The following is a 237,446-nucleotide window of genomic DNA, read 5'->3' as shown; positions in this document are numbered from 1 at the left end:
ACAGGAGAAATTGGACCCCAAGCGTTGTTGCCCAGTTTATCCTGAGTACACTGATACCCCATATGTGGGGGTAAACCACTGTTTGGGCACATGTTGGGGCTCGGAAGGGAAGTAGTGACTTTTGAAATGCAGACTTTGATGGAATGGTCTGCGGGCATCACGTTGCATTTGCAGAGCCCCTGATGTGCCTAAACAGTAGAAACACCCCACAAGTGAACCCATTTTGGAAACTAGACCCCCCAAGGAACTTATCTAGATGTGTGGTGAGCACTTTGAACCCCCAAGTGCTTCACAGAAGTTTATGACGCAGAGCCGTGAAAATTAAAAATAATTTTTCATTCCTCTAAAATTATGTTTTAGCAAGCAATGTTTTATTTTTGCAAGGGTAACAGGAGAAATTGGACCCCAATAATTGTTGCCCAGTTTGTCCTGAGTATGATCCAATAATTTTTGCCCAGTTTGTCCTGAGCATGCTGTTACCCCATATGTGGGGGTAAACCACTGATTGGGCGCATGTCGGGGCTCGGAAGGGAGGGAGCACCAGTTGACTTTTTGAACGCAAGATTGGCTGGAATCAATGGTGGCACCATGTTGCGTTTGGAGACCCCTGATGTGCCTAAAAAGTGGAAGCCCCTCAATTCTAACTCCAACACTCACCCCAAAACACCCCTAACCCTAATCCCAACTCTAGCCATGACCCTAATCACAACCCTAACCTCAACACACCCCTAACCACAACCCTAACCCCGACACACCCATAACCCTAATCCCAACCCTAACCCTAATCCTAACCCTAATCCCAACCCTAACCCTAATCCCAACCCTAACCACAACCCTAACCCCAACACACCCCTAACCCTAACCATAACCCTAACCACAGGCCTAATCTTAACCCTATTTCCAATCCTAGCCCTAATTCCAACCCTAACTCTAATTCCAACCCTAACCCTAAGGCTATGTGGCCACATTGCGGATTCGTGTGAGATTTTTCTGCACCATTTTTTTAAAATCCGCAGGTAAAAGGCACTGCGTTTTACCTGCGGATTTACCGCGGATTTCCAGTGTTTTTTGTGCGGATTTCAGCTGCGGATTCCTATTGAAGAACAGGTGTAAAACGCTGCAGAATCCGCACAAAGAATTGACATGCTGCGGAAAATACAACACAGCGTTTCCGCGCAGTATCTTCCGCACCATGGGCACAGCGGATTTGGTTATCCATAGGTTTACATGGTACTGTAAACCTGATGGAAAACTGCTACGAATCCGCAGTGGCCAATCCGCTGCGGATCCGCAGCCAACTCCGCACCGTGTGCACATAGCCTAATTCTAACCCTAGTTCTAACCCTAACCCTAGCCCTAACCCTAGCCCTAACCCTAGCCCTAACCCTAACCCTAATGCTAACCCTAGCCCTAACCCTAGTGCAGAAAAGAAAAATATATTTTCTTTATTTTATTATTGTCCCTACCTATGGGGGTGATAAAGGGGGGGGTTCATTTATTATTTTTTTTATTTTGATCACTGTGGTAAGTTTATCACAGTGATCAAAATATACCTGGAACGAATCTGCCGGCCGGCAGATTCGGCGGGCGCACTGCGCATGCGCCCGCTATTTTGGAAGATGGCGGCGCCCATGGAGAAGACGGACGGACTCTGGGAGGCTCGGTAAGTATGAGGGGGGGGGATCAGAGCACGGGGGGTGGATCGGAGCACGGGGGGGTGGATCGGAGCACGGGGGAGCGGGCAGGAGGACGGGGGAGCGGACAGGCGGACGGAGGGGACTACGGGACAGATCGGAGGACTGGTGAGGCGATCTGTGGCTGTGGGGGGGGGGCACATCAGGGTTTTCAGCTATGGCCAATGATATTGCAGCATCGGCCATGGCTGGATTGTAATATTTCACCACTTTTTATAGGTGAAATATTACGAATTGCTCTGATTGGCTGTTGCACTTTCAATAGCCAATCAGAGCGATCGTAGCCACGGGGGGGTGAAGCCACCCCCCCTGGGCTGAAGTACCACTCCCCCTGTCCCTGCAGATCGGGTGAAATTGGAGTTAACCCTTTCACCCGATCTGCAGGGACGCGATCATTCCATGACGCCACATAGGTGTCACAGGTTCGATTGGCACCGACTTTCATGACGCCTACGTGGCGTCAAAGGTCGGGAAGGGGTTAAAGGGATTGTGCATTGCTAGGAAAACAACTTCTCATTCCTCATGTTTTGCCCTGTTAAAATAAAAACACTTATACTCACATCCTGTGTCGGTGCCATTCCAGGGTGTCGGCACGCTTGTTCCCGGGGCCCACGTGCGGTTGTTACATCACCTGAGCCCTGCGCCCAATCAGAGCTGGCGTCACTGTTCCCTCATTCAGACAAATCGAACATCAAGAGGAAGTCAGAGAATAGCTGCAGCCCTGACTTTCTGTTGATGTTCAATACGTCGAAGGCGGGGATAGTGGTTTTTGAGCAAGAGTTCGACTGAATTCATCAGAGACTGTTATTCGGAGGTTATTTACCCAATATTTTGACAAGTGCAAAGAAGAAAGCAGATTCTAGAAGTAGGACATAATATCTACAGACATAATAATAATTATAATCTTTATTTATATAGCGCCAACATAGTCCGCAGCGCTTTAGAGTTTAACAGTTTCAAACACAACAATCTCTGGCTCCACTTCATCTCCTCTTCCTCTCACTGTCGAGGGACCCCAGGGCTCAGTCCTTGGCCCCCTTCTCTTCTCCCTCTACACAGCCCCAATTGGACAGACCATCAGCAGATTTGGCTTTCAGTACCATCTTTACGCTGATGACACACAACTATACACGTCATCCCCTGACCTTACCCCCGCTGTACTACAGAACGCCACTGACTGTCTGTCTGCAGTCTCCAACATCATGTCCGCTCTCTATCTGAAACTCAACCTCTCCAAAACTGAACTTCTTCTGCTCCCGCCTTCTACTAACCTCCCTAAATCTGACATTTCCCTCTCCATGGGTGGCACCATAATAACACCCCGGCAGCAGGCACGCTGTCTGGGTGTTATGTTTGACTCCGATCTCTCCTTCACCTCCCACATACAATCTCTTGCCCGCTCGTGCCGCTTTCACCTAAAGAACATCTCTAGAATCCGCCCTTTTCTCACCATGGAGACGAAAATACTCTCACTGTCGCCCTAATCCACTCCCGCCTGGACTACTGCAATGCTCTATTAATTGGCCTCCCCCTCACGCGACTTTCCCCTCTCCAGTCTATCCTTAATGCGGCAGCTAGGGTCGTCCATTTGGCTAATCGTTACTCGGACGTGTCCGCTCTTCGCCAGTCGTTACACTGGCTGCCCATTCATTACAGGATACAATTCAAAGTACTTGTTCTCACCCACAAAGCTCTCCACATTGCGGCACTCCCTTACATCTCCTCCCTCATTTCTGTCTATCGGCATAGCCGACCACTGCGCTCTGCAAACGACTTTCGACTAACCTCTGCACTAATCCGTACCTCCCACTCCCGACTCCTAGACTTCTCCCGTGCTGCACCAATCCTCTGGAATGCTCTACCCCAAGATATTAGGACCATCCACAACTTGCATAGTTTTAGGCACTCGCTCAAAACACATTTGTTCAGAGCAGCCTATCATGTTCCCTAATCAAAGTCATTTTATGTTTGTGAGTGTGTGTAGCCCATTCACTATCTCCATCTACCCCCCACCCCCTGAAGATGGCTGGACCATCATTGTAAATACATAATTGTAAATACACACCTGTACTTTGTATCTCCCCACCTCATTGTAGATTGTAAGCTCTCACGAGCAGGGTCGTCTTATTTTGTCTTATTTTGCTTTATTACTGTATTGTTAACGTTGTTACCTATGACTGTTGTGTTTGAAACTGTTAAACTGTAAAGCGCTGCGGAATATGTTGGCGCTATATAACTAAAGATTATTATTATTATTATTATCAAATGTGGAGAGTGAGCAAGGGGTTGGGAGCGGATTTCCTGACAGATGTTATCTATTTTCTCTATAAAGTGGGAGGCCAGGTCATCAGCACAAATGTCTGTGATAGGGGCTTGTGCTTTTTGCCTGAGGAGGGAGTGAAAGGTGTCAAAAAGTTTCTTGGGGTTGTTGGATAGTGAGCAGATCAGGGTGGTGTAGTAGGTCTGTTTGGCGAGGTGAAGGGCAGAGTTATAGGTTTTTAACATAAATTTGAAGTGGATGAAGTCTTCTGGTGTGCGAGTTTTCCTCCATAAGCGTTCAGCACTCCTAGAGCATCGCTGGAGAAATCGAGTTTGCGATGTGAGCCAGGGCTGTTTCACTCTGTGGTTGGAGGTTCTGAGGGTGAGGGGCGCTACTTGGTCCAGGGTGCTTCTGAGAGTGTCATTGTAGTGGTGTACAGCCAGATAAGGACAGGAAAAAGAGGAGATTGGGGACAGTGATGAGTGTAGGGAGTTTGAAAGTGTATGAGGGTTAATGGCTTGTAGATATCTGACTGTATGATAGGTAGGAGTGTGCTGGGGTGGGCGAGGATTTGTGAGCATAAAGGAGAGAATGTTGTGGTCAGAGAGGGGAAGCAGTGAGTTATTTAGATAGGAGATTGAACAGAGCCGGAAAAAGACCAGGTCAAGGGTGTTACCGTCCTTGTGTGTCTCAGAGGTTGAGAGCTGTGGGAGGCCGAGAGAAGTGGTTAGTGATAGAAGCTGGGATGCAGATGAGGAAGTGGGGCTGTTAATGGGATGTTGACATCTCCCAGGATAAGGGTTGGGAGGTCTGAGGACATAAAGTGCGGCAACCAGGCTGAGAAATGGTCCAGGAAGTGGGTGAGTAAGCCTGGCAGCCGATATATGAGGGAGAGGGGACGAAAGAGCCTGATGGTGTGGACCTCAAAAGAAGGGAATGAGAGTGATGGAACTGGGAGGATGACCTGGAAAGTGCATTGTGGGGACAGGAGTATGCCGACTCCACCACCAGGTCTGTTTGTGGCTCTCGGGGAATGGGAGAATTGTAAGCCACCATGAGAAATGGCAGCAGGGGAGACAGTGTCATAGTCCTGGATCCAGGTTTCAGTGAGGGCCAACAGATTCAGAGAGTTGTTGAGAAATTAGTTGTGCAGGAAAGGAAGCTTGTTACATACAGACCGTGGATTCCAAAGGGCACAATTGAAAGAGAGAGATGAGGGAGTGCAAGTAATAGTAATAAGGTTAGTATGGTTTTGATACGAGGTAGGGTGGCGGTTGAGGTTGGGGGATGGTGGAGCGGGGTTGGGGGAGATGTCCCCCGAAATCAGTTGGAGTAGGAAGATAAAAAGCAAGAAGTTTTTGAAATTGTTCAAAGTTTTTTGTGTAGTGTGTTTGGGTAAGATGGACTGAGGTTTTTCAGGAAGGTGAGAAGTGCATGGGAGAGGGAAGTATAGAGGGGCTGATGTGTATGAGTCGCGATGGAGGGGGGATGGGGCAGTGAGTTTGGATGGCAAGGGAACATAGGATGATAGGAATAAAGCACATGGATGAAAGGGAGGGCAGAGTGTGGGTTACCTGACTCCTGCCCTGACTAACTGCCATGGAGTAACTGCCTTTAGCTTGATGCTTCGCTAATGCGATGCTTTGCTGAATGCATGCGACCCCACACATGCGTGCACCCCTTAGAATGTATCTAAATTTATAGGCCCCCAGGACAGGGAGAGGAGAGCGGGATTATGAGAGCTGGTCAGTTATACATTAGCAACAGCTGCTCAACACATCCTGGTGTGGAGATGATCAAAGACGCAGTCCTAATTACATCTCCATACTATAGCGCCTCTCCTGAGATAACATCTACAGGGCTAGTTATGAGAGATGGGCGGGTCGAACTAGCCACACACACACTCCCATCTAGGGGAGTGGTTACAACCATATAATGTGACTGAGGTCTGATCACATGGTCTCTGAGTGTGGACCTGAATGGTCCATGTACTGAAGGTCCTGGAGAGCCTATGTGTTGGGAGTGCTATCTCCCTGAACAGTACATGGTGGGGCTTTGGACCTGGTGGCCTGGGGTGTTGGACGAATGTCCTAAATAGCACCTGGACAGGCCACATGCCTGTGTGTTGGACGGTCCCAGGTGGGATGGACATCCTGAATAGCGCACAGTGAGACCGTGGTCCTAGACGGTCTGTGTTGGAAGCTCCTGTTAGTGAAGTCTGCCTGTTGCACCTGAGAGACCGTGGACCTGGACGGTTGTGTGTTGGATGGTCCAAGGTGGGATGGACATCTTGAATAGCGCACTGTGCAAAGCTTCTGTGTTGGGAGGTCCTGGGAGTAGGACTGGATCCCTGAAGAGCACAGAGTGACCGTGGTCCTGGACGGTCTGTGTTGGAAGCTCCTGTGAGTGGAGTCTTGCTGGAGCACCTGAGAGACCGTGGACCTGGACGGTCTGTGTTGGGGAAGCTTTCATTCTTCGGTGGCTCTGGACTGACTGATGTGTGCCTGCCAGGCAAGTTGGTGAACCCAGTGAGGCAGCTTTCCCAGGAGAGAGGACTGACAAGGAGACAGCGTGTGGAGCAGGAGCTCCTGTAAGGTACCATTGACTGTTGATGCTTATGATACTCTATGAACTGTGCGGTCACCCACGGCAACTGGTCAGATAAGGATCAGCGTGTTTAGTGTCGCAAACTGATGATGTGAAGCTTTATGTAAAGACTGTTTGCATTTGGTTCACGTTTTTATGGTTTATGACTGCTTAAATAAACCAAATAGACTGTTTATGTGAGAAAACCGTACCTGTGTGCTTGAATCCCCCAACAAATGCAGTTAGTGCTATCTCACACATGATTACCATTCAGGCTGCTTGCTAACAATGAATGGAGTGAAAATACATGCAGGGTAGTTCAGTTCAGAGGTTGAATGACATGATTACCTGTGTGAAGAGAGAAGATGGATGTTAATTCCTTGCCATGGAGTAACTGCCCTTAGCTTGATGCTTCGCTAATGTGATGCTTTGCTCAATGCGTGCGACCCCACACATAGAATGTATCAGACATCCAAGAGGACTAACAATGAAGCTAATAGCAAAAAGGTCACATTTTTTACCCAATATAGTATAAATCACACTCAGATATTTTCTGTCATCAAAAAATATTTATAGTGCCTTGCAAAAGTTTTAGGCGAAATTTATTGGTTATTTTAAATTTTTGTGGAAAATTAAAAACTGAAAAGTGGGGCGTGCAATATTATTCGGCCCCTTTAACTTAATACTTTGTTGCCCCACCTTTTGCTGCGATTACAACTGCAAGTCGCTTGGGGTATGTCTCTGTCCGTTTTGTACATCGAGAGACTAAAATTCTTGCCCATTCTTCCTTGTCAAACAGCTCGAGCTCAGTGAGGTTTGATGGACATCGTTTGTCAACAGCGGTTTTCAGCTCTTTCCACAGATTCTCGATTGGATTGAGGTCTGGACTTTGACTTGGTCATTCTAACACCTGGATATGTTTATTTGTGAACCATTCCATTGTAGATTTTGCTTTATGTTTGGGATCATTGTCTTGTTGGAAGACAAATCTCCGTCCCAGTCTCAGGTCTTTTGCAGACTCCAACAGGTTTTCTTCAAGAATGGTCCTGTATTTGACTCCATCCATCTTCCCATCAATTTTAACCATCTTCCCTGTCCCTGCTGAAGAAAAGCAGGCAAAAACCATGATGCTGCCACCACCATGTTTGATAGTGGGGATGGTGTGTTCAGGGTGATGAGCTGTGTTGCCTTTACGCCAAACATATCGTTTGGCATTGTTGCCAAAAAGTTCGATTTTGGTTTCATCTTACCAGAGCACCTTCTTCCACATGTTTGGTGTGTCTCCCAGGTGGCTTGTTGCAAACTTTAAACAACACTTTTTATGGATATCTTTGAGAAATGGCTTTCTTCTTGCCACTCTTCCATAAAGGCCAGATTTGTGAAGTGTACTACTGATTGTTGTCCTATGGACATACTGTCCCAGACAGACTGGTGGCTCAGTGACCTTGCAGCGCTGAGGTCCTGGGTTCAAATCCCACCAAGGACATCATCTGCAAGATGTTTCTACGTTCTCCCCATGTTTGCATAGGTTTCCTCCGGGTACTCCGGTTTCCTCCCACATTCCTAAAACATACTGATAGGGATTCTAGCTTGTGAGCCCCATTGGGAACAGCGATGATAATGTGTGCAAACTGTAAAGCGCTGCGGAATATGTTAGCGCTGTATAAAAATAAAGATTATTATTATTATTATCTCAGCTGTAGATCTCTGCAGTTCAGTCAGAGTGATCATGGGCCTCTTGGCTGCATCTCTGATCAGTCTTCTCCTTGTTTGAGATGAAAGTTTAGAGGGACGGCCGGGTCTTGGTAGATTTGCAGTGCTATGATACTCCTTCTATTTCAATATGATCGCTTGCACAGTGCTCTTTGGGATGTTTAAAGTTTTGGAAATCATTTTGTATCCAAATCAGGCTTTAAACTTCTCCACAACAGTATCACGGACCTGCCTGTTGTGTTCCTTGGTCTTCCTGATGCTCTCTGTGCTTCAAACAGAACCCTGAGACTATCACAGAGCAGGTGCATTTATACGGAGACTTTATTACACACAGGTGGATTATATTTATCATCATTAGGCATTTAGGACAACATTGGATCATTCAGAGATCCACAATGAACTTCTGGAGTGAGTTTGCTGCACTAAAAGTAAAGGGTCCGAATAATTTTGCACGCCCCACTTTTCAGTTTTTGATTTTCCACAAAAATTTAAAATAACCAATAAATTTCGTTCAACTTCACAATTGTGTTCCACTTGTTGTTGATTCTTCACCAAAAATTTACATTTGGTATGTTTATGTTTGAAGCCTGATATGTGGGAAAAGGTTGAAAAGTTCCAGGGAGCCGAATACTTTCACAAGGCACTGTATAGTCCACTACTGAGCTCCTAGCTATACATAGCCACTTTCCCCACCTAATAAATATATAAACTAATTAGCACCTGTACGCTTTCCCCAATTCATTACCAGTCACTGCATACTCAATTCTCCCTCTATGTACCTCCCGCTCCCCTGACTCATTATATTTACCTGCCCCTTCGGCCCCAATTCAGTCATGTCTTACTCCCACACCCTCAAAATGCATCATTTGCTCTCCCCACCCCACCTTCAATTCAATTGCTGTCCCTCTTCCCTCACTCTCAATTCATCATTTGCAGTCTCCCGTCCCCTCCCCCACTTCATCATGTGCAGTCCTCCTCCCCCACTTTATCATTTGCAGTCCCCTTTACCCCATGCCATCCTTTGCAGTTCCTTTTAACCCCCCACTTCATATGCAGTCCCCCTTTAACCCCCTCTCCACATCATCATGTGCAGTCCCCCTTTAACCCCCTCCACACATCATGTGCAGTCCCCCTTTAACCCCACTCCCCACATCATCATGTGCAGTCCCCCTTTATCCTCCTCCCCACATCATCATGTGCAGTCCCCCTTTAACCTCCTCCCCACATCATTATGTGCAGTCTCCCTTACTCCTTCCCCCATTATCATGTGCAATTCCTCCTCCTCCCCTCACCCATTTAGTTCATTTTGTACAGAAAACAAAAAAGTTTTGTATACTTACCTCACAGTCGCTCCGCAGCAGTGTGCCTCTGCCTCCAGGGTAAATGCTAGACTGTATGGGCTCCCTCCAGGTATGATGTCATTTTTGGGGGGGTGTCATACCAGGGGGGCGTGTTCTGAGTTAGCAAAGGCAGGAAGAGAAGCTGCCATCTTCAGTAGTGAGCCAGCTAGACTGTATGGGCTGCAGTCAGGACCTGGAAGGAGCCCATACAGTATAGGCTCAACCAAAGACAGAGGGAGCAGGAGCTGCGCAGCCGTCAAGGTAAGACGGCCGTGCACAGCTCCGGGAAAGCTCCCAGGCCCCAGCGCAGACATGTGCATCGCAGCGCGCACCACTTTGCTGCACGATGGGGCCCGATGAACAGTAGCATATAAGCGGGGCCCCGGACCTGCGGGCCCCTCTGTGTACTGCTGTTCACCGGCGCCATACAGCAGTAAGGGCAGTATTGCCCTGATGGCGACCCTGTGCTACCATCTTGTTCACATTCCACTGAAGATTTTCTATGTGGTACAAGTCAAGTAACTGTAAGGCTATGTGCCCATGTTCAGGATTGTTTGCAGAATTTTCCTGATCAAAACCGGGAATCCGCATGCAGGAAATCCACATGCATTTTTATCGCGTTTTTTGCCTGGATTTTTCTCGTTTTTTTCCGGAGTTTCCCAATGCAATAATATAGTGGCAAATCCGCAGATTTTCCGCAAAATTAATGAACATGCTGCGTTTTGTCCCGCGATGTTTTTTTGAGGGAAAAAAACACAGCATGAGCACAAAAATTGCAGAATGCATTCTAATAATAGGATGCTTAATGTAAGCTTTTTTTTAGCATTTTTGCAGCGGAAAACTGACGAAAAAACGCTATAAAAAGGCTAAAAATCCTGAACGTGGGCACGCAGCCTAACAGTAATTCCAGAATTTCTCAGTATTAGGGATGAGCGGACCCGTGGGAATTTGGGTTCGTCAGGTTCAAGCTTTAGTCCAAAGTTTGGTTTAGATAGAAGAATTTGAATTCAAACTTGACCCTGAACCCGAACCTCATAGAAATCAATGAGGACCCGAACTTTGGAACTGGAATCTCTCTCTCTCCAGTCTTCCCATTGATTTCCATATGGTTTAATATTGATAATTTTAAATAAAAAATAGAAAACATTTTACTAGAAGATTAAATGCAAAAAGAAAACAATCTCCTCTCCTGGTGCTATCCTGCCAGTATCTGAACACCTGCATCACATGTGATCAAATGTGACCATTGCAGCCAACCAACAGCCTCAGCAATGGACGACATGAGACTGCAGTAGCCAATAATTGGCTAAAGTGATCCCGTGTATTGAGAAGTGCTCCATTGCTGCAGCCGAGCAAACGTAGTCAGGGTGGTTGTAGCTTGAGTACAACAGGTGTGTGTAGGTTTTTTCGTTATCTCGTCATCTTGCCCGCCTTTGGATCAATTTGTGACAATAGAAACCCCATTTAAACTTTCGAAGATGAGTTCCATTTGTAAACATGATATTAATCCTTCTCCTGTAAACCTCATTGATTTTTTTCTCTTTTTCTTTTTATAAATTAATTACAGCAAACAAATGACATCACACAAGATAATTGAATCTTTAATTAGAAAGCACAAATGATAACATATTATTAGGCATTTTATTAGTACATATCTGTTAATGCTAGAAGAAAGCATGGACAACATAATAAATTCATCACTAAATCATAGCGATCAGCAAAAGCCAACACCAAAAAATGAATGCCTCTTGTGATTCAAATATTTACATAATTTCTGAAAAATTCTTAAAAGGAGGAAACCCCCTTGTACATGCCTCATTATGGCATATGAATGTACTAGACAGGACCCCCTCTATTAGCGTAAGTGGACAGCCACTAACAATAGCTCTTCCTCTAGTGTAATGGTCTTGTTAATGCATTATAGGGAATCTTTCAGCAGGACTTCACCCCCAAACAATTTATACCCACATGTAACTCTTTTTAGGATTAATCCAGCAATACGTTTATCTAGGCAGTCCATTCCTCCAGTATGCAATTGAGACTGAAATGCTTTAGACTTTGGAATCTCTTCTCAATCCTTTGTCACTTCAGCTCTATTCCCTGCCCAGCGCTGCCTCCTCCTAATTGACTGACAGCTCTTGTATTGTCTAACTTCAAGCAAAGAATCTGTCAGACAAGTAAGAGAAGGTGGCACTGGGGGAGGAATAGATCTGGAGTGTCAGAGGCTTGGGAAGAGCTTCTATGCACTGATACCACTTCATCTTCATTTCCATATCCATTCAAATGCTGATTTCTTAGGAATGGAGGAATGAACGGTACATGTAAAAATTTGTGTTAATTTGCGCTTAATTTGTGTTTGTAAGCGCTACATGTGGATATAAATAATTTGGGAGGTGAAATCCTACTGACGGATTCCCTTTAAATGGATGACAGGTTCATTTAGATGGGTGCTTCAAGAAAACGTACATTTCGCTTGCCCCTGTAATAGATGATCCCCTGTTGGCAAAGCTGCATGCCTCTGCTATCAACACATCATAATGGGATATGCTTGAGCAAAGGGGTAGTCTACTTCAGTCACCATTTTTAAAGTGAATAATCACCGTTTTTATTTTTTAGAATTAGCTGTAGCCAATGCTCCCCATTTGGCAAGCAGAACCCAGGACATATGCTCCATATGTTCTCCTCGATATGTCTCTGAATGGCACAATAGATTGTTCCAAGTCATGGACCACCACCATTAGTATCTTCTGATCTTCTCTCAGTCATGTTTCATTTACCTATAAAACATGCTTACATTTTAACTTAATGCTCTTGAGTTATACATGTCTTTAATATGATCCCACCATAAGTGTAAACTAGCAATGATAGTTTGGGCACCATGTTTAGTCCATGAGCCGGGCCAGATATCGGTACCACCCGGAGTGACTAATTTTCTTTGGTATTTTTAGGTAGATGCATGTCTGTAGTTTATTTTTTGATATGATAGCCCTTACATATACGTAGCTTATTAACCCCTTCAGCCCTAGGCCTATTTGTACCCAAGTGCCTAAGCCAATCTGACCTGTGCCACTTCATGGGCTAATAACTTTGGAACGCTTTCACCTATCCAAGCCATTCTGAGATTGTTTTCTCGTGACATATTGTACTTCACGTCAGTGCTAAATGGGAGTCAATATATTTTACCTTTCTATATAAAAAAATGCTAAATATTCGGAAATTTTGGAAAAATCGGCAATTTTTTAACTTTGAAATTCTCTGCTTTTTACAAAAATACTGATACCCCCCATAATAGTTATTAATTTACACTCCCCACATGTTTACTTCATATTGGCATCATTTTGAAAATGAAACCTTATTGTTTTACGACGTAATAGGGCTTATAGTTTTATGCGCAATTTTTCACATTTACAGCAAAACCCACTTTTCAAAGGACCAAGTCACTTCTGAAGTCACTTTAAGGGGCTTACATAACAGAAACCACCCATAAATTACCCCATTTTGCAAACTACACCCCTCAAGCTGTTCAAAACTCATTTTTAAAAACTGTTAACCCTTTAGGTGTTCCACAGGAATTTTAGCAGAATGAAGGCGAAATTTCAAAATTTCATTTTTTTTCCAGATATTACATTGTAATCCAATTTTACCTGCAACCTAGCAAGGGTTAACGGCAAACCCAAACTTGGTTACCCTAATTCTGCAGTTTATAGAAAAACTTCCTTCCATGGCTAGAAGAAAACCATGCAAGGGACCTTCACCATCTGGATGAAACACTGAAGAACATCACAAACTTTCGCATCAGTGTGTCGCAGGGATCCTTCGAAAAGCTCTTGGATAATGAATCTTGCACACTTACCCTGAAGCTCTTTCAAGTTTATCTTGAGACCCTCAGAAATGAACAACTCTCAGCATTCTGGATGTCATACTTGGACATGGTCGAGACCATGCTGGCCCTGGTTCGAGCTTCAAGAGAAGGCAACTGGATGCTTCACCTAGGAGCAATCCGACAGATGATACCATGGTGTTTTGCCTATGACAAGGTCAACTATGCCCGATACCTAACCTATTACTATGCCACAATGTCTCGGCTGCCCATAGAACACCCAGAGGTCCATGAATACTTCATGCAAGGTGGCTTTTCGGTCCAGATCGGTAGCAAGAATCCTTTTGGACGAATTCCTGTGGACCAGACCATTGAAGAGACAATCAACAAAGACACCCAGACACCAGGGGGCACAAAAGGCTTCAGCCTCAAAGTTGGAGCTGTTTCCAGGTTCTACCTGACATCAGAGTACCGCAGTATGTACTTGAGGCAGCTGAGGGCCCTGGTAGGCCAACAATATACTGACTTCAGCCATTCAGACCTACAGGTGTCTAGGATTAGAAGAGATGAAGCCGATGTCCAATCTTTCGTTCAACTGCTGGCGACAGGTTGGGTGAACCCCTTCAACAAAGAGCATAATGGTGAACTTATCAGTTTGTCAACAGCGACTGTAGCACCACCAGATGTAGCCAAAGACCTTCAAGGGGCATACAGTATAGGAGAGGATGCATATCAAACATTCAAGGATGAGCGTTTGGGTACCGATAAGCCAACTACATTGTTTCATGACAAGATGACGAAGAACAAACTTAAAACGTTCTCTAACATCCAAATGAAGACACGCAGACAAGGTCTTGGCAAGGAGGTAATTTTGAAGGCTGACAGAAACCTATTTGGCCAGATGATACTTGTAGCTGAGAACAGAAAGCTACAAATGAGTGATGTCTTGACTCATCCCCTGGGTCCATTGCCATGGGCACTTGCCAATGGTGATGGGTCTATCCGCAAGACCAACAAGGCTGCCCTCGCAAGGGAGTTGGAGAGGAATGCTCGTCCTGCAGAAGTGATCCCCGAGCCCTCTGCAACCATCATTGATGGGATGAGCCTGGTTCAGAAACTGAAGGGAAACAATGCAACATTTGGCCAGCTAGCAGGCACAGCAATGAGTCGCGCTATCCATGAGGGTGCTAAGAGCAAGCGCATTGATATTGTCTTTGACGTCTACAAGGAGACATCCATCAAAGATACAGAAAGAGTCAACAGATATGAAGGCACAGGGATCCATTTCAAGAACATTCAACATGGGCACAACATCCAGCAGTGGAAAAAGCTTCTAAGTAGTTCCTCCAACAAGGCAAGTCTCATAAAGTTTCTGGTAGAAGAATGGAAGGCGAAACACCACAGGGAGAAGCTTGAGGAGAAGGAGCTGTATGTCACATGTGAGCAGCTCTGCTTTAAGATCACCAAAGAACAGTGGGAAGAGGCTGCTGACCTTAAGTCAAATCAAGAAGAAGCAGACACACGCCTCCTTCTCCATGCTCTTCATGCAGCAGAATCTGGTTACAAGTCGGTCATCATCACTTCGGAGGATACTGATGTCATGGTCCTGTGTCTGGGCATGTGCCACAAAATCCCATCCCACCTGTTCCAGAAATGCGGTACACAGAACCGGACAAGATTCCTGGATATCACCACTCTGAGCCGAACATTGGGAGGCAGCGTATGTGATTCATTGATTGGTATGCATGCATTTACAGGCTGTGACACCGTCAGTGCATTCGCTGGCCGTGGGAAGATGACGACACTCAAGCAGTTGAAGATGAACAAGACATACCAGGATGCCTTTCAGGAAGTTGGTCGTTCATGGGAAGTGTCTACCGAACTTTTTGAGAAGTTACAGGAAATCACCTGCCACATGTACCTGCCAACTACCCAAACAACTGAGGTAAACAGGCTCCGTTATCAGCTGTTCTGTGCCAGACGTGGAGTGGTAGAGTCAAGTCAACTCCCTCCTTGCCAGGACTGCCTTTTCATGCATGCACTGCGTGCAAACTACCAGGCTGCGATCTGGAGGAGAAGTCTGCAGAGCCAGCCATGGGTTGCAAACCCAACAGACTGCGGTTGGATGATAGATAACGACGGAAAGCTTGTTGTCAAGTGGATGCAAGGGGCACCAGCACCAGAAGCTATTATACAGCTACTGTCCTGCAAGTGTGTGCGGTCATGTGAACTTCCTCAGTGTACTTGCCTCAGCAATGGCCTGAAGTGCACAGACATGTGCAGATTACAGACATGCCAGAACAAGGGTACTGAAGACGAGCCAGTAGAACAACAGTCAGATTCAGAGTCCGATGTTGAAGATATTATGGAGTAACATATATATATATATATATATATATATATATATATATATATATATATATGCACATGACATGTTCAGTGTGTATTTACATAACTTGGATTAAATTTTGTTACAAATACTACATCTAGTCACTCCGGGTGGTACCGATATCGTCATATTTGGTTCTTGGCTCATGCTAAAATTCCTGTGGAACACCTAAAGGGTTAACAGTTTTTAAAAATGAGTTTTGAACAGCTTGAGGGGTGTAGTTTGCAAAATGGGGTAATTTATGGGTGGTTTCTGTTATGTAAGCCCCTTAAAGTGACTTCAGAAGTGACTTGGTCCTTTGAAAAGTGGGTTTTGCTGTAAATGTGAAAAATTGCGCATAAAACTATAAGCCCTATTACGTCGTAAAACAATAAGGTTTCATTTTCAAAATGATGCCAATATGAAGTAAACATGTGGGGAGTGTAAATTAATAACTATTATGGGGGGTATCAGTATTTTTGTAAAAAGCAGAGAATTTCAAAGTTAAAAAATTGCCGATTTTTCCAAAATTTCCGAATATTTAGCATTTTTTTATATAGAAAGGTAAAATATATTGACTCCCATTTAGCACTGACGTGAAGTACAATATGTCACGAGAAAACAATCTCAGAATGGCTTGGATAGGTGAAAGCGTTCCAAAGTTATTAGCCCATGAAGTGGCACAGGTCAGATTGGCTTAGGCACTTGGGTACAAATAGGCCTAGGGCTGAAGGGGTTAATAAGCTACGTATATGTAAGGGCTATCATATCAAAAAATAAACTACAGACATGCATCTACCTAAAAATACCAAAGAGAATTAGTCACTCCGCTTGGTACCGATATCGTCAAATTTGGTTCTTGGCTCATGGACTAGTTGGATTATTTATAGGATCTTCATAATATATTTTTCAAAGGTAGTCGTAGTCTCTTAGTCTCCCAGACCAGTCAAATCTGCACAGTTTGTGTAAGCCTTCCTCACGCTAACATCGTCTGCAGTTCATCTGTCATAGGGTGAGTAGATTGTGAGTCCCAAGGGGAACATGGACTGATGTGACTAAAACTATTGTGACTATAAGCTGCAGAAGATATGCTTCTATAGAGCTGACAGGAAGAAAATTTTAGAATAAGCACCCCCCTACCACCTTATCAAAGAAAATTAGGGTATTTTGTCTTGATACAATCCTCCTTTCGATCTATAAAGACGCACAGGAAAACCGATCCTGGGTATAAAATGTAAGTCTACCCTTAGTTTTCTGATGACTGATTGCCAATTGATGCTTGGTGTGACAACACAGCATTTATTCTTAATAATGCCAGACGTATTGAAAGGGACATGAGCCACTGTATATATAAGTCTGTACGTTGACTCTTGTATATTAATCTGTGGAATGCCTGCTGATTACATATTGCATCATCCCCCTGCGGTTTATTAGTCTATAAACCTTGAAGGACAAAAATGCAGGTTAATTAAACAATCGAACAATGAGGAATTACCTCACTCCACCTTCCCCCAACTCTGTGGGAGATTGCCCTGAAGGAGAGCTATGGAATATAAAAATGGGGCTTCCTCTACCTACAGAGAGACTCTACAGGATCAGCCCAAGGAACTATGGCTCCATCTAGTGGAATATAGATCTGTTCTACTGCCCATCACTGAACTCACAAAGACATTGGGATAACCCGGTTGGGACAGTACTATATCTTGATGCCAGTTGGAGCTGGATATATGCGCTACAGTCGTGGTATCTGTCATCTGGAGGAGCATGGGCTGTGACTGCAGACTATACTAGTGGGACATACAAAAGCTGTAGGCCAAGCAAAATTTGGGAGACAGTGGGTATCGCCTGGTATGGTTGAACAACTGGCCCTGGGTTGGGATCTCCTGGACTGGGGACATTGCATTGTGGCCATCTACCCGAAGTTGCTGTAAGACAGTGGACGTAAGGAATAAAAATGGTTTCATTGTTAGCCTGACTGGGTGATTATTACAACTGAGAACCTCAGATCTTCACACCTGGGAATTGTAGAAGAAGCAATACAAGAAATGTGGCAAAATATTTGTCAAAGATATCACAGTCTTTGTGAGACCCAGAAACTATAAAGACCCCAGAATGGGAGATAAAACAAAAAAGGAGTTCTTGCCCGTAAGGACCCAAATGTTTTAAATAGGCTGCTCAAAATTTCCTCTACATCAAAGAAGCAGATATCCTTGGTGTTAGGGTGTGGAAATAAAAAAGACAGAAGCAGTGTTTAAGTATTTGGGGTAAAGGGTGGTGAAGCTGGCATGGGAAGGTCCCAGTTAATGTTGTTTTATATTATGGCATCTTTATTCTCTTTCAATGCGCGACCCTATATGTGATTATGCAAAACATTACTTGCAAAACAACATTTATTGATATCTGCCTGTACTCATAAGATCTCATATTCCATCGTTCCATGATCAATCTACAACAGAGGTGATCTTAGAAAAGAGACATAGTCAGACGGGACTGACTGTGACTGGCTCAAAAAGCATTTTGCTAGTTGGGTCCTCTCTGGACTGATCGCAGATTTAGATAAGTGGCGTATTCACAGACAGGAGGTCCCAGATCAGCTCACTTTTTAGCGTTGAACAATTGTCATCTGCATCACAGGTCTCCTTGTTCTGATAAATCTGTAATGAATATAATGATGTAAGTAAAGATTTAGAACAGACGATTTGTGTGTGAACGATAAGACTGGTAAAGACAAGGATCCAATACGGAACAGGGCGTAACTAGAAATTACATGACCACATAGGAAAATTAGAGGGGCCCCCCAACCAAATGATAGCAAAGTAGTACACATTAGGCTATGTGAGCATGTTGAGTATTTGCTTGCAGAAATCTCTGCAAGGTTTCCGCATCTCTTGGCAGGAAAAACGCTGCGGAAAAAAGTACGTTTCTGCCGCATTTTTGTTGCGTTTTTGTATGCGTTTTTGAGTGCGTTTTTGTACAGCAATGAATGCTTTTTTGAGCTAAATAAAGATTTTTTTAAAAAAGTTATGTGATGCAATATCTTGGTTCAATACCACCTTTTTCATGCTGATGCAGTAGTAGGGCTAGGTGTCAGCAGCTGTCAATGACACCTAGCTCTAGAATTAGTAATAAAAAGGTGTCAGCCCGACACCCTCAGTACTAAGCCAATAAGTAAACACAAACACACACATTGTTACCAGCCTATGTAGGAACAGAACAAACATACATAGGCTGTAACCAGACAGAAACTGTTAATTTTTAAGAAAAAAAATGAAAAACAAAAATTACGTCGTTACCTGCGTACTTTTAATAATCAGCAGAAGGAAAGCCGATGGCTGAGGGCTGATGTTAATAAAGGTTCCCAGGCTATTAATATCAGCTCACAGGGGGACCCTAGAAAAAAATTGACAAAGGGTCCCCCTATAAAATTAACCAGTAAAGGCTAGACAGACAGCTGCGGGCTGATATTAATAGCCTAGGAAGAGGCCATGGATATTGGCCCATCTCAGACTAAAAATATCAGCTCTCAGCCACCCAAGAAAAAGCGCATCTCTAAGATGCACCAAATTTGGCGCTTAGCCTCGCTCTTCCCACTTGCCCGGTAGCGGTTGCAAGTGGGGTTTATATTTGTGGGGTTGATGTCACCTTTGTATTGTCAGGTGACATCAAGCCCACAGATTAGTAATGGAGAGGCGTCTATAAGACACCTATCCATTAGTAACCCCATAATGATATTGTATAAAAACACAGACACCCAGAATAAAGTCCTTTATTTGAAATAATTACACAGACTCCTTTAATAATCTTAATTAAACCATACTCACAAACGCCTAATCCACCGAAAACAATGTCTCCTGCAACAAAAATAAAATAATAAACCACAATATTCCTCACCTGTCCGCCAAGAAGATAATCCATAATGTCCCACGACGATCCTGATCACTTTGAGAGCAGTCACATCAGTGATGTGACTGCTTTCAAAGACAGCCTGCGATACACTGACAGTATCACTGAGCTGCCGTGAGAGTACACCAGAGTTCATCAGCTGATCACCACTGCTCCCTTATCTCCCTTATGGCACCACTGCTGCGTTGGGAAATTCTCATGCAGCGGTGCCGAGAGAGCATGAGCACCTGAACTGATGAACTCCGCTGAACTCTCATGACAGCTCAGTGATACACTGAGGGAGCACTTACCTCCTGTCAGTGTATCACCGGTGGCCAGGTAGAGCGGTCATATCTCCCAATGTGACTGTTCTACACGTGAGATCGCCGTAGGTCACTCGGATTACCTGGACTATCTCGGACAGGTGAGTGTAGGTTTATTATTTTACATTATTTCTATGAGACAAGGGCGTCGGGGATTGGGCGTTAAGGTGAGTATAATTTTTTTTATTTCTTTTATTTTTGTTTGAATATGTATGTAATTTTACTCTTTTTTATTTTCTCATCTGTGAGCACAGGACTACATCCCCCCCATCAGCGGCACCTGCTGTCACTGTTATCAGTGACAGCAGATGTAGCCCTATGGGAGCAGTAGTCTCATCGGCCCACGTCTACGGATCACAGTCAAAATTGCGGGGTCACCCTGACATCTGCCAGGATAATGCCGCTGCACTGTGACCGACATTACTGGCGGTAGTGTTACTGCGGGTCGCAGTCACAGCTACGGGGCCACGCAGACATCGGACAGCATGATCCTGCAGTGCTGTGACCAACAGTACCAGCGGTAGCATTACCGAGGGTGACAGTCACTGCTGCGGTGTCACGCTGACTTCTGACAGCATCATCCCGCAGTGCTGTGACTGACGGTCTTACCGGCAGTAGCGTTACCACCGATAAGAACCACCAATAAGAACCACCGTGTCGGTGTTTCCCAACGTTTCACACAGCTGACAGCGTGGGAAACACCATAGGAAGCCGGTAAAATGAAAAACATAAACTCAGCAAATACAAAAACAATTTTATACCTGCGTTTTTGCAGCGGATTTGACTGACTCAGTTGAAGTCAATGGGTAAAAAACGCTGCAGAAACACAAAAAGAATTGACATGCTGCAGAAAAAAAAACACACTGCAAATGTAACACCCCAGGAAGCCGGTTGTTACAGTGGTATTGCCTTCCTCACGGGGAGGTTGATGCCATGCCTGAAAGCGAGAGGGATCCCTTTAGCAGGTAACACATACATACAACACTGTTCTGATTCCTGACCAGAAAGGGGAGCTCTAGACCCAGTTTCAGGGGAGCTTCCTTATATATATTCTGGTTGGAGGAGGAGTTAGTTAGTTGAGTCTAGAGAAGAACTGGAGCCGTGCAGACAAGAGGTTCTGCAGCTCCTGACATTTCAATTTGTAGGAAAGTGTGAGGGGAGAAGGAGCACAGGAGAAGTGAGGAGCTGGAGGGGAGCTGCGGCTGAGCTCCTTCCACGCTGAAGCACAGGAACTGGACACCGGGAGTCCGAGGCTGTGTGGGACTGTATGCCCCACAGCAGAAACCAGAGGGCAGGAGATTTCAAATCACCTGTCCACAACCATGCCCGAAGGCACAGCAGCATATAGAGCCCGGAGTCGCCGCAAGTAGGGACACCTGTAAAAAAGCTCGGGTTGCCTGCCATGCGGATACTGTCCTACATATGGAAAAAAAGAGAGAGAGAGAGAGAGAGAGAGGATCTTGTGTGAAGCCTCAGGCAGCAAGGGACGCACACTACAGTAGAGTAAGGAAGGCTTCCAACCCCACCTGGCTAAGCGGACTCCAAATTGCTTTCAGGCTGGCTGGACCTCACCATCACCTGTTACCGGTACCCTGGACTGTGCCTGCATACTAGCAGTAAAAGGTAAAGAGACTGCAACCTTGTGTCCTCCACTTCTTTCTGGCACTACAACATCTATCATCTTTTCCACTACACCGGGAGCCCTGGGGACTAAGCTTCACCTGTGGGAAGCCATACTATCCCTGCTGCAATAACATCATCCCCAGTGGACCCCTTTAAGCAGCGTCGGTCATCCCTGACCGAATACCACAGGTGGCGTCACGAACATTCTTTATTTTCCTTCAAAACAACCCCTTTAAAGACCTTCCCTTTAACTTGGACATCCAGGGCCATGGACCAGGTCACCGCCACCGTGAAAACCCCTTTAACGAACACCGGACCCGGTACCGAGTGCCCCTAGGTCCTAGCGGCGCTCCACAAATACGCACAGACATTTACTGATCATGTGCACAACACTTCAGGATTGTCATTGAATAAGCTTGCATAAGGATTCCATAGCGTTTTGGGCCCATTTCCGTGTGGAAAAAAGAACGCATCAAAAACTCACTGTGTGCACATAGCCTTAAAGGTATAGATAAAAGAGCCGTGCATTCTATTAAAAAACTAATATACTGTGTGGAAATCCCAGTTTTGTATTCTCTTATGGATGGGTCCCCTCACGCTTAGGGTCCTGGATAGAATATCATAAGTGCGGGTGTCAGCAGTATTGCTCCCTGTCTACTTCAAATTCTATAAGATCTCTCAAAAAGATTCATCTAACATGTCTACTTAATGGTGTATTCCCATCTCATAAATTTATACCATATCCATAGAACACGCCATAAAGGTATAGCATGTGTGCGTCCAACCAATGTGACTTGCATCTATCACGAGACAACTGAATGGGAATTCTGACCATCTCTCCATTGACAGAAGTGAGTGTCAGGGTTCTATTTTGAGATAGATTTAGATCCCATTGGTGGTATGTAATGCGGCCAGGGTGGTAGTCGTGGCAACAGGCTGTTGTGTCCCAACACCCTGGTGCCCCACAAATGAAATACAATGTCCCTCCTGCTATATGTGCAGCAGAACACTCACTTAAGTTGCTGGAGTCCTCTCGTCATCTGTCAGCCCAGCTTCAGATCCTCGGATCTCACAAATCACCCCAAACTCCATATCCATGCTCAACAATTTAACTTTATTTAATGACAGGGTTTCCGTTACAAGTACAGCAAAGTTCCTTTGCAATAGCAGTCCTGAAGCTTTCCCTGGCAGTCTCTGTTTCTCCCGGCCATCTTGGCCCCTCTGGACAATCCCTATCCCACCTGACAATCCCTGTCTCGTCTGGTCAACCCGGCCTCTCTGGACAGTCCCTGTCCCATCTGCACCGTCCGTGCCTTTGGGTCCACTAGCATTTTCCCACTCCCCTCATCCGGTCTCAGTAGGAGAAGGTAGAAGGCTCACCGTCTCAGCTGCAACTAATCCCAACCATAGTTCCTGGATACTTTTGGGGTTGATTTCCGTTGAAGGTGGTGACCATTAGCACGTTCCTCAGTCTGGGGCCCTTTCCTGCTCTAGCAGCTTTATCCCCACAGCTGGCAGACTATCACTTTTCACTGCTGCATCCTGACTGCACTATTGCCTAACTGGGAAGTCCCTCTCTGTATCCTCTGATCTATGCTGCACTGTTCTGTAGTCACTCCCTACTAGAAAACCCCTATGCTAACTAAACTTAAAGGGAACCTGTTCTGGGTGCTGTAACTGCAGAAATAATCCGTTTTGTAATTTGTCATAAATACCTTTCTTCAGTTTCTTTCTGTCCTCATATGCAGTCTAGCTGACTGCGCCTGTGCGCAGGGCCGGTTTTAGGCAAAGTGGGGCCCTAGGCAAAGTTTAAAATGGGCCCCAAATGCTAACATATTGCACATCATACAGAAGCATTTCTGCTGTTTTTACATGCCCTGATCTCAGGCCGCTAAACGAGTGTGATCGACAATACTGAAGACGTTGGACGCTTGTTTCCCGGCCTCTTTCCACCATCTGAGAAAGAATGAAGGGGACCGAACGATCACTAATAGATCACTAACAGATCACAATACAGTATCATGTTATCAGCAGCACATCTACAGTTTATACCGGCGATGTGCTGCTGAGAACAAGGATTTTTATTCCGGCATAAACAATCCAATCACCCAATGAATATGCAGCATTTCGCTTGTTTAGTATAATACACCCCATAGTCCTCCATATAATATAATGTGCCCTATAGTCCTCCATATAGTATAATACACTCCTCATAGTCCTCCATATAGTATTATACACTTCCCATAGTCCTCCATATAGTATAATACACTCCTCGTAGTCCTCCATATATTAAAATATACTCCTCAGTCCTCCATATAGCATAATACACTCCTCACAGTGCTCCATATAGTATAATGCACCGCCATAGTCATCCATGTAGTACAATTCACTTCCCATAGTATAATGCACCCCATAGTTCTTCATATAGTATAACGTATTCCCCATAGTCCTCGATACAATATAATTCAGCCCACATATAGTATAATGCAGCCACCACCCCACAGAGTATAATGCAGCCACCCACAGAGTATAATGTAACCTCCCCATAGAATATAATGTAGCCCCATCAAAGGGTATGATGCAATCATCCCTCATAAAATCTAATAAAGCCCCCCACAGAATATAATGCAGCCCCCTCCATAGAATATAATGTATAATGTACCCCCCAAATATATAACACAGCCACATAGTATATAACACAGCCTCCCCCATAGAATATAATATACCCCCATAGTATATAGCACAGCCCACATAGTAGTATATAGCATAGCCACGTAGTATATAGCACAGCCCACACAGTAGTATACAGCACAGCCCACACAGTAGTATACAGCACAGCCCACACAGTAGTATACAGCACTGCCCACACAGTAGTATACAGCACTGCCCACAGTAGTATACAGCACTGCCCACAGTAGTATACAGCACTGCCCACAGTAGTATACAGCACTGCCCACAGTAGTATACAGCACAGCCCACAGTAGTATACAGCACAGCCCACAGTAGTATACAGCACAGCCCACAGTAGTATACAGCACTGCCCACAGTAGTATACAGCACAGCCCACAGTAGTATACAGCACAGCCCACAGTAGTATACAGCACAGCCCACAGTAGTATATAGCACTGCCCACAGTAGTATACAGCACAGCCCACAGTAGTATACAGCACTGCCCACAGTAGTATACAGCACAGCCCACAGTAGTATACAGCACAGCCCACAGTAGTATACAGCACAGCCCACAGTAGTATACAGCACAGCCCACAGTAGTATACAGCACAGCTCACATCCCCCCTTCCCTCCCCACCTCTCTCCTCCCGAAAATGGCCGCACAGTCCAGTAAAAAAAAAACAAAAAAAAACACAAGCTCCTTACGTCTTCCCGAGCCCGCGCTGCTCCCTGCTCCTGTGTCGGCGGCTGCTGCTGCTCTGCCTGGCACACAGTGAGTACGCGATGACGCGCACCCGCTGTGTCAGAGGCAGAGCGGGGAATGATGGGAGAGGGAGAGTCAGGTGACGCTCTCTCCTCCATCATTGCTTTGAGCTGTACTGGCAGACGCTGGTATAGTTCAATGCGGCGGGGGAGTCGGCGCTGGCGGCAGGCGGGCCCCCCTGCCTCACAAGCGCCCCATAGCGGCTGCGTGACTTGCCGCTAGCTGTGGGCCCCTGGGGGAGCGGGGGCCCCAGGCAGCTGCCTGGTCTGCCTGCCCCTAACGCCGGCCCTGCCTGTGCGGCCGCCCTGCCTGTGAATCCCAGCCCTGCAGTGAGAATAAATCAGAAGACACTGCGGGGCTGGGATTCACAGGCAGGGCAGGCGCACAGGCGCAGTCAGCTAGACTGCATATGAGGACAGACGGGCAGCGCTCACTGCGCCTGCCCAAGGCATGATAAAAGAGCGCAGGCGCCGTCTGATTTCAAAACAGCGCTGAGGCGGCAGCGCCCGGCGCCAAGAAGATTTGAGTGACGGCTGTGTGGCGTCTGAAGCAGGGGGGAAACGCCTGCCTCCTTGACTGAAGAAAAGGTATTTAGGACAAATTACAAAACGGATAATTTCTCTAGTTACAGCACCCAGAACTAAAAGAGCCACCTTGTCAGAATGCAGCATTACTGCTGCACAAGGTGGCTCTTTTAGTTTCAAACACCTGGGGGGGGTGACAGGTTCCCTTTAAGCTAATAATCCTATTCCCTATCTCTAATGTGCCCCACTAATCTAACTCCACTATTATCCTTTGCTAACCTCTATACTATTCCTAATTCTGTAAATAAACACATATCAAAGACATCCACATTACAGTATATAAATAGTACAGCACATTACATTAACATTAACAATCGACAAGGTGCCGCATATAATACATGTGTACAGTATCCACGGGGGGGAGACACCTGATGGACTATGTCACCTCCTTACAGGTACACGCATATATTGTACATTTATGACTTATCACGATGGAAACAGCCCTAGAACAAAACTTAGATCAGAGGGTTTTATGTGTATCTAAGCTATAATTCGGCAGAAAAACTAAGACTCTAATATCAACCATACGAGAGCCATGAGAATTTGGTCTAATTATGAAGAATTCGACAGAGAAAGTGAATCGCCCCCGATGCAGCATTATCAGCTGCTCAGACACGGCGGATTCATGGCGGTACAAAAAAAATGTCTGACCACAGTGAGATGAAATGGGGTCTCAGGAGTAAGGACCCTCATTTTAGCAATTAGTATAGATAGGTCATAAGAGTTTTAAATTGTGGAAAAATCCTTTACAGAAATTTTAGAACTTTATCACAATGTTTATTATCCCATAGGCGAATTACGATGTGTTTATCTGCGTGATATGGTAGTTGTTAGTTATAAGCTGTGACATCTCTGGCGTTTCTTCTGACTTATAGGCCAGACTTGAAGTCAAGCATACATCACGTCACAATAATGACATCGTACCCGACCTACTAATCAGAAAAGGCATCAGGGATACCAACAAGAGGGAGGAGGATTACGGGGCTTTGGTCCAACAGCCACAAACTACTTTTTTTGCTCTTGCTCCTCATGCTACAAAAGAAGTCAATAACACTGTCCACTACATATAAACTTACAGGATGGCACTGGTAATGATTTTGGGTAAGACTGAGGAACTTTAAGTTTGCCTTCTGGAGGCCAGGTTGGCTTTCAGACAACTTTCTAATGAACTAATGGAATTTTTATTAACCTGACAGAAGATGACAACTTTATAATCTGTTATTATGGACAAACAATTTCAAAATGTTTATTTAAGGGCAAATGACATTAAAAAAGCTAGTGATTACTCTGATTGGTAACAGTATGGGTTACAACAAAATGGCAATATATCTTACATACCTGAGCTTCTATATTGGAAATCTGATAGCCCAAATAGGAAACCAGTTCTGAAAAGGATGGTCTTTTCTTAGAATCAAAAGCCCAGCAGGACTGCATCAGGAAATATCTAAAGAGAAGCAAAATATATGTGTAACGTCTGCACAAGGGTACATCTGAAAAACGGCACAATATATAGGTAATGGGTGATAAAGGAAGAGGAAGGCCCTAAAGGTAAGGAGCGAGGGATGGGACACACCCTGACACCAACCTGTGCCTGTCCCTAAGCTTCCCTAATGCCCTATGTGGGTCCTTCCCCCCGCCGCCATCACGCGTCTAGTCCCTGATTTCCACCTCCATATACCCTGGCTGGTGCACTGGCCGGCAAGGACGCTAGACTTACCACTGCAGGTAATATAACACAGGAAAAAAGACAAACTAACGGAAAAGATACAACACAGCTCAGAATCTAGAGAAAGCAAACCCAACCAATATATGGATAGCCAGAAAACGCACCAAGCAGGCGAGGGGCAGTACCCCGAAACACAGTGTCTGCAAATTGAGATCTGGTTTGGTCCTTATCCTAAGTCATGCGACAAGGCTCGTTAAAGGGTCGACATTGACTGTTGGGATTGCTACTTCCAATAGGTGGCACTAGAGTTCTAGTCCTCTTCCTCTCTGAAGAGACAATTTGCACATCTGAAGCTGAAATGAAAAAGCATAACTCCCCAGGCTGCCATCTCACCACAAACACGGGCAGCTTTTATTTTTGTCAGGGTGGATGTTATCATCTATACCAGGCGTGGGACATTAATAGCCTACAATGACCTTTTCTCCAGCCCTCGGGCAGATTCCCAGGGACTGAAGTGCTCTGGGTGGCAGTTGCTTTCAAACACATGATGCTGCGGTGCAAGCAATGGAAGATTACATCGGTCAGGATGTACTTGGTGGTCGGAGATCGCATGTAATGCGCTGCCATCCCACAAAAGAAGACAGCAGCAGCATCTCCTGTGATGTCTATGATCCAGCCCAGTGTCTCCAGTGATATCTATGCACCTGTCCCATGTCTCCAGTGATATCTATGCACCTATCCCATGTCTCCTGTGATGTCTATGACCCAGCCCCATGTCTCTTGTGATGTCTATGCCCCATCCCAGTGTCTCCTGTAATGTCTAAGCCCCAGCAGCCCCATATCGCCTGTGATGTCTATGACCAAGCCCAGTGTCTCCAATGATGTATGTGATACAGTTCCATGTCTCCAGTGATGTTTATACCGCAGCCCCATGTCTCCAGTGATGTCTAAACTGCAGCCCCATATCCATTGATGTATATCCCCAGCCCCATGAGTTCTGTGGTGTCTATACCGCTGCCCCATGTCTCCTATGATGTCTATTCCCCAACCAGTATTTCCTGTATTGTCTAAGCCTCAGCCCAGTGCATCCTGCGATACCCAATTGGCCTGCGACAGTGGACCTACACCAGCAGAAGACATGTCTCCCGAAACCATCATTGATTGTGGATACTTGACAATCATAGCATAGCTTTAGGCGCTCACTCAAAACTCATTTGTTCAGAGCGGCCTATCGCGTTCCCTAATCAGTCATTTTATGTTTGTGTGTGTGTGTGTAGCCCATTCACTATCTCACCTACCCCCCACCCCCTGAAGATGGCTGGACCATCATTGTAAATACATCATTGTAAATACACACCTGTACTTTGTATCTCCCCCACCTCATTGTAGATTGTAAGCTCTCACGAGCAGGGTTGTCTTATTTTGCTTTATTGCTGTATTGTTAACATTGTTACCTATGACTGTTGTGTTTTAAACTGTTAAACTGTAAAGCGCTGCGGAATATGTTGGCGCTATATAAATAAAGATTATTATTATTATTACTTGACACTAGACTTTGGAAATAAAGGTCCCAGAGTCTGGAGGAAGAGTGGAGAGGCCACAATCCAAGCTGCTTGAGATCTTGTGTAAAGTTTCCACAGACAGTGATGGTTTGGGGAGCCATGTCATCTGCTGGTGTAGGTCCACTGTGTTTTATCAAGACCAAAGTCAGTGCAGCCGTCTACCAGGAAATTTTAGAGCACTTCATGCTTCCCTCTGCCAACAAACATTTTGGATATGGAAATTTCATTCTCCAGCAGGACTTGGCTCCTGCCCACACTGCCAAAAGTACCAATACCTGGTTTAAAAACAACAGTATCACTGGGCTTGATTGGCCAGCAAACTCGCCTGACCTTAACCCCATAGGAAATCTATGGGGTATTGTAAAGAGGAAGATGAGAGACACCAGACCCCACAATGCAGAGGAGCTGAAGGCTGCTATCAAAGCAACCTGGGCTTCCATAACACCTCAGCAGTGACACAGGCTGATCACCTCCATGCCACGCCATATTGATGCAGTAACTGATGCCAAAGGAGCCCAGACCAAGTATTGAATGCATTTAATGAATATACATTTCAGTAGGCCAACATGTCAGATTTAAAAAAAAAATTTTTCAAGTTGGTGTTAAAGTATTCTAATTTACTGAGATAAAGACATTTGAGTTTTCATTGGCTGTAAGCCATAATCATCAACATTAACAGAAATAAACACTTGACATAGATCACTCTGCTTGTAATGCCTCTATATAATATATGAGTTTCATTTTTTGTATTGAAAAACTGTAATAAATTAACTTTTTGATGATATTCTAATTTTGTGAGAAGCACCTGTATTTATAAACTGAATAGATGAATCTTTAAAACCTATTTCTTAACATTCCTTTAAAGTGTCCAACCCCTTTAAAGCTGTAAGCCAGGGACTAAAGCCAGAGTGGCAAAAGTGCTCCCGAATGGCGATCATGGGGTGCCCTAAATCACTTGGTATAGGATGTACAGTAACTACCTGATGGTACCTTGGATCATTACTTACTTGCAAGTGCACTCACTTCTAATTTAGCCCAAGCTTTTCTCGTCAGCTAGAAATGAGGAAAGTCTATAACACTGGTCAGGTTGCCAGACTATATTTCATTTATTTAGTAATGAGTGAACGTGTTCGGTGTTATCCGCCATGCTCGGGTGCTAACCGAGTGCTCGAATAATATGTTCGAGTTCCCGCGGCTGCATGTCTCATGGCTGTTCAACAGGTGCAACACATGCAAAGATAGCCTGTTTGTTAGCCAATCCCTGCATGTGCTGTGGCTGTCGAAAAGTCGCGAGACATGCAGCCACGGGCAGTCTATATACATACACAATGCGGTCTGTACACTGCGATCACGGAATACATGAACTCCAAAACTGCTATACATGTTAGAAATGTGAGGTACTTAGGGTCAACAAGGTCAAGGTGTGCCTAAATATGGATGGTCTCTATCACTAATATCCTACCTCTCCATGTGCCAAACCAGCCTCAACTGAATGGGGAAGTGAAAGAAAACCAGACATAGCTCACAATTAAAACCTCGTGTGGGAAAAATGGGTTAATAAGGGGCCACAACCCCCAGTGGCGTATCGAGGGGGGGCAGCCGGGGCATGTGCCCCGGGCGCAGCCGACAGGAGGGCGCCAGCGGGCCGCCTGATGATGCGGCGGTCCAAGGAGGGGGTTGGCAGGGCTAGGGAGCGGGGGCTGTCTAATTATACTCACCTACTCCTGGCGCGGTCCCTGTAGGTCCCTGGCTGCCCAGCACCCTGGCTTCTTCCTGTACTGAGCGGTCACATGGTACCGCTCATTACAGTAATGAATATGCAGCTCCACCTCCCATAGGGGTGGAGCCACATATTCATTACTGTAATAAGCGGTAACGGTGACCGCTCAGTACAGGAAGAAGCAGCAGCGCCGGGGAAGCAGGGACTGCACAGCGCCAGGAGCAGGTGAGTATAACGGGGAGCGGAGCGCTGCGCTGCGCGATATTCATCTGCTCCTCGTTCCAGTCGCCGGTCCGTCTTCTGCAGTGACGCTGAGGTCAGAGTGCGCGATGACGTAGTTAGTGTGCGCCCTCTGCCTAAACGTCAGTGCAGAGGAGGCGGGAGATGGAGCGGCGGCTGGAACGAAGTCAGGTGAATATTGAAAATGTCGGGGGCCTGAGCGACGGAGAGGTGAGTATGTGATTTTTTTTTTTTTTCGCAGTAACAGCAAATGGGGCAAATATCTGTATGGGGCATCTTATGGGGCCATAACATTTGTGCAGCACTATATGGGGGCCATAACCTTTGTGCAGCACTATATGGGGCCATAATGTTTGTGCAGCACTATATGGGGGCCATAATGTTTGTGCAGCACTATATGGGGGCCATAATGTTTGTGCAGCACTATATGGGGGCCATAATGTTTGTGCAGCACTATATGGGGCTATAACGTTTGTGCAGCACTATATGGGGGCCATAACCTTTGTGCAGCACTATAACGGGGCAAGTGTCTGTATGGAACATCTATGGGGCCATAACGTTTGTGCAGCACTATATGGGGCAAATGTCTCTATGGAGCATCTTATGGGACCATTATTAACCTTTATGCAGGATTATATGGGGCTCCTGATTCAATATGGATATTCAAAAACACTTAACCTACTGATGTCTCAATGAATTTTACTTTTATTGGTATCTATTTTAACATTATGGAGATTCAGGAATGTACCTTGGCTTGGTCATACAGTTTCAATAGAGTTAAGGTTCAAATGAGGGGAGCGCCAAACTGATCCTTTGCCCCGGGTGCTGGAAAGGCTAGATACACCTCTGACAACCCCAAATATATACTATAAAAGAAAATAGGGCCTGCACACACCTTTAGTGATAAATTAATGACAGGTGCACAAATATGCTAGGTGGTGAATATACAGACATATACATACACAATGCGTCAGCACGAAATAACAATTTTTTGGGGACAAAATGCTCAGTTTCTCTGATTTTTCTCTTTATAGGTATACTAGCTGAAGAGCCCGGCGTTGCCTGGGCATAGTAAATATCTGTGGTTAGTTATAGCACCTCACTTCTATTATTTTCCCATCACGCCTCTCATTTTCCCATCACATCTTTCATTTTCCCCCTCACATCTCTCATTTTCTCCCTCACACCTCTCATTTTCCCCCTCACTCCTCTTATTTTCCCCCTCACTCCTCTTATTTTCCCCCTCACTCCTCTTATTTTCCCCCTCACTCCTCTCATTCCCCCCTAACACTTGTCATTTCGACCTCACATCTGTCATTTTCCGATCACTCCACTATTTTCCCTCACTCCTCTAATTTTGCACTCACACCTTTTCATTTTCACCTCACACCTCTCATTTTCACCTCAGTATATACATGTTTGTCATCTCCCTTATATATAGTATACACCTGTATGTCATCTCCTGTATATAGTATATACCTGTATGTCATCTCCCCTGTATATAGTATATACCTGCTGTCTGTCATGTCCCCTGTATATAGTATATACCTGTATGTCATCTCCTATATATAGTATATACCTGTATGTAATCTCCTCCTGTATATAGTATATACCTGTGTGTCATCTCACCTATATATAGTATATATCTGTGTGTCATCTCCTCCTGTATATAGTATATACCTGTATGTCATCTCCTCCTGTATATACTATATACCTGTAGGTAATCTGCTCCTGTATATACTATATACCTGTAGGTAATCTGCTCCTGTATATAGTATATACCTGTGTGTCATCTCCTCCTGTATATAGTATATACCTGTATGTCATCTCCTGCTGTATGTAGTATGTACCTGTATGTCATCTCCTCCTCTATATAGTATATACCTGTGTGTCATCTCTCCTGTATATAGTATATATCTGTGTGTCATCTCCTCCTCTATATAGTATATACCTGTGTGTCATCTCTCCTGTATATAGTATATATCTGTGTGTCATCTCCTCCTGTATATAGTATATATCTGTATGTCATCTCCTTCTGTATTAGACCTCGTTTGTTATTTGGTCAGTATTTTTACCTCAGTATTTGTAAGCTAAATTGGCAGCCTGATAAATCCCCAGCCAACAGTAAGCCCACCCCCTGGCAGTATATATTAGCTCACACATACACATAATAGACTGGTCATGTGACTGACAGCTGCCGGATTCCTATATGGTACATTTGTTGCTCTTGTAGTTTGTCTGCTTATTAATCAGATTTTTATTTTAGAAGGATAATACCAGACTTGTGTGTGTTTTAGGGCGAGTTTCGTGTGTCAAGTTGTGTGTGTTGAGTTGCGTGTGGCGACATGCATGTAGAGACTTTTGTGAGATGAGTTTTGTGTGGCGACATGCGTGTAGCAACTTTTTGTGTGTCGAGTTGCATGTGACAGGTTAGTGTAGCAAGTTGTGTGCAGCAAGTTTTGCGCATGGCGAGTTTTGCGCGTGGCGAGTTTTATGTGTGGTGCCTTTTGAGTATGTGCAAGTTTTGTGTGAGGCAACTTTTGCATGTGTTGCAACTTTTGTGCATGTGGCATTTTTTCCGCGTGTGCAAGTTTTGCATGTGGCGAGTTTTCCATGAGGTGAGTTTTGCACGTGTGGCGAGTTTTGCATGTGGAGAGTTTTGCGCGTGGCGAGTTTTGAGCGGCGACTTTTGTGTTTCGACTTTTATGTGGCGAGGTTGGTGTATGTGTGGTGAAATGTGCGCTGAGGGTGGCATATGTGTTTGAGCACGTGGTAGTGTGTGGCGCATTTTGTGTGTGTGTTCATATCCCCGTGGTGGTGTGGTGATTATCCCATGTCGGGGCCCCACCTTAGCAACTGTACAGTATATACTCTTTGGCGCCATCGCTCTCATTCTTTAAGTCCCCCTTGTTCACATCTGGCAGCTGTTAATTTGCCTCCAACACTTTTCCTTTCATTTTTTCCCCATTATGTAGATAGGGGAAAAATTGTTTGGTGAATTGGAAAGCGCGGGGTTAAAATTTCACCTCACAACATAGCCTATGACGCTCTCGGGGTCCAGACGTGTGACTGTGCAAAATTTTGTGGCTGTAGCTGCGACGGTTCAGATGCCAATCCCGGACACACACACATACACACATTCAGCTTTATATATTAGATTTTTGAGTAAAATGTGAATTATTCATCTAATATATAATTGCCTAGAATACTACTTCCTGCAATTTGTGCCAACTTCCGTGGCTTTGTCCGGAGCTAATGTCCGGAGCTAATGTCCGGAGATAAGTGACGTCACCAGTGTCCTACACCCAGGCAGAGCACAGGGGCCCCAGGCAGCATATGGGGCCCCAGGCAGAGCACAGTGGCACCAGGCAGAGCACAGGGGCCCCAGGCAGCATATGGGGCCCCGGGCAGAGCACAGTGGTCCCAGGCAGAGCACAGGGGCCCCAGGCAGCCTATGGGGCCCCAGGCAGAGCACAGAGGCCCCAGGCAGAGCACAGGGGCCCCAGGCAGCATATGGGGCCCCAGGCAGAGCACAGGGGCCCCAGGCAGCATATGGGGCCCCAGGCAGAGCACAGGGGCCCCAGGCAGCATATGGGGCCCCAGGCAGAGCACAGGGGCCCCAGGCAGAGCACAGGGGCCCCAGGCAGCATATGGGGCCCCATGCAGAGCACAGAGGCCCCAGGCAGAGCACAGGGGCCCCAGGCAGAACATGGGGCCCCAGGCAGAGCACAGGGGCCCCAGGCAGCATATGGGGCCCCAGGCAGAGCACAGTGGCCCCAGGCAGAGCACAGGGGCCCCAGGCAGAACATGGGGCCCCAGGCAGAGCACAGGGGCCCCAGGCAGAGCACAGGGGCCCCAGGCAGCATATGGGGCCCCAGGCAGAGCACAGGGGCCCCAGGCAGCATATGGGGCCCCAGGCAGAGCACAGTGGCCCCAGGCAGCATATGGGGCCCCAGGCAGAGCACAGTGGCCCCAGGCAGAGCACAGGGGCCCCAGGCAGCATATGGGGCCCCAGGCAGAGCACAGTGGTCCCAGGCAGAGCACAGGGGCCCCAGGCAGCTTATGGGGCCCCAGGCAGAGCACAGTGGCCCCAGGCAGAACATGGGGCCCCAGGCAGAGCACAGTGGCCCCAGGCAGAGTACAGGGGCCCCAGGCAGAACATGAGGCCCCAGGCAGAGCACAGGGGCCCCAGGCAGAGCACAGGGGCCCCAGGCAGCATATGGGGCCCCAGGCAGAGCACAGGGGCCCCAGGCAGCATATGGGGCCCCAGGCAGGCAGAGCACAGTGGCCCCAGGCAGAGCACACACCAAATCGGAGGCCGAGGGGCCCCGCCAACCAAATCGGAGGCCGAGGGGCCCCGCCAACCAAATCGGAGGCCGAGGAGCCCTGCCCACCAAATCGAAGGCCGAGGGTCCCCGCCCACCAAATCGGAGGCAGAGGGGCCCCGCCCACCAAATCGGAGGCCGGGGGTCCCCGCCCACCAAATCGGAGGCCGAGGGGCCCCGCCCACCACATCAGAGGCCGAGGGTCCCCGCCCACCAAATCGGAGGCCGAGGGTCCCCGCCCACCAAATCGGAGGCCGAGGGTCCCCGCCCACCAAATCGGAGGCCGAGGGTCCCCGCCCACCAAATCGGAGGCCGAGGGTCCACACCAACCAAATCGGAGGCCGAGGGGCCCCGCCCACCAATACGAAGGCCGAGGGGCCCCGCCCACCAAAGCGGAGGCCGAGGGTCCCCGCACACCAAATCAGAGGCCGAGGGACCCCGCCCACCAAATCGGAGGCCGAGGGGCCCCGCCCACCAAAGCAGAGGCCGAGGGTCCCTGCCCACCAAAGCAGAGGCCGAGGGTCCCCGCCCACCAAATCGGAGGCCGAGGGTCCCCGCCCACCAAATCGGAGGCCGAGGGTCCCCGCCCACCAAATCAGAGGCCGAGGGTCCCAGCCCACCAAATCGGAGGCCGAGGGTCCCCGCCCACCAAATCGGAGGCCGAGGGTCCCCGCCCACCAAATCGGAGGCTGGGGGTCCCCGCCCACCAAATCGGAGGCCGAGGGGCCCCGCCAACCAAATCGGAGGCCGAGGGGCCCCGCCCACCAAATCGGAGGCCGAGGGTCCCCGCCCACCAAATCGGAGGCCGAGGGTCCCCGCCCACCAAATCGGAGGATAAGGGGCCCCGCCTACCAAATCGGAGGCCGAGGGGCCCCACCAACCAAATCGGAGGCCGAGGAGCCCCGCCCACCAAATCGAAGGCCGAGGAGCCCCGCCCACCAAATCGAAGGCCGAGCGGCCCCGCCCACCAAAGCGGAGGCAGAGGGACCCCGCCCACCAAATCGGAGGCCGTGGGGCCCCGCCAACCAAATCGGAGGCCGAGGGTCCCCGCCCACCAAATTATTCTTACATTTGAATAAATAAAGTATATATGGATTCTAGACTCCCGATTCTTTAGAATCGGGCTGCCATCTAGTTTATTCTATAAACTTCTGGCAACATGTCTCCGAATTTCCAAGCAATAAATTTTGTATTATTTTTCCCGAAAAGGAGAAATGTTCAAAATTTAAAAAAAAAACAACCCAGTGCTTTCAGACCTCAAATAATGCAAAGAAAACAAGTTCATAATCATTTTGAAACAACAATACTAATGTTTTAACTCAGGAAGTGTTCAGAAATCAATATTTTGTGGAATAACCATGATTTTTAATCACAGCTTTCATGCGTCTTGGCATGCTTTCCACCAGTCTTTCACACTGCTACTGGCGCAAAAATAGGGATTTTTGTGTACTCACCATAAAATCCTTTTCTCCGAGCCATTCATTGGGGGACACAGACCATGGTGTATGCTGCTGCCACCAGGAGGCTGACACTAAGTATTACAAAGAAAGTTAGCTCCTCCCCTGCAGTATACACCCCTCTGCTGGCTCCCAGCTAACCAGTTCGGTGCAAAAGCAGTAGGAGATCAATAACAACATATAAGCGTATAGCATGTCACATTATATATGAGAGTATAACATATCAAATGATAAAAACAAATACAACTAATAATAGGGAGGGAGCTGTGTCCCCCAATGAATGGCTCGGAGAAAAGGATTTTACGGTGAGTACACAAAAATCCCTATTTCTCCTTCGCCTCATTGGGGGACACAGACCATGGGATGTCCCAAAGCAGTCCCTGGGTGGGGACAACATCAGATCAGGCCGTGTAACCGCTACTTACAAGTGCGCCAAGGCGGCCTGCAAAGTCCGCCTGCCCAGACTCACATCTGTGGAAGTGTGTGAATTATAGTGCTTCAAGAATGCATGCGGACTGGAGGAATTTGCAAGCTTGCGGTCGTGCTTGCCGACGCCTGGTGCCTAGAGCCCTGAGACAGGGAGATAGGCTGACATCTAGCACGGAAGGACTCCTGGATGGTGAAAAGAATACACCAGGCTAACGTGGCCGATGAACACGGCTAAACCCTTCCTGTGACCGTCGGGAAGCCTACTTACCATCGAGAAGCCCAAGCAAAGTGTCCAACCTTCGGAAGGACGCCGTCCTCGATACGTACCCACTTGGAGCACTCACTTCTTCCAGATTATGGAGAACCCATTCCGTTGTGTGGACTGGAGCCGAAAGAGATGAGAGGACGATGCCCCTGCAACAGTGGGAATACAAAACCACCTTGGCAACGATGGAAGGGGATGGCTTGAGGGCAACGATGCATTGATGGTAATAAGGAAAAAAGACTGAAAGGAACAGAGTGGCAAGCTCTGAAGACTCATCAGGATGACAAGAACGCAGAGAAAAAAGGGGAGTGACGTTCCCTGATAGTAAAGTCTTTCTGGATCAAAAAAGGAGTCTACTGTAAGATCCCCAGGACCATTAAGGTCCCCCAGATCTAACGGTACGCGGTAGGGAAGAACTACAGGTGAAGGCTCCCTGCGAGAAGGTCCATATTTCCAGTTTTGACGAAATAAGACGGAGAAATACTAGTACCGCAAGCGAGAAAACCTGACATGGTCAGTGCGGGTCTCCCGGGATCACTGGGGGCCTTTTCTGCTTCCAAAAAGATCTCAAGACGTAATGGAAGAGGAGTTATGGAAATTGGTACCGTGGAAGAAACGGAGCATGCACTGCGATGGACTTGGATCTTGAAGCCAAACCATGAACTGGAGTAGTTAGGCGTTCAGCTTGGACGCCATCCGACCTACATCTGGAGTACTCCAGTGAAGGCAGATGTGAAGGAAGACTTCCGAGTGAAGTTCCCACTCAATTGAGGAGAAAACCCTGACGGCTGAATATGTCAGCCGCCCAGTGTTCTACTCCAGGGACATGTACTGTTGAGATCACCGAATGATAGATCTCGGCCCATCAGAGAGTGCGAGGTAACTCGGCCATGGCGCTTGACTGTGGGTACCTGCGAGATGATTGACGGATGGCACAGCCGTGGCATTATCCAAATTGAAGACGGATGGTTGACCCGCCTAAGGGCAGTGGACCTGCTGTAGGATTAGCCGTACTGTTCGGATCCCCAGAGAAATGATCGGGAGAAGAAGACGGGCATTGGTATCCCTAATAACCATTGGACCAGAAGAAGGCTCTGGATGAGGAAGGAGCTTAGAGACTACCTTTTGAAAGCCTGGTTGACTTGCTGAAAACGAGCGGAGCAAAAGAAAACTACTTCCGTTTTCGTCTTATTGCTCAGAACCCTCCTAGCTAATTGAATGAACCGAGGGAATGAGTGATCAAGTGCACAAGCTCCGTGTTGAAGGGCCACGACCTTGACTCGAGAGAGAGAATTACCATCCTTCTTGTGCAGGATCATCGTCAAAGAGGATCTGCTGGGCTAGGAATGAGGAAAAAACTTGTCTAAGTTTAGCTGCTAGCCCAAGTGAGAGGGTATTGCAAGTGATATAGACGACTTAGCGTAGTCCTTGTAGAGCGGCTAGAAAGTCGACCGAGTAGGGCAGGACGACCATGTTTCTAGGGTGCAAGAAGCACATGACAACTGCTATGAGCGTTGCGACCACTGTGGTGCGGTAGCCAGGCTGAAGGGCAAGGTCGTGACTTGAAAATGCTGTTCGCGAATGGAAAGGAGAAGAGATAATTGTAGAGGGGAAAAAAGTAGGCATGTGAGGGTAAGAAAACCGAATGTCGATGGATGCCAGAAAACTACACTTTTTTTTTTTTTTTTAAGTAATGGCTGAGCGGAGGAACTGCATCTGAAAAAGGAGGGCCTTGTCAAAGGTTGTTAGAAGTTTGAGGTCCAGGAATGATCATACTTTTCATTTTCTCCTTCGTGAAACCAAGATCTCTTAGATCTAGACTGTCCAGGACAATGCTTCTACTGCTGGATGGGTCTGTAGAAAAAATACGATCCCTTGTTAGTCTCCCGCTCAGAAGATTTGATTTGAATTGAAGTCGATAAGGTCTCTGACAAGGAGACTATTGGTCAAGCAACATCATGTGGCGCTAAAGAAGGGTAGAGCGCTGAACCCGAAGCCACAAGACGGAACGAACCAGATTTGCTATCCGACCGTCTGTGGTTTTTTAATTGAGGATACATCGGGCAGGGATACTGGTAGGTATACCACAAGAAATTCCACCCGGTTAGACTGCCAAGTGGCAGAATGCGGGGCTGCAACCAGCAGGCCTCTTGCCATCTTCGTGCAGAGTAGAAAATTAGGAACCTTCGATCCACCATTCTGTTAACAGGGACGTGGAGAGGAATCGTCCGCTTTCTTGCATCATCCCCTAAATTGATACAAAGGGGGGTGCTCAGACGCCAAAGATGTGTGCCTCTGTACATCCCCAGAGTTGAGGTCCCCGGCTGGACAGGGCAGGTTGTTTGGCATTAGGCCTGGATGCACAAGAGGATACATGGAGGCGACACTGCATGTGTTCGTCTGTTGAAGATGTGGGGGGAATCGGTGCCCTTAAAAGGACCCGTCGCCCATAAAAATCAGACCAGGTATGGCAACCTACTTAGCGGCTTCTGTCCAGTGAATTGCTCGTCGATTTGTTGATGGTATAAATAGGAGAGTCCCTCCTTTTCTGAAGCTCTTGCAATCCAAGGCAATATGCGATCCATATTCAGCGTTGTTCTCAACAAATCATGGGGGAGAGATTAGGAAATGAAAAACTTCAGTTTTGCAGACGCCTGTACATTTTTCTAGAACACTTGCGGCCCCTGCTAGCGGACGCTCCCATGTAGGAGAGGGACCATGTATCTCGGTCCTGCGAGCACTCCGAGCCACAGAGGGTTCACAGAGGGATTCAATCTCTTGGTCCGAGAAAACCATGGGTTGCGGTTAGGGGATGAGTGGCGAAGGCTCCAGAGCTCAGTTAGGGTGACCAACTTCGGATTGATGATGTGCCCTTAAGACCAGCAAATACTGGTCATGCACCTTTTAGACTAGGGAATACTGGTCGTGCGTCTTTAAGACCAGGGTATACTGGTCTTGTGCCTTTAGGAGGGCATGCTGGTCATGTGCCTTTAAGAACCAGGACATACTTGTCATATGCTTTGAAGACCAGGGCATACTGGTTATGTGTCTTTAAGTCCAGGGCATATTGAACACGTGCCTTTAAGACCAGGGCATACTGGTCATGTGCCTTTAAGTCCAGGGCATAATGGTCACGTGCCTTTAAGACCAGGGCATACTGGTCATGTGCCTTTAAGACCAGGGAATACTGGTCATGTGCCTTTAAAAACCAGGTCGTACTGGTCATGTGCCTTTAAGACCAGGGCATACTGGCCAAGTGCGTAAGACCAGGGCCTACTGGTCATGTGCCTTTAAGACCAGGGCATACTGGTCACGTGCCTTTAAGACCAGGACATACTGGTCATGTGCCTTTAAGACCAGGACATACTGGTCATGTGCCTTTAAGACCAGGTAATACTGGACATGTGCCCTTAAGACCAAGAAGTACTGGTCATGCGCCTTTAAGACCAGGGAATACTGGTCATGTGCCTTTAAGACCAGGAATACTGGTCATGCGCCTTTAAGACCAGGGCATACTGGCCATGTGCGTAAGACCAGGGTATGCTAGCCATGCGCCTTTAAGACCAGGGAAAACTGGTCACGTGCCTTTAAGACCAGACAATACTAGACATGCGCCTTTAAGACCAGACAATACTGGACATGCTCCTTTAAGACCAGACAATACTGGACATGCGCCCTTAAGAACAGACAATATTGGACCTGCGCCTTTACGACCAGCCAATACTGGACATGCGCCTTTAAGAACAGAGAATACTGGTCATGCGCCTTTAAGACCAGACAATACTGGACCTGCGCCTTTAAGAACAGACAATACTGGACATGCGCCTTTAAAACCAGACAATACTACATGTGCCTTTAAGAAGGGAGAATACTTGCGCGTTTAATGCCTTGATGTAGAGTGGTTGTGCCCCCTTAATGCTAAAAATCGTTGCCCCAGTGTGAGCCGGCCGGGTGGACCAAGATGGCCACTGTGAGCTGCAGAGAAGATAAAATCTCGCAGAGAGCGAGAAGCGCCAACTCGGGGGGCGGAGCGACGGACACGATGCTGAATAGGCCCAAGCCGGGGCCTAAATTTCTGTAGCAGGCGGGCGACACCAGCGGGGCGTTTCAGGAGACTTCCGGGATGCAGCCTACACATCGGCCGAAGCCAGGGGCTAAATTTTTGTAGCCGGCCAGAGCGTTACCTCAGAGAGGTGGGCCACAGGAAAGTGGCTAAGGCTGCCTGCGCCTTTATGGATATCCCTCTGAAGATGGATCCACTCACCATCGGTGCGCGTCCTGGTATGGAGCCGCCGCGGATGTGGGTTTCAGCGCTGTTCTGTGCAGCGTGGACGGTGCAGGGATAAACCTCAATCCATCATCCGTTTGTTAGGGAGGAGGAGAGGAACCGTCCGCCTCCTTGTACCATCCGCTCTTAATAGTGGTGGTGCAGTGGGGGCTGCTCGGACGCCACACTGGAGAGTGCCTCTGTACAGCCGAGGGTATAACCTGGTGGGCAGGGCTGATGTCCGGCAATAGGCCTGGCTGCAGAAGAGGATACTGGAGGTGACACTCCAGTGCTCGTCTGATAAGGGAGGGGGGAGATCGGTCCCATGAAGGGGCCCGTCGCCCCTAGAATCAGCTCAGGCAGTGGCTTCCCACGTCGCAGGAGAGGATACGGAGAGGTGAAACTCCCGTGCTCGCCTGTTGTTGGTTCGGGGGAGATCGGAACATGAAAGAATCCGTCGCCCCCTTCGTCCGGTAAAAGGTAAAAGTAAAAAGATTCTTTGGGTCTGAATAGCAGACCAGTCCGTGTGCCTCCTACGGACACTAAGCAAGAACTGGTTAGCTGGGAGCCAGCAGAGGGGTGTATACTGCAGGGGAGGAGCTGAGAGCCAGCAGAGGGGTGTATACTGCAGGGGAGGAGCGAACTTTCTTTGTAATACTTAGTGTCAGCCTCCTGGTGGCAGCAGCACACACCATGGTCTGTGTCCCCCAATGAGGCGAAGGAGAAATTAAGCAGTTCTTTTTTGTTTGATGGCTTGTGACTTTCCATCATCCTCTTGATTACATTCCAGAGGTTTTCAATGGGGTTCAGGTCTGGAGATTGGGCTGGCCACGACAGGATTTTGATGTGGTGGTCTCTTAATTTTTGCCAGAGCTGTATGTGTATTCCTTGCACAGGAAATGTGCACTAAATTATATACATCAATAATTAAATAAAACACCTTACCGGAGCGATTTACCATTTACTGTTTCATACAACGCTGACACATGTCCGCCAGCCAATCACCTCTGGGGTTAGAAGAATGAAAATGAGGCATGAGGGACCATCTATGCGTCCTATGTCCTGTGACCTGAGACTCGTGATCTCAAAGCACCTCTCATGATATTGGTAAATGTAAATGAGAAGGAAAAATTAGTGGATCATTCCGCGCTGTTGGAGAAAGAGGAGAACCCGGTAGCAAGGAGCTGTAGTTTTGTGGTTTTATTATCAACACTTTTCGAAGTATAAGAAACTTCTTCCTCAGGATACAAAATGTGGTTGTACATACCATGGCAAAGTGAAGGACAGCATCCAATCCAGGTGAAAAAAGTTTCTTTATTGTGCCAAATGCGACGTTTCAACCATCAAAGGTCTTTTTCAAGCATGATTATGCTTGAAAAAGACCTTTGATGGTTCAAACGTCGCATTTGGCACAATAAAGAAACTTTTTTCACCTGGATTGGATGCTGTCCTTCACTTTGCCATGGTATGTACTCTCCCACTTGGGTCTGGTGGAATTAGGACGGGCATCCCCTTGCCAGTTGTGCTGTCGGCTACCTTCTAATATTTGGACAAAATGTGGTTGTATCCTGAAGAAAAACTGTGTTATACTTCGAAACGCATCAATAATAAAACCGTGAAATTACAGCTCCTTGCTTCCGGTTTCTCATCATTTTTCCAGCAGGGTGGAATAATCCACTCATTTTTCCTTCTCATTTACATTTACCAATATCACGAGAGGTGCTTTGAGATCTATGTGTTTTGCATCTAACCAAAAAGAGTTACCTAGTCACAAGTGGCGCTTCCAAAATAACACACTACCTACAAAAGAACTGAAGCATATGCCAAGTAAAAATTCCAAAAAAAAAAAATTTTTTAACAAATATTAACACACAACTATTTAAAAAGATTCAGTGGATGAATACACACATATGGACCTGAAAACACAGGAATTAATTATTAATTAAGCACTGTTTGCAAAGAGAAAATATATTGAATTAAATAATAGGGATTAACATTCTAGAAAGCTTTATTCCATATATAAGGTAGCCTTTTCTGAGGAACCCTAAAGAAAAAAATGTATGTCTTTCTATGCTCTGGATATTCATCCATTTTTTTTGAATGTTTGTGGCATGGGTATATTAATTCCTGTGTTCTCGGGTCCATATGTGTGTATTCATCCACTGAATCTTTTTTAATAGTTGTGTGTTAATATTTGTTATATAAAAAATCTTTTTTAATTTTTACTTGGCATATGCTTCAGTTCTTTTGTAGGTAGTGTGTTTTGCCTCTAGTCTGGTGTCTCTAGTAACATCGCAACGTATCTCTGGAGTTACCCCAGTAACGGGTGAAGGTGCCCAAAGTGCAGACAAACAACTGCCCTCAGCAGTTCACCAGACGCGCGTCGAGGTGGTAAGCTGCCTACCCTGAACAACAGTGAGGAAGGAGTGGAATATAGCCTAATCCTCTACTGCTTGGTACAGGAGGGTTAGGCCCCTGCTTGAAGGGCTAGGTCATGTTCAGACATGGTGGAATTTACAGTACTAATATATAAAGTCTCATATACTCACATTTCGTCAGTGGCGTAGAACGGTCGCTCCATTTTAAATCCACTTTGCAGAAGCTTGTAAAATTTTGCATCGACTGGTATGCCTGGATAAGGATTTATTCCTTGAAGGAGACACAAATCCATGTTAAACTTTACATATACAGTAAGTATGTACATGTCTGTATGCTTATAATACAATATTCTAACGATATATGCCATACCAAGAGAAAATATTTCCCAAAGTAATATGCCGTAAGACCACACGTCACTTTTGATAGTATATATCCCATCGAATATGCTCTCTGGAGACATCCATTTCACTGGCAGTCGAGCCTGGAACAGACATGAAAAATGAAACACACGAGGTGATGTATGAAGAAAAACTTTTTCAAACTAAAACTTTTAAAAAGTAACCAAACTTTTTTTTTTGTTAATTTTATCCGGCATGGAAACTTATGAAACTTTGCAAATCACTTTATTAGGGAATGTGTCTTCATTCTTGTAAAAAAAAAAAAAAGTTGCATGTAAGGGGCTTCTAAACTCCTGCTTTTGTGGCCTATTTCCCTGCCTTCTGCTGCATTGATATCAGAGCGTACTCATTCGGGGTACAGATGATGGCAGTGAAAGGCTCAGCAGCACCTTTGTCACTAACTCTGGGAATAAGCTGCTACAGGAGATTGTTCTGATGAGCACAACACTCAAAGGAGGAGACAGGTACTGACCCATCACTGCCATCATCTGTACTCCAAATGAGTACGTGCTGATATCAGTGCAGCTAAACGAAGGCACATAGACTGAGGAAAAACAGAGGTTTGGAAACCACTTACATGCAGTTTTTTATGGGAATAAAGACAACTCAATTAATAAAGTCATGTACAAAGTTTCATAACTTTCCATGCTGGACAAAATTATTAAAAAAATGAAGGCTTGGTTCCTTTTTAACTGGATTTTTTTAGCAGTACTCCCATTTGTCCTGTAGATGGTGCTGATGACTTCCTTATTATCGATCTGCTGTGAAAGGTTCGGGCTCCAAGGTGATGCACATTTATCACACAAATGCAATTGTTAATAATTGTATTCCTACAATATTGCGACATATCTCTGCTGCAAAAAAATTAACAATAATGTATTTTTTAGACTACTGCAAAAAGGATATAAATGTGTTCATAGAAAATCACATGAAAAATTGCATTCACATTTTCTAAAATGTTACAATTGACACTTTGGTGAGACCTTAGATTTCTAGTAGTTCAGTCTTGATAAACTGATAACCTGACCTTGGTAGGAATATAATAATACTTTATAGCATATTTACCAATATTTTTTTTAAATGGACTTGAGGGAATTTCTGGCATGAAACCCATTGAAAATATTTTACATAACCATGACCCTTTTTGTAGGCCATAGGCCTTCCATTTGCCAATTTCCCATCCCTGACTCTGTATGTGCTCGCCAAGGCTCAGTCTGAGGCCCATTAAAACTAGGAACTGACCGAAAATTCTCACACATTTCTACATTTTTCAAACGACCAAGAAAAGCAATGAAGATGGATTTAAGATGGACTTACATTGCCCTTTACCACATAGTTTGAATCATTCATAATGTCCCTGGCAAGTCCGAAATCACAGATCTTGGCCTCCTTTCCATTGTTTATCAGTATATTTCTGGCTGCAAGATCCCTGTGAATGCACTGAAGAAAGGATCGGAATTAGGAATCTGTGTTAATAATACGCAGTCACCGTGTCGCTCTGATGCCTTGTCCTCCAGTTCACACCAGAGATGGACTGAGTATTTCTGGGACCCTCAGTAATAAGACCATCTGCTTCTTCCTGCCTATGACACAGGTGTTTCTCTTTACTTTTTTTTTTCCTTCAAATGTATTTTGAATGATGACTTGTCCAGTATCAGGATCATAGATTTAAGGGGTACAGAGGTAGCAGGGCGCTCAAAACAAAAGCTGCACAAGAGATAGGTGAGGCTCTGCCACAGATTTTGCATTGGGAACTAGGAGCTCCAAATTAGGCCTCTTCTAACAGTATTATAAAAACCTGAAATATCCTTTGTTCCTCATTGGTCTCCTGGCCGTTCACTTTGGTACTCAAACATGATGAATAAAATGACAATCTGTTTCTCTACTGTCTCAGTTCCACTACCTAGCCATAAATTGCTCCTCTTGCTTTGCAGCAACCAGACGCCAGACTAAATCATGCCACTAGGCCATTTAAAACCAGCTCAGGGGGTATTCTGCTGTTCCAGGTCCTCACCACAACAACTGCACTGTCACATCTCTGCTGCGTCAAGTCTCCACTACAACTCCTCTCTTCCAGCTCTCCTACATCTGAACACCACTTCAACAACTCTATTGTTCTAGCTTTGCTACATCTGGTTTCCACTGCAACAACTCTACTGTTCCAGCTTCTGCAGCAAATGGTCTCCACTACAAAAAGTCCACTGTCCCAACTTTACATCTGCTCTCCACTACAACAACTCTGTGGTTCCAGCTCTGTTACATCTGATCTCACTACAACAACTCTACTGTTCCAGCTTTGCTACATCGGGTCTCCACTGCAACAACTCTACTGTTGCAGCTCTGCAGCAACTGGTCTCCACTACAAAAAGTCCACTGTCCCAACTTTACAATGTCTGGTCTCCACTACAACAACTCTGGTTCCAGCTCTGTTACATCTGATCTCACTACAACAACTATACTGTTCCAGATTTGCTACATCGGGTCTCCACTGCAACAACTCTACTGTTGCAGCTCTGCAGCAACTGGTCTCTACTACAAAAAGTCCACTGTCCCGTCCCAGTTTTACAACATCTGGTCTCCACTACATCAACTCTGTGGTTCCACCTCTGTTACATCTGGTACTACTACTGTTCTAAACTCTGCTGCGTCTGGTCTTCATTATAACAATTCCATTGTTCTAGCTCTGATACATCTGGTCTCCTCTACAGCAACTCTGCTGTTCCAGCTTTGCTACATCTGGTCTCCACTACATCAACTCTACTGTTCCAGCTCTGTTGCAACAGGTCTCCACTACAAAAAGTCCACTGTCCCAGTTTTACAACATCTGGTCTCCAATACAGCGACCCTGTGGTTCCAGCTCTATTACATCTGATCTCATTACAACAACTCTACTGTTCCAGCTTTACTACATCTGTTCTGCACTGCAACAACTCTGCTGCTCCAGCTCTGTTGCAATTGATTTCCACAACAGAAAGTCCACTGTCCCAGTTTTACAACATCTGGTCTCCACTACAGCGACCCTGTGGTTCCAGCTCTATTACATCTGATCTCATTACAACAACTCTACTGTTCCAACTTTACTACATCTGGTCTCCACTGCAACAACTCTGCTGCTCCAGCTCTGTTGCAATTGATTTCCACAACAGAAAGTCCACTGTCCCAGTTTTACAACATCTGGTCTCCACTACAGCGACCCTGTGGTTCCAGCTCTATTACATCTGATCTCATTACAACAACTCTACTGTTCCAGCTTTACTACATCTGGTCTCCACTGCAACAACTCTGCTGGTCCAGCTCTGTTGCAACTGGTCTCCAATACAAAAGTCCACTGTCTCAGTTTCACAACATCTGGTCTCCACTACATCAACTCTGTGGTTCCAGCTCTGTTACATCTGGTACTACTACTACTGTTCTAACTCTGCTGTGTCTGGTCTTCATTATAACTCCATTGTTCTAGCTCTGCTACATATGGTCTCCTCTACAGCAACTCTGCTGTTCCAGCTCTAATATATATAATCTCCATTCCAACAACTGCACTATGCTTGCTCTGCTATAAAAGTATCTAGACTCCACCACAACAATTCCATTGTTCCTGTGCTTCTTTATCTAGTTTTCAATACTGCAGTTTCCCGGTTTAAGCTCTGCTATATCAGTTTGCCTCTACGACATTTTTGCTATGGCAAAGCATCAACTCATGTCCGCTGCTGCACCAGCACCACCAGTCAGTGCTGCTTAAGACCTGCTCATCCAGATGCTTTGAGGATCACTAGGAGAGACGGGCCTAAACTTAGTAACCAAATAGATGAAACCTATTAACTAAAAAGTGCAAACCAACAGGAAAACATGCAAAAAAAAAGTCAGCAGGCGCTTTATAAGCACTGCACTTATGCCCTCATGACCGTTTTTATTAATCTTTTTAAACTTTCTTTATCCTTTATGTCCCGTTTTGCCGACACGTGCAGGTTGTGTGTAACTAGAATAGACAAGAAAAAAAGATTACGCTAATTCCTAAAGTGCTGGCCAAAGGACAATGATAATTTGAGCAGATGGATGTCCCCCTCCTCCAGCTACACTGCAGTTTCCAGCCCTCACTAAGCTGCAAACTATTTCTGCACGCTGTTTACAGAATGGAGAGAGCACGTAGTCAGCCCAGAGGAAGTATACATGTAAATGAAGCTGCACGAATAGACGAGAACATGGAACTGTAAACACACAGTGACGTCATCGCTAATCGGAGGCATTTCTGGCCTTCTTCTATTTTAATGCATTGTTTGTTCTAATAAATGCTTCGCTCCATTACCTGGCTTGGCCATGCCTTATGCCTATAAAAAGCAGAAAAGTGACCAGTCCAGTACTACAACAGATCCTGATTTAGTACGGTGGGTCAGGAGTTCAGAAACATCCTTGTCTGTCACAATCCAACTAATAAACTCACCAACTTTGATTCAAGGAATTCCATTCCTTTTGCAACTTGACATGAGAAACTGAGCAGATCTTCCAGGGTGAGGATGTTCAGATCCTCCTCGTCGTACTTCCTGGTGTTTTGGTATTTGATTTCTTAACGATAAGAGCGTAAAGAGATTAACAATTATAAAATATGTAAATTTCAGTCCTAAAATGCCATGGATATCTAGAGGTGCCCATACTCCTTAGATAGGTGTTGCCGATGGCTATGTCCCTGACTCCTAATACGTGAAGGATTGGCTTGGCTTATGGAGAACAGAATAAGCTGCTGCCAGACACTAGGTTGAATGCACATATTAGGCTCACAAGGTAAGGCGAGGTTCACATTTGCGTTCAGGAGGGCTGTGGATGGCAGCGTACTTCCTCCCTTCTTCCTCCCTTAAGCTCCACCTACGCTCCTCCTACTTCTGTATGCGTTCTGCGTTTCCCTGCATACCTATCTTTAACATTGGGTATGCAGGGACATGCGTTGTATGCGGATGCGTCCGCATGCGGTGATTTGACGGAGCTTCAGGGAGGAAGAAGGGAGAAAGTAGACAGCCATCCGCAGCCCTCCAGAACGCAAATGTGAACCTATCCTATGGTGGATTCTCTAAGCCTCAGATCTAGGTGGCAACATGAACCCTGGGCATTGATGCAGCAAGCAGAAATGCACGCGGGAAGTGAGGACTAGGCACGCTCAGAAATGTAAGGAGCAATAAGATGAATGAAGTGGAACCCAGCAAGGAAGGAAGCAAGCAAAAGCACAAACATAAAAAGCACAGATGGTGGAGGACAACAAACATAGGACTAGAGTCTCCATCCTAAGACACAGGTGTGTGTCTAAATGTGCCTAAAATGGGTCTAGGGAGATTATGTCATTGACAAACTGCAAAACTCGACATGGAGCACAGCAGGGTCAGGAGACCCAGGGGAAGGAAACAGAGCTTGGGATACCAGGGACTGGTGCATAACAATCCCCCATTCTTGGAGAACATCCAAGGAGTCCTGATAGGAGGCATTAATATTAGAGGAAGTGGATGCAGAACAGAGTTTCTGAGAAGGTGGTTGTGATGGAATTTTGAAGCAGTTATGACAAGATGATCACCACTGGGCGATCTGGTCGGACGACCAGACAATGACCGGACCGTGCAGCTATAGCGACAGAAGTCCCAAAAGCACCGCTGCATTAGTAAGTGGCAAAACTAAAAAAATAAATGTCATCAACATGTAGTGCACCAATATGAAGAGTTATTTTCACTGTCCAGAATTGAATATGAACACTTGAAATTGTTGAGCCATTCATGGAGGTAAACATCAGAGGCATTTTCAGCCTTTTGACCAGAGACAAGTCCATAAAATTTTCTGCTGCTTCAAAATCAATTAGCCCTTGTGCCTATGTCCATTTCCAACAGTTTTTCTGTGTTCATGGGATAAGTAATTTATCATGGGCAGCACGGTGGCTCAGTGGTTAGCCTTGCAGCGCTGGGGTCCTGGGTTCAAATCCCAACAAGGACAACATCTGCAAGGAGTTTGTATGTGTCTCCCTGTGTGTGCGTGGGTTTCCTCCGGGTACTCCGGTTTTCACCCACATTCCAAAGACATACTGATAGGGAATCTATATTGTGAGCCCCATTGGGGACAGCGACAACAATGTGTGCAAACTGTAAAGCGCTGCGGAATATGTTAGCGCTATATAAAAATAAAGATTATTATTATTATAAGTTTCAGAAAGAGTTAATCCGAGGGCGATATCTCCCTCCTCACCTATGGTCCAAAGTTTGCGTTACAACTTCAGTTTGGAATAATTTGTGTGATAATATTTTCATTCACCAAGAATGTAAGGGGACGGGACCTTTCATCTGGAGATAATCTGTTCTGATCGTTCTCCATGGGTTCCGATTCAGCCATTCTTGGAAGAGATTTTGGACATGTTTCAGAATGTAACATATGGGAATAATGTTTTTTTCCTTAGACCGTTCTTTAATACGTAAATCCACTTGGGTGGCAATGGAAATCAAATTATCAAAGGAGGATGGCAAATCTCTACCAGTGAGTTCATCTTTGATCCAACTTGATATGCTGGCATAGAAAACAGTCAGGAGTGCGTCATTGTTTCAGGTCAATTCAGCAGAAAGAGTGCAGAACTTGATGGCATAATGTCCTACAGAGCTAGTCCCTTGTCTAAGCCGCAGCATGGAATCTACGGTGGAGTGGACACACCATGGTTCATCAACCATTTACAGAAGGCATACAGGGAAGATGGTAAACAATACATAACATTATCATCTAGTTTTCACAATGACGCATGCCAAAGTGTTCTCAGACAAGAAAGAAAAAATGTAGGCCACTTTAGACCAGTTAGAAAAAATTTGCTGGGGACATAATTCAAAATGTACAGTGCATTGGTTTACCTTGATGTCTCCGTTAAAACATGCAAGAGTGGGTAAATATGGAGAAGTTCCCTAAGCAGAATGTCTCAGGTAAGTTCACACTCACACAAGGGAATCGTGGCACTTACACTCAACTGGTTCCTGGACAGACCACTGCTGCACAACAAAAATGCACCACCTCAGACCTGGCTTCCTAAAAGGCTGCAGAGGGGTTTCTTGTACCTCCTGAGGAACCAGAGGGGAGGTTGCAACCCACTATCAATAAGGAAAAGGAAAGTGTGAGGAGAGATATGAGAAATAAGGTGGAGGGGAGAAATCTAAGGAGTACCCAAAATAAAAGGAACAGGAAAGGTATCCTAAGAACCTAACAGTGGTAACAGGAAAAGGTGCTGGGGGGGAAAGCAAATCCCTAAGATAAAGAGCTGGAACAACTAGGTATACATCCACCAGGAAATATAGCCAGCAAGGAAATGCAGAGAAGGGACACCATATAAAGCCTCCACCCAGAATGCGATAGGGCAAACCAAAATGGAAAACACCTGGAAAGGAGCAAACCAAGAAGGGAGAATGAGGACAAAGGAAAAATCAGCATTTAAACAGGGAAGGAAAAGCCATAGCTCAACAGTCAGAATAAACAACCACAAAGCAACAGGTCATCGGATCGAATCCCCAAACCGAGCCATGAGAATTACGCTGTAGCAGGTTTTGAAGAGCTGGTGGTGAATCTGCACAGCATGGATAAGCTCTTGTTGTCTTATAGCAAGTTGTATTAACAGTTCATGCAGATTGTCCATATCTCATGACAATGGTGTTGTGTGACTGCTGCATCTTTGGAATCCATGGCCTTGGTATCCTGTTAGGCTCACCAGGAAAGGTGGATCCTCAAAGCCTCAGGTAGGTCCAGGTGGGCACACGGACCCCAAGCATATAAGTTAAGCAGGAAGGCAAGTGGACAGTGAGGACTTGGCATGCTGTGGAATCTCTAGAGCAACAGGCTGGATAAACTGGAACTCCAATGAGAAGAAAGCAAGTAAAAACACCAACACAAAGCACAGATGGAGAAGAACAACAAATATAGGACTAGAGTCTCAATCCCAAGACACAGGTTTGTGTCAAAATGGACCTTAAATAGTTCTAGGACTTATATGTAGCAGGACACGCACTAACAATGTAATATTTATAATGCTGGTGTATTGATATGTGATATAAGGGGCTTTGGTTCCCCCCCCCCCAGGCACTAGAGCAGGATGTGACTGCTTCCTCTACATCACTTATAGCTGTGTCCCAGAAAAAGACTCTAGTGGCAAAATGAAATTTCTCCACAGTGCTCCAGATTAGTTACTAACCATTCACTCCATTCAAGCCACTGCTGAATCCTCCGTGGAGCCGTGTCTATCAGATTTGTAGACAAGGGTTCAGCTGTTTTTGTTCTATTCTCCATTGTAAAACTATTCAACATCTTCCAAGTTTCTTTAAGAATTTTAAGTGCAAATATAATCCATTTAAGTGTAGTTTACTCTTCTCAGTATTATTTTTCTATAAGGGGTGAGCATCACCCACAAAGTAGGCATGCTATCATCCACCCAAGGGTGCTGTTAAACTGTTTCAGGATGATGATTGGCCAACAATTTACAAGTTTTGGTCATAAAATCCTACTTTTAGCCTCAAGTCACCTGGTTAATAAAATTGTTGGTTTTAAAGGGAATCAGGATTTCACTCCTCAAACTATTTATATGTGCATGTAACAAAGACAAGTCGAGCAATACTTTTACATAATCAATCTGTTCTTACATTATTGAGAAATCAGTGTTGGCATTAATTTGCAGATGAAACTCAAGGGCTACTGTAGATCTGAAGCCTCTGTCACTCCAGCTCTCTTAACTGCCCAGTGCTGCCTCCTCCAGGTTGACTGGCGGCCTCTGTGCTGTGTGACTTCAAGCAAAAGAGCCAACACTCAACCAGGAGGAGGCAGCACTGACAGGTGAATTGAGCTGGAGTGACGGAGGCTTCAAATCTACAAATAGTCCTTCAGCCTCAATTGTATATCAATTCAAACGCTGATTTCTCAGTACTGGAGGATCGGACTGGCCATGTAGAGGTATTGCTGGACTTGTCGTTGAAGCTACCTGCACATATAAGTATTATGGGGGATGGAATCCTTCTCACAGATTCCTTTTAAGATAACCGTGTACTGCATTTTCTTTCAGGTTGCTATCTTATTGGAAGAGTTAATTCGCAGATCGCAGCTGGTTTTTTCTCTAGCAAGGATTTCCAGGGACTGTATGCTTTTTCCTTGACCTCTATCATAACAACCTTTTCCTGGGTCTCCTACGAACAAGCTTCTTCAGACCATGATACCATATTACAAGCACATGGGCAAAGTGTTTATTAGATGTGACAGAGCCGTAATGCAGCAGAGATCAGTAGCTGGGAAGAGAGAGCGCAGATGCTTACGACTCAACAAGTACAGCCTGGGGTGAATAAACATTAAAGAGCACTAGAGGTGAAAGACAGATGGACTGTTTTAGGTGAAAGGCCCTAGAGAGACTATTCTGCAAGCTGAGTAGAGCTCCATGTTTAAGGAACCAAAAATCACTGCTGTAGAATAAGATGATTCTACTGCACATGACTAATGAATGGCTGACCTCAGCCTAACCCAACAAAAAAACTCTCCCATTTATTATTATTATTTATTTATATAGAACCATTAATTCCATGGTGCTGTACATGAGAAGGGGTTACATCAAAATACAAATATCATTTACAGTAAACAAAACTAACAGTGACAGACTGATACAGAGGGGAGAGGACCCTGCCCTTGCGGGCTTACATTCTACAGGATTATGGGGAAGGAGACAGTAGGTCGGGGGTTGCAGTAGCTCCGATGGTGTTGAGGTGGCAGTGTGGTCATTGAAGGTTGTAGGCTTTTTCGAAGAGATGGGTTTTCAGGTTCCGTTTGAAGGATCCAAATGTGGTGGATAACTGAAATTGTTGGGGCACTGAATTCCAGATGATGGGGGATATTCGGGAGAAGTCTTGGAGGTAATTGGGTGAGGAGCGAATAAGCGTGGAGGAGAGAAGGAGGTCTTGGTAGGACCGGAGATTACGTGAGGGAAGATATTGAGAGATTACTTCAGAAATATACGTAGGAGAAAGGTTACGGATGGCTTTGTAGATCAGTGTTAGTAGTTTAAACTGGATACGCTGGGAAATTGGGAGCCAGTGAAGGGATCTGTAAAGAGGGGAAGCAGGAGTGTAGCGAGGAGAGAGATTAATTAGTCGGGCAGCAGAGTTAAGGATGGACTGGAGGGGTGCGAGAGTGTTAGAAGGTAGGCCACAGAGGAGGATGTTGCAGTAGTCGAGGCGGGAGATGATTAGGGCATGCACAAGCATTTTGGTAGAGTGAGGGTTGAGGAAAGGATGGATTCTGGAAATATTTTTGAGCTGGAGGTGACAGGAGATGGCGAGAGCTTGGATGTGCAGTTTAAAGGACAGGGCAGAGTCAAGGGTTTCTCCGAGGCAGCGGATTACCAGGACAGGGGAAAGTGTGAACTCATTTATTGTGATAGATAGATCAGGTAGGGAAGGTGTGCGAGATGGAGGAAAGATAATTATTTCAGATTTTTCCACACTGAGTTTGAGGAAGCGAGAGGAGAAGAAGGAGGATATGGCTGATAGACAGTCTGGGATTATGGAGAGCAGAGAGGTGACATCTGGGCCAGAGAGGTAGACCTGAGTGTCATCGGCATATAGATGGTACTGGAAGCCATAGGACTTTATGAGTTGTCCCAGGCCAAGGGTATAGATTGAGAAGAGAAGGGGTCCTAGGTCCGAGCCTTGAGGGACACCAACAGAGAGGGGGCGAGATGAAGAGGTAGTATGGGAGTAGGAAACACTAAATGTGCAGTTGGTAAGGTAGGAGGAAATCCAGGATAGGGCAAGGTCTTTGACACAAAGGAAGAGAGGATGTGTAGTAGGAGGCAGTGGTCAACTGTGTCAAAGGCAGAGAACACAGGTCTAGAAGGAGGAGTATAGAGAATTGTCTGTTCGCTTTGGCTGTAAGTATGTCGTTCATAAGTTTGGTCAGGGCAGTCTCATTGGAATGGTGGGGACGGAAGCCAGATTGTAGTTTGTCGAAGAGAGAGTTAGATGCAAGGCGAGAGACAAGCTCAGCGTGGACGTGCTGCTCAAGGAGTTTGGAAGCAAATGGGAGCAAAAATATGGGGCGGTAGCTGGACATAGCGCTTAGGTCAAGGGATGACTTTTTGAGGATAGGTGTGATTGTGGCATGTTTGAAAGCAGAGGGGAAGATACCAGAAGTTAATGATAGATTGAAGAGATGGGTTAGGGAAGGGATTAGTGTAGTGGTGAGGTTGGGGAGGAGGTGGGATGGGATGGGGTCAAGTGCACAAGTGGTGAGGCGTGATTTGGAGAGAAGATGAGCAAGCAGGCCTTCAGTGATTTTGGAGAGGGAAGTTAGCTACCCCCCTTTAATTTCTCACCTTCACCTTAACTCTAACTCAATAAAAACAATAAATGGCCACAGCAGCCTTTATTAAGCAACATTAACATATTAAACATAACATAAGGAAAGGGTCTATGGATGCTCAACCAATAAAACCTAGGGCCATCAGCTGCTCCTCTCTGCTCCCAAACGCATTGCGCCGATTCAGGGAGCCTCCTGCTGAATGGCATCGCTTCATAAAATTGTCCCACTGAGATTTTTGCTCAGTGGGTACCCCAAGTATTTTTCTCACCACTTATAAAAGAGGAAGGGAAGGAGATTGACCCCACCAAAACAAGTTACCTTCTCTCTCTTTTCCATGTCATTAATTGGCTTTCCAAAGACCCATTCCTGCCAGCTGCCATGACATGAGGGTTAACCTGAGCAGCCAACAATGCCAAACTTACACTGAAACATTTCTTAAAATATTTATAACCATTTTAACAGGAGGGTGGGTGCTACGTGGATCTACCAATGGTCTGAGACTACCACGCCACCGGCTCCCCTATATACCCAGAGCTCCCTTCCAATCAGGTAAGATCCCCTGGGTAGACACGCCCTTGGACCCCACCCCAAATTTTCCCTGGGACCTTGCCCCTGAACATCACAAACGCCATCTTGGCTACCCCTGATAATGTTTTCCCTATCAACCACCATATTAACCAGGGCCTGGCAGGCATCCTAGTCATGTGGCCCTCTCTTTTTGGCCTTTTGGAGTTGCAGTACGGGACCTACTCTTCTCCCTGTGATAGCAGTGCCATTATGAAAATTTCATACCTTCAGCCTGTAGGATCTCAGGTTGTGTGGTCGAAAACTCCAGGTTGTGCTGATTTTTGTCACTTTCTTGTTCTGTAGTTAAATACGAATACGAGCTGTTGCTTAACGCCGTCACAGCTCTGTCTCTAGAGGAGGGCAAAACAGATATATTCACTAGAAAGGGCATTGTCTATGAGAAGCTGGGGAAAATGTAAATATTAACAAAGTAATAACTCACTTTCTATGAAATTGGCATTAGGACTCATTCAGATGTCCATTCTCTTCTCAAAGAAGAAAAAGGGACCAAGTTTCATCAGTGTTATTGAGCATTTACAGTGTTATTGATATTATCAGAGTTTCAACCGAGTGTCATCAAAATTTCATCCGTTTCATCAGTTTTTTTCGGATGAGAAAAAAGAATACTACTACTTCTCATGCAGTCTGTGAAAAATTGATAGCACACGAATGGTATCCCAGTGCTGTCTGATTTTTGCATGGAGCTCATACTTGGACTGGCCCATAGCAGAACAGGAGAATCCTCCGGTGGGCCCCTGTGCAGGAATGGGCCACCACCCTCTTAGATGAGCAGTACTTGGCACAATAAACTTGAATCAAGATGTACAGACAAAGGCGGCATCTTATTCATTTAACAATCTACCCAGTACATTGTTATATAAATTTGTGATTGAGGATAATGTCACATTTGCATGTAGTTGAAAAGGGGGCCCTGGACTTGGTTACTGGTGGGCCCTTGGCACTCCAGTCCAAAACTGGGACCCATAGACTTGCATTACCGATTTTGATCTGATACTCGGATAAATATCGGACACGTCTCCGTGATCATGTGCGGATCACTTGGTTAAACTATAAATTCAGATATGTGACGAGTCCCATAGATCATCATACTGTAGGTACGAGTTCCATCCTTGAAAAAAAAACAGAACTCATACGTGAAAAATTGACATTTTAGTATATATACATTCCATAAGTCAGCTGAAAAAAGGTTAAAAAATAAAAAGCCCTATACCTTTTTGTCATACATAAAGTACCGTATATTGGGAATGCATCACTTAAGATAATTATCAAACATACAGTATCCATATTATGACATTGGTAAACTATACAAGTATGTAACAAACATATTCCCAAAAGTCCCAAACCATGAACATTTTTGCCAGCTAAAAATAGGTGAATTACAAACTTAGAATGGAAAATGATCAAAGCATAATGCTACATACAGTAGGAAACCACCAATGACATGAAGGTATATTTGATGACAGCAATGAGCAGCTACAAGGCCTGTACCAAACGACGAGCCCAAAGGTTTTTGAAGTATATAGGTATAATAATAATAATTCTGATGATTGCAAGTGCAGACTGGACCAGCTGCCCACTAAGAACTGGTGGGAACACACGGTGGAAAAAGTAGTAAAAAATGAACAAGTGAAACCACATCTAACTTAAAGAGAATCTGTCAGCAGGTTTTTGCCATGTAATCTGAGAGCAGCATGATGTTGGGGCATAGACCGTGATTCCAGCGTTGTCTCTTACTGGTCTGTGTTTTGCTGTTTCATTAAAATGATTGTTTTATCAGCAGGAGATTATCACTACAGGACTAGGTCGTGCCTTGTAGTTAACCTGATTTGTGTAACCACGCCCCCATCACTGAATTTCAGCTTTTTGTCAATCTATATTGTTCACAGGAAGCTGCCAATCAGTGGTGTGGGTGGGGTTATAAATGGAGCGCCTGCTAGAACTGTGGGATACTCGGTACAGGGTCCGGTGGTACTTAAAGGGGCAGTGTCACGGCAGTGGGGACCCAGCCCGTAGTCCTGGGCGTCAAAATAAAGGGGATAAAGTGTAGTGGGAAATAAAGTCTATAGAGTAATGTTTGTGACGCTACCTGTGGTACTCGGCCAGGGATGGCCGACGTTGCTTAAAGGGATCCACTGGGGCCGATGGTATTGCAGCAGAGTTGGTATAGCTCCTCACAAGCAGAGCTTGGTCCCCAAAGCGCACGGTGCAATTGGTAAGGGATGGTAGATGTTGAGATGCGGGAAAGAACTGGAGGACAAATGGATGCAGTCTCTTTACCTTTTACTGGTGAAGTTCAGGTACACAGATTACAGGTGGTCTTTGGAATCCAGGCAGCCTGGAAGCGATTCGGAATCCCCCTAGCCAGGTGGGGTTGTAAGCCTTCCTTTCTGCTCTGAATTCTCTGTCCCTTGCTGCCTAAGGCTTCACACAAGGTCCTCTCTCAATCTGTCTTTTTAGGTGGACACTACCCGCATGGCAGGCAGCTCGAGCCTTTTTACAGGGGTCCTTTCTCTCGCGGTGACTCTGGGCTCTAACATGATGCGGTGCCTTCGGGTATCAGTGGTGGCCAGGAGACCTGCAATCTCCTGCCCTCTGGTTTCTGCTGTGGGGCCTACAGTTCCCACACAACCTTGGACTCTGGTGTCCGGTTTCTTGCGCTCAAACCTGGAGTGAACCCAATTGCAGCTCCACTCCAGTTTCTCTCTCCTCCTGTGCTTCCTCTCCCTTCACTGTTTCACATAGACTGACCACTAACTCCTCCTCCAGACCAGAACTTATAGGGAAGCTACCCTGAAACTGGGTTTAGAGCTCCCCCTTCTGTCCTGGAGTTAGAAAAGTGTTGTATGCTAGTGCTACCTGTTAAGGCGATCCTTCTCGCTTTCAGGCATAGCATCACCCTCCCCGTGAGGAAGGCAACGCCATTGTGGCATCCAGACTCCTGGAGTGACACATACAGAGCTCAGCAATGTTAGATCTACAGCAGATAAAACAGAGATTGTATCAAAATGACACGAAGCAGACCAGAAAGGGACATATCACTGGAATGAGGGTCTCTGCGCCTACATAATGATGATCTCCGATTACATAGCAAAATCCTGGTGACAGATTCCCTTTAAACATCATTGAGAAAAAGAAGGAGAGGATTGTCGATATAGCAATACCTGGAGATAGCATGCTCAATGAAGAGAATTGAGAAAGCTGAAAAATATCAACATGAAAATGAAAGGCTAAGGCACAAACCAGTAACTGTGGTACCAGTTGTTATTGGAATATTGGGTGCTATCCAAAAAATCCTCGGGAATCACTTACAGCTCAATGTTGACAAAATCACCATAAGTAAACTGCTTATAGTTACATAGATCCCATGCAAATATATTACAATATCCTAGGTTCATGGGAAGAAGCCACTGAGTAAAAAGGAAAATGCCAATTAGTGACCTGACAGCTGTGATTTATAAGAAACAATGATAATAATTATTTTACTTATATAGCACTGTGGTAGATCGACTCACTTGGCTGCTTAAAGAGGTAGTCAAAGGAACACTTTCTGTTTAAGTTTTCAACTGGTTTACTAAAACCGTACTGCATAAATCAGTGCAAAATTAGGAAAACAAACATGGCCCTTTTGGCATAACAAGAAAAAAAAAGTATACAATACAATACAGTGTGTATGGCTGTGGGGATCCTTCCGCTCAGGGGAACAAAAACAAGGTTCAGTTCTCTTTAACACGAGCACTGCTCTGGAGGGCTCATCTCCAGACACACTGAATGAATACAAAGGCTGCAAATTTACCTTCTGGACCACACCTGTTGTGAACTCTACTTTTGGGCTCCCTCTAGTGGTCACTAGTAGTGTTGAGCATTCCGATACCGCAAGTATCGGGTATCGGCCGATACTTGCGGGTATCGGAATTCCGATACCGAGATCCGATACTTTTGTGGTATCGGGTATCGGTATCGAAACAACATTAATGTGTAAAATAAAGAATTAAAATAAAAAATATTGCTATACTCACCTCTCCGACGCAGCCTGGACCTCACCGAGGGAACCGGCAGCGTTGTTTGCTTAAAATACGTGCTTTTCCTTCCTTACGTGACGTCACAACTTGTGATTGGTCGCGTGCCGCCCATGTGGCCGCGACGCGACCAATCACAGCAAGCCGTGACGTAATTTCAGGTCCTGATGCCTATTTCTGCATTCAGGACCTGAAATTACGTCACGGCTTGCTGTGATTGGTCGCGTCGCGGTCACATGGGCGGCACGCAACCAATCACAAGCCGTGACGTAATTTTAAAAATGCGCGCGTCTCCTGCCTCCCGTGACGTCACGGCTTGTGATTGGTCACGTCGCCCATGTGACCGCGACGCGACCAATCACAAGCCGGAACGTAATTTTAAAATCATGAATGCCTAGAATTAGGCATTGAGGACCTGAAAATTACGTCACGGCTTGCTGTGATTGGTCGCGTCGCGGCCACATGGGCGGCACACGACCAATCACAAGCCGTGACGTCACGGAAGGAAGTAAAAGCGCGCATTTTAAGCAAACAACGCTGCCGGTTCCCTCGGTGAGATCCAACCTGCGTCGGAGAGGTGAGTATAGCAATATTTTTTATTTTAATTCTTTATTTTACACATTAATATGGATCCCAGGGCCTGAAGGAGAGTTTCCTCTCCTTCAGACCCTGGGAACCATCAGGAATACCGTCCGATACTTGAGTCCCATTGACTTGTATTGCTATCGGGTATCGGTATCGGATTAGATCCGATACTTTGCCGGTATCGGCCGATACTTTCCGATACCGATACTTTCAAGTATCGGACGGTATCGCTCAACACTAGTCACTAGCGGTACTGTGTAGTGTCTTTCTGCAGGTCATATCAATGTAAAACTTTTGATTTAGAGATGGATTTACAACGTTTTTTTCGGCTATTAAGACTTAAAACCCACTTTGCCTCCTCCCCAATTACCCCCTCACCCCCCTGTACTAACCCCATGTCCATAATGACATTGGGTCTCCGCGAGAAGAGCTCTTTCCGCCCACCCCAGGGCTCTCACGCTGTAGAGGCCTTTATTGGCTTTGTTCGGGATTCATTTCACACCATCCGTGACGACATCGAAAAAGGTAGATTACATTATCCCTCTAATCTTTCGGCGGCAGAACACCAGGCACTTGCGACATTGCAGAAGGACCCCAACCTTGTCATTAAGCCAGCAGACAAGGGGGGTGCCCTAGTCGTAATGGACAAAGCACAGTATGTTGCGGAGATCCACCGCCAGCTGAATAACACTTCCATATATGATCAACTTTCGAGGGACCCTTCCATAGAAATTAGGGGCAAAATTGAGAGAATTATCACCAAATATTCACATTTGGGTATTCTAGATTCCAAAACGAGCGATTTTCTTAGAAAGAAGAACCCCATAACACCAGTATTCTATACCTTACCGAAAATTCATAAAGATCTAGCCAATTCCCCTGGTAGGCCAATAGTAGCCTCCACAGATTCTATTCTCTCACCACTATCACGGTACCTCGAAAAGATACTTACACCAATTACCCAAAAATCAGCATCCTTCATTTTGATTTTGGACACTGGGGAATTTCTACATTGTATCAGGAATTTATACAGGGTATCCCCCAACACCTTACTGGTTACCCTTGATGTCAAGGACCTATATACATCCATCCCACATCTGAATGGGATCAATGCAGTACATCAGTCCCTTACTGCCGCAGGACTTGACACCGAACAAATTAATCTTTGTATTGATTTACTGACTACGGTACTGTATAATAACTATTTTCTTTTCCAGAACTCCTTTTATTTACAGACACGAGGCACAGCAATGGGCTCCAATGTAGCGCCCCCTTACGCTAATACATATATGGCACTCTTCGAAACGTCTATCATCTATAAACATCCACTGTTCATCAATAACGTCACACTATGGAAACGTTATATAGATGATATTTTTTGCATGTGGGGGGGCTCATTGGAGTCCTTGCAGGAGTTCTTTTTGTTCCTCAATGACGCCTGGCCAGGCATTAAGTTCACTATCAGCCATGATCATAACGCCATTAATTTTTTAGACACTATGGTACTTAAGGATCCAGCAGGCCTACTGACCACTGATCTTTACACAAAGCCAACTGACCGGAATAGCCTGCTACACTACCAGAGCTTTCACCCACCTTCTACCAAACGTTCTATTCCCATATCACAATATCAACGAGTCAAACGCATAGTCCCGGATGCAACACTCTGTGAGGAACGCCTCCAAGGCATGACCACTAAATTTTTGAGGAGGGGCTATCCCCCCACCCTCTTGACAGAATCTAGGGACCCCCCATCCCGACCAACCAGGAGGACCCCAGATAAGCGTATCCCCTTTGTCCACTCATACCACCCTTTTTCTTTCATTCTCCACAAAACCATCAGGAGACACTGGCATCTCTTGTCCACGGCCCACCCGGACATACCAGAATTCAGAGAGCCTTTTTTACCATGCTTTAGGAGACCCCCGAATCTTAGAGACAACCTGGTCAGAGCGGACATTGGATCTAAGCACCCCCATAGATAGACCTTCCTCTCACGACCTAAAACTGGCACTTATCCGTGCCTTCATTGTGCACAATGTAATAATATCCAAAAGGGGAACATTTTTCAACACCCCAGATCTGGTAAAATATTCCACATTAAGAATTTTTTCACCTGCGACTCTTCTTACGTCGTATACCTCATCAAATGTCCGTGTGGACTACTCTACATTGGCGAAACCACACAATCAGTTAGGGATAGGATCTCGAAGCACAAGAGTACTATCCGCTGCAGTAACCTACTCCTTCCTATTCCATACCATTTCCACACACAGGGACATTCTGTCTCACAATTAAAATACCAGGTCATAGATTACGTACCACCACCTAGGCGAGGAGGTGATAGGGTCACTTTACTCAAAAAGAAAGAGGCCTTCTGGATACATACTCTGGAAACCCTCTCTCCCAGAGGCCTGAACCGCGATTATGAACTCATGGCGTTTGTATAATTGATACCTTGATTGTCGTGCATTGTTATTAATTCGCTCTTCTTTGTCTCTCTAGAGTCGTCTTTATTGAATTTGCCATCACTATGGATCACGGGCACCGTTCCATTCACTTGCCATCACCTTGCTCAGGATTGTCACGTCCCCCTGTCCTTTGTCATATTTAATTCCATCTGTTTAATATTGGTGTATTACATCACAGTATTATTTGTTATATCCAGTTAACATGATAATAAAAGTATCCACGCCAATCATATTAATTGTCACTGACCTGTCTGGGGCTTTTATACTATCTTTTTGGTGGTTACGCGCACCTTACCATCTCATATAGTGCGACTGTCTAACTATCCTCTTTCCACATAGGGTCATATGTTACTCTGTGGCTAGCGCACACACAACCCTCTATATTATATATGGCCTCCCTTGTTGTGTATACCACATTCGCTCGCCACATACCCATTTACTCACACTATAGCATTGCTATAGTTAGGTGCACCAGAGCCACTTTCAATTGTGGATATAATATCGCACCTAACCTATGACAACTGTCATGCGCACTTAGTCTATACATTCAGCTCACGCCCTTGCGCTCGCTGACATGCGCAGTACAACAGTTATCACCGCTTTGCCACTTCCAAGATGGCGATTTCAGGCCACCACTCATGTGACCTACTCTTTCCGGTGCGTCACTTCCGCCCATCCCCGCTCGTATACAGGGCGGGATTGCGCCGCACCAGCCCCTGCCACTTACGCCCCCCTGGCGTTTTCACTATAAATAAGAGCCTCTGTGCCCTCTCCTTACACCGACCTTACAGCGGTGGACGCCGCGATGACAGCCTGCATATAGGTAATTACTTATGCCTTTTTCTACCTCCTATATATCATAATAGTCTTCCAGGGTCAGTGCAACAAGTTTCCCTTTCCCCCCCCCCCATTTTTTAGGCTAAAACCTCTCTCCCTCTATTGGGCATTCTGCACTATATTGACTTACTCTTCTGGTAGGTACTAAATCATGTTCTTATCCCTTTGTGGGGTACTTTCTGTTATGTTCACTTGCTTATCTCGGTTCGTGTTTACTCCCAGACAGGTCATATAGTCACTTTTTCCCAACATTATCCCAAATTACGGTATGTATTTTTCCATCACTGTACTACCACTGTGCCACGATATAGGTCACTCTTCTACACTAATAGTCCTCACTCACCATTGTAAACTGCCATAGTCATATGTATTGCATATGTTGTATATACTTTGGTTTTTGTTGCTATTTATATGTTTTGTATTCTCCCATACTTGTTTTTTTATTGTATGTATACACTTGTTTCAGTTACTGATGAAGGTCCCGTTGTGAGACCGAAACGTTTGTTGGATTTGGGACACAATAAATCTGTTATTTCTTCTCACCATTAAGTTGAGTGCCGGGTTTTGTATTATTGATTGACTACGGTTTGGGAACCTACCCGTGCACCAAATTTGGTTGTGCACACGTTAATCTAACCATGTCTTTCTGCAGGTTGGCAGCATCAGCTGGTTCGTTATCCTTGGTTGGTTTCCTATTTAGCTCACCTGGATACTCAGTTCCTTGCCTGCTATCAATGTATTCAGTGCTCTTCAGATTCCTGGTGACTACCTTGCTCCCAGTCTCTCCAAGACAAGCTAAGTTTTTGTTTGGTTATTTTTTGATCATCAGCATTTATCATGTTTCTTGTCCAGCTTGCTAAAATGTTATTTCCTCGCTTGCTGGTTGCTCTAGGGGACTGAGTTTCTCCCCCCACACCATTAGTTGGTGCGGGGGTTCTTGAAATCTCAGTGTGGATATTTTGTAAGGGTTTTTTACTGACCGCACAGACCCCTTTACTATTTTCTGCTATCTAGTATTAGTGGGCCTCATTTGCTGAATCTGCTTTCACCCCTGTGTATGTGCCTTCCTCTTACCTCACCGTTATTATCTGTTGGGGGCTTCTATATCTTAGGGGATTATTTCTCTGGAGGCAAGAGAGGTCTTTCTTTCTCTCTAGGGGTAGTTAGTTCCTCAGGCTGGCTCGAGACATCTAGGATTTTTAGGCACGTTCACCGGCTACTTCTAGTGTGTTTGGATAGGTTCAGATTTGCGGTCAGTCCAGTTTGCCACCTCCCTAGAGCTTGTCCTATGTTTGTTACTTAGCTGGAGTCTTTTGTGATCCTCAACCACTAAGGATCATAACAGTATAGCAGGCCAAAAAGTGTTTAATGCATCGCAGAAGTGGGATAAAAAGAAGACCTGAGTACATTTTTTTTTTCTCCTCTCGCTTTTCCTTGCTGCAGTCTGTTTAGCTTCTTTCATCCCCTTGAACTTTGGGTGGTTTTGAGCTCAGCTGCAGACATGAATGTTCAGACTCTGATTTCTAGTGTGGATCATCTTACTGCACGGGTGCAAAGTATTCAGGATTTTGTTATTCATAGCCCTATGTCAGAACCAAAGATACCCATTCCTGAGTTGTTTTCTGGAGATAGATCTAGGTTTCTAAATTTTAAGAATAATTGTAAGTTATTTCTATCTCTGAGACCTCGTTCCTCTGGTGATTCCGCTCAGCAAGTTAAAATTGTTATCTCCTTGTTGCGTGGCGACCCTCAAGATTGGGCTTTCTCTCTGGCGCCAGGAGATCCTGCATTGCTTAATGTGGATGCATTTTTTCTGGCTCTTGGACTGCTTTATGAGGAGCCTAATCTTGAGAATCAGGCAGAAAAAGAGTTGCTGGCTATCTCTCAAGGTCAGGATGAAGCAGAAGTGTATTGTCAAAAATTTCGGAAATGGTCGGTGCTTACTCAATGGAATGAGTGTGCCCTGGCTGCAAATTTCAGAGAAGGTCTTTCTGAGGCCGTTAAGAATGTTATGGTGGGGTTTCCCACCCCTACAAGTCTGAGTGATTCTATGGCTTAGCCATTCAGGTTGATCGGCGTTTGCGGGAGCGCCAATCTGCTCATCCTTTGGCGGTATTTTCGGAACAGAGACCTGAGTCTATGCAATGTGACCGAACTCTGACCAGAATTGAGCGACAAAGTCATAGACGTCAAAATGGGTTGTGCTTTTACTGTGGTGATTCTACTCATGTTATCTCAGCATGCTCTAAACGCTTAAAAAAAAATCGCTAAACCTGTCACCATTGGTACTATACAGCCTAAATTTATTTTGTCTGTTACTTTGATTTGTTCTTTGTCGTCCTACCCGGTTATGGCTTTTGTGGATTCAGGTGCTGCCCTGAATCTGATGGATTTGTCGTTTGCCAGGCGCTGTGGTTTTGTCCTGGAGCCTTTGGAATTTCCTATTCCTCTGAGGGGAATTGATGCTACGCCATTGGCTGAGAATAAGCCTCAGTATTGGATGCAAATGACCATGTGCATGACTCCCGTACATCAGGAGGTGATTCGCTTCCTTGTTCTGCATAATTTGCATGATGTTGTCGTTTTGGGTCTGCCATGGCTGCAAGCTCATAATCCAGTCCTAGATTGGAAAGCAATGACTGTGTCAAGTTGGGGTTGTCAGGGAATTCATGGCGATGCTCCGTTGGTGTCTATTGCTTCTTCCACTCCTTCTGAGGTCCCTGAGTTTTTGTCTGACTACCAGGATGTATTTGATGAGCCCAAGTCCAGTGCCCTGCCCACTCATAGGGATTGTGACTGTGCTATAAATTTAATTCCTGGTAGTAAATTCCCTAAGGGACGACTTTTTAATTTGTCTATACCAGAGCATGCCGCGATGCGGAGTTATATAAAGGAGTCTTTGGAGAAGGGACATATTCGCCCATCCTCTTCCCCTCTTGGTGCAGGATTTTTTTTTGTGGCCAAGAAGGACGGTTCTTTGAGACCTTGTATAGATTATCGTCTTCTGAATAAAATCACAGTCAAATTTCAGTATCCTTTACCACTATTGTCTGATTTGTTTGCTCGGATTAAGGGTGCCAGTTGGTTCACCAAGATAGATCTCCGTGGTGCGTATAACCTTGTGCGCATTAAGCAGGGAGATGAATGGAAAACAGCATTTAATACGCCTGAAGACCATTTTGAGTACTTGGTGATGCCTTTTGGACTCTCTAAGGGTATGTTTCCACGTTCAGGAAACGCTGCGTTTTTGACGCTGCGTTTTTCCGCAGCGTCAAAAACGCAGCGTCCAGATGTTACAGCATAGTGGATGGGATTTCATGAAATCCAGACTCCACTATGCGTTTAAAAACGCATGCGTTTTTGCCGCAAAAACGCATGCGTGGTGCGTTTTTTCTAAACGCAGCATGTTGCTACTATGAGCAAAACACGCAGGTACACCGCAGGTGACCTGCCAGTGACCTCAGGTGCAGTTTTGGTCAGGATTTTACCTGCATAAAATCCTGACCAAAGCCTGAAGCAAAACTGAACGTGGAAACATACCCTATTGCTCCTTCTGTGTTTCAGTCCTTCATGCATGACATCTTCCGAGAATATCTAGATAAATTTATGATTGTTTATCTGGATGACATTTTGGTCTTTTCTGATGATTGGGAGTCCCATGTGAAGCAGGTCAGGATGGTGTTTCAGGTCCTGCGTGCTAATGCTTTATTTGTGAAGGGCTCAAAATGCCTCTTCGGAGTACAGAAGGTCTCCTTTTTGGGTTTTATTTTTTCCCCTTCTACTGTGGAGATGGACCCAGTCAAGGTCCAGGCTATTAATGACTGGACTCAGCCCACGTCTGTTAACAGTCTTCAGAAGTTCTTGGGTTTTGCTAATTTTTACCGTCGTTTCATCGCTAATTTGTCTAGCGTGGTTAAACCTTTGACGGATTTGACTAAGAAGGGTTCTGATGTGACTAATTGGTCTCCTGCGGCCGTGGAGGCCTTTCGGGAGCTGAAGCACCGGTTTTCTTCAGCTCCAGTCTTATGTCAGCCAGATGTCTCTCTCCCCTTCCAGGTCGAGGTTGATGCTTCTGAGATTGGAGCAGGGGCTGTTTTGTCGCAGAGATGCTCTGATGACTCTGTGATGAAGCCATGTGCTTTCTTTTCAAGAAAGTTTTCGCCTGCCGAGCGGAATTATGATGTTGGTAATCGGGAGTTGTTGGCTATGAAGTGGGCATTTGAGGAGTGGCAACATTGGCTCGAGGGAGCTAATCATCGTGTGGTGGTCTTGACGGATCCCAAAAATCTGATTTACCTTGAATCTGCCAAGCGGCTGAATCCTAGACAGGCTCGTTGGTCGTTGTTTTTCTCCCGTTTCAACTTCGTGGTCTCATACCTGCCTGGTTCGAAGAACGTGAAAGCTGATGCACTTTCTAGGAGTTTTGTGCCTGACTCTCCGGGAGTTTCTGAGCCGGCTGGTATTCTCAGAGAGGGAGTGATTTTGTCTGCCATTTCCCCAGATTTGCGACGAGTGCTGCAGAAATTTCAGGCGGATAGACCTGACCGTTGTCCACCAGAGAGACTGTTTGTCCCGGATAGATGGACCAGCAGAGTTATTTCCGAGGTTCATTCTTCGGTGTTGGCGGGTCATCCTGGGATTTTTGGTACCAGAGATTTGGTGGCTAGGTCCTTCTGGTGGCCTTCCTTGTCGCGGGATGTGTGTTCCTTTGTGCAGTCTTGTGGGATTTGTGCTCGGGCTAATCCTTGCTGTTCTCGCGCCAGCGGTTTGCTTTTGCCTTTGCCTATTCCGAAAAGGCCTTGGACGCACATTTCCATGGATTTTATTTCGGATCTTCCTGTATCTCAGAAAATGTCTGTCATCTGGGTGGTGTGTGATCGTTTTTCCAAGATGGTCCATTTGGTGCCCTTGCCTAAGTTGCCTTCTTCCTCCGATTTGGTTCCTCTATTTTTTCAGAATGTGGTTCGCTTGCATGGCATTCCTGAAAATATTGTGTCTGATAGAGGATCCCAGTTTGTGTCCAGGTTTTGGCGGACTTTTTGTGCTAAGATGGGCATTGATTTGTCTTTTTCGTCGGCCTTCCATCCTCAGACTAATGGCCAAACCGAGCGAACTAATCAGACGTTGGAAACTTATTTGAGATGTTTTGTTTCTGCTGATCAGGATGATTGGGTGACTTTTTTGCCATTGGCCGAGTTTGCCCTTAATAATCGGGCTAGTTCTGCTACTTTGGTTTCGCCTTTTTTCTGCAATTCTGGTTTCCATCCTCGTTTTTCCTCGGGTCAGGTTGAGCCTTCTGACTGTCCTGGGGTGGATTCTGTGGTGGATAGGTTGCAGCAGATTTGGAACCATGTGGTGGACAATTTGAGGTTGTCACAGGAGAAGGCTCAGCGCTTTGCCAACCGCCGCCGCGGTGTGGGTCCCCGACTTCGTGTTGGGGATTTGGTGTGGCTGTCTTCTCGGTATGTTCCTATGAAGGTCTCCTCTCCTAAATTCAAGCCTCGCTTCATCGGTCCTTATAAGATCTTGGAAATCCTTAACCCGGTGTCTTTTCGTTTGGATCTCCCAGCATCGTTTGCCATTCATAATGTGTTCCATAGGTCTTTGTTGCGGAGGTATGTGGTGCCTGTGGTTCCTTCTGTTGAGCCTCCTGCTCCGGTGCTGGTCGAGGGCGAATTGGAGTACGTGGTGGAGAAGATTTTGGATTCTCGTGTCTCTAGACGGAGGCTTCAGTATCTGGTTAAGTGGAAGGGCTATGGTCAGGAGGATAATTCCTGGGTTGTCGCCTCTGATGTTCATGCGGCCGATTTGGTTCGTGCCTTCCACATGGCTCATCCTGATCGCCCTGGGGGTCTTGATGAGGGTTCGGTGACCCCTCCTCAAGGGGGGGGTACTGTTGTGAACTCTACTTTTGGGCTCCCTCTAGTGGTCACTAGCGGTACTGTGTAGTGTTGTCTTTCTGCAGGTTGGCAGCATCAGCTGGTTCGTTATCCTTGGTTGGTTTCCTATTTAGCTCACCTGGATACTCAGTTCCTTGCCTGCTATCAATGTATTCAGTGCTCTTCAGATTCCTGATGACTACCTTGCTCCCAGTCTCTCCAAGACAAGCTAAGTTTTTGTTTGGTTATTTTTTGATCATCAGCATTTATCATGTTTCTTGTCCAGCTTGCTAAAATGTTATTTCCTCGCTTGCTGGTTGCTCTAGGGGACTGAGTTTCTCCCCCCACACCGTTAGTTGATGCGGGGGTTCTTGAAATCTCAGTGTGGATATTTTGTAAGGGTTTTTTACTGACCGCACAGACCCCTTTACTATTTTCTGCTATCTAGTATTAGTGGGCCTCATTTGCTGAATCTGCTTTCACCCCTGTGTATGTGCCTTCCTCTTACCTCACCGTTATTATCTGTTGGGGGCTTCTATATCTTAGGGGATTATTTCTCTGGAGGCAAGAGAGGTCTTTCTTTCTCTCTAGGGGTAGTTAGTTCCTCAGGCTGGCTCGAGACGTCTAGGATTTTTAGGCACGTTCACCGGCTACTTCTAGTGTGTTTGGATAGGTTCAGATTTGCGGTCAGTCCAGTTTGCCACCTCCCTAGAGCTTGTCCTATGTTTGTTACTTAGCTGGAGTCTTTTGTGATCCTCAACCACTAAGGATCATAACACACACCCTTGGGAAGAGATATAGTGAACAGCCTCCCACCCACTCTTCAGCTATTCTCAAAAACCCAGTAAGGGACTACAACACCACTGCGCAAGAGGAAGGCTTTTAACTCCACCTGGTAAAGGGGACTCTGGATTTGCTTCCAAGCCGGCTGGATCTGGTGCCCTGGACTGTGGCTGCCTGAAGTATTCAGTAAACCAGGTAAAGAGACTGCAAACCTGTGTCCTCGTTCCTTACTGCACCATTCACCATCTTCCATCTTTACACCGGGAGCCCTGGGGATACACTTCACCTGTGGGAAGTTATACCATCTAGCTGCCATAACATCACCCCAGAGGACCCCTTAAAGCAGCGTCGGTCCCCACTGACCGAATACCACAGGTGGCGTCACGAACATAAACTCGATTCACTAAATCCCTTTAAAGACTTTCCCCTTTTACACGGACATCCCAGGGCCACGGACCGGGTCGCCACCGTGATATTCCCCTGTGAACACCGGACCCGGTACCGGGTACCGCAAGGCCCTGGCGGACGACTCAATTCTAGACGTAATTTGCAGTCAGACATTTCGGTAACAAATCTGCCACATGTGAATATAATCTGGAGGTGTATGAACAGTAAAGGTGACCATACACCTTCGATAGTTGTCAACCAACGATCGTTGGCCTACAGCCACCTCTGCCAGGCCTACTGCCCCATATACAGCCCAGCGTTCTTGTGTTTCCACAGTGGTGAGTGGAATAATCCCCTGTCAGACACGCCTGAATCTTAATCGAGGAATTTATATTCTTTATTATCATCATAGAGTCAGCAGGCCACATGCACATTAGCTTGTCAGTCTCACGAAAATCATCAGGTATGGCCGCCATGAATGCCTATGAAGGCCATAATTTATTATGGCACTGTATAATGTCTGAGTGTAGGAACCTGTAATGAGGCATCCATTTCTCTCCGAGGCACACTGATGCTTCATCTTTAAGATTTCGTGTAATTGTGGCACAAAAAGTTGTGGCATGTTCCATTGTCCCCATATGACAGATCTATCTTCTCCTGGATGCAGTCAGGAGATCAGCTCTGTAATATGGTGTCTGATGGAGCACGTCGCCTTCATTCTGTCCAAATCGTACACACTAACAAGACCACCATTACTGTGTGATGTCAGTTCATGTATAATACCTGAATTTCTCATCCCGGTTGAAATGATAAAAAGTGAAGGTATTATCCTTGACAACATCCGACCATGTCTTGTGGAAGGAATCTCTTTTGCTTTTCAGATAATTGAGTAGATCTCCATGCGGACAGTATTCGAAAATTAAGTATATCGGACCTACAATAAAAAAGGATATAAACAAGAAAATGAAGAATTTATATGTAGTCACATAGTATGGAAAATGATAAAAGAAAGTTACTTTTTACCTGATAAAGTGCACGCTCCAAGTAAATTGACTATATTATCGTGGTGTTCAATCTGGGTCATCATCTTTAGCTCAGACATTAAGGCATCTTTTTCGGAAGCATCAGGATTTTCTGAAATTTGAGATATTAAAGGGACTCTGTCAACGGGTTTTTGCAATGTAATCTGAGAGCAGCATGATGTAGGAGGCAGAGACCCCGATTCCAGTTATGTGTCACACATTGGTCTGTGTTTTGCTGTTTTCAATAAATTCAGTGTCTTATCAGCAGGAGATTATCACAACAGGACTAGGTGTCTATGTCTCATGGTCCAATCATGCCCCCAACACTGATAAGCAGCTTTCTACCAATATACAATGTACACAGAAAACTGCCAATCAGTGATGTGGGCGCAGGTATACAGGGGTCAGGATTACGAGACCTGCAGCAGAGAAAACTGGAATTCTATCACAATTGCTGCACCCAATAAACTAAGGGATACATCACTGGAATCAGGGTCTCTGTCCCTACATCATGCTACTGTCAGATTACATAACTCTAAAAGCTGCTGACAGATTCCTTATATTTATTTTTTCTTTTTAGGAACATAAAGTTAAAATGTATTTTACATTTCAGAGTACAATGTTCAGTGATGGATAGGAAGCCTGAAGAAATGGTCTCATGAGAGGACAACTGAGCATCATGTAGAGGCTGTTATAGCACGTACAGATAGCTAATACCTGCGAGGTGGTACAGACTGATCCTCAAGGAGCCATAACATTCTCCAATGAGCCACTGAGCCAAGAGTAGACCCTTTTTCAATTAATCCAAGATCCATCAGCTGAGCTGCCACCATCTCCTACACCTTGTTTAGTGACAACGCCATTTAATTTGCTTGGGAAAACTGGGTAGTTTATCTAATAAGCTTCCTAGTTTGCTGTATCCATGCACTTGATCTACCTGAGGTGATACCTAGAAGGCACAGTTAGGCCTGTATCACCTCCATTATTAGCCCTGCCAAACCCATGTCCTCCAAGCTTTCAACATCTCATCTTACAGTTCCCGGCTGCCGGCTGCTGTGTGATCTCATCATGCTGTCCACGTAACAAGAAGCAAATATGAACGGGAAATAGAGAGCCCACTTTAATAGCATTCTCAAAAGGTCCATATGCATCTACAGTATATCCACCCTTCATGTCAAAGAGGCCTTCTAGTGAAGGTATGAGCTGAAGCCAGGCACCACCACCCCTGTGGATGAGCTGATGTGTCTATGCTTACAATGAAGAGGACATGGCGGTTGTTAGAACCCCACCATTCTGCAGATCATCATAGGTGTAGGGGGTTGAACCCTAATAAATACATTGTTGATGACCAGTTTTGAGGATCCATTCCAGAACCACCAGTTTTCTCCTCTTACCTTTCAGCATTTTGACCGCCACCTGCCGGGACACTCCCGATTTACTGATTCCAAAAGCTTTAGCAGTCACCACTTTCCCAAAGGCTCCGGATCCGATAGTATCACCTATAACAAGAAAAACATTAGAATAGCTTCTGTTGGTTGGGTGGTTTGCCAGAATATCTTATGGACATCATCCGCATCTCACCAAACTCCAGATTCTCCCTTGGGAACTCCCACTTTTTCATATCATAGGGCAGAACATGGAAATCAATGTAGATGTAATCATTATCGGAGGGTCCGATGTATTGCAGCATTTGTAGCTGACCTTCGTATTTGTATTTCTGTCCCAAAAAAATAAACAACTTATAAGTGGAGTTTGAAAAAAAACGAAAAAATAAACCAAAAACCTAAAAAGTTGGAAATGCTACCTTCTTGTACTTTCTCAGGATCAAGGCAAATAGAATAACAAAGAACAAGCTGCAAATTCCAGTCACAGTTGGAAGAATGAAATTACTTTGTTCTGTAATAGAAATATAATGGTTGGTTTTAGAGGGTGTAGGGATTCACTCTCAGGTACTGTAGGCATTAGGCAGCGTTCACACAGGCAAAGCGGTGTGGTCCAAATATGTGCATTCTTATGGCTTCCATAAAACTCCAAGGGATTCAAAACCAACATCAGACTCTTCTGGGCAAAAAGGTATCACGGCAAATAAACAATTCAGGAGATACATATATGTCAGTGTGTGCTCACTCAAACAGCTTACAGTCCTCTTTCTCCCGGGGCAAACTTTAAACACAGAAGAGGTACGGTCCTACCAGTCTCGTTATCACCTTCAGTCTGAGCTCCATGAGTTTCCAGCTCCAAAGTGTTCAACTCCATGCACAGTTCACACTGGACAGGCTCCAGTATCCACATGTTACTCTGCAGCTCCAACACACAGACTGCTCAGCTTTCCTAGTTTACCCTTGCAGTCTCCATTCAGAGAGAGCCTCTCGCTAGTCTGTATCCCAGCTACAGTTCACATTTTGGCTGATCACTCACCAGCTCCAACACACTCCATTCTGCTCAACATCCAGCAGACTGACACAAGGTGAAGCCATTTCCTGGTTCTTAGTCAAAGCTGGCCAAGTGCAGCAATTTAAGGCCTGCAATGCTAAGATTTAATCCAGTCCTAACTTTGCTACAATTGTTACAGCATATCTACAAGTGGTAAAAAACAGACTACTCAGGGACAATGATGGTCACTAACCAAGGCTGACTGCTTATGTTATTGAGCTGCATGACATGGCATTTATTATTATAGGGGTATTTCAGTCTAAACAATGTATCACCTACCCATCATCTACGTGATTACTATTAGATCAATGTGGGTCTGACCCCCTTGATCACTGTAAAAGGAAAATTGTGCCCTCTGTTCTTCCCTGACTGCAAATGAGTGGAGCAGCAAGTATTGCATGCGTACTCCTGTTCTATTCTTAAAATATCTGAAGATATCAGCTATCTTTGTCTTTAGGAAGGGGAGAACCAAGGGAGAATGAGAGAAATGAGTCCCCCTTTCTGGTTACCATCTATCTTAAACATTACTTTTAGTTGAGAATATAAAGTACAAACAGGTCTGTGATTATGGTATTTTCATTTGAACGAGGTCTTAAAAATGCTCGGAAATTAAAAATGAAATCAATAATACAAATTTCATTATTGTGTTTTTTTTAGTCATTTTTTAGTTTCGGCATGGCAGCTATCTTTGCAGCAGTAACAATTCATGAAGCCATATGGGCTGCCTGTCACAAGTGGGTGCAGCCCCATATCACCAGGGACCCTGAGCGTCTTGGAACATGATCTCCGCACACAACTTTGTTAGATGTATTAATGAACAAATTTACCAATGTGTTTCAATAAAACTTCTGCACAAGTTGTCCCGACAGAATTGGCAGCGCAGCTGCAGATTTTGACCGTCTCTGCCTGGTCCTCTACATCCAATGTGCTACTGGACGTCCAACTGTATCCGCTTCTTTCTGTTTGTCCATCAGTTAGTCCATTCTTGATTTCTGACACACAGCTGTAAAAAAAATCATCATAAAAAAAAGGCTCCTTATAAATTGTGGTGAGACATGTGTGTATATATATATATATATATATATATATATATATATATATATATATATATATATATATATATATATATATGTGTGTGTGTGTGCAGTGGACTATGTATAGATTTATTGTGTCACTGGCAATAATGTAACTTCTGTCTTGAAAGCTGCAGGTCGCACCCAGGTGTTAATATGTATTTTCCTGAGACAAGCAGACTTCTGTCTCCAATCTTACCAGGGGGTCCTGCTAGAAGCCAAGAAGAAAGGTAACATTTGATACCTCCTAGCTCTTGGAAGAGATATGTCAATTATGGCCTGATAGTATCTCTGTGAGATCTCTTACCCAAAGGATCTCAAGAGAAAATAATATATTCATTGGGGGCGCGGCGTGGTCCAATCAAAAAACAAGCAATTATGATATTAACCTGAGGGGTTGGTCTAGAAACCTGACCTCCAGACCAAAGCTATAAATTAGGGCTGTATACAGAGAATGGTGTTCACATGTGAGGGCAGCCAAAGCTGACGTGTTTCACCAACTCCATATTCACCCCCTCTCAGGGAGCAGAAAGCAAACTACCAGTTAGATGATTTCCGTAAGTTTTCTCCTGTTTATTTTTATACTGTTTTGCATAAGTTGTATTTCTTTTTATTATCATATTTTTATACCTTTTTCTTACTGTAAGCACTGAACCTTTTTGTATTAAAGTATAAAACTTTAACAAGTTGAACCTTGAATGTTCTAATGAATCCATAGCCTAAGGTGTGTAAGCCTTATGAGTGGTAGACATTATTAGTATTAATATTTCCGGGACTCATCACCCGTGTGTTCGATGAGTGGTCGCAGCGTGTATGAGCGGGTGTGTGGCCTGGGTTGGTGTGTGATTTATGCTCCCATTACAGCATAGGACAGAGGTTGAATGCTGGACTGAGAGTGGGGAGATAGATTAATCCTTGCAGGCACAACCCCAAATCACGTGCTGGGAGTGGGCACGTGACGAATTAGTGACACCACGGAGTAAGGGATCCGTGACATAAATAATAAATAAAATCCAATAAATGCTAAAAAACATTCCCATGAAAACTTACTTGGAACCGCCATCACTCTTCAGCCATGACCAGGTGGGCAATGGATAACCTAGTGACTTGCAGGAGACGCTCTTTGTGTTAATTGTTTCACATTTAACCTCAGGTTTTTCTATTGATTAAAGGAGATAGAAAAAAAATCTTTCTCATGCTAGGTGTGAATAATAGCTCTATAAGTGGCTTGACTATACAAGTTTGGTGGCATCACATCTAGGCAGGCGTCTATGTTGTGGGCACAGTGCTCTAAGTAAGCATTTTCTACAATTATCAAGCTGGGGTAGGCAGTGGCACCCAGTGGCTCTTTCACTCAATAGCCCACTGAGATGGCAATGGACTAAAGGAAACATAATATGAACAGCTCTTTGTAGATCTAAAGCCTCTGTCCTGGTAGCTCTATTTCCAGTGTCGCTACCTCCTGTTTGACTGACAACTACCATTCTGTTTGATTTAGTCAAAGGAGCTGTCAGTCAAGCTGGAGGAGGCTGAGGAATAGAGCTGGAGTGACAGAGGCTTCAGATCTATAATAGCTCTTCAGCTTCATTTGTACACTATGTTCCAAATTATTATGCAAATGACATTTTTCTCTGATTTTCCTAAATGGTCGGTGCAAATGACAGTCAGTCTAATAAAAGTCATCACCCGTTAGAGTACACATCGAATTTTATTGAATAAACCTCCCAATGATAACAGTATAATCTCCAAAATGAATAAAAACTTAAAATGCACTGTTCCAAATTATTAGGCACAGTAGAATTTCTAAACACTTGATATGTTTTAAAGAACTGAAAATGCTCATTTGTGGAATTTGCAGCATTAGGAGTTCACATTCACTAAACAAAAATGCTATTTACCTCCAAAACATCCTAACAGGTCAAGTTACATGCTATAATAGGAACCCTTTCTTTGATATCACCTTCACAGTTCTTGCATCCATTGAACTTGTGAGTTTTTGGAGAGTTTCTGCTTGTATTTCTTTGCATGAAGTCAGAACAGCCTCCCAGAGCTGCTGTTTTGATGTGAACTGCCTCCCACCCTCATAGATCTTTTGCTTGATGATACTCCAAAGGTTCTCTATAGGGTTGATGTCAGGGGAAGATGGTGGCCACACCATGAGTTTATCTCCTTTTATGCCCATAGCAGCCAATGAGGTATTCTTTGCAGCATGAGATGGTGCATTGTCATGTATGAAGATGATTTTGCTCCTGAAGGCACGTTTCTGCTTTTTATACCATGGAAGAAAGTTTTCAGTCAGAAACTCTATAAACTTTGCAGAGGTCATTTTCACACCTTTAGGAACCTTAAAGCGCCCTACCAGCTGTTTCTCCATGATTCCGGCCCAAAACATGACTCCTCCACCCCCTTGCTGACGTTGCAGCCTTGTTGGGACATGGTGGCCATCCACCAACCATCCACTACTCCATCCATTTGGACCATCCAGGGTTGCTCAATACTTATCAGTAAACAAGAATGTTTAGAAATTAGTCTTCATGTATGTGTGGGCCCAATGCAACCATTTCTGCTTGTGAACACTGTTTAAGGGTGGCCGAATAGTAGGTTTATGCACCACAGCAAGCCTACACCTTGAGGTTCGAGGGACTCCAGAGGCACCAGCAGCTTCAAATATCTGTTTGCTGCTTTGTAATGGCTTTTTAGCAGCTGCTCTCTTAATCTGATGAACTTGCCTAGCAGAAATCTTCCTCATTATGCCTTTATCAGCACAAACACATCTGTGCTCAGATACAGCCACAAATCTCTTAACAGTACGATGATCACGCTTAAGTTTTTGGGAAATTTCTAATGTTTTCATCTCTTCACCACGGCATTGCACTATTTGATGCTTTTCAGCAGCAGAGTGATCCTTTTTCTTTCCCATATTACTTGAAAACTGTGACCTGCTTAATAATGTGGAACATCATTTTTAAGTAGTTTTCCTTTAATTAGAATCACCTGGAAAACTAATTATCCCATGTGTTTAAGATTGATTTCAGTGATCCATTGAGCCCTGAGACACAATACCATCCACGAGTTTATTTGAAAAACAAAACAATTAAATCTTTTTGACACTTAAATCCATTTTGCATAATAATTTGGAACACAGTGTATATCTGTTCAAATGCTGAATTCCCAGTAAGGAAGGAATGGACTGGTCATGTAAAGGTATTGCTGGACCTGTGTTTGAAAAAGCTACGTGCACATAGAAATAGTTTGGGGTGTGAAATCTTGTAGCCAGAATCCCTTTAACGTATTTAGGGATCATACTCACTTGCGAGAAACTCGGGTGAGTCTCGCATGTTAATACCCGGCGTGATACCGGCACTCAGATCGGAACGTGTGGCCGCATAGGAATAAATGCAGCCGCATGCTCCGCTCCTCTGTGCCAGGTGCAGTGCCGGGTATTCCCGTGCGAGACTCATCCGTGTTTCTCGCAAGTGAGTATGAGCCCTAATACATGAACAATCCTACTCCTCCAGACCAAAGCCATTCTCAGCTCCAGCTAATAGATACCAATCTATGAAGTCCATACGTAGTCCAATGCCCTGCCTTTTACTTTTCTCTAAAAATGTTCTATATTACCAATTTACATAAAAAAAAAAAGTTTGAGGCACATGGATATCAGTGTAACTCACTGAGCAAATTCAAAGTGAAGGTTTTGCTGAGCTGTACGTCACCATTTTCTACGTAGAACATGTACTTTCCTGGCGTGTTTTCATGGAGGCAGTATTCAGATGTGCTGTCCAAGGATTAAGATAATATAGGACATAGGATTAAGACATATATTTACAGTTACTTTTACATTATCGTCATAACTTCATATTAAGTTTAACATCCAATATATAGGACTTAAAAGGTTCACCGAGATTCTGCATTTGGTTTGCACAGTCATTCTGTGCTGATAGACTCCCTTTGAAAAGAATATGTCAGATTCACTTTAGAGTGAATTTCTCGAACTTTAATATAGATTACTTATCCTTCCAGCTCCGGGATCCTCACCGGTTGAATAAAAGAGTCATAGTCCCTTCCACTATTTATTAAGGTACATTGCAAATCAAAACCCTTCAATATACAAAATTTCTACAAACATAATAATTTATAAAAAAAAGAATAAAATCTGTAGAAGAACACTGAGGGTACGTGTCCACCTTCAGGATGGCCGGCGGTTTGGACGGAGCGGCAAACCCGCTCCGCCTAAAGCTCCGCCCCCTTCTGTGACGCGATGATGCCGGATGTGTTCATTACACACATCCGGCATCATCGCACCCCACACATAGGGCCCTGTGTTTTACCTTGCGGTGGCGCAGCGTCGCCGCAAGGTAAACGGACATGCTGCGATCTTAAAAGACGCGCCGCATGTCCGGAATCGCAGGGCCGCCAGGTGCGTGTTACCACGCATAGTGGAGACGGGATTTGATAAAATCCCCTCCACTATGCTGTAACATCTGGACGCTGCATGTTTGACGCTGCGGCTCTGCGCAGCGTCAAACACGCAGCGTTTCCTCAACGTGGAAACATACCCTAAGGCCTTGTTCCCACGTGTGACAATGCTGCTTTTTCCCGGTGTTTTTATTCTGCAGGTATCTGCACCAAAATACGTGATCGCAATTTGTTCTGATTATTGCATTTTTGCTACTTTTTCACGTATTTTTCCCTTTTTAGATTTTCTGGGTGAAGATTTGACATAATTTTATTATACGCATTTTCTTTGTGCAGAAATGTTGGAATTTCTGCACTTAAAAAAACAGTTGTATTTTTTTTACATGGATTTTTTTAAACCTCCTCATAGAAGACTATGGGGAAAAATGCACCAAAAAAGCATAAATTAATAGTATTTTTAACTGCTTTTTCGCAATCTGACATAACTGTATGTACAAATGCTTTCCACAATCTGCAGTGCAGTTACATCACAGGAGCTGTGCCCGTGCAATCCACAGCAGGAGCCAGTTGTTATACGAACCTAAGCTCCTGTTGCATGTCCTGGGACCAACCTAGCTCCAATCCCAGCACATTACCCTAACAGATGTGATGGCGGCATGTGAAGAGTTTGTCAGAGGGAGATTGCTTCCTCTGTCAGCCCATTGGCACCCCCGCAGGGAGATTGCAGAGCGCCAATGGTTGCAATGTCAACAATGATGCCCAATCTTTTATGTCTGCCATAAACTTTAGCCTATCAGATTCCAACATAGGCGGGGTCTAATATGCTACCTGTCTGTCAAACACTGACAAGCTAGGTAATACACTGCACTATATAGTAGTGCCATGTATTATCAATGCTATTAAGGGATCACTTGTTCAAGACACCTTGTTGAACTAGTAAGTATTGTAAGAAAAAGAAAATCTTTTTTCAGAGTAAAAAGAATATTTGTGAATATAAAAGCACAAAATCACAATTTTGATGATAAAAAATTATTTAATTTGTTAAAAAAGTGACGGACAGTAGTGATAATTTTTTCAAGTCATTTTTTTTGCACAAAAGTAGTAAAACATATATAAAAGCTATAAAAAAATTGGTATTCTTGTTATCGTGTCAACATGCATATTAAAAAAATCATGTCAATTACTGTATACCTAACAAAGAGTGGTGTTTAAAAAATAAATTTGACTTAAAATGTATGTTTTATTGTTCAAAAATAAGCCCTCATACAGATCCGTTGAAACACAAGAAAGTAATTTTTTTCGAAGTGTATTTATTACCCAAACTAATAAAACATAAATAAAACTATGTACAGTTGCTATTGCCATATTCTTACTGGCCTACACAATAAGTTTAGCACGCTATATGTGTATGTGTAAGGCAGTGAACAGTGTAGAATTTAAAAAGCAAAAAACATTGTCAGAATTGCTGTTTTTCTTATATTCCTCTCAATATATAAATTATCAATATTTTAATAAAAGATTATATTTAACCTAAAAAAATCAACGTTAAATGTAATTTTGAGTGGACTTGTATTGATACAAAAGCTGCACATGGCGCAAAAAAAGAAGCAGAACTGGAAAGATTTTTGACTGCTTTGAACCTTTTTTCTTGGCGATGACTTGCATGCCAAGATCAACTCGACCTTTCACTACATCTAGTTGAATCTGCTTCAAGTCCTAATAGTATTGTTTTTGATTTTTTATAAGAAAAACTAGTTCAGTGAAAAAAGAAATTATAATTATAAAGAGTCAAAGGGAAAGACAAAAATGGAGACAAGAAACATTGAACACTAAGTTCATACGGTCAGGCAATAGTAAAAATACAACTGTTTTAGCATCACTCATGCTTATAATACCTTTGCATGTTTTCATTTTTGATGATTGAACATGGAGAAACCTTTGAGTTGTGAATCCATGCACATCGCGCCGCCGGGTATGCTCTAAACTCTACGACAAGGCAAAAGTCCTGCTTTGGGTCAATGTCATGTTCTATGGTCGAAGTATCCATGATGATAAATCCTCTGTCTACAAAATAAGAGAGAAACATAACTCTTTTAGGAGTATTAGTCAAAAGGACAGAATCTGTAACAGGGGAGTCTAGTTAGTTGAAGGGTTCGCTCACATTGGCGTATAAATAGAGCAAGAAAAAATTGCATTGCACTCTGACCAATGTTATTCAATGTGTCAGTGGTCTTCTGTGAGTTATTCCTCAGCTGTAATCGGGCTGAGGAAAAAAATGCAGCATGCTGCGTATGGCCGCGTATATTGGACGAGACTCGCCAATGTAAGTCAATGGGTGGGAGAAAAAAATGGCATACAGGCCATGTGCATGCCGTCCATTTTTTTTTCTCGCACACATCTCTCAAGAACCTCAAAATTCCATCAGCCAAGTACAGTAAATTCACAGCCATATTTATAGATAATGTGCTAGATCAGCTCACTCGGCTGCTCATAGAGGTAGACCCAGGAATGCTGTCTCTTTAAATTTTCCACTGGTTTACTGAGGTACAGCATAAACCAGGGCAGGGTTCACAACATAAACACAACATTTCTGGCCTACCAGGAAAATAAAACAAAAACAAAAGGCTCAGTCAGTGCTGTTGTGGGGATCGTCCGCTCAGGAAACAAAAAGGTTCAACTTTCCTAATCTTCAAACACAACTCTGAAGCTCAAATCTCCAGGCACACCCAACCCTGATGAACCAGAAGGCTGTGTGTTTATCCTCTGGACTCTACCCTGGGGAGGAGATATCGTGAACAGCCTTCCACCCCCTCTTCAACTGTTCACTAAACCTTGCCGTAAACATGGCCGATTAACCCCTGTCAGTACTTAGTGTGTTAGAGCATTTTTCTACGTTCAAATCACTGAAACTAATAACCTCAGTGATACATATCTCCCCTCCAGTACTATGCAAGTGACTTTGTCAGAATAGATAGAATAGAATAGATAAATACCATAGCCAAGTGAAGGACAACAAAACTGGAGGTACATGTGTATCTCTCTCCGATATAAATTCTCTTCCCCGTATGCGGATGATTAAAGAAATCCCCTTTAAGCATATTGCTACAACAGGCACATTCCAAGCAGGGAAAATTCCCCAATCTTGGGGGGCCCAAAGTCCTTTGTATAGTTACCCTCTCAGGGCCTATATCTGATTAGACAAGCCTGTCTTTCAAATTACGTCCCCTTTTGAAGGAAAAAATAGGGGGGCGGGTAAATTCACCTACTCCAGGGAGACCCTGGTGTAGTAAATGCCAATGTTTAACTACAATACTGTTAATTTGACGACTGGCTGTACTATAGGTGGAAACAAAAGGAATACGTTTGTCATTACTCTTAGTTTTCTTCATCCTCACATCAAGTCTTGGCAACCCCTTTACTTTATTCATATGTTCTATCACTCCATTAATAGGATAGCCCCTACTTGTAAATTTTCTGCACATCTCATCCAACCTGGGATCAAGTAATGAATCATCAGTTACTATTCTGCGAACCCTCAACATTTGACTCCAGAGTAGGGACTCAACCATTCTCCTTGGGTGATGACTACTAAAATGCAACAAACTGTTTCTATCAGTGTTCTTAACGAAAAAATCTGTCTTTAAGGATAATCCATTCTTATAGACCATAGTGTCCAAAAATTGGACACATTCATTAGAATGAGTCACTGTAAACTCTAATTCTGGAAAAACACTGTTTAGCTCTTGATGGAAATCAAGGAGCTCGCTCAATTGTCCCTCCCACACTACAAAGACATCGTCGATGTAGCGCCACCAGGCCCGGACACAGGGCCAAAATCTGGAACTGTACACGTACTGGTCTGACAGTGGACACTCTGTTAGCCAATTAAGGTTTAGAGTAATTGATAGTGTACCAATACTGAGAAGGGGTGGGGACAAAGTCAAATTGTTAAAACAAAAGGAACTCAGGTGGATATCTAAGTTGGACTCACTCTATCCGGGGGGTTTAAACATTGACTACAATTTACAAATATGTATACACATGTAAGGCAAAAAACTGAGCAGCACTATCCCACAGCCCAAATTATCACAGGAAACTCATAGCGGGGTTTTCAGATAAACTCTTTGCTGTGTAAAAACGTGAGACTTCGGGTGCTCCTCTCAAGAAACAAAGTCCATGTATAAATAATCTTGATAAGAAGAAAAACGAGGAGAGCACTCACCGGTCTTCTGTAAAATCACTTCTTTATTAGCAACATAACATCCAGGCAACGATGTCCATCCCTGCTCCCTCTCTCCCCCGGCCTCTATCGTTGCCTGGATGTTATGTTGCTAATAAAGAAGTGATTTTACAGAAGACCGGTGAGTGCTCTCCTCGTTTTTCTTCTTATCAAGATTATTTACAAATATGTATGTCTTAAAGCATTCTGAGTTGGTCTGTGTGTCACGTATTTTGTATAGGATTGATTTTAACATGTGTTTGGTTTTTAATTTTTGTGTTTTATCTGTAGGGGTGTAATTGATGGATGATGTAGGGATGTAATTGATGGATGACCACGGGATAAGGGAACTTAGTGCCCTGGAGTATTTCTATACTGGCCTGGTTCCCCTGCCCCTGTTTGCCATGACTGCAATTATGGAATCGGCTATCTATATTATAATTCATGTTGTTCCATTTTTTGCATTTGTTCTTCTCTCCTTCTTTTTCTATATACATTGAATGTATAATATCAGATGTTAATATATAATATGCTGCCTGTATATAATTTTTATGATAAGTTATGCTAATATCGTGCTCAAGTAGTTTGATGATATACATTGGGGATGCCATGGAGTTGGTCATATATCTTTAATCGTTGGGTCAGGTTATTAGGATATTAGGTGGGCGCATATCTTCTGTGAGTGACCCCCATACACTGTCCGGCATGTGATGATGACGTGCTTTGGTGATGGGTCGTCACCTCGCCTACTTGCGTGTGCTGTTATTCATGGCCGTGGACGTGCACGAACTTCTTGCTCTAGCGACGGCGTCATGTCACTTGTCATGTGATGTTGTTTATTCGCATGTGGCTGGGGATCGTGTGCGCCTGCGCGCTGATACCGGTGACATATGGTTGAGCGGAGTGGGTCCTTTTCGCCGGAGAGGCATCACTGTATGTCGGATCATGTGATGTGGTTTATGTTATGACCTGGTGGTTACAGAGCAGCACTGATATGACCTGGTGGGTAAAATGAATCATGGGACAAGCTCTGAGGAGGTGGTAGCTTTACTGACCGCAGTTCCTACTCCTAACACCAACACTAGAAATAGCCGTGGAGTGTTCCTGACTCTCCCTAGACACCTTGTCACAGCCTAAGAACTAACTACCCCTAAAGATGGAAATAGAAAGCTATCTTGCCTCAGAGAAATTCCCAAAAGGAAAGATAGCCCCCTACAAATATTGACTGTGAGAGGAGAGGGAAATGACACACACAGAAATGAAAACAGATTTTAGCAAAGGAGGCCAATTCTAATCTAGATAGACAGAAATAGAAAAGGATACTGTGCGGTCAGTATTAAAAACTAAAAATCCACGCAGAGTTTACAAAAATGATCTCCACACCGACTCACGGTGTGGAGGGGCAAATCTGCTTCCCCAGAGCTTCCAGCTAGCCTGAATATTTCATAATGACAAGCTGGACAAAAAGAAACATAATTTAAACTGAGCAGTAAAGTCCAAAGCAAAGGAACAACCAAAGAACTAGTAAGAACTTATCTTATGCTGAAATGGACAGGCCATCAGAGAAATCCAAGGAGAGATCTGAATCCAACCCAGAGAACATTGACAGCTGGCATGAACTACAGACCAGAGCCAAGTTAAATAGCAAGGCCAGGGGAGCCGATTAGTGAAAGCAGCTGCTACGGCTAAACTCAAGGAGCAGCAGTTCCACTCGAAAACACCAGAGGGAGCCCAAGGGCAGAACTCACAAAAGTACCATTCATAACCACAGGAGGGAGCCCAAGAACGGAATTCACAACAGGTTTACTTCCAGGGGTGAGTTCATCATGTTAATAGGCGCGCTTATTCTCTTGATACGTGAGTTGTGATTAGATGACAGCATTGCGTTTAGGTAACTCTGATAGGAGGTTGAACTTGAATGAATTTGATGATTTGTTGAGACAGCTGGATCGCTGATTGGTGCGAGTCTGACATGTGGGATGATATATGCTATGCGGTACAACATTGGCCAAAGGTTCATGCACATATGGGACAGACGTGGCTATTGGTCAAAGTCTGACAACACTTGTTTGTTTATTTTTCTTTGGTGGTGGCCATGTGTCACTAGGGGGGCGAATGGGATTAATTATGAGGTCTTGGTTATACCTAATGTATTGCGGGTCATCCTTATACATATATATTATGTAAGATATTCTTTTTATATAGAATTGGATAGTGATTGGTGGTTGTTTATCCACTTCCTATTTAAGACCGCCATTTGGACTGTTTTGTATGCTTGAAAAAGACCTTTATGGTTGAAACGTCGCATTTGGCACAATAAAGAATTTTTTACTTCACCTGGATTGGATGCTGTCCTTCACTTGGCTATGGTATGTACTTTTCCTCTTGGGTCCAGTGGAATTAGGACGGGCATCCTCATGCCACTTGTGCTGTCAGATACTTTTTGATTTATAGAATAGATAAATATTCTGTAGATATATAATGTTACAAGCCTCCTATATATAATAAACTTGCACCCTTTAGTGCATTTCATGTGGCAGTAAAGAGTTTTTAGCCTTTTTTAACCTAATAAATAAATAAACAATAAAAAAACACGTGGGGTCCCCCTATTTTTGATAATCAGCAAAGGTAAAGAAGACAGCTGACTCTGGGAAGGTCTCTGGTTATTGGGCTCTTCCCAGCCTAAAAATACCAGCTCGCAGCCACCAAAAGGTGGCACATCACTTTGAATATGCCAATTCTGTTGCTTAGTGTGACCCTTCTCGATTGCCCTGGTGAGTTGGCATTTTCTGCCAGCTGACGGAATAGTACGTCAGCTGGCAGATCCCCTGCTTTAAGGTGGGCTCCGGCAGTGAGCCCACCTTAAAGCCACGACATGTCAGCTGTTTTGTACAGCTGACATGTGCGCGCAATGAGCGCGAGCGGAATCGCGATCCGCCCGCGCCCATTAACTAGTTAAATGCCGCCATCAAGCGCTGACAGCGGCATTTAACTAGCGCTCCCGGCCGCGCGGCCAGACGTGCTCGCACCGCTGACCCCCGTCACATGATCGGGGGTCAGCAGTGCATTGCCATAACAACCAGAGGTCTCCTTGAGACTTCTATGGTTGTTGATGGCCGATTGCTTTGAGCGCCACCCTGTGGTCGGCGTTCAAAGTACACCACCATTTCTACTACATAGAGGTGATCTGTACTTCACCTCTATGTAGCAGAGGCGATCGAGTTGTGCATGCTTCTAGCCTCCTATAGAGGCTATTGAAGCATGCCAAAATTAAAAAAAAAAGTGTTTAAAAATATAAAAAAAAGAAAAAATATATAAAAGTTTAAATCACCCCCCTTTCGCCCCAATCAAAATAAAACAATAAAAAAAATCAAACCTACACATATTTGGTATCGCCGCGTTCAGAATCGCCCGATCTATCAATAAAAATAAAGGATTAACCTGATCGCTAAACGGTGTAGCGAGAAAAAAAATCAAAACGCCAAAATTACGTTTTTTTGGTCGCCGCAACATTGCATTAAAATGCAATTACGGGCGATCAAAAGAACGTATTTACACAAAATGGCATCATTAAAAACGTCAGCTTGTCACGCAAAAAATAAGCTCTCACCCGACCCCAGATCACGAAAATTGGAGACGCTACGGGTATCGGAAAATCGCACAATTTTTTATTTATTTATTTTTTTGCAAACTTTGGAATTTTTTTCCACCACTTAGATAACAAATAACCTAGAAATGTTAGGTGTCTATGAACTCGTAATGACCTGGAGAATCATAATGGCAGGTTACTTTTAGCATTTGGTGAACCTAGCAAAAAAGCCAAACAAAAAACAAGTGTGAGATTACTCTTTTTTTGCAATTTCATCACACTTGGAATTTTTTTCCCATTTTCTGTTACACGGCATGGTAAAACCAATGGTATCGTTCAAAAGTACAACTCATCCCGCAAAAAATAAGCCCTCACATGGCCATATTGACGGACATATAAAAAAGTTATGGTTCTGGGAAGGAGGGGAGCGAAAAATGAAAATGAAAAAACGGAAAAAGCTCCGGGGGTGAAGGGGTTAAGGTAATGGGGCTTGGGGTTGATATTAGCTGTGTCAGTAAGGGAGATGTGTCAGACACCCCCATTACTAACCCACTAATAAAAAAAACACACACAAAAAAATGCTTAAATTAAATAAACACTTCCCAACACTTTCCCTTGTTCACCAATTAGTTAAATTAATTACAGTAGAATTCTGGCTTCAAAGAGTCACTTTTATAGCATTGTAAGCCTACAAATTGAAATACAATTTGGCCTGGCTGGGGACGCAGCCTCAGTGACCTGCTGTAACCTCGATGACACTAGTCACTGATGCTGCACCCTCAGCAACTCATTCCTCAGTGGCTCTCAGCCTGGACGGTCGCATCTTGGCACCGTCCAAGTTGAAAACTGCTTATACCCAGACATGGATTATGGCATGGGACAGAGCGATGGAGAGGTGAGGAATATGGTTGTTTTTTATTTTTGCTTTAATGCAGAAGACGATAGCTTCAATGGAATAAGTGTTAGGTGAGTATAACTGTGTTTATTATTTTTAAATAAAAAAGGAAAAGTGTGTTTTGTATTATTTCTAATAAAGGACTATATTCTAGCTGTGTCTTTATTTACCATGTAACTATAGGATTAGTAATGAATAGGTGTCTTATAGGCACTTCTCCATTACTAACCGTGGGCTTGATGTCACCAGACAATACAAAGGTGACATCAACCCCCCAAATATGAACCCCACTTGCCACCACTACAGGCAAGTGGGAAGAACCCCAAAAATGCCAGAATTGGTGCATCTAAGGCCAGCGTCACACTCAGCGTATGAAAATAAGGTCCGTTTTTTACGGCCGTAATACGCAGAAATGTTCCCAAAATAGTGATCCGTATGTCATCCGTAGGCAGGGTGTGGCAGCGTATTTTGCGCATGTCATCCTCCGTATGTAATGCGTATGGCATCCGTACTGCTTGCAAAATCGACATCTAATGGATTTATGGGCTCAAATGTTCGTTAAAACATATATACAGTATATGTATACTGTATTTATATTTAATTCAGTGCGAGGAAGCATAAAAGCCGGTAATTAAATTGCCGGCTTTTTCTTTCTCCTTCACAAACCCGACATGATATGAGACATGGTTTACATACAGTAAACCATCTCATATCCCTTTTTTTTGCATATTCCACACTACTAATGTAAGTAGTGTATATGTGTCAAATTTGGGTGCTCTAGCTGGTAAAATAAAGGGTTAAATCGCGGAAAAAATTGGCGTGGGCTCCCGCGCAATTTTCTCCACCAGAGTGGTAAAGCCAGTGACTGAGGGCAGATATTAATAGCCTAGAGAGGGTCCATGGTTATTGGCCCCCCCTGGCTAAAAACATCTGCCCCCAGCCACCCCAGAAAAGGCACATCTGGAAGATGCACCTATTCTGGCACTTGGCCACTCTCTTCCCACTCCCGTGTAGCGGTGGGATATGGGGTAATGAAGGGCTAATGTCAATGGCGTCAATTGTGACACCTATCCATTATTAATCCAATGGTACGAAATGGTTAATAAAACACACACACATTATTTTAAAGTATTTTAATGAAATAAAGACACAGGGTGTTTTAATATTTTATTATACTCGTAATCCACCTGAAGACCCTCATTCTGTAAAAAAGGTAAAATAAAAAATCAACAATATCCCATACCTTCCGTCGTTCAGTCAGTCCCACAATGTAAATCCATCTGAAGAGGTTAAATCATTTTACAGCCAGGAGATTTGCTAATGCAGTTGTGCTTGTGGATGTAAAATGTTGTCAATGAATGGAATGCAGGGGGAATGTCCTGTAGTTACCTTGAGTCGCGATGATGCGCCCTCTGCTGGATGTCCTCATATGAACTCGAGCCTGGGAACTTTTCCCACGCTCGAATTCAAATGAGGAAATCCAGCAGAGGGCGCATCACCGTGACTCAAGGTAACTACAGGACATTCCCCTGCTTTCCATTCATTTTCCGGGGTTTTACATCCACGAGCACAACTGCATTAGCAGAGCTCCTGGGTGTAAAATGATTTAACCCCTCCAGATGGATTTACATCGTGGGACTGACTGAATGACGCAAGGTATGGGATATTGTTGATTTTTTATTTTACCTTTTTTACAGAACGAGGGTCTTCAGGTGGATTACGAGTATAATAAAATATTTAAACACCCTGTGTCTTTATTTCATTAAAATACTTTAAAATAATCTGTGTGTGTTTTATTAACCATTTCGTACTATTGGATTAATAATGGATAGGTGTCATAATTGACGCCTCTCCATTATTAATCTGGCTTAATGTCACCTTACAATAGCAAGGTGACATTAACCCTTCATTACCCCATATCCCACCGCTACACGGGAATGGGAAGAGAGAGGCCAAGTGCCAGAATAGGCGCATCTTCCAGATGTGCCTTTTCTGGGGTGGCTGGAGGCAGATGTTTTTAGCCGGGGGGGCCAATAACCATGGACCCTCTCTAGGCTATTAAAATCTGCCCTCAGTCACTGGCTTTACCACTCTGGCGGAGAAAATTGCGCGGGAGCCCACACCAATTTTTTCCGCGATTTAACCCTTTATTTTACCGGCTAGAGCGCCCAAATTTGGCACATACACACTACTAACATTAGTAGTGTGGAATATGCAAAAAAAAGGGATATGAGATGGTTTACTGTATGTAAACCATGTCTCATATCCTGTTGGGTTTGTGAAGGAGAAAGAAAAAGCCGGCAATTGAATTAACGGCTTTTCTGCAATCTCGCGCTGAATTAAATATAAATATAAATATATATATATATATATATATATATATATATATATATATATATATATATATATATATATATGTGTCTCACTGATATAGATATATATATATATATATATATACCTATTCTATTTGTACACATTTATTCTACCTATTCTATTCTGTCAGTGTGATTTTACTGTACACCGCACTGAATTGACGGCTTTTCTAGAGAACACCGCTGCGTATTTCTCGCAAGTCACACGCATGGTCCGTGTGTAATCCGTAATTTTCTTGCCCCCATAGACTTTCATTGGCGATTTTTTTTTGGCAATACGGTGACAAACGCAGCATGCTGCGATTTTCTACGGCCGTACAAGACCGTATAATACGGATCAGTAAAATACGGCAGATAGGAGCTGGGCCATAGAGAATCATTGTACCGTATGCAATCCGTATTTTCTGCACCTCTCATATGTCCGTAAAACTCGCTAGTGTGACGCCAGCCTTATAGATGCTCCGTTTCTGGGCAGCTGCGGGCTGCTATTTTAGGCTGGGGGGCCTATATCCATGGCCCCTTACCAGCCTGAGAATACCAGCCCCCAGCTGTCTGATTTAGCTTGGCTGGTTGTCAGAAGTTGGGGGGACCCCACACCGTTTTATCAAAATTATTTAAATAATTTAAAACTGTTGGAATAAGTTTAAATGCAACAACTCCATTCCTGTTGTAGTCTGCATTGAATGTCTATGAGTGTTCATTTGTCAGCTATGCTGTGATTGTTAAAGTTTGTAAAAAAAAAAAAAAAAGGTCAGAGGACACTCACTGATTGCATCAGTCTGCTGCTGTTTCCTTCACAGAGAGACATGTGTTACATGGACTAGATTATATCGGTAGTTACTGTCAAAGCTTTCTTATTTTGTTCCAGTTCAAGCTGCATATATTAAACACAGTTTGCCTTACGTTGGATTCTGCTGCTTATATGAAGTAACACGCGCTGCTGTGGTAATACTCCGGCTAACAGGTTATGGGCCCAGCCACCGGAAAGTAAATGGTAAAAAGCCCAGTCACCGGAATAAGCAGCGAGCCAAGCGCAGACAGCACAGAGGAACCCCCGGAATACAAGGACACCGGAACGCAAAGGTACCGCAGTGTACAGAGCACCGGACAGCGCAGCTTAAAGGGCCAGTAACAAACAAAAAAAAGAGGTACAAGAGACAAGAATGTCTACAGAAAGGAATGCAGTGAAGTACACAGTGCCAAGTCTCACAAATCACAATTACAGCTCCTGGAAATTCAAGGTAAAGATGTTACTTATAAGAGAGGGTACATGGAAATGTATTGAACAGCCTGTGCCTGACCCAGTACCGGGTGATTGGCTAGAGACTGATCAGAAAGCACAAAGCACTATTTCCCTCAGCATAGATGATAACCAGATTGTACATGTATGCAAATGTGATACTGCAAAGAAAATGTGGGAAGAATTACAGAAAGTGCATGAAAGGTCAAATCTCAGCAATAAGCTATATCTTATGAGAAAGCTGTATCAGTCTAAATTAAGTGATGGCCAGCATATGCAGGACTATATCAGAAACACCCTAGAGATTGTGGAGCGCCTAAGGGGTATTGGTGAAGAAATTAAAGATTTTCATGTTGCTGCATTACTATTAAGTGGTCTTCCAGAAAGTTATGACACGCTTGTGACTGCATTAGATGCCAGACCAGATGATGAACTCACACTAGAATATGTGAAAGGGAAACTTGCAGATGAATACAAGAGAAAGTCAGAGACTATTAGCAATAATATATGCAAAGCAGAAACAGCATTAAAGACACAGTACTTTTCTAAAGCTCAGAGTCATTTAAAGGAAACTCGTGAATGTTTTGTCTGTAAAAAGCCTGGTCACCTTAAAGCAGACTGCAGAGTGTGGAAAGCAAGAATGAATCAGTTTAAAAAGCAGGACAGTCATCAAAAGGTTAAAACAGCTGTAAAGAAGGAAGATGCATGTATTGCGACTGCATTTGGGGTCAGCACAAGCCCATATGCAAACCATGTTTGGTGTATTGACTCTGGAGCGACTGCTCACATGACACGTGATAAGGATTTCTTCATTAATCTAGATGAAAGCAAGTCTGAAAAGGTAATTTTAGCTAATGGTCACTATATGACATCAGAAGGAATAGGAGATGGTTATTTCCATTGTCAAGTTCAATCCTCAGCACAAGTCAGAAAAATCCCAGTTAAAGACGTGCTGTATGTTCCCAAACTTGAAAGTAACCTTTTATCTGTAAAGAAGCTTGCACAACAAGGAAATATAGTTACATTTAAGGATGACAGATGCATCATTTCAAAGAAGGGTCATACCCTTGCCGAAGGAAAAATCAAAGATGAACTTTATCAGCTGAAATGCAATGAAACTGTTTACAGTGCTAGACAAGATTTTCATAAGGACTGTATTCATGTGTGGCACAGACGCCTAGGCCACAGAGATCCAGAAGCAGTAAAGAAACTAGCTCAACTTGCAAATGGTATTGCAATCAACCAGTGTAATCAAACAATGAAGTGCACAAGTTGCCTAAAAGGGAAAATGTCCAGAAAATCGTTTCCTAAAGTAAGCACTACTAAATCTGCACAGATACTGGATTTGATACATACAGATGTGTGTGGTCCAATGAGTGTTCTTACTCCCAGCAAGAAGAGATATTTTCTCACATTCATTGATGATTATTCCAGATATACTGTTACTTACCTACTTCAAAGTAAAGATGAAGTTCCACAGAAACTTGAAGAATATCTTGCTGCAGTTCTTAACAAATTTGGAAGAATACCAAAGGTACTGCGAGCAGATAATGGAACTGAATATACAAGTGGTAAAGTGCAAACCATCCTGAAAAAGAATGGAATCGTGTTCCAGACAACCGTTCCATACAACCCAGAGCAGAATGGCACAGCAGAGAGAAAGAACCGAACTCTTTGTGAAAGTGGAAGAAGTATGCTATTTGATGGAAACCTACCTACAACATATTGGGGAGAAGCCATCATGACTGCTACCTATCTTCAAAATCGACTGCCAAGTAAAGCTACAAGTAAAACTCCATATGAGCTATGGAACTGTGAGAAGCCCAACCTGAAGCATCTCAGGATATTCGGAAGCAAAACTTTTGTGCATGTTCCCAAAGAAAAACGTTCTAAGTGGGAATCTCATGCAAAGGAAGGAGTTCTTGTGGGGTACAGTGAAACTCAGAAAGGATACAGAATCCTGCATCCACAGACCAACACAGTAACAATCAGCAGAGATGTAGTGATTGATGAAAACTCAGTATCGCTCAAATTTCATGAGGTTACGCAAATAATTCAACCTAAGGAACAAGAATTTCAGTCAGTGATTCCAGACATTGAAGAGAATCTCAAAGAAAATACTGAAGTCTGGATATGCTCTGAAAGTACTGAAAAAGAAACAGAAGAACCAAGCCAACCTCAGGAGATCAGAAGATCAGAAAGATCAAATAAAGGAATTCCAGCTAAACGCCTTTCTTATATGGTCAGATCAATTCCAGAAGAAGAGCCACAGTCATGGCAGGAAATGCAAAAACTGCCTATTCATAAGAAGCAAAAATGGATAAAAGCTGCTGATGAAGAAATGGAATCCCTTCATAAGCTCAAAACATGGGAGCTCACAGAGCTACCTCAAGGCAAGAAAGCAATTGGATGTAAGTGGGTCTTTAAGAACAAATATGACTCCGAAGGTAATATTCACCGTTTTAAAGCAAGATTGGTCGCAAAAGGATATTCACAAAAATATGGTGAAGATTATGATGCTACTTTTGCTCCAGTTGCCAAGCAAACTACATTCAGAACTTTATTATCCATAGCTGCTGTTCAGCAGATGAAAGTAAGACATTTTGACATCAAAACAGCCTTTCTACATGGAGACATTGAAGAAGAGCTGTACATGACTCAACCAGAAGGCTATGTTAAAAGGGGTAAAGAGAACCTTGTTTGCAGAATGCAAAAATCTCTCTATGGCCTTAAGCAATCAGCAAGAGCATGGAACACTAAGATGAACAAAGTGTTAATCGACGAAGGATTTAAAAGGTCTCAAGCGGATCCATGTTTGTATACAAAAAGTGTATCACAAGATTGGATGTATGTTATTCTATATGTGGATGATGTAATAATAGCGCATCAAGAAGAGAGAGAAATTTCAAAACTAGGTCAAATTCTGAACAAGCATTTCGAGACCAAGGATCTTGGAGATGTGACATACTATTTGGGAATCCAAATCCAGAGAGAGGAAGATGGAAGTTTTCTTCTTAATCAAAATTCTAAAATCTCCACAGTTCTAAACCAGTTTGGAATGTCAGAAGCCAAAGGCATATCAACTCCAATGGATCCATCTTACCTAAAATTGGAAGGAGAAGAAGATCTGCTACCCACAAATGACAGTTACAGACAAGCAGTGGGGGCACTTCTATACATAGCAACCACAACCCGTCCAGATATCTCAGCCACAGTGGGAATTCTCTGCCGACGTGTAAGCAAGCCACGCCAAAGAGATTGGAATGCAATTAAGAGACTTCTTCAGTATCTTAAGGCAACCCAAGAGTTAAGTCTAAAGATTTCTGCATCAGGAGATCTAATTCTCAGAGGATATGTAGATGCAGATTGGGCTGGAGACTCAAGTGATCGAAGATCAACAAGTGGTTACTTGTTCAAGTTAGGACACACTTCAATCTCATGGTCGAGTAGAAAACAAGTGTCAGTTGCATTGTCTTCTACAGAAGCAGAATATACATCAGCTGCTCATGCAAGTCAAGAGTTAATTTGGTTGAAGCAACTTTTGGAAGAATTCGGCAAACCACTAGCTGAACCAACTGTTATCTATGAGGACAACCAAGGATGTATCAAGCTCGCCAGCAGTGAAAGGATAAGTGCAAGAACAAAGCACATTGATGTTAAACATCATCACTTGCGTGACTTAGTAGAGCGTGAAGTTCTAAAGTTTGTTTACTGTGAATCTGACAAGATGTTAGCAGATGTTTTGACAAAGCCATTGTCAAGAGCCAAGTTTGAAGAATTCAGAACTGCAATGGGACTAACAGGATAAGCAGTTGTTGAGTGGGGGTGTTGGAATAAGTTTAAATGCAACAACTCCATTCCTGTTGTAGTCTGCATTGAATGTCTATGAGTGTTCATTTGTCAGCTATGCTGTGATTGTTAAAGTTTGTAAAAAAAAAAAAAAAAGGTCAGAGGACACTCACTGATTGCATCAGTCTGCTGCTGTTTCCTTCACAGAGAGACATGTGTTACATGGACTAGATTATATCGGTAGTTACTGTCAAAGCTTTCTTATTTTGTTCCAGTTCAAGCTGCATATATTAAACACAGTTTGCCTTACGTTGGATTCTGCTGCTTATATGAAGTAACACGCGCTGCTGTGGTAATACTCCGGCTAACAAAAACAATCGCAGTGGGGACCCCTCTATTCTTGATAACCAGCCTTGCTAAAGTTGACAGCTGAAGGTTGCAGCCCCCAGCTGTGAGTTTTGCCTGTCTGGCTGTCAAAAATACAGGGAAGCCCAAGACTTTTTTTTTTTTCAAATTATTTATTTAGAGCGCAGGCGGCGGCTGATAAATACTCTCATCAGCCGCCCCTGCTCTTGCTGTTGTTAGCGGCAGCAGGCATAGGCTGATGGAAGCAATAGTCCCATCAGCTGACGCTAGTGACCGGAGGTAAACTTTTTTCCTCCGATCACAGCTGTGGGCTCACGCTGTCATTTGACAGCAAGGGAACCGCGGTTGTCTGAACGGCGGAAATGATTTTATTGCCAATCAGAAGCAGTGTTGGCGGCGCTGTCATGCACATGACAGCGCGAGAAACACCCAGTGTTCAGGGTGCCGAACCCGAACAATAACATGGACTTTCTAGTGAAGTCCGTGTTAGGTGTCCGTGTCCGAACAGTAGGTGTTCGGTACAGATGCCGAACTTTACTATTTGGGTTCGCCCATCTGTACACGTCAACACTTCTGTATTTATCATCCTCTCCTGGTTTTGGCCCGCAAACACTGATGTAAAATACTGATCAAATACTGAACGTGTGAACGTGACTTTAAAGGGGTTTTCTCAACATCATAAATGGATGAAACTGCAAAATTGCAAACATGCAACTTTGCAATTTAGCCCTAATTAAAGATCCCTCCTGTTATTAGGAACAGAGGGATTTTTACTTCTATTGCACACTGCTCGCTGCAAATGCTGCTCTGAAGTTCACCAGATTGCTGGATCCGCCAAGCTTCAGTATCCCTGCACTTCTGCGACGCTTCTATGTGCAGCATCAGAAAGCACACAGTTTGGACCAAAAGCTCATCGAAGCCATTGAACTGAAGTGTCAATAATCAGGAGCGCACTTTGGTTCAAATTCTTCAGATGGACTAAAAAATAAACTGAAGAAAAAAAATTGTAATTACCACATTTTCCCTCTAAAAATAATCAAATAAATAACAAATCATATTTGGTATCACAGCATCCTTAAGGGTACGTTCACACAGGACTTTTTTGCTGCTTTTTTTTATGCTAATTTAGGTGCGTTTTTTTGGTGCGTATTTGGTGCGTTTTTTGGGTACGTTCACACAGGACTTTTTTGCTGTAGATTTTTGCTGCAGTTTTTTGCTGCAGATTTTTGCTGCAGTTTTCTTTTTATGCCAATTTTCAGCTGCTAGGACACCTCACAATGGCTCTTCACACCTCACAATGGCTCTTCACACCTTACTACCAGGAACTCCCTCACAATAGATCACAATCAGGACACCTCACAATGGCTCTTCACACCTCACAATGGCTCACAATGGCTCTTCACACCTCACTAACCACACCCCTAAGCTCTTGGCTGTGAGATCCCTTCCTGCTGGCCATGATTTTCTGCACAAAAAACGCAGCAAATAATGCTACATGCGTTTTTGCAGCGTTTTTGCAGCGTTTTTTTCTTCACCCATTCAAGTCAATGGGTGAAAAAACGCTGCAAAAACGCAGCAAAAACGCTGAAAGAAGTGACATGCCCTATGTCCAAAAAAAGCAGCAAAGCAGAAAATACTGATCAAACAGAAAACCAACGTGTGTGCATGAGATTTCTGAAATCTCATAGGCTTTAATGGTACTGTAAAAAGCAGCTGAAAATTAGCATAAAAAAGCAGCAAAAAAAAAAGCAGCAAAAAAGTCCTGTGTGAACGTACCCTAAAAATACAAAATTCAGTTTTTTTTGTTTTTTTTTTACAGGGAATCTGTCAGCAGGTTTTGTTACGTAATCTGAGAACTGAATAATGTAGAGACAGAGTCCGTGATTCCACCTACAGTATGTGTGCTGTAGTGTCAGTAAAGTCACTGTTTTACCAACAGATTATCACTACAACTACTGCTCCCACCCGATTAGAAGCTTTCTGCCTATGCACAGTGTACACAGAAAGCTGCCACTCAGCAGTGTTATACAGGGCTCAGCATTTTGAGCTGCGCTAGATCTGAAGCAGAGAAATCAGTGACTGTATCAAAACTGCTGCTTCCAGTAAATAAATGACACACCTCTGGAATTAGGGTAGCAGCCCCTACATAATGCTGCTGTCGGATTACATAGCAAAAACTTAGTGACAGAATCCCTTTAAGGGATGAAAAGTAACTTTTATTGGCATCATTTTGATCTGTTTTGCTATATTTTCAGGGAATAGAGGTCTATGGGGGAATGCTTCTCCTTGTGGAGAGTGTCAAGCTGGCGTAAGGAAACTTAAAGGCCATGCATTGAAATCAAAGGGGTTGTCTACTACTTGGACACACCCTTCTGAATCTATAGGTTTCCCTCCAGTAAAATAATAACACTTGTACTCACCTCCGGTGCGGACACTGTTGCAGTGGTGTAATCACTGGTTCTCCCGGGATCACGTAACATTGTTACAGCAAACTCAGGCAACTTGTTTAATGGCTACAAATGTTGTAAAATGTTCAAAACCCTGACTTTACATTGATTATAGTTTACTCATTTTTACGTTTGATTTTTACCATTTTTTAAACATTTCCTACCTATTACTTCAAGGCGTTGAGACTTGTTTTGATGAACATTTGAAAAACATGTGATGTTCCTGCATTTCCTTCCGTTTATTGAAGTAAATGACATTCTTGTCATATCAGAACCTTTTCCGTAAAAGCTTACTTGAAAGGACTGATTCTATAATGGAAGAATGTATTAACATAAATTAGGGATGTGTCTTATCATTCTGATTTTTACAGTTAACAATTAAGTTTGGCTATTTATTCAGTTGAGTAGTTGAATTGATCAATCTTATATCATCTTCTTTCAATGAATCAGAGATATCATCATAACATTTTGGGGGAAAAACCTTTCCAAACTTGGTATGGGTAACCGAACACAAATCGTACCAATGATGAGCAAGGATTTGGTTTCTGATTATTAGAAATTAATTTATATTTTCATCTAGAAAAATTGAAATTCTTTAATGACCTCAAGAATAGTGATGGGCAGGCATGCTCGGCACTGCTCGATACTTGATTGATTATGGAGAAGTGCGGAGTATCATGTGGTTCTTGAATGCTCGGGTGCCTGTAATAAGCTCATTAGAATCATTTGAGCCACATGCTGCACTGAAGTGGTGTATTCCCCTCCTGGGAGCGCAGGGACCCCTCTGTCAGCCGGACCCTTTAGGAGTTGAAGGACTCCGGGGAAGTGTTTGTTCTCTCACCGTAAGAAGCTCAATTGAATCATCTGAGCTCTGCGCCGCACTGAAGCCGGGTCTATCTATCTATCTATCTATCTATCTATCTTAGTGTTGAGCGATACCGTCCGATACTTGAAAGTATCGGTATCGGAAAGTATCGGCCGATACCGGCAAAGTATCGGATCCAATCCGATACCGATACCTGATACCAATACAAGTCAATGGGACTCAAGTATCGGACGGTATTCCTGATGGTTCCCAGGGTCTGAAGGAGAGGAAACTCTCCTTCAGGCCCTGGGATCCATATAAATGTGTAAAAGAAAGAATTAAAATAAAAAATATCGCTATACTCACCCTCCGACGCAGCCTGGACCTCAGCGAGGGAACCGGCAGCGTTGTTTGTTTAAAATTCGCGCTTTTACTTGGTTACGTGAAGTCCCGGCTTGTGATTGGTCAGGGCGGCCATGTTGCCGGGACGCGGACCAATCACAGCAAGCCGTGACAAAATTACGTCACGGCTTGCTGTGATTGGTCCGCGTCCCGGCAACATGGCCGCCATTAACCAATCACAAGCCGTGACGTCACGGGAGGCTGGACACGCGCGCTTTTTAAAATGCGCGCGTGTCCAGCCTCCCGGCTTGTGATTGGTTGATCGCGGCGCAACCAATCACAAGCCGGGACGTCACGGGAGGCTGGACACGCGCGCTTTTTAAAATGGGTGCGTGTCCAGCCTCCCGTGACGTCCCGGCTTGTGATTGGTTAATGGCGGCCATGTTGCCGGGACGCGGACCAATCACAGCAAGCCGTGACGTAATTTCGTCACGGCTTGCTGTGATTGGTCCGCGTCCCGGCAACATGGCCGCCCTGACCAATCACAAGCCGGGACTTCACGTAACCAAGTAAAAGCGCGAATTTTAAACAAACAACGCTGCCGGTTCCCTCGCTGAGGTCCAGGCTGCGTCGGAGGGTGAGTATAGCGATATTTTTTATTTTAATTCTCTCTTTTACACATTTTTACATTAATGTTGTTTCGATACCGATACCCGATATCACAAAAATATCGGATCTCGGTATCGGAATTCCGATACAGCAAGTATCGGCCGATACCCGATACTTGCAGTATCGGAATGCTCAACACTAATCTATCTATATACCTATCTATCCCATATCTCTCTCTCGGTCTGTCTGTCTATTCACTATCTATCTATCTATCTACAGCTCTGGCAAAAATTAAGAGGCCACTGCAAAATGTTCTGTTTGTCTGATTTTTCTCTTTATATGTATATTTTTGAGTAAAATTAAATTGTTCTTTTATTCTATAAACTTCTGACAACATGTCACTGAATTTCCAAGCAATAAATTTTGTATTTTTTTCTGAAAAGGAGAAATGGTCAAAATCAAAAAACAAACAGTGCTTTTAGACCTCAAATAATGCAAAGAAAACAAGTTCATAATCATTTAGAAACAACAATACTAATGTTTTAGCTCAGGGAGAGTTCAGAAATCAATATTTTGTGGAGTAACCATGATTTTTAATCACAGCTTTCATGCATCTTGGCATGCTTTCCACCAGTCTTTCACACTGCTTCTAGCGCAAAAATGTAAGCAGTTCTTTGTTTGATGGCTTGTGTCGCACCCCAGAAGTTCGGTACCACAGTGGTGCTGCCTTCCTCTCGAGGAGGGTAGCGCCATGCCTGGAGACAAGTGGGATTCCTTTTAGCAGGTAAATCTTACACACAATATGAAGAGCAGACTCACCGGAGCCTTGTCAGATGACAAATGCACTCGCAGGGTGCAGCAGGCCCCCGATAATAAATGCTAAAGCAGCACAGGTGCAAGCTACTGATGACAGCAACCACCCACTCGCCCAAACATTAGAGGGGTTGGCTGCCTAGTAGCAAAAATGGATCACTGCGTTAAGAAACACGTGATGGTGTCTCCGCGGTGTTGGATGTTTTGATCTCCCCGAGGTCATTCATCCTTATGTTTATAGTAGCAAAAATGCACACAGGTATGGCCTGCATAAGACACTATTCACACAGATAAATGTGATGCACAGTGTCTGGACAACCTATTGATCACGCCCATAGTATTAGCAGGCGGGCCGTCCAGCACTATATATATACATGCAACACAACACTTGTGTTGCATGTATATATATAGTGCTGGACGGCCCGCCTGCTAATACTATGGGCGTGATCAATAGGTTGTCCAGACACTGCATCACATTTATCTGTGTGAATAGTGTCTTATGCAGGCCATACCTGTGTGCATTTTTGCTACTAGGCAGCCAACCCCTCTAATGTTTGGGCGAGTAGGTGGTTGCTCTCATCAGTAGCTTGCACCTGTGCTGCTTTAGCATTTATTATCGGGGGCCTGCTGCACCCTGGGAGTGCATTTGTCATCTGACAAGGCTCTGGTGAGTCTGCTCTTCATATTATGGGTTTTTTTTTTTTTTAGTTTTTCTATGTTAGCTAAATCTTACACACAACACATTCTAACTCAAGGCCAGAAGGGGAAACTCAGAACCCTGTTTTAGGGGAACTTCCCTGATATCCATCCTGGTCTGGAGGAGGAGTTAGTTCAGTCTGGAGCAGACAGTGAAGGGAGAGGAGTGATTAGGAGCTCAGGGAGGCTGCGATTGGGCCTCCTGTGAGCTAGAGTGCAGAAACCGGGCACCGGGAGCCCGAGGTTGTGGATACCTGCAAGGTCCACAGCAGAACCGGAGGGCATAGTACTATACGTAGATTGCCCATACCATACCTGAGGTACAGTGGCAGTTAGAGCCTGGAGTCACCATGTCAGAGACCCCCCAAGAGAACAGCTCAAGCTGCCTACCATGCAGGTACTGTCCCAGGACAGGAGAGAGAAAGGGGTACCTTGCCAGCAGACTGCAGGTAGCAAGAGACCAGGAAACCAGCGCATGGAGGAAGGCTCCCAACCTGACCTGCCAGGGGGGATTACTACTTGTTTTCAGGCGGCCTTGACTCCTTCTGCACTGGTTGCCGGTACCCTGGACTGAGGCATGCTACCATCAGTAAACCAGGTAAAGACCAACTCTGTGTCATCCGTTATTTACCGGCAACCCACCATCCTTGCCATACACCCTGGGAGCCCTAGGGACCCCGCTTCACCTGTGGGAAGCGTCACCATCTTGCTTCAACAACATCACCCCAGAGGACCCCTTTAAGCAGCGTCGGTCCCTCTGACCGCGAGCCACAGGTGGTGTCATGAATAAACTTTATTACCAAATTCCCTTTAAAGACCTTTCCCCTTTTATTGAGTGCCCAGGGCCACGGACCAGGTCACAGCCACCGTGACATCGTGACATCCCCTTTAAGAGTGACCGGACCCGGTATCATGTATCCCCATTGCCCTAGTGGGTGACTCAACTTTGGCATCACAAACAGGATTTCGTGCCCTGGCATCGCCAGGTACTGTGAGCCAGAGATTGTGACAGTTTGCTTACAAACCGCCATTGCCACGCCGCGTGGAGCGTGAGGGGAAGAAGGGGGCGTACCTTCGTGAGAGATCCAAAAGAGCGCAAAGAGGAAGCGGGTGCTGCGCTACGAGGAAAGCCGGAAGTGAATACGCCGTGCAGCGGAGCCGTAAGTGAGGATGCCGCAAAGCGCTGGACGGAGGATCGGGAGAAGCGCCCGACCGCGCGGAGGAGAAACGCTGGGCCTCTATAAGGTTCGTGAGGGGACATGTCTGACCCGGGAGGAGAATTGGTGGCGGTCGCAGCCGCAGGCCCCATGATGCCCCCAGACCCCGCGGTGGACACAGGTCCCATAATGCCACCAGGCCCCGCAGTGCCCGCAACTCCTGCAAGCCGGCTGGACCCTGCTCCCATAATGCTGCTAATCATGCCCTATATACCAGGAGCAGCCTGGCTTCCACAATATTCTGGGGAGTCCCAAACAGTCAGTGACTTTAAAGAAAGGCTCTGCAGCCTATTTGAAGTATATCCCCTGACAGAACATCAAAAAGTTAACATCTTAACTGGTCAACTAATTGGCGCAGCTCAAAGATAGGTGAAATCCTGGCCAGACATGGAAAAAGGAACTGTAAAGCAGATATTTGCCAAACTTAAAACCACTTTTGACACCCGCACCGCTGCAGAAATCAAAATGAGGATTTTCGGGTGCAAACAACGAGCACAGGATAGCAAACGGGACTATGCCCTTAATCTGCAAGAGGCACTACGGGCCATCAAACAGGTTGATCTTAACAGCGTACAGGATGGGGACAGGCTCTTAAAGGAGCAGTTCATTGAAGGGTCCTGTCTAACACCCACAGGACTCAGCTACGCATCCTAGTCTTGCAAAACCCTGACCTGGACTTTGCACAATTTAAAGACAGAGCCATCCGGGTGCTGCATGAACCTCAGCCCAGCCGCACAGTGCCCCCTAGGCGTCCAGCCCCCCATGTACCACCAGGAGGTGGAACCCTGCCATCAGGTCCCTGTTGAGGTCGACGCACAGATCCTGGATGATGACCCCTCCGCAAGACTACGCCTCCAGGTGCAGGAACTGACTAAAAGCGTAGCTGCACTAGCCAGGACCATGCAGTCCCTACAGGAACCCCCAAAGGAAAAGATCAAGCAGGCTTCCAGACCGGAGGACGTCCCCTGGCGATGACAGAAGAGGATCATGCCAACCAGAGGAAGAGACGACGACCGCTATCATCAGGACGGACGACCCATCTGCCGCCACTGCAACCAGGCAGGATACATTGCAAGGTACTGCCATTTAGCGACCCCTGGGGCAGAGGGCCAACCCCCAGGAATAGGACGACCAGGCTCACAAAACTGGCAAGCCAAGTACATCGGAGGACAACCGGACCTCCCCATTGTGATCGACAGCATCCCGGTGAACGTTTTACTGGACATTGGCTCTCAGGTTACAACTATGCCTTACATTCTCTATAAATGGTATTGGGCTGACTCAGACATTACCCGTGGCCCAGATAGTGATTTGACAATAGTAGCCAGTAATGGTCAGCCTTTGCCACAGGTGGGGTACAAGGAGGTCACCATTAAGGTCGGGCGGGTAGAATTGAAGGCCCAAGGACTGGTGATTGTTGATATTGACTGATCCCACCGTTGAAATTAATATTTTGAAAAAAGGAATAATAAACAAAGAATTTTTCATTTCAAGAACTGTAGTGTGCCGGAGTTTTTTCTTATATATTATTTTTCCAGAGCACCTCTGACTTATTGAGTGAGCACCCTCTTCACCAAATAGTGTTGATATTGACTGACGTGAATTGTATCCCCATGATGACCTTAGGTACTAATGTCATTGATTGAAAATTGTCTTGCCGAGGTTATTGTCTTGTAACAACAGGTGGCCGAAACTGCTGGTTCCAGTGAGCAGGGAGTCCTGCAAAAAGAAATCAGAGCCCTGGTGCAGAGACAGCAGGTAGAATTGTCTGGTGGAGAAGTTGGACGTGTCACAGTGAGTGATCCGATCCCCATTGCAATACCCCCCAGGAGTGAAATGTTAATATGGTGTCGGGCTGCAATAGACCTCAGAGGTAAAGACTACCAGGCACAGGTAGAACCTGTGTATTCAGACAGTAGGCCCACAATCCTGACAACCAGAGGGGTGGTTGATGTCCGCAAGGGGAGAGTACCAGTTCGTGTCCTTAACTGTGGAGAGAGAGTTCCACTTAGGGTACCGTCACAAAGTGAAATTTCCATCGCTGCGACGGCACGATTCGTGACGTCGCAGCGTCGTATGAATATCGCTCCAGCGTCGTAGACTGCGGTCACGCTTTGCAATCACGGCGCTGGAGCGATGCCGAAGTCCCCGGGTAACCAGGGTAAACATCGGGTTACTAAGCGCAGGGCAGCGCATAGTAACCCGATGTTTACCCTGGTTACCAGCGTTAACGTAAAAAAAACAAACAGTACATACTCACATTCCGGTGTCTGTCCCCGGCGTTCTGCTTCTCTCCACTGTGTAAGCGCCATAGCCGGAAAGCAGAGCGGTGACGTCACCGCTGTGCTCGCTTTCCGGCCGGCAGGCGCTCACACAGTGCAGAGAAGCTGAGACGCCGGAGGACAGACACCGGAATGTGAGTATGTACTGTTTGTTTTTTTTACATTTACGCTTGTAACCAGGGTAAACATCGGGTTACTAAGCGCGGCCCTGTGCTTAGTTACCCGATGTTTACCCTGGTTACAAGCGAACACATCGCTGGATCGCTGTCACACACAACGATCCAGCGATGTCAGCGGGTGATCAAGCGACGAAAGAAAGTTCCAAACGATCTGCTACGACGTACGATTCTCAGCGTGATGTCTGATCGCAGTAGCGTGTCAGACACAGCGATATCGTAACGATATCGCTAGAACGTCACGAATCGTGCCGTCGTAGCGATGGAAATTTCACTGTGTGACGGTACCCTTACACAGATATGTCACACTTGCTAAACTGTTTACTGTTAATAATAATGCAATACAGGCAACAGAACTTGGTCCCCTCCAACCAGGTGGAGGACAATGGCTCTGCAGGACAGTTGCAGGATTGGTGTCAGAAATTACACGTGGGCACTGACTCTACCCCATCACACCAAAAACAAGGGGCTTACCGGGTGGTCCATGAGTATGAGCGGGTATTCAGCAAACACACACTAGATTTTGGGCAGATAAAAGGGGTTCAAAATCATATCCCCACAGGTGGTCATCCGCCCTTTAAAGAGAGGTACCGGCCTGTACCTCCAGCTCACTTCCAATGTGCCAAGAGTATGATACGAGAGATGAAGGAGGCTGGGGTAATCAGAGATAGTTGTAGCCCCTGGGCAGCTCCGTTAGTCCTCGTCAGGAAAAAGGATGGTACAATGAGGATGTGTATTGATTACAGGCAGATAAACCGCATTACACATAAGGATGCATACCCGTTACCCAGAATCGAAGAGTCATTAGCTGCTTTAAAATCTCCATCTTAGATATCAATTGTGGGTATTGGCAGGTTCCCGTGGCAGAGGCGGATAACGAAAAGACTGCCTTCATAACACCGATGGGCCTCTCTGAATTCCACTACATGCCGTTCAGACTGTGCAATGCACCAGGAACATTCCAGAGGATGATGTAGTGCTGTCTCGGGCACAAGAATTTTGAGACCATCCTGTTGTACCTGGATGATGTCATCATCTTCTCCAAGACATATGAAGACCACCTGAAACACCTGGCTGAGGTGTTTGAAGCTCTGTCTAACTTTGGCCTGAAGGTAAAGCCATCTAAGTGTCACCTGTTAAAGCCCAAAGTTCAGTACCTGGGCCATGTGGTAAGCGCCGAAGGTGTGGCACCAGACCCTGACAAGGTCACCATGATCAGGGACTGGCCGAAACCCAGCAACATCCACGAAGTCTGGCAGTTCCTCAGGTTGGTAGGCTACTACCGAAGGTTCATTAAAGACTTCACTAAGATAGCCGCACCCCTGCAAGACCTGTTAGTGGGCCAATCCAAGAAGACCAGGAGCAAGGGTCCTCTGTTTGAGTGGAACAACAGGCTGGAAGGATCCTTCACTCGATTGAAGTTGGCTCTCATGGGAGATGAGGTACTGGCCTACCCTAATTATGACCAACCGTTTGTGCTCTACACAGATGCCAGCAACGTGGTATTGGGAGCAGTGTTGTCCCAGGTGCAGAAAGGCAAAGAAAGAGTAATTGCCTACACCAGCAGGAAGCTTCATCCCACGGAAAGGAACCCCGAAAACTACAGTTCCTTCAAGCTGGAGTTCCTGGCCATAGTCTGAGCGGTAACACAGCAGTTCAAACACTACCTGCCCTCAGCAACATTCACAGTTTTCACGGACAACAATCTGCTGACACACCTGGAGACGTCAAAACTAGGTGCCATAAAGCAGCGATGTATGGCCCGGTTGTCCAACTATGAATTCACCATCAAGTGCCGATGCACTGTTCAGGATGCCCCATTTACCAGAAGTGGGAGAAGATCCGGAAGCATTTGAAGAGATTGAGATACCAACTTTCCATAGTCCCGGGGCGACTCAGTATTCCCATTATGTGAGGAACAAGCGCCATAACAAGCAAGAAGCCATGCTGAACCCATTGCCCCACCATGGATGGGCAGAGATGCAGGACAGTGACCCCACAGTCCATCTGGTCAAAGAGCTGCTGACCCAAGTAGATTGACACCCTGGTTCAGATGCTCCACAAGAGACTCAACAGCTGTGGAAGGAGAAGGGCAAGTTGTTTATCTACAACGGTAAGCTGTGCTGGAGGGATGTTGACCCACGCACTCACGAGTTAGTCTGGTAGATAGTGGTCCTAAGACAAGATGCGCCAATTGTCTTGGAAAAGTACCACGATGGAGCAGGACACTTCGGATGGAAGAAGGTTCTACTGGATTGGCATGAGAAAAACCATTGAAAAGTGGTGCCAAGAGTGTGGCCCATGCAACCTGCGCAAAATGGACCATGATAGCCAAAGGGATCCCCTACAGCCCATAGTCACCAAACAGCCACTTGAACTGGTGGCCTTAGACCACGTGAAGCTAACTTCAAGCCGGCCAGGCTATGTCTAGGCTCTGACCATAGTGGACCATTACTCCAGATTCCTGGTAGTCGTACCTGTCAAGGACCAGACAGAGAAGACGGCAGCCAAGACCTTCCAACAACACTTTTGTCGACTACACCCTGAGAAGGTACTTACCGACCAAGGCCCAGCCTTTGAAGCGGAAGTGTTCCAGGAGTTCTGCAACCTGTACGGATGCAAGAAGATAAAAACAACACCGTACCACCCACAAACAAACAGCATGTGTGAGAAGCTGAACCAAGTGGTAATCGACTTACTAAAAACCTTGCCTTCGGAAGAAAGAAACTTATGGCCAGAGAAGTTGCCAGACTTGGTAGATCTCTACAATCACATCCAAGTGAATTTCACCATCTGCTCTCCAGCCTACCTGATGAGAGGAAGATCTAGCAAATTACCTGTTGATCTTGAAATGGGAGTCCTCCCACCAGAAGCAACATCCCCAGATGCACATTGGGATACTGAGCGACAACAGAAATACCACCAAGTACAAGAGTGTGCAGAAAGAAGCTTGTCCCAGGCAAGACAAAAACAAAAGAGAAACTACAATCAACGTGCCCCTGCGATTCCCTTGTCACCAGGTGAACAAGTGCTAAAGCGTAAAAGGAGAATGCACAAATTTGATGACCAGTGGGAAGCAGAACCATATACCATCTTACCCTCAAACTTTGACAATACTAAAATGTGTCTAATAAGCAAAGATGGAGGAGAAACTTCAACTGCGGTATCTAGAGATCACCTTAAAGCAGTGGTGGGCAATTAATTTTGCCATGGGGCCGCATGAGAAATTGGGATGGTTTTAGAGGGCCGGACTAATATAATTACCGTATTTTTCGGACTATAAGACGCACCGGACCATAAGGTGCACCCCAAATTTAGGGTGAAAATTGCAGAAAAAAATATTTTTTATAAGATGGGGGTCCGTCTTATTGTCCGAATTTACAGTATCTTAGGCTACTTTCACACTAGCGTCGTGCACTGCACGTCGCTATCCGACGTTGCAGTGCACGGACGCATAGTGTGGAAGCGCCGCACAGCGGGGGCAGCGGATGCTGTTTTACATCGCATCCGCTGCCCCATTGTGAGGTGCGGGGAGGCGGAGTTCACGACGCTCACGACGCACAAAAAAAGTTACATGTAACTTTTTTTGTGCCGACGGTCCGATGCAACAGTCGCACTGCGTCGCTAATTTAAGTCTATGGAGAAAAAACGCATCCTGCAAGCAATTTTGCAGGATGCGTTTTTTCTACAGAACGACGCATTGCGACGTGCAGTGCACGACGCTAGTGTAAAAGAGGCCTTACCTGAGGGCTGGCGGTGGCAGAGCAGGGTCACAGGAGGCAAGGTGTCGGCAGAGGTGGGGTGATGCGGTGTGGCGTGCACCTGAGCAGGGTCCCTTCCTGCTTAGGTGGGCGACGCCACGGCCTGGTGTCCATGGGGGGGTTGCAGCAGTGGTGTGGCGACGGCAGAGGTGCGGTATGGCGTCCGCAGGGTCCCTTCCACCGGTGAGGTGACGCAGCGGCCCGGAATGCACTGTGAGCAGCAGAGCCGGGTTGAATATCAGTGGTGGCGGCCATCGTCTGGAGGGGGGCTTCAGGTAAATGGCCGCGGGAGGCCGCGCGTGAGCAGATGGAGATCGCGGCGGCCATTTTCCTGAAGCCGAGCTCTAAATCTGCAAATTCGGCTTCAGGAAAATGGCCGCCGCGATGTCCATATGCGCACGTGCGGCCTCCCGCGGCCATTTTCCTGAAGCCCCGGGAAGCACAGCACTCCATCGGCCTCGGGAAGATGGCCGCCGCCACCGATAAACAAGTAATCAACCCGGCTCTGCCTCTTGTGACTGGTGGCATAATGCTGCCTCCGGTCACAAGAATGATTGACACAGCTGGGAGCCAATGGCTCCTGATGCTGTGTCAATCACATCCTGACCCTGGACGCTGAAGGAAGTGGAACTGTATGCGCTGCAAGCGCATACAGTTCCGACAGCGTGTGGAATCCTGGATGAGCTCGGGGCTGGCGGCTGGCCAAGCGGTGCCGGGGGTGGCTGTCAGAAGTGACAGCTAGCTGGCGGGCCGTTTAAAATCTTCAGGCGGGCCGGATGCGGCCCGCGGGCCGCATCTTGCCCAGGTCTGCCTTAAAGTATGCCCTGATACACTGATAGACAAACAAAAAACCTAAGTACTTCTCAACCTACAGAAGAAGAAGAAGAAAAGAAAATCCATACTGTTCTTGGAGATTTTCCCCAGTCTTGGACTCAAGTATATCAAACCATAGCAGCACCTGTCTTGACTTTTCCCCAGTTGGAAATACCAACACAAAATGAGACTCTAGACCAGCAGGCTCAAGCAGCAAACGTCACACCAGCAGTGGAACCAGAAAATCCACCCTCTGCTATCAGTGAATCTGTCAGAGCCATAGTGAATCTAAGAAGTCGCAGACACTTGCCCAATTTGCCAATACAATGCAGGCCTATAAGTAGCGCAGACACTAGTGGGTTCACAACAGCAACAGCAGACATGTTAGACCAGGAACTACGCAGGTCTACTCGTAGCACCAGGGATCAAATCCCAGCCGGTATAGGGACTGGTAAAAATGTCAATAATTGCTGTTACCTGTGTAAAAATGTTTGACTATGTTTATTGCAGGTTTAAAATAGACAATGGGGTAATGGACAGTGAATTGCCCAAAAACTGTCACTGTACATAGTTGGCACCCTCTAGGTGCACTCTGGTTCTACCCACTTTGCCGGCGTGGGTAGGGCTTTGTTTCTTCACAGACCTGAAGCTAAAACCATCTGGCGTGGCGAACACCGGGTCTGGATACGCCTTGTAGCTCACCCAAAACCTACGTTGGGGGTCTATGACAGGTCCCTCGCATCAGTACTGTTAATTATAAACAAGGACATCCTGGTATAAAACCAGTTGTACTGTTATAAAATATGTTTGCAACATTTAAAGCCAAAAGTGCTTCCGGTAAGGGAAGAAAAAGTTTATGCACCTGTTCAAATGTTTTTCAAAATGTTTTGAACTGTTTAACCTATTTAATCTGTTTATGTTTTCATTTCCCAGTCCGGGAGTACTGGATGTAATGGGGGGGGAATGTGGCACCCCAGGAGTTCGGGTACCACAGTGGTGCTGCCTTCCTCTCGGGGAGGGTAGTGCCATGCCTGGAGACAAGTGGGATTCCTTTTGGCATGTAAATGTTACACACAAGACATTCTAACTCCAGGCCAGAAGGGGGAGTTTAGAACCCTGTTTTAGGGGAACTTCCCTGATATCCATCCTGGTCTGGAGGAGGAGTTAGTTCAGTCTGGAGCAGACAGTGAAGGGAGAGGAATGATTAGGAGCTCAGGGAGGCTGCGATTGGTCCTCCTGTGAGCCAGAGCGCAGAAACCGGGCACCAGGACCCCGAGGTTGGGGATAGCTGCAAGGTCCACAGCAGAACCAGAGGGCATAGGATTATACTTAGATTGCCCATACCATACCTGGGGTACAGCAGCAGTTAGAGCCTGGAGTCACCGTGTCAGAGACCCCCCAAGAGAACAGCTCAAGCTGCCTTCCATGCAGGTACTATCCCAGGACAAGAGAGAGAAAGGGGTACCTTGCCAGCAAACTACAGGTAGCAAGGGACCAGAAAACCAGCGCATAGAGGAAGGCTCCCAACCTGATCTGCCAAGTGGGATTACTACTTGTTTTAAGGCGGCCTGGACTCCTTCTGCACCTGTTGCAGGTACCCTGGACTGAGGCCTGCTACCATCAGTAAACCAGGTAAAGACTGCAACTCTGTGTCATCCGTTATTTACCGGCAACCCACCATTCTTGCCATACACCTTGGGAGCCCTGGGGACCCCACTTCACCTGTTTGAAGCGTCATCATCTTGCTGTAACAACATCATCCCAGAGGACCCCTTTAACCCCTTTACCCCCAAGGGTTGTTTGCACGTTAATGACCGGGCCAATTTTTACAATTCTGACCACTGTCCCTTTATGAGGTTATAACTCTGGAACGCTTCAACGGATCCCGGTAATTCTGACAATGTTTTCTCGTGATATATTGTACTTCATTATAGTGGTAACATTTCTTTGATATTACCTGCGTTTATTTGTGAAAAAAACAGAAATTTGGCGAAAATTTTGAAAATTTCGCAATTTTCCAACTTTGAATTTTTATACAATTAAATCACAGAGATATGTCACACAAAATACTTAATAAGTAACATTTCCCACATGTCTACTTTACATCAGCACAATTTTGGAACCAACATTTTTTTTGTTAGGGAGTTATAAGGGTTAAAATTTGATCAGCAATTTCTCATTTTTACAACACCATTTTTTTTTGGGACCACATCTCATTTGAAGTCATTTTGAGGGGTCTATATGATGGAAAATACCCAAGTGTGACACCATTCTAAAAATGGTACCCCTCAAGGTGCTCAAAACCACATTCAAGAAGTTTATTAACCCTTCAGGTGTTTCACAGGAATTTTTGGAATGTTTAAATAAAAATGAACATTTCACTTTTTCACACAAAAAATTTACTTCAGCTCCAATTTGTTCTATTTTACAAAGGGTAACAGGAGAAAATGGACTGCAAAAGTTGTTGTACAATTTGTCCTGAGTACGCCGATACCCCATATGTGGGGGTAAACCACTGTTTGGGAGCATGGCAGAGCTCGGAAGCGAAGGAGCGCCATTTGACTTTTCAATGCAAAATTGACTGGAATTCAGATGGCACGCCATGTTGCGTTTGGAGAGCCCCTGATGTGACTAAACATTGAAACCACCCACAAGTGACACCATTTTGGAAAGTAGACCCCCTAAGGGACTTATCTAGATGTGTGGTGAGCACTTTGACCCATTAAGTGATTCACAGAAGTTTATAATGCAGAGCCGTAAAAATAAAAAATCATATTTTTCCACAAAAATTATTTTTTCGCCCCCAATGTTTTATTTTCCCAAGGGTAAAAGAAGAAATTGGACCCCAAATTTTGTTGTCCAATTTGTCCTGAGTATGCTGATACCTCACATGTGGGGGTAAACCACTGTTTGGGCACATGGCAGAGCTCGGAAGGGAAGGAGCGCCATTTGACTTTTCAATGCAAAATTGACTGGAATTGAGATGGGACGCCATGTTGCGTTTGGAGAGCCACTGATGTGCGTAAACATTGAAACCCCCCACAAGTGACACAATTTTGGAAAGTAGACCCCCTAAGGAACTCATCTAGATGTGTTGTGAGAGCTTTGAACCCCCAAGTGTTTCACTACAGTTTATAACGCAGAGCCGTGAAAATAAAAATGATTTTTTTTCCCCACAAAAATTATTTTTTCGCCCCGAGTTTTGTATTTTCCCAAGAGTAACAGGAGAAATTGGACCCCAAAAGTTGTTGTCCAATTTATCCTGAGTACGCTGATACCCCATATGTGGGGGGGAACCACCGTTTGGGTGCATGGGAGAGCTCAGAAGGGAAGGAGCGCCATTTGGAATGCAGACTTAGATGGTATGGTCTGCAGGCGTAATGTTGCATTTGCAGAGCCCCTAATGTACCTAAACAGTAGAAACCCCCCACAAGTGACCCCATATTGGAAACTAGACCCCCCAAGGAACTTATCTAGATGTGTTGTGAGAACTTAGAAACAACAAGTGTTTCACTACAGTTTATAACGCAGAGCCGTGAAAATAAAAAATATTTTTTTTTACACAAAAATTATTTTTTAGCCCCCAGTTTTGTATTTTCCCCAGAGTAACAGGAGAAATTGGACCCCAAAAGTTGTTGTCCAATGTGTCCTGAGTACGCTGATACCCCATATGTTGGGGTAAACCCCTGTTTGTGCGCATGGGAGAGCTCGGAAGGGAAGGAGTACTGTTTTACTTTTTCAACGCAGAATTGGCTGGAATTGAGATCGGATGCAATGTCGCATTTGGAGAGCCCCTGATGTGCCTAAACAGTGGAAACCCCCCAATTATAACTGAAACCCTAATCCAAACACACCCCTAACCCTAATCTCAACTGTAACCCTAACCACACCCCTAACCCTGACACACCCCTAACCCTAATCCCAACCCTATTCCCAACTGTAAATGTAATCCAAACCCTAACCCTAACTTTAGCCCCAACCCTAACTTCAGCCCCAACCCTAACCCTAACTGTAGCTCTAACCCTAGCCCCAACCCTAACCCTACCCCTAACCCTAATCCTAGCCCTAACCCTAGCCCTAACCCTAACCCTAGCCCTAACCCTAGCACTAACCCTAATGGGAAAATGGAAATAAATACATTTTTTAAAAAATTTTTAATTTTTCGTAACTAAGAGGGTGATGAAGGGGGGGTTTGATTTACTATTTATAGCGGGTTTTCTAGCAGATTTTTATGATTGACAGCCGTCACACACTAAAGGACGCTTTTTATTGCAAAAAATGTTTTTTGCGTTACCACATTTTGAGTGCTATAATTTTTCCATATTTTGGTCCACAGAGACATGTGAGGTCTTGTTTTTTGCGGAACGAGTTGACGTTTTTATTGGTAACATTTTTGGGCACGTGACATTTTTTGATCGCTTTTTATTCCGAGGCAGAATGACCAAAAACCAGCTATTCGTGAATTTCTTTTTGGTGGGGCGTTCATACAGTTCCGCGTTTGGTAAAATGGATAAAGCAGTTTTATTCTTTGGGTCAGTATGATTACAGCGATACCTCATTTAGATCATTTTTTTAGGTTTTGGCGCTTTTATACGATAAAAACTATTTTATAGAAAAAATAATTATTTTTGCATCGCTTTATTCTGTGGACTATAACTTTTTTATTTTTTTGCTGATGATGCTGTATTGCTGCTCGTTTTTTGCGGGACAAGATGACTTTTCATGGCATGTTATTCCACTTTTTGTTCAGCGGTATGATAATAAAGCGTTGTTTTTTGCCTCGTTTTTTTTTAAAAAATTTTACGGTGTTCACTGAAGGGGTTAACTAGTGGGACAGTTTTATAGGTCGGGTCATTACGGACGCGGCGATACTAACTATGTGTACTTTTATTGGTTTTTTATTTTTATTTAGCTAAAGGAATGTATTTATTGGAACAATATTTTTTTTATTATTATTTATTTAGGATTTTGTTGGTTTTTTTTTTACACATGTAATTTTTTTCTTTTTTACATTTTTACTTTGCCCCAGGGGGGACATCACAGTAAAGTGACAGATCGCCGATCTGACACTTTGCTGTGCACTGTGCAGATCGGCGATCACACAGCACAGCAGGGAGGCTTCCCGGCGCCTGCTCTGAGCAGGCGCTGTGAAACCACCTCCCTGCAGGACCCGGATGCAGCCCCGTGGCCATTTTGGATCCGGGGACTGCAGGGAGGAAACGCTCGGTACAAGGTGAGCACATCACCTTGTACCGATCATCTCAGGGAAGCACGCAGGGAGCCCCCTCCCTGCGCGATGCTTTCCTATACCGCCGGCACACTGCGATCATGTTTGATCGCAGTGTACCGGGGGTTAATGTGCCGGGGGCGGTCCGTGACCGCTCCTGGCACATAGTGCTGGATGTCAGCTGCGATAGTCAGCTGACACCTGGCCGCGATCGGCCGCGCTGGACGTACTATTCCGACCTTGGGAAGTAGGGCCCACCCCACATGGACGGAATAGTACGTCCGATGACAGAAAGGGGTTAAGCAGCGTCGGTCCCTCTGACCGAGAGCCACAGGTGGCGTCATGAATAAACTTTATTACCAAATTCCCTTTATAGACCTTTCGCCTTTTATTGAGTGCCCAGGGCCATGGCCCGGGTTGCAGCCACCGTGACATCCCCTTTAAGAGCGACCAGACCCAGTACCGAGTATCCCCATTGCCCTGGTGGGCGACTCACTTGTGACTATCCATCATCCTCTTGATTACATTCCAGAGGTTTTCAATGGGGTTCAGGTCTGGAGATTGGGCTGCCCATAACAGGGCTTTGATGTGGTTGTCTCTTAATTTTTGCCAGAGCTGTATATTATACAGAGAACGCTTGTCCTCACATTTCACTCAAAAATATACCTATAAAGAGGAAAATCAGACACTCAACATTTTGCAGTGGTCTCTTAATTTTTGCCAGAGCTGTATATGGCTGATCCGGGGATGGCGGTCATACACAGGTGTAAACGCAGCCTTATCATACAGATGGCAGCTCTGTCTCATGCCGCACGCATGTGCTGTACGGGGGGATTAGCAGATCTTAAGCCGGGAGAAAACTATCAGTCAGGCGGAGACGGATGAGGAGAGACTTCTGGGTTGTTTTCCAAGAGAAAAAAAAATAAGTAGTTTGCAACAAAGGAGCCTGTTTGTATTTTTAATGCTTTGCCAACTTGCCCTTAAATTGCCTAAATACATTAGACAAATATGTCAGCAGGCCACTCAACATTCCCTTGGGAAAAAAAGATCCAGCGTTTTTAAATCCAGTTTGATCTTCGTTTCCCATAGAAACTAAAACACAATTGCAACGTAAAGACTAAAGTAAACTAACAAAAATAGAGAAACAAACAAGATAAAATGTTCTTTACAACATACCTGTTCTCTGCTTCCAGCAGCCCATGAGATTTTATATTCATATGATTTATACCACGCCAAACACCGGATAACAGAAGACTCGCAGGTCTTTAGGAAAATTGCAGGGTCAGATGCGTTAGACATCAGATCTTAAAACAAACCAATCAGGAAAGGTTAGCAAAGGTTTGGTTTTTGGACTTATCATTTGCCACAAAGGCCAGAAAACACTATTGTCACATTTATACATATGTACGTATGATATTGTAGTGGAGAGTTCTACAGTGTTTGTATCTTAGTCATATTTCTCTATAAATGATAAAATATTCATCTGAATTCATTATACAATATCTAAAAAACAATCACATGTTCATGTTCACAACATAGGTAATAAACACGCAAGTCTATAGCCACCTAAATATATATGTGATGTGACACACTGTGTGGTTTATTTATTACCAATGGTATGAAGTTGGCTGCATTCTTCTCCAAAAGCATTAAATGCACAACAGTATATATTCTTCTCCTTCAGCTCTAGCATATGAAATTTGCTTCCCACCCGTATACCTCCAAACTCATTTGACTCAGGAATTGGTATAGAGGCTGTCTTGTTATTGCATCTATAAGAAGAAAATCAGGAGTATGATTAACAGAGAATAGCAACGCAATCCCTAAAATGTATGGATGTGTAGAAATTATAAGGTCTAGAAGTGATGGAGGTGTTAAACTTTGGCGGTGTAAAAGTCCGTTACCTCTACATCTACATAACTTCTAAATTTAAATCACTGCCATCACTTTTCCACCCCCATTATTTCCAGATCTCTGTCACTTCTACACATCTACAGGTTCCAGGTCTTCAGTATTTCTAGGCATTGCTTCTACACCTCCACCACTTTTACACCTGCATGACTTCTAGATCTCCATCACCCTATGTCTTCATCAATTCATTCATCATTATCATCATCAATTCCACACCGCTATCACTTCCAGACCTTTATCACTTCTAGATCACCATCACCTATAAATAATTATTAATTTTACACTTACATATTTTTTAGATCTTCATCACCAGGTGTAAAAGGCATGGATGTTTAGAAGTAATGGAGGTGTAGAGGTGATAATGCAAACAGGTGATAGTGATCTAGATGTGATAAAGATCTAAAGGAGATGAAGATTCAGATGTGATAAATGTGTGGAAGTGAAGGTGGTTGTCATGATCCATTCCAGGGTTTATTTCTGTCTTCCCTTTTTCCGGGAGGATCATGTCAAGGGTTAACTTTGCTCTGCCTCATTCTGGGTTCAGGTTTGCTATTTAGCTCCTATGCGTCCTGCAGGCAGTGTCAGCTATAGTTCTGCCTTCGGCATGTAAACCTGACTCTGGTAGCCCTTGATTTGTCCTGCTGTGATCCCTGACTTGCCCCGTGTCTGTTTTTTCCCTCTGTCTGCCCTTTTCCCAGCGTTTCCCTGTTTGTCGGTTTGATTCTCTTGTTTCTGACTTGGCTTGTATTCGGACTTGCTTAAAGTTGATGAAGATATAGAAGTGAGTGAGGTCTTTCAATGATGAAGGAGTAGAAGGAATGGAAATCTAAAATTAATGGAGGTTAAGAATTGATTCTCCATCACTTCTAAAAGTGACAGAAGTGTAAAAGTGATAGAGATGTAGAAAAGTATAAGTATTGAAGGTGTAGACGTGGTTGAAATCTAAAAGTAATGGAAATCTATAAGTGACAGCTGAAAAGATTGAGATCTAGGATTGATAGAAGTGTAGAAGCAAAGGAGATCTATAAATGATGGAGGATGGAGGAGTAAAGTGATAGCGATGTAAAGGTCACAATGCTCTAAAAGGGATGGAGATCTACAATTGAGGAAAGTGTAGAAGCAATGGTTATCTAGAAATGATGGTGGTGTCAAAATGGAGATATTGAAGCGATGGAGCTGGTAAAATGATCTATATCTAAAAGTGATGGAGATCTAGAGGTGATGGAGGCAAAAAAGTGATGAAGATCTAGAGGCGATGGAGGCAAAAAAAAGTGATGGAGATCTAGAAGTAAATAAGTGACGAAGATCTAAAAATGATGTAGGTATAAAAGTAATAATTATGTACCGTATATGTGATGGTGATCTAGAAGTGATGGAGGTCTGGAAGTGATAGCGGTGTAGAATTTATGATGATAATGATGAATGAATTGATGAAGATATAGGGTGATGGAGATCTAGAAGTGATGCAGGTGTAAAAGAGGTGGAGGTGCACAAGCAATGCCTAGAAACACTGAAGATCTAGAAACGATAGATGTGTAGAAGTGTACACATAATGGAGGTGTAAAAGTGATGGAAGTGTAGAGGTGATTTAAATTTTGAAGTTATATAGATGTAGAAGTAACGGAGATCTAAAAGTGATGAGGGTGTAAAACTAATAATGATATAGAGGTGATGATGATCTAGAATTCATGGAGGTGTAGAAATTATAGAGCTCTAGAAAGGAAGCAGTTGTAAAAGTGATTGGTATTTAGAAGGGGTGAAGGTGCAGAAGCTTTGGCAATCAATAATGACTAAAGAAATCTAGAAATGATGGAGTTGTTAAAGCTATGGAGATCTAAAAGTGATGGAGATATGGAAGCATTAAAGATCTATAATTACTGAAGTTCTAGAAGTGAAAGATCTAGAAGTTAAGGAGGTGTTGAAATTATGAAGATCTAGAAGTGATGTAGTGATGACGTTGATCTTGATATATGTGTAAAATTGAGAATGGCACGGAGGTGATGGTCATCTAGATGTGATGGAAATGTAAAATTGGTATATGTGTACAAGCTTCGAAGGTCTAGAAATACAAAAGCTCTAAAAGTTATGGACACTATTCAGACAGAATAGGTGGAGTAGAGTGTTTTAGTATAAAAACCATTGTTAGGCTCTGTTCAAACTGTTGTTTTATTCCCACAGGATTTCAGGTATTTTTGAATGGTGTAGTCTGCAGCATTATTCCAAAATGTCAGGGACCCCAAGAAAACCAGACAGACAACATTAGAGGTGAAGGTGGTCTATTACGCTTTGTCGGTAGCCATTTGTAAATGGATCTGGCATAACTGTCATAGCCGTTATACACAGAAGATATAATACAGTATGGACGCTAACCTATCTGTTATTATATGTAAATATACCTTCTGACACAACCATTTTAATATACTTTTTACTGCTTTAATAAAAAAACAGCAGAACCACAGGATAAGCTAAATGATGCAGCAGAATATGCTCCTACCTGTCATCAAGTGAAGTGCATGATATCCAATATACAACAGGTTTTGGATAAGCTTCAGAAAAGCAGCTCAAGTGGTATGGCGTAATTTCAAAATAAGGTTTTCTTGGTTTACCTGAAAAAGAACATAAATCGTATTCGACTCCATAGCCTTGGTTCACCTCTGCATCGGAGGCTTCATCAGAAGCCACAATTTCAGATTCTCTCATATTTCACAGGAAGAAAAATGCAGCAGGCAGCGCTACTCTATGCATGACAATGACGTGCACCACAACACAGCTCTATGGGTCCCATTACAATCAATAGGGTAACTTGGGCATCATTGGTGTAAAGTGATAGGTCTAGCACTCCATCATTTTGGTAATGTGCTCCGATGATGGAACAGATTCGAAACTTCATGAGGAACCACATTTTCTGAGAATAGACTTTTTTTTGGAGAAGAAACTTTCTGAGAATATAGTTTTGGCGCAGGCAAGTCACCTGACAATATGTACTTTTGTTCTTCCAACCTAGTCATTCCATAGTGGTTTACTTACTTCTTATTTTCACTTCAAAATATATGCAGTAGGTGGAGTTTTCGCTTCGTATAGAAAGTCCATATTTTCCCGCTTGTTTTCCGGTGGCTCTTACCAGATCCAAATAACTATTGCTACTGAAATAAAGGAAAATTTATTACTTCTGTGAGTGATCTGCAATTGCTACATTACTTGCAGTGATGAATATCCATCGTGATAACCTACCGCTTAACAAATAATGAAGACCCCAAAAAATACGGTACCCCCCCTCCACTTGTCAAATCGTGTTAATGTTCCCCATTCATATATTAGTACAGAACAAATTGCATCTCGTTACCTAGGTTGCTGCAATCATTAAAAACTACTAACTGGTTAAGACCCACAGCACTTCTGCCTTCAAGTATTAATAAATATAGTCAATCGTCCCCACACATTCTCTGTAGACAAGTATCTGGTTATATTCACACTTTCCAAAATAACCTACTGTAGAGTTAGTTTGGCGCAGGTCAAACCGTTAGCACAAATTTTGCTGCGCAAATCTTAATACTCCATTCAGCAAAAGAAAATGGAATCTATCACTGTTCATTGTGAATCTCATAATGCAATGTTAGAATATTTCAGGTAATAAAAAACAGCTCTGAAGCCCTTTTGTTGTTAGCATTGGTGAGGAACCCAGAGGCTGGACCGCCACTGATGATAATGTGATGCCATATTCTAGTAACTAGACGAATTAATCAGCATTAAACTTTTCCGATCCAACGTTTGATCTGACATTATGATTTTCCTGTTCCATTCCAATTATGGAAAACTTCCGACACCTTTTTTTGCTGCATTTGTTCTGATCAGCGCTGACTTTAGCTAGCAGATAGCAAAGGTTGTACTCTATATTGTTAAAGTGGGCCATATGTTTTTAAAAATTAGCAAAAGAAATAGGATTGGAAAGGGATAAAAGTTGTCCAACTGGTTTGGAGTCCTTTTAAGTTGTGCTTTGCCCGCCCAAACTCTAAAGTTGCACTGCGGCACACGGGATCGTATAAACCGACTAGTTTTTAGGGTAAGCTGTCTGATGATCCCATTAAAACAAGGGCGGATAAAGCCACCACAGTAACGGTGGATCCAATAGTGATTTCAGAGGACAAACTTTTTGGAAGCTGATTTATCAAGAAGGTTTACAAAATAAAAAGTTAGAGGGCATATGTGACTAAAGTGGCTCCTAGAGGTTGCTGTCATCGGTAGAGTTTATTGGCAGTTGCATCTCTTATGACAAGGTGTTCACCAAGGATGTATCACCTGAGAACCATGTACCTTACCTGGACTCAGTAACATTCACAACGCAACAGATATTGCACTTCTTCTGAAACCAGACATAGGTCACCGTGTCGCTTATGTTCTGAAGAACTTTCAGCTTTACCGATTCAAAAATATTCACTTCCACGCTGATTGCAGCCTTGTAAGTGTTATTTGATGTCCACACACAGTTCAGGTTTGTAGCGTTAATATCGGAGGTGGAATTCTGTAAAGTAAAGTATGTGTTTCTCTTATATAACTGAATTTTTATGATTTTTTTCCAAAAATAAAATTAGAGAATGACATGATAAAATTAAAAATAATTAGCAAACAGGATTGCACAGTTTGACTTAAAAATCAGTAACGATGAGTAAAGTCAATGCTGAAGAGTTCACATTATTATTTATTATTATAGCGCCATTTATTCCATGGCGCTTTACATGTGAGGAGGGGTATACATAATAAAAATAAGTGCAATAATCTTGAACAATACAAGTCACAACTGGTACAGGAGGAGAGAGGACCCTGCCCGCGAGGGCTCACAATCTACAAGGGATGGGTGAGGATAAAGTAGGGGAGGATAAAGCTGGTCGTGCAGTGGTTTGGTCGATCGGTGGTTACTGCAGGTTGTAGGCTTGTCGGAAGAGGTGGGTCTTCAGGTTCTTTTTGAAGGTTTCGATGGTAGGTGAGAGTCTGATATGTTGCAGTAAAGAGTTCCAAAGTAGGGGTGATGCGCGAGAGAAATCTTGTATGCGATTGTGGGAAGAGGATATAAGAGGGGAGTAGAGAAGGAGATCTTGTGAGGATCGGAGGTTGCGTGCAGGAAAGTACCGGGAGACGAGGTCACAGATGTATGGAGGAGACAGGTTGTGGATGGCTTTGTATGTCATGGTTAGGGTTTTGTACTGGAGTCTCTGGGTAATGGGGAGCCAGTGAAGGGATTGACAGAGGGGAGAGGCCGGGGAATAGCAGGGGGACAGGTAGATTAGTCGGGCAGCTGAATTTAGAATAGATTGGAGGGGTGCTAGAGTGTTAGAGGGGAGGCCACAGAGCAGGAGGTTACAGTAGTCAAGGCGGGAGATGATCAGGGCATGGACTAGGGTTTTTGCAGATTCTTGGTTTAGGAATGTACGGATCCGTGAAATATTTTTGAGTTGAAGGCGGCAGGAAGTGGAAAGGGCTTGGATATGTGGTTTGAAGGATAGATCAGTGTCAAGGATTACCCCGAGACAGCGAGCTTGTGGGACTGGGGAGAGTGGGCAGCCATTTACTGTAATGGATAGCTCCGTTGGGGGGTCACGTGAGATGGGGGAAAGATGATGAATTCTGTTTTGTCCATGTTAAGTTTTAGAAATCTAGCGGAGAAGAAGGATGAAATATCGGATAGACATTGAGGGATTCTGGTTAGTAGGGTGGTGAATGGTGATATCTGGTCCAGAGATGTAGATCTGTGTGTCATCATCATAGAGATGATACTGAAAACCGTGAGATTCTATGAGCTGTCCCAGGCCAAAAGTGTAAATGGAGAAGAGCAGGGGCCCTAGAACTGAACCTTGCGGGACTCTGACAGATAAGTGGCGAGGTGAGGAGGCGGTGTGTGAGTGGGAGACGCTGAATGTCTAGTCAGTTAGGTATGACGAGATCCAGGATAGGGCCAAGTCTGTGATGCCAAGGGATGAGAGGGTCTGCAGGAACAAGGAATGGTCCGTGTCAAAGGCAGAGGACAGGTCCAGGAGGAGGAGGACAGAGTAGTGTCGCTTCACATCTTACCGTTACAATTAAACATGGACAATAACCGGACAGGACGGTAAGGCTACGTGTCCACGATCTGGAATAGCAGCGTTTTGGACGCAGCGCATCTGCGCTGAGTCCAAAACGTTGCACTCTACATTACCAGCACAGTGGATGGGATTTATAAAATTCCCATGCCCACGGTGCTTCTATTTAGCGCTGCGTATACTCACCAGCGGTGCGGGTTTACAAGCCGCAGCATGTCAATTTCTGTAGCGGAGAAGTTAGTCTGCGTATTTTGACCAATAGAGTGTTACATGGCGGTGAATCCGCTTGTACTGACAAACAAGTGCGGCAATTAGAACACAGCGCTTTGGATGTAACAAAAATACGGTGCGTCCAAAACATTACTATTCCTGATCGTGGGCACATAGTCTAACACAGAAGGAAGAAAAGGGTGAGAAGAGTTGAAGTGCAATTCTATGTCAACACCTACTATCTAACCTAGTTTTCATAACAAAGATCAATAACAGTCTCTTTATACCCCGTATGTGTCCCAGGGGGCCCAGACTGTCTCAAAGCGCTCGGTTGGGTCTTTTTAATAAGACAGTGAGATATTCCACGCCTCGTACATTCTTTATACCTATGTGTAACTCTCTATTTGATGGAGGTACAGTCAATCTCCATTTACACGCTAGCAAACATGTAGCAGCAGTGGTTAGGTAAAGTAAAAGATATCGGGTTTTACCATTGATTTGAAATATTGGGATATTAAGTAAACAGAATTTAGGATGACAGGGTACCTGAAGACCAATGACCTTAATAATATGATCTTTAACAGATTTCCAAAATTTTACCCAACTTATTGGCAATAATGGTGTAAATTATGAGAAAACGTAGTACCAGCTGAGTAGAAGTATTAAGGAATAATGCAGTTTCTTCTAACTTCCTAAGAATGACTGCTGGAGAACGGAGCCTACAGAACAATGACAATTATCACCTGGTGGTTCAGTGAAGAAAACAGTGATGGAGAATATTTAGTAAATCTGTTGCTCTTCATGGTCTGGAGAACTAATAAAAAAGTGGTTGCCATTGATAAACGTTCCAGGAGAATTTTTATACACTTGGTATTACTTTACAACAACTAATTGGCAAAATTGCCTTCATACATGCAGTCCCAGAGATGTTGCACAGCTGATCTCAAAAAGTTTTGGAAATAAACAGCAAAAGGCCACAATCACACATTCAGTATTTGGTCAGTATTTTACCTCAGTATTTGAAAGCCAAAACCAGGAGTGGAACAATCAGAGGAAAAGTACAGGGTGCGCCATTTATATAGATACACCTAAATAAAATGGGAAAGGTTCTTGATATCAACTTCCTGTTTGTGGCAAATTAGTATATGGGAGGGGGGAAACTTTTCAAGATGGGTGGTGACCATGGCGGCCATTTTGAAGTCGGCCATTTTGGATCCAACTTTATTTTTTCCAGTGGGAAGAGGGTCATGTGACACATGAAACTTATTGAGAATTTCACAAGAAAAACAATGGTGTGCTTGCTTTTAACGTAACTTTATTCTTCCATGAGTTATTTACTAATGTGCCACAAACAGGAAGTTGATATCACCAATAGTGATGAGCGAATATATTCGTTCCTCGAGATTTCTCGAGCATGCTCGGGTGTCCTCCAAGTATTTTTTAGTGCTCGGAGTTTTAGTTTTTCTTGCTGCAGCTGAATGATTTACATCTGTTAGCCAGCATAAGTACATATGGGGGTTGCCTGGTTGCTAGGGAATCCCCACATGTACTTATGCTGGCTATCAGATGTAAATAATTCAGCTGCGGCAAGAAAAACTAAATCTCCGAGCACTAAAAAATACTCGCAGGACCCCCGAGCGTGCTCGAGAAATCTCGCGTAACGAGTATATTCGCTCATCACTAATCACAAACCATTCCTATTTTATTTAGGTGTATCCACATAAATGGCCCACCCTGTATAATAGAAACATGTCACCACTTCTGTATTTATCACCCACTCCTGGTTTTGGCTTACAAATACTGAGGCAAAATACTGACCAAGTACTGAATGTATCAACGTGGCCTTAGGACCTCATTCAGACGTCAGATTTTCTCGTATGGGTGCTAGCCGTAGTTTTCACAGATAGCACTTGAACCTATTATAATGTATGGGGTCATTCACATGTCCATGATTTTTCGTGGACCAAACAGCCCTCTGGAAAATCGTGGAGACGTGTCTGATTTTGATCTGAGGGTCATATGAAAATCGGCAATGCAAGTCTATGAGTCCGTGAATAAATCGAAATGCATTTGGATGGCATAAGGAGAAGGTGGAGAAGCATCTTTTCTCCACACTCGAGAGAAACTGATGGCACTTGGACCACTCTCTGCTCAAACTCTGATCAGAGTTTGGTCAAAATAATCGGTTCATTTTTCTTTTTTCCTGAGGCTGGTTTCACATGTCCCACATGGATGCCTATGAAGCTGTTGACTTTAGGTCTGTGGCCACTCTGGGTAGCGTGGCCCATATATTGCAAGGTTCTTTAAGACCTGACATGTCTATTTTAATAAATACTTACATTCTTTATGTAATATCATTTTGGAGCATCTTTTCTTACCTATCTACATTGTGCCGTTTCTCTAGTATTCTCCATAGAAATTTACGAATACATTGCCATCTGGGTGTTTCCAATTAGGGATGAGTCCCTGCACAGTTTGACTCTGTCCATTTATTTACTATTCATCTGTTGTACTATATTCCTTATCCGCTATTTTGGAAATACTGCACTTACACTTTCTTTTATACTGTATTACAAAGCACTATTATTGTACATTTATGTTATTTATTGAATTATATATTTTTTTCACTCCTTTCACTTGCTGAATTCCGCCTTTTTATCAGTAATTTCTTGTATTACCAGTTTGTTCTTTTATTTTTATTATTCAGTATTTTATTTTTATCTACAGCATACAATATATATTATTATAGTATAGTATTATTCTGTGGTTAAAATTTGACTTATCGATTTGTGATTATTCTATTCTATTATAACCATTTATATTTTATCCTGTTTTGCATACATTATGCTATACATGTTCTGAGCATGTCCTCTTTTTATCCAGCAGAGACGTGCTTCCGTCATGTGCGGTCTGGCGGTGCGATTGGTTTTGTCCGTCGCCTTGTTACTGTGTTTGATTACACTGCTCATTACACTTGGTGTGGGATTTTGGAGCCAGTCATCATGTCAGTGTGTGTGCAGATTTGCTGCACACAATTGAGCCTCCAATAAATACCTCCCTTATTTTAATTTGAACACACTCCTGATGAAGCCAAGTGTGGGTGAAACACACATAAAGGTGCTTGCGTGATCTTCTTACCTAGGGGTAGACGACTTATAGTCCATTTTGCCATGTTATTTTTCCATCTATATCAATCTTTGACGTTTTGGTCGCCGTCTTCTAACAATGTCCTCACTTGTTCCTATATCTAAACTTACTGTGCTGCTCAAACATTTTACCCTCCTTTCTGAGCTGCGTATTTATTTATGTTCTTTAATATCCTATGTTATTTGTACTAATTTGGGATTGAGATGCTGGAGGTTTATATTGAGGGCTTTCACTCAAATTGATATTACATGCACATTCTAATTTTTTTGCCAGTGACAATAAGGCAGGGGTGCTATTGTCTCTATATTAGTAGAATTCGGTTGAACAGGACTATTACCATCTAAGTTCTTCCCTCTTTGCATGTCTTTTTAGTCTTTTCTCTTTTATACTATCGCTTTCTACTATTTATTAGCACCATGTATGTATTTTTGACAGGGTATTCACCTCTATATGGCACTGGAGAAATAGCTTCCTCCTGGAGGAAAGCTACAGTGACATGTAAATTTTATCACAGGTTATTGTGAACAGTTAAGCAAGTTGACGATGAATGAAATGATCACTAAAAGGGATAAAGTTAAAGATGACACATTTATTTTGGGTCTTAAGCAAAAACAATATATATTGCCATTTTTTACATTTTAAAAATTACAGAAAAGAAAATAGGCCGATGCAAAATTTTAGGAACCCTTGGAAATTTGTGTGCTCAGATAACTTTAACCAAGGTTTCAGACATTAGTTATCCTGTTAGGCTTATGGCTTGTTCACTATCATTATTAGGAAAAGCCAGGTGATGAAAATTTTACAGCTTTAGAAAAACCCAACCTCCTCTAACCTTGTGCCAAAAAAACAGGGGCCATGGTTCTTCTAAGCAGCTGCCTAGCACTCTAAAAATGAAAATTGTGGGGGCTCACAAAGCAAGAGAAGGCTATAAGAAGATAGCAAAGTGTTTTCAAGTTGACCTTTCCTCAGTTCGAAATGTAATTAAGAAATGGCAGTGACCAGGATCAGTGGAGGTCAAGATGAGGTCAGGAAGACCAAGAAAAATTTCAGTGAGAGCTGCTCGTAGGATTGCTAGAGAGGCAAATCAAAACCCCTGCTTAACTGTAAAAAACCTTCACAAAGATTTAGCAGACTCTGGAGTTGTGGTACTTTGTTCTAATATTCAGAAAAACCTGCAAAAATATGACCTTCATGGAAGAGTCATCAGATGAAAACCTCTCCTACATCCTCACCATAAAATTCAGCATCAGAAGTATGCAAAAGAACATCTCAGCAAGCCTGATGCAATTTGCAAGCAAGTCCTGTGGACCAATGAGATTAAAATAGAACTCTTTGGTCACAATGATCAAAGGTTTGTGTGGAGAAAACATGGCACACAATTTCAGGAAAAGAACATTTCGCCAACCATTAAGCCTGGAGGTGGATCAATCAAGCTTTGGAGTTATGTTGCAGCCAATGGCAAGAGGAACATTTCATGGGTAGAGGGAAGAATGGATTGAAAGAAATTTAAACAAATTCTTGATGCAAACATAACACCATCTGTAAAAAAGCTGAAGTTGAAAAGAGGATGGCTTCTATAAATGGATAACGATCCTAAACACACGTCAAAATCCACAATAGACTACTTCAAAAGGCACAAGCTGAAGGATTTACAATGGCCCTCACAGTCCACTGATCTGAACATCATTGAAATTCTGTGGTTAGACCTCAAACTAGCAGTGCACACAAGATGATCAAGGAATCTCACAGAACTGGAAGAGTTTTCCAAGGAAGAATGGATAAAAATCCCTCAAACAAGAATTGAAAGACTGTTGGCTGGCTAATAAAAGCTTTTACAAGCAATGATACTTTCAACAGGGGGTGCTACTAGATACTATCCATGCAAGGTGCCCAAACTTTTGCATATAAAACAGAAGAGAGAGAGGGGTGAGCGCACATGAGCAGAATCTGTATGCACCATAATACAATTTAGACAAGAATCAAGGGGCCACTAATCTAACAGGGTTATGCACCCTTGCATAACCCCGGTGTGAGCGTGGGAGTGAGGAGCGATGTCCGTCCTGTAGATTCCTGTAGCTGGAGATGTGGAGGTCACATGTGGAGGCTGATGGACACCGCCAAAGCTGAGCTGTGTACACGTGACCGCAGGTCCTCGAGTCACGTGATTGCTGGTCCTCAAAATCCCCGGCCTGTGGTCTGTGTGTCCGGATGCAATGCACCGAGCAGCTCCTGCTGCGTACCCTCAAAAAGGGAAGAGTAGTGAAAAAGAAAAAGGAAAACGCGGTCTTTGCAGAGCGCTGAGGCAGATCTGCCTCAGCGCTCTGCAAAGACCGCGTTTTCTTTTTCAAACTTTTGCATAGGTCCATTTTCCTTTTTGTAATTTTTAAATGATAAAAGATGGAAAAAAAATAAAAATATATATTGGCTAAAATACAAAGGAAGTGTGTCAGCTTTATCTTTAGGTCCTTTTCAGATCATTTCATCTTCAACTTGCTTAACTGTTCACAAAAACCGTAATTTTGACCAAGGGTGCAAAATTTTAAACATGCCACTGTATTTCGCATAACATTTTTCCCCAGGAGCATTGCGCTTATCAGCAGAATCACTTAGGATCAATACTTAAAGGGGTTGTCTGGGCTTTCTGCATAATTTGGGTGTGTACCTAGGATGCAGAATGCTGACAGTATGTAATATACAGGGTGGGCCATTTATATGGATATACCTAAATAAAGTGGGAATGGTTGGTGATATCAACTTCCTGTTTGTGGCACAGCACAGGCTTCCAGTATCTGTTGTTTCAGATGCTGCTCATCTTGTATCTTCACAGCATAGACAATTGCCTTCAGATATGACCCCAAAGATAAAAGTCTAAGGGGGGCAGATCGGGAGACCTTGGTGGCCATTCAACTGGCCCACGACGACCAATCCACTTTCCAGGAAACTGTTCATGTAGGAATGCTCGGATCTGACACCCATAATGTGGTGGTGCTCTTGTCTATGCTTTGAAGATACGAGATGTGCAGCATCTGAAACAACGGATACTGGAAGCCGTGTTAAGCATTTCTTCTGCGGTGTTGCTATCAGTGTGTCAAGAGTGGGAGAAGAGGGTTGCATTGACAATCCAACACAATGGGCAGCAATTTGAACACATTTTATAAGTGGTCATAAACTTGTAAATAACTCATGAAAGAATAAAGTTTCATTAAAACCAAGCACACCATTGTTTTTGTTGTGAAATTCTCAATAAGTTTGATGTGTCACATGACCCTCTTCCCATTGAAAAAAATAGAGTTGGATCCATAATGGCCGACTTCAAAATAACCGCCATGGTCTCCACCCATCTTGAAAAGTTTTTCCCCTTCCATATACTAATGTGCCACAAACAGGAAGTTGACATCACCAACCATTCCCATTTTATTTCGGTGTATCCATGTAAATGAACTAGATGGACTTAAAGTCTTCCTTCAACCTTAATAACTGTGTAACTGTGTAACTATGTAAATGGCCCACCCTGTACTCCCTGTCAGCATTCTGAATGGTGTTGTAAGTATTACCCTTAGGCCTCATTCACACAGTCAGTAGTTGGTGAGTTTTTTATCGTAGCATTTTTTAGGCCAAAACCAGGAGAGGGTGATAAATGCAGAAGGGGCGCAAATGTTTCTATTATGCTTTTCCTCTGACCGTTCCACTCCTGGTTTTGGCTTACAAATACTGGTATAAAAAAACTCACCAAATACTGAATGTGTGCATGAGGCCTTAGTCTGGTGAGCAGCTGTCTCCTGATTCTGAAGGAGCTGCTCATTTGATGATTAGAGTTTTCCTGGCTGTCAGAGACTAGTCTTAACCGCCCCCAGTTTCGGCCAGATCCTCCCCCTCCTGCTCCAGCCTCCTCATGCAGCACACAGTGTGGAGAATGACTCAGCTGATTGAATGAACCAGGAAGAAAAAGGCTTCTACAAAGTTGGAGTATAATGTGCTGTGTGCATCATGCATCCATCCCTCCCTCATCCATGGAACCAAACTGTCAATCAGCATGAAATCGGCGGCATTCAAACCCTTCAACAGAGCAGGATAGAAAAGACGTAGCTGCTCTGTCGACGCAACGTCAGAAGAAGCCGCAGAATCGCCCACAGGAGCTGCCCGTGACCACTCTCAGCCAGCACGTATCGGTGCCGGGCAGAACAGTGAGGTAGTCAGCAACTACCTGCCTTTAAGTTCTTAGCTCCATAGCAAAAAAAAAAGCAATGTCCCAGATAACCTCTTTAACGGTATGGTTCCTTACGGAAACTTTGGTCACTTGTTTGTAGACCATGCTGTCATGCTATCTCCTGTGTACAAGTTCCTCAGTGGCTTCAGCACTGACTTACAGCTCTTTGTGGTTGTCACAGTTCTGCTTTCCAAATTCTGTTTTCAGGTATGTCAGGCACGGGAAGTATTCTGCACACATAAACCGCAGAAACTTGACATGCATCTGCTCCTCCTGCCTACTCGTAGCTGGCAGGTATGTGTTGGGTTTCAATGTCTGATATGTGTGAAAGCATTTATTGATCACCGTAGATTTATATAGCAATCTATCATTTTGTGACCGGGATTAGATGTGGGGTTATTACAGATGACATTCTTCATCACTTTTGGTCAATGTGCTTTGATATTTCTCCCGTATACATACTTAGTTACTGGATACTTGATACTCTGCAATAATGACAAACCAGTATAAATTTTCTAGAGTATCAGTCTCTTTTACAGGTCACGTAACGAGATTGCAATTTTATCCATTTATGAAGATGAGACAAAGTGCATGTAAAAAGAAGCACCTCTGAAGTATATCAGTAGTGGCCGGTGGGTGTCCTAGACAAGGAGGGCAGCTCTTACCAGCTCTTTTCTATAGAGCTTGTAAGCGCTGCTCTGAAGCTGACTGGATGAGCTCCTCTGAGGTGATGTTGCCTATGGAGAGGGCAGAGATCGGACCAGCGGAGCAGCTATAATACTGGTCTGAGTTGCCAATTTTCAGGAAGGCACCACAGCCTGGGAAGCAGGAAGCAGGGAGACAGGACAGTGAAGTGTTCCTGAAGACTGAAGTTTAGACGACACCTTTAAAAATTAAACATTTTTAAAGACGTTGTCCACACTTCTTCCTAGTCATCGATGGATGGAACCGGATTTTCTAGTTTTACAAATCGTTAGATTTTATGCAACTTCTCAGTAGGTTGGTTATTCTTCACCTTCTCAAAGTAATTTATTGAGATTATCAAACTATTGGGACACTTAGGGCTTGTTCACACTACCGTTTGTTTTGGGTGGGGAGGGTAAAAAATGACAAGGTTTCCAAATACAAACCCAAGAAATGGCAGCATTTTTTCTGCATTGTTTTCCTAAAGCATATTTTTGTGCATTTTTGCAACCATTTCCTGAAGTGGTTCATTAGCATTTTTGTTGGATTTTGTTTTAAAGAGGTTTTTTTTTTTTTTTTTTTTTGGGGGGGGGGGGGGTATTTTTGAGCTTTTTTCCGCTCACAAAATGATCCAAGAGAAGTCCAAGTCTCTTTCAGATGTGTTTTGGCCTTACCATTCGCTCCTATTGAAAAGTATGGAGCAGATATCAGTTGAAGAATGATGAGCTCACTTTTTTTTTTAAATTGCTTGACGTTTTTGGAAACCTGCAGTGGTGATTATACAACCAGTCAGCTATAGATTTTCAAAGTAAGTGCACCAGGATCACCAGGTCTAAAACACACTGCTCAAAAAAATAAAGGGAACATATAAACAACAGAATATAACTCCAAGTAAATCAAAATTCTGTGAAATCAAATTGTCCACTTAGGAAGCAACACTGTTTGACAATCAATTTCACATGCTGTTGTGCAAATGGAATAGACAACAGATAGAAATTATTGGCAATTATCAAGACACACTAAATAAAGGAGTGGTTCTGCAGGTGGGGACCACAGACCACATCTCAGTACCAATGCTATCTGGCTGATTTTTTGGGCACTTTTGAATGTTGGCTGTGCTTTCACACTCGTGGTAGCCTGAGACGGACTCTGCAACTCACACAAGTGGCTCAGGTAGTGCAGCTCATCCAGGATGGCACATCAATGCAAGCTGTGGCAAGAAGGTTTGCTGTGTCTGTCAGCGTAGTGTCCAGAGGCTGGAGGCGCTACCAGGAGACAGGCCAGTACACCAGGAGACGTGGAGGGGGCCGTAGGAGGGCAACAACCCAGCAGCAGGACCGCTACCTCCTTCTTTGTGCAAGGAGGAACAGGAGGAGCACTGCCAGAGCCCTGCAAAATGAACTCCAGCAGGCCACAAATGTGCATGTGTCTGCACAAATGGTTAGAAGCCGACTCCATGAGGATGGTCTGAGTGCCCAACGTCCACAGATGGGGGTTGTGCTCACAGCCCAACACCGTGCAGGACGCTTGGCATTTGCCACAGAACACCAGGATTTGCAAATTCACCACTGGCACCCTGTGCTCTTCACAGATTAAAGTAGGTTCACACTGAGCACATGTGACAGACGTCACAGAGTCTGGAGACGCCGTGGAGAGCGATCTGCTGCCTGCAACATCCTCCAGCATGACCGGTTTGGTAGTGGGTCAGTAATGGTGTGGGGTGGCATTTCTTTGGAGCGCCGCACAGCCCTCCATGTGCTCGCCAGAGGTAGCCTGATTGCCATTAGGTACCAAGATGAGATCCTCAGACACCTTGTGAGACCACATGCTGGTGCGGTTGGCCCTGGGTTCCTCCTAATGCAGGACAATGCCAGACCTCATGTAGCTGGAGTGTGTCAGCAGTTCCTGCAAGATGAAGGCATTAAAGCTATGGACTGGACCGCCCGATCCCCAGACCTGAATCCGATTGAACACATCTGGGACATCATGTCTCGCACCATCCACCAGCGTCACGTTGCACCACAGACTGTCCAGGAGTTGGCGGATGCTTTAGTCCAGGTCTGGGAGGAGATCCCTCAGGAGACCATCTGCCGCCTCATCAGGAGCATGCCGAGGTGTTGTAGGGAGATCACAGAGGCATGTGGAGGCCACAAACACTACTGAGCATCATTTCCTTGACTTGAGGCATTTCCACTGAAGTTGGATCAGCCCGTAACTTCATTTTCCACTTTGATTTTGAGCATCATTCCAACTCTAAACCTCCGTGGGATATTAGTTGTGATTTACGTTGATCATTTTTAGGTTTTATTGTTCTCAACACATTCCACTATGTAATGAATAAAGATTTACAACTGGAATATTTCATTCAGTGATATCTAGGATGTGGGATCTTAGTGTTCTCTTTATTTTTTTGAGCAGTGTATATTTTCAATACTATGTGAAGTGTTTTTTGTAAAATTAGCTCACATATCCACTTTAGGTACATACTTGTATTCTTTGTGAAATAATTTTAGTGGAGCATCTTTCCATAGATCTTTGTGCTGTGTCGATCCCTCCCGTGAAAATTTCTGAATATGTTGACAACTGGGTGTTAGAAGTTTGGGGTATACCCCTGCACACCGGGATATTGTCCAATCAGGTGCTGACAATGTCAGCCTGTGCAGAGACACACCCTATTCACATGGGGTAACACCCACATGTCCGTTTAGTCATAATTGTTCAGGTGGAACAACAGAGAAATGTACAATACAGCGTTATGTGACAGAAGTGATCCAGAATTGTTACTTCATGGGAAACCCAATTTTTTTTAGTAAAACAGGTCCCTTTTAAATTATATACTGCGATGAAAGAGTGCATAGTTTAAAGACATTTTTTTATTGGCCTAAGGCCGGAGTCACACTTAGCGTAGGGAAATATGGTCCGTTTTTTACAGGCATAATATGCAGAAAAGTTCCTGAACAGTGATCCGTATGTCATCCGCAGGCAAGGTGTGGCAGCGTATTTTGCGCATGTCATCCTCCGTATGTAATCCGTATGGCATCCGTACTGCGAGATTTTCTCGCCGGCTTGCAAAGCGGACATAGAATGGATCCATGGGCTCAAATATTCGTGAAAACATATATATATATATATATATATATATATATATATATATATATATCAGTGAGACACATATATATATTTATATTTAATACAGCACTAGATAGCTTAAAAGCCGGTAATTCAATTGCCGGCTTTTGCTATCTCCTTATCAAACCTGACATACATACATACATACATACATACAGTAAACCATTTCAAATCCCTTATTTTTGTTTTGCATATTCCTCACTAATAATGAAAGAAGTGTCTGTGTGCAAAATTAGGGGGCTCTAGGTGTTAAAAAAAGGGTTAAATCATGGAAAAAACTGGCGTGGGCTCCCGCGCAATTTTCTCCGCCAGAGTGGGAAAGTCAGTGACTGAGGGCAGATATTAATAGCCTAGAGAGGGATCATGGTTATTGTCCCCCCCTGGCTAAAAACATCTGCCCCCAGCCACCCCAGAAAAGGCACATCTGTAAGATGCGCCTATTCTGGCACTTAGCCTCTCTCTTCCCACTCCCCTGTAGTGGTGGGATATGGGGTAATAAGGGGTTAATGTCACCTTGCTAATGTAAGGTGACATTAAGCCTGGTTAATAATGGAGAGATGTCAATAAGACACCTATCCATTATTAATCCAATAGTAGTAAAGGGTTAATAATACACACACACACACATTATGAATAAAGTATTTTAATGAAATAAATACACACATGGGGTTTTAAAATCTTTATTGTACGCTTAATCCATCTGAAGACCCTCGTTCTGTAAAAAAAATAAAAAAGCAACAATATCCCATACCTGTCCATCATACAGTCATGTCCCACGCTGTAAATTGATCTGAAGGGGTTAAATAATTTTACAACCAGGAGCCTGCTAATGCAGCTGTTGCTCCTCATTGTAAAAACTAGGGAATGAATGAAATGCAGGGGAACGTAGCTACCTAGACTTGCAGTGATGCACCCCCTGGTGGCATAAACTCATATGAACTCTAGTGTGGAAATTTTTCTGAATATTTTCCCACGCTAGAGATCATATGAGGCTATGCCAGCTGGGGGCGCAGCACCACAAGTCTAGGTAGCTACGTTCCCCTGCATTCCATTCATTCCCCAGTTTTTACAACCAGGAGCAACAGCTGCTAGCAGAATCCTGGTTGTAAAATTATTTAACCCCTTCAGATCGATTTACAGTGTACGACGGACAGGTATGGGATATTGTTGCATTTTTATTTTATTTTTTTACAGAACGAGGGTCTTCAGGTGGATTAAGTACAGATTTTAAAACACCATGTATGTATTTATTTCATTAAAATACTTAATTCATAATGTGTGTGTATTATTAACCCTTTACTACTATTTACATTAGCAAGGTGACATTAACCCCTTATTACCCCATATCCCACCACAACAGGGCAGTGGGAAGAGAGAGGCTAAGTGCCAGAATAGGCGCATCCTACAGATATGCCTTTTCTGGGGTGGCTGGGGGCAAATGTTTTTAGCCGGGGGGGGGGGGGGGGGGCAATAACCATGGTCTCTCTCTAGGCTATTAATATCTGCCCTCAGTCAATGGCTTTACCACTCTGGCGGAGAAAATTGCGCGGGTGCCCACTCCAGTTTTTTCTGTGATTTAATCCTTTATTTTAACACCTAGAGCCCCCAAATTTTGCCCACTGACACTTCTAACATAAGTGGTGAGGAATATGTAAAACAAATAAGGGATATGAAATGATTTACTGAATGTAAACCATGTCTCATATCCCGTCGGTTTGATAAGGAGATAGCAAAAGGCGGCAATTGAATTACCGGCTTTTAAGCTATCTAGCACTGTATTTTATATATATATATATATATATATATACCTATACTATGTCTACACATTTATTCTATCTGTTCTATTCTAACCTGTCAGTGTGATTTTACTTTACACCGCACTGAATTACCAGCTTTTCTATAGAACACCGGTGCGTATTTCTCACAAGTCACACTGATGGTCCGTGTGTAATCCGTATCCCATAGACTTTCATTGGCGGATTTTTTGCGCAATATGCTGACAAACGCAGCATGCTGCGATTTTCTCAGCCCGTAAAATACGGCTGTGAAATATACAGCAGATAGGAGCTGCCCCATAGAGAATCATTGGTCTGTGTGCAATGCGTAGTTTTTGCGCCTCTCATACGTCCATAAAACTCTCTAGTGTGACCCCGGCCTTAGATGGTTCTGTAGGTTTGTGAAAGCTTTATTCTCCCAGTTATATAATGCTAATAGGCATAGTTTGGCCACGGCCTTTCATGGAAAGCATGATCTAAACTAAAAAGGGGCTCAGAAATGTGTTGGGCATTTTATTTTGCCATACTGAACCACATTTCAGTGCAACAAAAATACAACAGAAAATGAATACCAACCTCTAATCCAGATCCAGATTCGTCTTTGTCTGGAACGCTTCTTATTAAATAGCATTCAAATGGAGACATGCTTTGTTTGGTGACCATCAATAAGGTTAAGAAGACGGCAACTGTAGAAAGTAAATCAGTGAAAGATTCAATCAACTTCAGTGAACAATACTAATGTCGCCATAACTATGTCTAATCGTTAATACAGAGCACCAACTTTCTTGCATGGACGAAGGAAACCTGTTAAAGGGAATCTCACAGTAGGATCAATTCTCCTAAGCCCTCTATATGAGCACAGGTCATAGGAAGCTGAGTAACATGGTACCTTGATATCTGCAATCTGATGTCTTATTCCAGAGAAATCCACATTTTTGATATATGTAAATGAGCTGTTAAGATCTATGGGCCAGACATAGATCTCCCTGAGAATCTGCCTCCAGAGATTATTTTACATGAAGGATAAGTTACCAGTGTGATATGCAATTGTTACCACTGTGATGTGTAATGGCCGCTCTCTGCTCTCCTGATCTCACTGCAGAGCTGTGTGTGATTATACCTGACACATCTGCAGGTTCTTCTCAGCTTCCATCTCACAGGCAGACAGGGCTGCAATATTCTTATTATACAGCAGAGCTGTGACACCCACAGGTTCCTCTCAGCTTCCATCTCACAGGCAGACGGGGCTGTAATGCTGTTATAATACAGCAGAGCTGTGAGAGCTGAAGGTTCTTCTCAGCTTCCATCTCACAGGCAGACACGGCTGTAATGCTGTTATAACACAGCAGAGCTGTGAGAACTGCAGGTCCCTCTCAGCTTCCATCTCGCAGGCAGACAGGGCTGTAATGCTGTTATAATACAGCAGAGCTGTGAGAGCTGCAGGTTCTTCTCAGCTTCCATCTCACAGGCAGACAGGGCTGTAATGTTGTTATAATACAGCAGAGCTGTGAGAGCTGCAGGTTCCTCTCAGCTTCCGTCTCACAGGCAGACAGGGCTGTAATGCTGTTATAATACAGCAGAGCTGTGAAAGCTGCAGGTTATTCTCAGCTTCCATCTCACAGGCAGACAGGGCTGTAATGCTGTTATAATACAGCAGAGCTGTGAGAGCTTCAGGTTCCTCTCAGCTTTCATCTCACAGGCAGACAGGGCTGTAATATTGTTATAATACAGCAGAGCTGTGAGAGCTGCAGGTTCCTCTCAGCTTCCATCTCACAGGCAGACAGGGCTGCAATATTCTTATTATACAGCAGAGCTGTGACACCCGCAGGTTCCTCTCAGCTTCCATCTCACAGGCAGACGGGGCTGTAATGCTGTTATAACAGCAGAGCTTTGAGAGCTGCAGGTTCCTCTCAGCTTCCATCTCACAGGCAGACAGGGCTGTAATGCTGTTATAATACAGCAGAGCTGTGAGAGCTGCAGGTTCCTCTCAGCTTCCATCTCACAGGCAGACAGGGCTGTAATACTGTTATAATACAGCAGAGCTGTGAGAGCTGCAGGTTCCTCTCAGCTTCCATCTCACAGGCAGACAGGGCTGTAATACTGTTATAATACAGCAGAGCCGTGAGAGCTGCAGGTTCCTCTCAGCTTCCATCTCACAGGCAGACAGGGCTGCAATATTGTTATAATACAGCAGAGCTGTGAGAGCATGTTTGTTATGAGACTAAGCTAATTTCCCCTGTTCTGTGTTACTTACATGTTTCACCCTGGTAACATCACCTTTCATTTAAAAAGGAGGCAGATTGTCAGAGTTATTTATGTCCTGTCCCATTGTCCTGTACAGGTCATTTATATTTAAAAAAGTGTGTATTTCTTTGCAATAAGGCATAAAATCGCAGATATCAAGGTATAATTTTATCCCGCTTCCTGTATCCTGCATATAGACTGCGTAGGAGGATTGATCCTACTGCAAAGGCTGCTCCAGGGGAACATTAAGGCTGCTGACTGCTGAGGTTCTGAAGCTGGATTTGCATCAAGCGACTGATGGCCGGGTCAGCCATATGGTAGATGCCTCACTCTTGCAACATGGGTCGTTAATTTCTTTTTTATAAAGCATCTCCTTTGTACCAGAATATCAGTCTTTTAACTTTCATTTTTGGAATATTCTGAATATTTTAGGTAAATGCATCGTAAATCAGGTGCAACCACCAATGTTGATGGACTTCCCTTAAAGATCTATTTTTAAAGTGTCTCCTTTAACAGTCACTGCGCCAAGCAGTCCTCCAGCAGTTCATCTTTCCTGTTCAGACGATGCTAGCTGTTTCCTGTGGAGCAGAAGAGTCGCTGTGTGGCCCTGGCAGGAAGAGACTGATGCCAAACAATATGCCGTCTACTCCAGTCTCTGCTCAAAACATAATCTATGTCACATATAATGCACGCTTTAGAAATATATTCATTTATAATTTCAGATTGTTAGTTTTTTTCCCCATTAAATATGACAACTAGGTTACCAGATGAGTTTATCAGGGTAGAAGTCCAGATACAGTATATTTAGGTCATCATTACTCAGTAAGATTCCACCTATAATAGGTGACATGTATTAACTTGTTATGAAGCTAGATCAGATGAATTGTAAAATAACTGCAAATTCGCTCCTTTGCCATGAAAATGAGCATAATCACAAAAATCCAATTTCTATTAAATTTCAGCCCTAACACACAATGACCTGCTTACATCATTTCTGTGATCTTTTCATTAGCTCAGGAAAAAGTCTTAACAAGACAAGGCAGCTGATATCACTCTACATGCTGACTGAATTTTAAGAGCAGACTGGTTGCTTTAAAAGCGGCTCCTGCTTGAAATAATTACCTTCTGTTGACCAAGATTACCTCCAATGAAACGTGCAGTCACCATTACTTTGCATCCAAAGGGTTTTACAGGCAAGGACATTGCAACTTCAAAGAGCTTCAAACTAACATGTTCAATTACTGTGAAGAAGGCTTCAGAGCGCCCAAGAAGCCAAGCAAGTGCCAGTATGGTCTCTTAATGAGGATCAGCTATGGAATTGTTTCAACACCAGTGCAAAGGAATGGCAGCAAGCAGATGACAGAGCATCTGCATGCATAGCCAGTCAAAGGCTTTTGTAGGTTGACCTCGTCTCAAGAAGGGTAATAAAGAAGTTACTTTTCTCCCAAAAAACATAAAGGACAGAGTGACATTCTGCAGGAAGTACAGATATTGGACTGAAGCGGACTGGGGTCAAGTAGTTTTCTTTCATGAAGCCCCTTCAGACTGTTTGGGACATATGGGAGAAATACTGTCCAGAGGAAAAAAGGTGAGCCCTACCATGAGTCATGTGCCAACAGTAAAGCATCCTGAGACCACTCATATGTGGGGGCTGTTCATGAAAGGCACACTCATAATTTTGCCTAAGAACACTCCCATGAATGAATAGGATCTAAACATCCTCCAAGAACAATTTGTCACAACCATCCAGGAGCAATTTGGTGATAAGCAATGCATTTTGCAATCCTGATGGAGACTACGTCACAAAGCAAAAGTGATATCTAAGGCTAGTTTCATATTAGCGTTTTGCCGGGCTGCGGAGGGATGCGGACTTCCTCCGTGAAGCTCCGCCCACTGCCACACCTCTTCATGCAGCTCCGCCTACGGCTGCATGCAGCGTGCGCACCCTATCTTTAACATTGGGTATGCAGGCCATGCCGCTGTATGCAGATGCCTCCACATGTATCGTTTTGACAGTGCGGCATCTGTACGAAATTGCAACTCGTTGCGTTCGGCGCAGGTCGTCGCACCGTCAAAACGACGCATGCGGAGGCATCCGCATACAGCAGCATGGCCTGTGGACCCAATGTTAAAGATAGGGTGCGCACGCCGCATGCAGCCGTAGGCGGAGCTGAATGAAGAGGCGCAGGAGTGGTCAGAGCTTCACAGAGGAAGTCCACATCCCTCCGCAGCCCGGATAAACACCAGTGTGAAACTAGCCTAAGTGGGTTTGTGAATAAAACATTTACATTCTGGGTCCATGGCCAGGAAAGTAACTCCCCAGAACTCAATCCCATTAAGAACCTGTGGTCAGTCCTCAAAAAGTGGGAGGACAAACAAAAACACAGAAATTATGATCATCTCCAAGCACTGATTAGGTAAGAATGGGTTGTCTTCAGTAAGATTTGGTCCAAAAGCTGAAATCCAGCTGCCAGGGTGAAGGGCAGAAGTCTTGAAATACAATGGTACAGAGTTATGTGCCTCTACATGGTGACTCAGCTAATCTCATAGGTTTTCTATGGGATTTAAGTCTGGAGAAAGTGCAAGCCACTCCATTTGAGGTATCCCAGTCCTCAGCGGCCATTCCTCACTGGTGCGACCTCGATGAGCTGGAGCATTATCGTCCATGAAGATGAAATTAGGCCTGTCTTGTTTGTGCAGAGATACAATGACTGGAATAATGATGTTATTTAAGTAATAGGGGCTGTTCACTGTACCACTGACACAGGGTAAGGCAGTTCTGCATTGACTAGCAACCTGCCCACACAAAAATACTATAAAAGACTCGTCTGGTGACAGCAGTGGCAGATGCATGGCGCTCTCTTTGACATCTCCAACATCGTTGTCAGCCATCATTTCTGCTTAACTTTCATCAGTAAACGGCACTGAGGCTCACTGGTCCCTCGACCAGCATAGATGCTCCCTGGTCCATGCAAGATGATGACACCTGTGTGGTCGGGTCACCTGTGCCTGGTAGTGTGGTCGGGTACCCTTGCAGATAACGCTGATGTAAATGGTCTTCCATTTGGGTGCCTCTCTCCTCCCCTAAATGTGCCTGGAGTTGTGTGCAATTCGTCATCAAGTTCCGAAGGGCATTATTCACAATAAAGCGGTCATCAGTGTGGGATGTGGCCAAAGGACATTCACTTCTCTGCCTTTCTGTGACTCTTCCAGTCTCTCTGTATCTCTGTTGCTCCCTGCTGATGACTCTGTGACACTCTAAGCTAAGGGTACTGTCACACAGTGCAATTTTGATCGCTAGGACGGCACAATTCGTGACGTTCTAGCGATATCGTTATGATATCGCAGTGTCTGACACGCTACTGCGATCAGGCACCCAGCTGAGAATCGTACGTCGTAGCAGATCGTTTGAAACTTTCTTTCGTCGCTGGATCTCCCGCTGTCATCGCTGGATCGTTGTGTGTGACAGCGATCCAGCGATGCGTTCGCTGGTAACCAGGGTAAACATCGGGTAACTAAGCGCAGGGCCGCGCTTAGTAACCCGATGTTTACCGTGGTTACCAGCGTAAAAGTAAAAAAAACCAAACCGTACATGCTCACCATCTGATGTCCGTCAGGTCCCTTGCCGTCCGCTTCCCGCTCTGACTGTCTGCCGGCCGGAAAGTGAGAGCAGATCACAGCGGTGACGTCACCGCTGTGCTCTGCTCTCACTGTACGGCCGGATCTCAGTCAGAGCAGGAAGCAGACGGCAAGGGACCTGACGGACATCAGATGGTGAGCATGTACGGTTTTTTTTTTTTTACTTTTACGCTGGTAACCACGGTAAACATCGGGTTACTAAGCGCGGCCCTGCGCTTAGTAACCCGATGTTTACCCTGGTTACCCGGGGACTTCGGCATCGCTCCAGCGCCGTGATTGCAACGTGTGACCGCAGTCTACGACGCTGGAGCGATAATCATACGATCGCTGCGACGTCACGAATCGTGCCGTCGTAGCGATGTAAATGGTACTGTGTGACGGTACCCTAAGTGGCCACTTCTGTTTGAGAACATCCTGCTTGAAGCAGGATCATCAATTGTAGTCTTGGTCTCATGATGTCAAAATGTGAACAGCATGATGAGGAGGATGGTTTAAATACCAATTCTAATTGAACCCCGAAATGTATTGGGTGATTCTTGAATCCAACACCTGTTAGATAACAGCAAGTTGTGCAAAAAGTACTGAAACATTGAAGAGTTTGACTTTTGAATTCAAAAGCTTAGAGACATTCACATTAAGCTCACCTGAGATAGTTAGAGAGCATTTTTGGTTCATCCTGAAATTTTGTACAAAAGCCAAATATTCTTAACTTTTTATGAGTAGTTTAGGTGAAATCAAACGTGTGGGTCACTCTCAAAACCACTATACACTACTGGCATGATCACTACTGTGGATAAATCCTCTAAATGACTAAAAGTGATTAAAGTCCATTCTCTTCACAAATCTGTTTTAATAAATGCTTGCATTCCTTAAAATATAATAGTGTTGGAGCATTTTAGAGTGTATGCGTTTCCACTGTTATTCCTCCTTGAAATGTATAAACTGACAACTGGGTATTACTAGTTGGGGGGTGTCCCTGCTCACTGTGCCTATGTCCTTTCAGTGCTGACAATATCAGAATAGGATTGTCGGGGATCGTTCAGGCATCTGTTTCTTAGACAATCCTTGCATGTGTTGCAGCTGTCGAACAGCCACGAGACATGCAACTGTGGGGACTCGAACATATTTTTGGCACACGAGCATGCCGGATAACACCTTATCGGAGCACGCTCCCTCATCACTACTGTTAACCAAGGGGTCATACATTTGATTAGTTTCAATTAAATTTTGAGGGGAACAGTAGGAGGACAGACTCGTACTAGTCAGACTAGTTCAATATTAAAAAGGTTTTGTCAATTTTCCTGGATAATCTGTTGCACTTTTTTTTTTCATTGTTCTGTAACTGTTATGCTTCCTAAACATTTCTAGATAAATTGACAACTGGGTTGTATTACCAATGACCTTGTCAAAGTGGTGTGTCAAGATACTTTTTGGCTCTGTCAGTGCTGATTGGACAGTGTAAGAGTGTGCAGGGACACCCCCGCAACTGGTAACACCCGGTTTTAATTCATTCATAAATTAATAGTAGGAATAAACAGCATAACACAGAGATTATATCGAAGATGCTCTAGAATACACGTCTTTACTAACACAGATGTCAGGATAGGTGACAGATCCTATTCAATAAATGTATTCGGGACAAAGGCGGAAGTTCAGGAGCTGAGAATTTTATTCCGGCTGGAAGTGATGTGGCGATGGGTACGTTGTGCCCTTTTGTCTGCAATAACTGTGGTCATCAAAAAATAGTACATAGGAAGGTGAGTTATTTTACATCTGAAAGAAAAGAGAACAAAAACACTTGAGCATAACCAGTGAAGAAGAACTGAAAAAGAAAATGAACTTCCTTAAGGTTGAAGTGCCAGACTGAACCGAGACGGGAAGGAAATAAGGAGTCGTGTTCTAGTCTAAGCGTAAATCACTTTACAAAAACAACAAAATGTCAATTTAACAGAAGCACACAGAAATAATTGTGACTACCTTTAGACCTTGTGTGGCTTTTCAGGAGTCCTGATTTATATATATATGTATATATATATATATATATATATATATATATATATATATATATATATATATATATATATATATATATATACAGCTCTGGCAAAAATTAAGAGACCACTGCAAAATGTTCAGTTTGTCTGATTTTTCTCTTTATAGGTATAGTTTTGAGTAAAATGTAAATTGTTCTTTTATTCTATAAACTTCTGACAACGTGTCTCTGAATTTCCATGCAATAAATTTTGCATTTTTTTTTAAAAACAGCTAACATAGAAAAATTTATAAAAAAACACAACATGAAGAGCAAACTCACCAAAACTTGTCAGATGACAAATGCACTCGCAGGGTGCAGCAGGCCCCTAATAAATGCTAAAGCAGCACAGGTGCAAGCTACTGATGAGAGCAACCACCCACCCGCCCAAACATTAGAGGGGTTGGCTGCCTAGTAGCAAAAATGCACACAGGTGAGTTTGCTCTTCATGATGCTTTTTTTTTTTTTTTACAAAGAAAAATGGTCAAAATTAAAAAAAAAAACAACCCAGTGCTTTCAGACCTCAAATAATGCAAAGAAAACAAGTTCATAATCATTTAGAAACAACAATACTAATGTTTTAACTCAGGAAGAGTTCAGAAATCAATATTTTGAGGAATAACCATGATTTTTAATCACAGCTTTCACGCTTCTTGGCATGCTTTCCACCAGATTTATTGGATTTATTATTATAGTCTTCCTTTTCTCTGTGGGTAGCCTTGCATAAGCATAAACTGCAACGTGGATCAAACCAACTTTCACTGCTCTCTGTGCATACTGTTACATGTAGGGTAGAAAATACACAGGTGGCTTCTAAACCAAGCATAAAGCTGTTTGCGGTTAATGACAAAGATGTCTATTAATAAATATACTATTAAAAGTAGCCCTCTGTGGTGCACACCTCATGTCACACGGCAGGATCTCGCATGCTCATGTCGGCCCCTTCCCCATGGGCATTGTCACTCTTTTCTATATGGAGGAATAACCAGTCACCAGTGTCGTTTCTCAAGTTTGTTTGCAGTAATTTACTCTTTTTTAGTGGTTTTAGTATGTGTCCTATACTTTATATTTTTTGCTCCATTTTTTAACTTGTTTTTCTTTTTATTTGTTTTGGACAACTTTGCTTAGCAAAATGTTTATCGCTTTTTTTTTTTTAGCATCTCACTCCACTCCCTGCCTGGAGTAAAGTTTCTGTCAGATTTTTTTTTATTTTGGCGCAGTTGAAGACTATTGTAAAATATTTTTGAGCATCTTTTTGTGCTAAAAAATTCCCAAAAACTAAAGACAATAAAGAACATTTTTTAATTTGCACCAAATTTTTGAATTACATGAGACATATTGATAAACTTAGGGCAAAAAAAAATCAGCGAGAAACACAAGACAAAAAAAAAAGAAAAGCAAAAAGCACAAAAATTGCAAATGATAATATATAGGGATATAAAGTTAATTCCAAAGTAAGACGCTGAGTCTTTTTTTCATAGCGAAAATATGAAGTATCTTACATTTCTGACAAAGCAGATGTGATTTATAGAAATATTTTGCCCGCTGTGCTTTTTTTCATGCAGCGTGAACTGACCTGCATAATATACAAGTCAGTTTATCTTGTGGGTACGCTGAGGTAATCCGCAGTTAAAAACTGTATCTGCATTTCTAATGCGTTTCTGCCGTTCTGCTTACACATGTCTGTATCAATAAAGTTTTCTCAAAGGCAATACAAGGAAATATCAAAAACAAAGCAGCTTTATTTAAAATATGACATAACAGCGAAACAGGAGAACTGAGAAATGATGAATGGCTGCTACAGATGAACTGTGAATGGCTGCTACCAGGCTCGGACTGGCCCACGGGAGGACAGGAGAATCCTCCGGCCCCTATGCAAGAGTGAGCCACTTACATGAGCAGAAGTTGGCCAATATATTCATTCACTGTGTACAGACAAAAGCAGGATCTCATCATTCAACAAACAACCTAGTTTATTTGTATCTAGAGAAGTAGAAGTAAATTTGTGAAAGAGGGTAATACACAGTGTTCCAAATTATTATGCAAATGACATTTTTCTCGGATTTTCCTAAATGGTCGGTCATCACCCGTTAGAGTATACATCTAATTTTATTGAAGAAACCTCCCAATGATAACAGTATAATCTTCAAATTATTAGGCACAGTAGAATTTCTAAACATTTGATAGGTTTTAAAGAACTGAGAATGCTCATTTATGGAATTTGCAGCATTAGGAGGTCACATTCACTGAACAAAAAAAGCTATTTAACTCCAAAACATCCTAACAGGCCAAGTTACATAATGATGAGTCGCTAGCCAGGGCCGTGGGGTACCCGGTACGGGGTCTGGTGTTCACAGGGGGATGTCACGGTGGCGACCCGGTCCGTGGCCCTGGGCGCCCATGTAAAAGGGGAATTGAATAAAGTTTATGTTCGTGATGCCACCTGTGGTATTCAGTCAGTGGGGACCGACGCTGCTTTAAGGGGTCCTCTGGGGTGTTGGTATGGCTGCTAGATGGTGTAACTTCCCACAGGTGAAGTATATCGCCAGGGCTCCCGGTGTGTAGATGGAAGATGGTGAATGGTGCAGTAAAGAAGAGGACACAGGTTTGCAGTCTCTTTACCTGGTTTACTGAAGACTTCAGGCAGCCACAGTCCAGAGTACCAGATCACAGGGCAGGCAGGGTCCGGCCGGCTTGGAAGCGAATCCAGAGTCCCCTTTACGAGGTGGAGTTAAAAGCCTTCCTCTAGCGCTGTGGTGTTGTAGTCCCTTACTGCCTATGGCTTCAGATAAGGTCCTCACAGTTCTTCTCTCTGTCCCCCATATAGGATAGGGCAATACCTGTATGACAGGTAACTCGAGCCTTTTTACAGGGACTCTATCACGCCCCGGGCTCTATGTGTCACTGTGTCTTCAGGTGTGTATGGCGAACAGGTAACTTGCAATTCAGCTATCCTGCCTGTTATGATCTGGTGGCCTAGGAGCAGCATGGACGAGCTCTGGAGTAGGTGGCCTCTATACTGACCGCAGACCCTGAACTTAACACCGCAACTATAAGTAGCCGTGGGATGTTCCTGTCTCTCCCTTGACACCTCGTCACAGCCAGAGGACTAATTACCCCTAAAGAAAGAAACAGGAAAACTATCTTGCCTCAGAGAAAATCCCCAAAGGAAAGACAGCCCCCCACAAATATTGACTGTGAGAGGAGAGGGAAATTACAAACGCAGACTGAAAACAGAATTTAGCAAAGGAGGCCACGCTACCTAGAAAGAAAAGACAGGACAGAGTACTGTGCGGTCAGTATTAAAATACTACAAAAATCCACCACAGAGAATACAAAAATCTCCACACCTAACTAAAGGCATGGAGGGTAACTCTGCGACTCCGGAGCTTCCAGCTTGGCTGAATAAATCCTTACACAGACAAAGCTGGACAAGAAAAAACATAGCAATTCACTGAACTATAAAGTCCGACGCATGTGGACTGCAAAAACAAAGCCAGGACTTATCTTTGATGATTTGGACAATCCAGCAGGAAAAACCAAGCAGAGATGTGAATCCTCCAGAAAAACAATGGACAACTGGCACTCACTAAAGGGTGAAGCCAGACTAAATAGCCCCGTCCAAAGTGGAAGCACCTGATGACTGCTGTGAAGGACAAACAGCAGCACTACCACTTATAACCACCGGAAGGAGCCCAAGAGCAGAACCCACAACAGAATTCACAACAGTACCCCCCTTGAGGAGGGGTCACCGAACCCTCACCAGAGCCCCCAGGCCGATCCGGACGAGCCAAATCGAAGGCACGAACCAAATCGTCAGCATGAACATCGGAGGCAACAACCCAAGAATTATCCTCCTGGCCATAACCCTTCCACTTGACAAGATACTGAAGCCTCCGTCTTGAAAAACGAGAATCCAAGATCTTCTCCACAACATACTCCAACTCCCCATCAATCAACACCGGGGCAGGAGGATCAACAGAGGGAACCACGGGCACCACATATTTCCGCAACAAAGATCTATGAAAAACATTATGGATGGAAAAAGAGGCTGGAAGGGCCAAACGAAAAGACACTGGATTGATAATCTCAGAAATCCTATAAGGACCAATAAACCGAGGCTTGAACTTCGGGGAAGAAACCTTCATAGGAACATGACGAGAAGACAACCAGACCAAATCCCCAACCCGAAGCTGGGAACCCACACGCCGACGACGGTTTGCAAAACGCTGAGCCTCCTCCTGAGACAACACCAAATTGTCCACAACATGAGCCCAAATCTGCTGCAACCTGTCAACCACAGAGTCCACCCCAGGACAATCAGAAGACTCAACCTGCCCTGAAGAAAAACGAGGATGAAACCCAGAATTACAAAAGAATGGTGAAACCAAGATAGCAGAACTAGCCCGATTATTAAGGGCAAACTCGGCCAATGGCAAGAAAGCCACCCAATCATCCTGATCGGCAGACACAAAGCATCTCAAATAAGTTTCCAAAGTCTGGTTAGTTCGCTCGGTTTGGCCGTTTGTCTGAGGATGAAATGCGGAAGAAAAAGACAAATCAATGCCCAGCTTAGTACAAAAGGACCGCCAAAACCTAGAAACAAACTGGGAACCTCTATCGGACACAATATTCTCCGGAATGCCATGTGTTGTGAATTTATCTTTTTGGCTCCCTCTAGTGGTTACTAGTGATTTGACTCTGGGAATGTCTGCCATCCCTTGTATGCTCACCTGGGTCGTTAGGTCAGGGGTGTTGCTATATAAGCTCCCTGGACCTTCAGTTCAATGCCTGGCAACGTTGTAATCAGAGCTAATCTGTTGTGCTCTTGTCTACTGATCCTGGTTCCTGCTAAATTAAGCTAAGTCTGCTTTCTTGCTTTTTGCTATTTGTTTTTGTTTGCATTTTTGTCCAGCTTGTACATAATCTGTATCCTAACCTTGCTGGAAGCTCTAGGGAGGCTGGAGTTCTCCCCCCGGGCCGTTAGACGGTTCGGGGGTTCTTGAATCTCCAGTGTGGATTTTTGTTAGGGTTTTTGTTGACCATATAAGTTATCTTACTACATTCTGCTATTAGTAAGTGGGCCTCTCTTTGCTAAACCTAGTTCATCTCTGTGTTTGTCATTTCCTCTTACCTCACCGTTATTATTTGTGGGGGGCTTGTATCCTACTTTTGGGGTCTATTCTCTGGAGGCAAGAGAGGTCTTTGTTTTCCTCTTCTAGGGGTAGTTAGTCCTCCGGCTGGCGCGAGACATCTAGCGACCAACGTAGGCATGTTCCCCGGCTACTTCTAGTGTTGGCGTTAGGAGTAGATATATGGTCAACCCAGTTACCACTGCCCTATGAGCTGGATTTTTGTACGTCGCAGACTTACTTGTTCCTCTGAGACCCTCGCCATTGGGGTCATAACAGTTTGCCAGGCCAGTATTAAATGTTAAATGCATTGCAGAAGCGGGATTATAAGAAAGAAAGTTCTGAGTTTTTTTTTCTCTCTCTCATTTTTTTTTCTTTTCCCCTTTACCTCTGAGTGGCTTGTGTTTGCTGCAGACATGAATGTCCAGACCTTGATTACAAGTGTGGACCAGCTTGCTGCTCGTGTGCAGGGCATACAAGATTATGTTATCAGAAATCCTATGTCAGAACCTAAGATACCGATTCCTGAACCGTTTTCCGGAGACCGATTTAAATTTAGAAATTTCAGGAATAATTGTAAATTGTTTTTGTCCCTGAGACCCTGTTCATCTGGAGACTCCGCTCAGCAAGTAAAAATTGTTATTTCTTTTTTACGGGGCGACCCTCAGGATTGGGCCTTCTCGCTGGCGCCAGGAGATCCGGCATTGGCTGACATTGATGCGTTTTTTCTGGCGCTCGGTTTGCTTTATGAGGAACCCAATCTTGAGATTCAGGCAGAAAAAGCCTTGCTGGCGATGTCTCAGGGCCAGGACGAGGCTGAAGTGTATTGCCAAAAATTTCGGAAATGGTCCGTGCTGACCCAGTGGAACGAGTGTGCATTGGCTGCAAATTTTAGAAATGGCCTTTCTGAAGCCATTAAGAATGTGATGGTGGGTTTTCCCATTCCCACAGGTCTGAATGATTCTATGGCCCTGGCTATTCAAATCGACCGGCGGTTGCGGGAGCGCAAAACCGCAAATTCCCTCATGGTGTTGTCTGAACAGGCACCTGATTTAATGCAATGTGATAGAATCCTGACTAGAAATGAGCGGAAAATTCATAGACGCCAGAATGGCTTGTGTTACTACTGTGGTGATTCTACACATGTTATCTCAGCATGCTCTAAACGTCTTACTAAGGTTGTTAGTCCGGTCGCCATTGGTAATTTGCAACCTAAATTTATTCTATCTGTAACTTTGATTTGCTCACTGTCATCGTATCCTGTCATGGCGTTTGTGGACTCAGGTGCTGCCCTGAGCCTTATGGATCTGTCATTTGCCAAGCGCTGCGGATTTGTTCTTGAGCCATTGGAAAATCCTATCCCTCTTAGGGGTATTGATTCTACGCCATTGGCAAAAAATAAACCGCAGTTTTGGACACAGGTTACCATGTGCATGACTCCCGAACATCGAGAGGTAATACGTTTTCTTGTTCTGCATAAAATGCATGATTTGGTTGTTTTGGGTTTGCCATGGTTACAGACCCATAATCCAGTCTTGGACTGGAAGGCTATGTCAGTGTCAAGTTGGGGCTGCCATGGAATTCATGGAGATTCCCTGCCCTTGTCTATTGCTTCTTCTACGCCTTCGGAAGTTCCGGCGTATTTGTCTGATTATCAGGATGTCTTCAACGACTCTAAGTCCAGTGCACTGCCTCCTCATAGGGAATGTGACTGTGCAATAGATTTGATTCCTGGCAGTAAGTTTCCTAAGGGGAGACTGTTTAATCTGTCGGTACCTGAACATACCGCGATGCGTTCATATATCAAGGAGTCTCTTGAGAAGGGGCATATCCGTCCTTCTTCTTCCCCTCTTGGTGCGGGATTCTTTTTTGTGGCCAAAAAGGACGGATCTTTGAGGCCTTGTATTGACTATCGGCATTTAAATAAGATCACTGTCAAATTTCAGTATCCTTTGCCGCTGTTGTCAGATTTGTTTGCCCGGATTAAAGGTGCCAAGTGGTTCACCAAGATAGACCTTCGTGGTGCGTACAACCTTGTGCGCATTAGGCAGGGCGATGAATGGAAAACCGCATTCAATACGCCCGAAGGTCATTTTGAGTACTTGGTGATGCCATTTGGGCTCTCTAATGCACCTTCAGTTTTTCAGTCCTTCATGCATGACATCTTCCGGAAGTATCTGGATAAATTTTTGATTGTTTATCTGGATGATATTCTGGTTTTTTCTGATGATTGGGACTCGCATGTGGAGCAGGTCAGGATGGTTTTTGAGATTCTGCGTGAAAATTCTTTGTTTGTAAAAGGCTCAAAGTGTCTCTTTGGTGTACAGAAGGTTCCCTTTTTGGGGTTCATTTTTTCCCCTTCTGCTGTGGAGATGGATCCAGTCAAGGTCCGAGCTATTCATGATTGGACTCAACCCTCGTCAGTTAAGAGTCTTCAGAAGTTCTTGGGTTTTGCTAACTTCTACCGTTGTTTTATCGCAAATTTCTCTAGCGTTGTTAAACCGCTGACGGATATGACCAAGAAAGGCTCTGATGTAGCTAACTGGGCTCCTGCTGCCGTGGAGGCTTTCCAGGAGTTGAAACGCCGGTTTACTTCGGCGCCTGTTTTGTGCCAGCCTGACGTCTCACTTCCCTTTCAGGTTGAGGTGGATGCTTCGGAGATTGGGGCAGGGGCCGTTTTGTCGCAGAGAGGCCCTGGTTGCTCTACTATGAGACCTTGTGCCTTTTTCTCTAGGAAGTTTTCGCCGGCAGAGCGAAATTATGATGTGGGCAATCGGGAGTTGTTGGCCATGAAGTGGGCATTTGAGGAGTGGCGTCATTGGCTCGAGGGTGCTAAGCATCGTGTGGTGGTCTTGACTGATCACAAAAATCTGATGTATCTCGAGTCTGCTAAACGCCTGAATCCTAGACAGGCCCGCTGGTCATTGTTTTTCTCCCGTTTTGACTTTGTGGTCTCGTATTTACCAGGTTCTAAGAATGTGAAGGCCGATGCTCTGTCTAGGAGCTTTGTGCCTGATGCTCCTGGAGTCGCTGAACCTGTGGGTATTCTTAAGGAAGGAGTTATCGTGTCTGCTATTTCTCCAGATCTGCGACGTGTGTTACAGAGATTTCAGGCTGGTAGGCCTGACTCTTGTCCACCTGACAGATTGTTTGTGCCTGCTAGATGGACCAACAGAGTCATTTCCGAGGTTCATTCCTCGGTGTTGGCAGGGCACCCGGGAATTTTTGGCACCAGAGATCTGGTGGCCAGGTCCTTTTGGTGGCCTTCCTTGTCAAGGGATGTGCGGTCATTTGTGCAGTCCTGTGGTACTTGTGCTCGAGCTAAGCCTTGCTGCTCTCGTGCTAGCGGGTTGCTCTTGCCCTTGCCTGTCCCGAAGAGACCTTGGACACACATCTCTATGGATTTCATTTCTGATCTTCCGGTGTCTCAGGGCATGTCTGTCATCTGGGTGATATGTGATCGTTTCTCCAAGATGGTCCATTTGGTTCCTTTGCCTAAGCTGCCCTCCTCTTCTGATCTGGTTCCTGTGTTCTTCCAGAACATGGTTCGTTTGCACGGCATTCCTGAGAATATTGTGTCGGACAGAGGATCCCAGTTTGTTTCCAGGTTCTGGCGATCCTTTTGTGGTAGGATGGGCATTGAGTTGTCGTTTTCATCCGCTTTCCATCCCCAGACTAACGGACAAACGAAGCGAACTAATCAGACTCTGGAGGCTTATTTGAGGTGTTTTGTCTCTTCTGATCAGGATGATTGGGTGACCTTCTTGCCGTTGGCTGAATTTGCCCTTAATAATCGGGCTAGTTCCGCCACCTTGGTTTCGCCATTTTTCTGCAACTCTGGTTTCCATCCTCGTTTTTCCTCGGGACATGTGGAGCCTTCTGACTGTCCTGGGGTGGATTCCGTGGTGGATAGGTTGCAGCGGATCTGGAGTCATGTGGTGGACAACTTGAAGTTGTCACAGGAGAAGGCTCAGCGTTTTGCCAACCGCCGCCGCGGTGTGGGTCCCCGACTTCGCGTTGGGGATTTGGTATGGCTGTCTTCTTGATTTGTTCCTATGAAGGTCTCCTCTCCCAAATTTAAGCCTCGCTTCATTGGTCCTTACAAGATATTGGAAATCATTAATCCTGTATCCTTTCGCCTGGATCTTCCGGTGTCGTTTGCCATCCACAACGTATTTCATAGGTCCTTGTTGCGGCGGTACGTTGTGCCTGTTGTTCCTTCTGCTGAGCCTCCTGCTCCGGTGTTGGTTGAGGGCGAGTTGGAGTACGTGGTGGAGAAGATCTTAGATTCTCGTCTCTCCAGGCGGAGGCTTCAGTACCTGGTCAAGTGGAAGGGCTATGGTCAGGAGGATAATTCCTGGGTGGTCGCCTCTGATGTGCATGCGGCCGATTTGGTTCGTGCCTTTCACACCGCTCATCCTGATCGCCCTGGTGGTCTTGGTGAGGGTTCGGTGACCCCTCACTAAGGGGGGGGTACTGTTGTGAATTTATCTTTTTGGCTCCCTCTAGTGGTTACTAGTGATTTGACTCTGGGAATGTCTGCCATCCCTTGTATGCTCACCTGGGTCGTTAGGTCAGGGGTGTTGCTATATAAGCTCCCTGGACCTTCAGTTCAATGCCTGGCAACGTTGTAATCAGAGCTAATCTGTTGTGCTCTTGTCTACTGATCCTGGTTCCTGCTAAATTAAGCTAAGTCTGCTTTCTTGCTTTTTGCTATTTGTTTTTGTTTGCATTTTTGTCCAGCTTGTACATAATCTGTATCCTAACCTTGCTGGAAGCTCTAGGGAGGCTGGAGTTCTCCCCCCGGGCCGTTAGACGGTTCGGGGGTTCTTGAATCTCCAGTGTGGATTTTTGTTAGGGTTTTTGTTGACCATATAAGTTATCTTACTACATTCTGCTATTAGTAAGTGGGCCTCTCTTTGCTAAACCTAGTTCATCTCTGTGTTTGTCATTTCCTCTTACCTCACCGTTATTATTTGTGGGGGGCTTGTATCCTACTTTTGGGGTCTATTCTCTGGAGGCAAGAGAGGTCTTTGTTTTCCTCTTCTAGGGGTAGTTAGTCCTCCGGCTGGCGCGAGACATCTAGCGACCAACGTAGGCATGTTCCCCGGCTACTTCTAGTGTTGGCGTTAGGAGTAGATATATGGTCAACCCAGTTACCACTGCCCTATGAGCTGGATTTTTGTACGTCGCAGACTTACTTGTTCCTCTGAGACCCTCGCCATTGGGGTCATAACAGCCATGCAAACGAACCACATGCTGAAAAAACAACGGAACCAACTCAGAAGAGGAAGGCAATTTAGGCAAAGGTACCAAATGAACCATCTTAGAAAACCGGTCACAGACCACCCAGGTAACCGACATCCTCTGGGAAACAGGAAGATCCGAAATAAAATTTATAGAAATATGCGTCCAAGGCCTCTCAGGGACCGGCAAAGGCAAAAGCAACCCACTGGCGCGGGAGAAGCAAGGTTTGGCCTGCGCACAAGTCCCACAGGACTGCACAAAAGAACGCACATCCCGTGACAAAGAAGGCCACCAAAAGGACCTACTAACCAAATCTCTGGTACCAAAAATCCCAGGATGGCCAGCCAACACAGAACAGTGAACCTCAGAAATCACTTTACTAGTCCATCTGTCAGGAACAAACAGTTTCCCCGCTGGACAGCGATCAGGTTTATCAGCCTGAAACTCCTGAAGAACCCGTCGCAAATCAGGGTAGATGGCAGAAAGAATCACCCCTTTCTTCAGAATACCAACCGGCTCAAGAATCCCAGGGGAATCAGGCAAAAAACTACTAGAAAGGGCATCAGCCTTAACATTCTTAGAACCCGGAAGATACGAGACAACAAAATCAAAACGGGAGGAAAACAGGGACTATCGGGCCTGTCTAGGATTCAGCCGTTTGGCAGACTCGAGGTAAATCAGATTCTTATGATCGGTCAAGACCACAATACGGTGCTTGGCCCCCTCAAGCCAATGACACCACTCCTCAAATGCCCACTTCATAGCCAACAACTCACGATTGCCGACATCATAATTGCGTTCCGCAGGCGAAAACTTTCAAGAAAAGAAGGCACACGGTTTCATCAAGGAACCATCAGAATTCCTCTGAGACAAAATGGCCCCTGCCCCAATCTCAGAAGCGTCAACCTCAACTTGAAAAGGAAGAGAAACATCCGGCTGACGCAACACAGGGGCAGAAGTAAATCGGCGCTTAAGCTCCTAAAAGGCAGAAACAGCCTCAGAGGACCAATTAGCTACATCAGCGCCCTTCCTCGTCAAATCGGTCAGGGGTTTAACCACACTGGAGAAGTTGGCAATGAAACGACGATAAAAATTAGCAAAGCCCAAAAATTTCTGAAGGCTCTTCACGGATGTGGGCTGGATCCAATCATGAATGGCCTGAACCTTAACCGGATCCATTTCTATAGATGATGGAGAAAAAATGAAGCCCAAAAAAGAAACCTTCTGTACTCCAAAGAGGCACTTAGACCCCTTCACAAACAAGGCATTATCACGAAGGACCTGAAATACCATCCTGACTTGTTTCACATGAGACTCCCAATCATCTGAAAAAATCAAAATATCATCCAAATATACAATCATGAATTTATCAAGATAATTCCGAAAAATATCATGCATGAAGGACTGAAACACAGATGGGGCATTAGAGAGTCCGAATGGCATCACAAGATATTCAAAATGGCCCTCGGGCGTATTAAACGCAGTTTTCCATTCGTCACCCTGCTTAATACGAACAAGATTATATGCCCCTCGTAGGTTAATCTTAGTAAACCAACTAGCACCCTTAATCCTGGCAAACAAATCAGAGAGCAAAGGCAAAGGGTTTGGAATTTGACCGTGATCTTATTCAAGAGGCGATAATCAATACAGGGTCTCAAGGAGCCATCCTTCTTGGCAACAAAAAAAAACCTGCTCCCAATGGAGAAGAAGATGGCCGAATATGCCCCTTCTCCAAAGACTCCTTTACATAGCTCCGCATGGCGGCATGTTCAGGCACAGACAGGTTGAAAAGTCGGCCCTTAGGAAACTTAGAGCCTGGAATCAAGTCAATAGCACAATCACAGTCCCTATGCGGTGGAAGGGAACTGGACTTGGGCTCATCGAAAACATCCTGGAAATCTGACAGAAACTCAGGAATTTCAGAAGAGGGGGAGGAGGAAATTGACATCAGAGGAACGTCATCATGAACCCCCTGACAACCCCAACTAGTCACAGACATAGATTTCCAATCCAACACCGGATTATGTACCTGTAACCATGGAAACCCCAGCACAATAGCATCATGCAAATTATGCAACACCAGGAAACGACAATCTTCCTGATGGGCTGGCGCCATGCACATGGTCAGCTGTGTCCAAAACTGAGGTTTATTTTTAGCCAATGGTGTAGCATCAATGCCCCTCAAAGGGATAGGACTCCGCAAAGGCTGTAAGGGAAAACCACAACGTCTGGCAAATTCTAAGTCCATCAAATTTAAAGCGGCGCCTGAATCCACAAATGCCATGACAGAGAATGACGATAATGAGCAGATCAGGGTCACAGATAACAGAAATTTAGGTTGTACAGTACTGATGGTAATGGAATTAGCGATTCTCTTGGCACGCTTAGGGCAATCAGAAATAACATGAGCAGAATCGCCGTAGTAAAAGCACAACCTATTCTGACGTCTGAATCCTTGGCGTTCAGCTCTAGACACAATCCTATCACACTGCATTGGCTCAGGACTCCGCTTGGAAGACAATGCCATAGTGTGCACAACTCTGCGCTCACGCAAGCGCCGATCAATTTGAATGGCCAGAGACATAGAATCACTCAGACCTGCAGGTGTGGGGAACCCCATCATAACATAACGGATTCAGAAAGACCCTTTCTGAAAATTGCCGCCAAAGCATCCTCATTCCACTTAGTAAGCACAGACCATTTTCTAAATTTCTGGCAATATGATTCTGCCGCTTCTTGACCCTGACACAGGGCCAACAAGGTTTTCTCAGCATGATCCACAGAATTAGGTTCATCATACAATAACCCAAGCGCCTGAAAAAAGGTGTCTACATTAAGCAAGGCCGGATTCCCAGATTCCAGGGAAAATGCCCAATCCTGCGGGTCGCCACGCAACAGAGAAATGACAATTTTTACCTGCTGGATGGGATCACCAGAGGAACGGGGCTTCAGAGCAAAAAACAGTTTACAGTTATTTTTAAAGCTCAAAAATTTGTCCTGTCCCCAAAAAACAGATCGGGGGTAGGAATTCTAGGCTCTAAAACAGGAGTCTGCACGATATAATCAGAAATACTCTGTACTCTAGCAGCAAGTTGATCCACCCGAGAAGCAAGTCCCTGAACATCCATGTCAGCGCCTAACTCTTGAGCCACCCAGAGGTGAAGAGGGAAAAAAAAACACAGAGTACAGAAAAAAAAATGGCTCAGCACTTTCTTTCCCTTCTTTTGAGATGCGGATAACTCATTGTTGGCCAGTTGTACTGTTATGATCTGGTGGCCTAGGAGCAGCATGGACGAGCTCTGGAGCAGGTGGCCTCTATACTGACCGCAGACCCTGAACTTAACACCGCAACTATAAGTAGCCGTGGGATGTTCCTGTCTCTCCCTCGACACCTCGTCACAGCCGGAGGACTAATTACCCCTAAAGAAAGAAACAGGAAAACTATCTTGCCTCAGAGAAAATCCCCAAAGGAAAGACAGCCCCCCACAAATATTGACTGTGAGAGGAGAGGGAAATTACAAACGCAGACTGAAAACAGAATTTAGCAAAGGAGGCCACGCTACCTAGAAAGAAAAGACAGGACAGAGTACTGTGCGGTCAGTATTAAAATACTACAAAAATCCACCACAGAGAATACAAAAATCTCCACACCTAACTAAAGGCATGGAGGGTAACTCTGCGACTCCAGAGCTTCCAGCTTGGCTGAATAAATCGTTACACAGACAAAGCTGGACAAGAAAAAACATAGCAATTCACTGAACTATAAAGTCCACCGCATGTGGACTGCAAAAACAAAGCCAGGACTTATCTTTGATGATTTGGACAATCCAGCAGGAAAAACCAAGCGGAGATGTGAATCCTCCAGAAAAACAATGGACAACTGGCACTCACTAAAGGGTGAAGCCAGACTAAATAGCCCCGTCCGAAGTGGAAGCACCTGATGACTGCTGTGAAGGACAAACAGCAGCACTACCACTTATAACCACCAGAGGGAGCCCAAGAGCAGAACCCACAACAGAATTCACAACACCTGCCGGTCTCTGATATGTGTCTTAGGCTATGTGCACACGTTCAGGATTTCTTGCAGAAAATTCCTGAGAAAATCCTGAGATTTTCCGCAAGAAATCCACAAGAAATCTGCATGCGTTTTTTGCGCGTTTTTTTGCGGATTTTTCCGGACATTTCCCAATGCATTATATAGTGGGAAATCCGCAAAATTAATGAACATGCTGCGTTTTTTACAGCGATGCGTTTTTTTCGCGGAAAAAAAAACGCATCATGTGTACAAAAATTGCGGAATTCATTAAAAATGATGGGATGCATAATGTATGCAGATTTTTTGCGGTTTTATTGGGAAAAACCGCGAAAAAACCGCAGAAAATCTGCAACGTGTGCACACAGCCTAAGAGTCCCACAAAAGCCTCGGTGTTCCGGCTACCGGTGATCTGCGCTTCAGAGGCAGATAGTTCATTCGCAGCTGGTCTCCCCTGATGTCACTCTCTTGTGCTTCGCTCTCCTGCACGCTCACTAAACTATGTTCTTTCCTCTTATATGTCTCTTTCTCCAAGGGCTGTAGTACTTCAGACTACACAGCCCCTTCAGACCTTCTGACACTCTATGTCTGTGTGCTCTCTTCTCTGTCTGTAACTTTTTGAACCCTTTCCCTCCAGATCAGAATGTATTTAGAGGGGAGTTCACCCTAAACTAGGCTTAGAGCTCCCCCTTCTGGCCTGGAGTGTGAACATGTTGTATGCATTGTGATTACCTGATAAAAGATATCCTTCATTGCTTCCAAACGTAACATCACTCTGACAACAATGTCTGAAAGCAATGTCACTGTGACAACCAGGACCCTGGGGCGTCACAGTAACATAGGAACCCTTCTTTGATATCACCTTCACAATTCTTGTATCCATTGAACTTTGAGTTTTTGGAGAGTTTCTGCTTGTATTTCTTTGCATAAAGTCAGAATAGCCTCCCAGAGCTGCTGTTTTGATGTTAACTGCCTCCCACCCTCATAGATCTTTTCCTTGATGATACTCCAAAGGTTTTCTACAGGATTGAGGTCAGGGGAAGATGGTGGCCCATAGCCCACAGCAGCCAATGACTCAGAGGTACTCTGTGCAGCATGAGATGGTGCATTGTCATGCATAAAGATGATTTTGCTCCTGAAGGCACGTTTCTGCTTTATATACCATGGAAGAAAGTTGTCAGTCAGAAACTCTATATACTTTGCAGAGGTCATTTTCACACCTTCATTGACCTTAAAGGGCCCTACCAGCTGTTTCCCCATGATTCCGGCCAAAAACATGACTAATTCACCTCCTTGCTGATGTCGCAGCCTTGTTGGGATATGGAGGCCATCCACCAACCATGGTTGCCATCCCTGACGAAGCCAACGCGAAACGCACGTTGGGTCTTTGGTGGTGACCTCTGGGAGTCTGCATTAGGGGTAAGGTTTATGGAACCGGGATTGACGTGTACTGCGTTATACTTGACTGTGACCCCGTTGTGGGATGTATGATATGTAGTAGGTAACCTTCCTGGCCCTAAAACTCCTATTATGACAAGCACTGTTAGCACTTTATTATGAAACACATGCAGACATTTATAGGGGTTGTCACCATTTACTTTCAGTGTTTTCTTCAGTCTTGCTCACTGTATCATCTATCTATTTATTTCTAAATGATATTATTATCTTGTATGTGACCTTTTTGTAGAATAAAAATTTGTACATATACTTTTTTCAATTTGGATTTGGACTCCGTTTCTGTTTCTCAGGTATATTTGAGCCTCCATATACAGCAGCATAATGCACCAAATAGTCCACAATATACAGTATATATAGTACAATGCACTCCCCATAGGCAGACTCTATAGCATTCGGCAGTACCCTCATTGGCAGACTCTGTAGTATAAGGCAGCACCCCCATAGGCAGACCCTGTAATAAGGCAGCACCCCCATAGTCAGACCCTGTAATCAGGCAGCACCCCCATAGTCAGACCCTGTAATAAGGCAGCCCCCATAGTCAGACCCTGTAATAAGGCAGCACCCCCATAGTCAGACCCTGTAATAAGGCAGCACCCCCATAGTCAGACCCTGTAATAAGGCAGCACCCCCATAGTCAGACCCTGTAATAAGGCAGCACCCCCATAGTCAGACCCTGTAATGAGGCAGCACCCCCATAGTCAGACCCTGTAATAAGGCAGCACCCCCATAGTCAGACCCTGTAATAAGGCAGCCCCCATAATCAGACCCTGTAATAAGGCAGCACCCCCATAGTCAGACCCTGTAATAAGGCAGCACCCCTATAGGCAGACCCTGTAATAAGGCAGCCCCCATAATCAGACCCTGTAATAAGGCAGCACCCCCATAGTCAGACCCTGTAATAAGGCAGCACCCCTATAGGCAGACCCTGTAATAAGGCAGCCCCCATAATCAGACCCTGTAATAAGGCAGCACCCCCATAGTCAGACCCTGTAATAAGGCAGCACCCCCATAGTCAGACCCTGTAATAAGGCAGCACCCCCATAGTCAGACCCTGTAATGAGGCAGCAGCACCCATTAAAAAAAAAACCTCCCCTCTCTTCTTCCTGGTTCCTGCGCTGCTCCCACTGATCTCCTGACAGCGGTCACCGGGCAGTGACATCATCGCACCCGCTGTCAGTGTCGGCGGCGTCAGACGCCGACACTGACAGGGGGATGATGGGAGAAGGAGCGCAGCGCTCCTCCTCCCATCAATGCGATCAGCTGTATCGGCTAAATGCCGGTACAGCTGATCTTCTGATGACGGCGGGGGGCCCACTGCTGGCACTGGGCCCCCCCGCCTGCTCAGGGGCCCCATATCAGCTGGCGACAGAGCAGGGAGATCGATTCTCCCTGCTCTACTGCAGAATGTAACTGTATCGGTGCGCTGCGTAGCTCCGGGTGGGCCCCCTCAGAGCACCGGGCCTGGGGCCGCACCCTCTGCCAAGACCTCCCCCCCCCGGTAGCTACGCTACTGCCTGAGACACAATACCATCCACAAGTTTATTTGAAAAACAAAACAAATATTTATGACACTTAAATCCAATTTGCATAATAATTTGGAACACGGTGTATAATATTTACATGAAGCTGAACAGTGGGCCCACCAAGTGAATGTTACTGGTGGGCCCTTGCTACCCCAGTCCTGTATTGGCTGCTACATCCAAAAACACAGATGGTAGCTCAAGTTTAAAGTGCACTGCCCAGTTCATCCTCTAGATGGCAGTCAGTTCACACAAAGTAATAGAATATTTATCAGTTCTCCTGATTGTAATTGTGGTCATCAGTCAATGTGAATTATTACTATATTTGTCCATAATTACCATCAGCCAGTAATAGCTTTACTCAAGCTTCCTACAATTAATCAAGAAGGAAGTAATAAAAAAAGAAAGAAAAGAAGTCAACTTTGGGTAAATGATTTGGTCCTCAAGAGGGACCCCCCCTTCTACTATATTATATCATATATGGGAGCCCCCTTCTATTATATCATACATAGGAGCCCCCTTCTATTATATCATACATGGGAGCCCACCTTCTATTATATCATACATGGGAACCCACCTTCTATTATATCATACATGGGAGCCCCCTTCTATTATATCATACATGGGAGCCCCCTTCTATTATATCATACCTGGGAGCCCCCCTTCTATTATATCATACATGGGAGCCCCCCTTCTATTACATCATACATTGGAGTCCCCCTTCTATTATATCATACATGGGACCCCCCTTCTATTATATCATACATGGGAACCCACCTTCTATTATATCATACATGGGATCCCCCTTCTATTATATCATACATGGGAGCCCCCCTTCTATTATATCATACATGGGAGCCCCCCTTCTATTATATCATACATGGGAGTCCCCCTTCTATTATATCATACATGGGACCCCCTTCTATTATATCATACATGGGAGTCCCCCTTCTATTATATCATACATGGGACCCCCTTCTATTATATCATACCTGGGAGCCCCCCTTCTATTATATCATACATGGGAGCCCCCCTTCTATTATATCATACATGGGAGTCCCCCTTCTATTATATCATACATGGGACCCCCCTTCTATTATATCATACATGGGACCCCCCTTCTATTATATCATACATGGGAGTCCCCCTTCTATTATATCATACATGGGACCCCCCTTCTATTATATCATACATGGGACCCCCCTTCTATTATATCATACATGGCCCCACCTTCTATTATATCATACATGGGACCCCACCTTCTATTATATCATACCTGGGAGCCCCCTTCTATTATATCATACCTGGGAGCCCCCCTTCTATTATATCATACATGGGACCCCCCTTCTATTATATCATACATGGGACCCCACCTTCTATTATATCATACATGGGACCCCCCTTCTATTATATCATACATGGGAGCCCCCTTCTATTATATCATACATGGGAGCCCTCTTCTATTATATCATACATGGGAACCCACCTTCTATTATATCATACATGGGACCCCCCTTCTATTATATCATACATGGGAGCCCCCTTCTATTATATCATACATGGGAGTCCCCCTTCTATTATATCATACATGGGACCCCCCTTCTATTATATCATACCTGGGAACCCACCTTCTATTATATCATACCTGGGACCCCCCCTTCTATTATATCATACATGGGACCCCCCTTCTATTATATCATACATGGGACCCCACCTTCTATTATATCATACATGGGACCCCACCTTCTATTATATCATACATGGGACCCCTCTTCTATTATATCATACCTGGGAGCCCCCCTTCTATTATATCATACCTGGGAGCCCCCCTTCTATTATATCATACATGGGAACCCACCTTCTATTATATCATACATGGGACCCCACCTTCTATTATATCATACATGGGATCCCCCTTCTATTATATCATACTTGGGAGCCCTCTTCTATTATATCATACATGGGAGTCCCCCTTCTATTATATCATACATAGGAGCCCCCTTCTATTATATCATACATGGGACCCCCCCTTCTATTATATCATACCTGGGACCCCCCTTCTATTATATCATACATGGGACCCCCCTTCTATTATATCATACATGGGAGCCCCCCTTCTATTATATCATACATGGGAGCCCCCCTTCTATTATATCATACATGGGAGCCCCCCTTCTATTATATCATACATGGGACCCCCCTTCTATTATATCATACATGGGAGCCCTCTTCTATTATATCATACATGGGACCCACCTTCTATTATATCATACATGGGACCCCCCTTCTATTATATCATACATGGGACCCACCTTCTATTATATCATACATGGCCCCCCCTTCTATTATATCATACATGGGCCCCCCCTTCTATTATATCATACATGGGAGCCCTCTTCTATTATATCATACATGGGACCCACCTTCTATTATATCATACCTGGGAGCCCCCCTTCTATTACATCATACATTGGAGTCCCCCTTCTATTATATCATACATGGGACCCCACCTTCTATTATAACATACATGGGAGCCCCCCTTCTATTATATCATACATGGGAGCCCCCTTCTATTATATCATACATGGGACCCCCCTTCTATTATATCATACATGGGACCCCCCTTCTATTATATCATACATGGGACCTCCCTTCTATTATATCATACATGGGAGCCCCCTTCTATTATATCATACATGGGAATCCACCTTCTATTATATCATACATGGGACCCCACCTTCTATTATATCATACCTGGGAGCCCCCCTTCTATTACATCATACAATGGAGTCCCCCTTCTATTATATCATACATGGGATCCCCCTTCTATTATATCATACATGGGACCCCCCTTCTATTATATCATACATGGGACCCCCCTTCTATTATATCATACATGGGAGCCCCCTTCTATTATATCATACATGGGACCCCCCTTCTATTATATCATACATGGGACCTCCCTTCTATTATATCATACATGGGAGCCCCCTTCTATTATATCATACATGGGAATCCACCTTCTATTATATCATACATGGGACCCCACCTTCTATTATATCATACCTGGGAGCCCCCCTTCTATTACATCATACATGGGACCCCCCTTCTATTATATCATACATGGGACCTCCCTTCTATTATATCATACATGGGAGCCCCCTTCTATTATATCATACATGAGAATCCACCTTCTATTATATCATACATGGGACCCCACCTTCTATTATATCATACCTGGGAGCCCCCCTTCTATTACATCATACAATGGAGTCCCCCTTCTATTATAACATACATGGGAGCCCCCCTTCTATTATATCATACATGGGACCCCCCTTCTATTATATCATACATGGGAACCCACCTTCTATTATATCATACATGGGACCCCCCTTCTATTATATCATACATGGGACCCCCCTTCTATTGTATCATACATGGGAGCCCCCTTCTATTATACCATACCTGGGAGCCCCCCTTCTATTATATCATACATGGCCCCCCCTTCTATTATATCATACATGGGACCCCCCTTCTATTATATCATACATGGGACCCCCTTCTATTATATCATACATGGGACCCCCTTCTGTTATATCATACATGGGACCCCCCTTCTACTATATCATACATGGGACCCCCTTCTATTATATCATACGTGGGACCCCCTTCTGTTATATCATACATGGGACCCCCCTTCTATTATATCATACATGGGACCCCCCTTCTATTATATCATACATGGGACCCCACCTTCTATTATATCATACATGGGAGCCCCCCTTCTATTATATCATACATGGGAGCCCCCCTTCTATTATATCATACATGGGAGTCCCCCTTCTATTATATCATACATGGGACCCCCCTTCTATTATATCATACATGGCCCCCCCTTCTATTATATCATACATGGGACCCCTCTTCTATTATATCATACATGGGACCCCTCTTCTATTATATCATACATGGGACCCCCTTCTATTATATCATACATGGGAGCCCCCCTTCTATTATATCATACATGGGAACCCCCCTTCTATTATATCATACATGGGACCCCCCTTCTGTTATATCATACATGGAACCCCCCTTCTATTATATCATACCTGGGACCCCCCTTCTATTATAGCATACATGGGACCCCCTTCTATTATATCATACATGGGACCCCCTTCTATTATATCATACATGGGAGCCCCCCTTCTATTATATCATCCATGGGAGCCCCCCTTCTATTATATCATACATGGGACCCCCTTCTATTATATCATACATGGGACCCCCTTCTATTATATCATACATGGGACCCCCCTTCTATTATATCATACATGGGACCCCTCTTCTATTATATCATACATGGGAGCCCCCCTTCTATTATATCATACATGGGAGCCCCCCTTCTATTATATCATACATGGGAGCCCCCCTTCTATTATATCATACATGGGACCCCCCTTCTATTATATCATACCTGGGACCCCCTTCTATTATATCATACATGGGACCCCCGTCTATTATATCATACATGGGACCCCCTTCTATTATATCATACATGGGAGCCCCCTTCTATTATATCATACATGGGACCCCCCTTCTATTATATCATACATGGGACCCCCCTTCTATTATATCATACCTGGGACCCCCCTTCTATTATATCATACATGGGACCCCCCTTCTATTATATCATACCTGGGACCCCCCTTCTATTATATCATACATGGGACCCCCCTTCTATTATATCATACATGGGACCCCCGTTCTATTATATCATACCTGGGACCTCCCTTCTATTATATCATACCTGGGACCCCCCTTCTATTATATCATACATGGGACCCCCCTTCTATTATATCATACCTGGGAGCCCCCCTTCTATTATATCATACATGGGACCCCCCTTCTATTATATCATACCTGGGACCCCTCTTCTATTATATCATACCTGGGAGCCCCCCTTCTATTATATCATACCTGGGAGCCCCCCTTCTATTATATCATACATGGGAACCCACCTTCTATTATATCATACATGGGACCCCACCTTCTATTATATCATACATGGGATCCCCCTTCTATTATATCATACTTGGGAGCCCTCTTCTATTATATCATACATGGGAGTCCCCCTTCTATTATATCATACATAGGAGCCCCCTTCTATTATATCATACATGGGACCCCCCCTTCTATTATATCATACCTGGGACCCCCCTTCTATTATATCATACATGGGACCCCCCTTCTATTATATCATACATGGGAGCCCCCCTTCTATTATATCATACATGGGAGCCCCCCTTCTATTATATCATACATGGGAGCCCCCCTTCTATTATATCATACATGGGACCCCCCTTCTATTATATCATACATGGGAGCCCTCTTCTATTATATCATACATGGGACCCACCTTCTATTATATCATACATGGGACCCCCCTTCTATTATATCATACATGGGACCCACCTTCTATTATATCATACATGGCCCCCCCTTCTATTATATCATACATGGGCCCCCCCTTCTATTATATCATACATGGGAGCCCTCTTCTATTATATCATACATGGGACCCACCTTCTATTATATCATACCTGGGAGCCCCCCTTCTATTACATCATACATTGGAGTCCCCCTTCTATTATATCATACATGGGACCCCACCTTCTATTATAACATACATGGGAGCCCCCCTTCTATTATATCATACCTGGGAGCCCCCCTTCTATTATATCATACATGGGAACCCACCTTCTATTATATCATACATGGGACCCCCCTTCTATTATATCATACATGGGACCCCCCTTCTATTATATCATACATGGGACCTCCCTTCTATTATATCATACATGGGAGCCCCCTTCTATTATATCATACATGGGAATCCACCTTCTATTATATCATACATGGGACCCCACCTTCTATTATATCATACCTGGGAGCCCCCCTTCTATTACATCATACAATGGAGTCCCCCTTCTATTATAACATACATGGGAGCCCCCCTTCTATTATATCATACATGGGACCCCCCTTCTATTATATCATACATGGGAACCCACCTTCTATTATATCATACATGGGACCCCCCTTCTATTATATCATACATGGGACCCCCCTTCTATTGTATCATACATGGGAGCCCCCTTCTATTATACCATACCTGGGAGCCCCCCTTCTATTATATCATACATGGCCCCCCCTTCTATTATATCATACATGGGACCCCCCTTCTATTATATCATACATGGGACCCCCTTCTATTATATCATACATGGGACCCCCTTCTGTTATATCATACATGGGACCCCCCTTCTACTATATCATACATGGGACCCCCTTCTATTATATCATACGTGGGACCCCCTTCTGTTATATCATACATGGGACCCCCCTTCTATTATATCATACATGGGACCCCCCTTCTATTATATCATACATGGGACCCCACCTTCTATTATATCATACATGGGAGCCCCCCTTCTATTATATCATACATGGGAGCCCCCCTTCTATTATATCATACATGGGAGTCCCCCTTCTATTATATCATACATGGGACCCCCCTTCTATTATATCATACATGGCCCCCCCTTCTATTATATCATACATGGGACCCCTCTTCTATTATATCATACATGGGACCCCTCTTCTATTATATCATACATGGGACCCCCTTCTATTATATCATACATGGGAGCCCCCCTTCTATTATATCATACATGGGAACCCCCCTTCTATTATATCATACATGGGACCCCCCTTCTGTTATATCATACATGGAACCCCCCTTCTATTATATCATACCTGGGACCCCCCTTCTATTATAGCATACATGGGACCCCCTTCTATTATATCATACATGGGACCCCCTTCTATTATATCATACATGGGAGCCCCCCTTCTATTATATCATACATGGGAGCCCCCCTTCTATTATATCATACATGGGACCCCCTTCTATTATATCATACATGGGACCCCCTTCTATTATATCATACATGGGACCCCCCTTCTATTATATCATACATGGGACCCCTCTTCTATTATATCATACATGGGAGCCCCCCTTCTATTATATCATACATGGGAGCCCCCCTTCTATTATATCATACATGGGAGCCCCCCTTCTATTATATCATACATGGGACCCCCCTTCTATTATATCATACCTGGGACCCCCCTTCTATTATATCATACATGGGACCCCCGTCTATTATATCATACATGGGACCCCCTTCTATTATATCATACATGGGAGCCCCCTTCTATTATATCATACATGGGACCCCCCTTCTATTATATCATACATGGGACCCCCCTTCTATTATATCATACCTGGGACCCCCCTTCTATTATATCATACATGGGACCCCCCTTCTATTATATCATACCTGGGACCCCCCTTCTATTATATCATACATGGGACCCCCCTTCTATTATATCATACATGGGACCCCCGTTCTATTATATCATACCTGGGACCTCCCTTCTATTATATCATACCTGGGACCCCCCTTCTATTATATCATACATGGGACCCCCCTTCTATTATATCATACCTGGGACCCCCCTTCTATTATATCATACATGGGACCCCCCTTCTATTATATCATACCTGGGACCCCCGTTCTATTATATCATACATGGGACATATAAGCAATGGACCAGTCATTATAGTCATTATCTCTATGTCTGAGTCTCGATACACGGAATCCTTTTTGAGATTTTAGTGAATTATTGTCTGCCATTATATCACTCACATTTTATTTTTGGGTGGGCAATCCATATTTAGAGACGCATTTGGTCTGATTGCTGGGTTGTAGCTGCCGATCATACAATGGGCGTCTGGGACTTCTACCGCCCTGAGATTTAACATGCACAACTGTATAAGGTAAGCAGCTCAGCTATTGCTCTCTGTTAGCAACCAAGTCCCAACGAGGCAGTGTCCTACTTTTTCTTTCCCATAGCGCTTGTACATTCATTATAAGGGTGCTTTGCCTATCATGCCGTGGAAGATGCCCCATAACAAGGCTTTAACGGTGCCAAAGACTGTACTACTGTTTGTCTGAGATCACCGCCATCCCCGATGTGATCCTCTCCAACAGCTCTGCAAAATGTACCACTTATTTAGTTATTTGACTCCTTTTATATAGCGCCATTAATTCCACAGTACTTTATATACATCATCATCACTGTCCCCATTGGGGCTCACAATCTGCATTCCCTATCAGTATGGTCTTTGGAATGTGGGAGGAAACCGGAGAATCTGGAGGAAACCCAGCAAACATGGGGAGAACATACAGAATACTTGCAGATCTTGTCCCTGGTGGGATTTAAACCCAGGACTCTGCAGTGCTAACCACTGAGCCACCGTGCTGCCCTGTATTATGCCTCTATTGAGATGAATGAATGCCCACTACCCTCCTAAGTCCAACATTCAATGCAAATTACATTTCAGAAAACATCTGTATAAAGGAACTCTATATTTCCGATTTTCTTTAAATATACATTCATTTTTGCCTCAAATTTGGCAGATACACAAATCAGGCACTTTGGAAGGTTGTAACCAGGTTTCAGCTCTCTAGACAGTACTGTCCTCAACATATTCACCTCCCCTAAAAAAAATGGAATACAAAAGCAAATATTAATTTACAGCCAAATGACTTGACCAATTTGGCCCAAATTTCAAAATTTGCCGGATACATAAATCAGGCACTTCGGAAGGTTTTATAATAGGTTTCAGCTCTCCAGAACCAACTGTTCTAAAAAAGAAAAAAAAACATAATACAAAAGAAAAGCTTAAATTACAGCCAAACAACTGGACCAATCTGCCCCAGTGTTACCACATAGGTAAATCAGGCACTTCGGAAGGTTTCAGATTGGGATTCAGCTCTCTGGGAGTTAAAAAAAACTAAGACCTATCGTCCTCCGTATATTGGCAAAAAGACATAATACAATATAGCAAATTTAATTTTAATTTATACCTCTGATTACTGTGCATAAGAACATCAAATTTCTCTGCATTTCTGCAACCTCACAATTACTCCTAGCCCCATTCATGGGAATAGAGTGACACCGAAAATGAGGTCAAATACCAAATTCAATATAAGTGATGAATGGCTGCTACAGATGGATGATGACTGCTACAGATGGATGATGACTGCTACAGATGGATGATGACTGCTACAGATGGACGATGGCTGCTACAAATGGATGATGATGACTGCTACAGATGGACGATGGCTGCTACAGATGGATAATGGCTGCTACAGATGGATGATGACTGCTAAAGATGGACGATGGCTGCTACAGATGGATGATGACTGCTACAGATGGACGATGGCTGCTACAAATGGATGATGATGACTGCTACAGATGGACGATGGCTGCTACAGATGGATAATGGCTGCTACAGATGGATGATGACTGCTAAAGATGGACGATGGCTGCTACAGATGGATGATGATGACTGCTACAGATGGACGATGGCTGCTACAGATGGATGAGGAATGGCTGCTACAGATGGATGAGGAATGGCTGCTACAGATGGATGATGGCTGCTACAGATGGATGATGACTGCTACAGATGGATGATGACTGCTACAGATGGATGAGGAATGGCTGCTACAGATGGATGATGACTGCTAAAGATGGACGATGGCTGCTACAGATGGATGATGATGACTGCTACAGATGGACGATGGCTGCTACAGATGGATGAGGAATGGCTGCTACAGATGGATGAGGAATGGCTGCTACAGATGGATGATGGCTGCTACAGATGGATGATGACTGCTACAGATGGACGATGGCTGCTACAGATGGATGAGGAATGGCTGCTACAGATGGATGAGGAATGGCTGTTACAGATGGATGATGAATGGCTGCAACAGATGGATGACTGCTACAGATGGATGATGGCTGCTACAGATGGATGATGACTGGGTGCTACAGATGGGCGATGGCTGCTACAGATGGATGATGGCTGCTACAGATGGATGATGGCTGCTACAGATGGATGCATGGCTGCTACAGATGAATGAATGGCTGCTACAGATGGATGATGACTGCTACAGATGGATGATGGCTGCTACACATGGATGATGGCTGCTACAGATGGATGAGGAATGGCTGCTATAGATGGATGATAACTGCTACAGATGGATGATTGGCTGCTACAGATGGATTATGACTACTACAGATGGATGATGGCTGCTACAGATGGATGAGGATTGTCTGCTACAGATGGATGAGGAATGGCTCCTATAGATGGATGATGACTGCTACAGATGGATGATGGCTGCTACAGATGGGTGAGGAATGGCTGCTACAGATGGATGAGGAATGGCTCCTATAGATGGATGATGACTGCTACAGATGGATGATGGCTGCTACAGATGGATGATGAATGGCTGCTACAGATGGATGATGACTGCTACAGATGGATGATGGCTGCTAACGATGGATGATGAATGGCTGCTACAGATGGATGATGAATGGTTGCTACAGATGGATGATGAATGGCTGCTACAGATGGATGATGGCTGCTACAGATAGACGAGGAATAGCTGCTACAGATGGATGATGACTGGCTGCTACAGATGGATGATGACTGGCTGCTACAGATGGATGATGAATGGCTGTTACAGATGGATGAGGAATGGCTGCTACAGATGGATGAGGAATGGCTGCTACAGATGGATGATGAATGGCTGCTACAGATGGATGATGGCTGTTACAGATGGATGAGGAATAGCTGCTACAGATGGATGAGGAATGGTTGCTACAGATGGATGATGAATGGCTGCTATGGATGGATGATGAATGGCTATTACAGATGGATGATGAATGGCTATTACAGATGGATGAGGAATAGCTGCTACAGATGATGACTGGGTGCTACAGATGGATGTTGAATGGCTGCTATAGATGGATGATGAATGGCTGCTACAGATGGATGATGAATGGCTGCTACAGATGGATGAGGAATGGCTGCTATGGATGGATGATGAATGGCTATTACAGATGGATGATGAATGGCTATTACAGATGGATGATGAATGGCCGCTACAGATGGATGAGGAATGGCCGCTACAGATGGATGATGACTTGTTGCTACAGATGGGTGAGGAATGACTGCCACAGATGGATGATTGGCTGCTACACATGGATGATGCTCCACGCTTCTTGCAGCTGTTGCAAGTCTTACATAGGGAAACAAGGGGTCTGTAGCCATCTTAACCAATGTTTTACCATGGGCATCACACTACCAAAGATTGTAGTGGAGAACTAACCTTATAGCTATAGGAAGATAGTTCTCACTGGACTCCTTACAGAACTGCTTGTGGTCTATGCTGTGGTCCAATCTCCAAATCTGGTACATATGTAACTGAAATACTGAAAAGCTTTACCTGCAGATGGCACCACATGAGCACCATGGAAACATCTGCAACTGATTCTTTTGATTAAGACAGACATTTTGGGGTTCCTAAAAAGGCAAGCTTGGCACAGCAATCCAATAATACATGTTGTAGAAGGAAAGCGCAATGGAATATAGCAATCCGAATCCGATAGGCATCTTAGAAAGCCAAAGCATGGGTTGTCATGCTCCACTTCACCTGTGACTTCTAGTAATGGTTGATAAGGTTTTGAGCCCCCGATTCATGTGAGCGATGATAATAATCTCTGTACTGAATATGTTGGCACCACATAAGCAACAGCAAATAATCAGCATGGAGGCCAACTTTCTAGGTTTTACTTTTGCAAAGATGAATCATTGGATGAATACTACTTGCAAAAAAGTAAAACATTACATTTATTAAAAACTTTGGATTTAGTATAATTAGATATGAACTTGATTCCTTTTAATCCAGTGTGGGATCCATTAATTTATACACTTCATCTCTGATGAGTTCTCCATCCATCTTTTTGGGGCACCCAAAGTATTGCCAGATAAATCCTACTAATGGCAGGTGCAGATGAGCGTAGATTCTCTCATCGGCCGATTATGCAAACGACACTCTGATCAATCTCTGAGTAGACTTTGATCAAAATGTGATCCAATTGTTTTGAATGAGAAGATGGAGGAAAAAAATTCTCCATCTTCATCATAGTGTGAGACCGTGAAATCGGACCGGACTCAGATGTCATCCATGCGCTGGCCGATGTTTTCCACAAACTCATTGACTTACATGGCTGAGTGTGATCCGAATAGCGGATCATACTAGGGCATCCATCGATTTTTTGGATATGTGCACAGCCTCATAGAATAACCTTGGTCCGAAAACACACTCAGACCGAACATACACTAGTGTGCACCTCCCCTAAAGAAAAGCAACAGAACCCGTCCTACACATTTTGTAGGTAACTTGCAGAGCCGGGTTCCCATTTCTGTTGAGTCCAGCCAGTTGTGTTGTGCCTTAGCTTGATACAACTGATGACTAAGTCTTGCACATTTTGCATCGGTCCTGCGGTTGCAGCCAGATTAAAAAATGCTGCAAGCCGAGACCCTTATTGAGCCAGTCTAATGGCATGGAAAGATCCCATCGAAATTTTAGGTGATTAATTCTGATATCAGTTTCACCCACTGGTGAGAAAAAACAATGTATGGCCAAAAGAATAATAAAGATGCCGATAGGAGATCATGGCCTACCTTTATGTACAGTGCAAGGTACAACGAACCATGGGCCGATTACATCCACATTACTTAGATATAATACTGAAAAGCGCTCATGCATAATGAATGTTTGTACATTACATTATGAGCCAGACTGGACCCGATGAGGTCTACCTTACCTTGAAGCCAAGTCCTGGAGGTGCCGGTATCTCTGCGTACTGGCATGGTGGCAGATCAACAATAACGATGCCCAGCGTACAGACTAGTTACAACTCGTAATGAACAGCTGCACACCTAAAAGCCAGCTCCCCCCGAAACCACAAACCATTATTTAAGATACTTCTTCATTTTCACTAATAGGAGAAATTACCATGAGTTATCATTAGATACATTGAGTGATCTCTTCCTCTTAAATTGTCACTGTCGTTTCAACAAACGTTGCAAAAATCATAGCATATTAAAAATATAAGAAACTTTATAATATGTCTTATCAGGGTAATCTGCTTCTTCTTTCTATTCATGTGAGACACTTTCCCTCCCTTCCTTTGCCACCTAAACTCATAATCCACTCTCAAAAGCAGCTCAAATCCATTTTGGGCAAAGCAAGAGGGACTGTCAGCACACTGAGGAGTCAGGTTACACCTCCTTTTGTATTCTATGGAGAGGGGAAGAGTGAGGAGCATTCAGCACAGTGGGAAACCAAGCAGACCATGCTGCAGCTTCAAACAACTGTTCTACCTAACTACAGAGCTGGATTCACAGTCACATAGCTCAGTACTGCTGTTGCTGCCTCTGGCTGTGTGCTGTATATGGGAAACAACTTGGCAGCTAGTCTTCACCCACTAATTCAGAGACAACTGTAACTTGGAGATGGAGCCTGCAAAGGGAAAAACTGGAAAATAAATGCTGATTGCAAGTCATCTGATGCCCAAAAATGGTGCCATTCCTCATGAAAACAGACAGCAGAGATTATTCTGAAAACCTACCTGAAACGACAGGTCCACTATATCTCGTTATATTACTTTTTATGCAGCTTTCCAACATTATTTTCATTTCCACTCATCCCGCAGGAAAAAGCAATACTGACCATGTGAGCAACTGTATTAAGCCTCCTTCACACATCCGTGTCTCCAGTACAAGTGGTATCCGTTTTATAGTGGTTCCCATTGTAATCCATGGTATTGTTCACGTGTCTGCATTTTTACATAAACCTTGTGTCTGTGCACAACACATGGGGAGAGGTCTGTTTTTTTTCCGGCAGCTTGGGTGACAAGGGCCAATACAAGTCTACGGGGCTGTGAAAAGCACACGGATGGCATGTGTGTCTCTTCCATGTGCCGTCCATGTTTAACATTGCAAAGTTTAGGAGAAGCTTTGAAATTTCTTTCTTAATTTATCCATGCAGGAAAAAATGATGACTAGGAATGAGCGGAAGCATGGAAGTCCAGGTTCTGGTACTCGACCCCAACTTTAGTCCAAAGTTTGGTTTGGGTACCAGAACCCAAGCCCCATTGAAAACAATGGGGATTCCGACTTTGGAGCAGGAAAATATCTCTCTCATCTCTACTGATGACACTGATGATAAAACGTGACGCACGTAACGACACACTGACGACACGGTGCCACTTTTCTATGTGCATGTTTTATACGGATGTGTGAACGAAGCCTTAGGACCCTTTTATATGACACGTCCAGTAAAATGTCAAACTCTTTTGACATTCTAGATTCAACCACCTGCTAAATGCCATTAATGGTCAATCTTTGTAAAGTTGCCAGCAGTCAGCTTAGCACCCTTTATACTCTGGCCCTGAGAAAACAGGAATATGCTACATGCAAACTGAACAGGGACACCTAGACAGTGTGGTCGAGCCGCACTTCCTGACAAACCACATCCACCCACAATGGCAACACAGTTCTGAGCTTCCAGAAGTCACCGAGATGATTTAGGATCTCGTACACCTCTCTGATCTTTTCTGCAGACTTGTCATTTAAGAGGGCAGAGCTTGGTCCAGTGGCATCTCGCGAGGGGCAGGGATGGGCATCACAGGTGCTTAATCCAGCTGCCAAATTCCATTGGGGTGCAAAATGTCAGGCTCTACCCTCTGTCACCACTATCAAATAAGGCAGGAGGACCTCCAGTGCACTGAGTGTGCAGTAAGCGTGGCTCCTTCTTGGAAATGTGCTCATCCAGTGGCTGGAAAACTGATTTGTAATCTGTGTTGCGGCCACCCAATCATATGCAGAGTGGAGCAGTCAAGAAGAATTTGTCATCAGCTGCTGCTGTCTGCATAGCCAGTAACCAAGATGCCAAAGCTCTTGGTATAGTGGAGTTTTAACATCTCGGTTGCTGCCTATGCAGAGCACAACAGGCAATGACAAACACATCTCGACTGCTGCACTCTGCATAGGCAGCGGAGTATTCTCTATATACTTCAGTTGAAGTATGGTTGCATGCAAACACAGTCACCTTTCCACTCAAATGTAAATGTCAGCCAGGAATTTACAATTGTGTCAGATATTTTCATGTAAATGTAAAGTAAGCCTCCATAATAAACTCTCCGATCAAAGATTTTGCCCCAATTTTGCAGAAGGGAGTAGTCACCTCGGCCTTATACCCTGACCTGGAGGGTGATGTGTTGGAGGCTCAGGGGGACGCTCCTGCCTCTGCCCTTCGGGGAGATTATTTGTACCCTCTGATTTGGCCGCAAAATAATTAGGGAACATCATAACTCTGTACTTGCTGGTCATCCAGGTGGGAAGGCAACCGCGGACCTCCTTTCTCATCATTTTTGATGGCTGGGGTTGCATCAGGATGTGGTGGAACAGGTGTCTGCTTGCAGTGTTTGTGCGCGTTCTGAAGTATCACATACCCGTCCATCTGGTCCTCTTCTTTCACTGCCCATTCCTAGCAGACCATGGACACTCTTGGCCATGGATTTTATTACTGACCTACCGGTATCGGCAGGCAAGACTGTGGTTCTGGTGGTTGTGGATAGGTTAAGTAAAATGGTGCATTTCATTGCTTTACCGGCACTTCCAAATGCCAGGACTCTGGCTCAGGTTTTTGTTAATGAGATCGAGAAGGGGTTCCCTCTGACATGGTGTCAGATCGGGGGACCCAATTTGTTTCAAAGTTCAGGAAAGCATTCTGTACCCGACTGGAGATGCAGCTGTCCTTTTCCTCTGCTTTCCATCACCAGTGGAATGGACAGACCGAGCATGTTAACTAGAATTTGGAGATTTTTTAGTGCTCGGAGATTTAGTTTTTCTTGCTGCAGCTGAATTATTTACATCTGTTAGCTATCATAAGTACATGTGGGGGTTCCCCTAGCAATCAGGCAACCCCCACATGTACTTATGCTGGCTAACAGATGTAAATCATTCAGCTCAGGACCAGTGGATGGTAAGTTTTGCAGATTTTACTATTTTTACCTTCAAAGTACAAAGAAAAAGATTCACCGCAAGGAGGACAGCAAAATCGCCATAGAAGATGCCTCAGGAAAACAACCATTGGCTTCTCCCTGAAGCGGCTTCACCCAGTAATACTCCGCGGGTACACCAGGAAATTCAAGTGCACATGGCCTAAAGCAGTGATTTTCAACCTTTTTTGAGCCGCGGAACACTTTTTATACTTAAAAAATCCCGGGGCACACCACCAACCAAAATGGCACAAAATGACACTAAAACAGTACATATTCTACATATAGTTAATAATATAGATTCTAAATGTATTTATACTCACTCAGTGTGAAACCTGGGCCTGTTTCGATAAACACAAAAGGGATATCCTGGCAGGAATGGTGGAAAGACACACACGAAGCTCTTCCTCAACAGTTCTCAGTCTCTCCGTTTTTAGTTTTTTTTGTGCACATGCCCTAACCCTACCCCTAACCCTACCCCTACCCCTAACCCTAGTTCTAACCCTAACCCTAGTGGAAAAAGAAAAAAAAAATTTTTCCAGCCGGCAGATTCGGCGGGCGCACTGTGCATGCGCCCGCCATTTTGGAAGGTGGCGGCGCCCATGGAGAAGACGGACGGACACCGGGAGGCCCGGAAAGTATGAGGGGGGGGGGGGATCTGAGCATGGGGGGTGGATCGGAGGACGGGGGGTGGCATCGGAGCACGGGGGGAGCGGGCAGGAGAGCGGACAGGACGACGGAGGGGAGCGGAGCACCGGACGGAGGACCGGAGAGGAGATCGGTGGTGGGGGTACATAAGTGTTTCCAGCCATGGCCGATGATATTGCAGCATCGGCCATGGCTGGATTGTAATATTTCACCAGTTTTTTAGGTGAAATATTACAAATCGCTCTGATTGGCAGTTTCACTTTCAACAGCCAATCAGAGCGATCGTAGTCACGAGGGGGTGAAGCCACCCCCCCTTGGGTGAAGTACCACTCCCCCTGTCCCTGCAGATCGGGTGAAATTGGAGTTAACCCTTTCACCCGATCTGCAGGGACACGATCATTCCATGACGCCACATAGGCGTCATGGGTCGGATTGGCACCGACTTTCATGACGCCTACGTGGTGTCAAAGGTCGGGAAGGGGTTAATGAGCTATTGCTGACTTAATGATTATACACAGCATTATTGGCGGGCATTAGCTTGGCGGCGGGCAAATGCGAGAGTCTCTCCGCTCTCAGGATGACGCGCCGGCCTCGGTGACGTCATTAAGTCGCGCGAGCGTTCAAAGCTCGCGCATGTGTTATTCCGTGGCTGCGCATTGCCGGGGAACAAAACAAAGGGGGCACCATAGTTTGGGGAACTTTCCCCGCGGCACACCCGACCATGTGTCGTGGCACACTAGTGTGCCGCGGAACACTGGTTGAAAATCACTGGCCTAAAGGATATAATTAAATAAAAATACATAAAAGTATAACCCCTTAGTGACCAATACGTCTTTTTACTGACCCGAGATGTAGCATCTCCTGATGGGTGAAAATGCAGAAGCTGTCATCTGAACAACAGCTGGCACCCTGCAGCATCAGGCACCATCAGTGTTTGCACCGGCCATTTAACTCCTTAGATGCCAATAGTGACTACAGCATCTAGATGGTTAACAGAGTGCGGGGGGCTTCCTCTTTAACCCCATCAACACCCTGAGATCATGATCTTGTTGGCCTCACTGTTGTTCATGGCGAAATAATGGCATAGAGCCTGTCGTCTGTAGTGACCTGTTCAGTGGTTAGCAATATTTAGGTGGTAAAAATAAAATAATTAATTCTTGTCATTACACTTTGCATTAATTCCTGAAAAGCACCTGAAGGGGTTAATAAACTACCGGACAGCAGAATTGAATTTGTGGAGGGGGGCTGTTTTTAAAATGGTCTCACTTTGGGGGAGGGGGTTTAAATTATATAGGCACTCCAAAGTCACATCGAATCAGACTAGGTTGCGAAAAAGAAAGTTTTGTAAATATCCTTGAAAAAAAAATGAATAATTGCGACTACGATATTAAACCTTCTAACATCCTAACAAAATAAAAGAACCTTTGACAAAGATATAGAAATACATGCAGCTGAACGCTCCGGTCCCGAGTGCTGGCGGCAGTGCCGGGACTTGATGCGAGAGACTCTCGGGAGTTTCTCACATCACACTCGCAAGTGTGACCCCGGCCTTATACAGACTCTGGTCCAGGGACTGTCCAGAGGACATGTTCTCACTCCATACAAGTGTATGGAGCAGGGCCGGGAATATGTATAACGCCTCAGAAACCAGCGAATCCCTGCAGCGCACAGTGCCTATGCTGGGGGGATTCAGAAGTCTGCAGTCACACACAGAGGGGCTGCAGAGTCATCGATTTGGACTCCTTTAACTATTTTGTGTGGCACGACTATCTGGATTAAAGGGATAATCATTCAAAAGTTTGACGATTGAGAATTTTTTATTATTATTATTTATGAGAATTATTTATCATTATTAATTTTTTTTAAATGTATATAAAATTTCTGATATTTGTTAATAAACACAAAAAATATTGAACTAAAATTACAATTAAAGGGGTTGTTAACTACTAAAACAACCCCATCTCAATCTGAATGTTTGTCCCCGTTAAAATAAAAACACCTCCACTCACCTTTAGTGCCGGCGCCCATTCCAGCGGTGTCAGCACTCGCATCACTGTCCCCTTTGGACAAATCAAACATCAAGAGGAAATTAGAGAGTGCCACAGCCCCGACTTCCTCTTGATTACTAATACGTCCAAAGGCCACGCGCCAGCGCTGATAGGGTGCAGGGTCTGAGTGACGCCACAACCTCGCTGAGCCCCGGAAATGCCATTTTCAACATTGCTGGAATGGCGCCGGCACCAGAGGTGAGTATAGGTGTTTTTATTTTAACTGGGGCAAACATTCAGGTTGAGACGGCGTTGTCCTAGCAGTGGACAAACCCTTTAACCTAAAGTACAATGTGTCACCAAAAAAAACATTATTAAAATCACTGGAATATCATAAAATATTCCAGAGTTATTGATATATGAAGTGACACGTGTCAGATGTGAGATATATGGCCTTGTCGGTCACTAAGGAGCTAAATTGCTTTCCTTCTACACGAATGTAAACAGCAAAATCTAAAAAAAAAAATTTTTCTATGGTATTATGGTCTTGTGAGTACGGTATTTGCCCAAACTAATAAAATGTTAAAGGGATCTTCCACTACTTGCACACTGATGGTCTATCCTTAGGATGGGGCATCAATGTCTGATCGGCCGGGGTCCGACAAACGGCACCCGCACCGATCAGCTGGAAGTGCTCACTTGTGGAGCTGCCGTCTGCCCGTAGTGGTCACCACACATCCACCTGCTATTCCAATCAATGCTGCAGATGTGCAGTCACAAGCCCCGGACACTATAAGGAGGCGGCTGCTCCACAAGTGAGCACTTCCAGCCGCCGACACCGATAACAGCTGATCAGTGGGGTGCCGGACCCTGGCCGATCATCCATTGATGACATATCCTAAGGATAGACCATCGGTGTAAAAGTAGTGGACAACCCCTTTAAAACACTTTACCAATAAGTCAACCCCTAAGGGTATGTGCACACGTTCAGGATTTCTTGCAGAAATTTCCTGAGCAAAACCGGACATTTTCTGCAAGAAATCCGCATGCGTTTTTTGAGTGTTTTTCTCACGTTTTTACTGCGGTTTTTTTGCGGATTTTTCCGGAGGTTCCCAATGCAATAATATAGTAGGAAATCCGCCAAAAATCCACAAAATTAATGAACATGCTGCGTTTTTTATCGCCATTCTTTTTTTTTTGCGGAAAAAAACGCATCATGTGCACAAAAGTTGAAGAATGCATTCTAAATGATGGGATGCATAATGTATGCGTTTTTCGTGTTTTTATAGCGAAAATAACGCGAAAAATCTGCAACGTGTGCACACAGCCTAAATAATACAAACAAAAACATCAGCGCGCCCTGAAACAATCCAGCCGATACAATTCCAATTTTATGTCATTTGCAGCTTTCTTTTTGCACATTACACATACCTCCCAACCGTCCCGGATCCCGCGGGACTGTCCTGATTTTGACAGTCAGCCCCGGGATCCCGGGCGGGACATTAGTTGTCCCGCACTACGTGCCTAGGGCGGGGACAATGCAGGGGGGCGGCACCTGAGTAACTTAGGTTTGTGGCTGTTTTTTTTTTTTTTTTTTAATAAAAGCTGGGTCACCTCCCCGCCCCCTGTGCGGCGCTGCGCTGCCTGCCACGCTGAGGGAGAGAGGCTGAGAGCCAGCAGCGATCAAGATGAGAGGTCAGCGACTCACTACCTCCTGTGTGTGCGCGGAGCTCCGGCTTCTCCTGCTCTTATCTGGTATCCCGGCAGAGAAGGAGAGACGGGGAAGGTGCCGGGACAGTGCAGAGCTGTGAGCAGCCGGAGAAACTGAAGAGCTGCACATGGACAGATCAGCCGCCCCTGCACCACAGAGGAGATTGTGTGTGTGTGTGATGCTGCATGTGTGTGATGCTGCATGTGTGTGTGTGAGATGCTGCATGTGTGTGTGTGTGTCTGATGCTGTGTGTGTGTGTGTCTTTTGCTGCATGTGTGTGTGTGTGTCTGATGCTGCATGTGTGTGTGTGTGAGATGCTGCATGTGTGTGTGTGTCATGTGTGTATGAGGTATCTGGTGTGTATGTGATGGCTGCGTGTGTGTGATGGGTGCGTGTGTGATGGGTGCGTGTGTGATGGGTGCGTGTGATGGGTGCGTGTGTGTGTGATGGCTGCGTGTGAGTGTGTGATGGCTGCGTGTGTGTGTGTGATGGCTGCGTGTATGTGTGATGGCTGCGTGTGTGTGTGTGATGGCTGCGTGTGTGATGCATTTGTGTCAAAGCTGCATGTGTTTGTGATGCTGCGTGTGTATGTGATACTGCGTGTGTGTGTGTGATGCTGCGTGTGTGTGTATGATGCTGCATATGTGTGAGGTGTGTGTGAGCCGTGTGTGTGAGCTGTGTGCGTGTGTGAGCTGCTTGCCTGTATGTCATTATACAGTATGGAGAACTGTGGCCATTATACAGCATGGAGCATCTTGTGCAGTCATTATACAGTATGGAACATCATGTGCAGTCATTATACAGTATGGAGCATCATGTGCAGCCAGTATACAGTATGCAGCATCATGTGCGGTCATTATACAGTATGGAGCATCATGTGCAGCCAGTATACAGTATGCAGCATCATGTGCGGTCATTATACAGTATGGAGCATCATGTGCGGTCATTATACAGTATGGAGCATCATGTGCGGTCATTAGACAGTATGGAGCATCATGTGTGGCCATTATACAGTATGGAGCATCATGTGTGGCCATTATACAGTATAGAGCATCATGTGTGGCCATTATACAGTATGGAGAATCATGTGTGGTCATTATACAGTATGGAGCATCATGTGCGGTCATTATACAGTATGGAGCATCATGTGCGGTCATTATACAGTATGGAGCATCATGTGCGGTCATTATACAGTATGGAGCATCATGTGCAGTCATTATACAGTATGGAGAATCATGTGTGGTCATTATACAGTATGGAGCATCATGTGCGGTCATTATACAGTATGGAGCATCATGTGCGGTCATTATACAGTATGGAGCATCATGTGCAGTCATTATACAGTATGGAGCATCATGTGCGGTCATTATACAGTATGGAGCACTGTGGCCATTATACAGCATGGAGCATCATGTGCGGTCATTATACAGTATGGAGCATCATGTGCAGTCATTATACAGTATGGAGCATCATGTGCGGTCATTATACAGTATGGAGCATCATGTGTGGTCATTATACAGTATGGAGCATCATGTGCGGCCATTATACAGTATGCATGCGGTCATTATACAGTATGGAGCATCATGTGCGGCCATTATACAGTATGGAGCCTCATGTGTGGCCATTATACAGTATGGAGCACTGTGTGGCCATATTTTTTTGTTTATAATTTTTGTATATGAAACAGTGTGATCGGCAGTGCTAAATGGGTGTGGTTGGGACGTGGGTATGGGTGTTAATAATTATGAATGGGTGTGGTCAGAGGCATGGCCTAAAATTTGCCGCGGCGCGCTTTGTCCCTCTTTCCCATCTTCAAAAGTTGGGAGGTATGCATTACATGATAAAACTTATAATGTCAGGTCTGAAACTTGTCCTGCTAAAAACAAGCCTTCATATAACTATAGAAGAGGAAAAAACAGTAGAACGCACCCCCACCCCAGAAAATCGTCCAATCCATAAGGGGTTAAAATCAGGTTCTTATGACAAATCCCTCCGCTGGGCCTCAAACCATCGTAGCAAAAACTGTTGCCCGTAGCAACCAATCACAGCGCAGCTCTCACTTTTCCAGGACAGGTTTAAAAAAAACTAGTAGCTGATTTCTGATTGGTTGCTATGGGCAACAAAAACAGTTGCAGCCAGAGCTATTGGCATTAGGTTGAAGTTTATGAATAAACTTTATTTATAAGACATTGTACAATTCCCGTGAGATGCAGTAGTTAAAGTAACGTTTCCGGTGTGGAAGCGTCACACAACGGGCAAGGCAGGTGTGGAGCTCGGGGAGCCGTCCTGGAGCATCGCCCACCTGACTACACCGCTGCCTGCTACAGAAATGACGCACGGCCGTATAAGCGCCGTCTAGAAGCCAGGAGGCCGCGACTCCCAGCATGCCCCGCGCTGCGCATGCCTAGAACGGCCGTAGCTCAGGAAGAGGAAAATAGGAAAACAGCGGAGAAAAACAAGAGAAGAGCGGAGGGGGCGGGGAGGCCTCGTTATCCCGCAGGCGCCCCGTGATTACCGAGCCAGCTGTTCTGTGCTGCGGGAATCCCCCCCCCTTTATATTTCCCTCCATGGTGGCGTCCGGCTCTGACCCGCGGTCATGAACAGCGGACTGCCCCCGACCCCCTCCGCGGTGGTGTCTCCCCCCGGGGCGCCCCAGCTGGCTCCTATGGGGGGGCCCGGGGTGAAGCTGAAGTTCTGCCGCTACTACGCGAAGGACAAGACGTGCTTCTACGGGGACGAGTGCCAGTTCCTGCACGAAGAGCCGCTGGGCATCCATGGCAACAGCCTGGCGGGGTACCCGCTGCCCGGGCCTGTCACTCCGGTGGGCAAGAAGGTGGAGCTGGGAGGACTGGACGGACCGCGGCTGACCAGTGAGTGTGCGGCCTAGTGCGGCTCCGCGCTGACGTCAGGAGCAGCGTGACGGAGGGTGGGGGCATGCTGGGGCTTGTAGTTCCTCGCTGGGTGACAACCAGCATGGCTTCCTCTACGGCTGTCACTCTGCAGGACCGGACTTCAGCCTTGTGGTGACCCCTGCCCTGCGTCCATGTCTGGAGAGGCCTGTCATGGTGTACCCCACAAATGCCCTACAGGTGGGGGGAGGCCTGAGGATGGCAGCCCCTTCTCCTGCAGGATCCACATGTTCTGTACGGAGGGGCTCTGCAGCCTTATAGGGGGGTGTATATATGAGTGATTTGGGGATGGCGGTCATACACAGGTGTGAACACAGCCTTATACAGATGGCAGCAGCGTCCCATGCCGCACAGGCTGCATCCACATGTTCTGTACGGAGGGGCCACAGGTCCTGAACTCTGCAGCCTTATAGGGGGGTGTATATATGAGTGATCCGGGGATGGCGGTCATACACAGGTGTGAACGCAGGCTTATACAGATGGCAGGCCCATCTTGTGCCGCACACAGGCTGCATCCACATGTTCTGTACGGAGGGGCTCTGCAGCCTTACAGGGGTGTATATATGGCTGATCTGGGGATGTCGGTCGTACACAGGTGTGAATGCAGCCTTATACAGATGGCAGCCCCATGTCATGCCGCACACAGGCTACATCCACATGTTCTGTACGGAGGGGCCACAGGTCCTGAACTCTGCAGCCTTATAGGGGGGTGTATATATGAGTGATCCGGGGATGGCGGTCATACACAGGTGTGAACGCAGGCTTATACAGATGGCAGCCCCATCTTGTGCCGCACACAGGCTGCATCCACATGTTCTGTACGGAGGGGCCACAGGTCCTGAACTCTGCAGCCATATAGGGGGGTGTATATATGGCTGATCTGGGGATGTCGGTCGTACACAGGTGTGAATGCAGCCTTATACAGATGGCAGCCCCATGTCATGCCGCACACAGGCTACATCCACATGTTCTGTACGGAGGGGCCACAGGTCCTGAACTCTGCAGCCTTATAGGGGGGTGTATATATGAGTGATCCGGGGATGGCGGTCATACACAGGTGTGAACGCAGGCTTATACAGATGGCAGCCCCATCTTGTGCCGCACACAGGCTGCATCCACATGTTCTGTACGGAGGGGCCACAGGTCCTGAACTCTGCAGCCATATAGGGGGGTGTATATATGGCTGATCTGGGGATGTCGGTCGTACACAGGTGTGAACGCAGCCTTATACAGATGGCAGGCCCATCTTGTGCCGCACACAGGCTGCATCCACATGTTCTGTACGGAGGGGCCACAGGTCCTGAACTCTGCAGCCATATAGGGGGGTGTATATATGGCTGATCTGGGGATGTCGGTCGTACACAGGTGTGAACGCAGCCTTATACAGATGGCAGGCCCATCTTGTGCCGCACACAGGCTGCATCCACATGTTCTGTACGGAGGGGCTCTGCAGCCTTACAGGGGTGTATATATGGCTGATCTGGGGATGTCGGTCGTACACAGGTGTGAATGCAGCCTTATACAGATGGCAGCCCCATGTCATGCCGCACACAGGCTACATCCACATGTTCTGTACAGAGGGGCCGCAGGTCTTGACCTGATTTCTGCAGAATTAGGCCGGGTGCCCACAATCCGGAACTAGCAGCGATTTGGACGCATTTAATGCTCGCTGCATCCAAAGCGCTGACCTCTATTAAAGGCAGGTAAACCTGCCTGTGTTCACTGGCATCTCCGCAAACTGACCTGCTGTGGTCTTGAAAGATGCGGCACATGTCAGTCTCCACTGATGACTGCAGCCTTATTGTACAGATGGTGGCTGCTTCTCATGCCGCACACAGGCTGCATCCACATGTGATGAACATAGTGTCCTGAATTCTGCAGCCTTATAGGCATATGTATATATGGATGATCCGGGGATGGCGGTCATACACGATGTGAAGACAGCCTTATCTTACAGATGGCAGCCCCTGCCTGACTTTGTGGTAATACTAACAATGGCAATGTCTGTGGATGGATACCATGTTTTGGCATAGGTGGTTTTCCTTTATTGGATGCTGCCCTTCCCGTGGTTGTTCCTTCCCAGTGAAAGACCTGGTTATTCGTTGCTTGCGTTGAGAAACACGTGATGGTGTCTCCGCGGCTTTTCTACATGTAAATGCTAAAACTGACCTGCCATTATGATTCTCCAGGTCATTACAAGTTCATAGACACCAAACATGTCTAAGTGGTGAAAAAACAATTCCAGACTTTGCTTACAAAAAAAATTAAAGAAATTGCGCAATTTTCCAATACCCGTAGCATCTCCATTTTTCATGATCTGGGGTTGGGTGAGGGCTTATTTTTGCATGCCGAGCTCACTTTTTTTAATATCATTTTGGTGCAGATACGTTCTTTTGCTCACCTTATATTGCATTTTAATGCAATAACGCGGCGGCCAGAAAAACTTTGGCGTTTCGATTTTTTTTTTCTCACTATGCCATTTAGCGATCAGGTTAATCATCTACATTTTTAATTGATTGGGCGATTCTGAACGCGGCGATACCAAATGTTTGGGGTTTTTTTTTTTTTATTTGTATATTGAATGGGGTGAAAGGGTGGTGATTTGGGGAAAAAAATCAGTACCAGTTATTGCATTGCTATGAGCGCTGACCACCGGGTGGTGCTCACAGCAATCCAGCATCAACAACCATAGAGGTCTGCTGGAGACTTCTGGTTGTGACGGGGTCGGTGCACACATTTCCATCAGGATGGCTGGAAGCGCTTGTTAAATGCTGCTCTCAGTTTCACAGCGGCATTTAACTCGTTAATGGGCACAGGTGGATCGCAATTCTACCCGTACCTATTGCGGACACATGTTAGCTGTTCAAAACAGCTGACATGTCCTGGCTTTGATGCGGGCTCACTGCTGGAGCCTGCATCAAAGCGGGGGTTCTGCCATCGGACGTACTATCCCGTCCAATGGCAGACAGGGGTTAAACCTTAAATTGGTACTTTTGGCGGTGTGGACAGGTGCCAAGTCCTGCTGGAGAATGAAATTTCCATCTCCAAAAAGCTTGTCGACAGAGTGAAGCATGGAGTGCTCTAAATTTTCCTAGTAGACGGCTGCGCAGACTCTGGTCTTGATAACAGTGGACCTACACCAGCAGATGACATGGCTCCCCATACCATCATTGATTGTGGAAACTTCACACTAGACCTCAAGCAGCTTGGATTGTGGCCTCTCCACTCTTCCTCCAGACTCTGGGACCTTGATTTCCAAATGAAATGCGGTCTAAGGTAACGTTTCTCCTTATGGAGAGTGACATACCAGCTGGCTTGTCAAGATAAGGAGGCTTATTTGCTGTGCAATGCTCCTCTGGGAAATTAAATATTCAAATTGCCTCTTCTGAGAAAAAGAGGACTCAACTCTATAGCGCCACCTGTTGGAAGTAGCGATCCTACAAGTCACAATCAACCCTTTAACGAGTCGTGCAAAACTCGCACGACTCGTTAAAGGGTTGATTGTGACTTGTAGTATCGCTACTTCCAACAGGTGGCGCTATAGAGTGAAGTCCTCTTTTTCTCAGAAGAGGCAATTTGAATATACAAATGAAATGCAAAATTTTACTTTCATCTGAAAACACCTTGGACCACTGAGCAACAGTCCAGTTCTTTTTCTCCTTGGCCCAGGTAAGACGCTTCTGGCGTTTGTCTATTGGCCATGAGTGGTTGGACACAAGGAATGCGACACTTGTAGCCCATGTCCTGGATACATCTGTGTGTGGTGGCTTTTGAAGCAATGACTCCAGCAGCAGTCCACTCCTTGTGAATCTCTCCAAGATTTTTGAATTGCCTTTTCTTAATCCTTTCAAGGCTGCAGTTATTCCGGTTGCTTGTGCACCTTTTTCTATCACACCTTTGCCTTCCACTCATCTTTCCATTAATATGCTTGGATGCAGAACTCTTAACAGCCAGCTTCTTTAGCAATTACCTTTTGTGGCTTACCCTACAACACTCCACAAGGAGGGTATGTGCACACGTCAGGATTTCTTGCAGAAATTTCCTGAAGAAAACCGGAAATTTTCTGCAAGAAATCCGCAATTTTTTTTTTTTTGCGGTGTTTGGTTTTTTTTTTTTAGCATTTTGCAAGCGTAATTAGCTTGCAGAATACTAGAGTTTTCCAAGCGATCTGTAGCATCGCTTGGAAAACTGATTTGACAGGTTGGTCACACTTGTCAAACATAGTGTTTGACAAGTGTGACCAACTTTTTACTATAGGTGCTGCCTATGCAGCATCAATAGTAAGAGAATGTTTAAAAATTATAAAAAAATGGTTATACTCACCTGCAGACAGCCGATCTCTTCAGCGGCTTCCGTTCCTATAGATGGTGTGTGTGTGTGCAGGACCTTCGATGACTTCGCGGTCACGTGACCGCGACGTCATCGCAGGTCCCTCACACACCATCTATAGGAATGGAAGCAGCAGCATGCACCGCTGAGAGGCGGGAAGACTCCGGGGGCCATCGAAGGTGAGTATATCACGATTTTTTTATTTTTAATTCATTTTTTTTTTTTTTTTAACCAATTATATGGTGCCCAGTCCGTGGAGGAGAGTCTCCTCTCCTCCACCCTGGGTACCAACCGCACATGATCTGCTTACTTCCCGCATGGTGGACATAGCCACATGCGGAAAGTAAGCAGATCAATGCATTCCTAGGTGTGCGGAATCCCCGCAATTCCACAAATTTAATGAACATGTTGCTTTTTTTCTGCGATGCGATATTTATATTTTTTTTGCAGAAAAAAATGCAACATTTGCACAAGAAATGCGGAATACACTGAAAATAATGGGAGGCATATGTAAGTGTTTTTATAGCGAAAAAACCGCGAAAAATACTGAACGTGTGCACATGGCCTCAATGACTGCCTTCTAAGTATCTCTGAAAAGTCAGCAGTCTTCCCCATGGTTGTGGAGTTTACTGAAACAGACTAAGGGACCTTTTTAAACGCTTAGGAACCCTTTGCAGGTGTTTTTTGTTAATTACTCTAATTTTCTTGAGATAATGACTTTTGGGTTTTCATTGGCTGTAAACCATAATCAACATTAACAGAAATAAACACTTGAAATAGATCACTGTTTGGAATGACTCTATACAACGAGTTTTACTTTTTCTATTGAACTGAAACTTTTTGGTGATATTCTAATTTGTGAGAATCACCTGTATCTCGTTCTACCATGGCAGCACATGGGACACTGATACACTCCAAGAGTTACAGCCATTACCAGTGACGGGTGTCTCCATGTATGTACAGTGGACTGGTGAAGGTGATGGTTGTCTCCAGGCCATGCTGTCTGACAAGGCTTCAGATGATAATAATAATAATAATAATAATTTTATTTATATAGCGCCAACATATTCCGCAGCGCTTTACAACTAAATAAAGTTAAATATAGTTAATAAAGATGATCACAATCTTTATGGCTTCCTCTATAGGGAAGTGAGAGGGACAGACCAGATATCTGCTGTCCTCTATGTATCTCTGTGGCGGTCACTGGACAGGTATTTAGCACTACATTTTATGTATCCTTGCATTGCTCTACACTGGAGGTGCCATGGACTTCACTATTATCTACACTGATCCCTGTATTAACCTTAGTGGGTGAAGCCTCCTAAGCTGGAAAGTGCAAAACTTGGGTAAATTGCCTCTAGATCAGTATAAGGCCTCATTCAGGTGTTTTTTTTTCACATGGTCGATCTGGTTTTTGCCTTTTTTTTTTTTTTTTTTTTTTTTTTTTTCTTGTGTACAGTGTATAGAGAAGGAAAAATGATTTAGGCTTGCAAGCAGTTAAGCTAATCTATGGAGCAGGGTCTGTTATAGTGACGCCTGGCTCCTGAAGTAGGGAGCTTCCTACCTCTAACCCTGTATGCTATCATGGGGCAAAAGCTATAATCTTACCACCACTCACCCCTTGTCTCAGTTGTACCTGTAGTCCTAATCCTTATAGGATCTTCTGTCCGATATTCACTAGTTTTCAGTACACAGCAAGATAGTTGTGAAACAAGCCTTTCGTTCACAATGATTTTGCAGTTTTATGTGGAATTCAAAATGGACCTATTTATTGGTTTATTGACCACAATAGGAACTAATGCATACAATTGTCCTCAGTGATACATTGTGATGGGACACACTAAGGCATTTTATGTAAAGGTTTTGGGATTGGTGCAGAAGACCTCTTTGAATAAATGCAGGTTCTGTCTGGCTTTGACATGTATGGCGATTGGCTTATTGCCCTATATGTGCAGAGTGAGACTTTCCTTGGGGGCACCCATTCAGCCCCTGTACATGAGGCTGGAAAGTTGTTGTGGTTTTTTTTTTTTTTTTTTTATAAAGGGGGTTGTCCCTACGTTTTTGCCCAGTAAAATAACACGTATATTCACCACCAGTGTCATTCCAGCTGTGTCCTCACTAGCTCTCCTGGGGCTCTTGTGACGTTGGCCACAGGGATCATGTGACATAATGTCATGCAAGGCCCAGGAGAGCCAGTGCTGACATCTATGGAGCCAAACCAGCAGGAACTAAGTGTTTTGCTGGTGGGGGGCCACATAGGGATTCAAGAAGGATTTGCCAGACTGGAGGATGCCTTTAATCTCCAAAGTCCATTAATTTTTTTAGGATTTAGAGGAGAAAACTAAGTTTCTATAAAAAAAAAAAATTATGCATGTGACTATAGTCCAATACTAGCAGAAAACAAAAGTTTGCGTTAAAATGTGTGGACATGACCCTCCTTTTATACATGTGAAAGATGAGGAGTTAAGAAGTTCAGTGTAATGTTTCTGTGAATTTCATGTGACTGTCCTGTGCTTTTTTTTTTTTTTTTTTTTTTTTTTTTGTAAACCTTGTCATTTTGTCTCCTCAGTTCCTGGAATTGATGGTGCATTACCAGACTCCAGTCTTACAGATTCTTATTTCAGTACCAGCTTTATTGGAATGAATGGCTTTGGAAGCCCCGCAGAGGCAAATTACCCTAGGATGCAGGTAAACAGTGCCCCTTATATTGTGATCACTATGCTCATCGATCAAATGTTTTGTGATGTGACCTCTCCACAGCAAGTCTTAATTTCCCTTCAGTGTGACCACAGGACAAATGAAGCCCTACATGGACCTTCTCTAATGCACGGATGCTGTGCATCCTCCAGTGCGATTGTAGTCTCTCTGGCTAACACTTAGTTCACCTAATGGCAGACTGCTCCTGATTAACCCTAATGATTTGGATACAGTTTTCCAAACTATGCAACTGGACGGAGAAGTCATGAAGTCTCATCTTCTGAAAGGCTCTTTAAAGGGACTCTGTCACCTGAATTTGGAGGGAACAATTTTCAGCCATATGGGCGGGGTTTTCGGGTGTTTGATTCACCCTTTCCTTACCTGCTGGCTGCAATATTGGATTGAAGTTCATTCTCTGTCCTCCATAGTACACGCCTGCGTAAGGCAAGATTGCCTTGTGCAGGCATGTACTACAGAGGACAGAGAATGAACTTCAATCCAATATTGCAGCCAGCGGGTAAGGAAAGGGTGAATCAAACACCTGAAAACCCCGCCCATATGACTGAAAATTGTTCCCTCCAAATTCAGGTGACAGAGTCCCCTTAAACTTTCCACATTCATAGACATCCCTATCGGCAGGCAAGATCTGCCAAAGGACCTTTGGTCCAACTTTCTTGAAAACCTTACAAAGCATGTGTGACTTGAACTAGATGCACACCATGTTTGCAATTTATCTAAAAATCCTATTGGCCATCATTGACCATGTAGAGGACAAAAGTGTTCTTCTGGCTGCTGTACATCTGCATAATGTGTATGTAAAGGATATGGAAACTTTTTTTTTTTTTTTTTTTAAAGATGTTTTTTCAGGTTTATGGTTAAGAATAACTTGTCAATTGGGTTTTATTAATGTTGCGCAGTTTGGCATTGATTTGATTTTCACGTAACTTATTCTGCAGAGAAACCAGTCGGCTATTTCTTGGGCTCGCTCTACTCTGTGCTTGCTGTCGGGCGCATACACTTGGGACAACTGTTTAATACAGATCCCCATAGTCTTTAATGGCAGTCTGATGTGTAGAACTGATGAGAATAGCCGTGCTCAGACCAGAGATGCTTGTTTTGGAAAACAAAGGCGTTTACATAGTAACATAGTTATTAAGGTTGAAGGAAGACTTTAAGTCCATCTAGTTCAACCCCTAGCCTAACCTAACATGTTTGGAAGGGTCCACGTACGGTCTCTGGGAAAGAATAGAGGGCACATTGACTTGTCAAACAATTGACTCTGGGCTGCGTTCACACTACTGACTATCTTCCATCTGGAAAGATCACTGTGCAAAATTTCTACTGAAACTAACTTGCAAGTCATTTTGGCCCTAATTGCATGCCTTCTTAAGAGGGGGAATTCGCCCATTCCTAGTAGTGTTTATATTTTTCTAATCTGTCAAAGGATGCTGACATGTTCGGGGACAACCCCCTTTATCTATATTTGAAAGCCCCGCAGACTGCACTCTTCTTTAATGTTGTTGCATTGGATCCATTTAGTGGACAGATGTGAAAGCGTCCGTCCATCCATCCGTCCATCCACACTGTTGCCCCTCTCAGCTGTTTGCTTCCCAAAGTTACACAATAGATGACGTGCTGTGCACATTACTTTTCCAGAACCTCATTGAGCCATTTTGGCTCTGACCTCTTGCACTGTTAAATATATGAATGACTGTGAGCAGTTCAGGAATAGCGTTTCCTTGCAAAACAATGGAGATGGTAGTACACGTGCATTCACGCTCCTTTGTTATGGTGCCATAGTAAGACTGCTGCACCATCTTCCACATATGTATTTACCATGAGACCTTTATGTAGGAAGACTTACTCCATAGTGTAATAATGATATTATAGTCTGAAGTTTGTGCTCTACAGGATCTGGATCCCTTTTGATTGTTTTTGAAAAGCAAGAATAAGGCCCTTAAAGCACTAACCTTTAGTCAAATACATGCACATAATGGAGATGTCTCGTCTAGCTGATCACTATAGGATATCAGATCTGTGGGGAGGGTGGTCCAACACCTGGCACTTCAGTGATCACCTCTTAACACTGTTGTAATAAATGAGCACATATCACATCAGCCATTGCAGGCTCCAGCCATGGCCGGGTATAAGCATTGACTGGAGCTCGTTCTGCAGTGTCCAGCATTGCTGCTCCGTTCAGTCTCCTTACACCTGGATGATCCCTCGCCGATCTCCTATCCTGCAGACATGTCTTCAATATCTCTAGACCAGACAACCCCTTTAATGTCTCTCTAGTCTGTGTGGGGTTTATTCACTTTAGATCAACATTGGCCATCTCATAGGTGCTAGCGGCTGTTACCTGTCAGATGTTTTAGAAAGGCTACACAGCTTGAGGAGAATGAATCGGGCCATGTTCAGTCTGGCTTTTATAGACCATGTTCAGATTCTACCGTATAAACTTTGTTATGGGCACTGAAGTAACTTATGACCTATATTTCTTCATCTATGTAGGTTTTAAACAAAATGTGTTTTTTGTAGCGGATGACAAACAGCAGCAGTTCTCCCAGCCTTCTGAATGACAGTGCCAAGCAATATGCCGGCCATGGTAAGGGCAATGTTTGCTATGTAATGAAGTGTATAATGTCTGGTTCAATCCAAAAGTTGGAACTGCATGTATTTCCCCATGTCACCCCACCTTATTCAGTATATGATATAGTAAAAATGAATGGTGCCAATAAAAACCACAACACATCTGTTGTGAATTCTGCTCTTGGGCTCCCTCCGGTGGTTATAAGTGGTAGTGCTGCTGTCTCTGGATCGCAGCATTCATCAGGTGTGTCCACTTTTTGCAATCCTGACTGGGCTATTTAGTCTTGCTTGACCCTTTAGTCAGTGCCAGTTGTCCATTGTTCCTGGAGGATTCACATCCCTGCCTGGTCTCTCCTGCTTTTCTGTTCATTTCAACAAAGATAAGTTCTGGCCTTGATTTTTGCAGTCCACATGCTGTAGGCCTTATTGTTCAGTTCTTTTCCATGTTTTGTCTTGTCCAGCTTGGTCTGTATAAGGATTTGTTTAGCCCAAGCTGGTATCTCTGGAGATGCAGATATACCCTCCATATCTTTAGTTAGCTGTGGAGTTTTTGTATTTTCTGTGGTGGATATTTTCTAGTGTTTTAATACTGACCACATAGTACTCTGTCCTATCCTTTCTATTTAGCTAGAAGTGGCCTCCTTTGCTAAATTCTGATTTCAGTCTGCGTATGTTATTTCCCTCTCCTCTCAGTCAATATTTGTGGGGGGCTGCCTGTTCTTTGGGGATTTTCTGAGGCAAGATAGTTTTCCCTTTTCTATCTCTAGGGGTAATTAGTCCTCCGGCTGTGTCGAGATGTCTAGGGAGTGAAAGGTACATTCCACGGCTACTTCTAGTTGCGGTGTTAAGTTCAGGGTCTGCAGTCAGTACAGGTACCACCTTCTCCAGAGTACGTCCCATGCTGCTCCTAGGCCACCAGATCATAACACACATCCTGCAATAATGCCCTCCTATGGCTACGTCTATGGAAAAAATTACAGCTATTTGGGGGGGGATAAAAGCGTGAAAAACTGCATTAATGTGAAGAGGTTTAATCCATTGGCCAAGCAGCCTGGCGTCCATGTTTCATGGTCTGGGTATGAACAGTGATGCACGGATTGGTTACAGGTCGGCTTACCCAAGCGCTGCAGGCTCATGTATGAGGTCCTTGGGTTGTGGTCCTTGCTTGAACTCTGTGTTAAAAAGCTTAGTTCCAGTGTCTGTGTGCCGTGGACTGCCTACAGGCCAGGGACTAATGGTGGTCTCTCAAAGTGCACATAAACAATACTTGACACTCTTGTGGAGAGCAGGGACGAAACTGCGTCCACTATCCTGCAGTGAAGAGCTGTGCGTGTAATGACGGGCAGCTCCTTCCCCTGTCAGCGATGGGGCGAGTGCACACAGCTAGACACGCCGGTCATGTCTGCAGGTCACGGGTCTGAACAGTAAGATGATTTCAATAAATGTTGGTATGGCCTCTGTACTGTCAGCGTTGCATGCTAGACAGGTGTAATGTACGTTGTAGTTCTGCACCCTCCTGTACCAGCTCTCGCCTGTCATGTCCCCTCATCAGAGCAGCCGGTCTACACTCTTCACTCATACCACAGGAGTCACTTCCCATTAATGGTAGGAGTTGGCTTACAACATTTCCAATGAGCACACCATAAGGGACCGCTCATAGAGCCAAGGCCCCAATTCATCAAGACCAGCGAGGGGCACGGTGCATAATGTCTCTTCATGGATCGGGAGCTTCTGACAAGTGGAGTGTGCCGCCATGCTGGAGATCTGCTCCAGCCAGGGACTGGAATGGGATTTCTGGCACAGGGAACACCACGGCTTGTTATCAGTGAGACACGCTGTGGTGTCGCACCACTGGTCCTCCCCAGCTCCATAAATTTCAGAACTAGGAGGAACTAATGTTAAGCCAAATTTTGGCACAAGTCAAACTTTTGCGCAATTTTTTTTTGTATGTAAAAGCTTTGAATCATGGCTTTTTTTTTTTTTTTTACGCAAATCAAAAGCTTGTGTAATCTATTAATACAATTTTGCAAGAGCAATGATCTTTATCTTTTCTCCCTTCTAGATCCCCTAGTCTCTCCTGCTTCCTCTATCTTTAATGACTTTGGTGGTCTCAGCATTTCTCGAAGAAAGGTAGGTGATGGGCACTCATTCCCAGATTTGTGTTTTCTGTTTCGATATCTAAAAGAACGGGGGGGCCATGCATATTTAATTCTCATGCATATACAAGTTACTGTATATACTTGAATATAAGCCGAGATTTTAAGGCCACTTTTTTGGGATGAAAGTAACCCTCTCGGCTTAAACTCGAGTCATACGCAGGGGAGGGGGAGCAGAGCTGTGTAATACTCACCTGCTCCTGGCGCGGTCCCTGCACATCTGTTCCCCAGCTTCGGCAGCTTCTTCCTGTAGTGAGTGGTCACATGGTACCGCTCATTACAGTAATGACTATGGACCCCACTCCACTCCCATAGGGGTGGAGCCGCATATTCATTACTGTTATGAGCGGTACCATGTGACCACTCACTACAGGAAGAAGCTGCTGGAGCCGGGGAACAGACGTGCAGGGACCACGCCAGGAGCAGGGAAGTATAACTCAGTGCGCGATATTCACCTGATCCCCTTTCCACCGTCGGCGCCGCTCCGTCTTCCGCGTCCTCTGCAGTGACGCTCAGGTCAGATGATGCGATTAGTGCGCGCCGCCCTCTGCCTGAATATCAGTGCGGACGACGGGGAAGACACAGTGGTGGTCGGTGGCGGAACGGGGAACAGGTGAATATAGCAAGTGGCGGGGGGCCTGAGAGGTGAGTGGTTTTTTATTTTTATCGCAGCAACAGCATATGGGGCACATATCTGTATGGAGCATCTTATGGGGTCATAATCGGCATTTGTGCATCATTATATGGGGCAAATATCTGTATGGGGCCATAATCGGCATTTGTGGAGCATTATATGGGGCAAATGTGTCTATGGGGCCATTATTAACCTTTCTGGGGCATATTTTAATATGGAGCATCTTATGGGGCCATCATAAACTGTATGGAGCATTATATGGGGCTCCTGATTCAATATGGATATTCAAAAACACTTAACCTACTGATGTCTCAATTAATTTTACTTTTATTGGTATGTATTTTTATTTTAGAAATTTACCAGTAGCTGCTGCATTTTCCACCCTAGGCTTATACTCGAGTCATTAAGTTTTCCCAGTTTTTTTTTTTTTTTTTGTGGCAAAATTAGGGGGGTCGGCTTATACTCGAGTATATACGGTATTTGATCAGTGGCAATTTTCACCCATTTTGGAATTTGGTTGCTTTTTTTTTTTTTTTTTTGTTAAAAAAACCATTCCAAAATGAGTGAAAATTGCCACTGATCATAGTTATTTTTATTCTTGTACAACTTGCCTGCTAGAAAACCTGCCCATGGCATATACTACAGTAACTGTCTTCTTCCCGTGTATAACATCCTTGTCAGCAGGACAGCTACAAATCACATCTTGCTGTGGCCGAGGTTGCCGCACCAGTACATTACAAGTCCATACACTGCACATGTGGCCAGCGGTGACTTGTGCTGCAGAGACATTGACCTGTGCTGGGGTTTTCCTTCAGGTTGCAGCAGTGACGACCGCTAATCCTCTCCTCATTAGAAAACACTTTAAACCAATAAAGCGCCAAACTGGCAACCTCTCCAAGGGTATGTCCACACTGGATATTCCTGCTGTTGAATATCTCAGCTAATCCACACAAAATGGTGCAAAAATGACATGAATGTATTGCAATCTTTGTTTTGTCCCTCTAAGTGCTACATAAAAGTAGCTACAAAGAAATGAGACCTCAGTTTTTACCCCATTACTTATGTTTATTTTGGAAGCACCCGTGATTGCAGCCTGAGACTTGCTGAGCCCCTGTAGTGTAGAGCTCTAGTTCATGTTAAAATTTAAGCTTTGCTCTCCCTCCCCTTCTTTTTTTTTTTTTCTCAGTACTCTTAGGGTATATGTTCACACGTTCCTGATTTCAATCCTTTTTTTTTGAGGACTAAAACCGCAGCTCTTGGCAGAAAACGCAGGTGCGTTTTTGGTGCGGTTTTTGATGGGTTTTTTTATGCAGTTTTCTCTGCAGATTGTCTGTGTTTGACACAAATAAAGCTTTTAACTGCAGTGGGGGAAAAAAAAAAAAGAAATGATGTCATTTCCTTGTCCAACCCTTTTCTTCTTCCATCCTCCATTTTGGGACTAAACACCAAAATGAGTGGACGTGTTTTGAATGACAGCGCTCCGCAGAGTGCTGAGCGTAGGCCAGATCACAGCCCGCGGATCCAGCTCGATCCAGCTATTTGTCTACGTTCACATTTGCGGTCTGCGCCGCAGCGTCGGGCGCCGCAGCGTCGCCGCATGCGTCATGCGCCCCTATATTTAACATGGGGGCGCATGGACATGCGTCGCACTTGCGTTTTGCGCCGCATGCGTCACTGCAGCGCACGCATCCGGGCGCAGAGGACGCAGCAAGTTGCATTTTTGCTGCGTCCAAAATCAATCAAAAAGGACGCATGCGGCGCAAAACGCAGCATTGTGCATGCGTTTTGCTGCGTTTTTGTTTGCGTTGTGTGTTGCGGCGCCGACGCTGCGGCGCACAATGCAAATGTGAACATAGCCTAAGGGCCACGTATTTAAGGGCCACGGATCACACATATATATAACGTATAACACACTGACAGGAGCCATAGTTCCTGTCGGTGTGTCACTGCGCATGCGCGAGCGAGTTTACCGGCGGTCATTGACCCCGGCACTCTCGCTTAACGGCAGTGCTGCGTGGGAAAGTTCAACGCAGCTGTACTGCCGTTAACCGAGACGCCGGAGCCATTGAACTCCGGAACAGTACGCGATACACTGCTAGGAGCTTCGCTCCTGGCAGTGTATAGCCGGAGAGCAGCCGATCGGCGTGGGACACTCGTTTTATGGATTCTGCGGACAGGGAGTATGAATTTGATTTTTTATTTTGGGATTTTTCCCTGGAGGCTCGAGGGCTTCGCCTACCAGTGTGCTGTTGGTGAGTATATACTGTGTTATGTGTTGTATGTACTGTACTGTGTGTCATGTATGTGTATTGTGTGTGTTTTGTGTAACTTTACAATTGTGCTAAGTCGCCGGACACAGGGACAACTCTCCCATCCTAATACGGGATGGGAGTAGTAGTCCCATACGGCGACTTAGCACAATGGTGGCACTAGCGTCGCATGGGGACACACACACACACACACACACACACACACACACACACACACACACACACACACACACACACACACACACACACACACACACACACACACACACACACACACACACCCCAAATCAATCAAACGTCCGACACGATCCCCATGCGACGGTACGCCTCCATGTCTCTCCGCCGACGCACTTCCGGCCGCTTCCCCGCACTTCCTGCTGCAGCGGTTCTGCACCACAAACCGCAATAAAACCCGCAGATATATTTTTGATCTGCGGGTTTGACCTCACAATGGAGGTCTATGGGTGCAGAACCGCTGCAGTTTCGGACAAAGTGACATGCTCCTTCTTTTTTCCCGCAGCTATTCAGCGCGGCTTTTTTTTTGGAAATTCAGGATCATGTGCACAGTGGTTCCTGTTTTCCATAGGGTACATTGTACTGTACCCTGCATGGAAAAAAGCTGCGGAACCGCAGCGGCAAAACCGCTGCGGTTCCGCGGTAAAAAACGCACTGTGTGAACATGGCCTTACTTTAGTTCTGTTATCGGCACATTGTACACATGATTATGATTAAGTGCATAAAATAATAAATTGAGTCTCACCATGTTTTTGCCATTTAACCTGTGAGCTTCATGATGTAGAGACAGAGACCCTGATTCAAGCAATGTGTCACTTAGGCTTCTTTCACACTAGCGCTGTCTCCGCCGCACAATGGGTGCAGCGGATGCATTTTTCCAGCGCATCTGCTGCCCCATTGTGAGGTGCGGGGAGGTGGGGGCGGAGTTCCGGCCGCGCATGCGCGGTCGGAAAAAGCGGACCGTCGGGAGCAAAAAACATTACATGTAGCGTTTTTTGGTCCCGACGGTCCGCCACTGCACGACGCATCCGTCGCACGACGTGTGGCAATCCGTCACAATGCATCGCTTAATGTTAATGGTGAAAAAACGCATCCTGCAAACACTTTTGCAGGATGCGTTTTTTCGGCAAAACGACGCATTGTGACGGAATGCAGTTAACGCTAGTGTGAAAGTAGCCTTACTGGGCTGCTTGCTGCAATTTTCAAACAGTCATGATTTCTACCAGCAGTAGCTTATCACTAGTAAAACTTCTGCAAAGTCGTCAAACCATGCTGACACCAGATTGTCAGCTTGCTATGAACACTGTGCATAGGCAGAAAGCTGACACTGTGGTGAGTAGGGTTATACACAGCTCAGCATTCAGAGATCTGCAGCAGATAACTGAACAGGACTCACACCGCAGAGAACTATGGCAGCCTCTGCACCAAATGATCTAGTCTTCACCAGGTTGCTCCATGTGCATTGTGTACTTTGCTCTGCCTGTATCTGTAGGCAATTAAACATCTGAATATTGGTAAAGGTTTAATGTCTGGCCGCATGTCATTCCTTGGGAATGGACCTTAACTCGGCAGATGTCCTGCTCAAGTGCATCCTGCTTTTATATAACCTCTTAATGGTTCCTATTTATTATTTGTACTGACGATTATATTTTCTCTAAGTCTTAAATCTGTTCTGTTAGGTTGGGATTTATAATACTGTATGTTCTGTTTTTTGTTATAGACGCCCAACCCCACTGCCAGTGAGTTTATCCCCAAAGGAGGATCCACTTCCCGGTTGAGTAATATGTCCCAATCCAACATATCTGCCTTCTCCCAAGCATTGTTCTCCCACCCATCTATGGCAGGTCCTGCTGCAGCTGGTCTAGCTCCAGGTAACCATTTCTAGAAGGTTGGGGGGAAAATTACTATGTGCAGATATCACAGGTGAGGCTCAAATTACTGGGTGGGGAGAGGAAGACTAGGAATGGGCGACCTCAAACACTGACTTCTCCAGGAAGTCTATGTTGCAGTTCAGGCTCGTCAGCCCAAATATCGGGTGTTTCCCACACTATTCTGTGTGGCAGCACAAGAAACACCAGCTCTGAACGGCGGTAACGTTGGTCAGAGCGCTGCGGTTCCCACACTGTCAGATATGACCGTGTGTGAGCCAGCAGCTGTGACCAGTCGTGAAAGCTTACCGCCAGTCACAGGCGTCGGCTAATGAGTACTACTCTCATCAGCGCGTGTCTGGTCTCACTGATGGCTTTTTTTTTTTTTTTTTTTTTTTTTTATGCACCTTCTTTCTGATTCCACACATCCATGAAACATGCTTCGCTCACTTTGGAGAGCCCAGTCCAATGTGCACAAGGTGGTATAGCTCAGGATGGGAGACCTGGCGGTCCGGCTGTGCCTTCCGATACTAGAACGGAGTGTTTCACAGGTCTGTGAAATCTGCCTTCCTGTAAAGAGAAGAAACGAGGAGTTACAAGGCTCTAAAAAAAAAACAAAAAAAAAACTCAGCACTTCATTTAGAAATGGCTGAAGAATAGTGATGAGTGAGCGTGCTAGGATAAGGTGTTATCTGAGCATGCTTGTGTCCTAATCGCATATTTTGGCGTGCTCGGGTTCCCATGGCTGCGTGTCTCGTATCCCGCTAGGCGATCCCTGCATGTGTTGCTGCTGTCAAATTCCCTCCCCATCCTCTAGTCGTATCTTCAGATCTCAAAATAACTTTCTCTGCTGCAGAACATTTTGTTTTTCTCTTCAGGTTTTATCTCTTCACTTCTCCTTTTTGGCCCTAATTGTGATAATAGGAATCTAAGAACTATTTCAAAACTGAAAATCAGACTTTCGGTGCCCCCCGCCCCATGTAGAGGTTTGCTAGAGTCTTAGGGGAGTTTCCTCTTCTCCCTTGTATCGGGGTGTTCAGCTGTGACCTACAACTTATTCTATAGAACATGTTTTCCAGGTGTTCATGAGGGGCAATCTTTGTGATATAGAAGTTTATATCATCCCTCCCCAAGATATCAAGCAACTTGATTGTTGTTTTACAAATTTATTGCACAGAGGACCTGTTAATTACAGCAGGGGGGCTGCATGGAAACGAGGGGCACTGAAGAAGAGAGAATTTTTTTTATTATTATTTTTGCCCGAATTGCTATTCTTGTAGAATTGGCACACTCATACTGCCTAATAGATCTTGCTGTAAATTGCTTTTGACAAGGTACACAGCAGTCCGGTCATTCCCTTAGCTGGGAGTGTGCACCGAACAGCCATAATGTTATACACCTGCCTGATGTAGTAGGGCAAAACAAGAGCAGAAAGCCGACCATAAAGTCCAAGAAATAGTGTGGTAACAATACAATGTTTTAGTGTCAATAATATACAGGAATTATGAATGGGAACCAAAAAATCAATGTGTACAAAAACAACTAAAAACAAGAGAATTGGCCACAAACTCTAAATACTGCAGAGTAATCAGGCCAAAAGGGCGATGCTCAGTGTAATACAAAGTAGTCCATACAAAACTCATGAACAAAAACCAGTGGATAAATATAAATCAAGAATGTAAAGTGCATACAAGGAGTTAACCATAATCAATCATAAAGTGCTAAGTATCCGAATAAGGGAAACTCCAGTGTAGAAAGGCTATCCAGAGATCAGCATGGAGATCAGCATGTATTCATACTGTGGAGAAGGACAGTCTGAAAACCAATATGTAGGCACATTGGGACCGCAGTAGCACTGGGTAGAGACCACTTATAGATATGTGAGGATCAAGTCACGCGTGGAATAGACAAATGATTTAATTTTTTTTTTTTAATTTGTTCCCCACCCTGAGCACATCCCACAGATATAATCAGATTGCGATCTCTGAATCTGGACGTGTGCTCTGTCCTGTGCCTGTGGGGTGGCATGGCCTGTTCTCCTGAGTGCCCACTGGGGTTGTTTGGTCTGTACACTGTGCTACGTGCATGATGCCAGGACCCAAAGTTTCCCAGCAGAACAACTTGGGCCATTGTGCGGTCTACTGCTGCTTGTCTTATAGCTTATCCTGGTGCCTGCAGGGCATTAGATGTGGCCTCTAAGGGTACTGTCACACAGTGGCATTTTTATCGCTACGACGGCACGATTCGTGACGTTGTAGCGATATCGTTACAATCTCGCAGTGTCTGACACGCTACTGCGATCAGGCACCCTGCTGAGAATCGTACGTCGTAGCAGATCGTTTCAAACTTTCTTTTGTCGCTTGATCTCCCGCTGACATCGCTGGATCGTTGTGTGTGACAGCGATCCAGCGTTGTGTTCGCTGGTAACCAGGGTAAACATCGGGTAACTAAGGGCAGGGCCGCGCTTAGTAACCCGATGTTTACCGTGGTTACCAGCGTAAACGTAAAAAAACAAACCGTACATACTCACCATCTGATGCCCGTCAGGTCCCTTGCCGTCCGCTTCCTGCTCTGACTGAATCCGGCCGTACAGTGAGAGCAGATCACAGCGGCGACGTCACCGCTGTGATCTGCTCTCACTTTCCGGCCGGCAGACAGTCAGAGAGGAAAGCAGACGGCAAGGGACCTGAAGGGCATCAGATAGTGAGTATGTACGGTTTTTTTTTTTTTTACGTTTACGCTGGTAACCAGGGTAAACATCGGGTTACTAAGCGCGGCCCTGCGCTTAGTTACCCGATGTTTACCCTGGTTACCCGGGGACTTCGGCATCGCTCCAGCGCCGTTATTGCAACATGTGACCGCAGTCTACGACGCTGGAGCGATAATCATACGATCGCTGCGACGTCACGGATCGTGCCGTCGTAGCGATGTAAATGGTACTGTGTGACGGTACCCTAACTGTGTCGCCCACTGTGCAGGCATCTCCTGATTCCTAATGGATGGCAGTGCCTCCACCACCAACACCTCTGTAAGGGGGATATTCTGCACGGAAGGAGTTGAGCCATTCATAGGATTGGTGGTCCCAGCAGTTGGATGCAACAAAAGTTACCACCTTTGGTTGCCATATTGGAGTGTCTTTATTCCCCCATTGTAATGGAGCTGCAATGTCCTTGCTTAATGTCTGTATAATATGCTGGGGCACTGCATTTAGCTTTCCAGCAACCCCACAGAGGATGGTGCCCTATTCTGGCACTCATCGGGGGTCCATGTGGTCAGATTCCCACCATTCTAAAAGTTATCCCCTATCCTGTGGATGGGTGATGGCTTCTAGCTACTGGACTACCCCTGTAAGTGTTGAAAGCTTAACAGGTTATTGATCTTTGATTCTGTGTAGTACCCATTTAGAAGCTGTAGAGGGCAGCAGAGTACTGTAATGCATTGCACAGCCATTGCACTCCCGTATCTGAGGCTCTATATATTAATATAGTGTCTCAGGGAAACTAGTTTATTGGCTTTAAAACCCTTAAAGCTCCAGGTTAGTTGTCAGTGATGCCTGCGCTGCTACAGCTGTGCTAAAATCCCCTGGGGCTAGTATCACCGCACCATCTGCTGTGTACGTAGCGTAGTTTCTGTATGCCCTAAAACTACCACTGCTAATTATTAGGTGGAACAGAGTGCACTCGTTTCATCGAAAGTTTCCACTCTAATAAAAACAAACCTATGGCACTGCTGTCTCAGTATCTGGGGCATGGTTTGGCGGTGATCATACAGCGTAACCTGTGAACTTTCCGCTTGTGTTCATTTGGCTGCTCATTCATATCACACCCATGTGCCTGAAGTGGTGGTTTTGCCTAGACCTGACCGGGTAGTTCTACATGGAAGGCATATTGTGATGGCCTAGAGTAGGACAGTAGGTGGTGTGAATATGCGGCAATAGTGTTGAATTGTCGCGCCCCCCCCCCCCCCCCCCCCGGTCTCCACGAATCAGTAAGTGGTCACCCGTCCTACAGACTAACGATAAAGGAGTTGTCTAGTGAAAACTAAGTGCACGGGAATATTTTAAATAGTAACTCAATAAGCTTGGTCTATAATCTTATTTTATCTGTCCTATAAAGATTTTTGGCTTTTGACTTTTTTTTTTTTTTTCCCCTTGCCCCTTAAGGGATGTCTCTGTCAGCTGGGTCTTCCCCGCTTCATTCTCCTAAAATTACACCCCACACCTCCCCGTCTCCAAGACGGCGAAGCCACACACCCAACCCAGCCACCTACATGGTGCCCACCAGTGCCTCAACACCAGTGACAAACTCCGTTTCTCAGCCCCCATCTGCAGGACAGGTTATTCAGAAAGAAACTGTTGGTGGAACGACGTATTTCTACACGGACACCACGCCTGCGCCTCCCGCCGGAATGGTAAAGCAGTCATCCAAGGAAATGTAGGATACTGAAGTAATCATGGAGGGTAAATCTAGACCTGCTAACGTGTGTTCCTTTCTTCCCAAAAGGTTTTTCCAAATTATCACCTCTATCCTCCAACTGCTCCTCATGTTGCTTACATGCAGCCCAAAGCAAACGCACCTTCCTTCTTCATGGCGGATGAACTCAGACAGGTACCGGCTGCTCCAGCAGGAGAACGTCAGAAATTGCTCCCAAAAAAATTTCCCTCTAAAGTTAGGCATGATTTGAGGCTGCCATTGTAAAATCTGTCCAGTCTCGTCTGCAAATTGTAGGGGTGAGTGACACTTGTGAGGTGGCCCAGATCCCACCCTGTCCCTCATGCTACGACTGATCGGTTTGTGGTCCATTGCTCAGCCGATCGGCAATTTTCCATGGCCATCTCCAATCTCTTCACTAGGCTTTGGGCTCTCTAGTCAATGTTTTGCGGCACTAATGGTGTAGGCTGCACAACTTCTTAATGTTAAATTCTCAAGCTGTGACTCTTTGTATATTGGGATAAGTATCCAAACTGTGTGGCAACGGCCATGGCTCCATTATTCAGTTGTGGCAGTCTCTATACTAACGCTGCAGTAGTGTGCACTACAACCCAGGTTTCCCAGTCTGCTACAAATCCGGTTATGGGTATGTTAATCTGCAGACTGCATCCTTTATGGCCTGCACATTGCAGCACAGCTAGAAGCAGGGTTAATAAGGCTGTGAAGAGGAAGACCAGCGACCTGATGGCTTGATACAATCCAGATAACGGCAGAGAAGACCATGGTGGACCTATCTAGGCTTGTAGAAGATCAGTCTTCCTACAAATTGGTCATTCATCAAGTTGCCATAACTCTAGATCGAGCTGGAAGCTGTTTAAAGGAGTATTCCTATCTCAATGAGTAGGAGGTATAATATTCACAAATGCCTCCAATTAGAAATGTAGTATAGTTCTTCTGATTTGTCTTTCCTCATGCATAGGCATTGCAGGACTTTCGGTATCCATGGTTACAACCAGTGATATAGTGAGTTGACTTGTTTTCTTAGTGGTTGTAACCATGGATACCGAAGGTCCTACACATGAGGAAAGACATGGCAAATGAAAAAATATATGTACATTTCTAATTGGATGTATTTGCGAATATGATTATGACCTAGGAGATGGGAATACACCTTTAATAAGGCAGTTGGGATGAGACCACACGGCGCAGCTGAGGACCCGGCCACCGCAATGTCAGTACGACTATGAAACCTCTACTATGCAAGACAACTACATAGTTATGTTTAGAGAATATTTTTTACATGGTGTCTAATATTTACAGCTTTTCTTGTTTTTTCCTGTGACTACTAGGAACTGATCAACCGACATTTGATAACGATGGCACAGATTGACCAAGCTGATATGCCTGGTAAGTGTCCTGCTTTTTGCACGCTTCCTCTTATACTCTTCTGCATCTGCCGTGCAGGATGGGCCCCAACAGTTCTCATAATTCTTGTAAATTTTTTTTTTTTTTCTTTCTTATACATTTTTGCAGTAGATTGAGATTTTTTTTTTTTTTTTTTTTCTTGACTATTCTCTTGTATGTAAAGTCTCCACCCCACCTAACTTACCATATGTATATGGCTCATACGCACGTATAACCTACTGGTGGATTAAGCGGTGGTCCTTTTCTCCCTTTTAGCCGTACCTGCGGAGGTTGATAGCTACCACAGCCTTTTTCCTCTGGAACCGCTTCCTCCTCCCAACAGAATCCACAAGTCCAGTAACTTTGGATACATCACTTCGTGCTACAAAGCTGTAAATGGCAAAGACGATCTGACGTACTGTCTGAAGAGAGTCCACGGTGAGCCCGACTAGATAGCCCCACCGTGGAGTCAGTACCTGTGAATGGTCATGGGTAGAAGCCATGACTTCTGGCAGCCACAGGTATTATCACAGCAAACATCCTGGAGGGGGCTCAGAAGGAACATCTTCAGGTTTATGGGGAAACACTTAAATCCAGTAGTAAACTTCAAGTTAACGTTTCGGTGTCACTGAGCTACGTGTTCTTTCCTCCATTTTGCAGGCTTTCGTCTGGTGAACACAAAATGCATGTCTTTGGTAGACACGTGGAAAAAAGTCCAGCACTCCAATATCGTTAGCTTACGAGAAATGTTTACAACCAAAGCATTTGGCGAGCATTGTAAGTTATATGGCTGTCTGTACATGCACGTGGGACATATGGTGCCTTGTGAATGTAAATATGGGGGGATACAAGTGTGTGGTTTGGTTTTTTTTTTTTTTTTTTTTCTAATCTTGTGTCAAGCAGGAATTGCCAAACAAATATGGCGCTGTGCTTGGTAAACAAACAAAATCTATCTAACCTGTTTATGGCCAGACTCCCCACCATGTTTGCACCAATCTGTGTAATGCAGCATGTGGTTGATGTCGGCTGTCACAAAGCCCTGTTAGTAATGGAGACTCCCCCATTACTAACCCAGTAAGTATAAAGGTAAATAGCTTAACCCCTCCATGACCATCGACACATTAAAATGGCGACTGTTAAGGGGCCACCTTCCCTCATTGCTGTATTAAAACTGCAATCAGGAATAGGGATGTAGTGCCCCCCACAGTCTGAAAATCTGAGATTTAAGCTACTGGGGGTAGTAAAAACCCTGGAGAATAGGATTTGGGTTTGGATTTTCCAGTCTCAAAAAAAAAAAAAAACTGCCCACTATTAAAAATTTCTCTCCTCTGACATGATATACATGAGTCATGATGTCCCCCAAGACGACTCCTTCTCCATTCCCAATTTGTTTTCTGGAGGAAAAAAAACAAGATTTCCAGATCTGCTGTCCGGCAACAACAGAAGATGATTTTGATCACCGTGACTGACCTTGGTACAGTGATCAAAAGCCAATAGTTTTTCATCCCCTTAGGCCGGTTTCACACGTCAGTGGCTCCGGTACGTGTGGTGTCAGTTTTCTCACGTACCGGAGACACTGATTCACGTAGACACCTTAAAATCAATGTGTCTCTGCACATGTCAGCGTGTTTTCACGGACCATTTGGAAAACACGGAGACATGTCAGAGTTCGTGGGAGCGCACGGATCACACGGACCCATTAAAGTCAATGGGTCCATGTAAAACAAAGCATCCGTGTGCGGTACGTCCGTGTGCCGTGCAGGAGACAGCGCTACAGTAAGAGCTGTTCCCCCTGCGTGTGGTGCTGAAGCCGCCATTCATTTATTCTCTCCAGCAGCGTTCGCTGGAGAGAAGGAATGAGAAAACATTTTTTTTATTTTTTTTTTTTTTTGTTTAAAATAAAGATCCTTGTCACCACCCCCCCTCCCACCCCCTGTGCGCCCGCCCGCTGGAAATAAAATACTCACCCAGCTCCCTCGATGCTTCCTCTCAGCGCCGCAGCTTGTCCTGTATGAGCGGTCACGTGGTGTCGCTCATTACAGTGATGAATATGCGGCTCCACCTCCCATAGGGGTGGAGCCGCATATTCTTCACTGTAATAAGCGGTACCACGTGACCGCTCATACAGGAAGCTGCAGCGCTGAGAGGCAGCATCGAGGGAGCCGGAAGAGTATTTTATTTCCAGCGGGGGGGGGTCTGGTGACAAGGATCTTTATTTTAAACACACAAAAATAAAAAAAAATGATTTTTCATTCCTTCTCTCCAGTGAACGCTGCTGGGAAGAAGGAATGAATTCCGGCTTCAGCACCAGATGCAGGGGACAGCGCTTATCTCTAGCGCTGTCTCCTGCACAGTCCGTGTGGTACCCAGTCGGCACACGGCTGCCGCACGTGTGCCACACTGATGTGCTACGTGAGCACACGGACACTGATAACTCCGGTACCGATTTTTCCGGTACCAGAATTATCTGGACGTGTGAGACTGGTTTTAGTCGGATTATTTTTAAACTTTTTCATTTCCCTAAAATATTGTTGTAAAAATGAGAAATCGCTAGTTCAAAAAAGTGCTGATGTAATGAAACTAATTAATGTGGTTTAAGGGCATAAAAGTGAAGTCTGAAAATTGAAAACCTTTTTTAAAATTTGTCAATCTTCAATATTTTCATGACTTGTTGATGTGTTTCACTAACATGAAATACAATGTCCTAAAAAAAGAGGATCGGACTTGTTCCAGAGTTGGCACAGTGACAGAATTGTAAAATTTGGCCTAGTCGTTAAGATCAAAATCGGGGTTTAAAAAAAAAACAAAAAAAAAAAACACGCAGGTCCGCAAATGGAAACCTGAAAGACATGGAGACAAAAGCAGTCCCTCATTCACCAATTTCCTAAGAAAGCAAAGTTCTTTCTATGGATGTTCCTTGATTACCCAGGTCAGTGTTCCCAACTCCGGTCCTCAAGATCCACCAACAGGTCATGTTTTCAGGGTTTCCTTAGTATTGCACAGGTGATGATTGCATCACCTTCACAGGCAACAATTCCATCACCTGTGCAATACTAAGGAAATCCTGAAAACATGACCTGTTGGTGGCTGTTAAGGACCGGAGTTGGGACCACTGACCTAGATCAAAGGCTATGGACACTTAGAAGGAGGCTCCATAGGATTTGAGCAGCAGCCTCTCCAGCTCACGTGAGACCCTATGATTGAGTGGTGACATCTGTAATCCGCACAGAAGACTCCAGCGTACCCGCAATGAGTTGACATGCGTGTTGGAAAAACACACAGTAGGGAATTTATGTAGAGTAAAGCACAGTGAGCATAGAAGGCTATTAATCATCCGCTGTGCCAGTACTGTACATCGCAGCAACAATGCGCTGTCCAGAATGCTAGTAACAGTGGGTACGTACCCTTCCTGTGCACACTCCTGGGTTTACCTGAATATTCAGCTCTGTACAATCCCTTGACCTTTTAATCACGGGTGATTATTCTCTCACCTTTCCTTTCAGCCTTGGTTTTTGCCTATGACTTCCACGCTGGAGCAGAGACCATGATGAGCCGGCATTTTAATGAACCTAGTTCGGATGGTTATTTTTCTAAAAGAAAATGGGGTAAGGATGACTTGCAACCAGTTCTTTACAATTTGGGTTAAGCTGTGGAATAGGTGGTAACTAGTGATGAGCGAGTGTACTCGTTGCTCAGGTTTTCCCAAGCACGCTCGGGTGGTCTCCGAGTATTTGACTGCTCGCAGATTTAGTTTTCATCTCTGCAGCTGAATCATTTACAGCTACTAGCCACGTTGAGTACATGTGGGGGTTGCCTGGTTGCTAGGGAATCCCCACATGTACTCGGGCTGTCCAGTAGCTGTAAATCAATCAGCTGCCATGATGAAAACTAAATCTCCGAGCAGTCATAAATACTCAGAGACCACCCGAGCGTGCTCTGGAAAACCCGAGCAACGAGTACTCGCTCATCACTAATGATGACTCACATCAGTTACTGTTCAATGGGTTTACATAATTGTGGTGGTTGGCTGTGTGCATCTGATGCTCAGTGTCTAGGTGCAAACTGTGGTGTCCCGGAAACAGAGTGTAGACGAATGTGGCCTTTCTCCACAGTGCTCATCATCGTGATGAGATGTGGTTTATGTGTAACGCTTCCTTGTTGATGGTGATATGAGGGGAAAGTCCATAGAAATGTCACTTAGGACTCCAACTGGATTGGTTTTGACATGACAGGGGGTCTGCACTGCCACTGCTTAGTGCAAAATGTGTTCAGTTTGCGTCTCTCCATTATCCATCCTTGGGAGCTTATGAATGGCAGCAGTGGAGAAAATGTCATGAATGTAGATGACCTCCTCACACATGTTCCTCACTGCTCTGATTCAGTCTTGCCCCGGTAACCTGCAGCCTTGTAGACCATTTCACTCCATGCGTCAACTACATGAAATTGCCTTTACAGTGAAACTTTCTCAATAATTAAACTTTGCTTTTTTTTTTTTTTCCTAAAAATAATTTCAGATTCTTTGTATTTTGTGCTAGGCCAACACGACGGTCCTTTACCCCGTCAGCATGCCGGGTTGCTACCAGAGTCTCTTATTTGGGCCTACATCGTCCAGCTAAGCTCAGCGCTGCGAACCATCCACACCGCAGGCCTAGCGTGTCGTGTAATGGATCCAACGAAGATCCTGATCACAGGGAAAACCAGGTATCTATATAATCCTCACATTGGTTCCAAATCCTTGGCTTAAAGGGGTAATTGCATCTTGCACATTTGTTATTATCACAGGATTCCCCATAAATGTGGGGACCTCACTCCAATGGGACCCACAAGTACTCGTGCGTGCTACTTTCAGTGGTGATTTCCATACAAAAAATGGGAATCCCAACTATCTCTCCTCATACAGCAGCGCTTGTGTTCTGATAAAATTATATTGATGAGGGACTTCTCAAACGCCGTCTCCTAGAGTGGATTCACTGGTATAAAGTGGAAGTCACTTTTTTGTGCATTTTATGTATTTTTAGGCTGCATGTCAACTGTGTTGGAATTTTTGATGTTTTAACCTACGATGGCAGTCAGAGTAATCCTGTAGCGCTAATGCCCCAATACCAGGTGAGTCCAGTCTACACCATAAATGTCTGGTATTCCATCTCTCCTAACTGTACACCTCGCTCTTTAGATCTATATCCCTATACGGCCTAATGCAGACACATTACCCTGTTGGCTCAGTGATTAGTAAAGCTGAATTCACATGCAAGATTTTTGCTATATATTCCTTTACTAAAAGCAGTGCTTGTGTCACATCTAATGAGCCTGGGACGTCTCCTAATACACTAGGTGCCATTCTGCCGCCTGATGTTTGCCTTTATAACCACGGCTCTGCCCAACTGTCACTACAGATGTCAAATCCAAGACATGCATGAAAAGCCTGCTCATATACAGTGGGGCAAAAAGTATTTAGTCAGTCAGCAATAGTGCAAGTTCCACCACTTAAAAAGATGAGAGGCGTCTGTAATTTACATCATGGGTAGACCTCAACTATGGGAGACAAACTGAGAAAAAAAAAATACAGAAAATCACATTGTCTGTTTTTTTTTATCATTTTATTTGCATATTATGGTGGAAAATAAGTATTTGGTCAGAAACAAAATTTCATCTCAATACTTTGTAATACATCCTTTGTTGGCAATGACAGAGGTCAAACGTTTTCTGTAAGTCTTCACAAGGTTGCCACACACTGTTGTTGGTATGTTGGCCCATTCCTCCATGCAGATCTCCTCTAGAGCAGTGATGTTTTTGGCTTTTCGCTTGGCAACACGGACTTTCAACTCCCTCCAAAGGTTTTCTATAGGGTTGAGATCTGGAGACTGGCTAGGCCACTCCAGGACCTTGAAATGCTTCTTACGAAGCCACTCCTTCGTTGCCCTGGCGGTGTGCTTTGGATCGTCATGTTGAAAGACCCAGCCACGTTTCATCTTCAATGCCCTTGCTGATGGAAGGAGGTTTGCACTCAAAATCTCACGATACATGGCCCCATTCATTCTTTCATGTACCCGGATCAGTCGTCCTGGCCCCTTTGCAGAGAAACAGCCCCAAAGCATGATGTTTCCACCACCATGCTTTACAGTAGGTATGGTGTTTGATGGATGCAACTCTGTATTCTTTTTCCTCCAAACACGACAAGTTGTGTTTCTACCAAACCGTTCCAGTTTGGTTTCATCAGACCATAGGACATTCTCCCAAAACTCCTCTGGATCATCCAAATGCTCTCTAGCAAACTTCAGACGGGCCCGGACATGTACTGGCTTAAGCAGTGGGACACGTCTGGCACTGCAGGATCTGAGTCCATGGTGGCGTAGTGTGTTACTTATGGTAGGCCTTGTTACATTGGTCCCAGCTCTCTGCAGTTCATTCACTAGGTCCCCCCGCGTGGTTCTGGGATTTTTGCTCAACGTTCTTGTGATCATTCTGACCCCACGGGGTGGGATTTTGCGTGGAGCCCCAGATCGAGGGAGATTATCAGTGGTCTTGTATGTCTTCCATTTTCTAATTATTGCTCCCACTGTTGATTTCTTCACTCCAAGCTGGTTGGCTATTGCAGATTCAGTCTTCCCAGCCTGGTGCAGGGCTACAATTTTGTTTCTGGTGTCCTTTGACAGCTCTTTGGTCTTCACCATAGTGGAGTTTGGAGTCAGACTGTTTGAGGGTGTGCACAGGTGTCTTTTTATACTGATAACAAGTTTCAACAGGTGCCATTACTACAGGTAATGAGTGGAGGAAAGAGGAGACTCTTAAAGAAGAAGTTACAGGTCTGTGAGCCAGAAATCTTGATTGTTTGTTTCTGAACAAATACTTATTTTCAACCATAATATGCAAATAAAATGATAAAAAAACAGACAACAATGTGATTTTCTGGATTTTTTTTTCTCAGTTTGTCTCCCATAGTTGAGGTCTACCTATGATGTAAATTACAGACCTCTCATCTTTTTAAGTGGTGGAACTTACACTATTGCTGACTGACTAAATACTTTTTTGCCCCACTGTATATAGTATCTGATCAGCATGGATAAACTAACACAATCCATTAATATGGGCATCACAAACAACTTGACAGAGCAGTTTCACTGTCCAGCATCTTGCAGTCGGCATTGCGTCTTGTAATGTCGCCCCCATTTAAGCATATTTTGGATTTCGGTGTCCTATAGTGAGATGACTAAAGATATAATGTCTTTAGTTTCCATATTGGTTGCTATGTGTTTTTGTAAAGGGGAGCTTTCCCAGTAAGAATATTAATGAATGGATAGGCTTTAAAATGTCTGGAACCCTTGCAGAAAAACTGACCCCCTCTTAACATTAAAAAGAGTGCCCATAAACAGGATTAATCACAGGATAGATGTGTGGTCACTGCAAGTCAGATGCTGAAGCCCTCGGTTATCTCAAGAGAGGACCCAAGCATTCCCTGTGTAAATGAAGCTGAGCAGATGCGACCCTGCTGCGGTGGAAAATGTGGGGCTCTTCCCGGAGATCAGTGTTTCAGCGGCCAATCACCATTACTTGCATTTCTCTTACCTGTGGACCGGTGATGTGTATGTTTATGGGATAGCCCCTATAGGGTTGTTGCTCATGTGCAGCCACTTTATATTTCAGATATAAGAAATGTGTCTGTCTTTCTCGCCTCATTGGGGGACACAGGTAACCCTGGGTGTATGCTGCTGTCACTAGGAGGCTGACACTGCAAATAAAGAAGTAACTCCTCCCCGGCAGTGTACACCCTTCGACAGGCAACTCAGTTTTTGCTTAGTGTCTGTAGGAGGCGGACCTGGATCTAACACCAGATCTGCATTTCTTTTACAGGGATTTGTTGTTTCATTAACCTTTTCCCCTTTCTTTTTCAGATATTTTCTTCAGGGTAACAGGGTGCAGTTCTTCTCACCCTGTTTTCCCCACTTTGAGCGACCGAGAGCAGTGTGGTATCACCCACATCGCACCCTCTCGGACCCGCTGGGCAGGACTTTGTCCCCTGTCACCCTTTTGGGTGTTCAGGGTGACCTTCTTCTCAGTGGCCAGTCCTGCCCGTTTTCCCCTCCTCATCCCTCTCCTCGGAGAAGGCTGAGAGGAAGACGGCGGTCACTTCCAGTGACCCTCTCCCCCTGGTTAGGGGTCGACGCTGTCTTCTGCTCCAGGATTCGCGGCGCGGGAAGGAGGACTTCTTCCAGGACCCTCTACTCTTCCAGGGATCCTGATGCGTCCTCATCACCAGGTAGGGAGCCTTCAAGCATCAAGTACGCTCCCAACCCCCCCACCCCCCCGGCAAGCTATCTCCCTTATCTTACCAGCTGCATATTTATACCCCCTTTCAAGGGTCTCCTGCAGGGGGCGTTCTAAGGAAGGGGCTGCAATTTCAAGAACCGGGATTCAAGGCTGTATCGGGAAACTGCCGCTAGCATTTCCCTCTTTTATTCAAACCGGCGTGTGCCCGCTTTTTTTTTTTTTTTTTTTTTTCTCCTTCTCCCGGCTTTTTCTCTCATTCGGCGCTCGCGCGCCCTCTTGTGGCGGCCGGCATTATTGCGACTGGGAGTTCAGCGCTGGGGGCGTTCCTTATACTCCCAGTCCCCTTAACCCCCCCCCCCCCCCCCCCCCTTCGGCGCTTGTATATGCCCACAGCACCGCACTGTCTCCGCGCTCTTCCTGCAGCGTCTGCTCACTGCGTGGGACAGAATCCTCGGGGGAACACAGACTTCTGCGGCTACCGCTGTCCCTCAGCAGGCTCAGCGCTACTGCTCTATTGGGCTCCACTACCCCCGGCAGTATTTCTCCTCTTCTGGACAAGGTAATATCCACCTATGTCTGACCCTGCTCCAGCTTTTGCCACTTTGGCCATCCACTACGCCTACGCTCTCTGCAGGAAAATGGGCCTCAGGTCAGCCTTCCCCTTTCTGCCCGTCCTGCATTCCTCCCATGTCAGCTCCCCTGGAAGCTCCTAGGTCCTGGGATTGAGTGCACCCCCCCTCCCCTGGAGTGGGCTGTTGCTAGGTCTCAATCAGTGTCTGACCTGACTAAGGTGTCTCAGTCCCTGGTCCAGGCACTTGAATGTATCCCACTTCTCATGCCACGAACGCCTCGCACGGCGATTCGCTCGCACCTGTCCAAGACCCTCAAAGAGGGAGACCAGACAAGAGAGACAGAAAAAGGACCTTATCTAGATCCTCCTCCAGTTCCCTGGGCCACATCTGGATTCCCCTATCTGCCCTGTTCCCCCTCCTCGCAGGCAGACGTCGGGTCTGACGTAACCTCAGTCGGAATCTGACTCTGATGCAGATCAGACTTCCGGAACACAGGACATGATAGGTAGCCTTATTTCAGCTATCATTCAGACGCTTGATCTTAAGGAGGATGAGGCAAGCTCTCAGGACGTCTCCGTTGCGTTTAAACAGATTAAACATCCCTCTAGGGTTTTTTTCCTAATCACAAGGAGTTTGACAACACTACCTCCACTCACTGGGAAAACCCTGGTAAGCGTTTCCCTGGCAGGAAACGGCTATAGACGTGTTATACCCTTTTCACTCTGACCTGGTCTCCAAATGGTCCGAGTCTCCTAAGGTCGACCCACCCGTGTCCAGGCTATCTTCAGACAGTTCTGTCTATCCCGGACGCGGCTTCCCTTAAGGACCCCACTGACAGACAGATCGAGACGCTAGCAAAATCGGCATTTGAGGCCTCCGGAGCTTCCCTTTGCCCTAGTTTCGCCTCGTCATGGGTAGCCAAGGCTGTATCAGCCTGGGCCGAGACCCTGCACAGGGGCATTTTGGCCGCTGCTCCTGCTGAGGAACTGTCTGATTTGGTGGATCAGATTTCTCTGGCAGGAAAATACCTCATGAATGCCTCCCTTGATGCGGCGGCCTGTTCCACCAGAGCTAACGGCAACATTGTGGCCATTCGCCGGATTCTCTGGCTAAAGGTGTGAAACACTGACCCCGCCTCTAAGAAATCTCTCACTGGTCTGCTCTTCCAGGGTTCCAGACTCTTCGGCACGCAGCTGGATCAAATGATCTCGGACGCTATGGGTGGTAAGAGTACCTCCTTACCCCAGTCCAAGCCGAAACGTCCCTTCAACAGAAGGGGCCCCCAGTCCTTTTTGTCCCTTTCGGTCCTTTACCTCCTCAGGAAACCCCAACCAGGACCGTTCCTCCTCACAAGGGGACCGAAGGAAACCTTCTTTCAGGCCTCCGCCGCGCTGGAGAGCTAAGGGTCACCCCGCAAAACCATCTGGATCTCAGAGCCACAGGTTTTCTAATAAATGACGGGTCGCCCCCACCTGGAAATCCTTCCAGGGTGGGAGGCCACCTGCTTCTGTTCTCAGTAGTCAGTCGACGCCTGGGTCAGGGAGATCGTCACGTCAGGCTACAAAATAGAATTTTCTTCACCTCCAGGAAGTAGTTTCCTCCTCTCTCGTCATCCCAAACCGCCCTCTCATCTCCCAGGGCTTCTCCAGGCCGTCTATTCACTCCTCGCCTCGGGAGTCGTAGTGCCGGTTCCTTTTCACGAGCGGTGTTTGGGTTTTTACTCAAACCTGTTTGTGGTTCCAAAAAAGGACGGCTCGCTCCGTCTGATTTTGGATCTCAAGCGATTAAACCGCCATCTACGGATTCGCCACTTCAGAATGGAATCTCTGCGCTCGGTGATCGCGTCCATGGAACCGGGAGTTTCTGTGCTCCGTGGACATTCGGGATGCGTAGCTTCACGTTCCGATTTGCGTACAGCATCAGAGGTTCCTCCGGTTCACGATCCAAGAGCATCATTACCAGTTCACGGCCCTCCCTTTTCGGGCTGGCATCTGCTCCCAGGGTCTTTACGAAGGTCATGGCAGCGGTCATGGCCATTCTGCGCTCAAAAGGGATTTTGGAAATCCCATACCTCGACCTCTTGATCAAGGGCTCATCCCGTCGGGATTGCAGCCAAAGCCTCCAGCTTACTCTGGACACCCTGGTTCGCCTCAACTGGATAATCAACTACCAGAAGTCTTCCTTGATTCCAGTCCAGCATCTGGAGTTCCTTGGCATGGAATTCGACACCTTTCGGGTTCAGGTCTTCCTCCCCAAGGAGAAGTTTCTTTCTCTTCGTCGGGGTGTCAGAGCGCTAAAGGGTCCGAACCCTCTGTCCCTCCGTCTCGCCATGAGGGTTCTGGGGAAGATGGTCGCTTCTATGGAAGCGGTTCCCTATGCTCAGTTCCACTCTCGTCCCCTCCAGCTGGCCCTTCTGTCTGCCTGGGACAGGAAACCCCTTTCCCTGGATCGTCCGTTTTGCCTCTCTCCCAAGGTGAAACAGTCCCTCTCTTGGTGGACGCTGTCCTCCTCCATTCTGCGTGGGAGGTCATTTCTCCCTCCCCGCTGGCAGGTGATCACCACCGACACCAGTCTCCAGGGTTGGGGAGCGGTCTTTCTCCCATCTCACAGCCCAGGGTCGCTGGACTGCTCAGGAGGCGTGCCTCCCTATCAACCTCTTGGAAATCAGAGCCATCTTCCTAGTCCTCGTCCGCTGGCAGTCCCTCCTCTCGGGAAAGCCAGTCCGCATTCAGTCGGACAACGCCCCAGCCGTGGCATGCATAAACCACCAGGGAGGGACTCGCAGCAGTCAAGTCATGACGGAAGTGGCGAGAATTCTCCGTTGGGCGGAGGGTCACGTTCCCTCTGTTAGCCGTCCACATCCCAGGGGTGGACAATTGGGAAGCCAATTTTCTAAGTCGCCAGGGCATCGTGGCGGGCGAGTGGTCTCTTCTTCCCGCAATCTTCAGCCAGATTTGCCAGCGGTGGGGCGTTCCAGATGTCTACTTGATGGCCTCCCGGGCAAACAACAAAGTTCCCCAGTAGGTCTCCAAATCTCGGGACCATGATGGCCGTCGGAGTCGACGCCCTCGTGATCTTGTGGACCCAGTTCCAGATGCCCTATCTGTTCCCACCTCTCCCCTTGATCCCAAGGGTCGTAAAGAAGATCAAGTCAGAAGGGGTCCCTGTACTCTAGGTAGCTCCAGATTGGCCTCGCAGGGCCTGGTATGCGGAACTGGTGAACATGCTATCGGATGTTCCGTGGAGGCTTCCGGATCTTCCGGACCTTCTTTCGCAGGGGCCCCTCTTCCACCCGAATTCTCGGTCTCTGAATTTAACGGTATGGCTGAGGCCACGGTCCTGAAGAACGCGGGTTTTTCTCATAGCGTCATCCAGACTATGATAAGAGCGAGAAAACCGGCTTCCTCGCGTATTTACCACAGATGTTGGAAGGCCTTCTTCCAGTGGTGTCAGGACAACAATCTGTTTCCTATGTCCTTTTCCCTTCCTTCCCTTCTCAGCTTCCTTCAAACGGGTCTAGATTCAGGTCTTTCCCTTAGCACCTTGAAGGGTCAGATCTCGGCTCTTTCCGTTCTTAATTCAGAGACCTGGCCTCCCTGCCCTAGGTGAGGACCTTCATCCAGGGGGTCGCTCATATAGCTCCCCCTTTATCGTTCTCCTGTCGAGTCTTGGAATCTCAACCTCGTCTTAGACGCCCTCCAGCGGGCGCCCTTTGAACCGCTTCAGGACGTTTCCTTCTCACTTCTATCCTGGAAGGTAGCCTTTTTGGTTGCCATCACCTCCATTAGAAGGGTGTCAGAGCTGGCGGCATTATCCTGTCGTTCTCCCTTTCTGGTCCTGCATCAGGACAAAGTGGTTCTTCGTCCGGTTCCTTCGTTCTTACCGAAGGTAGTCTCATCTTTTCACATCAATGAGGACATTGTCCTCCCTTCCTTTTGCCCTTCCCCGGTTCATCCCTTGGAGAAATCTCTTCACAAGTTGGATGTGGTCAGGGCTATCCGGATTTACCTCACCAGAACTTCCTCCTTTCGTCAGGCCGATCCTCTGTTCGTTGTCTCGGATGGGCGTCGAAAGGGGCTCCCCGCCTCCAAGTCCACAATTGCTCGTTGGATCCGTTCGGCGGTTCTGGAGGCATACCATGTCCAAGACAAACGGCTCCCTTCAGGGGTGAAAGCTCACTCTACCCAGGCTGTGGGAGCTTCCTGGGCAGTTCGTCACCAAGCTTTGGCCTTGCAAGGTTTGCAAGGCCGCGACGTGGTCATCCATTCACACCTTTGTCAAATTCTACAAGGTGCATACTCTGGCTTCTGCGGACGCGAGCCTGGGTAGGAGGATACTGCAGGCGGCGGTTTCTCACTGGCTGACCTAACTCCTCTTTTTCTGCAGAATACCCGCCCTAGGGACTGCTTTTGGACGTCCCATAGTTACCTGTGTCCCCCAATGAGGCGAGAGAGATTTTTGGTTCTTACCGTAAAATCTTTCTTGGAGCCTTCATTGGCGGACACAGCACCCTCCCTTGAAGTTGTACCGTGTTGGCTAACGTGCCGTTGTTGTGGGTTGGTACATAGGTTGAGTTATATATTACCTGTTCCTACTACTGCTTTTGCACCAACTGAGTTGCCTGGTGCCTGTCGGAGGGTGTATACTGCCAGGGAGGAGTTACTTCTTCTTTATTTGCATAGTGTCAGTCTCCTAGTGACAGCAGCATACACCCATGGTTACCTGTGTCCCCCAATGAAGGCTCCAAGAAAGATTTTACGGTAAGAACCAAAAATCCCTCTTTTTGATAGTTCGCACAAGACTCTATCATACTTGCTCCCATTCATATGAATGACCCCATGTAAGATTATGTATTGCCTGTCTTGTTAACTGCTTTTTTATCACTTCTTTCTTGCTGTTAGCAAGCAGATCTGATCTCCCTCGGGAAAGTTGTGTTGGCGTTATCATGCAATTCTTTGGCTGGAATCCAACGGGAAAACCTGCAAAAGGCGATGGAACTTGTGAACATCAACTATTCCTCTGACCTGAAAAATCTAATCTTGTAAGGCTGACACCTCCATAACATTGTAATCGTTTCAGTGGTTAGCAGTTGTCAGGTTTTTGACTTAGCATGTTTCTTTTTCACAACTTTGTACTGTGAATGTGCAGCATTTGATCTGTAGTTTTACACTGTGGTCCATGGTGCTGATGGCTGTCTTTGTATTGTCTGACTACTGTGTATTCATAGTGTATTGAAGCAACATGTGCAGCATATTCTATAAGGCACTACGAAGGAGATTAGATCTAATCAGGCCGCCATAAATTAAGTGTAAATGATGCCTTCTGTATGGAAACTTCAAAAGGGAAGTAGAACTTTTTTGTGAGTTCCCCATTTCTAACTGCATAGACACTCTTCAGTTTCGGTGTTTGGGGTGACAACATATTACATAAGACCACTCTTCTTTTTGCGGCCAAAACAAAGTTATAAACACTGTAAATAAATTTAAAAAAAAAAATATATATATATTCCATTAACAAACTGTATTTAATGCCTTACAGGTCCTTCTCAAAAAATTAGCATATAGTGTTAAATTTCATTATTTACCATAATGTAATGATTACGATTAAACTTTCATATACTATAGATTCATTATCCACCAACTGAAATTTGTCAGGTCTTTTATTGTTTTAATACTGATGATTTTGGCATACAACTCCTGATAACCCAAAAAACCTGTCTCAATAAATTAGCATATCAAGAAAAGGTTCTCTAAACGACCTATTACCCTAATCTTCTGAATCAACTAATTAACTCTAAACACATGCAAAAGATACCTGAGGCTTTTAAAAACTCCCTGCCTGGTTCATTACTCAAAACCCCCATCATGGGTAAGACTAGCGACCTGACAGATGTCAAGAAGGCCATCATTGACACCCTCAAGCAAGAGGGTAAGACCCAGAAAGAAATTTCTCAACAAATAGGCTGTTCCCAGAGTGCTGCATCAAGGCACCTCAATGGTAAGTCTGTTGGAAGGAAACAATGTGGCAGAAAACGCTGTACAACGAGAAGAGGTGACCGGAACCTGAGGAAGCAGTGGACTGAGTCTGGTGTGGAAACATCCAGAGCCACCGTGCACAGGCGTGTGCAGGAAATGGGCTACAGGTGCCGCATTCCCCAGGTAAAGCCACTTTTGAACCATAAACAGCGGCAGAAGCGCCTGACCTGGGCTACAGAGAAGCAGCACTGGACTGTTGCTAAGTGGTCCCAAGTACTTTTTTCTGATGAAAGCAAATTTTGCATGTCATTCGGAAATCAAGGTGCCAGAGTCTGGAGGAAGACTGGGGAGAAGGAAATGCCAAAATGCCTGAAGTCCAGTGTCAAGTACCCACAGTCAGTGATGGTGTGGGGTGCCATGTCAGCTGCTGGTGTTGGTCCACTGTGTTTCATCAAGGGCAGGGTCAGTGCAGCTAGCTATCAGGAGATTTTGGAGCACTTCATGCTTCCATCGGCTGAAATGCTTTATGGAGATGAAGATTTCATTTTTCAGCACGACCTGGCACCTGCTCAGTGCCAAAACCACTGGTAAATGGTTTACTGACCATGGTATTACTGTGCTCAATTGGCCTGCCAACTCTCCTGACCTGAACCCCATAGAGCATCTGTGGGATATTGTGAAGAGAAAGTTGAGAGACGCAAGACCCAACACTCTGGATGAGCTTAAGGCCGCTATTGAAGCATCCTGGGCCTCCATAACATCTCAGCAGTGTCACAGGCTGATTGCCTCCATGCCACGCCGCATTGAAGCAGTCATTTCTGCCAAAGGATTCCCGACCAAGTATTGAGTGCATAACAGAACATTATTATTTGATGGTTTTTTTGTTTGTTTTTTAATACCACTTTTATTTGATTGGTCGGGTGAAATATGCTAATTTATTGAGACAGGTTTTTTGGGTTATCAGGAGTTGTATGCCAAAATCATCAGTATTAAAACAATAAAAGACCTGACAAATTTCAGTTGGTGGATAATGAATCTATAGTATATGAAAGTTTAATTGTAATCATTACATTATGGTAAATAATGAAATTTAACACTATATGCTAATTTTTTGAGAAGGACCTGTATATTAGCGACTCATATATTGTCAATCCCATACTTGGTCATTTATTTTTATTTTTTTTATTTATTTATTTTTTTTTTCAATAAGGATAGTATGAGATTTATCAAATGCTTTGCTGTGAAGTCGAGATATACTATATCTACCGCATTTCCCTGATAGACCCAGTCAGTGATTCTATCATAGAAGGAAAACTGATAAGTCTGGCATGACTTGTTTGCTACAAACAAACCCATGCTGGCTCTGGTTAGTTACTGTATATTTATCCAAGTACTTGCATACATGCTGTTTAATTTGTTCAGAGATCTTTCCTGGTATAGAAGTAAGGCTCACTGGCCTGTAATTTTCTGGATCCATCTTTCCTCTTATGAAGATGGGGACTTCTCCTGTTCTCCAGGAGTTTTCAAAGTTTCTGGCTAGTGGTTCTGCAATTTCCTCTGCAAACGCTTTCAGTACCCTAGGATGATGTACAATAACAAATTGTATTGTGGTACCGTGTTAGCCAGAAAAATCGATGTGAATACTTTTCTGCCCAATGATGACAGAAGTATTCTAGGAGTGATGCCTTTATTGGCTAACTAGAAAATAACCTAGGATGTAATTCATCTGGGTCAGGAGAGAGATTCCTGTAAATTAGCTAAGTGTTCCTTCACCATCTATCTGTATAGTGTGAATTATTTTATTTCTTAGATGGCACCATGAAGATCAGTTGATGATACATTTGCTTTCTTAGAGAACCTCTGCAAAATAGGAATTTTAAGTTTGACTTTCTCAGCATAAATTTGACCACTTCACCTTTCATCCTGTAGACCTCCTCCTTTAGCATCTTCGACTTTTCTTTTGCTTTTGACATACCCCCTCTCAAAATAAAAATGCTTTATTCCTTTGTCTCCTTAGTAATCTTCACTTCATTTAGCTCTTCTAACTCTTGCTCTGCATTTCCTGCAGACGGCATTATATTCTTTATATTGGACCCCCTCTTTCCATTTTTTTTTCTCCTTCATCTAAATTTGGTGTTAATCCATCCAATACCAATTGCTGAGGTTTTATAAAATCCTGTTTATCAGCAAGAGATTATTGCTAAAGGACTAGTAAACCTGCTGACAGGTAGTTCACCATATTAATGAGCCCTGTATAACCCTACCTCCACCACTGATTTGGCAGCTTTCTGCCTATGCACAGTGGTGGGGTTATACAGAGCCCATGAATGTGGCGGACTACCTAGCAGCAGACCACTAAGGGTATGTGCACACGATGCAGACTTAGTGCAGAATTGGTGCAGAACTGCAACAGATTTTTCTGCTGCAGAAACGCTGCAGAACTGCACTGTGATTTACAGTACAATGTAAATCAATGTGGAAAAAAAAAAAGCTGTGCGCATGGTGGAGAAAAATCTGCGCAGATTTCAAAGAAGTGCATGTCACTACTTTTGTGCATTTCTGCACCCCTCCATTAATAGAAATCTGCACAAAAACTGCATAAAAAAAACGCATAAACGCACTAAAAACGCACCTGCGGATTCTGCCAGGAGATGCAGATTTAGTGCAGAAAATTCTGTACCACATTTCCTACGTGTGCACATAGCCTAAAGGACTAGTAAACCTGCTATTTCAGAGATTTTTATTTATTTTCTTTAATCCGTGTTAAATTGCTGTAATTGGGTTTTGTCTCTACATTGTGCTTCTCTGCTTAAGTTTCACCCTTTTTAAAGGGATGAAGTTATTAGGAGTGCTTAGTCACCGAATAACCTTCTAATTACAGTATGTACATGAATAAATATAATTCTCAGACCTGTATAACCTAATTTGGTTAGGAGCATGTTACCTAAATAGATGCATGGCCCCCCTTAAACAAAATCAAACACTCAAGAATAAACTCCAATTAAGCCATATTTACAAGGCAGTACTATATTCATGAAATAAAAAAATAAATTTATTGATATTAGATTAAAATACAAGACTATGCATATATTATTCTCTCTGCTGTCAATCCCACTACTCTGGAGGCAGAGCACCCACGGCAGTGTCCGGTGCAAGAAGGGCAAAGGCTGACAAAGCCATAGTGTCTCCACACTCCATCAGTTGTCTCTGCAAAACTATATCAGATGTGCTGTGAAAACTCTCCATTAAGAACTATGCACATACCTTTCCACAGAATTGTTATTTTAACTGTTCATTTTCTTCCTAAATGCAAAATGAAGCCCGTTTGGCATGAACGCCTTCCCGACATGCGCCATACATATACGTCACTAAGCGAGCTGTGTTCCCACAAACGGCAGTATGGGTGCGGGTGTTCTCCCTATGTGAGGGCTGACACACTGCCACAAAGTCCCACGATCGAGGGCATTACAACCTCTGGAAGAATTTGCCATTGGTGTTGAACTAAAGCTTAAACTGCATAAACAATAAAAGCTGTTGATCTTCTAAATTATACAAAGGTGCTGGTATTACGGAGGCTGGCCGTACCTCTAATTGTTGTTCACCATGCTCATGATTTGTCTACAGATATTTGCTGACAGACCAAAACCGGCTGCATAGTGTCAATGACATCATGCCAATGATTGGTGCTAGATTTTATACTCAATTGGACGCAGCGCAGATGCGGAATGACATCATAGAGGAGGACCTGGCCAAGGTAAGCCCCTACTCCAGCTGTCCTCGGCAATTTTGGGGCCTTCGCGTCTATTTTGCCATTATGGCTACTTGTCTTGTCCGAAATCTATTTTTGTAATTTTGTGGTCTCTGTGATCGTTGTTATTTGCACAGTATTTACCCCGGATTGTCATTGCGTTTCTGCAGGAGGTACAGAACGGTCGATTGTTCAGACTCTTGGCCAAATTGGGAACAATAAACGAGAGACCAGAGTAAGTTGTGTGATTATGGTTTGTTTGAACATTTTTGACATGCTCCAATTGAAAGCTAATTTGTTTTCGAACGACCAAGCAAACAAGGGAATATGACATTGGTAATTATATCTTTAACTAGATGGTGGCCCGATTCTAACGCATCGGGTATCCTAGAATATGCATGTCCACATAGTATATTGCCCAGCCACGTAGTATACAGCACAGAGCCACGTAGTATATTGCACAGCCCATGTAGTATATTGCCCAGCCACGTATAACACAGGTTAAAAAAATAAACATATACTCACCTTCCTCAGGCGCGTTGTAGCTCTGTCGCCTGTGTGGGGTGCAGGCGGCAGCTTCCTGTCCCAGGGTGTGATGACGTCGCGGTCACATGACCGTGTAGCGGTCACATGACCGTGACGTCACAGCAGGTCCTTTCCACGCAGGCCTTGTGATGACGTCGCGGTCACATGAACGTGACGTCATGGCAGGTGCTTCTGCCAGACAATCCTTGCCACCGGAACGTGCCGCTTGCATCGAGGAGCGGGAAAGGCGACGTAGGTGAGTATATAATCATTTAATCATTTTTTTTATTTTTAACATGAGATGTTTTTACTATTGACGCTGCATAGGCTGCGTCAATAGTAAAAAACTTGGTCACACTGGGTTAATAGCAGCAGTAACTGAGTGCGTGATCAGTGGCATAACGTGGTCCGTTACCGCCGGCATTAACCCTGTGTGAGCGGTGACCGGAGGGGCGGGTGCTGGGGAGTAAGGAGCGGCCATTTTCTTCCGGACTGTGCGCGTCGCTGATTGGTCGTGGCAAAATCAGCTACTTTGATTCCATGACAGAGAGGCCGCGACCAATGAATATCCGTGACAGACAGACAGAAGGACAGAGACCGAAAGACTGAAGTGACCCTTAGACAATTATATAGTAGATGGTTCCTCTACTTGCATGATGAACTGACTGTTAATACATTTGCCCATTTTGACACTTCCCATTGCGCATTATAGAAGGTCATGAACAACCTACTTGGTGTTAACATATTGACAGTAATCTATGATCTTCATATTTTGGTTGAACTTCACCAATTTCATTTCCTGCAGCTATTTCATAAGTAGTTTTTATGCCTAAACATTGCTTTTTATCCCCTTGGCTACATCTGCCTTACATGTACAGTGCAAGTTGGAAACGGGTGGGGGGGGGGGGTGTGCGATCGGGGGATAATTGCTGTGCTACAGGTGGTGTGATGGTTTTTAACCTGTTATATTCTGCTGTCAATTTGACGCGGCATTAACGGTGTTGGTGTGATCGTAGGATGCCAGTCGTTTGCTATGGAAGCCGGGTGTCTATTGAAGATCTGTGGTGGTCATCAGAGCGCCATTCAAACATAGCCTGTGGATGAGCTTCAAAGGAGAATGCTTGTTATACAGCGATATCACAGTATATTGCAAAAGTCACAATCAGAAAGCTTTGCAGGTCCAAGTCCCCAAAGGGGACTAATCATTTTTGTGTGTATGTGTATATATATAAAATGTATAATTTTTTTTTTATTTTTTTTCGTACATGGTCATTCAAAACTATTCTTACCACAGGGGAAAAAACAAACCCCTCATGTCTGGACAGAAATTAAAAAAAAAAAAAAAAAAAAAAAAACTGGCTCAGGAAAAAGGGAAGGGAAAAACTAAATGGACATTGGCTGTGAAAGGGTTTTTCCTTTTTTACTAATGTGACTACAGTTAATGTGCAGAAAACCTGAGCTTTACTTAACTTCCCCGGGTTGTCTTCGCTGCTACCGTGTGACTGGCTGCAGCGCTGATGTCACACAGACTACCTGAGCTGCAGACCTTAAATCACGTTGATGGTGGCACTGACCTTAACTGCTGCAGGCAAACAGACTAAGGGAAGTGGAGGGCACACGGCGCTGAGCTTGGGGAGGACAACTATAGTTGTTTGCAGGCAGTTATGTATAGAAAAACAGATGATTGGTAAAGAGGGGAGAAGCCTCCTTTCACAAACTAAACTTCTCCCCTTCCTCATGTACTATTCTGTGGGAATATTCGTGTACTAATCTGGAATCCTATAGATATATCTACGTTCCCTTTTTTTTTTTTTTTTTTTTTTTTTTTTGAGAAACCAATACCACCATAATATTTGCAAAATGTTGTACCCTTATCAGATTTCAAAAAGATCCAGCCTGGTCAGAAACAGGGGACAGGTATTTGCTGAAGCTCTTTCGGGATCATCTTTTCCATCAGGTGACAGAAGCGGGCACTCCCTGGATTGACCTCAGTCATATTGTTTCTTGTCTTAACAAGGTAATGTATGGCAAGTTGTTTGTGCTACTGTATCTGATGTAGGGACTCATAGGCCAGTCGGTGCTTCCATGGAAGTAAGACATGGAAGGGAGCTGACCTTTAAAAAGGACGTCGCTTTTCTGGGAAGAGCTAAAATGTAACACCAATTTATGAAGATTTCCTGTGCTGCTATTCATTCTGAATGGAATATACATATGATGCGATCCGATAGATTCCTGTGTATAATGAAGCAGTAGGAGGAGGCTAGAAGAAATCAGTAAAGAGACATGCACAGAACCCAGACAATGATGAGCTTTGTTTTGCCTAAGACTTAACCCTTTACAAGCAGCTATGTCTCCTAGTAGATTTACCCTTTAGATGCAGCTGTATCCTCCTTTAACAGACCAGCAGAATACAGACTTCTTGCTGAAAATGGCAAGATAAACTGGGCGCAAGTGGTTTAACAAGCATTACCTGATCTTTGGATATTGGCGTCAGTCCTGGTAATTCCACTTGCAGCTTGGGTTCCAGGTCACCGTTACTTGGGTCATCAGTGCGGACTGCTTATTTCAATAAGATGATGTATACAGAGAAGGGGGCTGGCTTGGCTATTGGAATGGGTATCAGCCCCCTTTCACACAGCATTTGGTCTCAGTGCTGATGGGGAACTGCAGCTAATATCTGATCTGGACACGTTTTAGTAATTTGTGCTATATGAGCACATTAGTATATAAAGCCACAAGCTTTTTATTTGTTTTGCTTTTTTCCCATTTCTTTGCAGTTAGACGCTGGCGTGCCGGAGAAGATCGGCCTCATCTCCAGGGACGAGAAGAGCGTGCTTGTGGTAACTTACAGTGATCTAAAACGCTGCTTTGAGAACACTTTTCAAGAACTGGTAGCGGCAGCGAATGGTCAGTTGTAGTATTTGCTGAAAGCATGCAGGACATTGCTGAGGAACTAACCCGATCGCAAATTGCACTACAGCTGAGTCGTCATTGTCATCTCATTTCACTATTGGGAATCAAAACCGGAGATGAGCAAAGCTGCTTGCACTTCAGTCAGGTACACTGTTACTTGAAGGGAAAACACAATGTGTCGTTTCAGTTACCCGGAGGCTTTATCTGTGAAGAAACCTTTCTTTTTTTTTTTTTTTTTTTTTTAAATCTAGGAACACGCATGATGTTCCTCCTTTTTTATTTTTCTCCACTTGTATGCACTACTTTTTTTTTTTTTTTTTTTTTTTAATTTGAAGATTTTCTGACAAGGGAATATATTTTTTTTTTTTTCTAAGAATTCTTCTTCTTCAGGGACACCGTTTCATCTTCTCAAATTCTGAGGTTGTGAATCGCTTGTGTCCTGGTTCTCGCTCCGTAGAGCCTGCATATATTTTTATTTTTTTTTTTCTTTCCCTTCAACTTCAATCTTTTTTGGAGAATTGTGTAGGATGCAAGCTTTGGCATACTGGCTTGTGAAGGCAGATGGTAGCCATCCATGTACCAAGAGGCGTTCATCTCGGGGTCAGTGCGCACGATTACAACCCTTCATGGACCTCAAGTTTATTTTTGTAACCTGTAAAAACACAACCAGCCGCCACCTGTTATATAGACAATTTTCTGCTTATGCAAAACGTTTCCTATAATTATTTTTTTTTTCTATTGTAGTAATGGCCACAAATTTCAGGAATACCTACCAAACCTTTTCCTCGTCAAAAACCTCCTCTTCACTAGGGTATGTTACACTGGATATGGAGACACTGTTAAGAATAACTTAGTAAAAACTGGGGCCAGGATCTTTGGCGCTTTATGGAGAATCTTTATTTGAAAGTATTGTTTTAGAGGTCTCCCCTCATCGTTTTCTAACCTAAAAAGCTGTGGCACCAATTATCCCATGAATTATTAGTATAAAAAGAGGGGGAAAAAGACTGCCAAATATTTAGAAGAACTGACTAAAACTTTCTTTTTGGCACTTAATATGGATATATTTTAATGATCCAAAATGCTACATCATACAATGGAGTACGAGAAGTTCCAAAACTACCAGAAAGACTCTTGTGAAGTTTCAGTCTACGCGTTGACTTCAGGTTTTTTAATTATTCTCATTATATGTATTATTTAGAGACGTCTTTGAGCCTCTACTGCTTCTCAGCTGTCAATTTTTTTTTTTCTTTTTTTTTTTTTCTTTCTAGCTTTAAAACCCTAAAGCGGATCTTGCATTTCGAGGAAAAACATGCAACTTAATCTGCATTCAATGTGTGTACACCTAGGGAAAATAAAAATATACCCATGTAACTTCATACATCAAGTTAATACATGCACATAGGTTTTCATTACTAGCGGACATGCTTACATGCAGATGTACCTCCATACAACTATTCATGTGTACACATATACTAATAGACTTACAGGGGGGAGGCGGGCTGTGCCACGGTTCCATACCGGGGTGGGGTGGGAAGGCCGGCTAGGGCACAGTTGCATACCGGGGAAGGGGGGGGGTAGGCTAGGGCAAAGTTGGCTGCATACCGGGGGGGGCAGGTTAGGGCACAGCTGCACATCGGGGGGGGGGGGGGCGGTTAGGGCACAGTTGCATACCAGGGGGGTAGGCTAGGGCATGGCTGCATACTGGGGGGGGGGTGGCTAGGGCACAGCTGCATACCAATGGGGGTAGGCTAGGGCAAAGTTGGCTGCATACTGGGGGGGGCAGACTAGGGCACGGCTGCATACCGGGGGTGCAGGCTAGGGCACAGTTGGTTGCATACTGGGCGGGGGGGGCAGGCTAGGGCACAGTTGGTTGCATACTGGGCGGGGGGGGGGCAGGCTGGGGCACCCTTGCATACAGGTTTACATAACCATTTACCTGACCTGCAAGTATAGTGGCTTGTTGGCATACATGCATCCATACTTGTAAATCCTAAAGGCAGTCATGTATATCTGTATAGATACACACCTGCACCCACATATACTTTCATATAAGCCGACATTCATGGACACGTACTTACAGGCATACGTGCATCTATAAGTAGACATGCACTCATGCACAGGCTTTCATATGACCATGCACACTTCAGTATACTTTAATGCACGTAGACATTCACAAATGCATACATCTATTTGCTAGTAAATCTGTATGTACACACTGATCTATACATAGAATTGCATAGAGGTACACACGCACTTACAAACATACATACTTTCTTACAAGCATTCCTACATACACATGCATCCATAAAATAGAGATGTGTTTCTCAATCATACAGAAGCACGCACATCTATTGCCTTGCATATATACATCACACATTTTTCTTTTCCTCTGTTGCGGCTAAAGACAATTCTTACCACTTGCCACAGTTAACTTTCCTAAGGATGATTAACCCCTTGTCATTGTGGGAGGGGTGGTTTAAGCAAGAAATGTGTTTTATCATTAGCTTGTGTGTATGAAGAAAAGCCGCTGTTTTTTGACAAATCATATTGCAACTTTTTTGTACAAAACAAGTACTTGTACTATTGAAAAATATGCTTAATTTATAAGCGACTTTTTTTTTTTTTCCCCTTGCATTCAATTGATGGCCATGCATGTACAAAACATACATGGTTCCTGCCCCTCCTTCATCAGAGGAAGTCTTCTATCAATACTGGAAAGTGTTAAAAAAATAAATAAAATACATGCTCCGCATTGCATAGGACAAGGGGATCAGGTTTATGTAACTTTAATTTTAATTTTTTTTAGGTCCCCTGGGGACCAGTGTGGGGTTCACATCAACCTTAGACCAGCAGACCACTTGCAATATTATAGAGGGTGGTGGGTATTCAACTTATTTGGGTCCTACTATTTTTCTTTTTATCCTCCGTACTTTTGGGTCACTCAATCTCAGGATTTGATTATAAAATGTTAAAGAAAAACTGACAAAAAAAACAACTAAATTTTAAGGGAAAAGAGAATTGGTGGTCTAGTAACGCATGCACTTTTTAAGTTGCAGAAACTTTTTCAAGCGCTAGTCTATGGCCTTGTACAGGTATTGTATGGACGTATAATATATATATTTTTTTTTTCTTAATTAAAATGCAAAAGTAAATAAAAATCCCTGGCATGCTTCCCAAAAACACACCTGGTGATGGGGATTAAAGTTCATTCTTTCTGCAGAAATAAAAGCACACAAAACCAGTCTCATAAGTTTTCTTCTACAGTTTTTGTACACATGTAACATTTTTCGTTCTGGTGTGTAAATATGACTGAATGGTACATATTTTTATTTACCCTAAAGTGAATCCTGTATTGTCAGACACCTCATAAAAAAATGTTTCCTATATGTCACTTTTTTTTTTTTCTTTTTTTTTTTGGTTTTCACATGTACAGCAGTATTTTTTAATAAAGGATACAAGAAATAAGACTCGTTTTTGTTCTCTTTAGTGATACAATCTGTTTCCCCCTCATTGAATGGGTCCATGGTAACTACTGCACCTCAAACATGGGTACGCATAGCCGACATGTGAATATTTAGATACGGGACTAATATACAGAGATTTTCATTATTGCTTCTGCACTTTGCATGTTAAGTTCACGAATCACATTGCCATTTTGATGACTTCGGGTTGCCATTTTTAATGCCAGACATTAAAAAAAAAAAAAAAAAAGGGGGGGGGGGCCAAAATGTCTAACACTGGTATGCAAATTTGGGTTTATGAAAATTTTCAAATCCAATGGCTCTTTTGTGTTTTTCTTATGCCCTGATTTAAGAAAAAAAACTCTCCTTCACCTCATTGGGGGACACAGACCATGGGTGTATGCTGCTGACACGAAGTTAACACAAAAGTTAGCTCCTCCTCTGCAGTATACACCCTCATGCTGGCTCCAGGAGAACCAGTTCTTGCTTGTTGTCCCTAGGAGGCACACGGGCCTGCTATTCAGACTGAAAGCTCCTTATTTTATTTTTACCTTTTTTAACCAATTTTTACATTTTCCAAGTGGAATGAAGGGGTGACTGATCCTTTCAAGATTCCGAACTCGCCAAACCATCAACAGGCAAGCACGGGGAGTGTCGCCTCTCCGTATCATCCTCTCCTGTGAGGTGGGATGCCATGCCTGGGCTGAGTGTGGGTTTTTTTTTTCTTTTTTGGGGGTGGGGGGCAACAGGTCCCTTCAAGGGCAACGGTCTCCCTGCACCCGTAAAAGACGAGCACATGGAATATGCCTCCAATGTATCCTCTTCTGCAGCCAGGCCTAATGCTGGACATTCAGCTGTGTCCAACCCTAGGGGATTTAACCCCTTAGATGTACAGTGGCCCCTTTTGGTGTCTGAGTAGCCCCTACTGCACCGAGTAGCCCCTACTGCACCACCGTTAAAGCGGATGGTCCCTTTCCACCTCCTTATTAAAGGGAAGGTGGATTGATGGTTACCCCTTTATCCCTGCATGGTCCAGGACCAGCAGCAGCAGGAGGACCTGCTAATATCACTGACTTACCTGCCACCTAGTAGCTTCTCCGGGTAAGTGCCGGGGCTGGAAGGGCTACATACAGGCGGTCTGGAGTGGTGCTAGATAAGGGGGCCCATCCTGGCAGCAGGGGTGTGCATATGGCCCTTTCCTGCATCAGCGCTGCAAATGTAGTCCCTGGCTTCGGTCCTTACTAGGCCGCAACCCCCCCCCCCTAATTCCTGCCCACACAATGTGCTGCGGAGGCTCCGCCCACCTTTCCTGTCTCTTCTCACGCAGAACGAGAAGTGCCTCTGATATTCTCGATGGCCATCTTTCTCCCCTCCACGACCGCCTCAGGACACAGACTGCCATCAGGATCCTGGCAGCAGGTGTTCACAGCCCAGAGGCTACGCAGCTCGAGAGCCACGCAGGAGGAGCGGGGGACCCAGATCTAGGTAAGGGAGCACTGCTATATACATCCTCCCTGCTGTAACCCTTTCCAGAAGTAACCCTTTTTCAGCAGTCCCTATCATCATAGGGCCACGTAGAAGGGTACATGATGTACCCTTCTAAGGCATCTAAAAAGTCTAACACGACTATGGCAATCTTTTTTCACTTCATGCTCCTCCTGCCAGTCTACATTTCCCAAGGCTCAGAGTACGCCGCTCTGCAATGCCTGTGACTCCAAATGTGCTCAGGAGCCCTCTGGTGCCACTGAGCCCAGTGTACCTAGCCCCCTGAGTGGGCTTTGTCACTGTCTCAATCCATGGCTTCTCTGGCCAAAGCGACTGAATCCCTCTGATCCTTCAGGGGAGTGGAGCGTTTGCAGGACTGATGTAGATAGATCCTCCCCAAGGTGGGAGCAGTCGGTTAGCAGGGGCCGAAAGCACTCTAGAAGCCTACAGGTGCCTAGAAAACATCTGTAGCACGTCTCCTGAGTAAACACGTGCCTTGTCGCCTGAGAGCTCAGTTTCTTGCTCTCCTCCAGATGTCAGTAGCGAATGTGAATCTGATGGTTCCTTAGATCTGGAGTCGCCAGATTTTCAGAAAATTCTGGCTTTGCTGATTGATGTTGTTAACCAGACTTAAGGAAGGTTAAGGAAGATTCCGGCTCTGCTCCAAATCAAAGAGTCCTTTAAGAGGACTAAACTCGTAAGCCATTTACTATTCAGCCTGAAATTCAGGCCATAGTTAATCGGCACAGGGAGCGACCGCATAAACGCTTCACAGGACAAAGGCCTCTGAAGAAAGAGTGGACTGAATCTTTGGTAGTAGATCCCCCGGTATCCTGTCTAGCATCCAAAACCCTTCTATCTGTGCCGGATGGCTCATCCATCAAAAATCCCACGGCCTGTCAGAAAATTTGTCTGTCTTTTGAGGCCTTAGGATCGGCTCTTTCCATCTTTGGCCGCAGCATGAATAGCTAAGGTTATGGCCCTCTGGTCGGAGACCTTAGCTATTGACTTCGGAGCAGTAATCTTCCTCCAGAGGCAGCGCACCTTGCCAGCCAAATTTATCGGGCAGACTATTACTGAAAGGTAAGACCCAAACTAGACCTCAAACTTCTAAACAAGTTTGTCAAGGTCCACAGAGATTCCATGCGGAAATGATGCTCAGTTATCACTTCTCTAGAAGAAGGGGAATTCTTGGCCTCAATTGACATCCGAGACACTTACATATTACAAACTTTTTTTTTTTTTCCCCTCCCCCCTCACCAGAGATTCCTGTGCTTCGCCATTCGTGACCAGCATTTCCAATTCACAGCCCTGCCCTTCGGCCTTGCTACAGCTCCGTGAGTGTTTACGAAGGTTATGGCGGCTGTTATGTCCAACTTGCCTTCTCGGGGCGTGATCGTTCTGCCCGATCTGGACGATCTGTTGATCAAAGGTCCATCCTTCCATGACTGCGCGGAGTCCATCTGCATTACTTGCGATATCCTTTCTCGCCTGGGCTGGCTGATAAACTTAAGCAAATCCTCCCCTGTCCTAGTCCAGCAGATATCATTTCTAGTAATCTCTGCAGTGCACATTCCAGGTGTGGAAAACTGGACGGTGGACTTACTCAGCCTCGGGAGAGTGTGAGCTTCATCCTGAAGTCTTCAACCAGATCTGTCTTCGCTGGGGGATTCCAGATGTGGATCTGATGGCATCCAGACTGAATGCCAAAGTTCCCCAGTTTATAGTGCGGTCTCAAGATCCAAGAGCAATTGGAGTGGATGCTCTAGTTCTTTCGTGGCGCCAATTCAGTCTTCTGTACGTCTCCCTCTGATGTTCCGGAGGCCGAGGTCCACAGGGGGGCTGTAGCTGGGCACAGTGGTGCCGTGCACGCCTGTAATCCTGGCCATAGGGAGCTGTTAGACCGCGCTCGTCACGTCACCCCTTCCTGGACTCCCCGGCGTCCGCTCCTGCTTGGAGGCTGGGCCGGGGTGCAGGCCTGCCCATCACGACACTGGTGCCGGCTGAATGGGTGACTACTTCCGGTCGTGCCGGAAGTGACGTCACACACCGGAGTAAGCGGGTGTGCTGGACGCTTCCAGGTGGAAGTCGTTCCAGGAGCTCGCACACCGCTCTACTCACATAAAATTAAAACAGCGCACAGCATTCAGTGCTGTACAGCTCAAACATGGCAGACCCTGCTGCAGATGGACGCATACCAGAGGAGTACCCACAGCCTGTCATGGTATTCATGGGTCGGTGGGTGAGTGCCTTTGTAAGGCGAAGCACACCGTTTTGTAGCAACCATATGTCATGTTTATATTATAGGGTACAAAAGCCACCACAATGCAGAAGAATAGGGTGTTTGCGTTATGCAGAGAAACCCTCCCCAAAACATATGAAAAACGGATCTGTCGGCCGTGTATTGATAAAACAGCCGAAGAGTCGCCATCCCTACTCCAAAGCATTAAAACAATTATTAGGGATGAAGTGAAAATGTCAGTGAAAGAACAGTTAAAAGACCAAGCCACGCTGAACACTGGTAAACCCACCCCTTCCTATACTTCTAAAAAAAAAAA

At 44.8% G+C, this 237,446-nt stretch overlaps 2 protein-coding genes across 3 annotated transcripts; one reads left to right on the top strand and one right to left on the bottom strand.

The window, feature by feature from the left end:
• Positions 1–16,661: 16,661 nt before the first annotated feature.
• Positions 16,662–175,102, bottom strand: FLT3 (fms related receptor tyrosine kinase 3). The gene is made up of 24 exons (XM_077298293.1): positions 175,057–175,102; positions 137,521–137,630; positions 122,038–122,240; positions 120,749–120,864; positions 120,216–120,327; positions 117,422–117,582; positions 116,987–117,114; positions 99,234–99,378; positions 82,048–82,216; positions 79,408–79,511; positions 76,784–76,892; positions 75,488–75,663; positions 74,032–74,123; positions 73,809–73,944; positions 73,622–73,726; positions 72,229–72,339; positions 71,989–72,139; positions 56,452–56,576; positions 48,770–48,891; positions 45,652–45,774; positions 44,306–44,417; positions 44,107–44,206; positions 26,965–27,070; positions 16,662–18,435 (listed from the first exon to the last, which is right to left on the bottom strand). Exons 1-24 carry the CDS (start codon positions 175,100–175,102, stop codon positions 18,334–18,336), a joined length of 2,964 nt encoding a protein of 987 aa, XP_077154408.1. The 3' UTR covers positions 16,662–18,333.
• Positions 175,103–184,842: 9,740 nt separating this feature from the next.
• PAN3 (poly(A) specific ribonuclease subunit PAN3) lies at positions 184,843–231,318 on the top strand. 2 transcript variants are annotated; one of them, XR_013224072.1, is made up of 19 exons: positions 184,843–185,513; positions 192,451–192,569; positions 195,117–195,183; positions 197,230–197,297; positions 201,963–202,113; positions 206,273–206,520; positions 206,613–206,717; positions 207,890–207,947; positions 208,221–208,382; positions 208,605–208,721; positions 211,448–211,549; positions 212,480–212,645; positions 212,963–213,050; positions 221,683–221,822; positions 226,381–226,510; positions 226,675–226,739; positions 228,908–229,046; positions 229,807–230,087; positions 230,687–231,318. XR_013224072.1 is itself a non-coding variant. In XM_077298287.1 (18 exons), exons 1-18 carry the CDS (start codon positions 185,240–185,242, stop codon positions 229,945–229,947), a joined length of 2,340 nt encoding a protein of 779 aa, XP_077154402.1. In that variant the 5' UTR covers positions 184,843–185,239; the 3' UTR covers positions 229,948–231,318. The 2 variants fall into 2 exon arrangements, 1 of the variants encoding a protein (XP_077154402.1); XM_077298287.1 differs by having other exon boundaries at positions 229,807–231,318.
• The last annotated feature ends 6,128 nt before the right edge of the window (positions 231,319–237,446 follow it).

Source organism: Ranitomeya variabilis, chromosome 3 (genome assembly GCF_051348905.1).
Source record: "Ranitomeya variabilis isolate aRanVar5 chromosome 3, aRanVar5.hap1, whole genome shotgun sequence".
In the NCBI taxonomy this organism is placed as follows: Eukaryota; Metazoa; Chordata; class Amphibia; order Anura; family Dendrobatidae; genus Ranitomeya; species Ranitomeya variabilis.
This window is presented reverse-complemented; position numbering and strand designations above follow the sequence as displayed.

Excerpts from the sequence above, each read along its gene's own strand:
- FLT3 (XM_077298293.1), bottom strand. The coding sequence starts at position 175,102 with ATGCCAGTACGCAGAGATACCGGCACCTCCAGGACTTGGCTTCAAG. Across the intron at positions 76,893-79,407 it reads CTTCACTTTGAATTTGCTCA|AAAAACCTGAGGTTAAATGT; the intron begins GTGAGTTACACT and ends TTTAATCAATAG. Across the intron at positions 27,071-44,106 it reads TTCTACGCCACTGACGAAAT|ATATTTCCTGATGCAGTCCT; the intron begins GTGAGTATATGA and ends GCTTCTCTTTAG.
- PAN3 (XM_077298287.1), top strand. The coding sequence starts at position 185,240 with ATGAACAGCGGACTGCCCCCGACCCCCTCCGCGGTGGTGTCTCCCCCC. Across the intron at positions 185,514-192,450 it reads GGACGGACCGCGGCTGACCA|TTCCTGGAATTGATGGTGCA; the intron begins GTGAGTGTGCGG and ends TTGTCTCCTCAG. Across the intron at positions 208,383-208,604 it reads CTGTCTGAAGAGAGTCCACG|GCTTTCGTCTGGTGAACACA; the intron begins GTGAGCCCGACT and ends TCCATTTTGCAG.